The sequence below is a fragment of the Coregonus clupeaformis genome, chromosome 2 (assembly GCF_020615455.1).
Source record: "Coregonus clupeaformis isolate EN_2021a chromosome 2, ASM2061545v1, whole genome shotgun sequence".
Classification (NCBI taxonomy): domain Eukaryota; kingdom Metazoa; phylum Chordata; class Actinopteri; order Salmoniformes; family Salmonidae; genus Coregonus; species Coregonus clupeaformis.
Genome location: NC_059193.1, coordinates 26,188,336 through 26,453,447, shown reverse-complemented (window position 1 = coordinate 26,453,447; position 265,112 = coordinate 26,188,336). Strand labels below are relative to the sequence as shown.

Sequence of the window (265,112 nt, the reverse complement as noted above, 5' to 3'; positions counted from 1 at the left end):
CCCAGGCATGTGAAATCCATAGATTAGGGCCTAATGAATTTATTTCAATTGACTGATTTTCTTATATGAACTGTAACTCAGTAAAATTGTTGAAATTTTTGCCTGTTGAGTTTATAGTTTTGTTCAGTGTAATTGACATCGTTCAAGTTTTCTGTCATCGCCGCTTCTTTCGCGGAGCAAAGACGTTTAGGGACCGGGATCAAATGCAATATTTGTTTTTTAAACGGAAAGGTTTTCTGTGCAAAATTTCCAAATGACATTAGTTTGACAGGTTGTAAGTAAATGGAAAGCTGTGAAAACGACCCAAAATGTTTCTGAAAAGATTTCAGTTGGCTTGGATGCATACTTTATGTGGTTGAAATACTATCCGCTTTTATGATGCTGATAAAGACAGCACATCCACAGACATTTCCATTCTCTCAATAAATCAATCATTTTTCTCCACTCCTGTTCCCGAGTCAAAAAGTAGCCTACATTTTGTGTATTATTTTACTGCAAGAAATGCTTAATTCTGCAGGAGTTAATATTAAGATATGTGAGAAGTTATAGAATACATAGTCAGTGATTTCAGTTTCCATGTCCATCTGAACAGTAGGCTACAGTTCCCTTGAAGTGTCATAAGCCTATCTGAAGTCCCAATCTAGTGACTGTCGAATTTGTGTAGCACATCACAACCTTCACACTGCTATCATCCTCTTTTACCACTCTCACCAAATCTTTCCCAAACATTACTTTTCTGGACCTCCCTTCTCTTTATTTTACAACTCTCCATTTCACAGCATTTCTCTTATTGAATTAAACTCCAACATTGTCCCTTTTGCCTAGGACCTTAACTTTTTCTGCCTGTTCCCAAAAGCATAGTTAGGCCATAGGCTTATGCGCTAACGCCAGATAGCATGCAATAATGAAAGAAAAACCTCAGTGTAGCCTATAGATATAAATTGCACAATAATTATACAGTTATGGATTTTTTAAAGGTATTGTTTTCTCTTTATTCAACCCGACCGAAACCACACCCACCCTTAATCCACCCACTATTTCATGATCCTAAACGTGCCCTGCGGAAATAACCACGGGGCCTGCAGGTTATGAGTCAACCCGCACATCACTAACGTAGCGGTATAACAATGTCAATGTAATGGTCCATTTCACATGAATTGCCGACAGTTTAACAATCAATTCATCATAATTAAGTGTTTCCCCTAAAAAAAAGTCCCAGCAGCAGTGTCAGCGCTAGCAGGGGTCTTCCTGAAGCATACATAGATGCATATAAATTATAAATAAAAAGGGACCGTAATTGGATCATTGCGGTGTCTAGACCCCATTTTATGCAACTAAGTACCTCAATTTCACAGCTGGAAGTTTAGCTCTGATATACTACTTTTAATTGTGTGTTTTTAATCTTTGAATACCCCACAACCTTATTCTTTGATTTAATGAGACCCTTGTCACTGTTCCCATCTCTGGAGCCAATAGTCTCCCTGGGGTGTGGAACTATCCTGCGGCTGTTTTGTTTGGCACCTTGTTTTAAGGGAGGTTGAAAACATTGCCTGAATGCATAGGATCCTTTTATACAGTATTCTATAATTAGACTAGCTATATCACAGGACAAGGAAACTCCAACTAAAGTAGCCTTTCATGGATGATGACTATCAGTGGATATGTATTTCCAACATTTAATATTACATTCTGGTACAAAGTTGACCGACATTTTTGAAAAGTAAGATTTTTAAGGCAGATTTTCTATGCGCGGAACTATTTTGAATAGCTGCGCGGGCCACCTTAAGCAGGTCTCTGCTGTTAACTGCAATGAGAGCGAGACTCCAGCGTTAGAGGGCTTCTCTGACCTGAGTGCTCTTCTGCGGTTTGAAATGTTCATCTTCGCATCAGTCTCAGCGCACTTTTCGTCTTTTCCCCAATTCATGGGTATTTCAGTCTGCAAGACAAGTCTATTAGGCTATTCCGTGGCCCTTTGAGACACTACCTGAGCCAAATCTCTGCCGGACGAGAAAGGTAAGATTACATGCATCCCAAGTATGGATTTCTGAAATGTGTGTTTAATTAGACCAGTGAAAGCAAGTAAATGTGTTTTGCATTATATTATTGTCTATAAGTCACTGACATAACACGACATATTCGGTTCTTGTGTTATGTTTCTTTTTGTGGAAAACATTAAATCAATGTTTTAATCGGGCGTCATGCCTAATGCCCGATGTTGTGCGCGGTTGTCCGGGTTAGATGATCTGCCGGGCTTTCAATAGACTAATTATAAAATGCTAGAATATAGGCGGCTGTCTGCATTAGGTATTGTAGGCACAATGTTGCATAGATAGGAATAATACACTATCCTTGCTTTCTGTTCGGCGTGATTCTACGTGCGAGAATACTAAAGGTTATATCTGCCAACTCAAGATTTTGGCAACGGGCGCAGCAGATGACTTATCCAGAAGCCAAAAATGTGTGCGAGCTCCTTACACAAATTTGAGCTGTTGCATATGCCAATATCAGTTCTGTCATGTCATTCGATTTGCATGGCATGTTGCATTTTCATTATTTGTAGTCTAAATGGAGAATGTGTCTTATTTGGGCATAGGGCTATTTAGCTTCCCGATGCCCAGTGATACCGGTGAATTCAAATATAAAGGCTAATCATTTGTTTCAATATATTGGTAAAGAGGTCTATCTGACTCTACTGAGAAGAAACATATGTTGACACTGGGGATATTATTTGAAAGGAAAATCTAGTAGTTTCCGTTGTATTAATGGATTTTTACCCCGTTTTATAGATGACAGTACTTAAATAGGAGCTTGAAGGTTCTTTATAAAGCTGCATTGTGAACCATTCTTTGATCTTCCTACAGCCGGACAGCTCCCTGTGCTTGTGGCAGTTTAGTACAGTCAGAGAGATGAACATATGAAAGTGTGGGAGCTCGAAGTGCTGCTTTAGTAATAACAGAATAATGCCCATAAACAGGAAAGTAGCCTATATGTGTGACATGAAGAAATGCCATTTAGTAGACGCTTTTATCTAAAGCGACTTAAGGTCAGTCATGCGTGCATACGTTTTTTTACTTATGTGTGGTCCCGGAAATCGAACCCACTATATTGGCGTTGAAAGCGCCATGCTCCACCAACTGAGCTACAGAGAGAGGACCACTATCCTGCTTGGGAGGGAATGGGTGATGTAGTATGTGTGATCAACAGAATACAACGGTTTTTGTGATGCTATAGTTTATTGTGCTTTAACTGCATTCAGTGTATCTCGACTTGTTGGCTATAGGGGCTCAGTATTCATTTGAAACATGTTTAAAGGGGTTAGGAGTATGTTTCATTGTCAATGCCTCTCCCTTCCGGTGGCCCCGAGGACAGGTTTTCATGGCTATGCATTTTCTTCACACTCCTAGGCTATCTGTATTTAGATTGGTCTGTGCATATACTGCATATCTCCAAATTACCCTGCTCATTCCTGTAATAGCTCCTGCTTGTCTTTATAGAACACAAACTGTCAGCCCCCTACTGCTGCTGATGGTGATGGTGCCATTATGTGTAGATTATTATTCGTTTTGACAGGTGTAAGAGTCTGTGTAGGGCAGGGGCACAACTTTCACTGGGGACGGGGACATGTCCCCCCACATTCTGAAATGGCATTTTTGTCCCCCCCAGTTTTATCATTGGAATGTGATACGAACGAGGCAACGGTATACTTTAGGACCATGCGGACGCCTCCGAGCGGTCGGGTAGGCTGTTTGGAGTGTTTATCCTCCCCACATCTAAAACCAAAGTTGCGCCCCTGGTGTAGGGTATACCCATTTGAATTCAATCACTTTTTGACAGCACCCCTTTTGATTTGAACAAAACCTTCCATACATATTTATCCATTGTATAAGTGCTCAGAAAGTGACTTTTTGGACCTGAATGCCCAAACATTCAGGAGATAGAGCTGCTCAAAGTTGACCCATTTTGCTTACCCCACCATCAAATCAAATCACATTTTATTTGTCTCCTGCGCCGAATACAACAGGTGTAGACCTTACAGTGAAATGCTTACAAGCCCTTAACCAACAATGCAGTTTTAAGAAACATAAGTGTTAAGTAAAAAAATTATAAATAAAAAACTAATAATTAAAGAGCAGCAGTAAAATAACAGTAGCGAGGCTATATACAGGGGGTACCGGTACAGAGTCAATGGGCGGGGGCACAGGTTAGTCGAGGTAATTGAGGTAATACAGTTGAAGTCGGAAGTTTACATACACCTTAGCCAAATAGATGTTGCCACCCCCGTGCTTCATGGTTGGGATGGTGTTCTTCGGCTTGCAAGCATTCCCCTTTTTCCTCCAAACATAACAATGGTCATTATGGCCAAACAGTTCTATTTTTGTTTCATCAGACTAGAGGACATTTCTCCAAAAAGTACAATCTTCGTCCCCATTTGCAGTTGTAAACCGTAGTCTGGCTTTTTTATGATGGTTTTGGAGCAGTGGCTTCTTCCTTGCTGAGCGGCCTTTCAGGTTATGTCGTTATAGGAATTGTTTTACTGTGGATATAGATACTTTTGTACCTGTTTCCTCCAGCATCATCACAAGGTCCTTTGCTGTTGGGATTTATTTGCACTTTTTGCACCAAAGTACGTGCATCTCTAGGAGACAGAACGCGTCTCCTTCCTGAGCGGTATGACGCCTGCGTGGTCCCTTGGTGTTTATACTTGCGTACTATTGTTTGTACAGATGAACGTGGTACCTTCAGGCGTTTGGAAATTGCTCCCAAGGATGAACCAGACCAGTGGTCTACAATTTTTTTCTGAGGTCTGGGCTGATTTCTTTAGATTTTCCCATGATGTCAATTAAAGAGGCACTGAGTTTGAAGGTAGGCCTTGAAATACATCCACAGGTACACCTCCAATTGACTCAAATTATGTCAATTAGCCTATCAGAAGCTTCTAAAGCCATAACATCATTTTCTGGAATTTTCCAAGCTGTTTAAAGGCTCAGTCAACTTAGTGTATGTAAACTTCTGACCCACTGGAATTGTGATACAGTGAATTATAAGTGAAATAATCTGTCTGTAAACAATGTTGGAAAAATTACTTGTGTCATGCACAAAGTAGATGTCCTAACCGACTTGCCAAAACTATAGTTTTGTTAACAAGACATTTGTGGAGTGGTTGAAAAACAAGTTTTAATGACTCCAACCTAAGTGTATGTAAACTTGCGACTTCAACTGTATGTACATGTAGGTAGAGTTAAAGTGACTATGCATAGATAATAAACAGAGAGTGACGACAATGCAAATAGTCCAGGTAGCCATTTGATTAGCTGTTCAGGAGTCTAATGGCCATCCTCTCAGGGCACAATGTATGAATTCATAGTTGGATCAAAATCGCCGTTATAATCATTGGCCAGTACGGAGAATTAAGTAAAACCACAAGTCCAAATCCCTTCTCCATCCATGGCTAATTTAGGAAAGGGCCCATTTTAGCTAGCTAGCAAGCCACTGGAGGACAACAACACAACAATTCAAGTTTTGTCTGTCAATGACGTTTTGCTCTCGATGTGATTGGAATGAATCAAATCCAAACTGGCTTCCCTTGACACTTTTTTTGGTGCGCCAGAACCATTCACAGTTGAGCTCACTCAGTTTAGCTCAACGCTGATTGGCTATTATTTTATACATTTTTTTTTTTCAAGGGAGGCCAAATGCTCGCTGGCTTCCCTTGCATTCAATGCTACGGGAGGCAACAAAGTCATACTCTTTATGACCAGACAGCGTCAGGTAGATGGCCTACACATACAGAAACAGAAGGGCGCTGTTTCGCTCGCTCGGATGCTTTCTCCTGTGAGATTCATTTAGCCTTTTGTGAATTGAAGGAAAGTTATGAAACACAGAGAGACGAAAATATGTTATTTAATGTTTTTTTTATTGGTACATTTTTTGGCGAAGCTTACTTCCCTTGGCCTCAATGAATACACACCACTGGATTCTACAAGCCTCTCGTTCACCATAGAAGGCAGCAGGCAGGACCCCTACTGGTGAATGATGAACTGAAAACTCAAAAGAGTCATCATGATTCTACAAGCCTCTCGTTCACATGTCGCTCACCATAGGGGGCTTATTGGAGCTGTCATTTGTGACTGACTTGTAAACTTGTGCTTTAAACAATGTACATTTGTTAATTGCTAGGCTTGCAAATACGATTATTTCTTGATACATTTTAAATGAGGTCTAGTTGTGGCCGCAACCGGACTAGATTGTGAACGACTCTTGGCAGAATGCGTTGCTTGACTGCCGTCCGTGAGGGTGATAAGCAGACGATGTCATTCGCGAACTGCAGCCCCCCAAACGATTCGTGTTCGAGTTTGTTGAGCAGAGGCTGTGAATGTTTTGGTTCTACAAAGCTGTGTCCATAATATTCAATAATTAATTGATTGCAATCATTCTTGCACCATGCGATCAATTATGAGTTCTGAACATGTATTTTTCTTCTATGCTCACAATCTATTTCCCTGCGCGCATATGACAGACAGGTGGTGGTTGGAGTATGTCTCTGGAGCCGCTGAGCTGGAGGAGTGTCTATTAATCCTGCTGTAAGACTCATTGCAGCTAGCACTAGCAGGTCAAACAACTAAAATGAACGAGTCACTCAGAAAAATAAATCATGAGTCTTGAGTTAATAAAAAGAGTCGTTCAGAAAGAAAGAACCGTTCGTAAACTAAACATAACTAATGACCATTTAAATTGATATTCGACGGTGGTCTTTGTGGTAGTTATTATAAGTTAAAGCTCCAATTTGTAACTTTGTTGGCGACCCGACCAAATTAGCATAGAAATGTGAGTTATGGATCTATACTTCTCATTGAAAGCAAGTCTAAGAAGCGGTAGAAATGTTCTATGTGTGCTAGTTCTATGCTTCCCGTTCTTACCTTTAGTTTCTGCATCTTTACTTTTGGTTTTGTAGCTGAAAATACAATATTTTTGGTTATTGAAAATATATTTCACAGCAGTTTAGATGGTACAATGATTCTCTACATTCTACATTGGTCACAAAGCGGAGCAATTTCTTTACATTGCACCTTAAAAATGTCAATTCAATTGAAATGTCAATGGTGTATAGGCTAAATTGCAGTGGTTCGAAGGGATAGTTCCATTCTATTAATTATATTTCTATGATTGAAATGACACCCACCCTGTATTCAAGAGCATGTTGTATCTCAGCCTATGACAGGAACAACAGATTATGTGAAATAGGGTCTCAGCTACAACATACGCAAATATTTTAAAAATCCTGTTTTTAAATAATTGACATTAAAGGTTTAAAAAAACAGAAATACAATTGTTTGACAAGCTTTTAAATGATATCAAACACAACCGTTTCTCTTTTCCAGTGATGAAGACATGGATTTCTCATGGTATGGTGGGGTAGGCAAAATGGGTCAACTTTGGGCACCTTTATCTCCTGAATGTTTTGGCATTCAGGTCCAAAAAGTAACTTTCTGACCACTTCTTCCATGGGAAAACATGCATGGAAAGGGATCAAAAGGGATGCTGTCAAAAAGGGATTGAATTCAAATGGATTTATCCTGTAATGTTCAAGTCAACCACAGATGCACAGTGCTCCTCAGGGAACAGTATATAGCTGCTTTCTTTTCACAGTTTGTTTACTGTCGATCCTTCAGACGCATGGATCCTAAACATGTATTATTTATACGGCTGTGTAGTAGTAGGCACAGCCTGTGCCAACGAGTGTCTGAGGTGCCAGCTTTTCTTAATTCAGGAGAGTGATCTGAAAACGTCAGTCCCTGTTAGTCTCTCCAGGGTCTTCAGGAACTCTAGCCGAGCGTTAATAATGAGCATCTACCAACTGTTACTCTGACATTACATATTCTTGCTTCATGTCTCTGTTCTACCTGAGTCAGATAATGTAGTGCTTCTGGGAATAATCATCTTCCCAATCATCTTCCTCAGTCATTTTCTCCTTCCTGTCCAGGGGCTTTATGCAGCAGAGTAGGATGTGCATTGTGGAGTCAAGAGGTCAAAGTGTCATTGCGATTTAATTACACATGACACTAGCCTTGATCCTATTGATGACACTATGCTGCTTTTTTGTGGCATGTAGCCTATACATAGTTGTGTACAGGAAACCCCAAAGTGCCTGGGGACTGGAGACAAAGGCACAGAGTCACGTCCTCTGTCATCGCAATCACTCGAACCAACAAAAGAGACACCAGACAGTCACACCAACCACCCCGAGCCCGGTCGAATAAAACGTGACAGTGCTGTGTCAAGTCCCCTGGTAGAATCACAGATTGTAGGGGATGGTGGTATTGTAGCTTGGAGAACGCTCCCTTGCTCCCTTGCTCCCTTGGCCTACAGACAAGTGTGTGCACTCAAGCAGTACGGAACAGCCACATCAGCCATCACCCCTGCCCCCTCTTCATCATCTTTACCCCGGGCTGAAAGGAGATGAAGGCAGGGGATAGGGCGGAAAAGAATGGGGATAGAAAAGCAATTGGCTAACTCTATAAATCCAATGCACCTTGGGTACCTAACCCCGACCATGGTGACTGGGAGCTATTATTTAGAATCTGGTAACCGATGCTCTGCTTTTAACATTGAATGGCTTGGTGTCTGCCGGTTGTCTCCCGTGACACCTTTATGCCTGTTATTTACTGCCTGGCACTGCAGGCCGTGCTCTCTGAGCCGCTGACAGAGCTAAGCCCAGTGTGGTGGCTCTGAGTTCAAATCAAACTACCACTCCTTATTATGAAAGAGCAGGGAGGGAAGAGGGTGTGTGTTTGTATGTTTGCGGTTGTGGGTGGGTGTTTTGTATAGTGTGTGTGTGTGTGTGTGTGTGTGTGTATACAGTGCATTCGGAAAGTATTCAGACCCCTTGACTTTTTCCACATTTTGTTACATTACAGCCTTTTTCTAAAATGGGTTAAATCGTTTCCCCCCTAATCAATCTACACACAATACCCCATAATGACAAAGCAAAAACAGGTTTTTAGAGATTTTTGCAAAAAAAAAAAAAAATGAAAGACTGAAATATCACATTTACATAAGTATTTAGACCCTTTACTCAGTACTTTGTTGAAGCACATTTGGCAGCGATTACAGCCTTGAGTCTTCCTGGGTACGACGCTACAAGCTTGGCACACCTGTATTTGGGGAGTTTCTCCCATTCTTCTCTGTAGATCCTCTCAAGCTCTGTCAGGTTGGATGGGGAGCTTCGCTGCACAGCTATTTTCAGGTCTCTCCAGAGATGTTCGATCAGGTTCAAGTCCGGGCTCTGGCTGGGCCACTCAATGACATTCAGAGACTTGTCCCGAAGCCACTCCTGCGTTGTCTTGGCTGTGTGCTTAGGGTTATTGTCCTGTTGGAAGGTGAACCTTCGCCCCAGTCTGAGGTCCTGAGTGCTCTGGAGCAGGTTTTCATCAAGGATCTCTCTGTACTTTGCTCCATTCATCTTTCCCTCGATCCTGACTAGTCTCCCAGTCCCTGCCGCTGAAAAACATCCCACAGCATGATGCTGCCACCACCATGCTTCACCGTAGGGATGGTGGCAGGTTTCCTCCAGACGTGACTTTCCGAATGCACTGTATGTGTTCCATGTACAGTGGGGAGAACAAGTATTTGATACACTGCCGATTTTGCAGGTTTTCCTACTTACAAAGCATGTAGAGGTCTGTAATTTTTATCATAGGTACACTTCTACTGTGAGAGACGGAATCTAAAACAAAAATCCAGAAAATCACATTGTATGATTTTTAAGTAATTAATTCGCATTTTATTGCATGACATAACTATTTGATCACCTACCAACCATTAAGAATTCCGGCTCTCACAGACCTGTTAGTTTTTCTTTAAGAAGCCCTCCTGTTCTCCACTCATTACCTGTAGTAACTGCACCTGTTTGAACTCGTTACCTGTATAAAAGACACCTGTCCACACACTCAATCAAACAGACTCCAACCTCTCCACAATGGCCAAGACCAGAGAGCTGTGTAAGGACATCAGGGATAAAATTGTAGACCTGCACAAGGCTGGGATGGGCTACAGGACAATAGGCAACCAGCTTGGTGAGACGGCAGCAACTGTTGGCGCAATTATTAGAAAATGGAAGAAGTTCAAGATGACGGTCAATCACCCTTGGTCTGGGGCTCCATGCAAGATCTCACCTCGTGGGGCATCAATGATCATGAGGAAGGTGAGGGATCAGCCCAGAACTACACGGCAGGACCTGGTCAATGACCTGAAGAGAGCTGGGACCACAGTCTCAAAGAAAACCATTAGTAACACACTACGCCGTCATGGATTAAAATCCTGCAGCAAACGCAATGTCCCCCTGCTCAAGCCAGCGCATGTCCAGGCCCGTCTGAAGTTTGCCAATGACCATCTGGATGATCCAGAGGAGGAATGGGGGAAGGTCATGTGGTCTGATGAGACAAAAATAGAGCTTTTTGGTCTAAACTCCACTCGCCGTGTTTGGAGGAAGAAGAAGGATGAGTACAACCCCAAGAACACCATTCCAACCGTGAAGCATGGAGGTGGAAACATCATTCTTTGGGGATGCTTTTCTGCAAAGGGGACAGGACGACTGCACCGTATTGAGGGGAGGATGGATGGGGCCATGTATCGCGAGATCTTGGCCAACAACCTCCTTCCCTCAGTAAGAGCATTGAAGATGGGTCGTGACTGGGTCTTCCAGCATGACAATGACCCAAAACACACAGCCAGGGCAACTAAGGAGTGGCTCCGTAAGAAGCATCTCAAGGTCCTGGAGTGGCCTAGCCAGTCTCCAGACCTGAACCCATTTAGAAAATCTATGGAGGGAGCTGAAAGTCCGTATTGTCCAGCGACAGCCCCGAAACCTATAGGATCTGGAGAAGGTCTGTATGGAGGAGTGGGCCAAAATCCCTTTTGCAGTGTGTGCAAACCTGGTCAAGACCTACAGGAAACGTATGATCTCTGTAATTGCAAACAAAGGTTTCTGTACCAAATATTTAGTTCTGCTTTTCTGATGTATCAAATACTTATGTCATGCAATAAAATGCAAATTAATTACTTAAAAATCATACAATGTGATTTTCTGGATTTTTGTTTTAGATTTCGTCTCTCACAGTTGAAGTGTACCTATGATAAAAATTACAGACCTCTACATGCTTTGTAAGTAGGAAAACCTGCAAAATCGGCAGTGTATCAAATACTTGTTCTCCCCACTGTATGTGTGTAGGTGTTTTGTGTGTGTGTGAGCGTGCATCAAATCAAATCAAATCAAATTGTATTGGCCACATGCGCCGAATACAACAGGTGCAGACATTACAGTGAAATGCTTACTTACAGCCCTTAACCAACAGTGCATTTATTTTTAACAAAAAAGTAAAAATAAAACAACAATAAAAAAAAGTGTTGAGAAAAAAAGAGCAGAAGTAAAATAAAATAACAGTAGGGAGGCTATATATACAGGGGGGTACCGGTGCAGAGTCAATGTGCGGGGGCACCGGCTAGTTGAGGTAGTTGAAGTAATATGTACATGTGCATGTGTGTGTCCGTGTGTTATATGTTTCCTGGTGTGACGGGGCTGGGGGAGTGAGTTGTCACAGACGTTGTGAGCTATGCTCCAAAAGAGGTCATACGTTCTGTCTAGCCTGTCAGGCTTCAGTGCTCTGCTGTGCTGTTGAAGCTTCACACAGCAAGGTGACGTTGTATTTCTTAATCCTGTCATTCTGAGCAATATTGATGCACATGCCTTTGGTTTCCTTACATTTGTCTATACCTCGGTGTAAACACACAGAGGGGGGTGAACGTATGTCTTCCCCTTCTGGATAAATATTTCTCTTTCATTCTGCTTACAAAAATAAGACAAACACATAAGTCCCAAGTACTTCACAAGCGTTGTGTAAATGTTCAATTAAATGCATGACTGTTGAGGCTTTTATCAGTTATTAATGATTTATTATCTCCCATCCTTGTTTCCAGTACAAAGGCTGTATAATTAGTTGTTAATCAGCGAAGACGGTTATGTTAAACTAATTTAATGCTGCATTTTTTAGCCCCCAAAAGTGCATCTAATCCCAATCTACAGTGAGGGAAAAAAGTATTTGATCCCCTGCTGATTTTGTACATTTGCCCACTGACAAAGAAATGATCAGCCAATAATTTTAATGGTAGGTTTATTTGAACAGTGAGAGACAGAATAACAACAACAAAATCCAGAAAAACGATTTGCATTTTAATGAGGGAAATAAGTATTTGACCCCCTCTCAATCAGAAAGATTTCTGGCTCCCAGGTGTCTTTTATACAGGTAACGAGCTGAGATTAGGAGCACACTCTTAAAGGGAGTGCTCCTAATCTCAGCTTGTTACCTGTATAAAAGACACCTGTCCACAGAAACAATCAATCAATCAGATTCCAAACTCTCCACCATGGCCAAGACCGAAGAGCTCTCCAAGGATGTCAGGGACAAGACTGGAGACCTACACAAGGCTGGAATGGGCTACAAGACCATCGCCAAGCAGCTTGGTGAGAAGGTGACAACAGTTGGTGCGATTATTCGCAAATGGAAGAAACACAAAAGAACTGTCAATCTCCCTCGGCCTGGGGCTCCATGCAAGATCTCACCTCGTGGAGTTGCAATGATCATGAGAACGGTGAGGAATCAGCCCAGAACTACACGGGAGGATCTTGTCAATGATCTCAAGGCAGCTGGGACCATAGTCACCAAGAAAACAATTGGTAACACACTACGCCGTGAAGGACTGAAATCCTGCAGCACCCGCAAGGTCCCCCTGCTCAAGAAAGCACATATACAGGGCCGTCTGAAGTTTGCCAATGAACATCTGAATGATTCAGAGGAGAACTGGGTGAAAGTGTTGTGGTCAGATGAGACCAAAATGGAGCTCTTTGGCATCAACTCAACTCGCCGTGTTTGGAGAAGGAGGAATGCTGCCTATGACCCCAAGAACACCATCCCCACCGTCAAACATTGAGGTGGAAACATTATGCTTTGGGGGTGTTTTTCTGCTAAGGGGACAGGACAACTTCACCGCATCAAAGGGACGATGTACCGTCAAATCTTGGGTGAGAACCTCCTTCCCTCAGCCAGGGCATTGAAAATGGGTCGTGGATGGGTATTCCAGCATGACAATGACCCAAAACACACGGCCAAGGCAACAAAGGAGTGGCTCAAGAAGATGCACATTAAGGTCCTGGAGTGGCCTAGCCAGTCTCCAGACCTTAATCCCATAGGAAATCTGTGGAGGGAGCTGAAGGTTCGAGTTGCCAAACTTCAGCCTCGAAACCTTAATGACTTGGAGATGATCTGCAAAGAGGAGTGGGACAAAATTCCTCCTGAGATGTGTGCAAACCTGGTGGCCAACTATAAGAAACGTCTGACCTCTGTGATTGCCAACAATGGTTTTGCCACCAAGTACTAAGTCATGTTTTGCAGATGATGAAATGAAAACTCCTCTTGTTTCCGCTATCAAGTGTGCAGTCCCAGGACCTATGGTAAATAACAATTAGAGCAGACTACGGCTAGCCTGGTTAAACCAGACTGAACTCTTTAAGTGAAGTGAAACAGTGAGTGCAGTCTGATTTTACCAGGCTAGGCTACTGCAGTGGCCTCCTTGTAATTTGCCTTAATGGCTCCAGTTCAGTTCTGCATCTAGCAACTTCTATCCAGGCCCTAATGGTCTCTCTCTGCGTTTATTCCCCGGGACCTATTAGTCGGCAAAACTCTGCTGAATATTTAAAACCTTGTGACTGTTTCTATCAGCTTTGTTTAATCTGCGACCAGCAGTCTTTCTTGTGTCAGATGTAAAGCGTCTGTCAGTAGCAGTAGTATCGGCGTTAGTCACTTATTATCTGGTAATGTGCTAATGTGTTCTAATTAAACCAGCCACGTCGTGATCTGCCTTTTCAAAATGTCTCGTCCGACGGTTAGCGGCGTGACCTGGAGCTTGGTTTGGTCCACTGCTCTGTTCTGCTGTCTCCCCCTCTCTCTTGTATTATAGCGTAGAGGCTTGCCTCTCTCCCCTCTGCTTCTTAATATTCATGGAACATTCTATTGGTAATATGCAGAGGGTAGGCTACGCACCGAGTGGAATAGGTGTGTGTGTGTGAACAACTGAATGTGCATTGTCTTTACATGTGGGGGCAATTTTGTTGTATGATTAGTTTTCATCAGGGAAATGAATGCCTACATGCAGTGTTTAAAAATGTTGCGGATCAGGAAATGGGAGGGACTGATTATGATGATTGCCTTGAGTCCTAGGGTTTAATTTCCTTTTAGAGACGTGCTGGAGTGTTTACGGCAATTTGAAATGTGTCCTTTTCCACATACAAGGTGATGAACTCATCAGAAATCAGAAATAACTATTGGATTTAAAGGTGAAAGACTGAGTGTGTGCTAGTCTGTGTCTGTCTGTGTGTGTTTTGAGGGGTAGCGAGAGCGAGAGCTTTAGGAAACCATCTCTGGCATGTCTACAAAGGAGCTACTGTCTCTTTAGAAATTGATGAAGCAGTTTCATCTATTGTTCTCTGACAGACACAGTAGGCTATGTAATGCTCTCCCCATCTACATGCATGATTGGAGAGATCCGCCTATAGAAATGAGTTCATTTGAATTGGGGGAACTTATCAATTTCATAGGCAAATTGCCAGTCTTTGTTGGGCCTAAATCTTGCATGATAATGAATCCTGATGAGTAGAGTTTGGAGTGGAAGTTCTATTGTTGGGCCTCTGGTTGATGAGGGGATAAGAGTGTGAGATTCCCATGATACCCCGACCTTTCATTTGCTCAGTGAATTGAACCTCACCATTCAAAGGCGGAAGATAACGTTGGAGAATGAAAGGCTTACCAGGCCTTGAAGATGGCAGTTGAAAAGGCCTGCTTTTGACCGCCTCCTAGAGAGCATATGAAAGGTATGTCCCCCCAAAAGGGCATTATGACTACATTAGTTCCTACCAGAGAGACTTCAGACTCTCCTCAGTAGTTACTGAAGGAGCCATGGTCTAATTGAGTGTTGAGGGACTGGTCCTGTGTGCTGAATGATACTATTTGACCTCCCTAAAGAGAGAGGGAATGTGCCAGTGTGACTTTTTCTTCTGAATTCTGTTTGTTGTAATGTGGCTGTGCTGTGGCTCTGCCTGTGTGCCGGGGCTGGGCCGGTGAGTCAATACAACAGCCCCAGATCCCAAGAAAATATTGTTTTTCAAGACTGGGTGTCCCACATCCACAAAGTCCTAATGGCAGCCTCCCTAGGCTCTCCAGCCTCCCTAGCCTCCCCGGCTGTATGATTTATTAAAGGGAAAAGGTCAATCTGTAATTAATTCTGTCAGCTTTTATTTGGTGCTGCATGGGAGTGCTTTCTCCATTAGTGGCACATTACATGGTTTGTCTCAGGGACAGCAGCGCAGGAAAGGGGCAGTTTTAATTTACATCATGATGCTCTCTCATCAGGGGCAGGGTGGAAGGTAGATGGTGGAAGGTAGATGGTGGAAGGTAGATGGTGGAAGGTAGATGGTGGAAGGTGGTTGGTGGCAGTGGCAGAGGTGATATGCGTGACCAATGTTCCTGGGAACCAATGAGGGCCTGCTGTGTAAGCGTGTGTATAGGACTTGTTGAGTGCACTCACTGCTGCTGCGCGTGACAGAACAGCCTAATTGCCATAGCATGTAAAGTTAAATGAAAGTGTTTATATGTTTAGTAAGGCCTTTCCAGAGAATACTTGAGTCAAGGGCCAGTATGAAAAATGTATGCACTCACTAACTGTAAGTCGCTCTGGATAAGAGCTAAATGACTAAAATGTAAATGTAATACAGTATTTACATAGAGTTAAACCCAGTGGGGCCATACTTGCAAACATTAGAATACATTTAAGTTTAAACTTTTTCTCTGTCTCAAAATGCGCATCAGCCAATTAAAATAATTGACATAGTCGTACGTGATCAAGCGCTATATGTTAGCTGTTCCCATCAGATAACCTGGCAGATTTAGCCCTATGCTAACCCGCACAGCTGGCCGTGATTATATCCGGTTCAAATTCTGTATCAGCCAATTACATTTGTTGACGTAGTTAGACGTGATCCAACACTTGTTCATGAAAGCGTCCTTGTCCAACTGCACTTTCATCAAAATGACTAGATCATGTGTGTTTGACTGACTGGTGTCAAATAGCTCTCTGTGTAAAGTGCCTAGCTCCATGTTATGGTCGCAGACTGTGGCAAGGGTTCGAATCTCACATTAGTCCCCCCTTATAAATGTAGAATTACATTTATTGTGTCAGTGTGTTGAGAAGAGAAGTGCAGCCAAAACCTTGTAAATGAAGATTACGAATACATTTAATGAGGAGCTTCTTGTTGGAGTCCCTCTTGCAGACCGACACAGGCTACTGGCCCTGCTATACAAATAATTGTTGTTACTATAGGCTGTGTTACATAGACGTATAGGCTATACTTACATGTACAACGTTATATATTAATTATTAGAATCATCCACTACGTCACATATGCATTATTTGATTCGAGCATTGAGGACCAGCAGTGAACAGTGTTTTCCTTAACCAAAATTCTTCATGCAAGTGGGGTTCGAACTCACAGTTAACATGCACTGTCATTTTCAAGTCAACTGCTTTAGTGGTGTGCCATAAGGAAGTGATGATGATGATGATGATGATGATGATGGTGGAACATGATAGCTATTTTACAAGTCCATAAGGCTTTTTTTTTTTTTTTTGTACGATAAACTTAAATGTTGTATAGACATCGTTTATCTTTTCTTTTGTAAAAACACATGGATATGTGTGAAATGGATGAGCAAAAAACATGGGATTTAGTCATATATGTGAAAACGTGCCTTTTGAATTTTGTCTAATGTTAGTAGCTAGTAGCCTAGTCAAGGATGCATCATGCAATATTGGCAAACACAGACAAGAGGAACAAAACTAAACCTTGAATTTGGAGGTCTAAAATATCCCTCTGGTGGCCAAGTTGACCTATTTTAAGAAAAAACGTTGGTTGGTGGATATAAAGTTGAAGATCTTTGATAGGCTGATGCGGAATTTGTTACAGGAAATAATCACTGCCAGCTGGGTCAGGTTAGCATAGGGCTAAGTGTGGCAGGTTATCTGAAGGGAAAAGCTAATATGTAGCGTTTGAGCATGTGTAACTACATAGGCGATTTTAGTTGGCTGATGAGCATTTTGAGACTGAGAAAAAGTTCAAATTGATTCTAATGTTCACAAGTATGGACCCAGCAAATCTAGGATTATACTCACATATCTTATCATTAAACTTTTTTTATGATTAAGATGTAGATCATCTGTTATGTTTCAAACATGGCAGAGTGCCCAGGGCGATACTCAATTTCCACCCTGCTTTTGTTTAGGCAATTAATAAAATAATGGAACACATGAAGTCATATTACCAAGTTTAATGGAGCGAGATGCTAGTACCCAGGTATGTGTCAAAGCCCTACATGTTTCCAAATTCTATTTTACGTCTCAAAGTAGTTTTTCTCTAAATCACATTGTCTGCATAGATGCACTTTTACAGCGCATACTTAGACATCTAACTACCTCCTCATCAATTTAGCTTGAGAGAGAGCTGCTGCCTTAGTTATTGTTCCTATGGAAACAGTGAAGTGAAAAAGTTCAAGCGGATCATTATTCAGGTCTTTCCAATAGTGCGGGGGGAGAAGTTCTTAGATTGTGTAACATTTTGCCCTGGCGGATTGCACTCTTGATGTTAAACCCTCCTTTCTGTAGCGGGCCAATGGGGCTCTGACCTTCTGTGTGCTTCTGCCAACCGTTATAGTTTGGGGCTTTCGATTGGTGATCGCAGGCCTGGGAGCATTGTGCTGGAGCAAATCCCAATGATTCAGCTGGACGAAAATTGCAATGACCTGACCTTTCCGAGATCGTCACAATCACTTTGACCTTTGAGAAAGCAATCGGATGCTAGTCCTCAGGCTCCCAACAAAATCAACCTCTGTAAAAACACAGAGCAAATCCTTTTTCCTTGTCACAGAGTTACACACCTAAAAACTTGACGTGAGTGACATTGGGGATGTGATCTGCCTAATGGGTGTCTATGTGCAGCAAAGCTCCATCCTGAGAGGGGCTACTATGGAACAATCGGCCTAATTCTACGTGGTGCTGGTGCTGTGGATGGCTGCGTCAGTAGCAGGGTGCCATCCAAATGTACAGTATGTGAGGAAATGCTAATCATTCCTGGTCTTTATTTTTAGAACCCATCTCCTCTGAATGCTCTCTCTCTCCTCTCTCCTCTCTCCTCCTCTCCCCCCCCCCCCTCTCTCTCTCTCTCTCTCTCTCTCTCTCCTCCTCTCTCTTCTCTTCTCTTCTCTTCTCTTCTCTTCTCTCTCTCTCTCTCTCTCTCTCTCCTCTCTCCTCTCTACTCCTCTCTCCTCCTTTCTCCTATCTCCTCTCTCTCACCTCTCTCCTCACTCCTCTCTCTCTCCTCTCTCTCTGCCTCATTGAGAAGGCAGTGAGTCATGTTTAAACCAACAAATATGAACTTGGCAAAGCCAACAGTGGAAGGAAACTTTACATCCTTATCCTGCTAGGGTTTCTGTAATAAAGCAACCGTTCTCTCTTCACTAACATTGGCCTTATCTCTGGCAAGCAGGTCAATTGGGATTATCTGGGGCAGTATAACAGTTTGTTTATTTTGTGTTGCCATGGTGTACTGCAGGATTACATTGACTGCCATCAAGCTGTTTTATTATGTATCAATACTCAAAACAAATCTATAGCTGACCACTCCATCCACCCACTCAGCCATCAAGAAACCTAGTTTCTCCACGAAGAATACTTCTTGGTTGTTTTTAATTGTTTGTGACGCAACTGAAGGTGTTGATTACAAATACATTTCAGAAGTGAAATCAAATGAATTTTAAAGGAATGTATTGAAAACATATTTAGAACAAATCGTTTTGTAATTGTGTTCATCTGACAGATACGACTCTAGAAAAACGGTTACCAATAGGGAAGGGTTTCTAAAATGTACAGTGGTGAATATTAAGGACTCATTTCCATCAGATGATATTTCCCTTCCGGGTAGCTGCCTGCTTATTGTTATTAATTGCAATTACAAGCACTTGTTGGGAGGAACTGCTAAATGAGTGCTTATCTCTAGGGTATTCCTAATCAACTACAAGGAAATGTTTTCCAGCAACAACAGTGACTAATATATCCAACGTGAATCACCTTGGTTAACCTGTCGGTTGAGAAGCTCACAGAGAAAACCTTGCATTTATAAGTCAACAAACCATGCCTTGTTAAAATGTTGTTGTAGGCTATCTTTATTCATGCCATGGGTACATCTTAGAGATCCTATGGAGTGGGCAAAGTCATGGAACGATTAAAACAGCCCTGGTGTCCTTAGATCTCTTATGCTGCATTAATGCATGTCACGTTCGTTGAGTACATGATTGGACCAAGGTGCAGCGTGGTATGCGTACATGTTCGTTTATTTAATAAACACCGACAAAACAACAAAAGCAACGTAAGGTAAAGTTTTAAAGGCTAAACATCAAACAAGCCAAACACACAGAAAGAAGATCCCACCACCAACGGACCAAGCAGCGTGCCCAGGAGGAGCAAACACCATGGACACAGGTGGGGAAGACATTGTCGTCTTGGGAGAAGATTTCTGCTGGTAAAGGACCCTGGGCGAAGGTAGAAGCCCAGGTAGGAGAGGATCAACGGCGACGCCAACGGTGCCGACCTCTAAGGAAGGCTGAGAGGCAACCCCAATAAAACATTTTTTTTGGGGGGGGGCACACGGGGTGGTTGGCTAAGCAGCAGGAGGCTCGGAGAGACCTGCAGATTAGCACTCTGACAGAAGAAACAACCACCTTACGGGGGCTGATCGCGAAGATAGAGCAGGAGAGCTCCCTTCAAAAGGAGGCGCTGCAGGAGGCCCTTAGGGAGAAGGAGTCAATGGTTGCACGGAGAGAGGAGCTGGCCAGGCAACAAGAGAAGCTGAGAGAGGAATTAACCCTCCAGCAGCAGAGAGCTCAGTCTTTAGAGCAGAGGTTAGCAGAGCCAACTCCCCGCACTCGCTTTGAGGATTGTGTGACAGTGCAGGCACCAAGCTATGCGCCGGCTTTACGCACTGTGCCGCCAGTGCGCCTTCACAGACCTCGCACCAAACCAGTGGTGCGTGTCCCCAGCCCGGTACAGCCCGTGCCTGCTCCTCGCACCAGACTAGTGGTGCGTGTCCCCAGCCCGGTACGGTCCAGTCCAGGGTAAGCGCAGTCCATTCCACCGGTGCCTAGTCCAGCTCCGGTCAGCTGCTCCACTCCAGTGCCAGAGCAGTACGCTCCACCGGTGCCCAGTCCAGCTTCGGATAGCTGCTCCAGTCCAATGCCAGAGCAGTCCGCTCCACCGGGGCTGGACTAGGCACCGGTGGAGCGGACTGCTCTGGCATCAGCTGCTCCAGTCCAGAGCCAGAGCAGTCCGCTCCACCGGGGTCCAGTTCAGCGGCTCCAATCCAGTGCCAGAGCAGTCCGCTCCACCGGTCGTCTACTCTCCCACACCAAGGTCCAGACAGGACTTGGTGCATCGCGGGAGGACTGCATAGCCAGAACCAGACGTCAACCCCTCTTCAGGGTCGGGGCCTCCCACACCAGGGTCCAGACAGGGCTTGGTGCATCACGGGAGGATTGCCGGTCCAGGCCCAGACGTCAGCCCCTCTCCAGGGTCGGGGCCTCCCACACCAGGGTCCAGACAGGGCTTGGTGCATCGTGGGAGGACTGAGAGGGGAAGCATCGCGCCGGGGTCCAGACCGGACCAGGTGTGCAACGGGGAGGCAGAAAGGGAGAGAACGTCACGCCCGGAGCCGGAGCCGCCACCGAGGCTAGATGTCCACCCGGACCCTCCCCTGTTAAGTTAGGTTTTGCGGCCGGAGTCCGCACCTTTGTGGGGGGTACTGTCACGCCCTGACCTTTAATGTTTCTTGTTGGTTTGGTCAGGGTGTACATTCTGTTTTGTATATCTATGTTGGCTGGGTGTGGTTCCCAATCAGAGGCAGCTGTCAATCGTTGTCTCTGATTGGGGATCATACTTAGGCAGCCATTTTGGCTACCTTTAGTTGTGGGATCTTGTTTCTGTTTTAGGCTTGTTTGATGTGTAGCCTTTAGAACGTCACGTTACTTTCGTTATTTTTATTATTTAATTAAACATGTACGCACACCACGCTGCACCTTGGTCCAATCCTGTACTCAACGAACGTGACAATGCAAATAACTCCCTCTAACAATAGCCCAAACTTGGTATCGATCCGTGGCCCCAATCACGTCTGTTCAATCAGTAGAGGACCACAGAGCTATAAATTGATGGTCCAGACGCGGGTAGGGAGAACAGTGACCTCAATAGCACCTGAGTGTTTATCTAACTCTGTCATGGCTGCCAGTATCTGAATGCCTTGGTTTCATTCCCTTCTCCTCTACTCTGATCACGTCTGCCAGAGCTGGTTGTCACGATCGTCAGGGAGAGACCAAGGCGCAGCGTTGCAGGTGAACATATTTATATTTATTTAATGATCACACGATCAAAACAACAAACGAAAAACGTGACGTCTATGGTTTAAACACAAACCAACACGAACAAGAAACCACAAACACAAAGTGAAAGACAGACAGTTAAATATGGCTCCCAATCAGAGACAACCAGCTGACACTCGTTGCCTCTGATTGGGAGTCACTCAGGCCAACATAGATAGACAACGACTAGAACCTAAACAAAATAAACACCCTGGCTCAACATACGAGAGTCCCCAGAGCCAGGGCGTGACAGTACCCCCCCCCAAAGGCGCGGACTCCGACCGCGCCAACCAACCACAACAGGGGAGGGACCGGGTGGGCACTCCGCCTCGGCGGCGGATCCGGCTCGGACATGACCCAGGCACGGGTTGTGCTGGACTGACGACGCGCACCCCTGGCTTGGTGCGTGGAGGAGGAACGGGCCTTACCAGGCTGACGACGCACACCGTAGGCTTGGTGCGTGGAGCAGGGACAGGCCGGACCGGGCTGACGAAGCACACCACTGACTTGGTGCGGGGAGCAGGAACGGGCCGAGCCGGGCTGACGAAGCGCACCACTGCCTTAGTGCGGGGAGCAGGAATGGGCCGGACCGGGCTGACGAGCGCACCCCTGACTTGGTGCGGGGAGCAGGAATGGGCCGGACCGGGCTGACGAGCGCACCCCTGACTTGGTGCGGGGAGCAGGAATGGGCCGGACCGGGCTGACGGACGCGCACCACTGACTTGGTGCGGGGAGCAGGAATGGGCCGGACCGGTTGACGACGCGCACCACTGACTTGGTGCGGGGAGCAGGAATGGGCCGGACCGGGCTGACGACGCGCACCACTGACTTGGTGCGGGGAGCAGGAACGGGCCGCGCCGGGCTGACGAAACGCACCACTGACTTGGTGGGAGTGGCAGGAACAGGCCGGACCGTACTGGGAACACACACCACTAGCCCTACGTGGGGATCAGGAACAGGCCGGACCGGACTGGCAACACACGCCAGTACCTCTCGCCGTGCCTCTACAACCTCCTTCCCCCTGGTGACCAGTGACTCCCGTAACCTGGCGGCCTCCTCTGCCAACCCGCTGGACCGCTCTATCGCGGCCTCCTGCTGCCCCGACGTCGTGAGCCCCCCCTAAAAATTTTCTGGGGGTCTCTCCTCCCCGTGGGCCAGGCCTCCATCGTTCTCGCCCAACTCTCGCTCCTCTGTCTCCAACTCCCGCCATTCAGCTCCTCAATGGGCTTGACCCAGTCGAAGCTCTTCCTCAACTGGTCCCAAGTCCACCCTCTCTGCTCCTCACTAGGCTTGACCCAGTCGAGGTTGCCACGGAGATCTGCTAGCGATGGCTCCTGGACACGCTGCTTGGTCTGGTTTTGGTGGTTTCTTCTGTCACGATCGTCAGGGAGAGACCAAGGCGCAGCGTTGCAGGTGAACATATTTATATTTATTTAATGATCACACGATCAAAACAACAAACGAAAAACGTGACATCTATGGTTTAAACACAAACCAACACGAACAAGAAACCACAAACACAAAGTGAAAGACAGACAGTTAAATATGGCTCCCAATCAGAGACAACCAGCTGACACTCGTTGCCTCTGATTGGGAGTCACTCAGGCCAACATAGATAGACAACGACTAGAACCTAAACAAAATAAACACCCTGGCTCAACATACGAGAGTCCCCAGAGCCAGGGCGTGACACTGGTAGCCGTAACATCAAAACCTATCTCCCAAATTCACACTGGCAGCCCTTGTCCATTGGTGTTTGTTACGAACCCCGTGGCTTTAAACGTCTAGGGTGGATGGACAAGAGACCCGTAACATAATTCATGCAAATTAGAATCGTGACATGGAACAGTGAGAACAAAAACTACACGACAACCATAAACTACCCGTCAAACATAAAACGTTTATTTTTGAACACACGGTAAAGGTTTAGGAAAAAGGGCTGAGCAAGACCCAAGAAATGAAACAATAGTTTAAAAAAAACCTAAACTGATCTTGCCTGCCTCAAGAACCACTAAGCTACTGCTAATCATACAAAAACTACAGTGGGTGGTCCGCTCAGGTCTAACTAGTGTTTTTAGACAGTTTTCTTCCTACGGGTAATGTATGCCCAAGGTCAACTTGCTTAAATTCCCCTTTTCCCAGAAACACACAAAGTTACCAAACAGAGTAACCAGCAAATGAGTGCGTACACAGGACACCACAGTATCCACACTCACATACAGAAAATAGTCTCTCTCTACAAACACAACTGACTGGCTTTTAAACAATGGGATGTGTGATTGAAAAACCAGAAACAGGTGGTGCAATGCAGAGGACTGTCCACTGATTGGTCCACCTCAGCAATCAGCAGACACCCCAACGACCACCAATCAGGAACATACAGGACACCTGTGATTAGGGCAGAAGGAGAGGAACAACACAAAAATACACAGGATACCTGTATCCGTAACAGTGTTCATGCACCAATGCAGAACACAGGGATTTGGCAGGGCTTGTTTCACACTACCACTCTAATGTGGTCAATCTGTGGTAGAGCACGGCGCTTGTAACGCCAAGGTAGTGGGTTCGATCCCCGGGACCACCCATACACAAAAAAAAGTATGCACGCATGACTGTAAGTCGCTTTGGATAAAAGCGTCTGCTAAATGGCATATTATTATTATTATTATAAGATATAACTTGAAATCAAAGAAGGGAGTTGTGTGCGTGCTCGTGCATGCGTTTGTGTGTGTCTAAGAAAGATATTTTAGCAGTGTGAGTCAGGTTTGGCTAGGGTTATACAGTAGCCATACAGAATGTGTGGCCCAATCTAGCATAAGAAAGCTCATCTGCATCATGCCGGACCCTTAGGCTGTCCAGGTGGAGACTCCAGTGCTTCGGCTACGGACGCCAGGAGAGGTGAGGAGTGACGGCAGTAGTGACTGAATGGGCATACTAGAGAAATGTGGGACTATGGGTCTGGACTGCAGAAAGGACTGGAGGCAGTGGTGGGATCACACAAACACACTCCCCTCCAGACCCTCTTAAACAGAGGGCATATGGAGGCTGGGAGCATCAGTATTCTGGATCAGAACCAGATGACAACAGAGGGTTCCAAGGTGGGTCACTGAGGTTAGGGTCACTGAGGTTAGGGTCACTGAGGTTAGGGGTCACTGAGGTTAGGGGTCACCACTCCATCTCCACTTTTATACTGGCTTTTCTCTTTGTTTGACAGTCATTTTATTGTGTTGAGCAATGAAGAATGAAGAGCGCTCAGACAGAAAGCATATATTCTGTTGATATATAAAAATGGAAAGCACCTGAGAGCCATCAATATGATAGTGTGCGTGTGTCTCCTGGTGGAATCAAATACCAAACCCAATACTCATGTACACCTTGTACAAACATATTGAAATGTCAGGCATTTTCTCTGCCCAGATTACAACAGCCTATCTCAACAACAACTCACATAACCGGTTGGCTTTTAAATGAACTGAAGGACAAACTTGTTATGTAGCCAATTACCAGACCTCATTACCCATGCTGCCTGAGATCAGATAAATAAAACAGGCTGTTGTGGGGGTCATCTCACTGGGCTGGTAGGAAGGATTTTGATGTTGAACATCTCAAACAGGTTCCAGGGGAGGAAGGGGAGAGGGGGGCACTCTAGGGGTGTGACACCAGGTTAAGAGAGAGTGTGTGTGCCCTTATCAAAGCCTTGTCGCCCTTCTGAAGTGAGAGGAAAGTGGAGATGAGTGTCTGAAGGTGGTGGATACTCCCCGTGCAGCTGCCTCCTCCTCCTGGCTGTAAGTAATGAGCCTCAGGACTAGCTGGCTAATTAGACCGGACATCACATGGACAACTAAGACACACTTATGCACACGTATGCAGACACGATCATACATACACACACGCTCTGCCTCTGAACCTCCCCTGTTATGCTGTGATTGTCATTGTGGAACCACAACACTGACAAGTTTCAGGAGGAAAATAAGTGTGTTAGCAGTGGAGGCGTAATTTCCCTGGGACTGTTTCCACGGAAGTGCCATTGTGTGTGTTGCGACTGCCACACTTCCAAATGGACCAGCAGCAGGCGGTGTAGTTGGGCACTTGCCTCTCGTCAGAAGTGGAATAGGCTGACTCCAGGGGGGAGGTTTTGCAGATGATTGCCGTATGGGCACTGGCGTGATTTGGATAGGCCCCTTTGGTGACAGAAAAGAGTCGGCTTTGTGTGTCAAAATGAAAGCGTGAGAGCCGTTTATCGGCATCGCCCCCGAATGCAACAAGCCTTGTGCGCCCCGCTGTCCTTGGTGATCGGCGCTTTAGAAGTTTGGCGTCCTGCAGGGTGAGGGAATAGGTGCATTCAGTCAAGGAGAGAGGGACGTTGGGTTGAACGGTCTCCCGAGGGCATGAGGCCTTTCATGTCAGCCCTGCCAGTGCAGCCTTCCCTGGCTTGTCTGGTCTGTGGGTTGATAGTTGATGGGGGAGAATGATTGTACATTTCTGGGCCAGTCTTGACAACAAAGCGGAGGATCGCCAAAAGTATTCTGTTAGCATGTAGAACATCGCTCACATAAGACAGATGGTTAACTGTACACACACACACACACACACACACACACACACACACACACACACACACACACACACACACACACACACACACACGGCCCTTCCACCCAACACACACCTGTTAAATGTGGCCCACTAATGAGTTGCATCATCAGGCTCACGGTGGAGATCACATTGACATGTCACACTCCCTGTTGGTAGCCTGCATAGCACACAGATAGAGTGAGAAAGAGCTCTGGCGTTGTTTCATAAAGTTCACAGGAACACAGACAGAGACACAGAGGAAGCCTGTGTGTGAACAGCACAGCTCTAAAAGGCTGCTCATTAGGCCCCAGTGTTAACGGCTTTATTAACATGCCTTTTATTAGCAGCCATCTCTAAGCCCATTAAATTGTGCACGGCTTTCTTAATGCTGTTTCTCTATTCATCAATTTAATATGCTGAGTGGAAAAATAACATGCAATTGTTTCAACACAAGGTCCTCTAAGAAAACGCTTTGGATTTATGAATCTTAGATCGACTGGAAGATTTTGAAGTGCGGCCGCCACGGCAATATAAACATTTGATTTCTTCACTTTACTCACAAGCAAATAAGCCGTTCTGAAGGCACCAGTGGTGCGCAGTTATAGTAATACTTTTAATGGTCTTAGTGATTTGATTTGGCCAGCAACACGCCGTGAATTTGAATAGAGCCCGTGCTTAGAGCAAGACAGCTGTATGCTCACACACACTGAGAGCCCATGGCTTATCCCAGCATTATATAAAACCAATGCATACACTTGGCATGATACAAAGACCAGCCTAGCTAAAATCTGTGACCTCGATACCACAGACTGTCAATGAATGTAGGGTATTGTCATCGCTATTGATTTGGAAGAAAAGCAGAAATACAAATAATTGGACAGCACAAATATAAACGCAATATGTAAAGTGTTGGTCCCATGTTTCATTAGCTGAAATAAAAGATCCCAGAAATGTTCCATTTGCACAAAAAGCTTATTTCTCTAATTATTTTGCCACAAATTTGTTTACCTCCCTGTTAGTGAGCATCCACCTGACAGGTGTGGCATATCAAGAAGCTGATTAAGCAGCATGATCATTACACAGGTGCACCTTGTGCTGGGGACAATAAAAGGCCAATCTAAAATGTGCAGTTTTGTCAAACAACACAATGCCACAGATGTCTCAGGTTTTGAGGGAGCGTGTCCACCGGAGCTGTTGCCAGAGAATTGAATGTTAATTTCTCTACCATAAGCCACCTCCAACGTCGTTTTAGAGAATTTGTATTACGTCCAACCGGCTTCACAACTGCAGACCACGTGTAACCACGCCAGCCCAGGACCTCCACATCCGGCTTCTTCACCTGTGGGATCGTCTGAGACCAGCCACCCGGACAGCTGATGAAACTGTGGGTTTGCATAACCGAAGAATTTCTGCACAAACTGTCAAAAAACGTCTCATGGAAGCTCATCTGCGTGCTCGTCGTCCTAACCAGGGTCTTGACCTGACTGCAGTTCGGTGTCGTAACCGACTTCAGTGGGCAAATGCTCACTGTCGATGGCCACTGGCACGCTGGAGAAGTGTGCTCTTCACGGATGAATCCCAGTTTCAGCTGTACTGGGCAGATGGCAGACAGCGTGTATGGCGTTGTGTGGGCGAGTGGTTTGTTGACGTCAACGTTGTGAACAGAGTGCCCCATGGTGGCGGTGGGGTTATGGCATGGGCAGGCATAAGCTACGGACAACGAACACAATTTAATTTTATTGATGGCAATTTGATTGCACAGATATACCGTGACAAGATCCTGAGGCCCATTGTCGTGCCATTCATCCGCCGCCATCACCTCATATTTCAGCATGATAATGCACGGCCCCATGTCACAAGGATCTGTACACAATTCCTGGAAGCTGAAAATGTCCCAGTTCTTCCATGGCCTGCATACTCACCAAACTTCGCACAGCCATTGAAGAGGAGTGGGACAACATTCCACAGGCCACAATCAACAGCCTGATCAACTCTATGTGAAGTAGATGTGTCATGCTGCACACCAGATACTGACTGGTTTTCTGATCCACGCCCCTACTTTTTTTTTAAAGGTATCTGTGACCAACAGATGCATATCTGTATTCCCAGTCATGTAAAATCCATAGATTAGGGCCCAATGAATTTCCTTATATAAACAGTAAAATCTTTGAAATTGTTGTATGTTGCGTTTATATTTTTGTTCAGTGTGTTGAAAATATACATTTCAGCTTTATGTTAAAACCGAATTTGCCCAAATGAAGGGCTGTATTGATGTATAGTATTGTACTTGCTGTGGGTGGTTATTGTTGACGTGGGTGTAGTTTGGCGTGCCGATGTGTGCCGAAGAATGAGGTCTTCTGTTGTTGTCCTTTGCCCAGGTCAAGGTACTTAACTTATATGGGACGCACTCCATTCAGCCAGGGAGAAAACAGACTTACTTAATGATGGTGAAAGGGGCCAACACATTGCCGTTGATTTCTGCAGGCATGTCTCCTACAGTGCCTTGCAAAAGTATTCATCCCCCTTGGCGTTTTTCCTATTTTGTTGCATTACAACCTGTAATTTAAATTGATTTTTATTTGGATTTCATGTACTGGACATACACAAAATAGGCCAAATTGTTGAAGTGAAATCAAAAAAATAACTTCTTTCAAACAATTCTAAAAAATTAATAACGGAAAAGTGGTGCGTGCATATGTATTCACCCCCTTTGCTATGAAGCCCCTAAATAAGATCTGGTGCAACCAATTACCTTCAGAAGTCACATAATTAGATCTGGTGCAACCAATCCCCAATGGTGGAACAAGCTCCCCCATGACGCCATGACAGCGGAGTCACTGACCACCTTCCGGAGACACTTGAAACCCTACCTCTTTAAGGAATACCTGGAATAGTATAAAGTGGTTGTCCCACTGGCTATCATAAGTTGAATGCACCAATTTGTAAGTCGCTCTGGATAAGAGCGTCTGCTAAATGATGTAAATGTAAATGTAAATAAAGTCCACCAGTGTGCAATCTAAGTGTCACATGATCTGTCACATGATCTCAGTATATATACACCTGTTCTAAAAGAACAAGGAGCTCTCCAAACAGGTCAGGGACAAAGTTGTGGAGAAGTACAGGTCAGGGTTGGGTTATAAAAAAATATAAAAAACTTTGAACATCCCACGGAGCACCATTAAATCCATGATTAAAAAATGGAAAGAATATGGCACTACAACAAACCTGCCAAGAGAGGGCCGCCCACCAAAACTCATGGACCAGGCAAGGAGGGCATTAATCAGAGGCAACAAAGAGACCAAAGATAACCCTGAAGGAGCTGCAAAGCTCCACAGCGGAGATTGGAGTATCTGTCCATGGGACCACTTTAAGCCGTACACTCCACAGAGCTGGGCTTTACGGAAGAGCGGCCAGAAAAAAGCCATTGCTTAAAGAAAAAAAATAAGCAAACACGTTTGGTGTTCGCCAAAAGGCATGTGGGAGACTCCCCAAATGTATGGAAGAAGGTACTCTTGTCAGATGAGACTAAAATTGAGCTTTTTGGCCATCAAGGAAAACGCTATGTCTGGCGCAAACCCAACACCTCTCATCACCCTGAGAACACCATCCCCAAAGTGAAGCATAGTGGTGGCAGCATCATGCTGTGGGGATGTTTTTCATCGGCAGGGACTGGGAAACTGGTCAGAATTGAAGGAATGATGGATGGCGCTAAATACATGGAAATTCTTGAGGGAAACCTGTTTGAGTCTTCCAGAGATTTGAGACTGGGATGGAGGTTCACCTTCCAGTAGGACAATGACCCTTAGCATACTGCTAAAGCAACACTCGAGTGGTTTAAGGGGAAACATTTACATGTCTTGGAATGGCCTAGTCAAAGCCCAGACCTCAATTCAATTGAGAATCTGTGGTATGACTTAAAGATTGCTGTACACCAGCGGAAACCATCCAACTTGAAGGAGCTGGAGCAGTTTTGCCTTGAAGAATGGGCAAATATCCCAGTGGCTAGATGTGCCAAGCTTATAGAGACATACCCCAAGAGACTTGCAGCTGTAATTGCTGAAAAAGGTGGCTCTACAAAGTATTGACTTTGGGGGGGTGAATAGTTATGCACGCTTGAGTTTTCAGTTTTTTTGTCTTACTTCTTGTTTATGTCACAATAAAAAATATTTTGCATCTTCAAAGTGGTAGGCATGTTGTGTAAATCAAATGATACAAACCCCCAAAAAAATCCATTTTAATTCCAGGTTGTAAGGCAACAAAATAGGAAAAATGCCAAGGGGAGTGAATACTTTCGCAAGCCACTAGATAGAGGAGTCAGGACTGTGCAGCAGCTTAGCTAGAGAGAGCGATGGAGAGAGGTGGAGAGGGAGGTGAAGAGGGAGGTAGAGAGAGGAGAGGGGGAGGGAGGTAGAGAGAGGAGAGGGGGAGGGAGGTAGAGAGATAGAGGGAGGTGGGGAGGAGAGTGACTAAGAGAGCGAGGTTCACAGGGAAAGGGAGATACGGAGGTAGGGAGTTGTAGGGGGAGATGGAGAGGGTAGTGGGGATGGAGGAGCAGAGGAACAGAGGAGGCAGGGAGTTGTAGAGGGAAGTGTTAGTCAGATGCAGAGGGAGGTTGAGAGGAGATGACTCTCCCTACTGCTCATGATGATAAAAGTGGACGTCTAAACTCAGACTAGGGATTAAGATGGGTAACTGGGATCCCAGGACTGTCACGTGACCACTCTTCACATTTCCCAATTTTTTTTAATGACAAGACCCGGGACATTTTCCCCCAATGTCGCACCAATGCAATTCCACAAGATACACAACATGTGAAGCAACAGCACGAGACCCGAATACAAGTGAGTATATGCAATGCCCACTGAAAAATAAGTGGGTATACGACGTACAGTGCATTTGGAAAGTTTTCAGACCACTTGACCTTTTCCACATTTTGTTACATTACAGCCTTATTCTAAAAATTTATTTTCATTTTATTTTTTACATCTCATCAATCTACACACAATACCCCATAATGACAAAGCAAAAACAGGTGACACTTGGCATTTAGAAATGTTTGCAAATGTATTAAAACTTAAAAACAGAAATACCTTATTTACATAAGTATTCAGACCCTTTGCTATGAGACTTGATCAGAAACATTTAGCATGCAATAATGTAGCCATACAAGAGTATTATGTATCTATTGACTCACGTAGTAGCCTTATATAGAACCCAGGCTATTTTCCTATCTTCCCAATCCCACTGAAACCCAAAATCCTGACTCCTGTCTTGCATGAAAATTCCTAACTTTATTCTGTAATCCATAGGTTGCATTATCAAAGCACATCTCGCCTATGCATGTCAAAATACCGCTATAACATTTCCCCTGCTTCTCTGCGCTGTCTAATATTGCTGCCCATATGAGAGCTTCGGTAGAGAATGTGTGATCAACAAAAGGTATGAGAGTAGATATATATATATATATATATATATATATATATATATATATTTACAGAGTTGGTCCCCTTTAAGATACCTTGATATTTAAACAATTTCGTCCCTTCATCTCCCCGTTATTCATGAGCTGATCTGCTATATGTATAATCATCAATTCGATTTTGACAAATAGGAGATATTCTGTCATTCATTGGAGGTTATCTAGCTAGCAAGCTTAGCATTTTTGGTCATTTGACTTTTGTTTGACTGCCGTTCAAAGTTTGTATGATTCAACAATCCGGGTGCGTTCTGGAGCACGCTCTGTGTCGAGGTAGCCTAGGCAGGCCTACTGCTGAAAGGCGCGGAATTAATTGAGGAACATGATAGCACTCTGAATTGGACTGTTTTTGCATTTCACAACATTGGCGATCAAAGTTACTCTATCATTACTAAATATCAGTTTCACTTGCTGTGAAATCTTTACATAGTGGCGCAGCCAAGGCCGCAATGTGGCGCAGCAACAATCTTATTTTGGGAGATCCCTGGCATAGTGGCCATTTCTTGGTTTTAAACGCTTTAAATGAGCACTTCCGATTTTTTTCGGTATTTCCTGGGACTTGAGGTATTATTCCTGATATTGAAACTTGATAGGTTTTCGGGAAAATATGAATCCCTAGCTCAGAGGCTATTGGCCAGTGCCTGATTAAGAATAGAGTGTGTGTGTGTGTGTGTGTTAGGCTGTGTGTGTGTCTGTATGTATGTGTGCAGAGAATGTGGAATAGACAGATAGAAAGTGTGTGTGCAGGAGAGAGTGGTTAAAACACTTAGTGAGGGAGAGTTAAACGGGTTTGTGTGTGAATGTGTGTGTGTGTGTGTGTGTGTGTGTGTGTGTAAGAGAGTACGGTAAACATAGATAGGGAGAGGTGTGTGTGTTTCCGCAACATTGAAGGATTGCCTGGCGCAGGCTCTGTTGTGGTGGTCATCTCTATAGCAACTCTCCCAACAAGGACTGAGGGACACCGCAGCAAACCCAAATGTAATTACATTTTGGCATGGAGGAGGAGGTGGGGAAGTGGAAAAAACTTCTGTGTTTTTAATGGAACTAAATGTTCTAATTACATCTTATGGTTTTTAAATACAACGGGGGGGATTTAATTAGAGAAGACGTGTCCTGCACGTTGCCATCCAGTGGGAATGCTCTCTGTAACATGAAAGCAATTTGTTCCTGCTCTGCCTTCATGTCTCACCCCATGTCTCACACTCCTTCCCTCTCTCTCTTTCGTCCTCTCTCCCGCTTTCTCTTCTTCTCTCAGTCATTCTCTCCTTATCTCCTCTCTTTCGTCCTCTCTCCATTTCTTTCGCCCTCTTTCTCTTCCCCTTTCTCCTATTATCTCTCTCTTTCTCCCTCTCTCTCGCTAGGCTGAGGCCGGGGCTGACAGTGCAGCCACACTCCACAGATTAATTAGTCTGCTCTTCACAGCGTGGAAATGACAAGGCGCTTTTGTCGTTTTTTCGCCCAAGGTCAAGATGAGTTTGCAGCTAAATTTTCACCAGCGTGCTGAAAAGGCAGACATTTCACTGATATGTGAATGAGGAGTAGGGGCTGGGGAGCTGGCTAGAATACTAGGAGGCCGCAGCCTCTCTACTGCTCATTGCTATGATGTATAGTGACAGAAAAGCTGGCTGGCTTTATTGGGGGGCCTTTGATTTGATAGCTGCTCATCAAATATGAATGCAGTTTTCTACCCTACTCTCGAATTGGATTTGTGATTGAAAAATTGAAGTGATATTACAGCCGGAGCCTAGCTCCCTGGAAAGTGACACTCGGGTCTTAGTTCCGCAGGTATTGATCGAAGGACAATGATGTTATGGTGGCAGGCAGGGCAGAAACAAATGGGAAAACATTGAAAAACGTTGGCCATGTTCTTCTAATTAGGTGTCTGAGTGTTCTTCTCTCAGGGTTCTCTGCAACTGGCAACACCATGCCGGAGTTCATTTCAATTACAGTTCATTTACAGGCTCCTTATTGTGTATGAAGAAAAAAACAGCACAATGAATCCCACATGTTACAGATCGTGAGGCTGAAATAGTATAAAATTAAAATGTTCTTATGTAAGAAAGTAAAATAAAAATAAACTTCCATTTAATGTTATTGATACATCAGACCAGAGCTATTATATCAATTTTTAAGGCTGTTATTGAGTGTTTTCTTGTCTGTCTTGTATCACTCTACCCCCTTTGAAAACCACCCACTGACACCTCCTGAGTTTGCCTGTGTCAAAATGCATGAAACGCATGTCCAATGCAGCTGTTTGGTGGCGGAAAACGCTGTTTTAAGTGTTTAATATGTTGATGGATAGTCTTTGCAACTTTTCTGACAGACAGAACAACACAAACCTAACCCCCCCCATTTGTCTGATTGGAAGGCACCCTTATAGTCCTCAATAATCAACAATATCTCTGTTTGTCTGAAGACTATAACAAGATGGTAACAAAAAATAAGAAAAGGATAAAACATGCTTACTTCTTGTTTCATTGACGTATTTATATAACACAAATATACTATATGTTGAACTGGTGGCTTGCCTCTGCAGCTAAGCAGGTTTGGTCTTGGTTGGTATCTCACCTGGATGAGAGACCTGACAATTCTGAAAGGGGTGTTGGAGGGCCAGTAGGGACACTCTTTCCTCTGGTCTAGGGAGATCCCAATACCCCAAGGCAGATGCCCAGCTTTCCCAACAATGTAAACCATCTAAAATAAAAGCACTTTATAAATCCAATCAATGGACAAAAGATGAATAGCCATTGAAAACATTACTTGGAAACAGCAAGCTGGTGTTAAAGGAAGTGGTATTGAGTGTGAGTGGTGCATCGCTTAACCCTTCCCCTGATTCCATTTTCAATTTGTAACCATTCAATTGTTGCTGTGTCTTTGTCCCCCTTTAGTAATGTATTTTCACACATATAATCTCTTGAAAATTACACATGGTTTTTCACAGCCATGCTGCTTCTACGTGTTGTTGAAAATGTGTGAATTTCCTCTGATTTTTTGAAGGCTTGTATAGAACAATTTGGCTTCCGCTGCCTGTCTTTGCCCTTTCTGTCAGAGCGCGGCTGACGCATCCTCCGCTCCGTTTTCTAAACGCTCATTCTTGAACTCCTCCACCTCAACTCCATCAGGAAATGTATGAGCCTTGACTCTTCTATCAAGTAAATACTGGGGGAGCCTCTGAGATTCTCACCACTGGTTAATCATTTGTTGTCAGTTGTCATTGGATATCCAAAGTCGTCATCCTATAAAAATCGACCTTAGATTAAAATGGCATCTCTAGGCTCTTTTTCCCCATCTCTTCCTCAGGAAAACAGATTGGCCTCCATTAGTTTCCTGAAGGTTTACCAGACCATTCCTCATTTAAAGCTGCTGCGCAAACAATAACTGAAATGCCAGCTTGAATGTCCCTACTTTTGTCTCTACTTTCCCTTTTCCAGCTTTATAATGGACCACAAGCCAAAGCTAATGAGTAATGGAATGCTCTGTGTGCAGTCTGCTGAAAAACAGCAAGGCACAGAAAAAAACTGTTCCGCCCAAAGCTGTAAGTCAAGTGCTGACCTTAGTGGCCTAATGGCTCTAAATAGCGTCTGAATGTCAGGTTAGTACAGAGAAGGGGAGCCTCAGCCCGAGGGGGTAATGGGCAAAGCGCTAGCTCTGAACTTGGGACAAGGGGACATGGGGAGAAGCATCGGCTGGATTAAAAGGGATGGAGGCCGACTGCGGTGAGCTCACGGATGTGGTCCGCCCGCCACCGCCCGGCGACCCATACTCTTTCCCTGTGGGAGTCGGTGCGTCAGTGAAGTACCATTACTCATCCTCTAGTGTGGACATGCGGGGACATTACAATGGCTTCCCAGCAGGACCGGGACCTTTAATCTACATAGGCCTGGGATTCAAACCCACATTCAGTTAATAACACATGACATCATCAGCTGTGACTGTGCCAAATGGATTAGATAAGCGAACAGTGGGACGCCTGCGAAAAAGAGAAACAGCCTTGAGGAGTTTAGTGCCTTTTTATTTTCCTTCTAGTCGTCAGCAACTGTTAATGAGCCAATGGATAGCAAGTTGACGAAGCACCTCGGCGGTTTGAGAGCCAGTCAGGGGAGAGAGATGACTTCCTTAAGTACTCTTTAATTGAAAGTCCTCCTCCAACAGCTCCCCAGACGGACCGCAGAGGAAAAAGGTTTGACCACCTTCAGTAGAGGTACACAGCATGCTCCACTGGTTTGGAAGATGACGTGAAGAACTGAGGTAAAATATGAGGGCTTCCAGGAGAGGTCCAAATGTGAAATCTTCATTAGGCAACTCAGTTTCCTCCGGAGATGAGCAAAAGGCACTGAGCCGGAAGTGGAGAAATGATTTACAGGGACCTGACTCCATAATACATCTAATTTTCCCTCACATTAAGCATTAAAAGCAAGCCCCCTCTCCAGCCATGTCATTTTATTCATCAATAAAGAGCTGTGAGTGCCAGTATGCAGATGAGCTGAGCTGAAAACACTGGCTGGGAGAGAGAGTGGCCTGCAGGTGCATAGTCATTGTGTTGGGCCCTAATACGTCTTATTTCAAATAACACTTCAAACCATGGCATCCAGGCCAAATGTGCTTTAATAATTTGCGGCGCATGGGCTATCATCTTCAGCCAAATGATTTTTTCTTGCTCTTTTGAAGTGAGCGGGTGTGAACGCCGGAGTCAGTTTCTGTGGCGTTTCTTTTCTATTCCAATACTGCAGTTCCCTAGGTTTTTGGGGACATTGATGAAAAAGGAGTGAGACAAAAGTAACGTTGCTCTTCCCCCATCTGAAGGCATCAGGCTTTCAAAGTGTTTTATCAGCAGAGCGCAAAATGGTTGTGTGAAATTTGCTGTGCAGGCTTTATGGAATTGAAGGCGGAAAAACTCCATTCTTCTCAAGATATCTGGCCCAGTGGCGTAGGATTTCACCAATTATTTTCTTGCTTGCTATGTATTTCTTATTTTGGGGCTTCAGTCCTGAAAGGGGTATTTCATGGCTCTCCGTCTATTTCACTTCCTACTGATAGGAGGAGACTTTGAAGATACACTCTTACCGGTAATGTGTAAAAGTGCTGTGTTACTGTAAGTAACCTATCCCATGTATAATGCAACGCCTTTCCTCCTTTCATTAACGTTGATGGGATTGTCATAAATAGAAGGACAGAGCGGATGTCAGTTCTATTATTATGTTCTCTGTCTGCATACAGTTGGTTTATATACATACAAACAACTAGGTTGCATACTATAGTATAAGCCTAACAATAGGCTAGACAATAATTTTTACTTGTTTATGTTGTAAATCAATTCAACAGTACTGCCACATACAATATTCATGCAATCAACTATAAGAATAGGTATAGGCCTAGCTGTCAGAGGGTGAGAGATGGAGCAGGAGTAGGATTGGACTGCGAGCGGAGTTTACTTTTCACCAGGTGACAGTAACTGTCAACTGTTGAGGAGTGCTGTGCCAAGCCTGTTCGCTTGGGGAGAGAATGATGACTTAAGCACTAGAGAAAACTGTCTAAAAAGTACCTGAGTCACCAATAGTTTGATCATGAATAACCCATGTGGAAAATGCCTCTCATTTCTTATCTGCAACGAATAGGAAATACGTAAGACAAAACCTGCAGTATTAAAGTGTTTCCCTTACAATTGCTGAGGCAGGTCATTAAACAGTGTTGTCCCCCATCTAAATAGATGCAGATTTAATTGGATTCAATTGAAAATGTTTGTACGTAGACCTGTATTTTGCTTCTTGGGCCTTGGGCCCCGCCTAGGTAAAAACAAGCTAGTGGAAACCTTTGTGTAATATGGGGGCAAATTCCACTTCCTTATACAACCTGTGTACTATATTTCTGTTGAACAATATTCTGATATAGCATTCCAACAATAAACAATAGTGTATAACCATTCAAAGGAGTATAAAATATTTTTCTCTGTACTGTTATAGGCCTACCACAAAGGCAGATATGAGACTTCTTATTTATAGACTGCAGTTATTGCCTCCAATGGATCACCACAGTTTTTGTCTGAAAATCAATGGCTTGATTGCATTTGTTTTTCTTTCCTTTTAACCTTCGGTAATTTCATTGCTCAAATGAAATTCCATCCGGCTCCTAAATATCATTCATTCTTGAAATGTCACTGTGAAACTTGGGGGAGGTGCGGGAGGAGGGAGCTGGCGGGCAGTGGTGGCTCCCGTGAAGCAATGTTTCTGTCAACATAACTCAGCGCACACTTAGCCCTCTGCTACGGCCGCCGAACATTCAACATCAGCATCTCAAGGACCTCAATGTAAAAGCAGAAGGCTCTGAGCAGGAAACAAGAGGAGGAGGAGAGGAGGAGGAGAGGAGGAAAGGAGTAGGGGAGGAGAGGAGGTGAGGAGGGGAGGAGTAGGAGAGGAGGCGGGGAGGAGGAGGGGAGGAGGAAGGGAGAGGAGGGGAGGAGGAAGGGAGAGGAGGGGAGGAGAGGAGGAGGGGAGGAGGAGAGGAGGTGGGGGGAGGAGGAGAGGAGGCGGGGAAGAGGAGAGGAGGGAGGAGAGGAGGCGGGAGGAGGAGAGGAGGTGGGGAGGAGGAGAGGAGAGGAGGGGAGAGGAGGCGGGGAGGAGGAAAGGAGAGGAGAGAGGAGGAGAGGAGGTGGGGAGAGGAGGCAGGGAGGAGGAGAGGAGAGGCGGGAGGGAGAGAGAGGAGGGGAGGGAGGAGGGGAGGAGAGGAGAGGAGGAGGAGAGGAGGAGAGGAGGGGAGGAAGAGAGGAGGCGAGGAGAGGAGAGGAGGTGGGGAGAGGAGGAAGGGAGGAGGAGAGGAGAGGAGGCGGGGAGGAGGAGAGGAGGAGGAGAGGAGGAGAGGAGGGAGGAGAGGAGGAGGAGAGGAGGGGGGGAGGGGAGGAGGGAGAGGAGGGAGAGGAGAGGAGAGGAGAGGATAGGAGAGGAGAGGAGAGGAGAGGAGAGGAGAGGAGAGGAGAGGAGAGGAGAGGAGAGGAGAGGAGAGGAGAGGAGAGGAGAGGAGAGGAGAGGAGAGGAGGAAGGGACAGATGACCTGTGATTTGTGGAGAAAATAGCACCCATGAAGTTTGTGAACATCACGCCTTTAGTGGCAGCCAGCACAATGCCATATACTTCACAGCAAGGACAAGGCCCTCCTCTCTGTCTCCTCTCTGCCTCCTCTTGTCCACTGCTAGCTCGGCCCAGGCATCCAGTTGTGACAATGTGGGTGGGCTGTCATGATAACGGAGCCGGGCTCTATTCAAATTGAACCTGACAGCCATGATGGGAGGAAAGACTCAAGAAAGGAAACAGAAGACAGAGACTGTAAATGTGATACGATAATAACCACTGTGTGTGCGTGTGTGAACCGTATATTAAGATACAGTCTTTCAATGGTGGTAATAGCCTTTCCTTTAAGGGATACTATTCTGCTTGATAGATGTGGGGCTGACAGACCATTTTCCACTGCGTTTCAACAGCCAAGGGAAGAAGAAAAATGTTGCAGATGGTACTGAAGACTACTGCTATTTTGAGCCTAATTTCATAGTCTCCACACCAACACAGTCCTATATGGAAGTCTTGTATTGATATTATATGGTAACAATATCATTGTCCTGTATTATAAAGTGCTGTATTATAAGGTGCTGGTGCATACAAATAGTTATATGAAAAGAAACACTTCTCCACAGTGATAATAACACAATGGAGATTCTGGATTTGGATGTCAGCCGAAAGATAATATAGCCATTTAGTTTTTATCCATACAATATCAGTTTATTTGGAAGGATTGGGCTGTTCCATCATAGCAGTAGGACCAAATGGATATGTGGCAGCCCATCAGTGAGTTAAGTCTCTCAGACTCTCTCTATATATATATCTCTATATCTATAGAGATCCTATAGAGATCTCTGTCTTGACTTACTAACCACTGATTCAACTTTTAGTTTAACTTCTAACTCCTAACTCCACCTCAGTTCCCCCACGTGTGTTGATACAGTGCCTTCAGAAAGTATTCACACCCCTTAACTTTTTCCACATTTTGTTGTGTTATAAAGTGGGATTCAAATTGATTTAATTGTAATTTTTTGTCATTGATCTACACCAAATACTCTAATGTCAAAGTGAAAGAAAATGTTCAGCATTTATAAGAAATATATTAAAAATAAAACAACAATATATCTTGATTAGATAAGTATTTTACCCCCTGAGTCAATACAGGTTAGAATCGCCTTTGGCAGCAATTACAGCTGTAAGTCTTTTTGGGTAAGTCTCTAAGAGCTTTGCACACCTGGATTGTGCAATAGTTGCCCATTAGTCTTTTTAAAATTCTTCAAGCTCTGTCAAGTTGGTTGTTGATCATTGCTAGACAGCCATTTTCAAGTCTTGACATAGAGTTTCATGCCGATTTAAGTCAAAACTGTAACTAGGCACCTCAGGAACATTCAATGTTGTGTTGGTAATCAACTCCAGTGTAGATTTGACCTTGTGTTTTAGATTATTGTCCTGCTGAAAGGCGAATTCGTCTCGAGTCTGTTGGAAAGCAGACTGAACCAGGTTTTCCTCTAGGATTTAGCCCGTGCTTAGCTGTATTCCATTTATTTTTATCCAAAGAAACTCCCTTGTCCTTGCCGATGACAAGCTTACCCATAACATGATGCAGCCACCACCATGCTGGAAAATATGGAGAGTGGTACTCAGTGATGTCCCCCAAACATAACACTTCGTATTCAGGACAAAAAGTTAATTTCCTTACCATGTTTTTTGCAGTATTACTTACAGTGCATTGGAAAGTATTCAGACCCCTTGACTTATTCAACATTTTGTTATGTTACAGCCTTATTCTAAAATTAAATGTTCCCTCATCAATCTACACACAATACCCATAATGACAAAGCAAAAACAGGTTTTTTGAAATTTTTGCAAATGTATTAAAAATAAAAAACTGAAATATCACATTTACATAAGTATTCAGACCCTTTACTCAGTACTTTGTTGAAGCACCTTTGGCAGCGATTACAGCCTCGAGTCTTCTTGGGTATGACGCTACAAGCTTGGCACACCTGTATTTGGGGAGTTTCTCCCATTCTTCTCTGCAGATCCTCTCAAGCTCTGTCAGGTTGAATGGGGAGCGTCGCTGCACAGCTATTTTCAGGTGTCTCCAGAGATGTTCGATCGGGTTCAAGTCCGGGCTCTGGCTGGGCCACTCAAGGACATTCAGAGACTTGTCCCGAAGCCACTCCTGCGTTGTCTTGGCTGTGTGCTTAGAGTCGTTGTCCTGTTGGAAGGTGAACCTTCGCCCCAGTCTGAGGTCCTGAGTGCTCTGGAGCAGGTTTTCATCAAGGATCTCTCTGTACTTTGGCTTCTGTCTGGTCACTTTACCATAAAGGCCTGATTGGTGGAGTGCTGCAGAGATGGTTGTCCTTCTGGAAGGTTCTCCCATCTCCACAGAGGAACTCTGGAGCTCTGTCAGAGTGACCATCGGCTTCTTGGTCACCTCCCTGACCAAGGCCCTTCTCCCCTGATTGCTCAGTTTGGCCGGGCGGCCAGCTCTAGGAAGAGTCTTAGTGGTTCCAAACTTCTTCCATTTAATAATGATGGAGGTCACTGTGTTCTTGGGCACCTTCAATGCTGCAGAAATATTTTGGTACCCTTCCCCAGATGTGTGCCTCAACACAATCCTGTCTCAGAGCTCTACGGACAATTCCTTCGACCTCATGGCTTGGTTTTTGCTCTGACATGCACTGTCAACTGTGGGACCTTATATAGATAGGTGTGTGCCTTTCCAAATCATGTCCAATCAGTTGAATTTACAACAGGTGGACTCCAATGAAGTTGTAGAAACATCTCAAGGATGATCAATGGAAACAGGATGCATCTGAGCTCAATTTCGAGTCTCATAGCAAAGGGTCTGAATATTTACAGTGAGGGAAAAAAGTATTTGATCCCCTGCTGATTTTGTACATTTGCCCACTGACAAAGAAATTATCAGTCTATAATTCTAATGGTAGGTTTATTTGAACAGTGAGAGACAGAATAACAACAAAAAAATCCAGAAAAACGCATGTAAAAAATGTTATAAATTGATTTGCATTTTAATGAGGGAAATAAGTATTTGACACCCTCTCAATCAGAAAGATTTCTGGCTCCCAGGTGTCTTTTATACAGGAAACGAGCTGAGATTAGGAGCACACTCTTAAAGGGAGTGCTCCTAATCTCAGCCTGTTACCTGTATAAAAGACACCTGTCCACAGAAGCAATCAATCAATCAGATTCCAAACTCTACACCATGACCAAGACCAAAGAGCTCTCCAAGGATGTCAGGGACAATATTGTAGACCTACATAAGGCTGGAATGGGTTACAAGACCATCACCAAGCAGCTTGGTGAGAAGGTGACAACAGTTGGTGCGATTATTCGCAAATGGAAGAAACACAAAATAACTGTCAATCTCCCTCGGCCTGGGGCTGCATGCAAGAACTCACCTCGTGGAGTTGCAATGATCATGAGAACGGTGAGGAATCAGCCCAGAACTACACAGGAGGATCTTGTCAATGATCTCAAGGCAGCTGGGACCATAGTTACCAAGAAAACAATTGGTAACACACTACGCCGTGAAGGACTGAAATCCTGCAGCACCCACAAGGTCCCCCTGCTCAAGAAAGCACATATACAGGCCTGTCTGAAGTTTGTCAATGAACATCTGAATGATTTAGAGGAGAACTGGGTGAAAGTGTTGTGGGCAGATGAGACCAAAATCGAGCTCTTTGGCATCAACTCAACTTGCCGTGTTTGGAGGAGGAGGAATGCTGCCTATGACCCCAAGAACACCATCCCCACCGTCAAACATGGAGGTGGAAACATTATGCTTTGGGGGTGTTTTTCTGCTAAGGGGACAGGACAACTTCACAGCATCAAAGGGACGATGTACGGGGCCATGTACCGTCAAATCTTGGGTGAGAACCTCCTTCCCTCAGCCAGGGCATTGAAAATGGGTCATGGATGGGTATTCCAGCATGACAATGACCCAAAACACACGGTCAAGGCAACAAAGGAATGGCTCAAGAAGAAGCACATTAAGGTCCTGTAGTGGCCTAGCCAGTCTCCAGACCTTAATCCCATAGAAAATCTGTAGAGGGAGCTGAAGGTTCGAGTTGCCAAACGTCAGGCTCGAAACCTTAATGACTTGGAGAAGATCTGCAAAGAGGAGTGGGACAAAATCCCTCCTGAGATGTGTGCAAACCTGGTAGCCAACTACAAGAAACGTCTGACCTCTGTGATTGCCAACAAGGGTTTTGCCACCAAGTACTAAGTCATGTTTTGCAGAGGGGTCAAATACTTATTTCCCTCATTAAAATGCAAATCAATTTATAACATTTTTGACATGCGTTTTTCTGAATTTTTTGTTGTTATTCTGTCTCTCACTGTTCAAATAAACCTACCATTAAAATGATATACTGATCATGTCTTTGTCAGTGGGCAAACGTACAAAATCAGCAGGGGACAAATACTTTTTTCCCTCACTGTATGTAAATAAGGTATTTCTGTTTTGTATTTTTTAATACATTTGCAAACATTTCTACAAACCTGTTTTTGCTTTGTCAATATGGAGTGTTGTGTGTAGATTGATGGGGGGAAAACATAATGTAATCAATTTTAGAATAAGGCTGTAACGTAACAAAATGTGGAAAAAGTCAAGGGGTCTGAATACTTTCCGAATGCACTGTAAGTGCCATGTTGCAAAAAGGATGCATGATATGGAATATTTTTTATTCTGTAAATTATTCTTCATTTTTTTCACTCTGTCATTTAGGTTAGTATTATGGAGTAACTACAATTTTGTTAATCCATCCTCAGTTTTCTCATATCACAACCATTAAACTCTGTAACTGTTTTAAAATCACCATTGGCCTCATGGTGAAATCCCTGAGCGGTTTCCTTCCTCTCTGGCCACTGAGTTAGAAAGGATGCCTGTATCTTTGTAGTGACTGGGTGTATTGATACACCATCCAAAGTCTAATTAATAACTTCACCATGGTCAAAGGGATATTCAGTTCACTTCTTTGCAAGGCATTGGAAAACCTCCCTGGAATTTGTGGTTGAATCTGTGCTTTACATTCACTGCTCGACTGAGGAACCTTACAGATAATTTTATGTGTGGGGTACAGAGATGAGGTAGTCATTCAAAAATCATGTTAAACACTATTATTGAACACAGAGTGAGTTCATACAACTTACTATGTGACTTGTTAAGCACATTTCTACTCCTGAACTTATTTAGGCTTGCCATAACAAAGGGGTTGAATACTTATTGACTCAAGACATTTTAGCTTTTCATTTGTACTTCATTTGAATTATTATGTTTAACATTATGGGATATTGTGTGTAGATCAGTGACACAAAATCTTAATTTAATCTATTTTAAATTCAGGCTGTAACACAACAAAATGCGGAAAAAGTAAGGGGGTGTGAATACTTTACTTCCTGAAGGCACTGTATGTGTTTGTACACCATATTTTCCCCAACCCCAAACTGGTCCTCCTAGGTCGATATATCTCTAAGGAATCATGTAGTGGGTAGGCTATAGTATCAAACTAACAGAGACAACAATCTATCACAGTCCACAGAGAACCCATTAGGGCTAGTGTGGAGTGTGATTATGGGATCAGATAGAGGGTTTTACAAAGTGGATTCACACTCCTCTCCTTTTTCAATCTGTCCATCGGTGTGTGAAATGGTGTGACCGACAGAGTAATTGACCTGTATGACCTCTTTAAGATGAACTCAACCTGACTGACTTGTTCAACACTAGACCAACAGTGGTAATAAAGAGAGGAGGGAACCCTTCCATTGATTTGATGCAGCAGCTTGGCTGGGCAAAGTCATAAAAAATGCAATTCCATTTCACAACTTTACAGTACGTGTAAATATACCCGACGAGTAGCGACTTTGCCAACGTCATGGGTTTTGTGCGTTGCCTTTCAAAGAATGCTTGAATAACACAGCCCCCGCAACCATTTCGTTAGGTTTTAAATCATGTTGAAGCAGCATTGTAGGTTGTTGTAGCATTACAGATGCACTGTATCTTAAGGAGAAAGGATGCTTCGCACAGAGTGAGGAAAGAGAGTTTCTTTATTCACACAGCTCTCAAACTTGCTTTGAAGTAAACACATCTGAAGCACAACCCTTTTTAGGAATCAATAAGAGCGGGAAATAAAACAAAGCTACAAGGGTTGACCAAATCGTAGGCACTGCGGTGCCTGTCTAGCAAGCTTAATGCGTCGCTGATGCTTGCTTAAAATAACGCTCAATCTCCTGCTGTGTCATGGAGGCACTTTAAAAGTAGTTAAAAGCAAATGAAATGGTCATGTTTATGGACGATCTTAAGGTGCATTAACACAGGGTGTCGTCATAACTATTCATGAACAGTCATAACGTTTTGTGGCTGCTGTTTCATAACTGGGAAAAAAGGGGCTTAAAGATGAAATATCAGCAGGAGTTGATGAAAACATGCTGCTAGACACAGTGGATACATCCCAAATGACACCCTATACCCTATATAATGCACAACTTTTGACCAGAGACCTATGGATGCATTATGTAGGGAATAGGGTGCCATTTGGGATGCTGACAATATCTCTGCATCAACCCGGGTGTACAGATACACTACAGACTGGGTTCATTGCAAGATAAGATGACCTACAAGCCACCAAAGCACTTAGCCGCCCCCCCCAAAGATCCCCCCAGCTCTTGGACGTGTGAAGCCAAAGCCTTCACATTTGACTGGGTACATGTACAGCATTCAAAATCTCTCCCTCCCATTTGGAAGCTGAACTGCACAGGGATCAGGCAGTGCTATGCTGTGTGGCAGAGTAGCTTCAGCAGCAGACCCTGACTCTCCCCCGTGTGCATTCAAGGTGATCCTGGAGGCATGTGGCGAAGAAAGATACACCGCAGCACGCAGAAGGAATAGGGCAGAGACTCACACACAATCTCACACACACAATCTCACACACAGTCTTGTACAGCTAACCTTATGGGGACACACAATTCAGTCCCATTCAAAATCCTATTTTCCCTAACCCCTAACCCATACTCTTACCCTAACTCTAACCTTAACCTTAACCCTAACCTTAACCCAAAAACCTAACCCTAACCCTAAACCTAACCCTAGCTCCTAACCCTAACCCTAACCATAAAAAATGAATTATAACCTTAACCCTAAACCCCCTAGAAATAGCATTTGACCTTGTGGGAACGAACAAAATGTCCCGTTGGTCAACATTTATTTTGTTTACTATTCTTGTGGGGACTTCTGGTATAGTTAATTTAAACACGTCCACACACACACACACACACACACACTGAGTGGCTGAAGGCTCCTCACTTAACCTCCTTGAGCAGGGTCCCTGCTATGTGTGAGCATGAATAATGTAACCGTGGTGATGAAGGAGGAGGATGGCAGCAAGGACACAGTAATGGAGAGGGCTCCCTGAGATGCCACATTGCTGGGCACAACGCCGCTCATTACGCTAGAGTGGCCACTCTCTCCCTTCTCTGACTGCTGTGGACAAGACAGGTTAGGGTCAGATGTTCTGATTGGTTTAACGCTCTAGTGTAGATATGGGTTGTGTATGTACACTATTTATACAAAAGTATGTGGACACCCCTTCAAATTAATGGATTTGGCTATTTCAGCCACATCCGATGCTGACAGGTGTATAAAATCGAGCACACAGCAATGCAATCTCCATAGACAAACATTGGTAGTAGAATGGCCTTACTGAAGCGCTCAGTTACTTTCAATGTGGCACCGTCACAGGATGCCACCTTTCTAACAAGTAAATTAGTCAAATTTCTGCCCTGCTAGAGCTGCCCTGGTCAACTGTAAGTGCTGTTATTGTGAAGTGGAAACATCTAGGAGCAACAACGTCTCAGCCACAAAGTGGTAGGCCACACAAGCTCACAGAATGGGACCGCCGAGTGCTGAAGCTCGTAGCGTGTACAAATCGTCTGTCCTCGGTTGCAGCACTCACTACCGAGTTCCAAACTGCCTGTGGAAACAACGTCAGCACAAGAACTGTTCGCCAGGAGCTTCATGAAATGGGTTTCCATGGCCGAGCAGCCGCACACAAGCCTAAGATCACCAAGCGCAATGCCAAGCGTCGGCTGGAGTGGTGTAAATCTCGCCGCCATTGGACTCTGGAGCAGTGGAAACGCGTTCTCTGGAGTGAAGAATCACGCTTCACCATCTACCTGCCGAATGGTCTGGGGCTGTTTTTTCATGGTTTGGGTTAGGCCCCTTAGTTCCTATGAAGGGAAATCTTAACGCTACAGCATACAATGACATTCTAGACGATTCTGTGCTTCCAACTTTGTGGCAAAAGTTTGGGGAAGGCCCTTTCCTGTTCCAGCATGACAATGCCCCCGTGCACAAAGTGAGATCCATACAGAAATGGTTTGTCGAGATCGGTGTAGAAGAACTTGACTGGCCTGCATAGAACCCTGACCTCCACCCCATCGAACACCTTTGGGATGAATTGGAACGCCAACTGCGAGCTAGGCCTAATTGCCCAACATCAGTTCCCGACCTCACTAATGCTCTTGTGGCTGAATGGAAGCAAGTCCCCGCAGAAATATTCCAACATCTAGTGGAAAGCCTTCCCAGAAGAGTGGAGGCTGTTATAGTAGCAAAGGGGGGGACCAACTCTATATTAATGCCCATGATTTTGGAATAAGATGTTGGACGAGCAGGTGTCCACATACTTTTGGTCATGTAGTGAAATTGTACTTGCTTATTGTTTTAAGCATATGTTTTTGAATGATGTGTTAGATATATAATTGTGTGGGTGGATAAACTGCAGCCTGAGTTTATACAGTACATTTATCAAGGCCCAATAGTTGTTTGGCATGACAACAAAGTTGGCTAACAAAGTCAATAGATAAAGATAGAGAGCTAACCACTTGTTTTGCCAAAAGGAAATGGATAGCATCACCCATGCATACAGACCGCAACCAAAATAGATATTATTTCATCACGCTCTACTACTTTACCCTAAGATAAGGATCCCATTCCCTTATAACCTTAATTGCCCGGAGTTTACCTGCAGTTAGATAAAGATAGACTCTGCCATCTTCAATCTTTAATAGACAAGTGCTTCCTTCCTGGTTCTAATATCAAATCAGTCAAGCATAATGACTTATAAATCTATTTTTTAATCAGCAGTTGTCACATAGTGTGTAGAGTTATTGCTCATACAGGCATAGCTAGTGTACAGTAGCTGTGGCTAAAGTACATGGATGTATTATTCCGTTAGAACACTGCTGTGATGTGGGGCCTGCCATGGGAACACTGCTGTGAGGCTGGGGCCTGCCATGAGCCCAGTGCTGTGAGGCTGGGGCCTGCCATGGGAACACTGCTGTGAGGCTGGGGCCTGCCATGAGCCCAGTGCTGTGAGGCTGGGGCCTGCCATGAGCCCAGTGCTGTGAGGCTGGGGCCTGCCATGAGCCCAGTGCTGTGAGGCTGGGGCCTGCCATGAGCCCAGTGCTGTGAGGCTGGGGCCTGCCATGAGCCCAGTGCTGTGAGGCTGGGGCCTGCCATGAGCCCAGTGCTGTGAGGCTGGGGCCTGCCATGAGCCCAGTGCTGTGAGGCTGGGGCCTGCCATGAGCCCAGTGCTGTGAGACTGGGGCCTGCCATGAGCCCAGTGCTGTGAGGCTGGGGCCTGCCATGAGACCAGGGCTTTTTCTCTGAAGCAAGGCTGCTCTGTCTACCTACATTCTGCCGTCTGAACAGGCAAGAAGAGCACTGGAGCACACTCATTGTGTGTGTGTGTGTGTGTGCATGTTGATTGGTTGGTGTGTGTGTGTGTGATCCCACTCCAACAACAGTCCAGGTGCCAATGTCTCCCTGCTGTCTGTGTGGTGGTCGGTGTTTTTTGATGTTGTTATTGTTGTTGCCTCAGCGTAATAGCCCGCTAATCGCCATACAGCCCTCCCAACAGGACTGATTCAATCAAGTCAGCCCTCCATGTCACCTGACCCCCATCAAAAGCCATTTCATGCTCCCGGAACATTGACAAAGCTTATCTAAATGAACACACACCAATTTCCAGTGACAAAATGCTTCATTATCCAGGCGGAGGGGAAGTGACAGGGGGTTAACAATGAATTGACGTTGTGTTGTGAAGGAAGCCACTTCAGCGTGGTGTCCTATCCAAAGTGACAAGCGACTCTGTCTCCTCGACTTGTGACTAAACTCTGAGGCCCCTTCCTGGTGGAGAGAATAGGGCATCAGGTGGGCTGCCTGAGTGGTTTTTGCTGTTGTGCCTCTCGCCCAGCTCTCTCGGCCACGTCTTGTGGTCCACCAGGGATGGAGGCATTGACATCCCCGGCCCTCCTCCTACTGCTCCTTGAAAGGGTGTACAGATGGGCTATTTTAAAATGCTTTACACCGTTTCTAGCCAGCTAAACGATCAGGTGCAGAGGGCGATGGATGGATGGTGGGCGGTGGGGGAGTGAGAAAAGAGGTAAAAACAATGTGACATCAGCTCAGTGGTTAAGAGCGTTGTGCCAGTAACCGAAAGGTCGCTGGTTCTAATCCCCGAGCCGACTAGGTGAAAAATCTGTCGATGTGCCCTTGAGCAAGGCACTTAACCCTAATTGCTCCTGTAAATCGCTCTGGATTAGAGCATCTGCTAAATGCCTAAAACAAAACAAACAAACAACATCCAGTCTTGTAGGGGAAAGGGGAGATGTAGAGGGGCTTTGAAGTTTGCTTCCTTTACTCTTCTCTCTCTCTCTCTCTCTCTCTCTCTCTCTCTCTCTCTCACGGTTGCTGTCCCTCTCATTTTCCTCCCTGTCTCTTTCTCCCTGTCTTTCCTCCAGTTTCTCCTCCTGTCTTTCCTCCGGTCTTTCCTCCTGTCTTTCCTCATGTCTTTCCTCATGTCTTTCCTCATGTCTTTCCTCCTGTCTTTTCTCCTGTCTTTCCATGTCTTTCCTCTTGTCTTTCCTCCTGTCTTTCCTCCGGTCTCTCCTCATGTCTTTCCTCCTGTCTATCCTCCTGTCTTTCCTCCTGTCTTTCCTCATGTCTTTCCTCATGTCTTTCCTCCTGTCTTTCCTCATGTCTTTCCTCCTGTCATTTCACCTGTCTTTCCATGTCTTTCCTCCTGTCTTTCCTCCTCTCTTTCCATGTCTTTGCTCCTGTCTTCCCTCCTATCTTTCCTCCTGTCTTTCCATGTCTTTCCTCCTGTCTTTCCTCATGGCTTTCCATGTCTTTCCTCCTGTTTTTCCTCCTGTCTTTCCTCCTATCTTTCCTCCTGTCTTTCCTCCTGTCTTTCCATGTCTTTCCTCCTGTCTCTCCTCCTGTCTCTCCTCCTGTCTCTCCTCCTGTCTTTCCTCCTGTCTTTCCATGTCTTTCCTCCTGGTTTTCCTCCTGTCTGTCCTCCTGTCTTTCCTCCTATCTTTCCATGTCTTTCCTCCTGTCTTTCCTCCTCTTTTTCCATGTCTTTCCTCCATGTCTTTCCTCCTGTCTTTCCATGTCTTTCCTCCATGTCATTCCTCCTGTCTTTCCATGTCTTTCTTCCATGTCTTTCCATGTCTTTCCTCCATGTCTTTCCTCCTGTCTTTCCTCCTGTCTTTCCCTATTTCCTTTACTTCTCACCTCTGTCCTTATCACTTCATCGATGTCAGACGATTATTTCAGATATTAATAACCGGATCACATTCCTTGATTAAATATGTAGCATAACATTGTTATTAAAGAGAGATTTAATTTGTTCAGATGAAATGTAAAAAAATAGCTATTTTGGGGAGATTGGAAAATGAAAGCTTCCTTGCCACTTGTCACTCAGAGTTAAGTACAACCAGTGTGCGGTAGCTATCTTCTTTGATTTCTGTCTCTGTCATTTGCTGGCAGTTAGCATTTTAACTGAGGTATGAAACGTTCAGACAAGTAACACCATATGAAACGTTCAGACAAGTAACACCAGTGTGGTCTCTAGTCCCGGCAAATAATAGAACATAAGTTGTGATAAATTAGAGAGGAAGACAATGAATCTGAACAGAAACCCTTTATTCCTCTGCCTAAAACTATAGTGTGAATTATGAATGCCAGCTACAGCTCTGGAAATAGCTCACTCCCCTTTTTTCTCCCGGGCTGCTAGCTGCCAGCTGTGCACTCAACTTTTATGGGTCTGTTTTGAACTCTTTGGGAGTGCACTACATTTTTTCGCTCACCTCTGCACTTTCTTCCCCACACTGATTTATTAGAGAGCTCGACATACCTTTACACAGACCTGGTAGCTGCCAAACCTCCCCAAAAGTATATCTCTTATCTCCCTCTTAGCCTTCTTTTCCAGTCCTTTAACCCCCGAACCTTCCAGTAGGGGCCAAATCAAATGGGATTTGTGCGGTTATCGATGTTTGTAAAGGTCGGGAGTCTCGTGCAATGGGCGGGTGTTAAGGTGAATAAGGAGAAGGCTCCTGATGCATGTTAACATGGCTATCAGACCTGGGGCCGGGTCGGAGTTCTCCACAGTCCAGCGCTATGTCCTCGTCTGAGGGAGTAATGAAATCTCAGGGCTGGCTCGGCCAGGGGACCACGCTCATTGGCATTCGTCCCTTGTCCACCTCTCTGTTTCCTAGCGGCAGCCAGCTCCCCAGCAGCCACCATGAGGGGGGGGGACAGCGTGCTGGCTGCTGATAAGAAACACCCTACAACAGGATGATGGGACTGGTGGAGTCAGTCTCTCTCTCTCTCTCTCTCTCTCTCTCTCTCTCTCTCTCTCTCTCTCTCAATTTCAATTGAATTTATTGCCATGCCAAGTTAAATTACTTAATTAAATGGTCAAAGTATATATATAACAAAAAATGGTGGGACCAACAGCAATAAGGCATCAATAATAATAGTAGTAGTAGTAGTAGTAGTTGAAATGGGATTACCACATGACATGAAGCCACATGACATCGTATGAAAGCAAAAAACAAAACAGTAAATATTATTGACATTACATTGCACTTTTCACTGGCTGTCCCTAAGGTTGTGGCAGGAGGACACATATTTGGCTGCCAAAACTGCACATTTAGGCTTTTCACCAAATAAATATTCGATGTTTTCTTTTATAATTTCAAATTCTTTGTAATGAATGATAATTCTGGGTAAGAAAGATTCTCTTAGGTCTGAGTATTTGTCACAGTGTAATAGGAAATGCAGCTCTGTCTCTACCTCTCCCCTGGAGCAGAGTGAGCAAAGCCTGTCCTCTCTGGGCAGCCAGGTTTGTCTGTGACGACCGGTCTCTATAGTCAGACTGTCCTCTCTGGGCAGCCAGGTTTGTCTGTGATGACCGGTCTCTATAGGCAGACTGTCCTCTCTGGGCAGCCAGGTTTGCCAGACTGAGTCTATACCTAGTCAGTGTTTTTCTCAGTTTTCTATCAGTCACAGTGGTAAGATAGTCTGCCACCGTGTACTGTCTGTTTAGAGCCAAATAGCATTGAAGTTTACTTAGATTTTTTGTGGTCTCTCTCTCTCTCTCTCTCTCTCTCTCTCTCTCTCTCTCTCTCTCTCTCTCTCGTCTCTCTCTCTATCCTCTCTGTCTCTCTGTCTCTCTCTCTCTCTTTCTCTCTCTCCCTCTCGGTCTCTATCCTCTCTATCCTCTCTATCCTCTCTGTCTCTCTGTCTCTCTGTCTCTCTGTCTCTCTGTCTCTCTGTCTCTCTCTCTCTCTCTCTCTCTCTCTCTCTCTCTCTCTCTCTCTCTCTCTCTCTCTCTCTCTCTCTCTCTCTCTCTCTCTATCTCTCTCTGTCTCTATTTCTGTCTCTCTCCCACCCTCCTCAATTCCCTCCATTGGTCCACCCTCTGAGGAGAGAAGGAGAACGCCATTGGACCCCAACGACTGGCCCACCCCTGGGAAGAGACGTGTTGACCCAATTCCACAGAGACGCTGAATCTGCAGCCACGTCAATCACGTCTTCACCACTGGGTAATGTATCACTAGTGACAATTTAATTTATTTGGTTGTGGAGAGATTGTAGATCTAGTTTCAAAGATGAGATCGATGTTCTGTGTTGTGTTGTTCTATGTTGTTTTCCCTCCATAGTTCTAAGTCCTAACCTCTCACGATGCTGAGAGAGAGAGAGAGAGAGAGAGAGAGAGAGAGAGAGAGAGAGAGAGAGAGAGAGAGAGAGAGAGAGAGAGAGAGAGAGAGAGAGAGAGAGAGAGAGAGAGAGAGAGAGAGAGAGAGAGAGAGAGAGAGAGAGAGAGAGAGAGACATAATACATAAACATAATATGACATTTGAAATGTCTCTATTCCTTTGAAACTTTTGTGAGTGTAATGTTTACTGTTCATTTTTTATTGTTTATTTCACTTGCTTTGGCAATGTAAACATGTGTTTCCCATGCCAATAAAGCCCATTGAATGAGAGAGAGAGAGAGAGAGAGAGAGAGAGAGAGAGAGAGAGAGAGAGAGAGAGAGAGAGAGAGAGAGAGAGAGAGAGAGAGAGAGAGAGAGAGAGAGAGAGAGAGAGAGAGAGAGAGAGAGAGAGAGAGAGAGAGAGAGAGAGAGAGAGAGAGAGAGAGAGAGAGAGAGAGAGAGCTCAAAGACATTGCTCCTGCATTTTTAACAAAATATATAGATTTAGATTTTTTGGCAGGGACATATACAGGATGCTACCCTCCACAGCATAACCTTCATTCCAAACCAAAACTCCAAACCTACAACCTGATTTTGGACGGAATTACCTGGAATGTTTTCTACTACCAAGGATGACTATTCTCAAACTATACAGCAAATGCTCTGGCAAACAAACAGAAACCTGAAAACACCATCCAACCTGGAACTGAGTGAGTAATGTTTAGTATGAAGCTATTTTTCACTTTCAAAAACCAAGAAGAAAAATACATTACAATGATATATTTTATTTTATAAGGACTGAATGCTAAGGCTACCAAGCTTAAGCTTACTTGACAAAGAGATACAATTTCAATTAGCACTGACGTGTGAAGTGAGAGGTGTCAAAGCCCCTGAGCCCAACAATGGCAGGAGAGTCGTACAGTCTACCCCAACCAAATGGAGAGGCCTTAGAAGCACCCCCCCCCCACTGTTCAGAGGTCATTAAAATACAGTACCCTCTGAATGTAAAAAACGACAAGACACGAAAAGAGTACAAATTGAAACTTCTTTTGGGGAAGCAGGAGACACTTTTTGCTGATTTGTATAAAAATGGGAACATAAGCAACCTTATCTTCCACACAGACCATCCCCTGGCATGGCACAGTGCTATACTAGCACACTACCCCTCTGTTAAGAGGGGGGGTGTTAGCGACGGGTGGAAACTCAGGATACTGGACAACGAGGACTCTGAGTCGTCTAATATTAATGTCTATAAATCTGGAACCGTTTTGGTTCAAGGCAACACCAAACAGTTCCAGCTGGACTTTCACCTAATCAAAGAAATAGCTCAGCAGGACAAGCTCTCCCTTGAGAAAGATACCCCTACCCCGAGCGGGTCAGACCAGACCTCTTCATTAAATAACCCCACAGAGCAACCCCAAGCAGAAAGTCAACTTCCCAGCACAGAGTACTACTCCCTCATTGAAAAGAAGGATCAATTCACCCAGCTGGAGGTAAGGCAGGTGGAGCTGGAACAACAGGTGAACACACTCCAGTCAGCACAGACCCAGACAACAGTCCAGCACAACAACACCCCCTTAACTAGACCTGGAGAGCTGCAGGTAGAGAGAGACATGTCTGCACTCTGGACTGTGGTGAGACAACATCAACAGGAGAAAGAGCAGGAGCAGGAGAAGAACAGAGCACTAGAGGAGAGGATCAGAGTGCTGGAGGAGAAGGTGAGAACGATGACGGGTGACATAGAACAACCCATTAGAGAGCTGGCCACCCCCCGCAGAGAAGCCAGCAGAACAGCCCACCTCAGATCCTGGCCAAAGTCTCGACACCGCAGCAGAACAGTACACCCTAGACCCTGACCATAGCCTCGACATCACACACAGACAAACAAATGAAGAACCCCAAGCCCAGGGATCCCAACCCCTCTGAGCAACCCCCCAGTCAGACACCCTGATAGCCCTCATGACGACCCCCCCACACCCACTGAGGACATACACAAGCCACAGATTGTACTCCTTATGGACTCAAACGGGAAATACATACAAGAAAATAAACTTTTTCCAAAACACACAGTGTCTAAACTCTGGTGTCCAAACACCCAGCGCGCCCTAGACCTTCTGTCTGAGGACCGACTAGGATCACCCAGCCACATAATAATACACACAGGCACAAACGACCTGAGAACACAGCAGGAAAGGGTGGCCACATCACTCAAGGGAGTGATAGAAAAGCTTCTTCTACTTTCCCCAACGCACAAGTGGTTATCTCAACCCTGTTACCACGAAAAGACTTCCACCCTGCTACCATACAGCGGGTAAACGCAAGTATTTCCCGTGACTGTGCATCAAAACCAAATGTCTACCTGGCCCACCACTCCACCCTGGACGTGAACAGCCTTTATGACCAGGTCCACCTATACAAGGCAGCAGTGCCCACCTTCGCCCGGACCCTAAAGGATATCACCCTCAACCGCAGACACAACACCTCACACAGGAGCAACAGATCAACAGACACCCCGCCCAGACCAGCGAGACACCCTCCCAGACCTGCGGGACCCCCCAGGACCTACACATAGAGGACCCCCGCAGAGAGGACCTACATCCAGACCACAGCACCATCAACCACATCTACACCCCCACCCCCACCAATTAACTCCCCCCCAAGTCAACCATGCCCACACCCCATTTAGGCCCCCTCAGATCAGACCTATGCCCCTCCTACCCACCCCAATTCCCCCACTCCCACAAAGAGGGCCTCAACATGAAAGTCACACATACGCCCAGGCCGTGAGCAGGCAAACAGGCCCAACACCCACTCTTACACTAGCCCAAGCCAATGGCATGTACCAGATGCTCAGCAGGCTCTACTCACAATTACTGGCCTGAGGCCAAACCACACAACCAACAACATTAGACACTTTATGGAACACAAAGCCTTCACTATTTCATTCTGGAATATCCAAGGCCTGAGGTCATCTGCCTTTGGCCTAAAGAGCAGGAATCTGGACTTCACCAAAGAAATCGGAAATACAGACATTGTCATCCTACAAGAAACATGGTATAGAGGAGACGGACCCACTGGTTGCCCTCTAGGTTACAGAGAGCTGGTAGTCCCATCCACCAAACTACCAGGTGTGAAACAGGGAAGGGACTCAGGGGTATGCTAATTTGGTATAGAGCAGACCTAACTCACTCTATTAAATTAATCAAAACAGGAACATTTTACATTTGGTTAGAAATTCAAAAGGAAATTATCTCAACTGAGAAAAATGTCCTCCTGTGTGCTACCTATATCCCCCCACTAGAATCCCCATACTTTAATGAAGACAGTTTCTCCATCCTGGAGGGGGAAATCAATCATTTCCAGACCCAGGGACATGTACTAGTCTGTGGCGACCTAAATGCCAGAACTGGACAAGAACCTGACACCCTCAGCACACAGGGGGACAAACACCTACCTGGAGGTGACAGCATTCCCTCCCCCATATGCCCCCCTAGGCACAACTACGACAACATAACCAACAAAAACGGGTCACGACTCCTGCAGCTCTGTCGCACACTGGGTATATACATAGTCAATGGTAGGCTTCGAGGGGACTCCTATGGTAGGTACACCTATAGCTCATCTCTTGGCAGTAGTACTGTAGACTATTTTATCACTGACCTCAACCCAGAGTCTCTCAGACCGTTCACAGTCAGCCCACTGACACCCCTATCAGACCACAGCAAAATCACAGTCTACTTGAACAGAGCAATGCTCAATCATGAGGCATCAAAGCCAAAGGAACTGAATAATATTAAGAAATGCTATAGATGGAAGGAAAGTAGTGTTGAAACCTACCAAAAAACAATTAGGAAACAACAAATTCAATCCATTCTAGACAACTTCCTGGACAAAACGTTCCACTGTAATAGTGAAGGTGTAAACTTGGCAGTAGAAAACCTAAACAGTATATTTGACCTCTCAGCTTCCCTATCAAATCTAAAAATCTCTAACAGAAAACCAAAGAAAAGTAATAACAGTGATAAATGGTTTGATGAAGAATGCAACAACCTAAGAAAGAAATTGAGAAACCTATCCAACCAAAAACATAGAGACCCAGAAAACCTGAGCCTACGCCTTCACTATGGTGAATCACTAAAACAATACAGAAATACACTACGGAAAAAGAAGGAACAGCATGTCAGAAATCAGCTCAATGTAATTGAAGAATCCATAGACTCTAACCACTTCTGGGAAAATTGGAAAACACTAAACAAACAACAACACGAAGAGCTATCTATCCAAAACGGAGATGTATGGGTAAACCACTTCTCCAATCTTTTGGCCCTATAACAGAGAACAAACAGCAAAAAAATATACATGATCAAATGCAAATCTTAGAATCAACTATTAAAGACTACCAGAACCCACTGGATTCTCCAATTACATTGAATGAACTACAGGACAAAATACAAACCCTCCAACCCAAAAAGTCCTGTGGTGTTGATGGTATCCTCAATGAAATGATAAAATATACAGACCACAAATTTCAATTAGCTATACTTAAACTCTTTAACATCATCCTTAGCTCTGGCATCTTCCCCAATATTTGGAACCAAGGACTGATCACCCCAATCCACAAAAGTGGGAGACAAATTTGACCCCAATAACTACCGTGGGATATGCGTCAACAGCAACCTTGGGAAAATCCTCTGCATTATCATTAACAGCAGACTAGTTCATTTCCTCAGTGAAAACAATGTACTGAGCAAATGTCAAATTGGCTTTTTACCAAATTACCGTACGACAGACCACGTATTCACCCTGCACACCCTAATTGACAAACAAACAAACCAAAACAAAGGCAAAGTCTTCTCATGCTTTGTTGATTTCAAAAAAGCGTTTGACTCAATTTGGCATGAGGGTCTGCTATACAAATTGATGGAAAGTGGGGTTGGGGAAAAACATACGACATTATAAAATCCATGTACACAAACAACAAGTGTGCGGTTAAAATTGGCAAAAACACACACATTTCTTTCCACAGGGCCGTGGGGTGAGACAGGGATGCAGTTTAAGCCCCACCCTCTTCAACATATATATCAATGAATTGGCGAGGGCACTAGAACAGTCTGCAGCACCCGGCCTCACCCTACTAGAATCTGAAGACAAATGTCTTCTGTTTGCTGATGATCTGGTGCTTCTGTCACCAACCAAGGAGGGCCTACAGCAGCACCTAGATCTTCTGCACAGATTCTGTCAGACCTGGGCCCTGACAGTAAATCTCAGTAAGACAAAAATAATGGTGTTCCAAAAAGGTCCAGTTGCCAGGACCACAAATACAAATTCCATCTAGACACCGTTGCCCTAGAGCACACAAAAAACTATACATACCTCAGCCTAAACATCAGCGCCACAGGTAACTTCCACAAAGCTGTGAACGATCTGAGAGACAAGGCAAGAAGGGCCTTCTATGCCATCAAAAGGAACATAAAATTTGACATACCAATTAGGATCTGGCTAAAAATACTTGAATCAGTTATAGAACCCATTGCCCTTTATGGTTCTGAGGTCTGGGGTCCGCTCACCAACCAAGAATTCACAAAATGGGACAAACACCAAATTGAGACTCTGCATGCAGAATTCTGCAAAAACATCCTCCGTGTACAACGTAAAACACCAAATAATGCATGCAGAGCAGAATTAGGCCAATACCCGCTAATTATCAAAATCCAGAAAAGAGCCGTTAAATTCTATAACCACTTAAAAGGAAGCGATTCCCAAACCTTCCATAACAAAGCCATCACCTACAGAGAGATGAACTTGGAGAAGAGTCCCCTAAGTAAGCTTGTCCTGGGCCTCTGTTCACAAACACAAACAGACCCCACACAGCCCCAGGACAACAACAACAACAACAACAACAACACAATTAGACCCAACCAAATCATGAGAAAACAAAAGAGAATTACTTGACACATTGGAAAGAACAAACAAAAAAACAGAGCAAACTAGAATGTTATTTGGCCCTAAACAGAGAGTACACAGTGGCAGAATACCTGACCACTGTGACTGACCCAAACTTAAGGAAAGCTTTGACTATGTACAGACTCAGTGAGCATAGCCTTGCTATTGAGAAAGGCCGCCGTAGGCAGACCTGGCTCTCAAGAGAAGACAGGCTATGTGCACACTGCCCACAAAATGAGGTGGAAACTGAGCTGCACTTCCTAACCTCCTGCCAAATGTATGACCATATTAGAGACACATATTTCCCTCAGATTACAGCGATCCACAAAGAATTCGAAAACAAACCCAATTTTGATAAACTCCCTTATCTACTGGGTGAAAAACCACAGTGTGCCATCACAGCTGCAAGATTTGTGACCTGTTGCCACAAGAAAAGGGCAACCAGTGAAGAACAAACACCATTGTAAATACAACCCATTTTTATGTTTATTTATTTTCCCATTTGTACTTTAACTATTTGCACATTGTTACAACACTGTATATATACATAATATGACATTTGAAATGTCTTTATTCTTTTGAAACTTCTGAGTGTAATGTTTACTGTTAATATTTATTGTTTATTTCACTTTTGTTTACTATCTACTTCCCTTGCTTTGGCAATGTTAACACACGTTTCCCATGCCAATAAAGCCCTTAAAGCCCTTAAATTGAAATTGAATTGAGAGAGAGAGAGAGAGAGAGAGGGTGGGTTACTGGGTTCCCTGGAGGCCTGATCAAAGCGGTGATGTTATCTTGTTCACAGTCAACTGACCAGAAAGACATTTCATTCAGTCTCCCGGTGTCACCTGAAAGCTGGCCGCTTTGAGATGGGAAGAAAAGCGGGATGCTAAACCAATTTTCCATATGAAATACTGGACTTGACTGTGAAGCGTAGCAACGACTGTAGCACACAAGTGCCAGTTAAAGTTGGGGGTGAGCGCAGGGCTCATGACAGCCATTCCTAGGTCTTATTGTCAAGTCTGCGGTGTGTTAACTGTGTTCAGGTGAGCGCAGGGCTTATGACAGCCATTCCTAGGTCTTATTGTCAGGACTGCAGTGTGTTAACTGTGTTCAGGTGAGCGCAGGGCTTATGACAGCCATTCCTAGGTCTTATTGTCAGGTCTGCAGTGTGTTAACTGTGTTCAGGTGAGCGCAGGGCTTATGACAGCCATTCCCAGGTCTTATTGTCAGGTCTGCGGTGTGTTAACTGTTTGCTTATGGCTATTAACCAGGCAGTAGCACTGTTGACCCTATGTTGTTTCTCCAGAGCTGAGACTGAAATTGAAAACGTTTTAAAATGTTTGATAGAAAATATGTTATAAGAAGACCTCTCAGTGTACCTCTCTCTCTCTCTCTCTCTCTCTCTCTCTCTCTCTCTCTCTCTCTCTCTCTCTCTCTCTCTCTCTCTCTCTCTCTCTCTATCTCTCTCTCTATCTCTATCTCTCTGTTTATCTCTGTCTCTCTCTCTCTCTCTCTCTCTCTCTCTCCTCTCTCTCTATCTCTCTTTGTTTCTCTCTGTGTCTCTCTCAATTCAATTCAATTTCAATTTAAGGGCTTTATTGGCATGGGAAACGTGTGTTAACATTGCCAAAGCAAGGGAAGTAGATAGTAAACAAAAGTGAAATAAACAATAAATATTAACAGTAAACATTACACTCAGAAGTTTCAAAAGAGTAAAGACATTTCAAATGTCATATTATGTATATATACAGTGTTGTAACAATGTGCAAATAGTTAAAGTACAAATGGGAAAATAAATAAACATAATGGGTTGTATTTACAATGGTGTTTGTTCTTCACTGTTTGCCCTTTTCTTGTGGCAACAGGTCACAAATCTTGCAGCTGTGATGGCACACTGTGGTTTTTCACCCAGTAGATAAGGGAGTTTATCAAAATTGGGTTTGTTTTCGAATTCTTTGTGGATCGCTGTAATCTGAGGGAAATATGTGTCTCTAATATGGTCATACATTTGGCAGGAGGTTAGGAAGTGCAGCTCAGTTTCCACCTCATTTTGTGGGCAGTGTGCACATAGCCTGTCTTCTCTTGAGAGCCAGGTCTGCCTACGGCGGCCTTTCTCAATAGCAAGGCTATGCTCACTGAGTCTGTACATAGTCAAAGCTTTCCTTAAATTTGGGTCAGTCACAGTGGTCAGGTATTCTGCCACTGTGTACTCTCTGTTTAGGGCCAAATAGCATTCTAGTTTGCTCTGTTTTTTTGTTTGTTCTTTCCAATGTGTCAAGTAATTCTCTTTTTGTTTTCTCATGATTTGGTTGGGTCTAATTGTGTTGTTGTTGTTGTTGTTGTCCTGGGGCTGTGTGGGGTCTGTTTGTGTTTGTGAACATAGGCCCAGGACAAGCTTACTTAGGGGACTCTTCTCCAAGTTCATCTCTCTGTAGGTGATGGCTTTGTTATGGAAGGTTTGGGAATCGCTTCCTTTTAAGTGGTTATAGAATTTAACGGCTCTTTTCTGGATTTTGATAATTAGCGGGTATTGGCCTAATTCTGCTCTGCATGCATTATTTGTTGTTTTACGTTGTACACAGAGGATATTTTTGCAGAATTCTGCATGCAGAGTCTCAATTTGGTGTTTGTCCCATTTTGTGAATTCTTGGTTGGTGAGCGGACCCCAGACCTCAGAACCATAAAGGGCAATGGGTTCTATAACTGATTCAAGTATTTTTAGCCAGATCCTAATTGGTATGTCAAATTTTATGTTCCTTTTGATGGCATAGAAGGCCCTTCTTGCCTTGTCTCTCAGATCGTTCACAGCTTTGTGGAAGTTACCTGTAGCGCTGATGTTTAGGCCGAGGTATGTATAGTTTTTTGTGTGCTCTAGGGCAACGGTGTCTAGATGGAATTTGTATTTGTGGTCCTGGCAACTGGACCTTTTTTGGAACACCATTATTTTTGTCTTACTGAGATTTACTGTCAGGGCCCAGGTCTGACAGAATCTGTGCAGAAGATCTAGGTGCTGCTGTAGGCCCTCCTTGGTTGGTGACAGAAGCACCAGATCATCAGCAAACAGAAGACATTTGACTTCAGATTCTAGTAGGGTGTGGCCGGGTGCTGCAGACTGTTCTAGTGCCCTCGCCAATTCATTGATATATATGTTGAAGAGGGTGGGGCTTAAACTGCATCCCTGTCTCACCCCATGGCCCTGTGGAAAGAAATGTGTGTGTTTTTTGCCAATTTTAACCGCACACTTGTTGTTTGTGTACATGGATTTTATAATGTCGTATGTTTTTCCCCCAACCCCACTTTCCATCAATTTGTATAGCAGACCCTCATGCCAAATTGAGTCAAAAGCTTTATTGAAATCAACAAAGCATGAGAAGACTTTGCCTTTGTTTTGGTTTGTTTGTTTGTCAATTAGGGTGTGCAGGGTGAATACGTGGTCTGTCGTACGGTAATTTGGTAAAAAGCCAATTTGACATTTGCTCAGTACATTGTTTTCACTGAGGAAATGAACTAGTCTGCTGTTAATGATAATGCAGAGGATTTTCCCAAGGTTGCTGTTGACGCATATCCCACGGTAGTTATTGGGGTCAAATTTGTCTCCACTTTTGTGGATTGGGGTGATCAGTCCTTGGTTCCAAATATTGGGGAAGATGCCAGAGCTAAGGATGATGTTAAAGAGTTTAAGTATAGCTAATTGAAATTTGTGGTCTGTATATTTTATCATTTCATTGAGGATACCATCAACACCACAGGACTTTTTGGGTTGGAGGGTTTGTATTTTGTCCTGTAGTTCATTCAATGTAATTGGAGATTCCAGTGGGTTCTGGTAGTCTTTAATAGTTGATTCTAAGATTTGCATTTGATCATGTATATTTTTTTGCTGTTTGTTCTCTGTTATAGGGCCAAAAAGATTGGAGAAGTGGTTTACCCATACATCTCCGTTTTGGATAGATAGCTCTTCGTGTTGTTGTTTGTTTAGTGTTTTCCAATTTCCCCAGAAGTGGTTAGAGTCTATGGATTCTTCAATTATATTGAGCTGATTTCTGACATGCTGTTCCTTCTTTTTCCGTAGTGTATTTCTGTATTGTTTTAGTGATTCACCATAGTGAAGGCGTAGGCTCAGGTTTTCTGGGTCTCTATGTTTTTTGGTTGGATAGGTTTCTCAATTTCTTTCTTAGGTTTTTGCATTCTTCATCAAACCATTTATCACTGTTATTACTTTTCTTTGGTTTTCTGTTAGAGATTTTTAGATTTGATAGGGAAGCTGAGAGGTCAAATATACTGTTTAGGTTTTCTACTGCCAAGTTTACACCTTCACTATTACAGTGGAACGTTTTGTCCAGGAAGTTGTCTAGAATGGATTGAATTTGTTGTTTCCTAATTGTTTTTTGGTAGGTTTCAACACTACTTTCCTTCCATCTATAGCATGTCTTAATATTATTCAGTTCCTTTGGCTTTGATGCCTCATGATTGAGCATTGCTCTGTTCAAGTAGACTGTGATTTTGCTGTGGTCTGATAGGGGTGTCAGTGGGCTGACTGTGAACGCTCTGAGAGACTCTGGGTTGAGGTCAGTGATAAAATAGTCTACAGTACTACTGCCAAGAGATGAGCTATAGGTGTACCTACCATAGGAGTCCCCTCGAAGCCTACCATTGACTATGTACATACCCAGTGTGCGACAGAGCTGCAGGAGTCGTGACCCGTTTTTGTTGGTTATGTTGTCGTAGTTGTGCCTAGGGGGGCATATGGGGGGAGGGAATGCTGTCACCTCCAGGTAGGTGTTTGTCCCCCTGTGTGCTGAGGGTGTCAGGTTCTTGTCCAGTTCTGGCATTTAGGTCGCCACAGACTAGTACATGTCCCTGGGTCTGGAAATGATTGATTTCCCCCTCCAGGATGGAGAAACTGTCTTCATTAAAGTATGGGGATTCTAGTGGGGGATATAGGTAGCACACAGGAGGACATTTTTCTCAGTTGAGATAATTTCCTTTTGAATTTCTAACCAAATGTAAAATGTTCCTGTTTTGATTAATTTAATAGAGTGAGTTAGGTCTGCTCTATACCAAATTAGCATACCCCCTGAGTCCCTTCCCTGTTTCACACCTGGTAGTTTGGTGGATGGGACTACCAGCTCTCTGTAACCTAGAGGGCAACCAGTGGGTCCGTCTCCTCTATACCATGTTTCTTGTAGGATGACAATGTCTGTATTTCCGATTTCTTTGGTGAAGTCCAGATTCCTGCTCTTTAGGCCAAAGGCAGATGACCTCAGGCCTTGGATATTCCAGAATGAAATAGTGAAGGCTTTGTGTTCCATAAAGTGTCTAATGTTGTTGGTTGTGTGGTTTGGCCTCAGGCCAGTAATTGTGAGCAGAGCCTGCTGAGCATCTGGTACATGCCATTGGCTTGGGCTAGTGTAAGAGTGGGTGTTGGGCCTGTTTGCCTGCTCACGGCCTGGGCGTATGTGTGACTTTCATGTTGAGGCCCTCTTTGTGGGAGTGGGGGGCTTGGGGTGGGTAGGAGGGGCATAGGTCTGATCTGAGGGGGCCTAAATGGGGTGTGGGCATGGTTGACTTGGGGGGGAGTTAATTGGTGGGGGTGGGGGTGTAGATGATGGTGCTGTGGTCTGGATGTAGGTCCTCTCTGCGGGGTCCTCTATGTGTAGGTCCTGGGGGGGGTCCCGCAGGTCTGGGAGAGTGTCTCGCTGGTCTGGGCGGGGTGTCTGTTGATCTGTTGCTCCTGTGTGAGGTGTTGGGTCTGCGGTTGAGGGCGATATCCTTTAGGGTCCGGGCGAAGGTGGGCACTGCTGCCTTGTATAGGTGGACCTGGTCATAAAGGCTGTTCACGTCCAGGGTGGAGTGGTGGGCCAGGTAGACATTTGGTTTTGATGCACAGTCACGGGAAATACTTGCGTTTACCCGCTGTATGGTAGCAGGGTGGAAGTCTTTTCGTGGTAACAGGGTTGAGATAACCACTTGTGCGTTGGGGAAAGTAGAAGAAGCTTTTTCTATCACTCCCTTGAGTGATGTGGCCACCCTTTCCTGCTGTGTTCTCAGGTTGTTTGTGCCTGTGTGTGTTATTATGTGGCTGGGTGATCCTAGTCGGTCCTCAGACAGAAGGTCTAGGGCGCGCTGGGTGTTTGGACACCAGAGTTTAGACACTGTGTGTTTTGGAAAAAGTTTATTTTCTTGTATGTATTTCTCGTTTGAGTCCATAAGGAGTACAATCTGTGGCTTGTGTATGTCCTCAGTGGGTGTGGGGGGGTCGTCATGAGGGCTATCAGGGTGTCTGACTGGGGGGTTGCTCAGAGGGGTTGGGATCCCCTGGGCTTGGGGTTCTTCATTTGTTTGTCTGTGTGTGATGTCGAGGCTATGGTCAGGGTCTAGGGTGTACTGTTCTGCTGCGGTGTCGAGACTTTGGCCAGGATCTGAGGTGGGCTGTTCTGCTGGCTTCTCTGCGGGGGTGGCCAGCTCTCTAATGGGTTGTTCTATGTCACCCGTCATCGTTCTCACCTCCTCCTCAAGCACTCTGATCCTCTCCTCTAGTGCTCTGTTCTTCTCCTGCTCCTGCTCTTTCTCCTGTTGATGTTGTCTCACCACAGTCCAGAGTGCAGACATGTCTCTCTCTACCTGCAGCTCTCCAGGTCTAGTTAAGGGGGTGTTGTTGTGCTGGACTGTTGTCTGGGTCTGTGCTGACTGGAGTGTGTTCACCTGCTGTTCCAGCTCCACCTGCCTTACCTCCAGCTGGGTGAATGTATCCTTCATTTCAATGAGGGAGTAGTACTCTGTGCTGGGAAGTTGACTTTCTGCTTGGGGTTGCTCTGTGGGGTTATTTAATGAAGAGGTCTGGTCTGACCCACTCGGGGTAGGGGTATCTTTCTCAAGGGAGAGCTTCTCCTGCTGAGCTATTTCTTTGATTAGGTGAAAGTCCAGCTGGAACTGTTTGGTGTTGCCTTGAACCAAAACGGTTCCAGATTTATAGAGATTAATATTAGACGACTCAGAGTCCTCATTGTCCAGTATCCTGAGTTTCCACCCGTCGCTAACACCCCCCCTCTTAACAGAGGGGTAGTGTGCTAGTATAGCACTGTGCCATGCCAGGGGATGGTCTGTGTGGAAGATAAGGTTGCTTATGTTCCCATTTTTATACAAATCAGCAAAAAGTGTCTCCTGCTTCCCCAAAAGAAGTTTCAATTTGTACTCTTTTCGTGTCTTGTCGTTTTTTACATTCAGAGGGTACTGTATTTTAATGACCTCTGAACAGTGGGGGGGTGCTTCTAAGGCCTCTCCATTTGGTTGGGGTAGACTGTACGACTCTCCTGCCATTGTTGGGCTCAGGGGCTTTGACACCTCTCACTTCACACGTCAGTGCTAATTGAAATTGTATCTCTTTGTCAAGCAAGCTTAAGCTTGGTAGCCTTAGCATTCAGTCCTTATAAAATAAAATACATCATTGTAATGTATTTTTCTTCTTGGTTTTTGAAAGTGAAAAATAGCTTCATACTAAACATTACTCACTCAGTTCCAGGTTGGATGGTGTTTTCAGGTTTCTGTTTGTTTGCCAGAGCATTTGCTGTATAGTTTGAGAATAGTAATCCTTGGTAGTAGAAAGCTTTCCAGGTAATTCCGTCCAAAATCAGGTTGTAGGTTTGGAGTTTTGGTTTGGAATGAAGGTTATGTTTTGGAGGGTAGTATCCTGTATATGTCCCTGCCAAAAAATCCTACTTTATCTAACTCTAAATCTATATATTTTGTTAAAAATGCAGGAGCAATGGCTTTGAGCTCTCTCTCTCTCTCTCTCACTCTCTCTCTCTCTCTCTCTCTCTCTCTCTCTCTCTCTCTCTCTCTCCCGTCTCCTCCCTCCTTCCATCACAGGACCTCTGAATGCCCCAGCTTTGATTTGTTTACTCTCCTTCCCACACGTTGTACGGGCTCACATGATCATGGCCTTGTCTCCCTCCCTCCCGCCCCTAGACCTGCAATACACAATGCATTTAATCATTTTCATCCGCCCCCACACACCCCCAGCCAGCAGTCAGTCAGTCTGACTTCCCTTCACGTTCCCGGCCCTATCAGACAAGCCATGGCTTCTCCTCTGAGATAAATAGCTACATGTCTGCTGGGTTCCGGGTGTGCTGTCATTTAGGTATGTTTGACCCGCTGGAGCCAATTCAATCCATTTCTACCCACAAGTAATATCCTCCCGCATGCCCTTATCTCTGGCTCTAAATTAGAGAGCACCAGCCCCAGCTTATAGAGCACAGAAGCATAGCAGCACAACTATTCTCAGTGTTAGGGAGAATGGTAAATACAGTTGAAGTCGGAAGTTTACATACACTTAGGTTGGAGTCATTAAAACTCGATTTTCAACCACTCCACAAATTTGTTGTTAACAAACTATAGTTTTGGCAAGTTGGTTAGTACATCTACTTTGTGCATGACACAAGTAATTTTTCCAACAATTGTTTACAGACAGATTATTTCACTTATAATTCACTGTATCACAATTCCAGTGGGTCAGAAGTTTACATACACTAAGTTGACTGTGCCTTTAAACAGCTTGGAAAATTCCAGAAGATGATGTCATGGCTTTAGAAGCTTCTGATAGGCTAATTGACATCATTTTAGTCAATTGGAGGTGTACCTGTGGATGTATTTCAAGGCCTACCTTCAAACTCAGTGCCTCTTTGCTTGACATCATGGGAAAATCAAAAGAAATCAGCCAAGACCTCAGAAAATAATTGTAGACCTCCACAAGTATGGTTCATCCTTGGGAGCAATTTCCAAACGCCTGAAGGTACCACGTTCATCTGTACAAACAATAGTACGCAAGTATAAACACCATGGGACCACGCAGCCGTCATACCGCTCAGGAAGGAGTCGCGTTCTGTCTCCTAGAGATGAACTGACTTTGGTGCGAAAAGTGCAAATCAATCCCAGAACACAGCAAAGGACCTTGTGAAGATGCTGGAGTAAACAGGTACAAAAGTATCTATATCCACAGTAAAACGAGTCCTATATCGAAATAACCTTAAAGGCTGCTTAGCAAGGAAGAAGACACTGCTCCAAACCGTCATAAAAAAGCCAGACTACGGTTTGCAACTGCACGTGGGACAAAGATCGTACTTTTTGGAGAAATGTCCTCTGGTCTGATGAAAACAAAATAGAACTGTTTGGCCATAATGACCATCGTTATGTTTGGAGGAAAAAGGGGGACGCTTGCAAGCCGAAGAACACCATCCCAACCGTGAAGCACGGGGGTGACAGCATCATGCTGTGGGGGTGCTTTGCTACAGGAGGGAATGGTGCACTTCACAAAATAGATGGTATCATGAGGAAGGAAAATTATGTGGATATATTGAAGCAACATTTCAAGTCAGTCAGGAAGTTAAAGTTTGGTCGCAAATGGGTTTCTTTTTTATTTTACCTTTATTTAACTAGGCAAGTCAGTTAAGAACAAATTCTTATTTATTCAAACCCGGACGACGCTGGGCCAATTGTGCGCCGCCCTATGGGACTCCCAATCACGGCCGGTTGTGATACAGCCTGGAATCGAACCAGGGAGTCTGTAGTGACACCTCAAGCACTGAGATGCAGTGCCTTAGACCGCATATTTCCAAAGTTGTGGCAAAATAGCTTAAGGACAACAAAGTCAAGGTATTGGAGTGGACATCACAAAGCCCTGACCTCAATCCTATAGAACATTTATGGGCAGAACTGAAAAAGCGTGTGCGAGCAAGGAGGTCTACAAACCTGACTCAGTTAGACCAGCTCTGTCAGGAGGAATGGGCCAAAATTCATCCAACTTATTGTGGGAAGCGTGTGGAAGGCTACCCGAAACATTTGACCCAAGTTAAACAATTTAAAGGCAATGCTACCAAATACTAATTGAGTGTATGTAAACTTCTGACCCACTGGGAATGTGATGAAATAAATAAAAGCAGAAATATATAATTCTCTATACTTTTATTATGTCAGGAAATGTGAAAAACTTAGTTTAAATGTATTTGGCTAAGATGTATGTAAACTTCCGACTTCAACTGTACATGGTGTTAGCTAGGTTGTGGGGTATTGTGTAAGAAACTATGAGGTGGTGGGGACTTTGCCTTGGCAACGCAGCTGGGGTAGCAGCCCATGCCCCTCTATACCCAGGGCTGGCAGGCTGGCAGCACATCACAGTCTTAGCTTCACAGACTCTGGTTCTGGCATGCTCAGTTGGACTGGCTGGGCGCGGGGATGCTGCCTCAATGCTCCAGAACCGCCTCTGGAGTTGCAGCCTTTCAGAATCTTATCTTGCTCTGAGACACTTGAGGAGAGCTTGCTGTACTTTGCCAAGAAGTACACAGCAGTGAGATTGTGTCTCCCGTTCTCTCTCTCCTCTCCCTTATCTAGGTTGCTTTAGAACTCAGGACTGGAGATTGACGATGGCCTGTTTAGGTTGGAAGTTTAGTTCCCTGCACTTCCATGTTGTTGATACAAATGGGTGTAAAAACACTACTTCTCCTCAGCTGTGTGCCATAAGGCAATGGCTTAATTTGTTTGTATGCACAACAGATGAAATGACCCTCTCTTAAAGTAACTGTCCGTTGTTTCCAGAGTTCTATGAAATATGACCTATAATTAATTACAAAATGAGTGAAATACTTTTCTTTCCAAAAAATGGTAATTAAGTATGTTAAAAAGCAGCTTTTCTGTGTTGGAATGGTGTGGGCGTACCCCAACAACAGAATGGTGTGGGCGTATACCGGTCATAAAAAATATTCATGCGAGTAGATCGCTGATTGTACAGCTTCGCCAATGAGGCAGGATGAAATCATTCTCTATGAGGAAATAGCAAGCATTTTTTAAATAGTCTGTTTGAGATGGGTTTTTAAAAGTGTTTTTTTCTCCAATTTATAATTTGGCCACAAAGACGAGTCAACAACATTATTTGGGTATGAGTTAACAGAATATTAACTTTTAAACGTCAGATTTTCACTGGACAATTACTTTAATGTCAAATAAAATAAAATTGTATTTGTCACATCCGCCGAATGCAATGGGTGTAGACTTTACCGTGAAATGCTTGCTTATGAGCCCTTCCCAACGATGCAGTGAAAAAATAAATAAAATAAATAAACAAAAATCGTAACACAAGAGGAGTAAAATACACAAGAATGGAGCTATATACAGGATGTACCAGTACCAGATCAATGTACAGGGGAACGAGGTATTTGAGGTAGATACTGTATGTACATGAAGGCAGGGTAAAGTGACTAGGCACCAGGATAGATAATAATAACAGTAAAATAACGAACAGATTAGCAGCAGCATATGATGAGTGTTAAAGTGTGTGTGTGCATTTGTGTTGTGTCGGTATGTGTGTGTTATGTGTGTGTGTGCGTATGTCCCTATGCTGCTGTGTCACAGAATGTTCAGAGCCAACTGTTTACTTTAGAGGGAGCTAATACAGTATGGCAGTCCTCCTGCCGGTATTCTCATGCTAATGCTAACCTCCCATGCTAATGCTAACCTCTCATGCTAATGCTAACCTCCCATGCTAATGCTAACCTCCCATGCTAATGCTAACCTTGCTAATGCTAACCAATCATAAACTAATCTCTAAAGATATACAAAATGCTTCCTACCCTTACCAAGCCTTTTCTGTCGCCTCCAAGCTGCCCTTTCACTAGTCTTGGCTACAACCAAGACCTTTTAATCACAGTTTTTGCTATAACTACCATATCATAATCCATGTCTTACTGTGGAATTACAGAAATTAGTATTTTTTAGGGATATTTAGAGTATTCTAGACATACTGATTTGACATTATGTTCTTTTTCATTTAGCCATATATTTAAACCAGGTAGTCCATTGAGGCACAATTCTCTTTTGTGAGGGAGACATGGCTATGAGGGCAGATACACAGGACAATCAAAGGAGATGATACGAATCACTTTATAGAGAACATAGAGAACTGCAATCTCTGATTGTCCATAACAACTCAATTTACAGTGAGGGAAAAAAGTATTTGATCCCCTGCTGATTTTGTATGTTTGCCCACTAACAAAGAAATGATCAGTCTATAATTTTTATGGTAGGTTTATTTGAACAGTGAGAGACAGAATAACAACAACAAAAATCCAGAAAAACACATGTCAAAAATGTTATAAAATGTTATAAAATGTTATAAATTGATTTGCATTTTAATGAGGGAAATAAGTATTTGACCCCCTCTCAATCAGAAAGTTTTCTGGCTCCCAGGTGTCCTTTATACAGGTAACAAGCTGAGATTAGGAGCACACTCTTAAAGGGAGTGCTCTTAATCTCAGTTTGTTACCTGTATAAAATACACCTGTCCACAGAAGCAATCAATCAATCAGATTCCAAACTCTCCACCATGGCCAAGACCAAAGACCTCTCCAAGGATGTCAGGGACAAGATTGTAGACCTACACAAGCCTGGAATGGGCTACAAGACCATCGCTAAGCAGCTTGGTGAGAAGGTGACAACAGTTGGTGCGATTATTCGCAAATGGAAGAAACACAAAATAACTGTAAATCTCCCTCGGCCTGGGGCTCCATGCAAGATCTCACCTCGTGGAGTTGCAATGATCATGAGAACGGTGAGGAATCAGCCCAGAACTACACGGGAGGATCTTGTCAATGATCTCAAGGCAGCTGGGACCATAGTCACCAAGAAAACAATTGGTAATACACTACGCCGTGAAGGTCTGAAATCCTGCAGCGCCCGCAAGATCCCCCTGCTCAAGAAAGCACATATACAGGCCCGTCTGAAGTTTGCCAATGAACATCTGAATGATTCAGAGGAGAACTGGGTGAAAGTGTTGTGGTCAGATGAGACCAAAATGGAGCTCTTTGGCATCAACTCAACTCGCCGTGTTTGGAGGAGGAGGAATGATGCTTATGACCCCAAGAACACCATCCCCACTGTCAAACATGGAGGTGGAAACATTATGCTTTGGGGGTGTTTTTCTGCTAAGGGGACAAGACATTTTCACTGCATCAAAGTGACGATGGACGGGGCCATGTACCGTCAAATCTTGGGTGAGAACCTCCTTCCCTTAGCCAGGGCATTGAAAATGGGTTGTGGATGGGTATTCCAGCATGACAATGACCCAAAACACACGGCCAAGGCAACAAAGGAATAGCTCAAGAAGAAGCACATTAAGGTCCTGGAGTGGCCTAGCCAGTCTCTAGACCTTAATCCCATAGAAAATCTGTGGAGGGAGCTGAAGGTTCGAGTTGCCAAACGTCAGCCTCGAAACCTTAATGACTTGGAGAAGATCTGCAAAGAGGAGTGGGACAAAATCCCTCCTGAGATTTGTGCAAACCTGGTGGCCAACTACAAGAAACGTCTGACTTCTGTGATTGCCAACAAGGGTTTTGCCACCAAGTACTAAGTCATGTTTTGCAGAGGGGTCAAATACTTATTTCCCTCATTAAAATGCAAATCAATTTATAACATTTCTGACATGTGTTTTTCTGGATCTTTTTGTTGTTATTCTGTCTCTCACTGTTCAAATAAACCTACCATTAAAATTACAGACTGATCATTTCTTTGTCAGTGGGCAAACGTACAAAATCAGCAGGGGATCAAATACTTTTTTCCCTCACTGTATAGACCACGACACCGCTACTGTCCTCGCCCTCCACTGACCCGTAACTCATACCCACCAGCTTAAAACGCCCAGTCACCCACTCTCTATGTCCCCAAAGTCACACACTACAACCCTACACCAGAATGTCTCCGAGGAGTTTTCTGCTTCACATGCCTCTCCCCTCTGCTCATCCTGCCCCTTCCTCTCCCCTCTCTCGCTCCCTTATAAGAGCCCGCGGCCCCAGTGCATGTGCACTCCTCTGGACGCCTAGTGGAGCGCAGCGGGCCTGAAGATCAGCTAATGTGGCGTTGTCTCCCCGCCAGTGCTCTCCCCGGTTCCTACTGGCCCTCCCATCCTTCCTCTCTGTGCTTCTTTCAGTTAGCATCCAGGCTCTTCTCAATTGTCGCCTCTGTTCCAGAGGCTGCCTTTTAATGTAGTGGGATGGGGATGGGGGTGGGAATGAGGGTGAGCATGGGGGTGGCAGGGAACAGACTGTCAATGTTGAGCTCTACATGGAACGCCTGCCCAGCTATTTATTAACTTTCCCCCAGTGAACATTGTGTTTGTGTGTGTGTGTGTGTGTGTGTGCAGGGCCGTGCACAGACCTTTGGGGGAAGTTGTTTGGAGGACAAAGAATGCTGAGTTGCATCCAAAGAACACCATACCTACTGTGAAGCATGGGGGTGGAAACATCATGCTTTGGGGCTGTTTTTCTGCAAAGGGACCAGGACGACTGATCCGTGTAAAGGAAAGAATGAATGGGGCCATGTATCGTGAGATTTTGAGTGAAAACCTCCTTCCATCAGCAAGGGCATTGAAGATGAAACATGGCTGGGTCTTTCAGCATGACAATAATCCCAAACACACTGCCCGGGCAACGAAGGAGTGGCTTCGTAAGAAGCATTTCAAGGTCCTGGAGTGGCCTAGCCAGTCTCCAGATCTCAACCCCATAGAAAATCTTTGGAGGGAGTTGAAAGTCTGTGTTGCCCAGCGACAGCCCCAAAACATCACTGCTCTAGAGGAGATCTGCATGGAGGAATGGGCCAAAATACCAGCAACAGTGTGTGAAAACCTTGTGAAGACTTACAGAAAACATTTGACCTGTGTCATTACCAACAAAGGGTATATAACAAAGTATTGAGAAACTTTTGTTATTGACTAAATACTTATTTTCCACCATAATTTGCAAATAAATTCATTAAAAATCCTACAATGTGATTTTCTGGATTTTATTTTCTCATTTTGTCTGTCATAGTTGACGTGTACCTATGATGAAAATTACAGGCCTCGCTCATCTTTTTAAGTGGGAGAACTTGCACAATTGGTGGCTGACTAAATACTTTTTTCCCCCACTGTATCTGTGCACGTGCCTGTGTGTGTATATGTGTGTGAGAGAGAAGGAGAGAGAGAAAGAGAAAGAGAAAGAGAGAGTGAGAGATTGTGTCAGTACAGTTGAAGTCGGAAGTTTACATACAGGTTGGAGTCATTAAAACTCGTTTTTCAACCACTCCACAAATTTCCTGTTAACAAACTATAGTTTTAGCAAGTCTGTTAGGACATCTACTTTGTGCATGACACAAGTAATATTTCCAACAATTGTTTACAGACAGATTATTTCACTTATAATTCACTGTATCACAATGTCAGTGGGTCAGAAGTTTACATACACTAAGTTGACTGTGCCTTTAAACAGCTTGGAAGATTCCAGAAAATGATGTCATGGCTTTAGAAGCTTCTGATAGGCTAATTGACATCATTTTAGTCAATTGGAGGTGTACCTGTGGATGTATTTCAAGGCCTACGTTCAAACTCAGTGCCTCTTTGCTTGACATCATTGGAAAATCAAAAGAAATCAGTCAAGACGCCTGAAGGTACCACATTCATCTGTACAAACAATAGTACGCAAGTATAAACACCATGGGACCACGCAGCCGTCATACCGGTCAGGAAGGAGACGCGTTCTGTCTCCTAGAGATGAACGTACTTTGGTGCGAAAAGTGCAAATCAATCACAGAACAACAGCAAAGGACCTTGTGAAGATGCTGGAGGAAACAGGTACAAAAGTATCTACAGTGGGGAGAACAAGTATTTGATACACTGCCGATTTTGCAGGTTTTCCTACTTACAAAGCATGTAGAGGTCTGTAATTTTTATCATAGGTACACTTCAACTGTGAGAGACGGAATCTAAAACAAAAATCCAAAAATCACATTGTATGATTTTTAAGTAATTCATTTTCATTTTATTGCATGACATAAGTATTTGATACATCAGAAAAGCAGAACTTAATATTTGGTACAGAAACCTTTGTTTGCAATTACAGAGATCATACGTTTCCTGTAGGTCTTGACCAGGTTTGCACACACTGCAGCAGGGATTTTGGCCCACTCCTCCATACAGACCTTCTCCAGATCCTTCAGGTTTCGGGGGCTGTCGCTGGGCAATACGGACTTTCAGCTCCCTCCAAAGATTTTCTATTGGGTTCAGGTCTGGAGACTGGCTAGGCCACTCCAGGACCTTGAGATGCTTCTTACGGAGCCACTCCTTAGTTGCCCTGGCTGTGTGTTTCGGGTCGTTGTCATGCTGGAAGATCCAGCCACGACCCATCTTCAATGCTCTTACTGAGGGAAGGAGGTTGTTGGCCAAGATCTCGCGATACATGGCCCCATCCATCCTCCCCTCAATACGGTGCAGTCGTCCTGTCCCCTTTGCAGAAAAGCATCCCCTAAGAATGATGTTTCCACCTCCATGCTTCACGGTTTGGATGGTGTTCTTGGGGTTGTACTCATCCGTCTTCTTCCTCCAAACACGGCGAGTGGAGTTTAGACCAAAAAGCTCTATTTTTGTCTCATCCGACCACATGACCTTCTCCCATTCCTCCTCTGGATCATCCAGATGGTCATTGACAAACTTCAGATGGGCCTGGACATGCGCTGGCTTGAGCAGGGGGACCTTGTGTGTGCTGCAGGGTTTTGATCCATGATGGCGTAGTGTGTTACTAATGGTTTTCTTTGAGACTGTGGTCCCAGCTCTCTTCAGGTCATTGACCAGGTCCTGCCGTGTAGTTCTGGGCTGATCCCTCACCTTCCTCATGATCATTGATGCCCCACGAGGTGAGATCTTGCATGGAGCCCCAGACCGAGGGTGATTGACCGTCATCTTGAACTTCTTCCATTTTCTAATAATTGCGCCAACAGTTGTTGCCTTCTCACCAAGCTGCTTGCCTATTGTCCTGTAGCCCATCCCAGCCTTGTGCAGGTCTACAATTTTGTCCCTGATGTCCTTACACAGCTCTCTGGTCTTGGCCATTGTGGAGAGGTTGGAGTCTGTTTGATTGAGTGTGTGGACAGGTGTCTTTTCTACAGGTAACGAGTTCAAACAGGTGCAGTTAATACAGGTAATGAGTGGAGAACAGGAGGGCTTCTTAAAGAAAAACGAACAGGTCTGTGAGAGCCGGAATTCTTATTGGTTGGTAGGTGATCAAATACTTATGTCATGCAATAAAATGCAAATGAATTACTTAAAAATCATACAATGTGATTTTCTGGATTTTTGTTTTAGATTCCGTCTCTCACAGTTGAAGTGTACCTATGATAAAAATTACAGACCTCTACATGCTTTGTAAGTAGTAAAACCTGCAAAATCGGCAGTGTATCAAATACTTGTTCTCCCCACTGTATATCCACATTAAAACGAGTCCTATATCGACATAGCCTGAAAGGCCGCTCAGCAAGGAAGAAGCCACTGCTCCAAAACTGCAGGAGGGACTGGTGCACCTCACAAAATAGATGGCATCATGAGGAAGGAAAATTATGTGGCTATATTGAAGCAACATCTCAAGACAGCAGTCAGGAAGTTAAAGCTTGGTTGCAAATGGGACTTCTAAATGAACAATGACCCCAAGCATACTTCCAAAGTTGTGGCAAAATGGCTTATGGACAACAAAGTAAAGGTATTGGAGTGGCCATCACAAAGCCCTGACCTCAATCCTATAGAACATTTGTGGGCAGAACTGAAAAAGTGTGTGCGAGCAAGGAGGCCTACAAACCTGACTCAGTTACACCAGCTCTGTCAGGAGGAATGGGCCAAAATTCACCCAAGTTATTGTGGGAACCTTGTGGAAGGCTACCCGAAACGTTTGTCCCAAGTTAAACAATTTAAAGGCAATGTTACCAAATACTAATTGAGTGTATGTAAACTTCTGACCCACTGGGAATGTGATGAAATAAATAAAAGCTGAAATAAATAATTTTCTCTACAATTATTCTGACATATCACATTCTTAAAATAAAGTTGTGATCCTAACTGACCTAAGACAGGACATTTTTACTAGGATTAAATGTCAGGAATTGTGAAAAACTGAGTTTAAATGTAGTTGGCTAAGGTTTATGTAAACTTCCGACTTCAGCTGTGTTTGTTATGGGGGTCAAATGTGATGCGTGTATTGGTGTTTGCGTTTATGTGGGAGTAGAAGCGCGTGTGAGTGTGTGTGTTTGGGGGATGCTGATGGTATTGTGTCTGTTAAGTTAACAACCACACAACATTTGTCTGAGCTGAGAAATGTTTCCCATGTGCGTATGGGCGCCCTCGTGTTCACTCACGCACGTCAGCCTGTGTACGCCTGTGTGAAATTAAATCCACGTTAGCAGGCAGGCGTTCAGATAAGATTAACAGGACTTGACATTTTCTAGGTTAGAGACAGATGCTTGCTCCAATTCCTCCTTCGGAAACATTCCTCCTTTCTTCTACCCTCCTCCAAATTAAATTCATTTAATATCTTTCTCACTTAGCCAATACAGTGATGAAAATGATTTACTTTTCACCATTAAATAAAGTAAAAAATATGTTCTGACACAGAGCCATGATTAGGAAGGCCTGGGTTCGTTCAAGCAAGTTGTTTATCCAATCTGAAGTGTCCAAAATTGCTGCTTTAGCCAGGATTCGCTGTATGGATTTACCTCAGGAAACACACCATACGGTACACCAGTGATATTAGCCTCACTGTGATTTTGGGTCTCTTCCCTCCTCTCCCAACTGCAACAACTTGTTCCACTCAAATCTACCTGAACCTGCGACAAAAATAAGCTACATATGGGCAGTAACAAAAACAAGCTACATATGGGCAGTACCAAACATTATCTACATATGGGCAGTACCAAACATTATCTACATATGGGCAGTAACAAAAATAATCTACATGTGGGCAGTACCAAAAGTAATCTATATATGGGCAGTACCAAAAATAATCTACATATGGGCAGTAACAAAAATAATCCACATATGGGCAGTACCAAAAATAATCTACATATGGGCAGTAACAAAAATAATCTACATATGAGCAGTACCTAAAATAATCTACATATGGTCAGTAACAAAAATAATCTACATATGGGCAGTAACAAAAATTATCTACATATGGGCAGTACCTAAAATAATCTACATATGGGCAGTAACAGAAATAATCTACATATGTGCAGTACCAAAAACAAGTGATCTAATGATTTTGTCTCTTCACAGCAAAATCTGCAGAGCTGGGATGGTTGTATTCCCCATATATACAGTGAGGGAAAAAAGTATTTGATCCCCTGCTGATTTTGTACGTTTGCCAACTGACAATGAAATGATCAGTCTATAATTTTTATGGTAGGTTTATTTGAACAGTGAGAGACAGAATAACAACAAAAAAATCAAGAAAAACGCATGTCAAAAATGTTATAAATTGAATTGCATTTTAATGAGGGAAATAAGTATTTGACCCCCTCTCAATCAGAAAGATTTCTGGCCCCAGGTGTCTTTTATACAGGTAACGAGCTGAGATTAGGAGCACACTCTTAAAGGGAGTGCTCCTAATCTCAGTTTGTTACCTGTATAAAAGACACCTGTCCACAGAAGCAATCAATCAATCAGATTCCAAACTCTCCACCATGGCCAAGACCAAAGAGCTCTCCAAGGATGTCAGGGACAAGATTGTAGACCTACACAAGGCTGGAATGGGCTACAAGACCATCGCCAAGCAGCTTGGTGAGAAGGTGACAACAGTTGGTGCGATTATTCGCAAATGGAAGAAACACAAAAGAACTGTCAATCTCCCTCGGCCTGGGGCTCCATGCAAGATCTCACCTCGTAGAGTTGCAATGATCATGAGAATGGTGAGGAATCAGGCCAGAACTACACGGGAGGATCTTGTCAATGATCTCAAGGCAGCTGGGACCATAGTCACCAAGAAAACAATTGGTAACATACTACGCCATGAAGGACTGAAATCCTGCAGCGCCCGCAAGGTCCCCCTGCTCAAGAAAGCACATATACAGGCCCGTATGATGTTTGCCAATGAACATCTGAATGATTCAGAGGAGAACTGGGTGAAAGTGTTGTGGTCAGATGAGACCAAAATCGAGCTCTTTGGCATCAACTCAACTCGCCGTGTTTGGAGGAGGAGGAATGCTGCCAATGACCCCAAGAACACCATCCCCACCGTCAAACATGGAGGTGGAAACGTTATGCTTTGGGGGTATTTTTCTGCTAAGGGGACAGTACAACTTCACTGCATCAAAGGGATGATGGACGGGGCCATGTACCGTCAAATTTTGGGTGAGAACCTCTTTCCCTCAGCCAGGGCATTGAAAATGGGTCGTGGATGGGTATTCCAGCATGACAATGACCCAAAACACACGGCCAAGGCAACATAGGAGTGGCTCAAGAAGAAGCACATTAAGGTCCTGGAGTGGCCTAGCCAGTCTCCAGACCTTAATCCCATAGAAAATCTGTGGAGGGAGCTGAAGGTTTGAGTTGCCAAACGTCAGCCTCGAAACCTTAATGACTTGGAGAAGATCTGCAAAGAGGAGTGGGACAAAATCCCTCCTGAGATGTGTGCAAACCTGGTGGCCAACTACAAGAAACGTCTGACCTCTGTGATTGCTAACAAGGATTTTGCCACCAAATACTAAGTCATGTTTTGCAGAGGGGTCAAATACTTATTTCCCTCATTAAAATGCAAATCAATTTATAACATTTTTGACATGCGTTTTTCTGGATTTTTTTGTTGTTATTCTGTCTCTCACTGTTCAAATAAACCTACCATTAAAATTATAGACTGATAATTTCTTTGTCAGTGGGCAAAGAAATCAGCAGGCGATCACATACTTTTTTCCCTCACTGTATAACATTCTAAGTTTTGAATCTGGCGTCGTTTTGTGTATCAGTTTATAAACCATGTGCCATGGAATCGGTAATTCAAAAATCTCCTCCCAACTATTTAGCAACCTGTATGGCACAGCTGTACATTTTTGGTCCTTAAATTAAACTGGTATACTTTTTTATTTATCACAATTTTCTTTAGCCAATTTTGGTCTTTAATGCAGGGACGACAGACAAGTTCCCAACTTTCTCTCCCTTCCACTTGCCTCTTCCATTTTTGCAGTAATGCTGCAATCAGTTGGTTGTAATTTTCAATAGAGCAGATATCTCCATATATTTTTGTTAACTGCATGTGTGACATAAATAGTTAATTTACATATTACTGAGAATATGGATGTGTGACATAACTAGTTCAATAACTAGTTAATTTACACTGATCATATTACTGAGAATATGGATGTCGTACTGAACTCCTTAAGTGTCCTGTTGTGAGCAGCAAGACATTTTTCTTACTTACGAGCAGGGATAGCCTGCGTGATAGCACGCAGGTTTGTCATTGAAAGCACAGATTATATTTTATACAGCTCTGGGCCCAACCCTGTCTTGTATAATCAGAGTAAATTGATCATAATAGTACGAAAAGTAATTTTGAAATCGAGCATCGAGACAAGAATGGAGAAGAAACTTGAATAGCGTTAAAATAAATTAGATTATCATTACATAAGTACAGTGGATATAGTGTAGTGTGTCATCAATGAAAAGTAATACGGGTTTCTGTTCTGCCTGCTGATTCGGATAGAGCTGTTTCATGTTTCAAATGAAACCTTCAAACATGCGTCTGGCGGCGTTGGTTGATGTGGCTGAAACACATTGGGGGGCCTGTCATCATAAGGGCTCGACGAGCCAGGAGGAATTATGCTTTCTCAGCACCTCCATTATAGGACTGCTGTGGAGTGTGTGTGTGTGATTGTGTGAGTGTATGTGTGTGACGGAGAGTAGGGGAAGTGTGAAGCCATTGATCAGTGTGTGTGTGTTGTGTTGTGTTGGAAGTGTGATCAGTAGTGTGTGTGTGTGTCTGTCAGTGTGTGTGTTGGGAGTTTGGTAAGTGTTGTGTGGATGTGGTAGGAGTGTTGCTGTATGTCACAGCCGAAGGCAGAGAGTTTATTCACATTCTCCAGGTTTCCCAGCAGGCTTAGCACCTGATTCCTAATCCCAGGGAGTGCTGAGTAATTGACAGGGAGGGATGGGAAACGAGGTCCACCCTCCGCTCTCTAAGACCACCACCAAATTGCCATTCATTAGCCAGGAACTAATCCCTTATGGTGGCAGACACTGTTCGGGAGAAGACGTCATTGCTGGAGGGGTCTTTGCAGTGAAGGGGTCTTTGCGGTGAAGGACGTTGCTAGCAGTCAATGAGGATTTTTGCATGTGTTTTCTCTATGTGAGAAACTGAGGTTTCGTCAGTGTGTGTGTGTGTGTGTGTGTGTGTGTGTGATTGGCTATGTGTTTGTGTGTGTGTGTTCCATAGCTTGTCATATTTATGAATCTCTTCATCATCATTTTAGGATTTGATTGGTCAGGCGGTCAGACGTGTCTCAGCCCTGCGGGGTGGAACTAATCAATTAATGCAATTATTCGCTGGATTGAACCTGTTACTGTTTTGATGAACATCGTCTGCTCCACGCTTGATTAGCCAAGGTACTTGACCATAAGCAACACTGTCTTTAGGGATGCTAAGGGTTTACGAGGGTCTCAAACAGAAATATGACTCAATATTATTCTATATTGGCTGGTTAAATTATAAATGAAATTGAAGAAGTGCTCAACTGTTTTATCCACCTTCCCTCTCTATCATCTAGCTGTTATTTCGCTGAAGCCACAGAACCAAGTCTTATTTACAATGTCTTCAGAAAGTATTCACACCCCTTGACTTTTTCCGTATTTTGTTGTGTTACAGCCTGAATTTAAAATGGATTAAATTGAGATTTGGTGTCACTGGCCTACACACAATATCCCATAATGTTTTTAGATTTTTTTTTACAAATTAATAAAAAATGAAAAGCTGAAATGTCTTGAGTCAATAAGTATTCAACCCCTTTGTTATGGCAAGCCTAAATAAGTTCAGGAGTAAACATTGGCTTAACAAGTCACATAATAAGTTGCATGGACTCGCTCTGTGTGCAATAAAAGTGTTTAACATGATTTTTGAACGGCTACCTCATCTCTGTACCCTACACATACAATTATCTGTAAGGTTCCTCAGTTGAGCAGTGAATTTCAGCAACATTGTAGTTACTCCACAGTACTAACCTAAATGACAGAGTGAAAAGAAGGAAGCCTCTACAGAATAAAAATATTCAAAAAAAATTGAGATTTTTTTTTACTTTATGTCTTGTATACAAAGCGTTATATTTGGGGCAAATCCAACACAACACATCACTGAGTACCACTCTTCATATTTTCAAGCATGATGGTGGCTGCATCATGTTATTGGTATGCTTGTCATCGGCAAGGACCAGAGAGTTTTTTGGCATTAAAAAATGAACCAAATAGAGCTAAGCACGGTCAAAATCCTAGAGGAAAACATGGTTCAGTCTGCTTTCCAACAGACACTAGGAGACAAATTCCCCTTTCAGCAGGACAATAACCTAAAACACAAGGCCAAATATACACTGAAGTTGCTTACCAAGATGACATTTCATATTCCTGAGTGGCCTAGTTACAGTTTTGACTTAAATTGGCTTGAAAATGTATGGCAAGACTTGAAAATGGCTGTTTAGCAATGAGCAACAACCAACGTGACAGAGCTTGAAGAATTTTTTAATGAATAATGTGCAAATATTGTACAATCCATGTGTGCAAAGATCTTAGAGACTTGCCCAGAAAGACTCACAGCTGTAATCGCTGCCAAAGGAGTTCTAACATGTATTGACTCAGGGGTGTGAATACTTATTCAAATTAGATATTTATATATTTATTTTTAAATACATTTTCGAAGATTTAAAAAAACATGTTTTCACTTTGTCATTATGGGGTATTGTGTGTAGATTGGTGAAAAAAAGGTAATATTTAATCAATTTTGATTTCAGGCTGTAACACAAGAAAATGTGGAATAAGTCAAGGGGTATGAATACTATCTGAAGGCACAGAACTTCAAAGAACTTCGGATGTTCGTCGCCATGGCTAAATATAATTACAGGACTGCACAGTGTCTAGCTGCAGAATATTCTGTAAGCAGCAATAAATCCAAACTACTTAGGGAGAGTTAATCATGGATTTGAGCGGGAGCCAAGTGTTGGAATATAGCTAACGTAATGTGACGGACCTTATTCACATTGTCAAGGGGAGGGAGTCGTAAATAACAGCCGGGCCGACAACTCACCTTGAGTCTCTCTAATGTCTGTGATTGAGCTGAGAAGCGGGGCGCGAGGACAGCCGTGATATGATCTATGTTAATGTATCAAGTGCAGTAATATTAGGTAAATAGTCCCCTGCGTATCCCTCCTCACTTTGTCAGCAGAAAGAAGAAGGCGGCAGGCGGCGGGATATTTACTGTCTGCCATAAAGGTTGGCGTGACACACCTGAATGGTTGTGTATAAATTACGTTCCTGGGCCTACCTGGTGTAGCGTAGCGTACGTTAGGTAGGCAGCACAGGGAGAAAGTAATGGCTTGCGCCCTGGTGGCGACGTGTTTGGGTGGAGAGTGCCTGATGGCGCTAGGAGTTATGTGGCTCTGTGAAATTGAACAAACAAGTTAATACAATCCCCTGGAAATCTTTTACCCTGGAGTGTGCTGACGATGACAAGCTAGGTGTTGAAATGTGTGGGGCTGGCAGTTATTTGTGTGGCGGACGGACGCCAGGCGGGCTCTCAACAGAAACACATAGAATCCAAATTAAGGTATTCACTGCTGTATTTACGTATGTAAGTAACTCACGGAGGGATGTCGATTCTCCTTCGACTGGGGCTGGGAGGCAGGGAGGTCAGCTGGGACGTGGGTTGCCATCTTGGTGGGGTCGGTAGGAGCGGGCTGGCGTGGAGCTGCTGGGGATGATCGAGAGGGCTGTCACAGCACCTGCGGGCACAGCTCCTGACAAACTCTTCTAGGGCCATGAATAATGCCTGAGTGATGGCCGCTGTAATGGTGGCAGGCAGCAGGACGTGACCAGCACCTCGGACGGATGGGTGGACGGGAGTCTCAACCACGCGCATATCGGAGGATAGAGATGTAGCAACCTGCTCCAGTGGTCATGCCACTGCCTGCAAGAGTGAAGTGCTGAGTTTAGTTTGAGTGAAGAACTATACTAGGCTACATGGGAGCTGTGTGCAGTAGTTGTTTTCAGACATGGCTCAGGGAAAGGTGAGGCTGGTTTGTAGGTAAAGTCACGTAGAGCTGACAGTTTAGATCAATTAAATCTCCTTTGTAGCACAAAAGCAATTAAAGCACCAAACTGAAAATTTGCTGTTGGTTTCTTCACTTTTGATAAAATCTGTGCCAGAAAATTAAGTCTTAAGTTTCTATGTGCTTTGTTTATGAGAGCCATTAAGAAACACAGATAAATGGATGTGTTGTGAAGGTAGGTTGTCATCACATAGCAACAGAGGACTCTGGCAATCAGGTAATCAGGCTGTCTAATAGTGAAAGATTCATGCTGGATTCAGAAATAGCTCTCGCCTCTGTAAGCACCGAGGTCATGAGCATCACTCTCTCGCGCGTAGCTTTCAGAGTGTGTGCGTCTCTCTCGGCCTCTCTCTTCTTCCTCTCTCTTCTTCCTCTCTCTCTCTCTCTCTCTCTCTCTCTCTCTCTCTCTCTCTCTCTCTCTCTCTCTCTCTCTCTCTCTCTCTCTCTCTCTCTCTCTCTCTCTCTCTCTCTCTCTCTCTCTCAGTCTCTCTCCATCTTGCTCTCTCTCTCTGTCTCTCTCCATCTCACTCTCTTTCTCTCGTTCTCTCTTTCTTTTTCTATCTCATTCTCCTTTGCAATTGAGTGCATTGTAATGGTGGTGATGGGTGGTCTGCGGACACTATTGTGTTGAAACAAACTCCCAAACAAACTACCCCTTCTCTTCCTTCCCCAGGGTTGAGGGCTAGAGAGAGATGGAGAGGGAGGGAGGATGTAGGGAGGGAGGAAAGGAAGGAAGGAGGGAAAAAAGAGCATGAGGATAGGAGGGAGGAGAAAGAGAGCACCACTGAGAGAATGATGGAGAGAGAGAGAGATAGAGAGAGAGATGGAGAGAGAGATGGAGAGAGATGGCAGCAGAGCAACAGGCCCAACCCCCACTATTACACCCGCCCAAGCACCATCCTGCAACCTAAGAGGTGTGTATCAGATGCTCAACATGCTCTGCTCACACCTACTGCGATGGTCCGGGCCTAAACCACACAAAAACAACACTAGACACTATGGAACACAGAGCTTTAACTATCTCATCCTGGAGTATACAAGGTCTGAGGTCATCTGCCTTTGGCCTAAAGAGCAGGAACCCAGACTTCATCAAAGAAATTGGAAATACAGACATTGTCATCCTACAAGAAACATAGTATAGAGGAGACGGACCCAATGGTTGCCATCTAGGTTACAGAGAGCTGGTAGTCCCATCCACCAAACTACCAGGTGTGAAACAGGGAAGAGACTCAGGGGGTATGCTAATTTGGTATAGAGCAGACATAACCCACTCTATTAAATTAGTCAAAACAGGAACATTTGACAACTGGCTAGAAATTAATAAGGAAATGATCTCAACAGAGAAAAATGTCCTCATGTGTGGTACCTACAGTGGGGCAAAAAAAGTATTTAGTCAGCCACCAATTGTGCAAGTTCTCCCACTTAAAAAGATGAGAGAGGCCTGTAATTTTCATCATAGGTACACATCAACTATGACAGACAAAATGAGAAAAAAAATCCAGAAAATCACATTGTAGGATTTTTAATGAATTTATTTGCAAATTATGGTGGAAAATAAGTATTTGGTCAATAACAAAAGTTTCTCAATACTTTGTTATATACCCTTTGTTGGCAATGACACAGGTCAAACGTTTTCTGTAAGTCTTCACAAGGTTTTCACACACTGTTGCTGGTATTTTGGCCCATTCCTCCATGCAGATCTCCTCTAGAGCAGTGATGTTTTGGGGCTGTCGCTGGGCAACACGGACTTTCAACTCCCTCCAAAGATGTTCTATGGGGTTGAGATCTGGAGACTGGCTAGGCCACTCCAGGACCTTGAAATGCTTCTTACGAAGCCACTCCTTCGTTGCCCGGGCGGTGTGTTTGGGATCATTGTCATGCTGAAAGACCCAGCCACGTTTCATCTTCAATGCCCTTGCTGATGGAAGGAGGTTTTCACTCAAAATCTCACGATACATGGCCCCATTCATTCTTTCCTTTACACGGATCAGTCGTCCTGGTCCCTTTGGAGAAAAACAGCCCCAAAGCATGATGTTTCCACCCCCATGCTTCACAGTAGGTATGGTGTTCTTTGGATGCAACTCAGCATTCTTTGTCCACCAAACACAACGAGTTCTTACCAAAAAGTTCTATTTTGGTTTCATCTGACCATATGACATTCTCCCAATCCTCTTCTGGATCATCCAAATGCACTCTAGCAAACTTCAGACGGGCCTGGACATGTACTGGCACTGCAGGATTTGAGTCCCTGGCGGCATAGTGTGTTACTGATGGTAGGCTTTGTTACTTTGGTCCCAGCTCTCTGCAGGTCATTCACTAGGTCCCCCCGTGTGGTTCTGGGATTTTTGCTCACCGTTCTTGTGATCATTTTGACCCCACGGGGTGAGATCTTGCGTGGAGCCCCAGATCGAGGGAGATTATCAGTGGTCTTGTATGTCTTCCATTTCCTAATAATTGCTCCCACAGTTGATTTCTTCAAACCAAGCTGCTTACCTATTGCAGATTCAGTCTTCCCAGCCTGGTGCAGGTCTACAATTTTGTTTCTGGTGTCCTTTGACAGCTCTTTGGTCTTGGCCATAGTGGAGTTTGGAGTGTGACTGTTTGAGGTTGTGGACAGTTGTCTTTTATACTGATAACAAGTTCAAACAGGTGCCATTAATACAGGTAACGAGTGGAGGACAGAGGAGCCTCTTAAAGAAGAAGTTACAGGTCTGTGAGAGCCAGAAATCTTGCTTGTTTGTAGGTGACCAAATACTTATTTTCCACCATAATTTGCAAATAAATTCATAAAAATCCTACAATGTGATTTTCTGGATTTTTTTTTCTCAATTTGTCTGTCATAGTTGACGTGTACCTATGATGAAAATTACAGGCCTCTCTCATCTTTTTAAGTGGGAGAACTTGCACAATTGGTGGCTGACTAAATACTTTTTTCCCCCACTGTATATCCCCCTAATAGAATCCCCATACTTTAACGATGACAGCTTCTCCAGCCTAGAGGGGGAGATCAACCATTTCCAGGCCCTGGGACATGTACTAGTCTGTGGCGACCTAAATGCCAGAACTGGACAAGAACTTGAGACCCTCAGCACACAGGAGGACAAACACCTACCTGGAGGTGACAGCATTCCCTCCCCCATATGCCCCCCTAGACACAACTACGACAACATAACCAGCAAAAACGGGTCACAACTCATGCAGCTCTGTCGGACGCTGGGTATGTGCATAGTCAAAGGTAGGCTTCGAGGGGACTACTACGGTAGGTACACATATAGCTCATGTCTTGGCAGTAGTACTGTAGACTACTTTATCACTGACCTCAACCCAGAGTCTCTTAGAGCGTTCACAGTCAGTCCACTGACACCCCTATCAGACCACAGCAAAAGCATAGTCTACTTGAACAGAGCAATACTCAATCATGAGGCATCAAAGCCAAAGGAACTGAATAATATTAAGAAATGCTATAGATGGAAGGAAAGTAGTGTGGAAATCTACCAAAAAACTATTAGGCAACCACAAATTAAATCCCTTCCAGACAATTTCCTGGACAAATAATGTAATAGTGAAGGTGTAAACTTGGCAGTAGAAAACCTAAACAGTATATTTGACCTCTCAGCTTCCCTATCAAATCCAAAAATGTCAAGCAGACAACCTAAGAAAATTAACAACAATGACAAATGGTTTGACTACCAGAATCTACTGGATTCTCCAATTACATTGAATGAACTACAGGACAAAATACAAACCCTCCAACCCAAAAAGGCCTGTGGGGTTGATGGTATCCTAAATGAAATGATAAAATATACAGACCACATATTCCAATTGGCTATACTTAAACTCTTTAACATCATTCTATGAACCTGGAGAAGAGCCCCCTAAGCAAGCTGGTCCTGGGGCTCTGTTCACAAACACAAACAGACCCCACAGAGCCCCAGGACAACAACACAATTAGACCCAACCAAATCATGAGAAAACAAAAAGATAATTACTTGACACATTGGAAAGAATTTACAAAACACTGCGCAAACTAGAATGCTATTTGGCCCTAAACAGAGAGTACACAGTGGCAGAATACCTGACCACTGTGACTGACCCAAAATTAAGGAAATCTTTAACTATGTACAGACTCAGTGAGCATAGCCTTGCTATTGAGAAAGGCTGGCGAAGGCAGACCTGGCTCTCAAGAGAAGACAGGCTATGTGCACACTGCCCACAAAACGAGGTGGAAACTGAGCTGCATTTCCTAACTTCCTGCCAAATGTATGACCATATTAGAGACACATACAGTGGGGAGAACAAGTATTTGATACACTGCCGATTTTGCAGGTTTTCCTACTTACAAAGCATGTAGAGGTCTGTAATTTTTATCATAGGTACAATAGAACTGTGAGAGACGGAATCTAAAACAAAAATCCAGAAAATCACATTGTATGATTTTTAAGTAATTAATTTGCATTTTATTGCATGACATAAGTATTTGATACATCAGAAAAGCAGAACTTAATATTTGGTACAGAAACCTTTGTTTGCAATTACAGAGATCATACGTTTCCTGTAGGTCTTGACCAGGTTTGCACACACTGCAGCAGGGATTTTGGCCCACTCCTCCATACAGACCTTCTCCAGATCCTTCAGGTTTCGGAGCTGTCGCTGGGCAATACGGACTTTCAGCTCCCCTCCAAAGATTTTCTATTGGGTTCAGGTCTGGAGACTGGCTAGGCCACTCCAGGACCTTGAGATGCTTCTTACGGAGCCACTCCTTAGTTGCCCTGGCTGTGTGTTTCGGTCGTAGTCATGCTGGAAGACCCAGCCACGACCCATCTTCAATGCTCTTACTGAGGGAAGGAGGTTGTTGGCCAAGATCTCGCGATACATGGCCCCATCCATCCTCCCCTCAATACGGTGCAGTCGTCCCTGTCCCCTTTGCAGAAAAGCATCCCCAAAGAATGATGTTTCCACCTCCATGCTTCACGGTTGGAATGGTGTTCTTGGGGTTGTACTCATCCTTCTTCTTCCTCCAAACGCGGCGAGTGGAGTTTAGACCAAAAAGCTCTATTTTTGTCTCATCAGACCACATGACCTTCTCCCATTCCTCCTCTGGATCATCCAGATGGTCATTGGCAAACTTCAGACGGGCCTGGACATGCACTGGCTTGAGCAGGGGGACCTTGTGTGCGCTGCAGGATTTGAATCCATGACGGCGTAGTGTGTTACTAATGGTTTTCTTTGAGACTGTGGTCCCAGCTCTCTTCAGGTCATTGACCAGGTCCTGCCGTGTAGTTCTGGGTTGATCCCTCACGATCATTGATGCCCCACGAGGTGAGATCTTGCATGGAGCCCCAGACCGAGGGTGATTGACCGTCATCTTGAACTTCTTCCATTTTCTAATAATTGCGCCAACAGTTGTTGCCTTCTCACCAAGCTGCTTGCCTATTGTCCTGTAGCCCATCCCATCCTTGTGCAGGTCTACAATTTTATCCCTGATGTCCTTACACATCTCTCTGGTCTTGGCCATTGTGGAGAGGTTGGAGTCTGTTTGATTGAGTGTGTGGACAGGTGTCTTTTCTACAGGTAACGAGTTCAAACAGGTGCAGTTAATACAGGTAATGAGTGGAGAACAGGAGGGCTTGTTAAAGAAAAACTAACAGGTCTGTGAGAGCCGGAATTCTTACTGGTTGGTAGGTGATCAAATACTTATGTCATGCAATTTTAGATTCCGTCTCTCACAGTTGAAGTGTACCTATGATAAAAATTACAGACCTCTACATGCTTTGTAAGTAGGAAAACCTGCAAAATCGGCAGTGTATCAAATACTTGTTCTCCCCACTGTATTTCCATCAGATTACACAGACCCACAAAGAATTCGAAAACAAATCCAATTTTGATAAACTCCCATATCTATTGGGTGACATACCACAGTGTGCCATCACAGCAGCAAGATTTGTGACGTGTTGCCACAAGAAAAGGGCAACCAGTGAAGAACAAACACAATTGGAAATACAACCCTTATTTATGTTTATTTATTTTCCCATTTGTACTTTAACTATTTGCACATCATAACAACACTTGAAATGTCTTTATTCTTTTGGAACTTTTGTGAGTGTAATGTTTACTGTACATTTTTTATTGTTTATTTCGCTTTTGTTTATTATCTATTTCACCTGCTTTGGCAATGTAAACATATGTTTCTCATGCCAATAAAGCCCCCCTCAAATTGAAATTGAATTGAGATGGAGAGAGAGAGATGGAGAGAGAGAGATGGAGAGAAAGATGGAGAGAGAGAGAGATATAGAGAGAAAGATGGTGAAAGTGAGAGATTGTGTCTTGTTCTGGGCTGCCTTGGCTGGTATCACAGTGATCTTCAAAGCCACTCAAACTCAGCCCTTTGCTCAGGAGAGAGGGAGAGCTAGCACGCTTGCTGCCTTCAGGCAGGAAGGCATTGCTTCTTCAAAGTTTTTATCCCCCTCTCTCTTTCTCACGCTCAGTCACTCCCAATCGCTCTCTCTCTCTCTCTCTCTCTCTCTCTCTCTCTCTACCCCCCCTCTCTCTCTCTCTCTCTCTCTCTCTCTCTCTCTCTCTCTCTCTCTCTCTCTCTCTCTCTCTCTCTCTCTCTCTCTCGCTCTCTCTCCTCGCTCTCTCTCGCTCTCTCTCTCTCTCTCTCTCTCTCTCTCTCTCTCTCTCTCTCTCTCTCTCTCTCTCTCTCTCTCTCTCTCTCTCCCCCCCTCTCTCTCTCTCTCCCTCTCTCTACCCCTGTCTCACTCTCTCCCTCTTTCCCCTGTATTTAAATGACTTTGTCTATTGTATTTAGTTCATCAAGGGAACATTCAGACGTACATTGCTTTGTTCAAGGGTGGAATGGATGCATGGCGCTGACACCTCTCCAAAAGTTTAGGACAAATCATTAGAATTTCTACCACTGCAGTCACAATACATCACTCTGTCACTTTTTCACCAGCTCACTCTCATCTCCTGCAGACTTTCCCAAGAAAGACAAGGAACGACTGATCACAACCAGTCAGCGCTCTCCCTCCTACAGTAGACATCTCTCCTCCTGCCTTTTCCCAGAGACACTGCCACTGCCAGCCTGCTCCTAAAGAAACACTAGTACCGAATGTGGAACACTAGCTGTCTATTTTTGGCTTATTCTGCTGTTTGTGATATTATTTTGTGCAAATGAGTCTTGTTTTTGCCTTCTCCTTTCACTTTAACCCCCCCGACTCCATACCAACTCCATATTTCTCTCCATTTCTCTATTTCTCAGCAGGAGACGTTTGCTCGATTTCCATTTAACAAAGATGAATTATTGTCCTCCGTCAAATACAAATGTTAATTACATGCGTGTAGCGATCCCCTAATTCAACAGCATGACAAAGCGAGGGTATTGTTTACCCAGCGTGGCTCCCTGGGGAGGTCTTCACCGTGCTTTATGAGTCTGCTTAGAAACATGATTAAGGACTTATTCTGCCAAGGCTCAGGGCTAGAAACACTCAGGCCTAGAAACACACAACAGAACCCAGGGTATTGCTTAAATCACACACAGATGCCATGGATGTCAATGGATGATTTGCACAAAGGTTTTGAGCTGTGCTTGCGCATAATGTTATAAGATTAAACTTTCAGTGTGTAGCCTACACTGAAAAGAAATGAAGGTTCTTCCTCAGCTATTAAATGTCCAATGCTGCCGTTTCTATCTCAATATCAAATCATTTTTTGATAACAATTAAGTGCCTTACTGTGATTATTTTGAATTAAAATGCTCAAAATGAAACAAAACTAGCTTCTTAGCAAAGAGCAATTTCTTAAGCAATAATTTTTCTAGGACCTTTGGGAGTGGTCTGAGTGGGGAGGGGAAAACTGAAACCTAGCTGTGATTGGCAGAGAGGTTTGGAACTCTCTTTCTTATTAGTCTATTAACTAATTTACCGCCTGGTGATGTCACCAGCAATGTTCCTTCTAAACTGCACACATGTGCGGCTCCCACAGCTGCCACGCAGAAGAAATACCAGCCTGCGCAGACGCACATTTGTTTAAATTCTTTGCTAGTTAGTGAGTTATTAGCCCAGTTCTAGCTAATTTCTGGTCAGCAATGGGGGAGTGATTGCCTCCTATGAGAGCACAAAATATGTATATTTCCAGCCATCTTTGAAAAGCTTTTTTATATCTTAAAGGTGCAGTGTTATATTTTGAGACAGGCTTGAATAAGCTAAGAAGCCAATAGGCAGATGGTAGCATATGTTTTTGTCTGACTCTCTGTAAAGATAATAGAATAGGAATAATAATGCATTTTATTAGGTAAATTGGTTTCTTGCATCATACAATACAACACAACAACATTTTCAGTCACCTACTTGTCTGAAGGACAAGTGGCTAAAAAGGTTAATGTCAAGCCCTGCATGGTTTCAAAAGTCTCATGGAATGTAGGCCTATATTGAACACCTCACGTTGGCTGCTACTGTAGACTGTATCATAAAACAACTATTTCAATAGCTATTTCTATGTTAAAATGTTATGGGATGCATTTTCTCCATTGTTTTGGTGGTAGGCCACTCTGATAGGCCTATTATGATTGAATAGCCACATTAGCCACTGTTAAAACTGTTCACAGTAAATGTACATTTTCACATTTCAGTTTGCGCTTAGCAGACCAGAAATTTGCTCAGTGCCGAAAATAATTTGAGGGAACATTTGTCACCAGGCAGGCCAAAACTCCATCCCACTAAAACCAGCTGAAATCCCAGGCGGCCTTTTCAAACAGCTTTTACACTAAAAGGGCATTATCATAATTTTCACAATTTCTCAGTTTTACTCCAAACTCATAGTGTGGAAATATACACTCAGTGGCCAGTTTATTAGGTACATCCATTTAATACCGGGTCGGACTCCTCTTTGCCTCCAGAACAGCCTGAATTTTTTGGGGCATAGAAATGTTGCTCAATTGGTATCAAGGGACCTAACGTGTGCCAGGAAAACATTTCCAACACCATTACACCACCGGCACCAGCCTGTACCGTTGACACCAGGCAGGATGGGCCATGGACTCATGCTGTTTACGCCAAAGCCTGACTCTGCCATCAGCATGACGCAACAGGAACCGGGATTCGTCGGACCAGGCAATGTTTTTTCACTCCTTAATTGTCCAGTGTTGGTGATCGTGTGCCCACTGGAGCCACTTCTTCTTGTTTTTAGCTGATAGGAGCGGAACCCAGTGTGGTCGTCTGCTGCAATAGCCCATCCATGACAAGGACTGATGAGTTGTGCGTTCCGAGATGTCGTTCTGCACACCACTGTTGGACTGCGCCGTTATTTGCCTGTTTTTTGCCCACATGACTGCTGCTGACTGGATGTTTTGTTTGTCGCACCATTCTCGGTAAACCCTAGACACTGTTGTTCGTGAAATGCCCAGGAGGCTGGCCATTTTAGATACTGAAGCAAAAATGTGTACATTTGGCTTTATACTTCAGCATTTTGGATTTGAGATCAAATGTTTCATATGAAGCGACCTTTAATGTCACCTTTTATTTGAGGATATTATCATACATATCTGTTTTACCGTTTAGAAATGAAATCACTTTATGTATCTAGTCGCCCATTTGAGTATGTTCTTTTTCCTAATTATTTGGACAAATTAACTTATAGTGTATTAAAGTAGTCAAAAGTTTTGTATTTGGTCGCATATAAATAGCACACAATGATACATCAAGCTTGTGACTCTACAAAATTGTTGGATGCGTTTGCAGTTTATTTTGGTTGTGTTTCGGATAATGTTTTGCCCAATAGGAAATGAATGGTGAATAATGTATTGTGTCATGTTGGAGGCCCTTTTATTGTAAATAAGAATAGAAGATGTTTCTGAACACTTCTACATTAATGTGGATGCTACCATGATTACGGGGTATGATCTTTGTTCCTCTGTAACTTTCTCATTTCATTATTCAGGATTAATTCAAATGGGGGGACTAGATACATAAAGTGCTTTCATTTCTAAATGGTAAAACATATGTATGAAAATACCTTCAAACAAAAGGTGACATTTTGTACTGTCGCCTCATATGAAACATTTGATCTCAAATCCAAAATGCTAGAGTATAAAGCCACATTTACTAATTTTAGCTACTGTCCTGTCACGCCCTGGCTCTGGGGACTCTAGTATGTTGAGCCAGGGTGTGAGTTTTCATTTGTGTTTGTTCTAGTTGTTCTATTTCTATGTTGGCCAGGGTGGCTCCCAATCAGAGATGGCTGTAGCTCGTTGTCTCTGATTGGGAGCCATACTTAAGTAACCGTTAGGCATTCATTTGGTGTGGTTTCTTGTTCCGTGTTGGTTTGTGTATGTAACCAGGGACGTCACGTTTTCGTTTTGTTCGTGTGATCATTATATAAATAAATATGTTCGCATTCAACGCTGCGCCTTGGTCCTCCTCTGTTCCCGACGAGCGTGACAGAAGAAACCACCAAGACTGGACCAAGCAGCGTGTCCAGGAGCCATCGCCAGGGAGATCTCTAGCAGATCTCCTTCGCCTCCTCGACTGGGTCAAGCCGGGTGAGGAAGAGAAGGGCCGGACTTGGAAGCAGAAGGGCGAAAGTCTGGCGAGGGACATGGAGACCTGGTCCACGGGTAGGAGAGACGCCCAGACATTTTTTAGGGGGGGGCTAACGCCGTGGACGACGGGCCAGCAGGAGACCGCGACAGAGCGGCCCAGCGGGTTGGCAGAGGAGGCCGCCAGGTTACGGGGGCCACTGGTCGAAGAGGGGATGGAAGGTGTAGAGGCACGGCGAGAGGTACTGGGGTGTGTTACCAGTCCGGTCCGGCCCATTCCAGATCCCTGCGTAGGGCCAGTGGTGTGTGTCCCCAGTACGGTCCGGCCTGTTCCTGCTCCCCGCACCAAGTCAGTGGTGCGTTTCGTCAGCCCAGCTCGGCCCGTTCCTGCTCCCCGCACCAAGCCAATGGTGCGCTTCGTCAGCCCAGCTCGGTCCGCTCCTGCTCCCCGCACCAAGTCAGTGGTGCGCTTCGTCAGCCCGGCTCGGCCCGCTCCTGCTCCCCGCACCAAGTCAGTGGTGCGCTGCGTCAGCCCGGCTCGGCCCGTTCCTGCTCCCCGCACCAAGTCAGGGGTGCGCTTCGTCAGCCCGGCTCGGCCCGTTCCTGCTCCCCGCACCAAGTCAGTGGTGCGCTTCGTCAGCCCGGTCCGGCCCGCTCCTGCTCCCCGCACCAAGTCAGGTGTGCGTTTCGTCAGCCCGGCTCGGCCCGTTCCTGCTCCCCACACCAAGCCAGTGGTGTGCGTCGTCAGTCCGGCACAGCCCGTGCCTGTTCCACTGGTGCCTGGTTCAGCACGGGTCAGCTGCTTCACGCCGGAGCTAGAGCAATCCGCTCCACCAGTGTGCAGTCCAGCTCCGGTCAGCAGGGCCAGACCGGACCAGGGGTACTTTGGGGGGTTAGAGAGCGAGTGGGGAACATGCCCGGAGCCGGATCCGCCGCCAAGGCGGAGTGCCCACACCGGTCCCTCCCCTGTGGTATTTGGTTGGCGCGGTCGGAGTCCGCGCCTTTAGGGGGGGGGTACTGTCACGCCCTGGCTCTGGGGACTCTAGTATGTTGAGCCAGGGTGTGAGTTTTCATTTGTGTTTGTTCTAGTTGTTCTATTTCTATGTTGGCCAGGGTGGCTCCCAATCAGAGATGGCTGTAGCTCGTTGTCTCTGATTGGGAGCCATACTTAAGTAACCGTTAGGCATTCATTTGGTGTGGTTTCTTGTTCCGTGTTGGTTTGTGTATGTAACCAGGGACGTCACGTTTTCGTTTTGTTCGTGTGATCATTATATAAATAAATATGTTCGCATTTAACGCTGCGCCTTGGTCCTCCTCTGTTCCTGACGAGCGTGACATGTCCAAATACAGTGGGGGAAAAAAGTATTTAGTCAGCCACCAATTGTGCAAGTTCTCCCACTTAAAAAGATGAGAGAGGCCTGTAATTTTCATCATAGGTACACGTCAACTATGACAGACAAATTGAGATTTTTTTTATCCAGAAAATCACATTGTAGGATTTTTAATGAATTTATTTGCAAATTATGGTGGAAAATAAGTATTTGGTCACCTACAAACAAGCAAGATTTCTGGCTCTCACAGACCTGTAACTTCTTCTTTAAGAGGCTCCTCTGTCCTCCACTCGTTACCTGTATTAATGGCACCTGTTTGAACTTGTTATCAGTATAAAAGACACCTGTCCACAACCTCAAACAGTCAAACTCCAAACTCCACTATGGCCAAGACCAAAGAGCTGTCAAAGGACACCAGAAACAAAATTGTAGACCTGCACCAGGCTGGGAAGACTGAATCTGCAATAGGTAAGCAGCTTGGTTTGAAGAAATCAACTGTGGGAGCAATTATTAGGAAATGGAAGACATACAAGACCACTGATAATCTCCCTCGATCTGGGGCTCCACGCAAGATCTCACCCCGTGGGGTCAAAATGATCACAAGAACGGTGAGCAAAAATCCCAGAACGACACGGGGGGACCTAGTGAATGACCTGCAGAGAGCTGGGACCAAAGTAACAAAGCCTACCATCAGTAACACACTACGCCGCCAGGGACTCAAATCTTGCAGTACAAGACGTGTCCCCCTGCTTAAGCCAGTACATGTCCAGGCCCGTCTGAAGTTTGCTAGAGTGCATTTGGATGATCCAGAAGAGGATTGGGAGAATGTCATATGGTCAGATGAAACCAAAATAGAACCTTTTGGTAAAAACTCAACTCGTCGTGTTTGGAGGACAAAGAATGCTGAGTTGCATCCAAAGAACACCATACCTACTGTGAAGCATGGGGGTAGAAACATCATGCTTTGGAGCTGTTTTTCTGCAAAGGGACCAGGACGACTGATCCGTGTAAAGGAAAGAATGAATGGGGCCATGTATCGTGAGATTTTGAGTGAAAACCTCCTTCCATCAGCAAGGGCATTGAAGATGAAACGTGGCTGGGTCTTTCAGCATGACAATGATCCCAAACACACCGCCCGGGCAATGAAGGAGTGGCTTCGTAAGAAGCATTTCAAGGTCCTGGAGTGGCCTAGCCAGTCTCCAGATCTCAACCCCATAGAAAATCTTTGGAGGGAGTTGAAAGTCCGTGTTGCCCAGCGACAGCCCCAAAACATCACTGCTCTAGAGGAGATCTGCATGGAGGAATGGGCCAAAATACCAGCAACAGTGTGTGAAAACCTTGTGAAGACTTACAGAAAACGTTTGACCTGTGTCATTGCCAACAAAGGGTATATAACAAAGTATTGAGAAACTTTTGTTATTGACCAAATACTTATTTTCCACCATAATTAGCAAATAAATTCATAAAAAATCCTACAATGTGATTTTCTGGATTTTTTTCCCCTCATTTTGTCTGTCATAGTTGACGTGTACCTATGATGAAATTTACAGGCCTCTCTCATCTTTTTAAGTGGGAGAACTTGCACAATTGGTGGCTGACTAAATACTTTTTTCCCCCACTGTATATATGGAGGGGAGTGTATGTTTTAGTGTCATTGAGGATTTGAGTTAGCTTCAGAAGAGTTGCAAAACGTTCTCATTGATTGGATGGTTGAATCAACCAATGAAAATGAGGAATTTATTCTCTTGATCATTTGGTTGTTTCTCTGTAGCAATCGAATGGGGGGGCAAGTTGACAGGAACACTGCTCTTTCTGGCAGCAGTCTGGTTTTCCAAATGAAAGATCTGCAGTGAAGGGCATTGCCTGTGGCATCCCATAGCCAAAGAGACATTAATCAAACTCATCTTATCTCTCCTCTTTATCTCTCCCACAAAGAGATGACTCGCCTGGAGACATGAGCCCCAGCAACAACACCAGCTTTTACCAACTTCAGCTCCAATTTCCTTTGATTCACAAAGGAGCTTTACCAAACACTTTATTCCAAAACCTCTGTTTTCAGGCCATCAGAAGGATCAAGTGCTGCTGAACTATCCTTCCTAGCAGGAATGTATTGTAGTGTTGTATTACGTAATAGGCTTGAATGTATGAATATCAAAGTAGCTGGGTGAGTAACATGTCCCTTTGGTTTCCTGGTGGGTTTGGGTAGAAATGCAGGCCATCATTATTCTATGATCTCTCCGCTCGCGTTAACCTCAGTGCTCTCTGTGTGTGTTCTGACTTCAGGAAGAGTTGGCATTAAGGGGGACAGGCAGAGCAGAGTAAGCTGCTTGGAGGAAGCCAATAAATGCAGCTAGACAGCTTGACAGGCCACTGTATTCCCATTGTTAGAAAGCAGATCCAAAGGCCCCCCGTTGCTGAAACACCATAATCTGGTGCACAGGAGGTTGGTGGCACCTTAACTGGGGAGGACGGGCTCGTGGTAATGGCTGGAGTGGGATGATATCAAATACATGAAACACCATTCCATTCACTCCATTCTAGCCATTATTATGAGCCGTCCTACCCTCAGCAGCCTCCACTGGTCTGGTGGGAGGCAAATGTTAGCCTCATACAACAACCATTTTACTGTATGTGTCTCAATGAGCTTTATATTGTTATGTGCAGTGCATCAAATGATGCGGATAAGCTGAGTGATTTTCATACAGGTCCGATACAGAGTTGGATAATGACAGGGAGATGATGAGATAACGGTACTGTAGCCATAGTAACTGTCCTTTAGTTCTCACATTCTAATGAGCTAGAACACATTTTCTCACTTCTTCAGTTCTTCTTGTTCTATTTCTCTGCCAATTCTTCTTTCTTTGGGGGTTACATAAAGCTATTTTTTCCAGACAAAATACTGCCGTTCAACTGACTACTTTTGTTGTAACCGCATGGTGTTCAGGCTGTGGCTGTGGGCTCTTTCCACTAAACTCTCCCATGGTGTACATGTATCATTGTAAGCAGTGGTCTACCCTTTCTCTCATGTACTCTTAACGGTTTATATTCAGAGGCTGTAGCTTTGGTGTTAACTGTTTGGTCTTTACTTCTGCTTAACAATAGGCCATTCCTCCATGCTAGGGCTTGTGTTCCACTCTTTTCTAGTCCTGTGTACCAATTTAACAGAAGCTTTCATGCCTCGTTTTGGACATTATTATATAGAGACTGGCCTGAATACAGTCCTCTGTGTTGCAAAGAGCGCAAACAACTGTGTCTTCAACTTGGGAAACAATGAACGTCATTTCCAAAGGACTGTTCTTAAATGTCACTTTCCGTCCATTCTTGCTGCCTACTCTCCCTGTGCCAAAGGGCAGTGTTTTTAGGAATGTGTTGAGAAGGCCTACACATCTCTCCACCATCCAAACCTGTAGCCCCATGCCAAGTCGAGGGAGGGGGGGTCTGGGGGTGCTTTGATATTCTCATGTGACTCCTTTGGGGTTTGTGCGTTGAATTACGTTCAGTCTGTCTTGTTTTCTTTCCCTTTCTGTTTGTCCTGTCATGACTTACATAGATAATTACAGTAACATTTTTTTCTGTGTGACTGCACTCGTTTCTGGTAATTAGAGGAAAACAGACACGGCCCTGTTTTCTTGAACATCGGCTCACACATCAGATTAGTATGAGTCTTAATTAGATTGAGTTTGTAAGGCAATGAGTATGTTATGTCTTGTCTTATGCTACCAGCAAAACACACTTCTTCATGTCTTCTTGTCCAATTGTAGTTAGCTTCTATCAAGATTAAGGCATGGAGTTCTTTTTCACCATTTGACCTAACTAGGAAAACTCTGGGTCCTTCACTTCCTTCATGTTTCTGATTGTGACTGCATCTCGACACAAACACTGTGGTTCATGTATCCTCTTTAGGAACAGAACATACAGTAAGATTGCTCAGTAAGGTGCAGCACATTACAGTACAAGGTGCAGTACATTACAGTACAAGGTGCAGTACATTACAGTACAAGGTGCAGTACATTACAGTACACATTGCAGTACATTATAGTACAAGGTGCAGTACATTACAGTACAAGGTGCCGTACATTACAGTACACAGTGCAGTGCATTACAGTACAAGGTGCAGTACATTGCAGTACAAGGTCCAGTACATTACAGTACACTGTGCAGTACATTGCAGTACAAGGTGCAGTACATTGCAGTACAAGGTGCAGTACATTGCAGTACAAGGTGCAGTACATTGTAGTACAAGGTGCAGTACATTGCAGTACAAGGTGCAGTACATTGCAGTACAAGGTGCAGTACATTACAGTACAAGGTGCAGTACTTTACAGTACAAGGTGCAGTACAATGTGCAGTACATTACAGTACCACTTATTCTACCGTCCATAACTGTTTGTCAGTTAATGATGGACTGGGCAGCTAGATACAGTATTCTCACCCATTTTCATAATTCATGGTTGGCTTTTTACTCAACAACAAGCTGTCACTAGGCTCATTCCTGTCTCTCACAATCTCAGTGGCCTGCTCAGCAAATAGGAAGTGACAAGGCTGACAGGCCTGCCAGTGTGGACTGAGAGTGGAGAGCCAAATGTCACACCAGACCCTGTCACAAGCCCTTTGTCTCCACTTTAATGACATTCCCAGCTTTTAAATGAGCCTAACTTGTGTGTGTGTGAGCCTCTAAAATCACTTTCTCACTGATTAGAGCTGTTGGCAGCCGTTACTTTTATTTCTGTGGGTGATGGTGTCCGTCATTAGCACATGTGGTACCTGTGATTGTGCAAACCAGCTCTTTAGGTGCATTACCGCAACATGCTGTTTGCCTAAACATCTCAGGGACCTCCTATAGAAAAGCGGAAGGAGTGCTAGGTCAGTGTGGTGGGCTGGGGCTGTAAAATGGAAGTCTTTGTGATGTGCAGAGTTTGCATTGTATGGTGTTGATGGAACATTTCACTTTACAGCCTTTGTTGAGAAACTCATCTTAATTAGCCAGCATCTCAATTGGCGTTTGGCAAATGAGCTCTTTTCTGAGCCAAGTGTTCCCTCTGCACACGTTGCTGGCTCTTACAAAGTAGCAGCAGTAGGGTAGAGGTTTTTAATCAGACTTGCTTACACGCAGCCGAGGTGCATGTATTTATTTGTATTAATTTCGTTTGAATTAAGTCTAAACATAGAGTGCACACTTGTTGTGGGAAAACAGTTATTTCAGATGAGACGAGTGCATTAATTTACTGGGTGACTGTTGAGTAGTTTCCAATTTCCCAGAGAACCCATATTTCTCACTTCAACGCTTTTTTAGTCTGATGCCTTTTGATGTTTATAAGAATACGTAATGTAATGTGAACATGTTGAATACTTCAACAATGAGACTTAGGCCCACAACGTCAACTCCAATGAGATGAAAAGTCTAATTTCTCCAACTAATCCCCTAAAAGCTTTCTGGTTGAATTAGAAAGGCAAGGCGGGAGGCTGCAACAATCTGTTTGAGAGATGGATTGAAATGTTATTTTAATCCTATTGCTGCCAATCATCTTGGACTATTTTGCTCCCTGCGCTCCTTTATATCCACAGTGCTGCCATTTGAGCAGGGCTGAGAGGATTGCACGGCAATACCCTAATAGCACTTTGATAGGCAAAACATGTTTTCCTTTGACGGAAATGTCACTTTGGAGAATGATTTTGTCAGTGCACCTAATTCTCAGTCAAAGCAGATTGGATATTGCCCACTGTGTGACTCATTGAACCCTCAGTGGAATTGGATTACTTTTCTGCATTCTATTGCTCCCAGATTCCACCATTCCACCACGGTCGGTGTTTCACTCAGTGCTCATTTGAATGTGCACAAGGTGCACCATAACTCGTTTACTCAGGAATTAATCTGCTTTTAATTAAGAAAGGCACTTTAATCCACCAAATTAATTACTACTGTACTTGAGCTAACAAATACGATCATTTTGTTTTATGATTTTTCTTCCGCAATGCTTTAAGCCTGAGTGTTTTCAACTGGGTTTCAATTTGATATTCTAGAATCACATTACCAAATCACTCTCAGGGAAGAATCTTGCAAACCTCTTACATGTAGAAGAGGAGAAAGTGCCTTTAATCGTACAAGAATCCTGGAGGAGGAATTAAACTACCTTTCCTCTTCGATATAACATAAAACTTTAGCTGTCATCTCAATCCCTAACAGACTAAGTTTCATCAGACTGGTGCATTTATTGCGGCGACTCCTCAACCTTATTAATAACCTTTTGTAGCTTAGATCTCCACTGCTTGACAGCAGAGAGACTCACAACAGCTCATTGCATTAGTCATAAATATAATTAAACCGAGACTACATGAATCTCCCCAGACCCACATTCTGACAGTTGCATAAGCATCCAGTGTTTTACTGCATAGTGTATGGCTGGCATCACCATAAATTAGAATCTCCAAGTAGAAAATGAGCACACTGGCTTCCAGGAACACACACAGACTATAATATAACTGGCTATGGCACACACATACACATGTATCTATTTCCCGGTAAAAACACCTCCATTCGGTTTGAGACCTCCCCCGAACACAAACAGGCAGGAAGGCAGATACACACACACACACACACAGAGAGAGACACACTCTCTTTAACACACTGCATTTCAAATCCATATCATTGTCATTAGGCTGTATTATGTAGTGGGTCTTCACTGTACTATATGGATGTGAGCCCTCATGAAAAAACATTAGGATACCTGCTCTTTCCATGACATGGACTGACCAGGTGAATCCAGGTGAAAGCTATGATCCCTTATTGATGTCACCTTTTAAATCCACTTCAATCAGTGTAGATGAAGGGGAGGAGACAGGTTAAAGAAGGATCCCTGTGGAACGCTTTTGACGCCTTGTACAGTCCATGCCCCAACGAATTGAGACTGTTCTGAGAGCAAAAGGGGGTGCAGCTCAATATTAGGAAGGTGTTCCTAATGTTTTGTACACTCAGTGTATGAGGATATTATGATTATCGCTGTCATGTATCATTGAGCTTACTGAGCCACGGCTCCATTTGGTTCATAAGGTGATGTTGAGTCGTTATGAGATAGAACTTGATATCTTTACAGAGTGAACGCATAGTTGACAAATTAATCTCCATTGGGACAGACCTCGATATCTTTACAGAGTAAACGCATAGATCACAAATGAGTCTCGTATTGGGGTTCATTGGGGCTTATCCCATACCAGTGACTGTTACAGCACAGCTCAGCTGACTAAAGAGAAAATTGCTTTTTTGATCTACCCTCTGCTAGGGGGCTAAGAGTGGAGGAGGAGTTAGGCCAGAGAGGCTCTTCACTGGAGAGACTATCCACACTGTGGGTCCTTGTGGAGCTCCAACAAAATGAAGTGCCCTCCAGCATCTCCCGGCCCCTGAATGTCACCTCTGAAGTGGGAACCTGTGGGGAGAGGGCAGGGGCAAAGGGCACACACAAATGTAAATGTAAATGCAAATGCACATACACACTGTGATGTCACGAGAGGCTGTGTCCTGGAGGGACGTTACATCCCCCTGAGGTGGCTGCAAACCCAGACAGCTATGGCTCCATCTGCTGGTATGGGCGGGAACTCCACCCCTCTATGGCCAATCTTCCCACGCAGCTGAAACAAATGAGGAGCTGATGAGCTGAAGGTTTGGGAAGGGAAGAGACACACTGAGGGAGTGTGTGGGGGGTGAAGAGACACAGTCTCCAACTTGGGCTCTCTGGAGGACAAGAGTGCTGCACGTCCACTTCCATGAGGAATATAAGGATTTGGAGATACTTACCTTTGGGAAATACTCACCTTTGGATATATGCACCTGTGGAAATACGTGAGAGACATTTGGAAGGACTTTTTGCTGGGTTGGCCACTAGCTGCAACGTGGACTACAGTAAGGCTGGGGAAAAGTTATCTGAGCGAGTGAGAATTATGATTTTGGATGTGGAAGAGACATCCCTGAACTGTTAACCCTTAAAGAGCCACAAGAGAACAGAATTTTGTTATATTTTCGTTAATTTCCCAAGACCTATAATAAAATCCTTGTTTTGTTTGAACCTTGTCTCCTTGCACTACTTGAGCAATCCCGCTGAAAGCTGTGTAGCCTCTCGTGACGTCACAGATGGTGGAGAATACAGGCACGCTCAAGCGTTAATAGTGCATGTCAGAGGAGGATACCGAAGGTTTGATCACCCAGTTTTCCAAGTTGGCCGTAGGCTCCCCGCCCGACTGAAATGGAGGACATATTGAAAGCCCTTGTTGCTGGCCAGCAAGCCCAGATGCAAGCAAACGTGGCTCTCCTGGAGGAGCAAAAGAAAGCCAACCTTCTGAAGGCAGAGGAATTGCAGTTGCAGAGACAGAGGGTGGTCCAAAATACCCGCCCAATAAAGGCAAGTGACTTTATATCTAAGATGGGAGCTACCGATGACATTGAGGCATACCTGCATGCATTTGAGGCCACGGCCACTAGGGAAGCCTGGCCCAAGCAACAGTGGGTTGGTCTGTTAGCCCCCCTTTCTAACCGGGGAATCGCTGAATGCTGTCCGGGACCTGGGCCCTGACCAGGTTACTGACTATGATGCCCTGAAGTCTGAGATCCTCAGCAGATATGGACTCACAAAGTTTGGTATGGCCCAGCGCTTTCACAGCTGGACCTTCCAACCAGACCAACCTCCTCGGGCGCAGATGCATGAACTTGTCCGAATCGCAAGGAAATGGCTGGATCCGCAGAGGAATACAGCAGCGGCGGTGGTGGAGGCCGTTGTGGTGGATCGTTACCTCACGCGCCCTGCCTTATGAGGCAAAACGGTTCATCAGTCAACAGGCCTTGACCACGGCTGATCTGACCGTGGAAGCTGTGGAAAAGTACCAGGCCACAGCGGAGATGCTGAATGCTTCCCGAAAAGACCCCAGGAGTGCGGCCCCCACCACAAATGGGAAGAACCCGTCCAAAGGACCCCAAGGTCTCGAACTCAGCCACGTCAGGACTTATCCCGGCTCCAGGGGGAGCCAGAAACCAGGCGGGTCCAAGAAGAGTACACCAGGAGGGGGGAAACTCGACAGTGTTACCGGTGTGGGGAGATGGGACATATCTCCTGGCAGTGTGGGAAACCAGCCGATGAACCTATGCCCACTGCGGAGTCCTCCAGCTCAGCACCCACACACCGTTTTGCCTCGCTCTTGGGAGTCGTAGATGGCGGCCCAGATCGACCCCCCCCACCTGCCCGGTAACTGTGAATCACCATGATGTGGAGGCCTTACTGGATTCTGGTAGCCGGGCCACCCTGGTGCGTAAGGATTTGGTGGGCCCAACGTGTCTGACCCCGGGGAAAGTCCTCCCAGTTTCCTGTGTCCATGGGGACACCAGAGAATACCCCATTACTGAACTTACAATGACCAGCACACGGGGAACCATACACACGACGGCGGGGGTGGTTGATTCCCTCCCCGTCCCTGTCCTAATTGGACGAGACTGCCCAGCCTTTTACCCACTCTGGAGAGAGTCTCAGGAGAGGATAACCCGAGTACCTCGGAAACGGAGAGGCAAGACTCATCCTGGGAAGGCTCCGGTGCAATCCTCCGAGTTACTCACTCCCGCCCGGGCTCTGATAGGGATGGCAGGTGCCCAGACCGACACAGAGACGGAGCTACAGAATCTGGACAAAGAACTGTCTGGTCTGAAGGGGACCGCTGAGAGGTATCGTTTGTTAAAGCAACAGTTAGACATGAAGACAGAAGAGTTAGATATCCTCCAGGCTAAACTCCAACAGAGCTCCTTCCCTAAGCAACAGGAGGAGCTGGAGAGGCTGCGCAGGACCATCGAGGAGTGTGAGGAGACCCTGCGCAGTAGTAAAGAGGTCCAGAAGAAGGCAGAGGAGAAGTACAAGGTGTTGGAGAACAAGATGAAGAATGCGGAGGCAGAGAGAGAGAAGGAACTGAAAGCTGCTCAACAGAAGCTAAACTCTGCTAAAACCAAGGCTGATGCGTTCAGTAAGAAACTCAAGGAGAGACAACAGGAGGCTGAGTCCCTGGTCCTAGAGTTGGAGGAGTTGAAGAGAGAGCAGTCTGGCAAGCACCACGGCAATGCGGACGCCCTCTCCCGGCGTGATGCCTTCTTCGCTGCCTTTACCCGACGAGGACGTCGGTCCCGAGGAGGGGGATGTGTGATGTCACGAGAGGCTGTGTCCTGGAGGGACGTTACATCCCCCTGAGGTGGCTGCAAACCCAGACAGCTATGGCTCCATCTGCTGGTATGGGCGGGAACTCCACCCCTCTATGGCCAATCTTCCCACGCAGCTGAAACAAATGAGGAGCTGATGAGCTGAAGGTTTGGGAAGGGAAGAGACACACTGAGGGAGTGTGTGGGGGTGAAGAGACACAGTCTCCAACCTGGGCTCTCTGGAGGACAAGAGTGCTGCACGTCCACTTCCATGAGGAATATAAGGATTTGGAGATACTTACCTTTGGGAAATACTCACCTTTGGATATATGCACCTGTGGAAATACGTGAGAGACATTTGGAAGGACTTTTTGCTGGGTTGGCCACTAGCTGCAACGTGGACTACAGTAAGGCTGGGGAAAAGTTATCTGAGCGAGTGAGAATTATGATTTTGGATGTGGAAGAGACATCCCTGAACTGTTAACCCTTAAAGAGCCACAAGAGAACAGAATTTTGTTATATTTTCGTTAATTTCCCAAGACCTATAATAAAATCCTTGTTTTGTTTGAACCTTGTCTCCTTGCACTACTTGAGCAATCCCGCTGAAAGCTGTGTAGCCTCTCGTGACGTCACAACACACACACACACACACACACACACAGTCATCACATAGTCAGTTGAAGTTTGACTGCTGCCCCTCAAGCACTTCACGGAGAGTAGCACACAGATACTGTATATGAATAAAACATGTTCACCTGATGTTAATGACGTGTTGAGAAGAGCGCCGGGCGAGAGTGCTCCAATAATATCTCTCCTCCTGCACTGCCAGGCAGTCAGACAGTCTTTAACACAGGATGCTAATGGGGGTCTAATTTCAAAACGCAGAGCTCTTCAGAAACCAACGCAGCAAGGGCAGAGCGCCCATAAACTAGTATGTTGCATGACATGTTTTCTCAACGGCGAAAATGACAAATGACTGTTTGGCATTGAAATAGTGTTGGAAGGATCACAATTGAGACTGGAGGGTAACATCATTTGGGGGAAGAGTGGAGGGGGAAGAGTAGGAGGAGGTGGAAGAAGTGGGGGGGGTTGTCAGTGACTGCTCTTTTTCGGTGGCCCGCATCACAAATCACATCCGTGTTCCTCTGAAGACAAGGACCAGTCAGAGCTGGGAGGGCTGCTGCCACTTTCAGGAGGAATATCTCAATTTTGACAGCCTGTGGCCTTTGGGCATGTTCTGTGTGTGTGTGCCAATGTGCGTGTGTGAGCATGTGTGTGTACATTTGTGTGTGTGTGTGTGTTTCAGCATGTGTGAGCCGCTCACAGGAGCTCCTCCACTCACTCCAGTAGTGTGTGACAGTTGCAGCTGTGAGGTGAGGGACTTGAATCACGTCTCTCTTCTATCTCACTCTCTCTCTCCTCTCTCGTCCCTCTCTCTCTCCTTCTCTCGTCCCTCTCTCTCTCCTCTCTAGTCCCTCTCTTTTTCCTCTCTTGTCCCTCTCTCTGTCCTCTCTCTCTCATCCCTCTCTCTCTCCTCTCTAGTCCCTCTCTCGTCCCTCTCTCTCTCCTCTCTCGTCCCTCTCACTCTCCTCTCTCTCCTCTCTTTCTCCTCTCTCGTCCCTCTCTCTCTCCTCTCTCCTCTCTCTCTCCTCTCTCGTCCCTCTTTCTTTCCTCTCTCGTCCCTCTCTCTCCTCTCTCTCTCCTCTCTCTCCTCTCTCCTCTCTCTCCCCTCTCCTCTCTCTCCTCTCCCTCTCCTCTCTCTCCTCTCTCTCCTCTCTCGTCCCTCTCTTTCTCCTCTCTTTCTCCTCTCTCGTCCCTCTCTCTCCTCTCTCTCTCCTCTCTCATCCCGCTCTTTCTTCTCTCTCTCCTCTCTCGTCCCTCTCTCTCCTCTCTCTCTCCTCTCTCTCCTCTCTTTCTCCTCTCTCGTCCCTCTTTCTCTCCTTTCTCTCTCCTCTCTCTCTCCTCTCTCGTCCCTCTCTCTCCTCTCTCTCTCCTCTCTCTCTCCTCTCTCGTGTCTCTCTCTCTCCTCTCTTTCTCCTCTCTCCTCTCTTTCTCCTCTCTCGTCCCTCTCTCTCTCCTCTTGTCCCTCTCTCTCACCTCTCTGTCTCCTCTCTCGTCCCTCTCTCTCTCCTCTTTTTCTCCTCTCACGTCCCTCTCTCTCTCTCCTCTCTCTCCTCTCTCGTCCCTCTCACTCTCCTCTCTCGTCCCTCTCTCTCTCCTCTCTCGTCCCTCTCTCGTCCCTCTCTCTCCTCTCTCATCCCTCTCTCTCTCCTCTCTCGTCCCTCTCTCTCTCGTCCCTCTCTTTCTCCTCTCTCGTCCCTCTCTTTCTCCTCTCTCTCCTCTCTCTCCACTCTCGTCCCTCTCTCTCCTCTCTCTCTCGCTCCTCTCTCGTCCCGCTCTCTCTCCTCTCTCTCTCCTCTCTCCTCTCTCGTCCCTCTCTCTCTCTCCTCTCTATCTCCTCTCTCCTCTCTCGTCCCTCTCTCTCTCATCCCTCTCTCTCCTCTCTCGTCCCTCTCTCTCCTCTCTTTCTCCTCTCTCATCCCTCTCTCTCCTCTCTTGTCCCTCTCACTCTCCTCTCTCGTCGCTCTCTCTCCTCTCTCGTCCCTCTCTCTCTCCTCTCTCGTCCCTCTCTCTCTCCTCTCTCATCCCTCTTTCTCCTCTCTTGTCCCTCTCTCTCTCCTCTCTCGTCCCTCTCTCTCTCCTCTCTCGTCCCTCTCTCTCCTCTCTCTCCTCTCTCGTTCCTCTCTAACTCTTCTCTCTCTCCTCTCTCGCCCCTCTCTCCTCTGTCCTGTATGAGCAGCAGTGGATTCAGTAAGCTCTATGACTGCTGTGTTTTTCTTGGCGGCTCGGTTAGCTAAAACTGGTGGCCGTTGGGGGGATATGGGATATGGGATACAGGATGGTGGAGCAGGGAGGTAGTGGCACTGCTAACCCCCATCAGGCAGCTGCTACAGATATGTGGACACATGCATGCACACACACACACACACACACACACACACACACACACACTGGATCCCCCCCCCCACAAACTGTACCCCCTGGATGCCCATTCTCTAAGTCTGTGTTGGCCTGACATTTAGTTGTCCTAGCCAAAGTTGTGTTACTAAACTGTGTCACAAATCCACAGCCACAGAGTCTTAAACTGCTACCCAGTAAAAACTGGCTGTGGTGCGAGGGAGATCTGTTCTGGGTGTCACTGTGTGTGTTGCTCAGCCCTGTGTGTTGTTGCATGGTGGTCATTTCTTCATTACTCCCAGATGGTGGATCAGGACCCATTGGTGGTTCACAGCCCATTTCTACTGGTTTAAGACTGGATTATGGCATTAGTCTTCTGATGGTGCCTTTGCCAGTCACTTTCTCTGTTCTGGAAGGAGAGGAAGGAGGAGAGTACATACCCAATCTGTTAGGCCTACTACTGCTAGGTAGCTCTCTCCCTCCCCTCTGTCTGTCCTTGATTGCAGGAGTGAAGTCTGGTGTGCGGGAGTCAGGGTTCCAGCTGCAGCTCATTCACCATAATCACCTCAGCCTTTAAGACCCGGTCAAACTTACCACTCATCGTCAGATCATAGTCAAGACAACCATATATTTGGAACCTGACTCCTGCCTCCGCTTCACTCCTGCCACCACCATCCTGCTCTCCATTACCGGACCTCTCTTTTGGACTCACCACGGACACTAGGACATTACGGTACCACACCTGCCCTGATCTGGATCTGTTACCCTCCCTGTACCTGGACTTGCTCTTCCCCTATATTTGGAAACCTGGACTTTGAACATTGTAAATAAACCTGTTAAAACTTCTCTGGCTTGGTGTACTTGTCTGCATTTGGGTTCTATCCAGTTAAATCATAACAGTATGATCTGACCAACATGAACCCAGCAGACAGTAGCTCGGATACCACCCCAGAGTGCACTCAAATTTGGACTGCCATAGCCAATCAGGGCATTTTACTTGGCCAACATGATACCCTGTTTAAGACGATTGCTGAGGACAGTCAGGTGCTGCTTAATCAGGTTCAATTACTCTCCAATCAAGTGTCTGCCCTTACTACCCCTTCAGCCCAGATCAGAGAGCCTTTTGTTCCTGCTCCAGAGCGCTATGACGGGAACATGGGAACCTGTGGCGATTTTTTGACTCAATGCTCGCTAGTGTTTGAACAACAGTCCCTCACCTACGCCTCAGAAAGAGCCCGTATTGCCTACCTTATCAACTCTACTAGCGGTTCCGCTCGTGCCTGGGGATCCGCGGTATGGGAGAGTCAGTCGGACATTTGCAACGCTTACGTTGCCTTCACCACGGAGATGAGGAAGGTTTTTGACCACCCAGTACGAGGCAAGGAGGCTGCGAGACGGTTGTTTTCTCTTCGGCAGGGGCTCGCAGTGTGGCGGAGATGGCAGTGGAGTTTCGGACTTTAGCAGCAGTGAGTGGTTGGAATGACGAGGCATTACAAGGAGTGTTCATCAATGCTTTGTCTGAGACTTTAAAAGATGAATTGGTGTCATATGATGAATCGCCTACGCTGGATAATCTTATTTCACTCACTATCAGGTTGGATAATCGGATTCGGGAGCGCCGCCGGGAGAGGAGTGTTAGTTCCAAGCAACCTGTCTGTCATCAACAAACTCCTCCCTGCATCGTCCCTACGGAGAAAGCCGTGTCTTCCCGAGTCGATACGAGGAGCACTGAACCCGAAGCCATGAAGGTGGGTCGTGCACGGTTGTCCTCAGAGGAGCGTGCACGTCGTATTCAGGCTCGGGTCTGCCTGTATTGTGGAGAAGCTGGTCATTTCGTTCCTTCCTGCCCAGTTCGTCCGGGAAAAGGGCCGGCTCATCATTAATGGGAGAAGTTTTGGTGAGCCGAGCAGCGGATTCTTCCTCTTCTCCCCGCATTCTGCTCCAGGCATCCCTCCAGTGGCAGTCCCAGAATTTCTCTGTTAGTGCGCTGATTGACTCTGGTGCCGACGAAAGCTTTTTGGATAGAGAGTGGGCTCAACAAATGGATTTGGAGACTGTTCCTATGGACTGTCCGCTGCAGGCTAAGGGTCTAAATGGACAATTGTTGACCCGTATTACCCATCAGACTGTTCCTGTTTGTCTTAGAGTGTCGGGAAATCATCAGGAGAACATTCAATTCCATATTATCGACTGCCCACAGACTCCCCTGGTCCTTGGTATCCCCTGGCTCATAAGACACAATCCACACATTGATTGGGTGACAGGTAGCATTGTTTCATGGAGCACATTTTGTCATGTGAATTGTTTGTGTTCTGCTCAGACTCCTGCCAGTACTGTGCCTCAACCTCCACTGGAGTCCATGGATCTTTCTGCTGTTCCTGACGTGTATCATGACCTGGCATCCGTTTTCTGCAAACACAGAGCTACTTCTCTTCCTCCTCACCGGCCTTACGACTGCGCCATTGACCTCCAGCCAGGAGCCCCGCTCCCCCAGCAGTCGCCTGTACAATCTCTCCCGGCCGGAGACGGAGGCTATGGAGAACTACATTCGGGACTCCTTGGCGGCAGGTATTATGCGTCCTTCCTCGTCACCTGTAGGAGCGGGATTCTTTTTGTTGCTAAGAAGGATAAGACCCTCAGACCCTGTATTGATTACCGTGGACTTAACAACATCACCATTAAGAACAAGTATTCTCTGCCTTTGATTAATTCTGCTTTTCCCCTCCTTCATGGTGCTACCATCTTTACGAAACTGGATCTACGAAATGCGTATCACCTGGTGCGCATTCGTAAGGATGATGAATGGAAGACTGCCTTCAACACACCCTTGGGACATTTTGAGTATCTGGTTATGCCTTTTGGGTTGTCCAATGCCCCTGCTGTTTTTCAGGCACTAGTCAATGATGTCCTTCGGGACATGTTGAATCGGTTTGTTTTTGTCTATCTGGATGATATCTTGATTTTCTCAGAGTCCTCCCAGGAACATGAACTGCATGTGCGCCAGGTGTTGCAAAGGTTGTTGGAGAACAAACTGTTTGTGAAGATGGAGAAATGTGAATTTCATGTGTCTGAGACCTCTTTTTGGGGTTACATCATAGCTCAGGGGGAGTTGCGGATGGACCCAGCTAAGATCTCTGCTGTCACGGACTGGCCAGCTCCCTCTACCCGCAAACAACTTCAACGATTCCTGGGGTTTGCGAACTTCTATAGGAGGTTCATCAAGGACTACAGCCGCATTGCGGCGCCACTCACCGCTCTCACCTCCATCTCACGACCGTTCGCTTGGAATGAAGGGGCCGAATCAGCGTTCGAAGAACTGAAACATCGCTTCGCCTCAGCTCCCATTCTGATGCAGCCGGACCCCGACCGCCAGTTTGTCGTGGAGGTGGATGCATCCGACACTGGGGCAGGTGCAGTGTTGTCACAACGTTCTCCTGAAGATAACAAACTGCATTCGTGCGTTTTTCTCTCAAGGAAACTTTCTCAGGCAGAGAGGAATTATGATGTTGGCAATCGTGAACTGCTCGCCGTTAAGCTGGCTCTCGAGGAGTGGCGACATTGGTTGGAGGGGGCGGAACAACCCTTCATCGTTTGGACGGATCATAAGAATCTGGCTTACCTCCAGTCAGCGAAGCAGCTCAACCCCCGTCAAGCCAGGTGGGCACTATTTTTTGGGAGATTCAATTTTTCTCTGTCTTACCGTCCTGGGTCACGCAACGTCAAGCCTGACGCCCTGTCTCGTGTTCATTCGGCTGTTGATACTGGTAGTAACCCTGAACCCATTTTGCCTCCTACCTGCAGTATTGCAGTCATCACATGTGACATCGAGGGATTGTTAGACAGGCTCAACATCATCAAGCTGACCCTGGGAGGGGTCCTCCTAACCGGATGTTTGTCCCTGAGTCTGCTCGCTCCCAGGTACTTCAGTGGGCTCACTCGTCTCCCCTTACCTGTCACCCTGGAGTTTCGCGGACCCTTGACTTTGTGCGACGAAAGTTCTGGTGGGCCACGATGGAGGCGGACACTCGAGCCTTCATTGCTGCTTGTACGGTATGTGCACGAAGTAAAAACTCCACCCAGGCCAGCGCTGGTCATCTACGACCTCTACCTATACCCAGCCGGCCCTGGTCGCATATCGCTATGGATTTTGTCACTGGACTTCCCCCTCGTCTGGTAAGACTGTCATTCTTACGGTGATTGATCGTTTTTCTAAGTTCGCTCATTTTTTGGCCCTACCTAAACTGCCCACTGCCAGAGAGACGGCTGATATTTTGGTTGAACATGTGTTCCGCTCTCATGGTCTACCCACGGATATTGTCTCTGACAGGGGTCCCCAGTTTGTCTCCCAGGTGTGGAAAGCTTTCTGTAAAGCTTTGGGCATTACATCCAGCCTGTCCTCTGGATATCACCCCCAGACCAACGGGCAAGCCGAGAGAGCGAACCAGGAGATGGAGACCGCTCTTCGCTGTGTCACTGGGTCTAACCCTGGGTCATGGAGCTCCATGCTCCCCTGGGTGGAATATGCTCATAACACCTTGACTAACGCTTCCTCTGGTTTGTCTCCTTTTCTGTGTGCTCTGGGTTATCAACCTCCCTGTTCCCTTCCCAAGAGAGGGAACTTGCGGTACCTTCGGTGCAGTCCCACATGCGCCGCTGCTTCAAGGTCTGGAGGAAGGCCAGGGTAGCTCTGTCCCGAGCTTCGGCGTACATGCAGAGGCAAGCCAACCGTCACCGGTCCCAGGCTCCCGGTTACTCTCCTGGTCAAGAGGTATGGCTGAAGTCACGGGACCTTCCATTGAAGGTGGAGTCTAAGAAGATGGCGCCTCGTTTTATAGGACCGTTCAAGATACTGTCTATTGTTAACCCCTGCGCGGTTAAGCTACAGCTTCCTGCCTCCCTACGGGTTCATTCCACCTTTCATGTTTCCCAGATTAAGCCTGTATCGGTTAGCCCTCTGTGCCCGCCCTCTCGTCCCCCTCCTCCGCCCAGGATCGTGGGTGGGGGTCCGGTCTACACTGTCCGGCGACTTCTGGATGTTCGCCGCCGAGGTCGTGGGTTTCCAGTACCTGGTGGATTGGGAGGGTTATGGTCCCGAGGAACGTTCCTGGGTGCCCAGGAGCTTCATTGTGGATCCTGCTCTGGTCCGAGAGTTTCATAGGTTACATCCCGAGAAACCCCGTCGGCCGCCAGGTGGCGTCCGTAGAGGGGGGGGTACTGTTAGGCCTACTACTGCTAGGTAGCTCTCTCCCTCCCCTCTGTCTGTCCTTGATTGCAGGAGTGAAGTCTGGTGTGCGGGAGTCAGGGTTCCAGCTGCAGCTCATTCACCATAATCACCTCAGCCTTTAAGACCCGGTCAAACTTACCACTCATCGTCAGATCATAGTCAAGACGACCATATATTTGGAACCTGACTCCTGCCTCCGCTTCACTCCTGCCACCACCATCCTGCTCTCCATTACCGGACCTCTCTTTTGGACTCACCACGGACACTAGGACATTACGGTACCACACCTGCCCTGATCTGGATCTGTTACCCTCCCTGTACCTGGACTTGCTCTTCCCCTATATTTGGAAACCTGGACTTTGAACATTGTAAATAAACCTGTTAAAACTTCTCTGGCTTGGTGTACTTGTCTGCATTTGGGTTCTATCCAGTTAAATCATAACACAATCTCAAGCAGCTATGCAGTTTAACCCATGTGAGAGTTCCAGCCCGTTGTTGATTTTCCAAAGAGGAGAGTGTGTTGTTTCGGCAGTGATATCACAAGGCAGTGATGTCACAAGGCTCCTAGTCACTGTTCATCTTGAAGGACCATAAGGAAATTCCTAAATGCTTTTGATAGACCACAGAACAAAACAGTTTGGGAACCACTGCTGTAGCCTGTATGTCACTGAAGGGCATTGACTGGCTGGACACTGGGCAGATGGCTTTTTCCAGTCCCAGTGGGTAGGAGTATAGGACCAGGTTGGTGTGATGAGGAATGTGCAGTGACAATAAGTTCATTGACAGGAGAGGGAGCCTCTGTCTCTCTGTGTGTCCCTACCACACCCTCCTCACCAGTCATTACTGCATTCTCTCCATTCTCTGCAGCCTATAGACAGGACAAATGTCACTGTGGGAATAGTGAGGAACCCCTCTTAAAATCACAGGGACATCAGTGTGAGAGGAACACTATCGTAGCACTACTGTAGCTCCTGGAGGGATTCTCTCTCTTGGGATTCTAATATATCAAGGTAAGCACTGTAACTGTCAACTATCTGTTATGATTTCATAATGAGAGTGAAATAGTGTAGATACTGTATTGCTGCTTCTCAGAGCGACAGATCTGAGAAAAGTGGTGGTGGTGATACCGGGAGATTATTATCAAGGTGTTGTACGTACGCGTGTAGACGAAAGTTAGAACTACTGTCAATTCTTTGATCATCTGGCAGTTTTATCTGCATAGTTGAACAGTTGTCGTCTGTCTGGCAGATGAGGAAAAGCTGTTTATCTTATCTTGGATTGTCTTTGATCTGATTTATTTCTCATCTGGGGAAAATACTCGAAAGCTTTTCAGTATATTTTGGAAAGACATGGTCAATTGACGCAAAGATATTGAAGGACAATGATGAACATTAGGTTACTTAAGACAGAAACAAAAGGAGGGAGGATGGGTGGGCATATAGCGTGTCCGTCTAGTAACACAATTGTTGCATGTTCGAACCACGTCATGGACAACTTTAGCATTTTAGCTAATTAGCAACTTTGTACAACTTACTACTTTTTAACTACTTAGCTAGCATGTTAGCTAACCCTAATCCTAACCCTAACCATTTAGCTAGCATGTTACTTTAACTAGCATGTTACCTAACCCTAAGCTTAACCCCTAAACCTAACCTTATCCCCTAAACCTAACCCTAACCTTAACCCCTAAACCTAACCCTAACCTTAACCCCTAGCCTAGCTAAAATTTGCCACCTAGCTAACGTTAGCCACAAATTGGAATTTGTGTAATGTACACGAATGCGTAATGAACAAAGTAAATCATGTAATACACACAAAAATGCGCTGTGAAGAAAATTGTGTAATACACACGAAAAATTACGGTGCCTGTCAACATTTCGAATAAGTAATTAGTGTCTATTTCACAATGAACTGTGATAGTGTGTTGATCAGCTAGGTTTTGAGAAGGTGGTGTAGTTTTTTTAAGGACAGCTTGGTGTTTTATGAGTCAGTTTTTATTCAATTCAGTCTAGGCAAGAATCCAGCAGCTCGAAGCGAAGAGCTTACTGGTAAACCTCAATGCTCCCCATACAGGCTCAGCCCTCTTGGGAAAATGGGAGAGTGCTTCAGCGATGATCAGATACCATACTCAGGCAACAGTCAATAATGTATGTCTAGAGATGGACCTAAACAGCAAATCCAACCCATGTCTCCATTTGTGCAACATGAGTTGATTGTATGTGTCGTTGAATTACTGTGTGTAAGTGTGTTGAGGAATGTAGTGTGTGTGTTTGTGTGCGTGTCCATGATTTTCAATGGTTTGTGTGTGTGCATCACTCTCATGCATGCATGAGTATGCTGGTCCGATGCTGGTGGTCCTGCCTGACGCAGTTGCCAGTGCTGATGCCAGTGCTTGTCTCCGGTCTGGACACAGAGAGGAGAGGAAGGAGGAGTGCCCAGGCCAGCCCAGTGTTCTGGCATCACTAACACAAGACTCCCCTTCGTATAGCTGGACAAACGCCTTCCTCAGTCTAAGTTATAGCCAGGGGCGCAGTTCCGCTGCTACTGCTGTCGTTGATGGCCTTTCTGTTGATTCAGCTCAATTTGCCGTCAAGTAAACAAACAAAACATGGTCACTCCGCTTCATTTCGCTGTGTTGTGTGTTATTATGGTCCGTCTGTGCAGTCATAATTGCTCAGAGATATTAGGCTAAGCCGGGGAAAAGGACCTGTTGGCTGCTCATTGCTGCTGGTGATTTTAATAAGTTTAATAGCTGGAGTTCCAGTGAGCCTGTGTGGCTTCTAGGTATTAACAGTATCTGAGCTCCTATCCACATAACTGATGAACCATGAACAGAGAGGATTAATCATCCAGCCAGTGGATTATACAGTGGAAGAGGAGGAGGGAGAGAGAGATGCTGATTCATACAAGATGGAGAAATTACCCTTGAACAAACAGAGGGCTGTCTCAATAATGAGAAGCAAGCAGATAGAGGAGATAGAGAGAGGGAGAGAGAGAAGGAGAGAGAGAAGTAGAAAGAAGAAGAGAGAGGAGAAAAGGAGAGGGGAGAGAGAGGGGAGAGAGAGGAGAGAGAATGTGAGGGCGATATATGCTTACACTCTTAGAAAAAAGGGTTCCAAAAGGGATCTTCGGCTGTCCCCATAGGATAACCTTTTTTAGTTCCAGGTAGAACCTTTTTTGGTTCCATGTAGAATTATTTTGGGTTCCATGTAGAACCCTCTGCGGAAAGGTTTCTACATGGAACCCAATAGGGTTCTACCTGGAACCAAAAAGGGTTATTCAAAGGGTTCTCCTATGGGGACAGCCTAAGAACCGTTTTAGGTTCTCGATTGCACCTTTTTCTAGTGTAGGCAGTGGTGTAAAGTACTTAAGTAAAAATACTTTAAAGTACTAAAGTAGTTATTTTCGGTATCTGTACTTTACTTTTACACCACTTTTACTTTTACTTCACTACATTCCTAAAGAAATAATGTACTTTTTACTCCATACATTTTCCCTGACACCCAAAAGTACTCGTTACATTTGGACAGGAAAATGGTCCAATTCACACACTTATCAAGAGAACATCCCTAGTCATCCCTACTGCCTCTGATCTGGCGGACTCACTAAACACAAATGCTTCGTTTGTAAATTATGTCTGAGTGTTGGAGTGTGCCCCTGGCTATCCATAAATGTAAAAAAAAAAATTGTGCCATCCGGTTTGCTTAAAATAAGGAATTTGAAATGGTTTATACTTTTACTTTTGATACTTAAGTACATTTTAGCAATTCCATTTACTTTTAATACTTAAGTATATTTAAAACCAAATACTTTTAGACTTTTACTTAAGTAGTATTTTATTGGGTGACTTTCACTTTTACTTGAGTCATTTTCTATTAAGGTATCTTTACTTTTACTCAAGTATGACAATTGAGTACTTTTTCCACCACTGAGTGTAGGAAACAGCCTGTGGATAGGTGATGAGCCTGCTGCGAACCTAATGCTCTCTCTAATCTCTCGCTCTCTCTCTCTTGCTCTTTCTCTCTCTGTCTCTCTGTCTCTGTCTCTCTCTCTCTGCCCCTCTCTTTTTTACCATCTAGTTTCGCTTCAAATGTTGACACTGCAACAAAAAGTTCTACCTTCATGACACATTTCAGGTGCAATTTGTTTTAGGCAAAGTATCCCGGTTGCGGCAGTCTAGTAAGCTTGAGAGGTGTGTGTGTGTGTGTGTGTGTCTAATGCAATAGTGGGACTGTTACATTGTCTTTGTCTGAAGAGATGTTATGACTGTGTCGTGTGTGTGTGCTTGTGCGTGTCCCTGAATGTGTGTGTGGATCTGAGAAGGGATGAGAGGTTGGCATAGTGCTGTAGTAAAATAAAATACATTTTCATTTGTCACATGCTTCGGAAACAACAGGTGTAGACTAACAGTGAAATGCTTACATATGGGCCCTTCCAAACAATGCAAAAAAACAACAAAGGAATAGTAGAAAAAAATTGAAAAATAATAACAGAATTAATAAATACACAATGAGTAACGATAACTTGGCTATATACATGGGGTACCAGTACCGAGTCGATGTGCGAGGTACAGTGTACCTTTGGGCCGTACGCATTACCCTCTGTAGCGCCTTGCGGTCGGATGCCAAACAGTTGCCACACCAAGCGGTGATGCAGCTAGTCAAGATGCTTTCAATGGTGCAGCTGTAGAACTTTTTGAGGATCTGAGTGCCCATGCCGAATCTTTTCAGTCTCCTGAGGGGAAAGAGGCACTGTCGTGCCCTCTTCAAAACTGTGTTGATATGTGTGGACCATGATAGTTCCTTAGTGATGTGGACACTGAGGAACTTGAAGCTCTCGACCTGTTCCACAACAGCCCGTTTCCTGTAGTCCACGATCAGCTCCATAGTCTTGCTGACGTTGAGGGCGAGGTTGTTGTCCTGGCACTACACTGCCAACTCTCTGACCTCCTCCCTGTAGGCTCTCATCATTGTCAGTGATCAAGCCTACCACCATTGTGCTGCCTGCAACCTTAATGACGGCCACGCAGTCGTGGGTGAACAGGGAGTACAGGAGGGGACTAAGCACGCACCCATGAGGGGCCCCCGTGTTGAGGGTCAGTGTGGCGGATGTGTTGTTGCCTACCCTCACCACCTGGGGGCGGTCCGTCAGCAAGTCCAGGATCCAGTTGTAGAGGGAGGTGTTTAATCCCAGGGTCCTTAGCTTAGTGATGAGCTTGGAGGGCACTATGTTGTTGAACGCTGAGCTGTAATGAATGAACAGCATTCTCACATAGGTGTTCCTCTTGTCCAAGTGGGAAAGGGCACCGTGGAGGGCAGTAGAGATTGTGTAATTTGTGGATTTGTTGGGGTGGTATGCGAATTTGAGTGGGTCCATTGGAGTGGGTCCAAGGTGTCTGGGATGATGGCGTTGATGTGAGCCATGACCAGCCTTTCAAAGCATTTCATGGCTACAGATGTGAGTGCTACAGGGCAATAGCCATTTAGTGCAGGCTGTAGTGAAGGTAGAGGCGGTGGAGGATGATTAGACATGATTAGAGATTAAGAAGAAGCTCCCTGACAGCTCAGCGGCCAGACAGAAGAGATGTCACGACCCCACAAACACTTTCCCATCACTTGCGTGAGCTGGGGCCATCACAAACCTGACAAAGATGTGGCTGTATGCACGTGTATTTGTTCACACATCCAAGTGTAGACATGTGTCTAAGAGTAGGGCTTTGAATTTTTCATGCGTATGTCACAATGTTCAGGTAAAACGCAGTGCCCTATTTATGAGTGCACATATGATCAGGGTTGGGGTCAATTTCATTTAAATTCCAGTCAATTCAGGAAGTACACTAAAATTCCAATTCCAATTCTCTTCAATTCTTTTCAATGAGGAAAATGTTTAATTTAAATTGGAGTTTGGTTCACTTTTGGAGTTGACTGGAATTTAAATGGAATTGACCCAACCTTGCATATGATATGATACGCTATGATACGATGTGATTATTCGTTACGATGCGATGATATAGGCTAATGTGTGTATTCTGTGTTGTTGTGTGTAGCTGCAGGGCGGCCAGGGTGGCCGGGATGCCACTGTGTGCCCTGCCAGTCCACGGTGGATCGTGAGGGGCAGGAGGACGGAGTGGTGGAGACGGAGTGTAGCAGGCTGGGAGGGCACCACCCGTCTGGAGACATGAACCTCTGCTGGAACGAGATCAAACGCAAGTCCCACAACATCCGGTAAGATGCTGCTTACAATGGGGTTCAATGGGGTTAGGATTCTCCTTCACGTTGGGTTTCAATGGGAGTGTTATGCAGTGGCTTGCGAAAGTATTCACCCCCCTTGGCATTTTTCCTATTTTGTTGCCTTACAACCTGGAATTAAAATGGATTTTTGGGGGGTTTGTAACATTTGATTTACACAACATGCCTACCACTTTGAAGATGCAAAATATTTTTTTGTGTGAAACAAACAAGAAATAAGACAAAAAAAACTTTTAAGTCATACCACAGATTCTCAATTGGATTGAGGTCTGGGCTTTGACTAGGCCATTCCAAGACATTTAAATGTTTCCCCTTAAACCACTCGAGTGTTGCTTTAGCAGTATGCTTAGTGTCATTGTCGTGCTGGAAGGTGAACCTCCGTCCCAGTCTCAAATCTCTGGAAGACTGAAACAGGTTTCCCTCAAGAATTTCCCTGTATTTAGCGCCATCCATCATTCCTTCAATTCTGACCAGTTTCCCAGTCCCTGCCGATGAAAAACATCCCCACAGCATGATGCTGCCACCACCATGCTTCACTGTGGGGATGGTGTTCTCGGGGTGATGAGAGGTGTTGGGTTTGCGCCAGACATAGCGTTTTCCTTGATGGCCAAAAAGCTAAATTTTAGTCTCATCTGACCAGAGTACCTTCTTCCATATGTATGGGGAGTCTCCCACATGCCTTTTGGCGGACACCAAACGTGTTTGCTTATTTTTTTCTTTAAGCAATGGCTTTTTACTGGCTACTCTTCCGTAAAGCCCAGCTCTGTGGAGTGTACGGCTTAAAGTGGTCCTATGGACAGATACTCCAATCTCCGCTGTGGAGCTTTGCACCTTCAGGGTTATCGTTGGTCTCTTTGTTGCGTCCCTGATTAATGCCCTCCTTGCCTGGTCCGTGAGTTTTGGTGGGCGGCCCTCTCTTGGTAGGTTTTTTGTGGTGCCATATTCTTTCCATTTTTGAATAATGGATTTAATGGTGCTCCGTGGGATGTTCAAAGTTTCTGATATTTTTTGATTACCCATCCCTGATCTGTACTTCTCCACAACTTTGTCCCTGACCTGTTTGGAGAGCTCCTTGGTCTTCATGGTGCCGCTTGCTTGGTGGTGCCCCTTGCTTAGTGGTGTTGCAGACTCTGGGGCCTTTCAGAACAGGTGTATACAGTGGGGAGAACAAGTATTTGATACACTGCCGATTTTGCAGGTTTTCCAACTTACAAAGCATGTAGAGGTCTGTAATTTTTTATCATAGGTACACTTCAACTGTGAGAGATGGAATCTAAAACAAAAATCCAGAAAATCACATTGTATGATTTTTAAGTAATTATTTTGCATTTTATTGCATGACATAAGTATTTGATCACCTACCAACCAGTAAGAATTCCGGCTCTCACAGACCTGTTAGTTTTTCTTTAAGAAGCCCTCCTGTTCTCCACTCATTACCTGTATTAACTGCACCTGTTTGAACTCGTTACCTGTATAAAAGACACCTGTCCACACACTCAATCAAACTGACTCCAACCTCTTCACAATGGCCAAGACCAGAGAGCTGTGTAAGGACATCAGGGATAAAATTGTAGACCTGCACAAGGCTGGGATGGGCTACAGGACAATAGGCAAGCAGCTTGGTGAGAAGGCAACAACTGTTGGTGCAATTATTAGAAAATAGAAGAAGTTCAAGATGACGGTCAATCACCCTCGGTCTGGGGCTCCATGCAAGATCTCACCTCGTGGGGCATCAATGATCATGTGGAAGGTGAGGGATCAGCCCAGAACTACACGGCAGGACCTGGTCAATGACCTGAAGAGAGCTGGGACCACAGTCTCAAAGAAAACCATTAGTAACACACTACGCCGTCATGGATTCAAATCCTGCAGCGCACGCAAGGTCCCCCTGCTCAAGCCAGCGCATGTCCAGGCCCGTCTGAAGTTTGCCAATGAACATCTGGATGATCCAGAGGAGGAATGGGAGAAGGTCATGTGGTCTGATGAGACAAAAATAGAGCTTTTTGGTCTAAACTCCACTCGCCGTGTTTGGAGGAAGAAGAAGGATGAGTACAACCCCAAGAACACCATCCCAACCGTGAAGCATGGAGGTGGAAACATCATTCTTTGGGGATGCTTTTCTGCAAAGGGGACAGGACGACTGCACCATATTGAGGGGAAGATGGATGGGGCCATGTATCGCGAGATCTTGGCCAACAACCTCCTTCCCTCAGTAAGAGCATTGAAGATGGGTCGTGGCTGGGTCTTCCAGCATGACAACGACCCGAAACACACAGCCAGGGCAACTAAGGAGTGGCTCCGTAAGAAGCATCTCAAGGTCCTGGAGTGGCCTAGCCAGTCTCCAGACCTGAACCCAATAGAACATCTTTGGAGGGAGCTGAAAGTCTGTATTGCCCAGCGACAGCCCCGAAACCTGAAGGATCTGGAGAAGATCTGTATGGAGGAGTGGGCCAAAATCCCTGCTCCAGTGTGTGCAAAAATGGTCAAGACCTACAGGAAACGTATGATCTCTGTAATTGCAAACAAAGGTTTCTGTACCAAATATTAAGTTCTGCTTTTCTGATGTATCAAATTCTTACGTCATGCAATAAAATGCAAATTATTTTCTTAAAAATCATACAATGTGATTTTCTGGATTTTTGTTTTACATTCCGTCTCTCACAGTTGAAGTGTACCTGTGATAAAAATTACAGACCTCTACATGCTTTGTAAGTAGGAAAACCTGCAAAATCGGCAGTGTATCAAATACTTGTTCTCCCCACTGTATATACTGAGATCATGTGACACTTAGATTGCACACAGGTGGACTTTATTTAACTAATTATGTGACTTCTGAAGGTAATTGGTTGCACCAGATATTATTTAGAGGCTTCATAGCAAATGGGGTGAATACATATGCACGCACCACTTTTCCGTTATTTATTGTTTCGGATTTTTTGAAACAAGTTATTTTTTTAATTTCACTTCACCAATTTGGACTATTTTGTGTATGTCCATTACATGAAATCCATTTAAATTACAGGTTGAAATGCAACAAAATAGTAAAATTGTCAAGGAGGATGAATACTTTTGCAAGGCACTGTACGTGTGTTTCAATGGGAGTGTGTTTTACATTGGGTTTCAATGGGTATAGGATGTGTTTTAAATTGGGTTTCAATTGGGGGTAGGATGTGTTTTAAATTGGGTTTCAATGGGTATAGGATGTGTTTTAAATTGGGTTTCAATTGGGGGTAGGATGTGTTTTAAATTGGGTTTCAATTGGGGTAGCATGTGTTTTACATTGGGTTTCAATGGGGGGTAGGATGTGTTTTAAATTGGGTTTCAATGGTGGTTTACAATGTGTTTTACATTGGTTTTGAATGGGTGTAGGATATTTTATACATTGGGTTTCAATAGTATGCATGTATTATACTGTATACTGGGTTTCAATGGGAGTGTTATATACACTATATTTCAATGTGATTAAAATACAATTTACTCTATGCAGTGGGAGAGAATCAACAGAATCATTTCAAGAAAACACAAGTTTCAAAACCCTGCTGTCACAATGTCGGGTTTTGAAACATGCTGTGCAAACAAGCGTCTTCCAGCCACTTTTTCATGCGGCGACGTTTGTGCAGTGTTGATACATCTAATATTCTCTGTGTACTAGCATTTCTAACCTTTTGCTCTGATTTGTTCACTGCTGTTCCCACAATTAGAAAAACATTGTCTCTATAATGTGCTGTCACGTAATTAAATATTCTCAGACACATCTCCAAGTGGGCCTATTCATTATGAATAATATGTGGGTTAATACTGAGCCCCCCCCCCAGTTACACTTGAGAGGTCTGCATCTGCAAAACAATTACGAACATTTTCGAACCACTGTAGTACTGCTTTGATGACTAATTGGAAGGCGCCCAAGCTTGGCATGTCATTGGTATGACTTTAATTCAGCTGGCATCCTATTTACAGGATTGGCCCCTTTAATGACTTACTTGACCCTCATCATCCTGGTGCTTCCAGCAGGGACATGGAGGAATAGAGGGGATATTCGTTAAGACAGTTCCCCCAGCAAAGTATTGTAATGAGATCGCTATGGATAGCCTGCACTGGTAGCACACACACACTCAACCCCTTCTGACATCATTTGGCCCACAGTGCGAGAGAGAGAGAGAGAGACAGATCACTACAGTCATGTTTTTAAAGGAGTGGAGAGCGAGTGGAGAGTGAGTGCTAAGAGATGTCCCCGAGAAATGTGGATAGGACTGAGTGCCAACTCCTGGACAAGTGGAGGTTGGTTTATCTAATGGCTTGTCAGGGTTTGATGGATATCAGTGGTGTAAAGTACTTAAGTAAAAATACTTGAAAGTACTACTTAAGTAGTTTTTTTGGAGTGTCTTTCCTTTACTTTACTATTTATATTTTTGACAAGTTTTACTTTTACTTCACTACATTCCAAAAGAAAATATTGTACTTTTTACTCCATACATTTTCCCTGACAAGGGAAGTGTGGAGTGTGCCCCTGGCTATCCATACATTTTAAAAACAAGAAAAGGTTGCCGTCTGGTTTGCATAATATAAGGAATTGTAAATGATTTATACTTTTACTTTTACTTTTGATACTTAAGTATATTTTAGCAATTACATTTACTTTTGATACTTAAGTATATTTTAAACCAAATACTTTTAGACTTTTACTCAAGTAGTATTTTACTGGGTGACTTTCACTTTTACTTGAGTAACTTTCTATTAAGGTATCTATACTTTTACTCAAGTATGACAATGGGGTTCTTGTTCCACCACTGATGGATATGTTGTGGTGGAACTTCTGTTCCAATGGCAGAGATAGAGGAGGAGGAGGAGGAGGGGGAGGAGGAGGAGGAGGAGGAGGAGGAGGAGGAGGAGCTAAAGGCAGCTGTCCTCTTTCTGACTAAGTGGCTTCTCCTGCTCCTGCCTGTCACCATAGAAACCATACTACAACCCCTAATCTACTGCTACTGCCTACCACCATGGTCCTGTATAGGCTAGCTGTATAAGCTATTACTCAGTTAATTGTGAATGCTCAATGCGTTGAAACACGTTGATAAGCCTTAGTCCAACATCACTAAGCCTGGTAATTCATAGAATCTGAAGGTCGACATTAAGAATGTGTTTTTTCTTTCTTTTCTCAGTGAGTCACACCAGTAGAGGTAGTTATATATTTTTTCAACAAAAGAGAGTCTAAGGACTAGACGGAGTACAGTCTTTATTATACAGTTACAGAGGAGATGGTTGTTTGCTTGAGCTGTGTTATGATTAAGACTTCAATCAGTGAAGCCACGGCTCCATATGATGGATATTCTGTGTCATAATGAACTCTAAATGATTATGGATGTTAATTGGAAAACACTTCATTTCCTCAGGCATGTTGATAAAACAGGTATAGATCAGATGAACTACTACTGCAGGTGGATGCTACACATTAACCCCCTAGAGTCAATCTAAGTTACAACGAATGGAAAAAAACAACAACTTCCAAATCTGTCAATTTAGGCTAGAGATAGGCACTTCTGCATCTGCGGCAATAGGTGGCAGAGCTAGAACGGTGTTTGACAGACCACAAGAAAATCGGTCTTCTCACGAAGTTTGACCTACAAACTAATGTCACGGGACTCGTCTGAAGGTAACCAGTACCAGATTTTTTTTTAAACGAATGGAAGTATGAAGGTAGTTTTGTGCCTACCCCCAAAAAGGTGTTAAATATGTGTATTTTTAAAAATCTATATATTTCCAGATTTTTTTTTACATCTCCTAGATTTAGGACAGACACTTCAAAACCTTGTTTCTTATGATTTATGTTTTGACTGTATTTTTGCCATTTATGAATGTGTTATTCAATGCGTTTCTATGGACTTTGGTAGTAAATGCCAAAATCAATATTTTATCTATTTTCTTATACCTAAAGGGGTCCTAAAATTCCAAATCAATTAGCTAAATGGTCCACAGTATGACCATCTTAAAACAATTCCATATGTCAGTTTAGCACCCCCCTCCTCTCCCCCAACGTCTTAGACTCTAACAAAAGTACCCAGAGCTTTAGGAAAATGCTACTTGGTTGAACAAGACCATTATAATACCTGTGAACAATACAATTTCATTCACTGCATAGCTAATTGATGGCTGAATGATCCGTTGCCTTTCAGTTTAGCCCCCCAAATAATCATCATCATCATCATCATCCTCATCATCATCCTCATCATCATCATAATACCAGAGTTTATAGAGGTAGTCTTTGTGATGTCCTTGAAACAGTGGGCTAGTGTTCTGGTGGTGTGTGTAACACTGCACTGCTGTGTGCAGTGGCCTGTGGAGATTGCCCTCTGGGGGTGACGTGGGTGGCAGACTGGCACGATGGGAATTTGTGTGCCCGTGGACGGAGGGACACATGGCATGGCTGGGATGGTTTCAGAGTGCCACCCGCCTGCGCTCTGATCTACTGTGTGTGGGCAGGGCCAGAGACTCTGACCCTGTCTGTTCTCCCAGTTCTGTCTGGTTTATGGCAGGGCTCTGTCTGGTTCTCTTTATTTCTCTCTCTCTCTCAGTAGTTCTCTCTCTCTTTCAGTTTCCCCTTTCCATCGTCATCTGTCTTTTTATCTCCCTCTCCTTCTCCCCCCCTCTCTCTCTCCCTCCCTCCCTCCCTCCATTGTCCTTGGCCCCCTTCCTCCCCCTCTCTCCTGGCAGTGCCCCCTATAGTCAGTCAGTGTTAACTACAGTGGCCGTGTTGCGCCCCACATTATCTTCCACCAGCTCTTCCCTGCAGCACTTCCTGGCTGGGCCCCTACAGGCCCTGTTGAGCTACAATATGAATGATAGCTGAATAGACTCTCTATCCAACATTAGTTAGGGGTCAAGGGTTAAACGAGCCCTCAGGCCAATGGGATGGTAGAGGTGGGAAGAACTCAAACATTATTGGACCATTCAGACTTCAATTATCCAGTCAGATAGTGTGGACGGGACGTCATTGTCAGTTGATATGAAGATATTGTCAATTGTTCTTTTAGTGTTAGAGTGAGGTTTTGGTAGCCTCAGGGTTGTGTTTAGGTTTTCTTATTGGTTCCCTGATGGGATGCCTCGCTTAACCATGTTTGTTGATGCTGTTTGAACATACAATTAAGTGCTTGATACAGTATGTGCTTGATATTATCCCTTTGATAATAAATACCCGTTTGATAGTAAATACATAAATAAAATGTTAGGGTTTTAAACCGTTTGTTTTTGTGTTGCAGCTCTCTTCTAAATGAGCAGTTCAGACCTTTCCCTTAGTGTCCTGCAATGTCCAATGTTCCCCGTGGATGACCTGCAAAAAAATCAGCTGGCAAGTGGAATGAAAACATTATTTCAACCCGCAGGGCAGGCTCGCGGTTCAGAACAATTATATTGCTGGTCAGAATGTTTTAAAATCAAGATAATACATGTTGTACAAACCCAGGAGCTTGTTGTGTTGCATTGTGTTGCGAATTCCATTCTGTGAGCGGTGAGAAAGACACAGTAGGCTACCAGCCACGCATTGAGAGTGTGTGGACAGGGGTCAGGGGTCAGGGGTGTAGCTCAACAGTGGTCACTTTTCGAATAATATCATGCATTTTTTGCGGATATCCGGATAGTCGAAATACATGTGTTTTTTGTGAAACTTTTAAAAGACTTGGGCACTTTGCTGCGCTACTCAGGAGAGACAGCTTGTTGCTGGTGCTGCTTCTGCAGCAGGGCGGGAGAAGGGCAGGGGTCAGTTTGTGTGAGACGGCAGGGAGGGAGAGAGAAAGTAGTCATACTCGCGCTAGTTAGACAAACTTGTTTCTGCCACAGGTTATATATCATACCACCTGGTAGTGCCTGTATTGACTGCATCACATCGATGTAAAGAAGCTAGCTATGGTAGCCAGCTAAGTTAGCAGCTAGCTAGCAAGTTTAAATAAGTCTGTATTGCTGCGCTCCCCGTCCTTGTCTACAACAACTCAATTCAGATTAAACAACAGCCTGTTGGTTGCTCGTTGTTGTCTTGTCCTTCTCATTAAGGTAACTTAATTCCATAACTGTTATTGATCAGAAATATCCCACTTCACCTGCTAGGCTATACAGTATATGGGGCCTGTGACTGTAGTGGTGCTTTGATTGCCCAAATCAAATGTCATGGACATGATATATACTTGTATGTTGCAAAGTCACATTCAGAGGGCACATGCCCCCTCAGATTTGTCCTGTTTAAAATATATATATTTCTTTATTTTCTTTACATTTTTGGTTGTTGTTTCTCTGTAATAATACTAGCCACCTAGCAATTTTATGAAGTTGGCTTTAGCTAGCACAGATACTAGCACAGATAGGTTCCCAATCTCCCAACCTCATAACTAGCTACCAAGAAGCCATTTCAGGCTATCAATGAAGTTAGAGTAGCTAGCTTGTCTAACTATCTTAGCTGGCATGCCTGCTGGCAAGGTTGGTCAACTTTAGAAAAGCACTCAATTACTAAATGTACTGAACAAGACCCACATTCCTTTCAATCTTTACGCAGATTTTAGCAGAGATGCAGAGAAGCATATTTCATTTCTTTAAAAATAACCACCATTCAGGAGGATACAGACAGTTCAAGAGGTATGCTTAGATATGCAGAAAAAAATATATATGTGTTTTAGGTGTTTGGAAAATGCAAAGGACCATCCCCCAGCCATCCTTATATACTTTGTGTCCCCTCAGAGTTTTGGGGTGCATGACGCCCCTGAATAATTGTATTTAATTCATACAAAGCCTTTTCATTGTTAAATATAGGCCTATATACAGTGAGGGAAAAAAGTATTTGATCCCCTACTGATTTTGTACGTTTGCCCACTGACAAAGATATGATCAGTCTATAATTTTTATGGTAGGTTTATCTGAACAGTGAGAGACAGAATAACAACAAAAAAATCCAGAAAAACACATGTAAAAAATGTTCTACATTGATTTGCATTTTAATGAGGGAAATAAATATTTGACCCCCTCTCAATCAGAAAGATTTCTGGCTCCCAGGTGTCTTTTATACAGGTAACGAGCTGAGATTAGGAGCACACTCTTAAAGGGAGTGCTCCTAATCTCAGCTTGTTACCTGTATAAAAGACACCTGTCCACAGAAGCAATCAATCAATCAGATTCCAAACTCTCCACCATTGCCAAGACCAAAGAGCTCTCCAAGGATGTCAGGGACAAGATTGTAGACCTACACAAGGCTGGAATGGGCTACAAGACCATCGCCAAGCAGCTTGGTGAGAAGGTGACAACAGTTGGTGTGATTATTCGCAAATGGAAGAAACACAAAATAACTGTCAATCATCCTCAGCCTGGGGCTCCATGTAAGATCTCACCTCTTGGAGTTGCAATGATCATGAGAACGGTGAGGAATCAGCCCAGAACTACACGGGATGATCTTGTCAATGATCTCAAGGCAGCTGGGACCATAGTCACCAAGAAAACAATTGGTAACACACTACGCTGTGAAGGACTGAAATCCTGCAGCGCCAGCAAGGTCCCCCTGCTCAAGAAAGTACAAATACATGCCCATCTGAAGTTTGCCAATGAACATCTGAATGATTAAGAGGAGAACTGGGTGAAAGTGTTGTGGTCAGTTGAGACCAAAATTGAGCTCTTTGGCATCAACTCAACTCGCCGTGTTTGGAGGAGGAAGAATGCTGTCTATGACCCCAAGAACACCATCCCCACCGTCAAACATGGAGGTGGAAACATTATTCTTTGGGGGTGTTTTTCTGCTAAGGGGACAGGACAACTTCACCGCATCAAAGGGACGATGGACGGGGCCATGTACCGTCAAATCTTGGGTGAGAACCTCCTTCCCTCAGCCAGGGCATTGAAAATGGGTCGTGGATGGGTATTCCAGCATGACAATGACCCAAAACACACGGCCAAGGCAACAAAGGAGTGGCTCAAGAAGAAGCACATTAAGGTCCTGGAGTGGCCTAGCCAGTCTACAGACCTTAATCCCATAGAAAATCTGTGGAGGGAGCTGAAGGTTCGAGTTGCCAAACGTCAGGCTCAAAACCTTAATGACTTGGAGAAGATCTGCAAAGAGGAGTGGGACAAAATCCCTCCTGAGATGTGTGCAAACCTGGTGGCCAACTACAAGAAACGTCTGACCTCTGTGATTGCCAACAAGGGTTTTGCCACCAAGTACTAAGTCATGTTTTGCAGAGGGGTCAAATACTTGTTTCCCTCATTAAAATGCAAATCAATTTATAACATTTTTGACATGCGTTTTGGTGCTCCGTGGGATGTTCAAAGTTTTGGATATTTTTTTATAACCCAACCGTGATCTGTACTTCTCCACAACTTTGTCCCTGACCTGTTTGGAGATCTCCTTGGTCTTCATGGTGCCGCTTGCTTGGTGGTCCCCCTTGCTTAGTGGTGTTGCAGACTCTGGGGCCTTTCAGAACAGGTGTATATATACTGAGATCATGTGACCGATCATGTGACACTTAGATTGCACACAGGTGGACTTTATTTAACTAATTATGTGACTTCTGAAGGTAATTGGTTGCACCAGATCTTATTTAAGGGCTTCATAGCAAAGGGGGTGAATACATATGCACGCACCACTTTTCAAGTTATTTTTTTCATTTCACGTCACCAATTTGGACTATTTTGTGTATGTCCATTACATGAAATCCAAATAAAAATCCATTTAAATTACAGGTTGTAATGCAACAAAATAGGAAAAATGCCAAGGGGGATGAATACTTTTGCAATGCACTGTATGTTCCGTCCCGCCACGTGAGAATACATTGCCAAGTTTACTTTCCCTGGCTAGCCTAGCTCACAGGAAAATGGCTAACGTAACCAGATACATATAAGTAAAGGTTATGATGGGGGAATACACAATTTTGGAAAGAGGTGAAATCCCCAGTTTGGTAGATGGTAACTATCAGTTAATTATTAGGCCTACGTTAATACAGGCCATATAAAGTTTAAACCGGTGAGGCTGGTAAAAGTTTGAGTATAGCCTACTAAATAAATGTATTTTTGCAGCCTATATTAGATTTCGAGAATTGATCATTTAAGTTTCAATTCAACTACTTGTTTATCTAAACAATATTGAATGTAAAGGTTTTGTTATGTTGGCTATAGGCTCAATGTGCCGCTTTGCGTTGTGAAAATAAAAATATATTGTTCTCAATTAATGGAATGGTTTCCTTTTATCCATATGTTGAATAGGCATGAAGGCAAATTCATTCATTCAGGGTAGGGGAATAATAGCCTACTACTGAAGTCATAAAAACAAACAATAAATGCATGATATTTGTCGGGTAATGGATCGACTCTCGGAACAATTCTACGCGGGTGGGTCGGGTTGCGGAGAAAAATCTATCCTAATGTTGGGTATCGGGTGGGGCTCGGAATCGATGTGGCTGGCACGAAGCGAGTGTGGCTCAGGTAACCAAGAGCGTGTAACTGTACATCATTCCAGTTACCCATGGGAAAAGTGTCAGTTGCGTCACGCTGGCGGAGGAGGAGACGGGAGATGAAGATTTAATAAAGGAGGTGACAGAGCTGCAGCATCTTTTGGGAATGACACCACAGTCTCGTAGCGGGGGGATGTTTTGTTTTTGCCAGGGCTGGCAGGCAAACTAACTTTCAGACACACTAATGATGGAACACTCGACAGGGAATTAGGGAGCCATGAATTATTTAATAGAATACCATGCTGCTCGATGTTCACTGTGTAGAGCTAGGAATTAAACTGCACAAAGCTGTGGAGGAGCCCTGAACTGTGCTTCTCCTTCAGCTGGTGCAGAACAAATCACACACTCTGGTGAGATTAGAAACAATGTGGAGGCAGTTAGGTTTTGGACTACCGCAGTGTCTCTTTGAATTGCCAGGAAGAGATAATCACATTTGTGTGAACTTAACAGGAAGCAGGGGTTTATAAAAAGCCCCCCCAGTCCCTCAGGGGAGAAGACATACAGAATTGGAACGCTCCAACAATGAGATATGGCAGATCTGATGCTTCCCCTATATGTTGCCCTTCTCTTCCACTCTTGGAGGAAAGCCCACTGATGGACACACACACACACAGGCAAGCACACAAGTGCATGCACAGTCGCACACACACATGTGGCACACACACACACACAGGCAAGCAAACACATGCACGCACGCACATGAAACAGAGTTAAGAACGTACCGTAAGCTCACTTCACAGCTAGCTTGAAATGTCACGGATGGAGCAATCCAATTGGTAACTTTTGGGTGGCTCAACCCGTTGGAACGTTGTCAAGGAGGGCGGTCACGTGTGCTAGCAAAGCAGAGGTCCTGGGTTCGAGCCTTGGTATGAGCCGAATCAGGAGGAAGTGGTACTCGCCAAGTAAGCAGCGTGGCGTCCGAAACACACGCACATACACACACACCCACGCACTCATGCCCAAATGCATGCACACACACACACAGCCCCCACCACACACACACGCAGACAGGCAAGCACACACACACTCACTCACTCACCCACTCACTCACTCACTCACTCATGCTCAAACCCTACACCCGAACTCCATTCTGCCACCTCTGGTCTCTTGGCCCTCCCATCCCTACGGGAGGGCATCTCCCGCTCAGCCCAGTCCAAGCTCTTCTCTGTCCTGACACCCAAGTGGTGGAACCAGCTTCCCCATTAAGCAAGTCCCTGCTCATCTTCTGAAAACATCTGACACCTTACCTCTTCAAATCGTATCTTAAATAATCCTCCTCCCCTCCCCCCAGTGTGTGTGTGTGCAGTGTGTGTGTGTGTGTGTGTGTGTGTGTGTGTGTGTGTGTGTGTGTGTGTGTGCAGTGTGTGTGTGTGCAGTGTGTGTGTGTGTGCAGTGTGTGTGTGTGCAATGTGTTTGTGTGCAGTGTGTGTATGCAGTGTCTGTGTGTGCAGTGTGCGTGTGTGTGTGTGTGTGTGTGTGTGTGTGTGCAGTGTGTGTGTGTTATCAATAAGAGTGTGAACAAAACAGAGAGTCAGTGAATGTTGGTTACTGAGTGAGGTGAGTCACTGGAGCACTATGGGGGAGAGTGAGGCTGTCATTACAGTGAGGGAAAAAAGTATTTGATCCCCTGCTGATTTTGTACGTTTACCCACTGACAAAGACATGATCAGTCTATAATTTTAATGGTAGGTTTATTTGAACAGTGAGAGACAGAATAACAACAACAAAATCCAGAAAAACGCATGTCAAAAATGTTATAAATTGATTTGCATTTTAATGAGGGAAATAAGTATTTGACCCCTCTACAAAACATGACTTAGTACTTGGTGGCAAAACCCTTGTTGGCAATCACAGAGGTCAGACGTTTCTTGTAGTTGGCCACCAGGTTTGCACACATCTCAGGAGGGATTTTGTCCCACTCCTCTTTGCAGATCTTCTCCAAGTCATTAAGGTTTTGAGCCTGACGTTTGGCAACTCGAACCTTCAGCTCCCTCCACAGATTTTCTATGAGATTAAGGTCTGGAGACTGGCTAGGCCACTCCAGGACCTTAATGTGCTTCTTCTTGAGCCACTCCTTTGTTGCCTTGGCCGTGTGTTTAGCTCATTGTCATGCTGGAATACCCATCCACGACCCATTTTCAATGCCCTGGCTGAGGGAAGGAGGTTCTCACCCAAGATTTGACGGTAAATGGCGCCGTCCATCGTCCCTTTGATGCGGTGAAGTTGTCCTGTCCCCTTAGCAGAAAAACACCCCCAAAGCATAATGTTTCCACCTCCATGTTTAACGGTGGGGATGGTGTTCTTGGGGTCATAGGCAGCATTCCTCCTCCTCCAAACACGGCGAGTTGAGTTGAAGCAAAAGAGCTCGATTTTGGTCTCATCTGACCACAACACTTTCACCCAGTTCTCCTCTGAATCATTCAGATGTTCATTGGCAAACTTCAGACGGGCCTGTATATGTGCTTTCTTGAGCAGGGGGACCTTGCTGTGTCACGAGTTACAAAGCCAGAACCCAGAAGCAGACCAGGACAAGGTAAGTTGAAACGAAGGTGAGTGTTTATTTACAAATTCAAGAGTGATGCTGAATAATCCAGGGAACAGAGCGGGCGGCGTTGATTAGTTGTTGGGGGTGCAGTGGTTGATCCCATCATGGCTCGGCAGCCGCCGACCACCAGGCAGAGGTTGGATGAAGGTTCCGGACGAGTGACTGCAGATGGAACAAAACGGAGGTAAGTAAACAACAAACCAACAAGGTGCAAAAACAACAAAACTAACGCTAGAAGCTCTAAGACTGATACTCTGGTAAACCTACTGTTCATGGCTAACGATCCGGCAGGGAATGGATGTTAGGCCAGAGCCTAAGAAGGGTGATGATCAGGACCAGGTGTGCAGATTGCTGATGGGATACAGGTGCGGAAATCAAGAGAGCTCCCCGGAGCGTTCCAGAACCCTCGGGAAACTGGAGATCACGAGCAGAAAAACTAGTCCACAGACAGGACCCGACTCAGACTGCCGGGATCGTTACAGTACCCCCTCCGACCGAACGCCACCGGGCGGACTCCCCGGAGCGCCAGGATGGAGGCGGTAGAAGTCACGGATGAGGTCAGCATCTAGGATCTGTCGCCGCGGAATCCAACTCCTCTCTTCAGGACCATACCCCTCCCAGTCCACGAGATACTGGAAACCCCGGCCCCGCCGTCTGGAATCCATGATGCGTCGCACCGTGTAGGCAGGACCACCTCCGATCATCCGAGGAGGAGGAGGAGGAGGCGGAGGAGGCAACAGAGGACTGAGGAAAACAGGCTTGAGGCAGGAGACATGAAAGGTGGGATGGACTCTGAGCGTCCTCGGTAGTTTGAGTCGAACTGCCACTGGATTGATCACCTTCTCCACCACAAACGGACCAATGAACTTCGGTAACAACTTCCTAGACTCAGTCCGTAACGGAAGATCCCGTGTGGCCAACCAGACCCTATCTCCGATGGTATAGGTGGGAGCGGGGATCCGGCGACGATTCGCCTGGAGCTGATACCGGTCCGAAACTCTAAGGAGTGCCTTTCTGGCCCGATGCCAGGTCCGGTGGCAACGACGAATATGGGCCTGAACAGAGGGCACTGAGAGCTCCTTCTCCTGAGAAGGGAACAAGGGAGGTTGGTAGCCATACAGGCACTGGAAGGGAGACATCCCAGTGGCAGATGTAGGGAGAGTATTGTGGGCATACTCAACCCAAGGCAACTGAGAGACCCAGGAGGTGGGGTTGGAAGAGACCAGGCAGCGTAGCGTGGATTCCATCTTCTGGTTGGCTCTCTCCGCCTGACCATTGGATTGGGGGTGAAAACCAGATGTGAGACTGACTGTAGCTCCAATGGCCAAACAGAAGGACTTCCAGACAGCAGAGGTAAACTGAGGGCCACGGTCGGAAACGATATCACTGGGCAAACCGTGGACCCTGAAAACCTCCCTAACCAGGATCTCGGACGTCTCCGAGGCAGAGGGAAGCTTGGCAATAGGCACAAAGTGGGCGAACTTGCTGAATCTGTCCACGATAGTCAGAACGACCGTGTTCCCCTCAGAAGCGGGCAACCCAGTGACGAAGTCCAGGGCCAGATGCGACCATGGTCGCCGGGGAATAGGAAGGGGGGTGAAGTAGTCCAGAGCTGGGCCGATTGGTACTCTTATTCTGCGCACACACTGGACAGGCAGCAACAAAACCCCGAGTATCCTCGGCCATGGCAGGCCACCAAAAACGTCTGCGAAGAAACGCCATCGTCCGAGCCACGCCAGGGTGACAAGCCATCTTGCTGGCGTGGGACCATTTGAGGACAGCAGGACGAACCGACTCAGGCACAAACAACCGACCGGGTGGACCGTTACCGGGACCGGGCTGAGTCCGAAGGGCCGCCATCACCTCCTCCTCAATCTTCCACATAACTGCTCCCACGACGCAGTTCCGGGGGAGAATTGTCTCGGTCTTGGACCCACTCTCCTCCGTCTTGGAGAACATCCGGGACAAGGCGTCCGCCTTGCCGTTCTTAGATCCAGGTCGGAACGTCAGGGAAAACTTGAATCGTCCGAAAAACAACGCCCACCTGGCCTGACGGGAGTTGAGACGTCTAGCCGATTGCACGTAAGCAAGATTCTTGTGGTCAGTCCAGACAATAAACGGTTGCTCCGCCCCCTCCAACCAGTGGCGCCACTCCTCCAAGGCAAGTTTCACCGCGAGAAGCTCCCGGTTACCCACATCGTAATTCCTCTCCGCAGGCGAAAGGCGACGAGAGTAGTAGGCGCAGGGATGGAGTTTACTGTCCGTGGAGCATCGCTGCGACAGGATGGCGCCAACTCCCACATCAGACGCGTCCACTTCAACGACGAACTGACGGGCCGTGTCCGGTTGAGAGAGAATCGGTGCGTTGGTGAATCGCCTCTTCAAATCCAGAAACGCTCGATCCGCCTCCGGATTCCACTTCAAGGTCCTGATACTGGAAGTCAAGGCAGTTAACGGAGCGGCCACACGGCTGTAATCCCGGATGAATCTGCGGTAGAAATTCGCAAACCCCAAAAATCTCTGGAGCTGCAATCTCGTACCGGGCTGGGCCCATTCCAGAACCGCTCTAACCTTCTCCTGGTCCATCCTAATCTCTCCCCTGGAGATGATGTACCCGAGAAAGGATGTCGTGTGGGCGTGAAACTCGCACTTCTCGGCCTTCACGAACAGGCGATTCTCCAACAATCGCTGCAGAACCTGCCGGACATGCTGGACGTGGTCGGAAGGTTCCTTCGAGAAGATCAGAATGTCATCCAGGTAAACAAACACAAAGAGACCGATCATATCTCTCAGGACGTCGTTCACCATACTCTGGAATACCGCTGGAGCATTGGTCAGTCCAAACGTTATCACCTGATACTCGAAGTGACCCATCGGTGTATTGAAACCCGTCAACCACTCGTCCCCCTCTCTGATCCGGACCATGTGATACGCATTGCGTAGGTCTAGCTTGGTGAACACCGTAGCACCCTGTAAGGAGTCGAAGGCAGAACTCATCAAGGGCAGGGGATACTTGTTCTTGACCGTGATGTCATTCAACCCCCGATAATCAATACACGGTCGAAGAGAGCCATCCTTCTTACCCACAAAGAAGAATCCTGCCCCCAGGGGTGATGACGAGGGACGAACGAGACCAGCAGCTAGGGACTCCTTGATGTAGGTCTCCAAAGCCTCACGTTCAGGTCGGGAGATACTGTATAACCTTCCCTTGGGGTAGACAGCTCCAGGGAACAGGTTGATGGCACAATCATATGGTCGGTGGGGAGGGAGTGACAGAGCCTTCTGCTTACTGAAAACTTCCCCCAAATCGTGATATGTCTCGGGAACCAGGGACAAATCTGGGGGTTTAGCCTCAATCACCTGACTGGGAACCGAATGGGGACAGGCAGTCTTGAGACAGTTAGCATGACAATCAAGGCTCCAACTCGTTACCTTGCCCGTCACCCAATCGAACGTGGGATTGTGTTCCTTCAGCCAGGGGTATCCAAGGACCAGAGGAACATGGGAAGACGGCAGAATGAAGAATGAAATCATCTCAGAATGATTCCCCGACAACAGCATCTTAACCGGTTCAGTCCTCATCGTGATACGTGCCAGACTACTGCCGTCCAGAGTGGTAGCTTCAATGGCTTCCGGCAATTGCTCCTTGGAAAGCCCCAGCTGTTCCACCAACTCGGCATCTAGAAAGCTTCCATCGGCACCTGAATCGATAAAAGCGTTAATCGCTAAGCTCTGATTCCTGTTCATAAGGGTAGCCGGGAAACGGGGTCTGACAGAGGTATTGAGAGGTCGAAACTGGCTCGCTAAAAGTCCTCCCAACTTTAGCGAGCCGCGCAGTTTGACGACCGCCGGGAACCAGTGGCGAGGTAATGTCCCGAACCACCACAGTAGAGGCAATAGTTAGTCCTACGTCTGTGTTGGCGCTCCTCCTTGGTTAACCCGTGCCGCCCCACTTGCATGGGTTCAGAATCGGGAGACAGAACCTCTCCACTAATCCTGTGTGGTGGCCGATGATCGACGTATTCTGATCCAATCCCCGACCCGACTGGAACCTGAGAAGCTGATCGGTTGGACGGAACCCATTGCTTCTCCCTCCTTCGCTCTCGGACTCGATTATCCACCCGAATAGACAAGGCTACCAAGCTGTCCAGGTCACTAGGCTCCGGATAGGAGATCAACTCATCCTTGAGCTGCTCCGACAGACCCTGGTAAAGGCCGCTTGCAGAGACTCCTCATTCCACCCACTCTCCACAGCCAACGTCTTGAACTCGATCACGAAGTCGGCCACGCTCGCGAGTTCCTTGGCGAAGCGAAAACAGGCGCCTAGCTGCGTCCCTCCCTCGGACGGAATGGTCGAAGAGCTTCCTCATCTCGGCCGTGAACCCCTGGTATGAAGCCATGCAGGGATCCTGTCGTTCCCAAACGGCTGAAGCCCACTCCAGCGCTCGACCACGCAGCAACTCAATCACAAAGGCTATCCTAGCCTTGTCTGTGGCATAAGAGTAGGGCTGTAGATCGAACACTAATCCACACTGCATAAGGAAGGAACGGCATCTTCCCAGCTCCCCCTCATATTTATCCGGCGTCGGAACCTTGGGCTCACGGAAGGACACAGCTCCAGAAGCGGCAGGCGAGATGGGTGAAACCGGTAGTGGATCCTCCACCGGAAACTTGCGTTGGTTCTGGACCTCCGTCAGACCGGTAGAAAGGTTCCGAACTGACAACGCGATCTCCTGTAGTACCGTGCTATGATGGCCCAACATCTTCTCCTGATGGGTAATGGCATGGCGAACAGAGTCCAGGTCCGCTGGGTTCATTACTGGCCGGATCGTTCTGTCACGAGTTACAAAGCCAGAACCCAGAAGCAGACCAGGACAAGGTAAGTTGAAACGAAGGTGAGTGTTTATTTACAAATTCAAGAGTGATGCTGAATAATCCAGGGAACAGAGCGGGCGGCGTTGATTAGTTGTTGGGGGTGCAGTGGTTGATCCCATCATGGCTCGGCAGCCGCCGACCACCAGGCAGAGGTTGGATGAAGGTTCCGGACGAGTGACTGCAGATGGAACAAAACGGAGGTAAGTAAACAACAAACCAACAAGGTGCAAAAACAACAAAACTAACGCTAGAAGCTCTAAGACTGATACTCTGGTAAACCTACTGTTCATGGCTAACGATCCGGCAGGGAATGGATGTTAGGCCAGAGCCTAAGAAGGGTGATGATCAGGACCAGGTGTGCAGATTGCTGATGGGATACAGGTGCGGAAATCAAGAGAGCTCCCCGGAGCGTTCCAGAACCCTCGGGAAACTGGAGATCACGAGCAGAAAAACTAGTCCACAGACAGGACCCGACTCAGACTGCCGGGATCGTTACATGCTGGCGGTGCAGGATTTCAGTCCTTCACGGCGTAGTGTGTTACCAATTGTTTTTTTGGTGACTATGGTCCCAACTGCCTTGAGATCATTGACAAGATCCTCCCGTGTAGTTCTGGGCTGATTCCTCACCGTTTTCATGATCATTGCAACTCCACGAGGTGAGATCTTGCATGGAGCCCCAGGCCGAGGGAGATTGACAGTTATTTTGTGTTTCTTCCATTTGCGAATAATCGCACCAACTGTTGTCACCTTCTCACCAAGCTGCATGGCGATGGTCTTGTAGCCCATTCCAGGCTTGTGTAGGACTACAATCTTGTTCCTGACATCCTTGGAGAGCTCTTTGGTCTTGGCCATGGTGGAGAGTTTGGAATCTGATTGATTGATTGCTTCTGTGGACAGGTGTCTTTTATACAGGTAACAAGCTGAGATATCAGCTCGTTACCTGTATAAAAGACACCTGGGAGCCAGAAATCTTTCTGATTGAGAGGGGGTCAAATACTTATTTCCCTCATTAAAATGCAAATCAATTTATAACATTTTTGACATACGTTTTTCTGGATTTTTTTGTTGTTGTTCTGTCTCTCACTGTTCAAATAAACCTACCATTAAAATTATAGACTGATCATTTCTTTGTCAGTGGGCAAACGTACAAAATCAGCAGGGGATCAAATACTTTTTTCCCTCACTGTATATCTTAGGACAATGGGATCCTCTCCCTCCCTATAGTCCCCACCCCCCTCCCTTTAGACCCCAGACCCCTCTCTATAGCCCCCCCCAGCCCCCCTCCCTATAGTCCCCCCCACCAGCCTCCATATAGTCCCCAGCCTCCCTCCCTATAGTCCCCAGCCCCCCTTCCCTACAGTCCCCAGCCCCCACTCCCTATAGTCCCCAGTCCCCCTTCCCTATAGTCCCCAGCCCCCCTTCCCTATAGTCCCCAGCCGCCCTCCCTATAGTCCCCTCTCCCTATAGTGCCCAGCACCCTCCCTATAGTCCCCCCTCCCTATAGTCCCCAGCCCCCCTTCCCTATAGTCCCCACCCCTCCCTATAGTCCCCAGCCCCCTTCCCTATAGTCCCAAGCCGCCCTCCCTATAGTCCCCCCTCCCTATAGTCCCCAGCCCCCTCCCTATAGTCCCCCACCCCTCCCTTTAGTACCCAGCCCCCCTCCCTATAGTCCCCACCCCTCCCCTATAGTCCCCAGCCCCCCTTCCCTATAGTCCCAAGCCGCCCTCCCTATAGTCCCCCTCCCTATAGTCCCCAGCCCCCCTCCCTATAGTCCCCCCACCCCTCCCCTTTAGTCCCCAGCCCCCTCCCTATAGTCCCCACCCCTCCCTATAGTACCTAGTCCCCTCCCCTATAGTCCCCACCCCCTCCCTATAGTCCCTAGTCCCCTCCCTATAGTCTCCGCCCCCCTCCCTATAGTCTCCACCCCCTCCCTATAGCCCCCCACCCCTCCCTATTGTCCCTAATCCCCTCCCTATAGTCCCCACCCATCCCTATAGTCCCTAATCCCCTCCCTATAGTCCCCACCCATCCCTAAAGTCCATAGTCCCCACCATATAGTCTCCGCCCCCCTCCCTATGGTCCCCAACCATCCCTATAGTCCCTAGTCCCATCCCTATAGTCCCCACCCCTCCCTATAGTCTCCGCCCCCTCCCTATAGTCCTCACCCATCCCTATAGTCCCTAGTCCCCTCCCTATAGTCCCCACCCCTCCCTATAGTCCCTAGTCCCCTCCCTATAGTCCCCATCCCTCCCTATAGTCCCCAGTTCCCTCCCTATAGTCCCCACCCCTCCCTATAGTACCTAGTCCCCTCCCTATAGTCTCCGCCTCCCTCCCTATAGCCCCCACCCCCTCCCTATAGTCCCTAATCCCCTCCCTATAGTCTCCGCCTCCCTCCCTATGGTCCCACCCATCCCTATAGTCCCTAATCCCCTCCCTATAGTCCCCACCCATCCCTAATGTCCATAGTCCCCTCCCTTTAGTCTCCGCCCCCCTTCCTATGGTCCCCACCCATCCCTATAGTCCCTAGTCCCCTCCCTATAGTCCCCACCCCTCCCTATAGTCCCCACCCCTCCCTATAGTCCCTAGTCCCCTCCCTATAGTCTCCACCCCTCCCTATAGTCCCTAGTCCCCTCCCTATAGTCCCCACCCCCTCGCTATAGTACCTAGTCCCCTCCCGATAGTCCCCACCCCTCCCTATAGTCCCTAGTCCCCTCCCTATAGTCTCCGCCCCCTCCCTATAGTCCTCACCCATCCCTATAGTCCCTAGTCCCCTCCCTATAGTCCCCACCCCTCCCTATAGTCCCTAGTCCCCTCCCTATAGTCCCCACCCCTCGCTATAGTACCTAGTCCCCTCCCGATAGTCCCCACCCCTCCCTATAGTCCCTAGTCCCCTCCCTATAGTCTCCGCCCCCTCCCTATAGTCCTCACCCATCCCTATAGTCCCTAGTCCCCTCCCTATAGTCCCCACCCCTCCCTATAGTCCCTAGTCCCCTCCCTATAGTCCCCACCCCTCCCTATAGTCCCTAGTCCCCTCCACATAGTCCCCATCCCTCCCTATAGTTCGTAGTTCCCTCCCTATAGCCCCCACCCCTCCCTATAGTCCCTCATCTCCTCCCTATAGTCCCCACCCATCCCTATAGGTTCTAGTCTCCTCCCTATAGTCCCCACCCCTCCCTATAGTCCCTAGTCCCCTCCCTATATTCTCCGCCCCCTCCCTATAGCCCCCACCCCTCCCTATAGGTCCTAGTCTCCTCCCTATAGTCCCCACCCCTCCCTATAGTCCCTAGTCCTCTCCCTATAGTCCACACCCCTCCCTATAGTCCCCACCCATCCCTATAGTCCATAGTCTCCTCCCCATAGTCCCCACCCCTCCCTATAGTACTTTGTCCCCTCCCTATAGCCCCCACCCCTCCCTATAGTCCCTAGTGCCCTATTCATTCCAACTCTGTCTCTGTCTCAGTCTCTTTTTTTGAAACAGTTAGTTTAGTTACAAGCCTCCTAGTGCCAACACACATATGACATATCTGCAAGGGTAAGGAGGGAGGGAGGAGGAAGGGGAGGGAGGGAGGAAGGAAGGGAGGGGGAGAAAGACACAAGCCTCAAAGAGAATGCTTCTGAGACACCCCGCAGGCACGTTCTTTCTCCCCCTCCCTCCCTCCCTCCCTCCCTCCCTCCCTCCCTCCCTCTCTTTCGCTCCCTCTCGCCCTCCTTCCTAAAAAAAGACGCTCCACTCATATCTTGTGCATTAATGAATCACTGAACCACAAAGCAACCTCCGCAGGATAATCCCCCAACCTGATTATGGAGTTAGATTTCTATTTGCCTCTTTATTTCCTTTGGAGGTGATAATGAAGAAATGTTACATTTAGTGTCCGCCTCTGTAGCCCATGTTGCACAGGCAAGTCATTTTCTTTGGTCTCTTTTTGTGATCATTTGTTGTTTTTGGTCCTGATGGATTGGCCTGGGTTCTATTATCTAGTGTGGAGGAAACAAGCCTGTCTGTCTACCTCATGGCCAAGTAGCTACACAAGCATATCCGTCTACCTCATGGCCAAGTAGCTACACAAGCCTATCTGTCTACCTCATGGCCAAGAAGCTACAAAAGCATATCCGTCTACCTCATGGCCAAGTAGCTGGCACAAGCCTATCTGTCTACCTCATGGCATGGCCAAGTAGCTACACAAGCCTATCTGTCTACCTCATGGCCAAGTAGCCATATTGAGCTGTTTTACCAACACACACACACACACACACACACACACACACACACACACACACACACACACACACATACAGACACACACACATGCACACATGCGCACACATGCACACACAAGTACGCACACACACTCTTGTGCAATGTGTGACTGTGACAGCCCCTGACTGCTGTTGCCGTGGCCACACCCACGAGTGTATCGGCACTGACAGCTTCAGGAGGGGTTCACTGCATTCCCCCTCTCTCCCTCCTTGGCATCTGGCTTCTCAATGCATCAGAATGCGCCCATAAAAAGCCCTTCAATTTTTGTGCTCACCGGGGATGAAATACCTCCAGGACTTCTCTCCTTCTCTCCTCGCAGTCCAGTCCAGCCTAACCAAGCCCAGCCTAGCCCAGCCTAGCCCAGTCCAGCCTATCCCAGTCCAGCCCAGCCTAACCCAGTCCAGCCCAGCCTTGGTCTGGTCTGGAGCTGAAGCAGGCAGCTCCCGTCATGTGGCAATGATTCTAATACAGCAGCACTGATTCTAATACAGCAGCACTGATTCTAATACAGCAGCACTGATTGTAATACAGCAGCAATGATTGTAATACAGCAGCAATGATTGTAATACAGCAGCACTGATTCTAATACAGCAGCACTGATTGTAATACAGCAGCAATGATTGTAATAAAGCAGCAATGATTATCATACAGCAGCTTGGCACTCTATTTGTTTCACCTTCACTGTGAAATGGAAGTTGGTGATGTGATGGTTGTCTGTGAGAGTAGAGGCCCAGGCCCTGAGGCTTGATTTGTGGCCATTTGAAGCGCCCCAGTAAAGCTGCCCTGGGTGCTGCCTGATGATGAACAACCTTACTAAAGGAATTAGAGGACTGGCTCTCTCTGATCCGAATCAGCCCGGTTTCCATCCATGCTGAGTGCTGTGTTTCTAGAGGTACTCAAAGTGTGTGTTGAGACAAAGTTTGTGTGTGTGTGAGGAGACACTCAGCATGCACGTATGTGTGTGTGTTTGTGTGTGTGTGTTTGTGCATTTGTATGTGTATGTGTAAAGACCCACTCAGTGTGTGTTCCTCAGTGTGACAGCATAGAGACAGCTCTCTGGGCAGGGATTGAGAGCGCTGTAAAGCTGTTCACCACTGATTGCACACATGCACAAATGCACACACACAGACACACACAGGTGTGTGCTACTGCCCTGTGCTGGCTGCGGGTCAGTGGTTATGTTCTGCCCTGAGGACTGAGGATTCCCAGGGAGTATAGGCCACATGTGTCCCTCTGAACCCATCGATCTGATCTGGAGCCTGTTCCACTGGGGCCACACATCACACCATAACCTTCGTTCTGATTCAATTACCACTGAGCTGGAGGGTAGGCAGAGGGGGTACGGGACAGTACGCTCAAATACACACAGGATATATGGTACACTCTTAGAAAAAAAAGGTTCCTAATAGAACTCAAAAGGGTTCTATCGCTTGCTTCCTATATGGAACCACTAAAAGTTATATACTGAACAAAACTATAAACGCAACATTCAACAATTTTAATGATTTTACTGAGTTACAGTTCATATAAAGAAATCAGTAAATTGAAATAAATTAATTAGGCCCTAATCTATGGATTTCACATGACTGGGCAAGGGCACAGCCATGGGGGACCCAGGCCCAGCCAATTAGAATGAGTTTTTCCCGAAAATAGGGCTTTTTTACAGACAGAAATACCCCTCAGTTTCATCAGCTGTCCGGGTAGCTGGTCACAGATGATCCCGCAGGTGAAGAAGCCTAATGTGGAGGTCCTGGGCTCGTGTGGTTACATGTGGTCTGCAGTTGTGAGGCTGGTTGGATGTACTGACAAATTCTCCAAAACAATGTTGGTTATGGAAGAGAAATGAACATTCAGTTCTCTGGCAACAGCTCTGGTGGACATTCCTGCAGTCAGCATGCCAATTGCACACGCCCTCAAAACTTGAGACATCTGTGGCATTGTGTTGTGTGACAAAACTGCACATTTTAGAGTGGCCTTGTATTGTTCCCAGCACAAGGTGCACCTGTGTAATGATCATGCTGTTTAATCAGCTTCTTGATATGCCACACCTGTCAGGTGGATGGATTATCTTGGCAAAGGAGAAATGCTCACTAACAGCGATGTAAACACATTTGTGCACACAATTGAGAGAAAGAAGCATTTGGAAAATTTATGGGATCTTTTATTTCAGCTCATGAAACATGGGTCGAACACTTTACATGTTGCGTTTATATTTGTGTTCAGTATACAGTAGACCCCTTTTGTAGGGTTCTTTGAACAGAACCCTACAGGTTCTTCTTCACTGAACCAAATGTGTTCCATATAGAACTCTGTATAGAACCATGAATGAATTATGGCTAGGCTACTACTAGTTCAATAGTACTAGCTAAGAAGATAATATAATGCCATGAAATAATGCACAAAACAATACCAGCATAGTTTTGAGATTGTATTGTCCTAACAGTCAAACTCAAACACTAACAGTTTAGGTACAGTAATGCAAACGTAGTTTGGAAATATGCACTGTTGGTCAGGGAGGTTCTTTATTTGAATAATGGCCCACGTCAGTTTTGGTATCAACCTTCAGAGGGTTTATGCCTTCTTCATGGGACAGCTACAGTATGGGGTATTGCCTGGCTGGTTCCTAAGAAGAACATGAGGAGCCAAAACATGAGTCTATTGAATATCTGCAAAAATGAAGACTAAATAATATGCATACATATCATTATTATCATGCTGAAGACCAACTTACAGTTGTCATCAGCAGCAGCCGAAAGAGGAATCTGCCTCTGACTCCACACTGAAGTACTGAAATAGTAACAATGAGCTAATTGCCAATGTCAGGCTGGGTATATAGTTCTATTTGGCATATTCAATAATTACAATGACAGTTTATTTGTAAGATGAGTCAGCTAGCTTGTAAAGTGACTAATTAGAGGAGGCTTTTTCCTCAGCTAGCTACCAACCAAACGGTAGCCTATAAAGTTCCAACTCTAAAAGAGCCGTATTTATCTAGCTTATAGTTAATCACATGATTATGGCTTCATTTGTTTGAATAAAAAAAGAAACTTTGCTTACCATAAAAAAATTTGCTTATTGGTAGGCCCTATTTCCAACTGTCTTGAGTTCTTGTTATGCTGGATAAAAATGGCAGTTGATTTTTGAATGATAGAACCTTGGGGTTCTATCTGTCCAGGATTTAACCTTTTTCTGAAAAAGGCTCTTCAATTTTGACCAAAGAACCAAAAGGTTGTATATACTGTAGAACCCCAATGAACCCATTTTTCTAAGTGTGTACTGTTAACAGAGCTGTACACAAACAGATACAGATTCTCTCTACAGTATCTCTTTTTCTTTTACACACACGCGCGCACGTGCGTTATCCCACCCAATTGATCTACGCACAAAATAACTTCCTTCCTTAAGGGCTTTTAAGAGACACTCCAACTCTCTTCTTTGTCAACTAATCAGTGTCTAGGAAATGTCACAGGAAATGACAAGCCAGGCTGTGTTCTTTGACAAGTACCTTTGTCTCTGCAGGAAACAACTAATCCAATGTACCATTTATATGATTCAGACTGATGTCTATAGGTCTCCTTTTATTTGTATCTGTGTGTTTTGCTACAGCACTGTTTTGCACACCTGTTGACCTGGTCGACATATTGGCAGTAACAGTGACAGTAGCTCTCTGTTACTGCTCCCATCACCATGACTAGCTCCATAGTGCTCACTACCACATCACCATGACTAGCTCCATAGTGCTCACTACCACATCACCATGACTAGCTCCATAGTGCTCACTACCACATCACCATGACTAGCTCCATAGTGCTCACTACCACATCACCATGGCTAGCTCCATAGTGCTCACTACCACATCACCATGACTAGCTCCATAGTGCTCATTACCACATCACCATGGCTAGCTCCATAGTGCTCACTACCACATCACCATGACTAGCTCCATAGTGCTCATTACCACATCACCATGGCTAGCTCCATAGTGCTCACTACCACATCACCATGACTAGCTCCATAGTGCTCACTACCACATCACCATGGCTAGCTCCATAGTGCTCACTACCACATCACATTGACTAGCTCCATAGTGCTCACTACCACATCACCATGGCTAGCTCCATAGTGCTCACTACCACATCACCATGGCTAGCTCCATAGTGCTCACTACCACATCACCATGACTAGCTCCATAGTGCTCACTACCACATCACCATGGCTAGCTCCATAGTACTCACTACCACATCACCATGACTAGCTCCATAGTGCTCACTACCACATCACCATGGCTAGCTTCATAGTGCTCACTACCACATCACCATGGCTAGCTCCATAGTGCTCACTACCACATCACCATGACTAGCTCCATAGTGCTCACTACCACATCACCATGACTAGCATTTCTGCAATGTGCCTCCCTCCTCTCACATATCACCAGCTTTGTGGCAGTCAAAGCGGTAGCTGGTGGCACACATTCTCTCTCTCTCTCTCTCTCTCTCTCTCTCTCTCTCTCTCTCTCTCTCTCTCTCTCAATTTCAATTTAAGGGCTTTATTGACATGGGAAATGTATGTTAACATTGCCAAAGCAAGTGAAGTAGATAGTAAACAAAAGTGAAATAAACAATAACAATTAACAGTAAACATTACACTCAGAAGTTCCAAAAGAATAAAGATATTTCAAATGTCATATTATGTATATATACAGTGTTGTAACAATGTGCAAATAGTTAAAGTACAAATGGGAAAATAAATAAACATAAATATGGGTTGTATTTACAATGGTGTTTGTTCTTCACTGGTTGCCCTTTTCTTGTGGCAACATGTCACACATCTTGCTGCTGTGATGGCACACTGTGGTATTTCACCCAGTAGATAAGGGAGTTTATCAAAATTGGGTTTGTTTTCGAATTCTTTGTGGATCTGTGTAATCTGATGGAAATATGTGTCTCTAATATGGTCATACATTTGGCAGGAGGTTAGGAAGTGCAGCTCAGTTTCCACCTCATTTTGTGGGCAGTGTGCACATAGCCTGTCTTCTCTTGAGAGCCATGTCTGCCTACGGCGGCCTTTCTCAATAGCAAGGCTATGCTCACTGAGTCTGTACATAATCAAAGCTTTCCTTAAGTTTGGGTCAGTCACAGTGGTCAGGTATTCTGCCACTGTGTACTCTCTGTTTAGGGCCAAATAGCGCTGTTTTTTTGTTAATTATTTCCAATGTGTCAAGTAATTCTCTTTTTGTTTTCTCATGATTTGGTTGGGTCTAATTGTGTTGTTGTCCTGGGGCTCTGTGGGGTCTGTTTGTGTTTGTGAACAGAGCCCCAGGACCAGCTTGCTTAGGGGACTCTTCTCCAGGTTCATTTCTCTGTAGGTGATGGCTTTGTTATAGAAGGTTTGGGAATCGCTTCCTTTTAGGTGGTTGTAGAATTTAATGGCTCTTTTCTGGATTTTGATAATTAGCGGGTATCGGCCTAATTCTGCTCTGCATGCATTATTTGGTGTTTTACGCTGTACACAGAGGATATCTTTGCAGAATTCTGCATGCAGAGTCTCAATTTGGTGTTTGCCCCATTTTGTGAATTCTTGGTTGGTGACCTCACAACCATAAAGGGCAATGGGTTGTATAACTGATTCAAGTATTTTTTGCCAGATCCTAATTGGTATGTAGAATTGTATGTTCCTTTTGATGTCATAGAAGGCCCTTCTTGCCTTGTCTCTCAGATCGTTCACAGTTTTGTGGAAGTTACCTGTGTTGCTGATGTTTAGGCCGTGGTATGTATCGTTTTTTGTGTGCTCTAGGGCAACGGTGTCTAGATGGAATTTGTATTTGTGAGCCTGGCAACTGGACCTTTTTTGGAACACCATTATTTTTGTCTTACTGAGATTTACTGTCAGGGCCCAGGTCTGACAGAATCTGTGCAGAAGATATAGGTGCTGCTGAAGGCCCTCCTTGGTTGGGGACAGAAGCACCAGATCATCAGCAAACAGTAGACATTTGACTTCAGATTCTAGTAGGGTGAGGCCGGGTGCTGCAGACGTTTCTAGTGCACTCACCAATTCGTTGATATATATGTTGAATTGGGTGGGGCTTAAGCTGCATCCCTGTCTCACCCTGGGGAAAGAAATGTGTGTGTTTTTTGGCAATTTTAACCACACACTTTTTGCAAAGTGTGTGGTTAAACCCCCCCCTTCGCTCTGTCCTCCCCTCTACAATGGTGGTGAATGACATTCTGCAGGAAAAATTATACTTTCAGTGGTAGCTGCAAGCTGGAGATCTGGTGTGTAATTGAAACAATGGGGCACTTTCACATTGAGAAAAATGTTATGTATGCACCACAACACCGGTAAGGATATTAATTGCGTCATAATGATTCATGTCGTAGATATCATGCTTCAGGAGAAGACCCAGATGCAGACAGTGTCGAAGTAACAAAAGTTTAGGGGCAGGGCAGGCAGAGGTCAATAATCCAGGGTGGTGTGACAAGGTACAGAACGGCAGGCAGGCTCAGGGTCAGGGCAGGCAGAATGGTCAAAACCAGGAAAACTAGAAAACAGGAACTTGACAAAGACAGGAGAAAGGGGAAAAACTGGTAGGCTTGACGAAACAAAATGAACTGGCAACAGACAAACAGAGAACACAGGTATAAATACACTGGGGATAATGGGGAAGATGGGCGGCACCAGGAGGGGGGTGGAGACAATCACAAAGACAGGTGAAAACCCCCCCTACCAGGGCGCATACCTGGTTGACCGGGGTGCCGGCGTTGAAACTCAGCGATGAGGCCTGGGTCCAGGATGTCCCTAGTGGGGACCCAGCACCTCTCCTCCGGGCCATAACCCTCCCAGTCAACCAGGTACTGGAATCCCCTGCCCCGAGGTCGAACATTCAGGAGATGCCTCACTGAGTACGCCGGTTGGCCGTCGATGAGACGGGAGAGAGGGTTTGGCATGGAAACAGGAGACAAAGGGCTGTGAGACATGAATTTGATCCTAGACACATGAAAAGTGGGATATATATACGGAGGGTACGGGCAACAGAAGACGGCGGCAGGTAGCTTAGTGGTTAAGAGCGTTGTGCCAGTAACCGAAAGGTCGCTGGTTCTAATCCCCGAGCCGACTAGGTGAAAAATCTGTCGATGTGCCCTTGAGCAAGGCACTTAACCCTAATTGCTCCTGTAAGTCGCTCTGGATAAGAGCGTCTGCTAAATGACTAAAATGTAAATGTAAGACGAACAGCAGAGGGGCTAATGATCTTGGAGATGGGGAAAGGGCCGATAAACCGGGCGGAAAGTTTGCGGGACTCCACCCGGAGGGGCAGATCTCGGGTGGACAGGATACCTTCTGCCCGAGATGATACCGGGGAGCCGGGGTCCAGTGACGGTCCGCTTATCGTTGACACCTGGAGGTGGTCTTGAGAAGAGCCTCCAGGTATGACGACAGCGGTGGACAAATATCTGGGCCGAGGGAATGCCGACCTCTTCCTCTTGCTCCAGGAAGAGCAGGGGCTGATAACCCAGGGAACACTCAAAGGGCGAAAGACCCGTGGCAGAGCAGGGAAGGCTGTTGCGGGCGTATTCGACCCACACTAGTTGCTGGCTCCAGGTGGTGGGGTTGGCGGAGACCAGGCAGCGTAGAGTTGTGTCCAGGTCTCCAGAACCGTGACAAAGTCCAGGGATATGTGAGACCAGGGATGGGGAGGAACAGGCAGAGGTTGGAGGAGACCAGCCAAAGCTTACCGAGGAGTTTTGTTCTGCGCACAGATTGTGCAGGCGGCAACGAATGTGGAGACGTCAGGAACCATGGTAGGCCACCAAAAGCGTTGTCGCACAAAGGCCAGGGACCGACGGGAGCCCGGGTGCAGGTAAGCCTGGAGGAGTGGGCCCACTCCAGGACCGAGGAGCGGACAGCATCAGGAAAAAACATCCGGTTATCTGGGCCCCCCCGGGGTTCGGCTGGGAACCTGCTTCCCTATTCCCCAACTGAGTGCCGTCGCCAAGCACGAGGTGGGAAGGATGGTCTCGGATTCCGGGTGTGTAGCCGCGGGGGTGTAGCGGCGTGACAGCACATCTTGCTTGACATTCTTGGATACCGGTCGGTATGAGAGGGAGAAGTTGAACCAGGTGAAAAGCAGGTCCCACCTAGCTTGCCTGGAATTGAGACGCTTGGCGGTGCGGAGACATTCCAAGTTCTTGTGGTCTGTCCACACAATGAATGGATGTTCCGCCCCCTCCAGCCAGTGCCTCCACTCCTCCAACGCCATCTTCACCGCGTGAAGCTCATGATTCCCCACATCGTAATTCCTCTCTGTGGTGTTGAGGCGATGGGAGAAGAAGGCGCAGTGATGTAACTTGAGGTCCAGGGCCGAACGCTGGGACAGGACCGCCCCCACTCCGACATCCGAAGCATCGGCCTCCACCACGAACTGGTGGGACGGGTCAGGATTAACCAAGACGGGAGCAGTGGTGAAACGGTGTTTGAGATCCCAGAACGCACGGTCAGCAGCTGGGGACCATGTGAACGGAACCTTGGGAGAGGTGAGTGCAGACAGGGGGGAAGCCAGGGTGCTGTAACCCAGGATAAAGCGGCAATAAAAGTTGGCAAATCCCAGGAACGTTGCAGTTGCACTCTGGACGTAGTTTGGGGCCAATCCACCACCGCTCTCACCTTCCCGGGATCCATCTGTACACTTCCTGCTGCGATGATGTAGCCCAGGAAGGGGATGGTGGAGCGATGGAATTCGCATTTCTCCGCTTTCACAAAAAGCTGGTTCTCCAGGAGGCGTTGGAGGACCTGTCGGACGTGGAGCACGTGTTCTTGGACGGAGCGGGAGAAGACGAGGATGTCGTCGAGGTTGACAAAGACGAACCGGTTCAACATGTCGCGGAGTACATCATTAACCAGGGCCTGGAACACAGCTGGAGCATTGTTAAGGCCAAATGGTATGACCAGATACTCGTAGTGAACGCTGACTGTGTTGAAGGCAGTCTTCTACTCGTCCCCCTCCCGTATCCGCACCAGGTGGTAGGCGTTCCGTAGGTCCAGCTTGGAGAACATGTTGGCCCCCTGGAGCGGCTCGAAGGCCGAGGAGATGAGTGGTAGCGGGTAGCGGTTATTCACTGTGATGTCGTTGAGGCCCCGGTAGTCAATGCACGGGCGCAGAGTTTTGTCCTTCTTCTCCACAAAGAAGAACCCTGCGCCGGCGGGGGAGGCAGAAGGACAGATGAACCCGGCAGCTAGGGAGTCCTCAATGTAGGTATCCATAGCCTTGGTCTCCGGACACGACAGCGAATACAGACGTCCCCGGGGCGGAGGGGTGCCTGGGAGAAGGTCAATTCTGCAGTCGTAGGGTTGGTGCGGCCGAAGTGGCCTGGGCCTTACTGCACACCTCCCGGAGGTCCTGATACTCCGTGGGAAAGGCGGAGAGGTCCGAGGCAACGTCTGAGCCCCCAGGAAGACCTCCCGGGGCAGGCTGCACTGACTTCAGGCAATGAGCGGCCTATAGAGCACCCATCCAGCGCTCTAAAGTCCATGGGAATGGAGAGGGGCTGAGTGGGGATGCCCAGCTTGGACGCCAGGGTATCGTCCATAAAGCTCTCATCGGCCCCAGAGTCGATGAGTACCCGGAGAGATTTTGACTGGTTCCGCCACAGCAAGATGGCAGGAAAAGGGGGAGTAAGGGGAGAGGAAAAGTTATCCGTATGGCCCACCAGAGTACTCACCCCTACCGGTGAGCCTGGTCTTTTAGTGGACAGGTGGACACAAAATGACCAGTAGACCCGCAATACAGGCAACTCTTCGTGTGAAGCCTGTATTGCCGTTTGGCTGGAGACAGCCTAGCTCTGCCTAGTTGCATCGGCTCGGGAAGAGGTGGATCGGCAGACTTCGGAGACTCTTGGGGGAACTCGGGTAGCCTGGGGTTGTCTCGGCAACAGAGCCGTCGGCGACTTCCGGGATGCCTTGGAGGCGAGGTGGAATCTGACTTCCTCTCCTTCCTACGTTCCCGTAGTCGCCCATCGATCCGAATGGTCAAGGCAATGAGCGAGTCAAGATCCGTCTGTAGTTTTCGGGCTGCAAACTCGTCCTTTACTTCCTCCAATACTCCGTGCAGGAACGTGTTGAACAGAGCTTCCGGGTTCCAGACACACTCAGCTGCCAACGTGCGGAAATCCACTGCATAGTCTGCCACACTACTGGGTTCTTGCCGAAGATGGAGTAACTTCCGGGCAGCCTCTCTCCAGGAAAATGGAGCATTGAAAACCTTTTTTACCTCCTGCATGAACTCCTCCAGACTGAAGCATACGGCCGACTGTTGTTCCCACACTGCCGTAGCCCAGGCGAGAGCCCTCCCGGACATCAGCGTGATGAGATACGCTCTCTTAGAGCGGTCCGAGGGGAAGGAGGAGGGCTGCAGCTCGATGATGCGCAAACACTGACCGAGAAATGCCCGACAGGTTCCCGACTCTCCAGTGAAGCGTTCCGGGGGAGGTAAGTGGGGTTCTCGGGAAACCGGGGTGGCCGGGGAGGCCACGCTGCTAACAGCCGGGTTACTGAGGGGCTGGGAGGTTACCGTCGTGGTAGACTGCCTAACAGACAACCCGCGGAATTGCTCCAGCAATGTGTTAAATGCTCTGTCATGGCGTTCAGCCAAGGTCTGGAACCTTTCCATGAGACCACGAAGCAACTCCGCGTGCCTTCCAATGGTGGCTCCTTGGGAGGAGATGACATTGCGGAGCTGGTCCGAGTCTGCTGGGTCAGTCATGGCTAGTTAGTATTATCACGCTTCAGGAGAAGACCCAGATGCAGACAGTGTCAAAGTAACAAAAGCTTATTACAAAAACAGGGGGCAGGAAACGACAGGTCAAGGTCAGGCAGAGGTCAGTAATCCAGATCAGAGTCCAAAAGGTACAGAACGGCAGGCAGTCTCAGGGTCAGAGCAGGCAGAGGTCAATAATCCAGGGTGGTGTGACAAGGTACAGAATGGCAGGCAGGCTCAGGGTCAGGGCAGGCAGAATGGTCAAAACCAGGAAAACTAGAAAACAGGAACTTGAGAAAGACAGGAGCAAGCGGAAAAATGCTGGTAGGCTTGACGAAACAAAACGAACTGGCAACAGACAAACAGAGAACATAGGTATAAATACACTGGGGATAATGGGGAAGATGGGCGACACCTGGAGGGGGGTGGAGACAATCACAAAGACAGGTGTCACGACTCCCTCTGAACGTGCCTCATCTCCTTGTTCGGGCAGGCTTCGGCGTTCGTCGTCACCGGCCATCTAGCCACTGCCGCTCCTCTTTTCATCATTCCATTTGTTTTGTCTTGTTTTTCACACACACCTGGTACATATCCCCTCATCAGTCTCTGTATAATTATTCCCTCTGCTACCCCATGCCTTTGTGTGTTATTGTTCCATGTGGAGGTGTTGCTAGCTCGTCTTTACATTTTACATTTACGTCATTTAGCAGATGCTCTTATCCAGAGCAACTTACAAATTGGTGCATTCACCTTATAGCCAGTGGGATAACCACTTTACAATATGTTATTTTTTTTTGGGGGGGTGGGGTAAGAGGATTACTTTATCCTATCCCAGGTATTCCTTAAAGAGGTGGGGTTTCAAGTGTCTCCGGAAGGTGGTGAGTGACTCCGCTGTTCTGGCATCGTGAGGGAGCTTGTTCCACCATTGGGGTGCCAGAGCAGCAAACAGTGTTGACTGGGCTGAGCGGGAACTGTGCTTCCGCAGAGGTAGGGGGGCCAGCAGGCCAGAGGTGGATGAACGCAATGCCCTCGTTTGGGTGTAGGGACTGATCAGAGCCTGAAGGTACGGAGGTGCCGTTCCCCTCACAGCTCCGTAGGCAAGCACCATGGTCTTGTAGCAGATGTGAGCTTCAACTGGAAGCCAGTGGAGTGTGCGGAGGAGCGGGGTGACGTGAGACAACTTGGGAAGGTTGAACACCAGACGGTCTGCGGCATTCTGGATGAGTTGTAGGGGTTTAATGGCACAGGCAGGGAGCCCAGCCAACAGCGAGTTGCAGTGATCCAGACGTGAGATGACAAGTGCCTGGATTAGGACCTGTGCCGCTTCCTGTGTAAGGCAGGGTCGTACTCTCCGAATGTTGTAGAGCATGAACCTACAGGATCGGGTCACCGCCTTGATGTTAGCGGAGAACGACAGGGTGTTGTCCAGGGTCACGCCAAGGCTCTTTGCACTCTTTGTGTTGAGCATTATGTTACTTTTATCGCCGGGATATTCACCCGCACTGTATTTGGTTTACGCATTGCTGCGGACTGCTGTATTGGCCAAATAAACCCTATTCATTGGATTCACACCTCCTGCGCCTGGCTCCGTCCTACTCACCTTGTTACAACAGGTGAAACAGATCAGGGTGTGACAGTAGAAACTCATCCAGCAACAACACATACTTTTTACTTATACTGATTGAATATCTCATATGTTCCTTCACCATCTCATACATTTAGGCTTTTGTCATGTTTTTAAAGTTGCATTTGTTACATCTAGTGATGCTCTTTTCATACTGGGGATTGTGGGATGGCAGTTTACGAATGTCACCCAATTGCTAAATGTGTTGGGTATCATGAGCAGCCATTGGCTGACTGTCGTTGTGCTCTGTTTGTCTTTCTGTTTGTCTGCCTGTCTGCCTGTCTGCCTGCCTGCAGAGTGCGGCTAGAAGCGTTCTCCGACAACAGTGGGAAGCTGCAGCTCTCCCTGCAGGAGATCATAGAATGGCTGACGGCCAAGGACGAGGAGCTGTCGGAGCAGCTGCCCATAGGTGGCGATGTGGGGGCCGTCCAACACCAGAGGGAGTTCCACCAGGTACTGTGTTGGGCCCATTTCAAAAACGACATCACACAAACATGCCAAACTAGTATGTAGTCAGGATGTTCTTGTAAGGCAGAGCTCTCCAACCTTGTTCCTGGACCATCGTGTAGGTTTCTAGGAACAGCTTTAGAGAGCCCTGTTGTAAGGCAAACCAACATTATTTTATTCCCAGTTTCTTTTGTGGCATTAAGGACCATGAGTATGATCAGTTTCTATGGCTTCTATAGGACTGAATGAATGGACTATAGGCAGATACACAGTGATCACAGTGTGCTATAGCTAACACTAACCCTTCACAGTTTCTCCCTAGAAACTCCTTAGTTACCTGTTTGAAATGAATAGGACCACTAGGCTATGTTTCAGTGCTGTCACACTAACCTTAGTTTAGCCGGATTAACATTAAGGATAGAGGGTAACCACTTAGATAGGAGTACATAGCTCTTCCCTCCATCCCTTCACAGGGATTTACCTACTTTCAATTAGCAACCACTTTAATTTGAGGCTCTCTTAATTTGGCCATGTATCAAAATAACGACTCTATTTCAGCATTTAAGACTCTGGCTGTTATCTGCAGGAGAGATCTGAGGCAACAAGATGGCTGTGGTGTGTGTTAAAGCCGCCCAGTGGTGAAACTATAAAGATACCCTGAACTGCCGTTAAGTAAGAAGAGTGCCTCAGCTGAAATCTTTTTAATTGACATGTTAAAAATCCATTGCTACTCTGTGAGAGGGGAATAAAACTGGTTAAAAGCTGAGAGTAGTGGAGCCAAGCAGATGAAGGGTGCAGAATATAAGAGGGAGAGAGATAGTCTCTCAAATTCAGGGGGCTTGTTCTGCACTCCTCCTCATGCTGTGGCAGAACATTGAGAAAATCCTTCCTTGCAATGGTTCCTGGGTTGTTTATCCATTTCCCAGTAAAAACACCTCCATTTGGTGTGAGATCTCTCCCGAACACAAACAGGCAGGCAGGAAGGCAGCTACACACACACACACACACACACATATATATATATATATATATATATATATATATATATATACACACACACACACACAGAGAGAGAGACAGATACACACCATAATTGGTCATGTACTACAGCAGAATGCGCTTTCCCCCTTTGTTCCAATTTTCTGTGCTGTCAGTTTGTGCAGTGTGTCTCTGAGGGGGAGAGTCGTATTGACAGTGAGAGTGGTCCTCGCCTCCCTCCTCCCCCCCCCCCCCCCTACCCCGACCGACTGGCACTGTGAAATCAGCTTCCCAATTAACAGGACAAAAACCACCCAGTCACACACCATCTCTCTCTCTCTCTCTCTCTCTCTCTCTCTCTCTCTCTCTCTCTCTCTCTCTCTCTCTCTCTCTCTCTCTCTCTCTCTCTCTCTCTCTCTCTCTCTCTCTCTCTCTCTCTCTCTCTCTCTCTCTCTCTCTCTCTCTCTCTCTCTCTCTCTCTCTCTCTATCTCTATCTGTCTGTCTCCCTCTCTACTGTCCTGTTTCCTGCCTCCCATACTGCTGATTCTGTTACTCAATACGAACCAGTATGACTCAGTATGACTCAGTATGAACCAGTATGATCTACTGTGAAGACCGTGAAGTGTCAAAAACTATAGCCCCCTTCCTCTTCTCTCCATCCCCCTCTTTCCTCCCCCCTTTCCTCCCCCCTTTCCTCCCACCACCACTTGTCTTTTCTCTATGTCCCCATTTTAAATGCAGTATTCCTTTATAATCTATCTAAGATGTTCCCACTCCCCAAGCACGGCGTTGCTCTAAAACCTTTCCAACAAAGCGGAGAGGGAAATTGCATTGAGTTTTCTGTGGAGAATTACAGGGTTTTAAGAAATGAGAATTATTGATCTTAAGTAGATTTATTCTTCTGTGTTTTGGTACGTGGGGATGTGTGCCTTTCAATTTGTGTGTGTGTGTGTGTGCATCGCTCTAAGTATGTGTGTGTGTGTAGCGTTCAAAAAGTGTGTGTGTGTGTAGTGCAGAATCTAATCATCTACAGAACAGAGAGATGATGAAAGCTGTGTTGTGAGAAAGCTCAGTGTAATGGGGTCTCTGAGGGCCCCAAACATAAATGGGGGACTGTCAACATGTTTGGAGGGGGTAATGAAACCATTTCCTCCTCTGACTTTTCCTTCTCTTCCAGCATGCATAATGTAGCCTAATCGGAGCTGAAGTCTTTATTTGGAATGTTCCTTCAGCTAATGACGGAACCCCTCAGTGTGAAATTTAACTGGAATTAAAGTTTTAACGCGGCGGAGGCCTGAGGGAGGGAAGCAACCCCCCCCCCCCCCCAATCCCACCCTGGGTAGCAACCATTCCCTCAGAAAAATGAGAAAAGCGAGTTAAAATCCTGTCCTTAGTAACCTCACCAGGAAATCTTATCAAGAACCGCAGCTCCTGCACAGATCAGGTTTTTGCATGTTTGCTTAGCGTCGGTTGTATTTGTCAGTTCAGTGGGGCTTCGTAATTAATTCAGTCAGCGAGGAGAGAGGCTGGTGTTATCAGGGAGTGACTGGCTGCGGTTGTGGGGTTTAGGAGGCACTGAAAGACAGTCGCTGCTCGCCACGGGGGGAAGTAAGCTTGTAGTCTAGCAGATTTCACATAGAAAATTGTAATCTCTTCATGTACTAAGAGGATCGCGCCTCTGGCTTTTCCTAAATAAATTACATGGAAGGAGGGAATATATGTCACTTTTATACCATATTAATTCATGTAGATTCAAGTTTATACCTACTGGAAGTTGAGTAGTGAATGGAGATTAGCTGTTGAGGAAGAGAGAGGCTGGTTAACACTGGGGGTCCTTGAGACCCAGAGATTTCTCAGAGCCCTATGGGCCCCATGGTCAAAAGTAGAGTACTATGTAGAGAATAAGGTGCCATTTCAGGGGCCATCTAGGAGTCATTCATTCCATTGGGGGTGTGTTGGTTTCTAAATCTGCAGTAGAAATCTGGATAATGTGCATGTACTCAGGCAGTTCAAGGTCTCCATGATTTGCATGAGCAGCATTGCAGGAACAAAACCAGGGGGAGCCAGCCTCTCTAGCTAATGGTGTGACATCTGCTGATGTAAAAAGGGCTTTATAAATACACTTAATTTTTTACTTTTTTACATTGTAGAATAATAGTGAAGACATCAAAACTATGAAATAACACATATGGAATCATGTAGTAACCAAAAAAGTGTTAAACAAATGAAAATATATGTTATATTTGAGATTCTTCAAATAGCCACCCTTTGCCTTGATGACAGTTGGGATGGGTGATTTGAAGGAGTCAGCCGCAGGAGGGTAAATCACAGAATAACAGGATTTATTCCGGAATACAGAGTTACGCAGTAATGTGTCAAAACAGTCCAGTGTGCAAAACAGGAACCAACAAGGCACACAGGGAAAATAACCTGGCAAAACAAAATACAATGAGCACAAACAAGCTTCGCTCTCCTCACAATAAACAATCACACACAATGACAAGGGGGCAGAGGGAACACTTATACAGGTACTGATGAGGGGATATGAACCAGGTGTGTGTAATAAGCAAGACAAAACAAATGGAATGATGAGTTGAGGAGTGGCAGTGGCTAGAAGGCCGGTGACGACGAATGCCAAAACCTGCCTGAACCAGGAGAGGAGGCAGCTTCGGAGGAAGTCGTGACAGTACCTCAAGGGATCGAGGATATCCCTCACCGGGACCCAGCACCGCTCCTCCGGACCGTACCCCTCCCACTCCACGAGGTACTGAAAGCCCCCCACCCGACGCCTCGAATCCAGGATGGAATGGACGGAGTACGCCGGGGCCCCCTCGATGTCCAGAGGAGGCGGAGGGACCTCCCGCACCTCAGACTCCTGGAGCGGACCAGCCACCACCTGCCTGAGGAGAGACACTTGGAATGAGGGGTTAATACGATAATCTGGTGGGAGTAATAACCTATAGGTAACCTCGTTTATTCTCCTCAGGACTTTGAACGGCCCCACAAACCGCAGGCTCAGCTTCCAGCAGGGCAGGCGGATGGGCAGATTCTGGGTCGAGAGCCAGACCCGATCACCCGATACAAAGACCGGGGCCTCACGCGGTGGCGGTCAGCGTTGGCCTTCTGACGACGCGCGTTGGAGGTGGACGTGAGCAGTGTTCCACGTCTCCTCCACTAGCAGAAACCAGTCATCCACCGCAGGAGCCTCGGTCTGGCTCTGATGCCACATTGCCTGAACTGGTTGATAACCTAAAACACATTGGAATGGCGTTAGGTTAGTGGAGGAGTGACGGAGAGAGTTCTGGGCATATTCGGCTCATGGCAAGAACACCGTCCACTCCCCCGGCCGGTCCTGGCAGTAGGACCGCAGGAACCTACCAACATCATGATTCACCCGTTCCACCTGCCCATTAGACTCGGGGTGAAAACCAGAGGTCAGGCTGACCGAGACCCCCAGACGTTCCATGAACGCCTTCGAGACCTTGGATGTGAACTGGGGACCCCGGTCAGACACTATGTCCTCTGGTACCCCGTAGTGCTGGAAGACATATGTAAACAAGGCCTCCGCAGTCTGCAGGGCCGTGGGGAGACCGGGCAGAGGAAGGAGGCGGCAGGCTTTGGAAAAGTGGTCCACAACGACCAGGATGGTAGTGTTACCTTGAGAGAGGAGAAGATCAGTAAGGAAATCAATATTCAAGTGGGACCATGGCCATTGTGGAACTGGTAAAGGCTGTAACTTACCTGCTGGGAGGTGCCTAGGTGCCTTACTCTGGGCGCACAGCGAGCAGGAGGAGACATACACCCTCACGTCCTCAGCCAATGTAGGCCACCAGTACTTTCCGGTCAGGCAGCGCACTGTACGACCGATACCTGGGTGACCAGAGGAGGGGGACGTGTGTGCCCAATAGATCAGACGGTCACGGACAAGAGCAGGCACGTACTGCAGCCCAGCTGGACACTGAGGTGGAGATGGCTCTGTGCGTAACGCCTGCTCTATGTCCGTGTCCATCACCCATACTACCGGCGCCACAATGCAGGAGGCCAGGAGTATGGGGGTGTTGTCTCTGGGCCTCTCCTCTGTGTTGTACAGCCGTGACAGTGCATCTGCCTTCACGTTCTTCGTACCCGGGATGTATGATAGTGTAAAATCAAACCGGGTGAAGAATAGGGCCCACCTGTCCTGGCGAGGGTTCAGCCTCCTCGCTGCCCGGATGTACTCCAGGTTACGGTGGTCTGTCCAGATGAAGAAAGGGTGTTTCGCCCCCTCGAGCCAGTGCCTCCACACGTTCAGGGCTCGGACAACAGCCAACAGCTCCCGATCACCAAAGTCGTAGTTCTGCTCCGCCGGGCTGAGCTTCTTGGAGAAGAAGGCACAGGGGCAGAGCTTGGGTGGCGTGCCCGAGCATTGAGATAGGACCGCACCTATCCCTACCTCGGACGCTTCCACCTCCACTACGAACATTAGTGATGGATCAGGGTGGGCCAGTACCGGGGCTGAGGTGAACAGACCCCTCAGGTTACTGAAGGCCCTGTCAACCTCAGCAGACCAGTGGAGCCGGGACGGCCCACCCTTCAACAGAGATGTGATGGGAGCTACGACCTTGCCAAAGCCCCGGATAAACCTCCGATAGTAGTTGGCAAAGCCAATACAGCGCTGCACCTCCTTTACGGTGGTTGGAGTTGGCCAATTACGTACGGCTGAATTGTGATCTCCCTCCATCTCCACACCTGAGGTGGTAATGCGGTATCCAAGGAAGGAGACGGACTGTTGGAAAAACAGACACTTTTCTGCCTTGGCATAAAGGTCATGTTCCAACAGTCGGGCCAGCACTTTGCGAACCAGGGACACATGCTCGGCGTGCGTAGCGGAATACACCAGAATGTCATCGATGTAGACCACTACACCTTGACCAAGCATGTCCCGATACACTTTGTTCACAAAGGACTGGAAGACGGATGGAGCATTCATCAAACCATAAGGCATCAGCAGGTATTTGTAATGCCCCGTGGTTGTGCTGAATGCTATCTTCCACTCGTCCCCCTCTCAGACACGCACCAGGTTGTACGCACTCCGGAGATCTAATTTTGTGAAGAAGCACGCCCCATGCATTGACTTGATCACAGATGGAATGAGGGGTAGAGGATAACTAAATCATATCGTCCCCTTGTTCAGTGATCGGCAATCAATGCAAGGGCGCAGACCTCCATCTTTCTTCTTCACAAAAAAGAAACTCGAGGAGGCGGGCGAAGTGGAGGGATGTATAAACCCCTGGCGCAGGGACTCGGAGACGTATGTCTCCATAGCCTCCGTTTCAGCCTGTGACAGGGGATTCACATGACTCCTGGGAGGCACAGCGTCTACCCAGAGGTATATCATGCAATCCCCCGCCCGATGAGATGGTAATTTGGTCGCCTGCATTTTGGAAAATGCATGCGCCAAATCGAGGTATTTGGGGGGAGTGCGCACAGTGGAGGTACTGTCTGGACTTTCCACCGTGGTTGCACCAACAGAAACACCTAGACACCTTCCCTGACACTCTCTCAACCACCCTGTGAGAACCCTCTGCGGCCATGAAAAGGTGGTGTTGTGGAGTGCTAACCAGGGAAGACCTAACACAACAGGGTAATCAGGAGACTCAATAATAAAAAAGTTACTTGCTCTCGATGAGTCTCGTGTGTAACCATAGTGACTGGTGCTATAAACTCCCTAACGAACCCGGACCCTAATGGTCGACTGTCAAGTGCTCTGATGGGGAGTGGAATGGATAGGGGAACCAATGTAATGCCTAGACTATGTGAAAATGACCTGTCCATAAAGTTCCCAGCTGCGCCTGAAACGACCAGCGCCTTACACTGGGGAACTACAATGTAATCAGGAAAGTGGATGGGTAGGGTAGAGTGCGCAGCAGAGGGCTCTGAACGAGTGAGGGTGTTCGATACCTGGGGTGACGCGTGAGTGCCCTGCTTGTCGCGTCCAGACCCAAAAGAACGCTGACGACATTGTGCAGTGAAATGTCCTCTTGTGCCACCAGAGCGACACTGGCGTTGTCATCCTCCGCTCTCCCGGATCGCCGCTCCACCCAGCTCCATCAGCTCGTGATCCGGGTTGGGGTGGGTGGAACGGGCAGGCCCCCTCCAGGACGTCCTCTGGCCGCCAGCAGGTTGTCCAACCGGATGGCCATGTCCACCAGTTGAGTGAAGAACAACATGGTGTCCTGTCAGGCTAGCTCCCTTCAGACGTCCTCCCGTAGATGGCACCGGAAGTGGTCGATGAGGGCCCGCTCGTTCCACCCGGACCCAGCTGCTAGAGTCCGGAACTCCAGGGCAAAGTCCGGAACTCCAGGGCGAAGTCCTGCGCGGTCCTCGTCCCCTGCATCAGGTGGACCAGCCGCTCGCCCGCTTCCCTACCCTCGGGCGGGTGATCGAAGACAGCCCGAAAGAGGTGAGCGAACTCCCCGTAGTTGTCCAATGCGGCTTCTCCTTCATTCCATGCCGCGTTGGCCGACTCCAGGGCTTTCCCCGAGAGATAAGAGACGAGGGCGGACACCTTCTCCTGCTCCGATGGGGACTGACTGATGCTTGAATAGTACAGCTCCAGTTGGAGGAGGAATCCCTGGCAGAGAGCAGCTGTCCCGTCGAAATCCCGTGGTCGGGATATATGGATCCCTCTGGGTGCTGGGGTGTGGGTGGCTGGATCCGGTCGTTCAGCTGTTCCTGACAGATCGCTTCTCCCAAGCTGGCTAGCATCGTCGAATGCTACCGGACCTGTGCCACGACTCCAGGCATGTGCTCCTCTCCTGCTGACTCCATGGCGTTGTGTGATTCTGTGATGAGTGATTTGAAGGAGTCAGGCGCAGGAGGGTAAATCACAGAATAACAGGATTTATTCCGGAATACAGAGTTATGCAGTAATGTGTAAAAACAGTCCAGTGCGCACTGGACCCAACAAGGCAAACAGGGAAAATAACCTGGCAATACAAAATACAAGGAGCTCAACCGAGCTTCACTCTCCTTACAATAAACAATCACACACAAAGACAAGGGGGCAGAGGGAACACTTATACGGGTACTGATGAGGGGATATGAACCAGGTGTGTGTAATAAACAAGACAAAACAAATGGAATGATGAGTTGAGGAGCGGCAGTGGCTAGAATGCCGGTGACGACGAACGCCGAAGCCTGCCCGAACCAGGAGAGGAGGCAGCTTCGGAGGAAGTCATGACAACAGCTTTGCACACTCTTAGCATTCTCTCAACCAGCGTCATGAGGTAGTCACCTGGAATGCATTTAAATTAACAGGTGTGCCTTCTTAAAAGTTTATTTGTGGAATTTCTTTCCTTCTTAATGCGTTTGAGCCAATCAGTTGTGTTGTGACAAGGTAGGGGGGTATACAGAAGATAGTCCTATTTGGTAAAAGACCAAGTCCATATTATGGCAAGAACAGCTCAAATAAGCAAAGAGAAACGACAGTCCATCATTACTTTAAGACATGAAGGTCAGTCAATCTGGAAAATTTCAAGAACTTTGAACGTTTCTTCAAGTGCAGTTGCAAAAACTATCGAGCACTATGATGAAACTGGCTCTCATGAGGACCGCCACAGGAATGGAAGACCCAGAGTTACCTCTGCTGCAGAGGACAAGTTCATTAGAGTTACCAGCCTCAGAAATTGCAGCCCAAATAAATGCTTCACAGAGTTCAAGTAACAGACACATCTCAACATCAACTGTTCAGAGGGGACTGTGTGAATCAGGCGTTCATGGTCGAATTGCTGCAAAGAAACCACTACTAAAAGACACATATAAGAAGAAGAGACCTGCTTGGGCCAAGAAACACGAGCAATGGACATTATACCGGTGGAAATGTGTCCTTTGTCTGGAGTCTAAATTGGAGATTTTTGGTTCCAATCGCCGTGACTTTGTGAGATGCGGTGTGGGTGAACGGATGATCTCCGCATGTGTAGTTCCCACCATAAAGCACGGAGGAGGAGGTGTTATGGTGTGGGGGTTCTTTGCTGGTGACACGGTCTGTGATTTATTTAGAATTCAAGGCACACTTAACCAGCATGGCTACCACAGCATTCTGCAGTGATACGCCATCCCATCTGGTTTGGGCTTAGTGGGACTATCATTTGTTTTTCAACAGGACAATGACCCAACACACCTCCAGGCTGTGTAAGGGCTATTTGACCAAGAAGGAGAGTGATGGAGTGCTGCATCAGATGACCTGGCCTCCACAATCCCCCGAACTCAACCCAATTGAGATGGTTTGGGATGAGTTGGACGGCAGAGTGAAGGAAAAGCAGCCAACAAGGGCTCACCATATGTGGGAACTCCTTCAAGACTGTTGGAAAAGCATTCCAGATGAAGCTGGTTGAGAGAATGCCATGAGTTTGCAAAGCTGTCATAAAGGCAAAGGGTGACTATTTGAAGAAATCTCAAATATAAAATATATTTTGATTTGTTTAACACTTTTTCGGTTACTACATGATTCCATATGTGTTACTTCATAGTTTGGATGTCTTCACTATTATTCTACAATATAGAAAATAGTAAAAATAAAGAAAAACCCTTGAATGAGTAGGTGTGTCCAAACTTTTGACTGGTACTGTACATTTGATTGAATTTGACTGATTGGCTGTTCTTTGTGAGGAGGCCAGCTGACCAATACTCTGAGGACTCCTGGCCTTCTATTCTTCCATAGGCTCTCACAGCCCTGAGACAGTAGTACAGACAGACAGTCCTATGTGGCCCTGCCAGTGGCTCCTCACTGTCTGTATGTGAGTGTGCCAACATGTGCATGTCTGTAAAGAATGTTCTAGTCTATGTATTCAAATTAGTGTATACATGTGTGCGTTTATGCGTCATTTATGTGTTATAATGAGTCCATGCATGTTGTGGTTGTACCATGCTTTCATCTCTCTGTGGGCCCCTGTATGTCCTGTCTGTCTCCAGGTCTTCATGGAGGATGTCAAGTCTCGGGGGCCTTTCATCTACTCTGTGCTGGAGTCTGCCCAGGCCTTCCTGGCACAGCACCCCTTCCAGGAGCCCGAGGAGACGCTGCCTGACGGAAAAGGTCTGCCCTCCCACCCCCACACTGTTCCAAGCACCAACCACAGTGTCAATACACTGCATGCCACCTCAACACACCCCACCCTACCACACACATCCCACCACACTCACCCCACCTCAACACACCCCATCCCACCACACACACACACCTCACCTCAACACACACACACCCCACCTCAACACACACACACCCCACCCCTCCACACACATCCCACCTCAACACACAAACACACCCCACCACACACACCCCACCTCAACACACAAACACACCCCACCCCACCCATCCACACACACCCCACCTCAACACACAAACACACCCCACCCATCCACACACACCCCACCTCAACACACCCCACCCCACCCCACCATACACACCCCACCCCACCCCACCCCACCCCACCCCACCCCACCTCAACACACCCCACCCCACCACACACACCTCACCCCAACACACACACCCCACCTCAACACACACATCCCACCCCACCACACCACACAGCCCACCTCAACACACACATCCCACCCCACCACACACACGACACCCCACCAAACACACCCCACCCCACCACACACACACTACCCCACCTCAACACACACATCCCACCCCACCACACACACCCCACCACACACACCCCACACACACCCCACCACACACACCCAGCCTCAACACACTCCACCACACACACCCCTCCCCACCACACACATCCCACCTCAACACACCCCACCAAACACACCCCACCCCACCACACACACACTACCCCACCTCAACACACACATCCCACCCCACCACACACACCCCCACCACACACACCCCACACACACCCCACCACACACACCCAGCCTCAACAAACTCCACCACATACACCCCACCCCACCACACACACCCCACCCCACCACATCCCAGTACACACACCGCACCGCACCCCACCTCAACATACCCCACCCCACCACACGCACCCCACCCATCACACTCAACACACCTCACCTCAACACACCCCTCCCCACCACACACACCCCACCACACCATACACACCCTACCAAACACACCCCACCACACACACCCCACCTCAACACACCCCACCACACCCCCCACCACCACACACCCCACCCCACCCCACCTCAACACACCCCACCACACTCACACCACCGCACCCCACCCCACCTCAACACACCCACCCCACCACACATACACCACCCCACCTCAACACACACCCCACCCAACCACACACACCCCACCACACACACCCCACCACAAACACCCCACCCCACCACACACACCCCACCACACACACCCCACCACACACCCCACCCCACCCCACCACATCCCAGTACACACACCGCACCCCACCACACACACCCCACCACACACACCCCACCACAAACACCCCACCCCACCACAAACACCCCACCCCACCACACACACCCCACCACACACACCCCACCACACACCCCACCCCACCACATCCCAGTACACACACCGCACCCCACCACACACACCCCACCACACACACCCCACCACACACCCCACCCCACCCCACCACATCCCAGTACACACACCACACCCCACCACAAACACCCCACCACAAACACCCCACCACACACACACACCACCACACCCCATCCCACTACACACCCCACCCTACCACGCACACCCAAACCCACCCCACCACACATACCCCACCCCACCTCAATACACCACACCACACCACACACACCCCACCACACACCCCACCCTACCACATCCCAGTACACACACCGCACCCCACCACAAACACCCCACCACAAACACCCCACCACAAACACCCCACCACACACACACACCACCACACCCCATCCCACTACACACCCCACCCTACCACGCACACCCAAACCCACCCCACCACACATACCCCCACCCCACCTCAATACACCACACCACACCACACACACCCCACCACAAACACCCCACCACACATATCCCACCACACACACCCCACCCCCCACCACCCCCACCCTACCACACACACCCCACCCCACCACAATCACCCCACCACAAACACCCCACCACACACACCCCCACCCCACCACACCCCCCCCACCAAACCTCAACACAGCCTACCCCACCACACCATACACACCGCACCCCACCTCAACACACACACACACCTCATCCCACCACACACACATGGATCTCATGTTAAATACTGTTGAAGTAATATGGCTACAGGTTCATCTGCCTCACCTAAAGCCCATTCTGGTGGGAAGCTGCTATAGACCACCAAGTGCTAACAGTCAGTATCTGGATAACATGTGTGAAATGCTTGATAATGTATGTGATATCAATAGAGAGGTATACTTTCTGGGTGATCTAAATATTGACTGGCTTTCATCAGGCTGCCCACTCAAGAGAAAGCTTCAAACTGTAACCAGTGCCTGCAACCTGGTTCAGGTTATCAGTCAACCTACCAGGGTAGTTACAAACAGTACAGTAATTAAATCATCAACATGTATTGATCATATCTTTACTAATGCTGCAGAGATTTGTTTGAAAGCAGTATCCAAATACATTGGATGTAGTGATCACAATATAGTAGCCATATCTAATAAAACAAAAGTTCCAAAGGTTTGGCCTAATATTGTGTATAAGAGGTCATACAAGAAGTTTTGTAGTGATTCCTATGTTGTTGATTTAAATAATATGTTGGTCCGTGGTGTGTAATGAGGAGCAAACAGACACTGCACTTGACACATTTATGAAATTGCTTATTCCAGTTACTAATATGCATGCACCCATTAAGAAAATGACTGTAGAAACTGATAAATCCCTGTGGATTGATGAGGAATTGAAATATTTTATGGTTGAGAGGAATGAGGCAAAAGGAATGGCAAATAAGTCTGGCTGCACAACCGATTGGCAAACGTATAACAAATTGAGAAATCATGTGACTAAACTGAATAAAAAGAAAGAAACTACGCTATGAAACAAAGATAAATAACATAAAGAATGATAGTAAAAAGCTTTGGAGCACCTTAAATTAAAATTTGGGGAAAAAGGCAAACTCAGCTCCATCATTCATTGAATCAGATGGCTCATTCATCACAAAACCAACTGATATTGCCAACTACTTTAATTATTTTTTCATTGGCAAGATTAGCAAACGTAGGCATTACATGCCAGCAACAATTGCTGACACTCCACATCCAAGTATATCTGACCAAACTATGAAAGACAAATGTTGTAATTTTGAATTCTGTAAAGTGAGTGTGGAAGAGGTGAAAAAAGTATTGTTGTCTATCAACAATGACAAGCCACCGGGGTCTGACAACTTGGATGGAAAATGACTGAGGATAATAGCGGACGATATTGCCACTCCTATTTGCCATATTTTCAATTTAAGCCTACTAGAATGTATGTGCCCCCAGGCTTGGAGGAAGCAAAAGTCATTCCGCTACCTAAGAATAGTAAAGCCCCCTTTACTGGTTCAAATAGCCGACCAATTAACCTGTTACCAACCCTTAGTAAACTATTGGAAAAAAATGTGTTTCACCAGATACAATGCTATTTTACAGTAAACAAATTGACAACAAACTTTCAGCATGCTTATAGAGAAGGATATTCAACAAGCACAGCACTTACACAAATGACTGATGATTGGCTGAGAGAAATTGATGATGAAAAGATTGTGGGGGCTGTTTTGTTAGACTTCAGTGTGGCTTTTGACATTATCGATCATAGTCTGCTGCTGGAAAAACGTATGTGTTATGGCTTTACTCCACCTGCTATATTGTGGATACAGAGTTACCTGTCTAACAGAACACAGAGGGTGTTCTTTAATGGAAGCCTCTCCAACATAATCCAGGTAAAATCAGGAATTCCCCAGGGCAGCTGTCTAGGCCCATTACCTTTTTCAATCTTTACTAATGACATGCCACTATGTATGCAGATGACTCAACACTATACATGTCAGCTACTACAGCGACTGAAATGACTGCAACACTTAACAAAGAGTTGCAGTTAGTTTTAGAGTGGGTGGCAAGGAATAAGTTAGTCCTAAATATTTCTAAAACTAAAAGCATTGTATTTGGAACAAATCATTCACTAAACTCCAAACCTCAACTAAATCTTGTAATAAATAATGTGGAGATTGAGCAAGTTGAGGTGACTAAACTGCTTGGAGTATCCGTGGATTGTAAACTGTCATGGTCAAAACATATTGATACAACAGTAGCTAAGATGGGGAGAAGTCCGTCCATAATAAAGCGCTGCTCTACATTCTTAACAGCACTATCAACAAGGCAGGTCCTACAGGCTCTAGTTTTATCGCACCTGGACTACTGTTCAGTCGTGTGGTCAGGTGCCACAAAGAGGGACTTAGGAAAATTGCAATTGGCTCAAAACAGGGCAGCATGGCTGGCCCTTGGATGTACACATAGAGCAAACATTAATAATATGCATGTCAATCTCTCCTGGCTCAAAGTGGTGGAGAGATTGACTTCATCACTGCTTGTGTTTGTGAGAGGTGTAGACATGTTGAAAGCACCGAGCTGTCTGTTTGAACGACTGGCACACAGCTCAGACACCCATGCATACCCCACAATACATGCCACCAGAGGTCTCTTCACAGTCCCCAAGTCCAGAACAGACTATGGGAGGCCCACCTCAATACACCCCACCTCAACACACACCACCGCACCACACACCCCACCACAAACACCCCACCACACACCCCATCCCACTACATACCCCACCCCACCCTACCACGCACACCCCACCCGACCACACACACCCCACCCCACCCTACCACACACAGCCCACCCAACCTCAACACACCCCACACACCCCACAAACCCCACTCCACCACACACACCCCTGCCCACCATACACACCCCACCTCAACACACCACACCCCACCCCACTACGCACACCCTACCCCACCACTCACACCCCACCCCACCACAAACACCCCACCCCACCTCAACATACCCCACCCCACCACACATACTCCACCCCACACACCCCACTCCACCACACACACCCCACCCCACCACACACACCCCGACCCACTACACACACCCCACCTCAACACACCCCACCCCACTACACACACCCCACCCCACCACTCACACCCCACCCCACCACAAACACCCCACCTCAACACACACACCCCACCTCAATACACCCCACCCCACCACACACCTAAATCAGATGTGAGTAGTGAGAGCAGAGAGAGATAGGGAGTTCATTAAGTTGGTCTCCAGCAGGTGTGTATCCACCATTAGGTCTGATTAGCAGCTACCTGTCCTGCTGTATCAGAATGGATCAGACGATGTATGTTTGGGGAGAGCAGTTGGGTCGGGACATATTAATCCAGTTCAAACCATCTGGTCAAATCAATAATGCAGCATTCTAGGCTTTCTGCCCCCCTGCCTCCTTCCTTCCTTCCCTCCCTCCCTCCCTCCCTCGCCCTCCCCCACCCAGCGTCCTCTTACTCTCCACCGCTTGTGGTACGCATGGGGAAAAACAATGTGTTTCTTTTCTTCCATTGCTGGTGGTGGCAGGCATTGGCACTAACACTCCCTCTCTGACCCTCCAACACTCCCTGGCCTCCACCCCTATTTCTCACTCTTTCTCCCTTGTTTCTTTCTATTGATGTTTGCACACATTGAATCTAACACTATCTCTGCCTGCACGCCCATTCCCTCACCCCTTGCCCCCTCTTCACCATCTCATCCCCCTCCAGAAGTGTCTCCGAGGAAGCGGATCCTGAACGTGAGTCGCTCGGTGTGGAAGCAGGCCAATGTAACCAGTGACCTGTGGGAGAAGCTGACTGCCCGCTGCGTGGACCGACACAGGTCAGATATATGACACAGGTCCACTACACTGGGCTACAACCTACCCATGATTCTGTGTTTTTGATTGGCTAGAGATGTTTTTACCCTGCCTATACTCAAATGTTGTCAGCATTGTGCACCACCTGGAAGTTTAAGGAAAATGCTATGACAGAAATAAGGTTATAAGTTGGGGGACTTGGGGTTAATGCTCAGGTATTAGGGTGATGTGTTGGGTTAAAGTTGTAGAAAATAACTGTTGTAGTTAAATAGTTGTGGGGTCCTGTGTGTCTCAGGCACATGGAGCGGACCCTGGAACGACTGCTGCAGACGCAATCAGCAATGGAGGAGCTGGCGATGGCCCTGGAGCAGGCTGAGGGTGTCCGGGATGCATGGGAGCCTGTAGGGGACCTCTTCATCGACTCACTGCAGGACCACATTGATGCCACCAAGGTAAGTACCTGCATGTGTGTCTCAAATATTAAGCAAGCTGTGTGCGCTTCAAATACTAAGCTGTGTGTGTGTTCATGCGAGCATGCGTGTGTGTGCGTGTGTGTGTCGTGCCTGCCTGCGTGGTTGTGTGTGTCGTGCGTGTGTTTGTGTGAACCCTCTGCTTCGCCACCAAGGTCAGTCTGAATCTGTGGCTCACTAAAGTGTCAGCTGTGAAGAGGCTCCTCCACTGTGCTGTCTAGATGGCTCACTATTGTGTCAGCTGTGAAGAGGCTCCTCCACGGTGCTGTCTAGATGGCTCACTATTGTGTCAGCTGTGAAGAGGCTCCTCCACTGTGCTGTCTAGATGACTGTTATTTCACTGTGATTATGGAGGATCTGTATCTCTACTCCTCTGCTCTCTTAGCTCTGTTTCTGTTATTACTGGACCTCTGTTAGTATTGACTAAATGTGGTTTGAATGTTTCTGGGCGAATGATTTTGATTTATATTATTATTATAGTGTCCTGCATCTTCAGGATGCCCAGCCCACTTTGACTTTTAAGACACTGTATTTGCTTTAGAAAAAGAAAATGTCATATACATTGACCATGAATGAGGAGGTGTGTCCAAACTTTTGACTGGTACTGAACATACATACATTTACATACAAACATACAGTACATCCATCTATTCGTGCATACATACATAACAAAATGACTAATAATTGTTTTGGTGCAATAGGCACTGACCTGTGCAAAAACTATTCCTTTAACAATGGGGTGAGGTTCTTCAAAAAAAGAATCACCTAATAGCAGGAACAGCACCATCTAGTTGTCAGAACCTGGTAATATCAGGATGCAGGATGGGATATAAATCCAACACCTCCATTACTAATTTATCTGAACAGGGGGGAAAAAAACCATCCACAAATTCACTGAGAATACATTACATAGGATGAAGAAACAATACTCCGATAGAGAACTGATACTATATACTCGTTGCTGGGGTGAAATTGGCATGGGGTGTGGGGGGTCCGTGGGTGGCTTTTGACCACTTCTTTGGATTCCTCATACAGTGGGGAAAAAAGTATTTAGTCAGCCACCAATTGTGCAAGTTCTCCCACTTAAAAAGATGAGAGAGGCCTGTAATTTTCATCATAGGTACACGTCAACTATGACAGACAAAATGAGGGAAATCCAGAAAATCACATTGTAGGATTTTTTATGAATTTATTTGCAAATTATGGTGGAAAATAAGTATTTGGTCACCTACAAACAAGCAAGATTTCTGGCTCTCACAGACCTGTAACTTCTTCTTTAAGAGGCTCCTCTGTCCTCCACTCATTACCTGTATTAATGGCACCTGTCTGAACTTGTTATCAGTATAAAAGACACCTGTCCACAACCTCAAACAGTCACACTCCAAACTCCACTATGGCCAAGACCAAAGAGCTGTCAAAGGACACCAGAAACAAAATTGTAGACCTGCACCAGGCTGGGAAGACTGAATCTGCAATAGGTAAGCAGCTTGGTTTGAAGAAATCAACTGTGGGAGCAATTATTAGGAAATGGAAGACATACAAGACCACTGATAATCTCCCTCGATCTGGGGCTCCACGCAAGATCTCACCCCGTGGGGTCAAAATGATCACAACGGTGAGCAAAAATCCCAGAACCACACGGGGGGACCTAGTGAATGACCTGCAGAGAGCTGGGACCAAAGTAACAAAGCCTACCATCAGTAACACACTACGCCGCCAGGGACTCAAATCCTGCAGTGCCAGACGTGTCCCCCTGCTTAAGCCAGTACATGTCCAGGCCCGTCTGAAGTTTGCTAGAGTGCATTTGGATGATCCAGAAGAGGATTGGGAGAATGTCATATGGTCAGATGAAACCAAAATTTAACTTTTTGGTAAAAACTCAACTCGTCGTGTTTGGAGGACAAAGAATGCTGAGTTGCATCCAAAGAACACCATACCTACTGTGAAGCATGGGGGTGGAAACATCATGCTTTGGGGCTGTTTTTCTGCAAAGGGACCAGGATGACTGAACCGTGTAAAGGAAAGAATGAATGGGGCCATGTATCGTGAGATTTTGAGTGAAAACCTCCTTCTATCAGCAAGGGCATTGAAGATGAAACGTGGCTGGGTCTTTCAGCATGACAATGATCCCAAACACACCGCCCGGGCAACGAAGGAGTGGCTTCGTAAGAAGCATTTCAAGGTCCTGGAGTGGCCTAGCCAGTCTCCAGATCTCAACCCCATAGAAAATCTTTGGAGGGAGTTGAAAGTCTGTGTTGCCCAGCGACAGCCCCAAAACATCACTGCTCTAGAGGAGATCTGCATGGAGGAATGGGCCAAAATACCAGCAACAGTGTGTGAAAACCTTGTGAAGACATACAGAAAACGTTTGACCTGTGTCATTGCCAACAAAGGGTATATAACAAAGTATTGAGAAACTTTTGTTATTGACCAAATACTTATTTTCCACCATAATTTGCAAATAAATTCATAAAAAATCCTACAATGTGATTTTCTGGATTTCTTTTTCTCATTTTGTCTGTCATAGTTGACGTGTACCTATGATGAAAATTACAGGCCTCTCTCATCTTTTTAAGTGGGAGAACTTGCACAATTGGTGGCTGACTAAGTACTTTTTTTCCCCACTGTAACTTACTCATTGTTAGAGAAAAGTTTGGTACAAACACACACACACACACACACTTGCACGCACATGAACACACACACACACACACACGCGTATGAACACACACACACACATCCCTTAGATCATTAGAGCTGTTTGTTCTGGGTTGATCTGACTCTTAAGTTGCGTAAGCCATGAGGGATCCCTGTTGTATTTCTCCCATGGTGATGTATGTGCGGGCAGCAGCTCCAATACTAGGTCCACAGTCCACACAACCATAGCAGAGTGAGTCTAGTGCCATTAAACTCAGTCAACGTAGGAAAGGAATTGGGCATGCATTGTTCATTTCTCATTCTTTGATTAATGTTATGAACCAAATGTCAATTGATTTCTATAATCGACCGAGTTGAAATGGAGTTGGCCCTAATCCTGCCAGCGCCACGTACCATGTGTCTAACTATGTGCCTCTAATCCTCTCTCTATTTCCTCTCTCCCCTTTCTCCACCTCTCTCTATTGCTCTCTGCCCCTCTTTTCTCCTTTTCCCTCTTTTCTCCTTCTCCTCTTTCTCTCCTTTGCTCCTCCCTTTCCCCCTCCCTCTTTCCTCCAGTTGTTTAAGGAGGAGCTGACTCAGGTGAAAGAGGGCATGAAGCACATCAATGACCTGGCTCATGAGCTGGCCATCTCTGACGTCCATTTGTCCATGGACAACTCTCGCTCCCTGGAGCACCTCAACAGCCGCTGGAAACTACTGCAGGTAACTGGACCCCCCACAACCACCTCCCACAACATCCATACAACCTCCCCACAACCTCACCTCAACATTGCCTCAGAATCCCCTCAACATTTCCTTCAACTATCCCTTCAACCACCCCATAATACCCTTGCTCATAACCTTGTGTTATATTAACTTCACTTCATCGGTGGTCATTGCAAAACCTCAACACAACTTCCCCACAACCTCAACTTTCCCACAACATCTCTTCAACCTCCATACAACCAATCCTCGTTTAACCTGATCTTCCATGGTTCACTTCATCTATGGTCTATCTGTGGTCATTGCACAAGGCATCTCAAATCACATCAAATCAAAGTGTATTCCTCACATGCACAGTAAACAGCACAGCAGGTGTAAACTGTATAGTGAAATGCTGACTTGAAAGCTCTCCTCAACAGTGCAGTACAAATATCAATATAAAACAAATTGGTCTCTTTATTCTGATAGTCCCATATAGATGATCTATAGATGGTCATACGATCAACAAACTATCTGTTGATAAGAAACTGCTTGCTAAGGTTACATTAGGGTTAATGCTAGGGTTAGGGTTAATGGATAGTTAGTTGAAATGTTGTTGACAGTTACTGAACATCTACAAATGATCTACTTGTAACTAACCAAGTGTTACCAAAAAATGTAAGGTCAAATACCATCTGACAGAGTTTCTGGCAGTGTTTCTGACAGAGTTTCTGACAGAGTTTTTGACAGTTTTTTGCAGTATGACTCAGTGTGTGTGGTTTTACACCAGGAATCAGCAAGTAAAGCAGTGCTCTGATAAGAAAATACATATTTTCTCTCTCTCTCAATCCTCCTCTCTCTCTTGTATTTATGAACTTTTATTTATTCAGGGGAACCCAACTGAGACCAGTGTCTCTCATTTACAATGGTGCCCTGAGGACATAAATTACATCAATACAGCAACAACAACAAGATAACAACTACAAGACAGCTATAAATACATTACATCAGGTTATTACAAGTTATAATAATCAATTGAAACAACTGTACACTTCAGTGAACTCATTTAACAACAGTTTTAAACTGCTCTATTGGCACCAGGGAATGTTTTCTAAGGTATTCCATAATTGTGGTGCATTAAAAATAAAGGCGGATTTACCTAACTTTATGGAGACAAGCAGGACCTCAAGAGTTAACCAACCCTGCGAACAGATTGGGTATCTCATGTTTTTATATTTCAACAGGGAAGTGAGGTATGTTGGAAGCTTGTGGAGCAGAGCTTTGTAAATAAGAAGGGAGTAATGAAGTGATCTACGGGACTTTAGTGAGGTCCAGCCAACCTTCTGATACAGGATGCAGTGATGAGTATTAAAACTGTCACTTGTAGTAAAGTGAAGGGCGCTACGGTAGACGGCATCCAAAGGTTCAAGAGTGGTGGCTGCTGGTGTCACCATATTTATGAACTGGCAGGAAATCTTTCTCTCTGTACAATCTCTCAATTTAATAATTCAATTCAGTGATTAGTCTGTTGCCAAAGCAAGAACAATGCAACATTTTGAATGCTCCCCCCTCCCTCTCTCCCTCTCTCCCTCTCGCTCTCCCTCTCTCTCTCCCTCTCCCTCTCCCTCTCCCCCTATCCCTCTCCCCCTCTCCCTCTCCCTCTCTCCCCCTCCCTCTCTCCCCCCCTCTCTCTCCCTTTCCCTCTCCCTCCCTCTCTCTCTCTCTCTCTCTCTCTCTCTCTCTCTCTTCCTTCTCTCATTCTCCTGTTGAATAATGTGATGCTAAATGCTAAATCCATGTCATTTGAGTAACATCTGTTATTGCTGCTCTGTCTCCAGTGACACAGATGTAATGCATTTTCAAGGCTGATTCTCTAATATTTTTGGTCTTGAATAATTTAGTCATGCTGCTGCGGGTGAGATAACCTCCGTTAGCCTAGCAGTCTAGCGGTAGAAGAGATAGATGGTGGTGCGCTGCAGAGTTGGCACAGTCATCTCCACGCCGCATTCAAACTGGTCCAAATTAGTCCAAAGCAATCTACGTACGAATTGAGTGCTTCCTGCTCAGCCATGTGTTTGTTGAGCGGTGGTAATGTTCTCCTCTCCATAACACTAACTTCTCATCACAGCTCGTTGGGCTTGCCTGTCCTAGAAGTACCTAGGGATAACTGTGCCTCTCTCTCTCTCTCTCTCTCTCTCTCTCTCTCTCTCTCTCTCTCTCTCTCTCTCTCTCTCTCTCTCTCTCTCTCTCTCTCTCTCTCTCTCTCTCTCTCTCTCTCTCTCTCTCTCTCTCTCTCTCTCTCTCTCTCTCTCTCTCTCTCTCTCTCTCTCTCTCTCTCTCTCTCTCTCTCTCTGTGTGTGTGAGTGGATTTAGTGCCCTTTGTTTGTGGAGATGTTTCGACATCCTCTGACAATGATTTATAAACTGAATCGAATACCTTGTAAATAAACCAGGATTAGTCCTCAACAAATCCCTTTTGGGACAGCCACATTGACAAAACACAACGTACAGAGACAATGAATGGCACAACTTATTTTCATCAACTCAAATCCCTCTGGATTGTGATGTGTGTATGCGTCCACTTTCCCCATACCTCCGCCCCCACACCTCTATTCCCGCTTACTGTGAAATGACTGTCCTCATTTGAACAGAGCTGAACAGAACAGAGTAGATTCTGTGTCGTCTTTCCCTACCTGATGCTCTTCAAAGTGCTAAGGCAAGGTGGCAGGGGAGGTAGGGGTGGCAGGGGAGGTAGGGGAGGTAGGGGTGGCAGGGCAGGTAGGGGTGGCAGGGGAGACAGGGGTGGCAGGGGAGGCAGGGGTGACAGGGGAGGTAGCACTATCTAATTGCCAAATGAAGGATGAGGAGGGGAGAGGGAGGGAGGAGGGGTGGGTGTGTATGTAGGGGGTATGAGACAAGATGGAGACGGTTCCATGATTCTCTTTGATTTCGCCCCTGCTGTGTGTGTGTGTGTGTGTGTGTATACGTGTAATGTAATGTAAATATGTGTGTCTCCTCGCAGGGCTCCATTGAAGAGCGTCTGAAGCAGCTGCAGGATGCTCACAGAGACTTTGGCCCTGGATCCCAGCACTTCCTGTCCAGTAAGGGCTCCTCTCCCTTCATTTAAAGTTGGCACCGGGGTGCTGTAACATGCTGTGCCATGCCTGTATAGGGGCTGGGGGGAGGAGGGGGTGGGAGGCTGAAAATTAGGATGGGTTGGGGGGTTATAGGAGGGAAGAGGGTTAGAACATGGTTGGTCACAGTGTGAGGTTGTGTGTGAGGCTGTGTGAGGCTGTGTGAGGCTGTTTGAGGCTGTGGTGTCTGGGTCGGGGGTAGAGTGGGCAGGCTTTGTACCATAATCCCCCACTGAGTCACAGCAGCAGTAGTGAGATAGAGATGGTTCCGTGATTCTCTTTGATTGTTTTGATTTTGCCCATGCTGTGTGGGTGTGTGTGTGTGCATATGTGCTGCTCTGTGATCGTGGTATAATATTAAAAGGGAACTCCTGCCGTCCTCAGTCCCCCCCAGCTCTGCTACAGTCACGCTGTGTAAGGACTGTCACGCTGCTGGGGCTGAGCTGGGGCTGAGCTGGTTCTCCCCGCCTGTGTGTGTTTGCGTGTGTGTGTGTGTGTGTAAAGGTGTGTAGATGCCTCACCGAGTACTGTGTCCACGTCCGAGTACAGTGTCCACGTCTGTGTGTCCCCGCGCGTCTCCCTTTACCTCCCATCCGTTCCAGTCTAGCCTATTCCAGTCCCAGCTAGCTTTGCCCCTCTAGCTAAGCTTACAGCTAAAATGCTACATTGACCGGGTGTGTGACTCCTTCACCTCTCATTTTCCATTGGCCTTTACCAACAGTAATCCTTTCTGGGACACAAAAGGCTGTGTTTACCGTTTCAGCTTTAGTCCACCTATTATGTACTGCGCTCTCCCTCTGAATGGTCACAGACTGTCTGGATCGACGTGGCCCACGTCCCAAATGGCACCCTATTCCCTATATAGTGCACTACTCTTGACCACAGCCCTATGGGGAATAGGCCCTAAATAGGGAATAGGGTGCCATTTGGGACGTGAACATGGTCAGTGGTTATGTGCAAATGGCTTTTCATGCTTGATGTGCCTTAGCGATTGATTTTCCCTTACAGGTTCAGTGCAGATTCCCTGGGAACGTGCCATCTCTCCAAACAAAGTGCCCTACTACATCAAGTAAGTCTAACTGGGATATAAAAAAAGTATTGAGTCACTGTTAAGATGGCAGTATTGAGTTACCAGGAGAAGACACATTCATAAGGTATCCCTAGGAGAACAAAATCGAGCTAAGCCCCTCGCTGACCACTTATCTATTTACTTCATCAATGCTACATCCCGCTGGCTGGACTGTGTTTATCTTTCAGCTCTGAGGTGTCTCTGTGTGTGTGTGTGTGTGTGTGTGTGTGTTTGTGTACTGTGTGTGAGTGTGTGTGTTTTGTCAGCGTATCTCTTTTACAAACGGGTGTATTTATTTTCTTATTCACTGCTGTTAGCCCTCATGCCCCCCCCTTATGGGCTGTGTAACTGTGCCACTGGAGGGGAATATCTGACGGGCACTCTGTTGGGCACCTAATCAATCCAACAGTCTCATACAGGTAATGACGGGCGTTGGAGTGGCCCCCGGGTCCTGGCAAATTTCCTGCTTGGGGCTCGCTCATTTATTTAGCTGAGCTCGTCAATTATTTATTGGCTATCGTTTTTTCCCATGGTACATTTTCCTTTTCCTGCACTGCTCCTTGTACTAGGGGCTGGGAAGGTGGAGTGCTAGGATAGGTTGTCTGTTTAATGACGTGTAGAGACAGTAGCAGCTCTCTGTGTGAAACCTCAAACATGGCCGCCATACAGTGCATTCGGAAAGTATTCAGACCCCTTCACTTTTTCCACATTTTGTTACGTTAAAGCCTTATTCTAAAATTGATTAAATTGTATTTTTTCCCCTCATCAATCTACAAACAAAACCCCATAATGACAAAGCAAATACAGGTTTTTAGAAATGTTTGCAAATGTAAAGAAATAAAGAAAATGAAATATCATATTTACTTAGCTCCGTCAGAGCAGTAGGGCTGTAGCCGGTGCACAGTGAGGAGTGAATGTAGTCCTACTGTCTGATTGCTGCTGTGTGTCTGAGCTTTACAGGTCCATAAGCTCATAGTTGGAAACAACTGAAGAGTTTATTTCCTAAACGCTACATCCACCAATTTTTTTCACAGTTGTGTTTTTTCATCAGAAATGATTGTTTATAGGTACCTTCATGTGTGTGTAAAATATTAATGTTCTCAGCTTTTTTTATTAATAGATTTTAGATGTGTATGAAAATGTTTTTTATTTGTTGCAAACCGATATATATCCATTGTTTAGCTGGAATGGAATGTTCGTATCCTATGTATTTGATGTGATACAGTGGGGAATTTTTTTATTTAGTCAGCCACCAATTGTGCAAGTTCTCCCACTTAAAAAGATGAGAGAGGCCTGTAATTTTCATCATAGGTACACGTCAACTATGACAGACAAAATGAGAATTTTTTTTCCAGAAAAATACATTGTAGGATTTTTAATGAATTTATTTGCAAATGATGGTGGAAAATAAGTATTTGGTCAATAACAAAAGTTTCTCAATACTTTGTTATATACCCTTTGTTGGCAATGACACAGGTCAAACGTTTTCTGTAAGTCTTCACAAGGTTTTCACACACTGTTGCTGGTATTTTGGCCCATTCCTCCATGCAGATCTCCTCTAGAGCAGTGATGTTTTGGGGCTGTCGCTGGGCAACACAGACTTTCAACTCCCTCCAAAGATTTTCTATGGGGTTGAGATCTGGAGACTGGCTAAGCCACTCCAGGACCTTGAAATGCTTCTTACGAAGCCACTCCTTCGTTGCCCGGGCGGTGTGTTTGGGATCATTGTCATGCTGAAAGACCCAGCCACGTTTCATCTTCAATGCCCTTGCTGATGGAAGGAGGTTTTCACTCAAAATCTCACGATACAGGGCCCCATTCATTCTTTCCTTTACACGGATCAGTCGTCCTGGTCCCTTTGCAGAAAAACAGCCCCAAAGCATGATGTTTCCACCCCCATGCTTCACGGTAGGTATGGTGTTCTTTGGATGCAACTCAGCATTCTTTGTCCTCCAAACACGACAAGTTGAGTTTTTACCAAAAAGTTATATTTTGGTTTCATCTGACCATATGACATTCTCCCAATCCTCTTCTGGATCATCCAAATGCACTCTAGCAAACTTCAGACGGGCCTGGACATGTACTGGCTTAAGTAGGGGGACACGTCTGGCACTGCAGGATTTGAGTCCCTGGCGGCGTAGTGTGTTACTGATGGTAGGCTTTGTTACTTTGGTCCCAGCTCTCTGCATGTCATTCACTAGGTCCCCCCGTGTGGTTCTGGGATTTTTGCTCACCGTTCTTGTGATCATTTTGACCCCACGGGGTGAGATCTTGCGTGGAGCCCCAGATCGAGGGAGATTATCAGTGGTCTTGTATGTCTTCCATTTCCTAATAATTGCTCCCACAGTTGATTTCTTCAAACCAAGCTGCTTACCTATTGCAGATTCAGTCTTCCCAGCCTGGTGCAGGTCTACAATATTGTTTCTGGTGTCCTTTGACAGCTCTTTGGTCTTGGCCATAGTGGAGTTTGGAGTGTGACTGTTTGAGGTTGTGGACAGGTGTCTTTTATACTGATAACAAGTTCAGACAGGTGCCATTAATACAGGTAACGAGTGGAGGACAGAGGAGCCTCTTAAAGAAGAAGTTACAGGTCTGTGAGAGCCAGAAATCTTGCTTGTTTGTAGGTGACCAAATACTTATTTTCCACCATAATTTGCAAATAAATTCATAAAAACTCCTACAATGTGATTTTCTGGAGAAAAAAAAGCTCAATTTGTCTGTTATAGTTGACGTGTACCTATGATGAAAATTACAGGCCTCTCTCATCTTTTTAAGTGGGAGAACTTGCACAATTGGTGGCTGACTAAATACTTTTTTTCTCCACTGTATGTGGTTGTCTCACCTACAGCAGCTATCTTAAGATGAGTGCTCTTACTGTGAGTCGCTCTGGATAAGAGCTAAATTACTAAAATGTCAAACTTAAATGTTTTACATACAGATCTCTTTTTAAAATTATTATTATTAAATATTTTGTCATTTAGCAGACGCTCTTATCCAGAGCAACTTACTTTTCTTTTTTTCATACTGGCCCCCCGTGGGAATCGAACCCACAACCCTGGAGTTGCAAGCGCCATGCTCTACCAACTGAGCTACACGGGACTATATCATTTGTACATTTCTTTATAAAAAAATGTAATTTGTTACATTTGACTGTGTAAAATCTAGCAGTTCTACTTATTTCTCTGAGAGTGAGGCGGATATATAGCATTTGCAAAAAATACATGATAATTTGTCTCTCTGAAATCAAACCATCAAGTGATAGATTTTAAACAAATACATGTCTGTCATTGAACAACCCCATGCCATGATTAGACAGTGAAAAAACACACCAGTCTCTTTCATAATTTCTTTAAACAATAAAAGCTAATTTACCAACATTTCTGAAAATGGATAAATAGCGTTTTGGAATGAAACTCTTCAACTTCAAACTCTACTTTCTCCTTTGTAACCCTCTTTACTCTTGTCTAACTATGTCCTCCCTCTCCTCCCTCTCTCCCTCTCTCCCCTCTCCCTTCCTCCTCCATCTCCTCCCTCTCCTCCCTCTCTCCCCTCTCCCTTCCTCCTCCCTCTCCTCCCTCTCCTTCCTCTCTCCCCTCTTCCTTCCTCCTCCCTCAGCCATCAGGCCCAGACGACGTGCTGGGATCATCCAAAGATGACGGAGCTGTACCAGGCGCTGGGTAAGACAAAGACAATGAAAGAGTTAGGACCTTACCGGGCACCTCCGCAGGGGCCTCCAGAGGCCCACAGGGGCCCCGCCACCATCACCCCATACCTCATGAAGGGCCCATATTTCAGACACCCGCAGAGACCGACGACACCATTCTCATTAACCTGCGGGAACAATTTGACGGCTCTGTGATTGCTTTTGCCTGCATTTTAATAAATTCTTATTTACCAGCATCGGGTGGCTTTTGGGGGGGGGTTGTCCAGACACACACATAGGCATGGAGGGAGTGGCATTATGTAGCAACAGGGCCCCTGCTAATGACTCACTGATGGGCTGATAAACACAGGGAAGATGAGGGCAGACGAGTAGGATGTCCTTGCCAACATTTATAAAGTTTGGACACATCTACTCATTGCAGGGTTTTTCTTTATTTTTACTATTTTCTACATTGTAGAATAATAGTGAAGACATCAAAACTACGGAATAACACATATGGAATCATGTAGTAACCAAAAAAGTGTTAAACAAATGAAAATATATTTTATATTTGAAATTCTTCAAAAAGCCACCCTTTGCCTTGATGACAGCTTTGCACATTCTTGGCACTGCTCTCTCTCTCTCTCTCTCTCTCTCTCTCTCTCTCTCTCTCTCTCTCTATCTCTCAATTCAATTTCAATTCAATTTCAATTTCAATTCAATTTCAATTTAAGGGCTTTATTGGCATGGGAAACGTGTGTTAACATTGCCAAAGCAAGTGAAGTAGATAGTAAACAAAAGTGAAATAAACAATAAATATTAACAGTAAACATTACACTCAGAAGTTTCAAAAGAATAAAGACATTTCAAATGTCATATAATGTATATATACAGTGTTGTAACAATGTGCAAATAGTTAAAGTACAAATGGGAAAATAAATAAACATAAATATGGGTTGTATTTACAATGGTGTTTGTTCTTCACTGGTTGCCCTTTTCTTGTGGCAACAGGTCACAAATCTTGCAGCTGTGATGGCACACTGTGGTTTTTCACCCAGTAGATAAGGGAGTTTATCAAAATTGGGTTTGTTTTCGAATTCTTTGTGGATCGCTGTAATCTGAGGGAAATATGTGTCTCTAATATGGTCATACATTTGGCAGGAGGTTAGGAAGTGCAGCTCAGTTTCCACCTCATTTTGTGGGCAGTGTGCACATAGCCTGTCTTCTCTTGAGAGCCAGGTCTGCCTACGGCGGCCTATCTCAATAGCAAGGCTATGCTCACTGAGTCTGTACATAGTCAAAGCTTTCCTTAAGTTTGGGTCAGTCACAGTGGTCAGGTATTCTGCCACTGTGTACTCTCTGTTTAGGGCCAAATAGCATTCTAGTTTGCTGTTTTTTTGTTTGTTCTTTCCAATGTGTCAAGTAATTATCTTTTTGTTTTCTCATGATTTGGTTGGGTCTAGTTGTGTTGTTGTTGTTGTTGTCCTGGGGCTGTGTGGGGTCTGTTTGTGTTTGTGAACAGAGCCCCAGGACAAGCTTACTTAGGGGACTCTTCTCCAAGTTCATCTCTCTGTAGGTGATGGCTTTGTTATGGAAGGTTTGGGAATCGCTTCCTTTTAAGTGGTTATAGAATTTAACGGCTCTTTTCTTGATTTTGATAATTAGCGGGTATTGGCCTAATTCTGCTCTGCATGCATTATTTGGTGTTTTACGTTGTACACGGAGGATGTTTTTGCAGAATTCTGCATGCAGAGTCTCAATTTGGTGTTTGTCCCATTTTGTGAATTCTTGGTTGGTGAGCGGACCCCAGACCTCAGAACCATAAAGGGCAATGGGTTCTATAACTGATTCAAGTATTTTTAGCCAGATCCTAATTGGTATGTCAAATTTTATGTTCCTTTTGATGGCATAGAAGGCCCTTCTTGCCTTGTCTCTCAGATCGTTCACAGCTTTGTGGAAGTTACCTGTTTAGGCCGAGGTATGTATAGTTTTTTGTGTGCTCTAGGGCAACGGTGTCTAGATGGAATTTGTATTTGTGGTCCTAGCAACTGGACCTTTTTTGGAACACCATTATTTTTGTCTTACTGAGATTTACTGTCAGGGCCCAGGTCTGACAGAATCTGTGCAGAAGATCTAGGTGCTGCTGTAGGCCCTGCTTGGTTGGTGACAGAAGCACCAGATCATCAGCAAACAGAAGACATTTGACTTCAGATTCTAGTATGGTGAGGCCGGGTGCTGCAGACTGTTCTAGTGCCCTCGCCAATTCGTTGATATATATGTTGAAGAGGGTGGGGCTTAAACTGCATCCCTGTCTCACCCCATGGCCCTGTGGAAAGAAATGTGTGTGTTTTTTGCCAATTTTAACCGCACACTTGTTGTTTGTGTACATGGATTTTATAATGTTGTATGTTTTTCCCCCAACCCCACTTTCCATCAATTTGTATAGCAGACCCTCATGCCAAATTGAGTCAAAAGCTTTTTTGAAATCAACAAAGCATGAGAAGACTTTGCCTTTGTTTTGGTTTGTTTGTTTGTCAATTAGGGTGTGCAGGGTGAATACGTGGTCTGTCGTACGGTAATTTGGTAAAAAGCCAATTTGACATTTGCTCAGTACATTGTTTTCACTGAGGAAATGAACTAGTCTGCTGTTAATGATAATGCAGAGGATTTTCCCAAGGTTGCTGTTGACGCATATCCCACGGTAGTTATTGGGGTCAAATTTGTCTCCACTTTTGTGGATTGGGGTGATCAGTCCTTGGTTCCAAATATTGGAGAAGATGCCAGAGCTAAGGATGATGTTAAAGAGTTTAAGTATAGCTAATTTAAATTTGTGGTCTGTATATTTTATCATTTCATTGAGGATACCATCAACACCACAGGACTTTTTGGGTTGGAGGGTTTGTATATTGTCCTGTAGTTCATTCAATGTAATTGGAAAATCCAGTGGGTTCTGGTAGTCTTTAATAGTTGTTTCTAAGATTTGCATTTGATCATGTATATTTTTTTGCTGTTTGTTCTCTGTTATAGGGCCAAAAAGATTGGAGAAGTGGTTTACCCATACATCTCCGTTTTGGATAGATAGCTCTTCGTGTTGTTGTTTGTTTAGTGTTTTCCAATTTTCCCAGAAGTGGTTAGAGTCTATGGATTCTTCAATTACATTGAGCTGATTTCTGACATGCTGTTCCTTCTTTTTCCGTAGTGTATTTCTGTATTGTTTTAGTGATTCACCATAGTGAAGGCGTAGGCTCAGGTTTTCTGGGTCTCTATGTTTTTGGTTGGATAGGTTTCTCAATTTCTTTCTTAGGTTTTTGCATTCTTCATCAAACCATGTATCACTGTTATTACTTTTCTTTGGTTTTCTGTTAGAGATTTTTTGATTTGATAGGGAAGCTGAGAGGTCAAATATACTGTTTAGGTTTTCTACTGCCAAGTTTACACCTTCACTATTACAGTGGAACGTTTTGACCAGGAAGTTGTCTAGAATGGATTGAATTTGTTGTTTCCTAATTGTTCTTTGGTAGGTTTCAACACTACTTTCCTTCCATCTATAGAATTTCTTAATATTATTCAGTTATTTTGGCTTTGATGCCTCATGATTGAGTATTGCTCTGTTCAAGTAGACTGTGATTTTGCTGTGGTCTGATAGGGGTGTCAGTGGGCTGACTGTGAACGCTCTGAGAGACTCTGGGTTGAGGTCAGTGATAAAGTAGTCTACAGTACTACTGCCAAGAGATGAGCTATAGGTGTACCTACCATAGGAGTCCCCTCGAAGCCTACCATTGACTATGTACATACCCAGTGTGCGACAGAGCTGCAGGAGTCGTGACCCATTTTTGTTGGTTATGTTGTCGTAGTTGTGCCTAGGGGGGCATATGGGGGAGGGAATGCTGTCACCTCCAGGTAGGTGTTTGTCCCCCTGTGTGCTGAGGGTGTCAGGTTCTTGTCCAGTTCTGAGCTCTCTCTCTCTCTCTCTCTCTCTCTCTCTCTCTCTCTCTCTCTCTCTCTCAATTTAATTTCAATTCTCTCTCTCTCTCTCTCTCTCTCTCTCTCTCTCTCTCTCTCTCTCTCTCTCTCTCTCTCCCTATCTCCCTATCTCCCTCTCTTTCTCCATCTCTCCTTTCCTCATTAGCGGATCTGAACAATATCAAGTTCTCAGCGTACCGGACAGCCATGAAGCTGCGGCGGGTGCAGAAGGCTCTGAGATGTACGTATTGTGTTTGTCATGCAGGATAATTAAATTAATTAATTGGCCCAATTGAGTTACATGAGGGGAGGCAATTAGCCAAGGTCATGTGGATGAGTGAGGCATAAACATGAGTCACCTCCAGGACCCAGCATAGTAGCTTTATCTTCCACAGTCCAGACGTCTCCTCCTCTCCTCTCCTCCCTCCCTTCCCCACTGCCCTCTGGCTCCCCCTGACCCTGAGTTAGCCCTGCGGCCACGCTTTGCCACAGGCGGCTGCTCACATCCTTTTTCATGCTCTCTCCATTCACGCTCTCGCTTTCTCTCCGTTCAACTCTCCACCCCTCTCCGTCCCTCCGACACGGTAAAATGGCCTGCGAAAGCACAGCATGAACGCACTGCTGAAAACGCTATACCTCTCTCTCTCTCTCTCTCTCTCTCTCTCTCTCTCTCTCTCTCTCTCTCTCTCTCTCTCTCTCTCTCTCTACCTCTCTATTTTTCCCTCTCTAGCCCTCCTCATCGTGTGCTGGTCTGCTAGTCCGTGTCATTAGGATAGTTTATTGCCAGGCTGCCATAGTAACTACCAAGTCTCTCTCTCTCTCTCTCTCTCTCTCTCTCTCTCTCTCTCTCTCTCTCTCTCTCTCTCTCTCTCTCTCTCTCTCTTTCTCTTTCTCTCTCTCTCTCTCTCTTTCAGGGTTGGGAGAGGAGAGGAGATGTCTCTCTCTGTCTCCCTTCCTCTCTCTCAGTATGGATTGAGGAAGGCTCTATAAAAGCACTTCTAAAATGCCTAGAAGTGTCTCCTCTCTGAAACCTAACCCACTCCAGCCATGTCCTCTCCCCTCCCAACCCTAACCCACTCCAGCCATGTCATCTCCCCTCCCAACCCTAACCCACTCCAGCCATGTCCTCTCCCCTCCCAACCCTAACCCACTCCAGCCATGTTTTCTCCCCTCCCAAACCTAACCCACTCCAGCCATGTCCTCTCCCTCCCAACCCTAACCCACTCCAGCCATGTCCTCTCCCTCCCAAACCTAACCCACTCCAGCCATGTCCTCTCCCCCTCCCAACGCTAACCCACTCCAGCCATGTCCTCTCCCCTCCCAACCCTAACCCACTCCAGCCATGTCCTCTCCCCTCCCAACCCTAACCCACTCCAGCCATGTCCTCTCCCCTCCCAACCCTAACCCACTCCAGCCATGTCCTCTCCCCTCCCAACCCTAACTCGCTCCAGCCATGTCCTCTCCCCTCCCAACCCTAACCCACTCCAGCCATGTCCTCTCCCCTCCCAACCCTAACCCACTCCAGCCATGTCCTCTCCCCTCCCAACCCTAACCCACTCCAGCCATGTCCTCTCCCCTCCCAACCCTAACCCACTCCAGCCATGTCCTCTCCCCTCCCAACGCTAACCCACTCCAGCCATGTCCTCTCCCCTCCCAACCCCTAACCCACTCCAGCCATGTCCTCTCCCCTCCCAACCCTAACCCGCTCCAGCCATGTCCTCTCCCCTCCCAACCCTAACTCACTCCAGCCATGTCCTCTCCCCTCCCAACCCTAACCCGCTCCAGCCATGTCCTCTCCCCTCCCAACCCTAACCCACTCCAGCCATGTCCTCTCCCCTCCCAACCCTAACCCACTCCAGCCATGTCCTCTCCCCTCCCAACCCTAACCCACTCCAGCCATGTCCTCTCCCCTCCCAACCCTAACCCACTCCAGCCATGTCCTCTCCCTCCCAACCCTAACCCACTCCAGCCATGTCCTCTCCCCTCCCAACCCCTAACCCACTCCAGCCATGTCCTCTCCCCTCCCAACGCTAACCCACTCCAGCCATGTCCTCTCCCCTCCCAACCCTAACCCGCTCCAGCCATGTCATCTCCCCTCCCAACCCTAACCCACTCCAGCCATGTCCTCTCCCCTCCCAACCCTAACCCACTCCAGCCATGTCATCTCCCCTCCCAACCCCTAACCCACTCCAGCCATGTCCTCTCCCTCCCAACCCTAACCCGCTCCAGCCATGTCATCTCCCCCTCCCAACCCTAACCCACTCCAGCCATGTCCTCTCCCCTCCCAACCCTAACCCACTCCAGCCATGTCCTCTCCCCTCCCAACCCTAACCCACTCCAGCCATGTTTTCTCCCCTCCCAAACCTAACCCACTCCAGCCATGTCATCTCCCTCCCAACCCTAACCCACTCCAGCCATGTCCTCTCCCCTCCCAACCCTAACCCACTCCAGCCATGTCATCTCCCCTCCCAACCCTAACCCACTCCAGCCATGTCCTCTCCCCTCCCAACCCTAATCCACTCCAGCCATGTTTTCTCCCCTCCCAAACCTAACCCACTCCAGCCATGTCCTCTCCCCTCCCAACCCTAACCCACTCCAGCCATGTCCTCTCCCCTCCCAAACCTAACCCACTCCAGCCATGTCCTCTCCCCTCCCAACGCTAACCCACTCCAGCCATGTCCTCTCCCCTCCCAACGCTAACCCACTCCAGCCATGTCCTCTCCCCTCCCAACCCTAACTCGCTCCAGCCATGTCCTCTCCCCTCCCAACCCTAACCCACTCCAGCCATGTCCTCTCCCCTCCCAACCCTAACCCACTCCAGCCATGTCCTCTCCCCTCCCAACGCTAACCCACTCCAGCCATGTCCTCTCCCCTCCCAACCCTAACCCACTCCAGCCATGTCCTCTCCCCTCCCAACCCTAACCCACTCCAGCCATGTCCTCTCCCCCCCCACCATAACCCACTACAGCCATGTCCTCTCCCCTCCCAACGCTAACCCACTCCAGCCATGTCCTCTCCCTCCCAACCCCTAACCCGCTCCAGCCATGTCCTCTCCCCTCCCAACGCTAACCCACTCCAGCCATGTCCTCTCCCCTCCCAACGCTAACCCACTCCAGCCATGTCCTCTCCCCTCCCAACCCTAACCCACTCCAGCCATGTTTTCTCCCCTCCCAAACCTAACCCACTCCAGCCATGTCCTCTCCCCTCCCAACCCTAACCCACTCCAGCCATGTCCTCTCCCCTCCCAAACCTAACCCACTCCAGCCATGTCCTCTCCCCTCCCAACGCTAACCCACTCCAGCCATGTCCTCTCCCCTCCCAACCCTAACTCGCTCCAGCCATGTCCTCTCCCCTCCCAACCCTAACCCACTCCAGCCATGTCCTCTCCCTCCCAACCCTAACCCACTCCAGCCATGTCCTCTCCCCTCCCAACCCTAACTCGCTCCAGCCATGTCCTCTCCCCTCCCAACCCTAACCCACTCCAGCCATGTCCTCTCCCCTCCCAACCCTAACCCACTCCAGCCATCTCCTGTGCTCTGCCACCTCATTATCTCCCTATCCAATCACATCTGTCATTAGAGGACACCCTTTTATGTTCAGTTCTCTGCCCAGCCTGGGATGGCCATTCAAATTAGTTTGGGTTGGCGCCTTCGCAACATCTGTCAGCGCTTAAGTGGGGGGAAAAGGTGAATAAGCATTCTCTCCTTCACTCTCCTGTCCCTGGTGGTTTGTGTGTGTGTGTGTTTGTGTGTGTGTCTGTGTGTGTGTGTGTGTGTGTGTGTGTGTGTGTGTGTGTGTGTGTGTGTGTGTGTGCGTCCATCCAGTGGATCTGCTGAGGCTGGTGAGTGTGGTGGACGTGTTCAGGGAGCAGGATCTGCAGCATGGGGAACATGTGATGGATGTGGTGGAGATGATCCATGCCCTGACCGGCCTGTACGAGAGACTGGAGGAGGAGAGGAGGGCCATCGTGGTCAACATCCCTCTCTGTGTGGACATGTGTCTCAACTGGCTGCTCAACGTCTACGACAGGTACTACTGACCACTACTGACCTTTAACCTTGGCCCCTGACCCTTTGACCCTAAACCTTACATGACCTCAACGAGACTAGGTCATGTGTTGCAACTGGCTGCTCAACGTCTACAACAGGTACTACTGACCACTGACCTTTAACCTTGCCCCCTTGCCCCCTGACCCTAAACCATACATGACCTCAACAAGACCAGGTCATGTTTTTTAACTGGCTGCTCAATGTGTCAATGTCTCTTGGACATCACTGAGGACACATAGCAACACATTACCTCACCTCATATTATCTTTGAGGGGTTGGACATTTGGGTTTAGACATAAAGTTTAATCCTCACCTAATTAGTGACTGTTCATGCCACTTGTGTTGTTAGCTACTTGTAAGTGCCACTCTAAAATACTATGTTCTAATGAACCAAATAACTCTGTTTTTGTCAGTTCTATTTCATATACAGCACTATTATATCTGGGACACTGCCATTGACATTACTGCCAATATACAGTACCAGTCAAAAGTTTGGACACACCTACTCATTCAAGGGTTCTTCTTTATTTTTAAAATTTTCTACATTGTAGAATAATAGTGAAGACATCAAAACAATGAAGTAACACATATGGAATCATGTAGTAACCCAAAAAGTGTTAAACAAATCAAAATATACAGTTGAAGTCGGACGTTTACATACACCTTAGCCAAATACAATTAAACTCAATTTTTCACAATTCCTGACATTTAATCCTAGTAAAAATTCTCTATTTTAGGTCAGTTAGGATCACCACTTTATTTTAAGAATGTGAAATGTCAGAATAATAGTAGAGAGAATGATTTATTTCAGCTTTTATTTATTTCATCACATTCCCAGTGGGTCAGAAGTTTACATACACTCAATTAGTATTTGGTAGCATTGCCTTTAAATTGTTTAACTTGGGTCAAACGTTTCGGGTAGCCTTCCACAAGCTTCCCACAATAAGTTGGGTGAATTTTGGCCCATTCCTCCTGACAGAGCTGGTGTAACTGAGTCAGGTTTGTAGGCCTCCTTGCTCGTACACATTTTTCAGTTCTGCCCACATATTTTCTATAGGATTGAGGTCAAGGCTTTGTGATGGCCACTCCAATAACTTGACTTGTTGTCCTTAAGCCATTTTGCCACAACTTTGGAAGTTTGCTTGGGGTCATTGTCCATTTGGAAGACCCATTTGCGACCAAGCTTTAACTTCCTGACTAATGTCTTGAGATGTTGCTTCAATATATCCACATAATTTTCCTTAATCATGATTCCATCTATTTTGTGAAGTGCACCAGTCCCTCCTGCAGCAAAGCACCCCCACAGCATGATGCTGCCACCCCCGTGCTTCACTGTTGGGATGTTGTTCTTCGGCTTGCAAGCCACCCCCAGTTTCCTCCAAACATAACGATGGTCATTATGGCCAAACAGTTCTATTTTTGTTTCATCAGACCAGAGGACATTTCTCCAAAAAGTACGATCTTTGTCCCCATATGCAGTTGCAAAACGTAGTCTGGCTTTTTTATGGCAGTTTTGGAGCAGTGGCTTCTTCCTTGCTGAGCGGCCTTTCAGGTTATGTCGATATAGGACTCGTTTTACTGTGGATATATATACTTTTGTACCTGTTTCCTCCAGCATCTTTACAAGGTCCTTTGCTGTTGTTCTGGGGTTGATTTGCACTTTTCGAACCAAAGTACGTTCATCTCTAGGAGACAGAATGCGTCTCCTTCCTGAGCGGTATGACGGCTGCGTGGTCCCATGGCGTTTATACTTGGCTAGGCCTTGAAATACATCCACAGGTACACCTCCAATTGACTGAAATTATGTCAATTAGCCTATCAGAAGCTTCTAAAGCCATGACATAATTTTCTGGACTTTTCCAAGCTGTTTAAAGGCAACCTAAGTGTATGTAAACTTCCGACTTCAACTGTATTTTATATTTGAGATTCTTCAAATAGTCACCCTTTGCCTTTATGACAGCTTTGCACACTCTTGGCATTCTCTCAACCAGCTTTTCCAACAGTCTTGAAGGAGTTCCCACATATGGTGAGCCACTGTTGGCTGCTTTTCCTTCACTCTGCCGTCCGATTCATCCCAAACCATCTCAATTGGGTTGAGGTCGGGGGATTGTGGAGGCCAGGTCATCTGATGCAGCACTCCATCACTCTGCTTATTGGTCAAATAGCCCTTACACAGCCTGGAGGTGTGTTGGGTCATTGTCCTGTAGAAAAACAAATGATAGTCCCACTGAGCCCAAACCAGATGGGATGGCGTATCACTGCAGAATGCTGTGGTAGCCATGCTGGTTAAGTGTGCCTTGAATTCTAAATAAATCACAGACAGTGTCACCAGCAAAGCACCCCCCACACCATAACACCTCCTCCTCCATGCTTTACGGTGGGAACTACACATGCGGAGATCATCCGTTCACCCACACCGCATCTCACAAAGACACGGCGGTTGGAACCACAAAGGACACATTTCCACCTGTCTAATGTCCATTGCTTGTGTTTCTTGGCCCAAGCAGGTATCTTCTTCTTATCGGTGTCCTTTAGTAGTGGTTTCTTTGCAGCAATTCAACCATGAAGGCCTGATTCACACAGTCCCCTCTGAACAGTTGTTGTTGAGATGTGTCTGTTACTTGAACTCTGTGAGGATTTATTTGGGCTGCAATTTCTGAGGCTGGTAACTGTAATGTACTTACCCTTTGCAGCAGAGGTAACTCTGGGGCTTCCATTCCTGTGGCGGTCCTCATGAGAACCAGTTTCATCATAGCGCTTGATGATTTTTGTGACTGCACTTGAAGAAACTTTCAAAGTTCTTGAAATGTTCCGTATTGACTGACCTTCATGTCTTAAAGTAATGATGGACTGTTGTTTATTTTTGCTTATTTGAGTTGTTCTTGCCATAATATGGACTTGGTCTTTTACCAAATAGGGCTATCTTCTTTATACCTTGTCACAACACAACTGATTGGCATTTAGAAGGAAAGAAATTCCACAAATTAACACCTTTTTGGTTACTACATGATTCCATATGTGTTATTTCATAGTTTTGATGTCTTCACTATTATTCTACAATGTAAAAAATAGCACAAATAAAGAAAAACCCTTGAATGAGTAGGTGTGTCCAAACTTTTGACTGGTAGTGTATATGTAACCTCTCACATATCCTTGGCCAAATTCACCCTGTCTCCACCTCGCAAGTATAAAACCCTTTTCCCACAATCAAGGACCATCACGCTCTGCTACTCCAGTGCTCTGATTGGTCGAGAGTCCTCTCAGCGGGGCGTCTCATTGGTGAAGTAGGCTGTGTGGCTGGGAGGCTGTGTCGTGAGTAAGATCACAAAGAGGCTATAGCTCAGTCAAGCTGGCTGACGTCCAATCAGGGCAACTGAGACCCAGTAGAAAGCATAAACAGTTTGATTCTGACTGCCTGTCTCTCTCTGCCAACTGCCAAGCCCTCCACAGAATCCGAGAGGCGCAATTTCCGGCGAACATGAAAAAAATAGAGAAAAAAGAAACAGCCCCATTGTTTTCTTAACGCCATACATTTATTTTGTGGCCCTTAGCTACCTGCTGCTAATGAGTGGAAATCAGCATTTTTATCCTCCACATACATTTCCTGTAATTGCTTTTTTATTTTCAGATAAATGCCGGGTGTGAATGTAAATGAGCTGAGCGTGCAGTGTCAAATCAATTCAAATCGAATTAAATGTTATTTGTCACATGCTCCGAATACAACAGCTGTAGACCTTACCGTGAAATGCTTACTTACAATGAAGATTTTTTTTTTAAGTAAGTAAGAAAATATTTTCTAAAAATATATATATATAAAAAAATATTTAAAAAAGTAAGAAAAAAAGTACAACAATAAAATAACAATAAGGAGGCTATATACAGGGGGTACCGGTACCGAGTCAATGTGCAGGGGTACAGGTTAGTCGAGGTAATTGAGGTAATTTGTACATGTAGTTAGAGGTAAATTGACTATGCATAGATAATAAACAGCGAGTAGCAGCAGCGTATAAAAGGGGGTCAATGCAAATGAAGTGTGTGTGTGTGTTTGTTTGTAGTGTGTGTGCAGTGTGAGTGGTATGAGGTCTCCCCACAGACTGCTAGGGAGTGTTTTCTTCTCAGTATTACTAAAGAGACAACGAAAGCAGGTTTCTTCCCCACTCTTTTCTACGGTTATTTTGGAGAGTGGGTTTGTCCGAGCGCTTTTGATTCAGGAGAAGTGTGTGTGTGTGCGTGTGTTTGCGTGTGCACATGCTTGTGTGTGCGTGTGTGTCTTTAGCTCCTCCGAGGGCATGTCACACTCTTTGGGTGTGTGGGGAGTGACACGTCCCACGGGGTGAGGTGCTGGGGGCGCATATTGAAGATGACACACAGTGTGTGACAGGTGCTGACTCGCTTCCCTCCCCCTGTCTCCCCCTACCTCCCCCTGTCTCCCCCTACCTGCCCTTGTCTCCCCTGTCTCCCCCTACCTCCCCCTGTCTCCCCCTACCTCCCCCTGTCTCCCCCTAACTGCCCCTATCTCCCCCTGTCTCCCCCTACCTCCCCCTGTCTCCCCCTACCTCCCCCTGTCTCCCCCGTCTCCCCCTACCCCCCCTGTCTCCCCAAACCTCCCCTGTCTCCCCCTACCTCCCCTGTCTCCCTCTGTCTCCCCCATCTCCCCCTACCTCCCCCTGTCTCCCTCTGTCTCCCCCTGTCTCCCCCTACCTCCCCTGTCTCCCCCAGTCCCCCTGTCTTCCCCTACCTCCCCCTACCTCCCCCTACCTCCCCCCTACCTCCCCCTGTCTCCCCCTACCTCCCCTGTCTTCCCCTACCTCCCTCTGTCTCCCCTGTCTCCCCTGCCTCCCCCTACCTCCCCTGTCTCTTTCTGCCTCCCCCTAGGTCTCCCCCTGCCTCTCCTAGGTCTCTCCCTGTCTCCCCCTGCCTCTCCTAGGTCTCCTCCTGCCTCTCCTAGGTCTCCCCTGCCTCTCCTAGGTCTCCCCTACCTCTCCTAGGTCTCCCCCTGCCTCTCCTAGGTCTCCCCCGCCTCCCACTAGGACTCCTCTAGGTCTCCTTGGCACATTGTAACAGTGACTATAATGACAGGGAATGGCAGTAATGTTCTCTCAGCGACTAATGTTTACCCACTGACTCAAATATTATCATAGAGGATTGCTGCAAAGCTCCATCCACCCCGATGACTCCCACTGACTCTAATATGATCTCCTGACTCCTGTGTTAAGGCAGTGACTCTATGCCTCTCTGTCTCTCACACTGACATTGACTACTGTCTCTAATGTTCTTTCACTGACTCTAATCCCTTCCATCTGAATATAATGTGTCAAGGCAGAGAAAAGCAAAGCAGCAAAGCTCCCAACTAAAGCCAGTAACAGCAGCCCTGTCCTTCCCCTGCCTCTAGTGGCAGAGTGTCCCTGTGCCTCCCAGACACACAGATATAATGTAACCCATTTAGGTCAGGTCCCGGCTTTCCCAGTCCCAACCCAACTCTGTGGCCTTGCCATTGGCCAGAGAACACTGTTTATTCAGCTGAATGGATCTGTTCCTGCCTTTACTTGTCATCCGATAGTTTTGTCAGTGTAATGGCTTAGTTTATGTATCTGTTTGTTCTGGCATATTGCTCTACTTTTCATGCGCCCCTGAGTGTGAAACCCTAACCATGTCACTATGACTTTTATAGTAATCTATCTACAGTGAGGGAAAAAAGTATTTGATCCCCTGCTGATTTTGTACGTTTGCCCACTGACAAAGACATGATCAGTTTATAATTTTAATGGTAGGTTTATTTGAACAGTGAGAGACAGAATAACAACAAAGAAATTCAGAAAAAAGCATGTCAAAAATGTTATAAATTGATTTGCATTTTAATGAGGGAAATAAGTATTTGACCCCTCTGCAAAACATGACTTAGTACTTGGTGGCAAAACCCTTGTTGGCAATCACAGAGGTCAGACGTTTCTTGTAGTTGGCCACCAGGTTTGCACACATCTCAGGAGGGATTTTGTTCCTCTCCTCTTTGCAGATCTTCTCCAAGTCATTAAGGTTTCGAGGCTGACGTTTGGCAACTCAAACCTTCAGCTCCCTCCACAGATTTTCTATGGGATTAAGGTCTGGAGACTGGCTAGGCCACTCCAGGACCTTAATGTGCTTCTTCTTGAGCCACTCCTTTGTTGCCTTGGCCATGTGTTTTGGGTCATATTCATGCTGGAATACCCATCCACAACCCATTTTCAATGCCCTGGCTGAGGAAAGGAGGTTCTCACCCAAGATTTGACGGTACATGGCCCCGTCCATCGTCCCGTTGATGCGGTGAAGTTGTCCTGTCCCCTTAGTAGAAAAACACCCCCAAAGCATAATGTTTCCACCTCCATGTTTGACGGTGGGGATGGTGTTATTGGGGTCATAGGCAGCATTCCTCCTCCTCCAAACACGGCGAGTTGAGTTGATGCCAAAGAGCTCGATTTTGGTCTCATCTGACCACAACACTTTCACCCAGTTCTCCTCTGAATCATTCTAGATGTTCATTGGCAAACTTCAGATGGGCCTGTATATGTGCTTTCTTGAGCAGGGGGACCTTGCAGGCGCTGCAGGATTTCAGTCCTTCACGGCGTAGTGTGTTACCAATTGTTTTCTTGGTGACTATGGTCCCAGCTGCCTTGAGATCATTGACAAGATCCTCCCGTGTAGTTCTGGGCTGATTCCTCACCGTTCTCATGATCATTGCAACTCCACAAGATGAGATCTTGCATGGAGCCCCAGGCCGAGGGAGATTGACAGTTCTTTGGTGTTTCTTCCATTTGCGAATAATCGCACCAACTGTTGTCACCTTCTCACCAAGCTGCTTGGCGATGGTCTTGTAGCCCATTCCAGCCTTGTGTAGGTCTACAATCTTGTCCCTGACATCCTTGGAGAGCTCTTTGGTCTAGGCCATGGTGGAGAGTTTGGAATCTGATTGATTGATTGCTTCTGTGGACAGGTGTCTTTTATACAGGTAACAAACTGAGATTAGGAGCACTCCCTTTAAGAGTGTGCTCCTAATTTCAGCTCGTTACCTGTATAAAAGACACCTGGGAGCCAGAAATCCTTCTGATTGAGAGGGGGTCAAATACTTATTTCCCTCATTAAAATGCAAATCAATTTATAAAATTTTTGACATGCGTTTTTCTGGATTTGTTTGTTGTTGTTCTGTCTCTCACTGTTCAAATAAACCTACCATTAAAATTATAGACTGATCATTTTTTTGTCAGTGGGCAAACGTAAAAAATCAGCAGGGGATCAAATACTTTTTTCCCTCACTGTAGATAGATAGATAGATCTATCTATCTATCTATCTATCTATCTATCTATCTATCTATCTATCTATCTATCTATCTATCTATCTATCTATCTATCTATCTATCTATCTATCTATCTATCTATCTATCTATCTATCTATCTATCTATCTATCTATCTATCTATCTATCTATCTATCTATCTATCTATCTATCTATCTATCTCTCTATCTATCTATCTATCTCTCTCTCTCTCTCTCTCTCTCTCTCTCTCTCTCTCTCTCTCTCTCTCTCTCTCTCTCTCTCTCTCTCTCTCTCTCTCTCTCTCTCTCTCTCTCTCTCTCTCTCTCTCTCTCTCTCTCTCTCTCTCTCTCTCTCTCTCTCTCCCTCTCCCTCTCCCTCTCCCTCTCCCTCTCCCTCTCTCCTCTCTCTCTCTCTCTCTCTCTCTCTCTCTCTCTCTCTCTCTCTCTCTCTCTCTCTCTCTCTCTCTCTCTCTCTCTCTCTCTCTCTCTCTATCTATCTATCTATCTATCTATCTATCTATCGATCCAAGATGGCATAGCAGTGCGGTCGTGTTCTTTGTTGTGTGTCTGTGTAAATAGCCTGTTTTTTGTATTTTTCGTACATATTTCCATATCACACTTTTCATCCTTCTACAAAATATACTTTCCTGCAACCCACCTCATTCAATGTGGAACGGATTCTATTATTGACTTACCTTTTATCTAGAATATCCAGTTGATACCAGCTAGCCAGCTAACGAGCTACTTGCTATTAGCCACCGTTAGCGGTTTTCACCCAGAACATCAGATTTTCTGCCGGAATAACTGAATCACTGGACATTAACACCGGATCGCAACTAGCTAGCCGCAACCAAATTGGATGTTGCTGTTTGGCTAATCACCACTGCCCTTGAAGCAAGCACCAGTTAGCCTTGAGCCAGGCCCATATCCTGGCTATCTACCTCTCTGTCTACCGGATGGGAGTAGCCAGCTAACTAGCTACTTGCCATTAGCCACCGCTAGCGGTTTCTCACCATTGTCCGTGGCCTGCACTACCTACCAGCCAGCTCTAGCCTGGACTATTATCCGCCAGTCTGCACTGTCTGCACAGCGCGTTATCGACCCAGAACATATCGGTTTTTCTGCTGGAATCACTGATTCACTGGACCTTTAACACCGGATCATCGTAGCTAGATAGCTGCAATCAAATGGACGTTGTTGTTGGCTAATCAGCCTCGAGCTAGCCGCAAGCCAGGCCCTTCTCCCGGCTATCTACCTCTCTGTCAACCGGACGGGACCTCCTAGTGTTGACACGGAGCCCCGACGATCCAACATGACTGGTCTGCCGACAAAATCGTCTGATGCGATTACAACAGGTTTCCCGTTACGACGTCAACCACGAAGATCCATCTGCTGGCCCCAGCCCACTAGCACACGCTAGCCGTGGCCTCTTGCTCACTAGTGCTATAGCAGCCCCCGAACAACCTCCGAACTCTCCTATTGCTGTTCACCGGACCTTATGATAACTCAGCTATACAGCTGATGCCTGCTGGACTGTTCCTCTATACAGTACCGCATCCTGTTTATGTTTAGCCTCAGCCCAAACTTTGTCGCCATTACCAGCTGTTGTCTTAGCTCTCAAATAACACCTGTGATTGCTTTATGCCTCTCTCCCATTTCAATATGCCTTGCTTATTGCTGTTTCGGTTATTTCTTATTGTACTATTTCATTGTAGATCCCCCAGCCCAGCTCAACCTGCCATAGATAGCTCCTTTGTCCCACCCCCCATACACACGGAGACCGACTCAATCGGTGCCTCCAGTGATGCTATCTCTTTCATCGTTACCCAACGCTTAGGTTTACCTCCACTGTACTCATATCCTTCCATATCCTTTTCTGTACATAATGCCCTAAATCTATTCTACAACGGCCGGAAACCTGCCCCTTTTTTTCTCTGTATCCAACGCACTAGAAGACCAGTACTTAAAGCCTTTAGCTGTATCCGTATTCTACTCCTCCTCTGTTCCTCTGGTGATGTAGAGGTTAACCCAGGCCCTGTAGCCCCCAGTATCACTCCTACTCCCCAGGCGTTATCATTTGTTGACTTCTGTAACCGTAAAAGCATTGGTTTCATGCACGTTAACATCCGAGGCCTCCTCCCTAAGTTTGAGTTATTCACTGCGTTAGCACAGATGTCCTAGCAGTGTCTGAATCCTGGCTTAGGAAGGCCACCAAAAATTCAGAAATGTCCATCCCCAACTACAACATTTTCCGTCTCGATAGAACTGCCAAAGGGGGTGGGGTTGCAATCTACTGTAGAGATAGCCTGCAGAGCTCTATCGTACTATCCAGGTCTGTACCCAAACAGTTTGAGCTTCTACTTCTAAAAATCCACCTTTCCAGAAATAAGTCTCTCACTGTTGCCGCTTGCTACAGACCCCCCTCAGCCCCGAGCTGTGCCCTGGACACCATATGTGAACTGATTGCCCCCCATCTATCCTCAGAGTTCGTACTGCTTGGTGACCTAAACTGGGATATGCTTAACACCCCGGCCAACCTACAATCTAAACTAGATGCCCTCAATCTCACACAAATTATCAACGAACCTACCAGGTACAATCCTAAATCTGTAAACATGGGCACCCTCATAGATATCATCCTGACAAATGTACCCTCTAAATACACCTCCGCTGTCTTCAACCAGGATCTCAGCGATCACTGCCTTATTGCCTGCGTCCGTAATGGGTCTGCGGTCAAACGACCACCCTTCATCACTGTCAAACGCTCCCTAAAACACTTTAGCGAGCAGGCCTTTCTAATTGACCTGGCCCGGGTATCCTGGATGGATATTGACCTCATTCCATCAGTAGAGGATGCCTGGTTGTTCTTTAAAAGTGCTTTCCTCTCAATCTTAAATAAGCATGCCCCATTCAAAAAATTCAGAACTAAGAACAGATATAGCCCCTGGTTCTCCTCAGACTTGACTGCCCTTGACCAGCACAAAAACATCCTGTGGCGTACTGCATTAGCATCGAACAGCCCCCGCGATATGCAACTTTTCAGGGAAGTCAGGAACCAATATACACAATCAGTTAGGAAAGCAAAGGCTAGCTTTTTCAAACAGAAATGTGCATCCTGTAGCACTAACTCCAAAAAGTTTTGGGACACTGTAAAGTCCATGGAAAATAAGAGCACCTCCTCCCAACTGCCCAATGCACTGAGGCTAGGAAACACTGTCACCACCGATAAATCTACAATAATCGAGAATTTCAACAAGCATTTTGCTACGGCTGGCCATGCTTTCCACCTGGCTACCACTACCCCGGCCACCAGCTCTGTACCCTCCGCTGCAACTTGCCCATGCCCCCCCGCTTCTCCTTCACACAAATTCAGACAGCTGATGTTCTGAAAGAGCTGAAAAATCTGAGATCCCCAGAGATTGGAAAGCTGCCGCGGTCATCCCCCTCTTCAAAGGGGGTGACACTCTAGATCCAAACTGTTACAGATCTATATCCATCCTGCCCTGCCTTTCGAAAGTATTTGAAAGCCAAGTTAACAAACAGATCACCGACCATTTCGAATCCCACGTACCTTCTCCGCTATGCAATCCGGTTTCCGAGCTGGTCATGGGTGCACTTCAGCCACGCTCAAGGTCCTAAACGATATTATAACCGCGATCGATAAAAGACAGTACTGCGCAGCCGTCATCATCGACCTGGCCAAGGCTTTCGACTCTGTCAACCACCGCATTCTTATTGGCAGACTAAATAGCCTTGGTTTCTCTAATGACTGCCTCACCTGGTTCACCAACTACTTCTCAGATAGAGTTCAATGTGTCAAATCAGAGGGCCTGTTGTCTGGACCTCTGGCCGTCTCTATGGGGGTGCCACAGGGTTCAATTCTCGGGCTGACTCTATTCTCTGTGTATATCAATGATGTTGCTCTTGCTGCTGGTGAAGCTCAGATCCACCTCTATGCGGACGACACCATTTTGTATACATCTGGCCCTTCATTGGACACTGTGTTAACAAACCTCCAGACGAGCTTCAACGCCATACAACACTCCTTCCGTAGCCTCCAACTGCTCTTAAACACTAGTAAAACTAAATGCATGCTCTTCAACCGAACGCTGCTTGCACCCGCCCACCCGACTAGAATCACTACTCTCGGCGGGTCTGACCTAGAGTATGTGGACAACTACAAATACCTAGGTGTCTGGTTAGACTGTAAACTCTCCTTCCAGACTCACATTAAGCATCTCCAATCAAAAGTTAGATCTAGAATCGGCTTCCTATTTCGCAACAAAGCCTCCTTTACTCATGCTGCCAAACATGCCCTCGTAAAACTGACTATCCTACCGATCCTTGACATCGGCGATGTCATTTACAAAATAGCTTCCAACACTCTACTCAGCAAATTGGATGTAGTCTATCACAGTGCCATCCGTTTTGTCACCAAAGCCCCATATACTACCCACCATTGTGACCTGTACGCTCTTGTTGGCTGGCCCTCACTACATATTTGTCGCCAAACCCACTGGCTCCAGGTCATCTATAAATCACTGCTAGGCAAATCCCCGTCTTACCTTAGCTCACTGGTCACCATAGCAACACCCACCCGTAGTCTGCGCTCCAGCAGGTATATCTCACTGGTCATCCCCAAAGCCAACACCTCCTTTGGCCGCCATTCCTTCCAGTTCTCTGCTGCCAATGACTGGAACGAACTGCAAAAATCTCTGAAGCTGGAGACTCTTATCCCACTCACTAACTTTAAGCGTCAGTTGTCAGAGCAGCTTACCGATCACTGCACCTGTACACAGCCATTCTGAAATTAGCCCACCCAACTACCTGTCACGCCCTGGCTCTGGGGACGCTAATATGTTGAGCCAGGGTGTGTATAGTCTATGTGTGTTCTAGGTTTCACTTTCTGGTTTTGTAATTCTATGTTGGTCAGGGTGGCTCCCAATCAGAGACGGCTGTAGCTCGTTGTCTCTGATTGGGAGTCATACTTAGGTAGCCGTTAGGCATTCATTGGGGGTGGTTTCTTGTTCGTATTTGGTTTGTGTATTACCATTGACTGTCACGTCATCGTTTTGTTGTTTTGATCGTGTGATCATTCTATAAATAAATATGTTCGCCTTCAACGCTGCGCCTTGGTCCTCCTCTATGTATGACGATCGTGACAGAAGAAACCACCAAGACTTGACCAAGCAGCGTGTCCAGGAGCCATCGCCAGGGAGATCTCTAGCAGATCTCCTTCGCCTCCTCGACTGGGTCAAGCCGAGTGAGGAAGAGAAGGGCTTGACATTGAGGCAGAAGGGCGAAAGGCTGGCGAGGGACATGGAGACCTGGTCCACGGGTAGGAGAGACGCCCAGAAAATGTTTAGGGGGGGGCTAACGCCGTGGACGATGGGCCAGCAGGAGACCGCGGCAGAGCGGCCCAGCGGATTGGCAGAGGAGGCCGCCAGGTTACGGGGGCCACTGGTCGAAGAGGGGGTGGAAGGTGTAGAGGCACGGCGAGAGGTACTGGGGTGTGTTACCAGTCCGGTCCGGCCCATTCCAGATCCCTGCGTAGGACCAGTGGTGTGTGTCCCCAGTACGGTCCGGCCCGTTCCTGCTCCCCGCACCAAGTCAGTGGTGCGCCCGTCAGCCCGGCTCGGCCTGTTCCTGCTCCCCGCACCAAGTCAGTGGTGCGCCCCGTCAGCCCGGCTCGGCCCGTTCTGCTCCCCGCACCAAGTCAGTGGTGCGCCCGTCAGCCCGGCTCGGCCCGTTCCTGCTCCCCGCACCAAGTCAGTGGTGCGCTTCGTCAGCCCGGCTCGGCCCGTTCCTGCTCCCCGCACCAAGTCAGTGGTGCGCTCGTCAACCCGCTCGGCCCGTTCCTGCTCCCCGCGCCAAGTCAGTGGTGCGCTCGTCAGCCCGGCTCGGCCCATTCCTGCTCCCCGCACCAAGTCAGTGGTGCGCCCGACAGCCCGGCTCGGCCCGCTCCTACTCCCCACACCAAGCCAGTGGTGTGCGTCGTCAGTCGGCACGGCCCGTGCCTGTTCCACCGGTGGCTGGTCCGCACCGGTCAGATGCTTCACGCCGGAGCTAGAGCAATCCGCTCCACCAGTGTGCAGTCCAGCTCCGGCCAGCGGGGCCAGACCGGACCAGGGGTACTTTGGGGGGTTGGAGAGGGAGCGGGGATCAGGCCCGAGCCGGATCCGCCGCCTAAGCGGAGTGCCCACCCGGTCCCTCCCCTGTGGTATTTGGTGGGCGCGGTCGGAGTCCGCGCCTTTAGGGGGGGGTACTGTCACGCCCTGGCTCTGGGGACGCTAATATGTTGAGCCAGGGTGTGTATAGTCTATGTGTGTTCTAGGTTTCACTTTCTGGTTTTGTAATTCTATGTTGGTCAGGGTGGCTCCCAATCAGAGACGGCTGTAGCTCGTTGTCTCTGATTGGGAGTCATACTTAGGTAGCCGTTAGGCATTCATTGGGGGTGGTTTCTTGTTCGTATTTGGTTTGTGTATTACCATTGACTGTCACGTCATCGTTTTGTTGTTTTGATCGTGTGATCATTCTATAAATAAATATGTTCGCCTTCAACGCTGCGCCTTGGTCCTCCTCTATGTATGACGATCGTGACACTACCTCACCCCATATTGTTATTTATTTTGCTAATTTGCACCCCAGTATCTCTATTTGCACATCATCTTTTGCACATCTATCATAATAATAATAATATGCCATTTAGCAGACGCTTTTATCCAAAGCGACTTACAGTCATGCGTGCATACATTTTTTTTGTGTGTATTGGTGGTCCCGGGGATCGAACCCACTACCTTGTTCCAGTGTTAATACGAAATTGTAACTATTTTGCACTATGGCCTATTTATTGCCTTACCTCCATAACTTACTACATTCGCACACACTGTATATATATTTTCTGTTTGTATTTTTGACTTTATGTTTTGTTTAACCCACATGTAACTCTGTGTTGTTGTTATTATCGCACTGCTTTGCTTTATCTTGGCCAGGTCGGAGTTGTAAATGAGAACTTGTTCTCAACTGGCTTACCTGGTTAAATAAAGGTGAAATAAATAAAAATATTTCTATCTCTCTAGCTCTCTCTCTCTCTCTCTCTTTATTCACGGGGCTTTTGCTACGAACTGTTATGTGGGGAGGAGGAGACAGTGCAGCATCTGTGGTGTTTTCTGTCCTGAGTGGGTGGTGTACAGGCTTGGGGTTGGGGCTGACTCTGGACCTATACGTTGGAGGGCCTAGGTATAGTGTAGCCAACAAGCGAAGAGAATGCCTAGTAAAGTACCTGTTGGGGTAGGCATTAAACTGTTACTGCAGTGGGCTAAATCAGGGTCACACAGAGAACAAATCTACTTTGAAACAAAAGTATACACCTCACACACATTGTCATGGGCTTAAAGAAGAGAAGATACCTGTACTCTGTCAGATATAGAGTGGAAATGTATTCAATTTTGAGTTTGCATCCCAATATTACACTTTATAAACATCACAGAAGACTGAAATATAACAAAACTGTTTCACATTGAAACACCAGATTTGTGTTTTTTTAAATGTTTATGAAGTTTATTAATTAAGAGTCTATTGATGCACCCGCGCGTCAATCTAAGTAACATAATACAACACTCCCCATCAAAATCTGTCAGTTTAAGCTAGAGATATCAGTATAGAGATATCAGTATAGAGATATCAGTATAGAGATATCAGTATAGAGATATCAGTCTCAATCCAATGCTTCCACATCTGCGGTGGAAGGTGGCTGAGCTACAGCGATGTTTGTCAGACCATGAGACATGCCGAAAATCTGTCTTCTCATGAAAACATCTGTACTGTCCGAACAGTTTGGCACGATGGTGTTTTTGCTCTATGACCCACACAAGGGTCGTGGGACTCGTCTGAAGGTAACCCATACAAACGAATGGAAGTAGTTTTGTGGCAAATAATAAGGGGTTAAATATGTGTACCAAAAAATATATAGATATATATACAGTGCATTCGGAAAGTATTCAAACCCCTTCACTTTTTCCAAATTTTATTAATTTACAGCCTTATGCTAAAATGGATTAAATAGTTTTTTACATAAGTATTCAGACCCTTTACTCAGTACTTTGTTGAATAACCTTCTTGGGTATGATGCTACAAGCTTGGCATACCTGTATTTGGGGAGTTTCTTCCATTCTTCTCTGCAGATCCTCTCAAGCTCTGTCAGGTTGGATGGGGAGCGTTGAGTTGCACCTCCTTTAGCCTTCAGAACAGCCTCAATTTGTCGAGGCATGGACTCTACAAGGTGTCCAAAGCGTTCCACAGGGATGCTGGCCCATGTTGACTCCAATGCTTCCCACAGTTGTGTCAAGTTTGCTGGATGTCCTTTAGGATGTCCTTTATTCTTGATACACATGGGAAACTGTTGAGCGTGAAAACCCTAGCAGCGTTGCAGTTCTTGACACAAACCAGTGCGCCTGACACCTGCTACCATACCCCGTTCAAAGGCACTTAAATCTCTTGCCCATTCACCCTCTGAATGGCACACTCACACAATTTACATTTACATTTTAGTCATTTAGCAGACACTCTTATCCAGAGCGACTTACAGTTAGTGAGTGCATACATTTTCATACTGGCCCCCCGTGGGAAAAGAACCCACTGGCGTTGCAAGTGCCATGCTCTACCAACTGAGCTACAGCGGACTACACAATCCATGTCTCAATTGTCTCAAGGCTTAAAATTCCTTCTTTAACCTGTCTCCCCCCCTCATCTACAATGATTGAAGTGGACTTAACAAGGGACATCAATAAGGGATCATAGTTTTCACCTGGATTCACCTGGTCAGTCTATGTCATGGAAAGAGCAGGTGTTCTTAATGTTTTGTATACTCAGTGTTCATGCCCCAGCAGCACAGCTCTAGGGTCTGTACACCCCCTGCGGCTCATGTTTCCTGGCCTTCCACACTGTCAGGAACCCTTTCCTGCAGTCAAGCACATACCCCAACCAGAAGCCATGGATTACAGGCAACATCCGCACTGAGTTAAAGGTTAGAGCTGCCACTTTCAAGGAGCGGGACTCTAACCCGGACGCTTATAAGAAATCCCGCTATGCCCTCCGACGAACCATCAAACAGGCAAAGAGTCAATACAGGACTAAGATTGAATCGTACTACACCGGCTCTGATGCTCGTCGGATGTGGCAGGGCTTGAAAACTATTACAGACTACAAAGGGAAGCACAGCCGCGAGCTGCCCAGTGACACAAGCCTACCAGACGAGCTAAATCACTTCTATGCTCGCTTCGAGGCAAGCAACACTGAAGCATGCATGAGAGCATCAGCTGTTCCGGATGACTGTGTGATCACGCTTTTTGTAGCCGATGTGAGTAAGACTTTTAAGCAGGTCAACATTCACAAGGCCTCAGGGCATGCGCTGACCAACTGGCAAGTGTCTTCACTGACATTTTCAACATGTCCCTGACTGAGTCTGTAATACCAACATGTTTCAAGCAGACCACCATAGTCCCTGTGCCCAAGAACACTACGATAACTTGCCTAAATGACTACCGAACCGTAGCGCTCACGTCTGTAGCCATGAAGTGCTTTGAAAGGTTGGTCATGGCTCACATCAACACCATTATCCCAGAAACCCTAGACCCCACTCCAATATGCATACCGCCCCAACAGATCCACAGATGATGCAATCTCTATTGCACTCCACACTGCCCTTTCCCACCTGGACAAGATGAACACCTACGTGAGAATGCTATTCATTGACTACAGCTCAGCGTTCAACACCATAGTGCCCTCAAAGCTCATCACTAAGCTAAGGACCCTGGGACTAAACACCTCCCTCTGCAACTGGATCCTGGACTTCCTGACGGGCCGCTCCAGGTGGTAAGGGTAGGTAACAACACATCTGCCACGCTGATCCTGAAGGGTGTGTGCTCAGTCCCCTCCTGTACTCCCTGTTCACCCATGACTGCATGGCCAGGCATGACTCCAACACCATCATTAAGTTTGCCGACGACACAACAGTGGTAAGCCTGATCACTGACAATGATGAGACAGCCTATAGGGAGGAGGTCAGAGACCTGGCCGTGAAGTGGCAGGATAACAACCTCTCCCTCAACGTGATCAAGACAAAGGAGATGATTGTGGACTACAGGAAAAAAAAGAGGACTGAGCATGCACCCATTCTCATTGACGGGGCTGTAGTGGAACAGGTTGAGAGCTTCAGGTTCCTTGGTGTCCACATCACCAACAAACTATCATGGTCGTGAAGAGGGCACGACAAAGCCTATTCCCCCTCAGGAGACTGAAAAGATTTGGCATGGGTCCTCAGATCCTCAAAAAGTTATACAGCTGCACCATAGAGAGCATCCTGACTGGTTGCATCACCGCTTGGTATGGCAACTGCTCGGCCTCCGACCGCAAGGCACGACAGAGGGTAGTGCGTACGGCCCAGTACATCACTGGGGCCAAGCTTCCTGCCATCCAGGACTTATATACCAGGCGGTGTCAGAGGAAGGCCCTAAAAATTATAAAAGACTCCAGCCACCCTAGTCATAGACTGTTCTCTCTGCTACCGCACGGCAAGCGGTACTGGAGCACCAAGTCTAGGTCCAAAAGGCTTCTTAACAGCTTTTACCCCCAAGCCATAAGACTCCTGAACAGCAAATTTGAAATTACCTAGTGGCCTCATGGGTGGAATGTTATTAATATTTTTCATAATTCCATAATTTATAATTAATTAACCTTTAAAAGTCTATGCAGTTGGGGGGGATCCGTGTTGTCTTGGCTGTGTGCTTAGGGTAATTGTCCTGTTGGAAGGTGAACCTTCGACCCAGTCTGAGGTCCTGAGTGCTCTGGAGCAGGTTTTCATCAAGGATCTCTCTGTACTTTGCTCCGTTAATCTTCCCCTCGATCCTGACTAGTCTCCCAGTCCTTTGGCACTGAAAAACATCCCCACAGCATGATGCTTCCACCACCATGCTTCACTGTAGGGATGGTGCCAGGTTTCCTCCAGACGTGACACTTGGCATTCAGGCCAAAGTGTTCAATCATGGTTTCATCAGACCAGAGAATCTTGTTTCTCATGGTCTGAGAGTCCTTTAAGTGCCTTTTGGCAAACTCCAAGCGGGCTGTCATGTGCCTTTTACTGAGGAGTGTCTTCCGTCTGGCCACTCTGCCATAAAAGCCTGATTGGTGGAGTGCTGCAGAGATGGTTATCCTTCTGGAAGGTTCTCCCATCTCCACAGAGGAACTCTGGAGCTCTGTCAGAGTGACCATCGGGTTCTTGGTCACCTCCCTGACCAAGGCCCTTCTCCCCCGATTGCTCATTTTGGCCGGGTGGCCAGCTCTAGGAAGAGTCTTGGTGATTCCAAACTTCTTCCATTTCAGAATGATGGAGGCCACTGTGTTCTTGGGGACCTTCAATGCTGCAGAAATGTTTTGGTACCCTTCCCCAGATCTGTGCCTCAACACAATCCTGTCTCGGAGCTCCATTGACAATTCCTTCGACCTCATGGCTTAGTTTTTGTTCTTACATGCACTGTCAACTGTGGGACCTTATATATACAGGTGTGTGCCTTTCCAAATCATGTCCAATCAATTGAATTTACCACAGGTGGACTCCAATCAAGTTGTAGAAACATCTAAAAAATTATCAATGGAAACAGAATGCACCTGAGCTCAATTTCGAAGTCTCATAGCAAAGGGTCTGAATACTTATGGTTGTTTTTTTTATACATTTGCCAAAATTTCTACTAACCAGTTTTCGCTTTGTCATTATGGGGTATTGTGTGTAGATTGATGAGGATTTGTTTTTATTTAATCCATTTTAGAATAAGGCTGTAATGTAACAAAATGTGGAAAAGGTCAAGGGGTCTGAATACTTTCCGAAAGCACTGTATATATAACAATCTTTCTGTCTCTCTCTCTTTCTGTCCTGCCCTCCTCCTTTCTCCCTAGTGGTCGCAATGGGAAGATGCGCGTCCTCTCCTTCAAGACGGGACTGGTGAGCCTGTGCAATGCGGATGTTCAGGAGAAGTATAAATGTAAGTATGAGACCCGTTCATGTAGACATCACAGCACTGCAGCCCCCTAAATAAGGACAAAAACAAACCAGCCTGATTGCAAGCATTACATGAAGACAACCACTTAGCCTAATGGAGGAAATTACTCTGCTGTATAATAATGTAGAAAGGCTCTGTCTCTCTCTCTCTCGCTCTCTCTCTCTCGCTCTCTCTCTCGCGCTCTCTCTCTCTCGGTGCGCTCTCTCTTTCTTTCTCTCTCTCTCTCTCTCTCTCTCTCTCTCTCTCTCTCTCTCTCTCTCTCTCTCTCTCTCTCTCTCTCTCTCTCTCTCTCTCTGTCTCTCTCTCTCTCTCTCTCTCGGTGTGCTCTCTCTCTCTCTCTCTCTCTCTCTCTCTCTGTTCAAAGTACATAGGGCTTTTAAGCAGAGAGAAGACACTATGGTAGAGAGAAGACCCACACTCACCACACTCAGCTCTCTCTCTGGGCCCCTCTGGCTTCCCTTTTCGATTTTCAATTATGCTCTAATATTTCACTGGTGGCCAGCTCAAGGGAAGTAAAACCATTTTACAGCTTCTTTGTAACCACATTTTACGACACAGCCTTTTAAATATGTGAAGAAGAGGGGGAGGAGAGAGAATGAGCGCTGTCATCCATAGTGAGAGACCTGGAACAGAAAGTCACGGGATACAAGAGGCTGACGACGTGTGTGTGTGTGTGTGTGGGGTAGAGGCTGACATTATCAGACTGTTTAACATGCAGGTGTCAGTGTCTTCTACTCCCTCCTGAGTCATGTGCATGGGAGAGGCAGGCAGGCTGGGGCTGGTGCTATTTATAATGGCATTGTGCAGCACCTTCACACAGCTGTCAGTATCCATCTCCTCAGTGACAGGCAGAGTCACGACTCGCAGATGAAGGCCCCTTTCAGAGCCTGACGAGGCAGCGAGCACTAATGCAGCCCATTGTCTGCAATTAGATCAACACGGTTGCCCCTCCTCTCTCTCTCTCTCTCTCTCTCTCTCTCTCTCTACTGTAGCTCTCTCTCTCCCAACAGACCTAGATACAGTCAGAGGGAAATATCGGCCACACACATAGAGAAACACTGAGAACATGGATGTGGGTACATACAGTGCATTGGTAAAGTATTCAGACCCCTGGACTTTTTCCACATTTTGTTACGTTACAGCCTTATTCTAAAATGGATTAAACAGTTTTTTTCCCTCATCAATCTACACACAATACCCCATAATGACAAAGCAAATGTATTAAAAACAGAAAACTGAAATATCACATTTACATAAGTATTCAGACCCTTTACTCAGTACTTTGTTGAAGCACCTTTTGGTATGACGCTACAAGCTTGGCACACCTGTATTTGGGGAGTTTCTCCCATTCTTCTCTGCAGATTCTCTCAAGCCGTGTCAGGTTGGATGGGGAGCGTCGCTGCACAGCTATTTTCAGGTCTCTTCACAGATGTTAGATTGGGTTCAAGTCCGGGCTCTGGCTGGGCCACTCAAGGACATTCAGAGTCTTGTCCTGAAGCCACTCCTGCGTTGTCTTGGCTGTGTGCTTAGGGTCATTGTTCTGTTGGAAGGTGAACCTTCGCCCCAGTCTGAGGTCCTGAGCGCTATGGAGCAGGTTTTCATCAAGGATCTCTCTGTACTTTGCTCCGTTAATCTTTCCCTCGATCCTGACTAGTCTCCCAGACCCTGCCACTGAAAAACATCCCCACAGCATGATGCTGCCACCACCATGCTTCAACGTAGGGATGGTGCCAGGTCTCCTCCAGATGTGACGCTTGGCGTTCAGGCCAAAGAGTTCAATCTTGGTTTCATCATACCAGAGAATCTTGTTTCTCATGGTCTGAGAGTCCTTTAGGTGCCTTTTGGCAAACTCCAAGCGGGCTGTCATGTGCCTTTTACTGAGGAGTGGCTTCCTTCTGGCCACTCTACCATAAAGGCCTGATTGGTGTAGTGCTGCAGAGATGGTTATCCTTCTGGAAGGTTCTCCCATCTCCACAGAGGAACTCTGGAGCTCTGTCTCAGTGATGTGGAAAAAGTCAATGTGGAAAAAGTGAAGAGATCTGAATACTTTCCGAATGCACTGTATGCATAGGTGTGAATAGTAGATGTAATATACGCTCATTCACACAAACAGACATACTGTATACACACACAGGCTTAGATACTACACATTACACACAGGCTTAGATACTACACATTACACACAGGCTTAGATACTACACATTACACATGGGTGAACATGGTGTCACACACACACACACATAGTATTAACTCGATATGTTTTGTCAGACCTGTTCAGGCAGGTGTCTGGTCCAGGGGGTCTGACAGACCAGCGTTACCTCAGTATGCTGCTCTATGAAGCCATCCAGATCCCCCGACAGCTGGGAGAGGTGGCCGCCTTCGGAGGGAGCAACGTGGAGCCCAGTGTACGCAGCTGCTTCCGCATGGTGAGATAACTACACACACACACGCACACACACAGACACACACACACACGCAGGCTGCAAACACATACATACGTACACGCAGGCAGGCAGGCACGCACGCAGACACCACGCAATTTCTCAAGCCAAAATTTTGCTAGGACTGTCTGGGAGTGGTCTGCGTGAGCTGTTATTGGCAGAGAGATTTGAAATTCTATTTGTTATTGGAGATGTCACCAGGCAGTCCAAAACTGTATCTCACCAAAACAGGCTGAGATTTCAGGGGGTCTTTTCAAACAGCTCTTACACTAAAAGGGCATAATCATAATTTTCACAATTTCACAGTATTATTCCACAGTATATATGGGAATATATATAAAATCTAGTTTTTGACTGCACTGGGCCTTTAAGCATTATAAATGTGCTTACAATGCACTATGTGCGGGGCATTGATCGTGTTACTGATGCAATTATTCATTCTGAGTGAAATCCTGTGTGAACCAATGTGGTCTGTGGACATGTTTTTAAGGATATTTGTGAAATTAATCGGGTTTAAAAGACTGTGTTGGGGGAACCATATAACATTATTTTAAAGTTTTACAGTTAGCAGATGGAGACATGGAAGAACTGTCAACAACACTTCTGTTGCTGAGGGCATTGCCATTCCCACTCTCAAACATGGGGGTTCAGCTTTTTGAAATCCCGCCTCGTGGCATTTAGCTCAGGAGATAAATGTATTTATAAAGCAGTCCCTTTAATTATAGGTTTGGGACAAGTAGGGACTAGGTTTTTGGGAGTTGGCTTTTTTAAAACCTTTCTAAAACCCCTAATTCTTCACTTTTTTACAGCCAACCCTTAATTAAATCTCGCTCGATTCCCGTCCATGCTTCTGATATCAGCCTGTTTGTCAAGTCTATTTGCTTTATGTCAAGTCTTTTATGAGCAGATTTCATTATCAGTGTAGTGCCAATCAGAAGTGCCCAAATAAACAATTTATCAAGTTGGCATGGTAATGAAGTCAAAGTGAGGGGATGACGTGCGCTAGCTCCTCTTGTGGGTGTAGGGTGTAGCGGAGAGGTGTAGCGGAGTCATTGATGACATAGGGGCAGATGGGTTTGGCTCTACATGGAGGATGGCAGGATCAGAGGGAGGGAGGGAGTTACACTACAGTAAGCATGCTGTGATGTGGCCCTCCATGCTCTGTATGTATAGAGAGACCAGTCTGTTGTACTCTGTGAGGCCATGGAGAGTGTAAGTTGTGTGTGTTGTGGCTTTGTGTAGTCAGTGTGTCCAGTTCTAATAGTTATTGAAACTGTGGACAGTCAGTGGGTCCAGTTCTAATAGTTATTGATACTGTGGACAGTCAGTGGGTCCAGTTCTAATAGTTATTGATACTGTGGACAGTCCGTGGGTCCAGTTCTAATAGCTATTGATACTGTGGACAGTCCGTGGGTCCAGTTCTAATAGCTATTGATACTGTGGACAGTCACTGTGTCCAGTTCTAATAGTTATTGATACTGTGGACAGTCCGTGGGTCCAGTTCTAATAGCTATTGATACTGTGGACAGTCAGTGGGTCCAGTTCTAATAGCTATTGATACTGTGGACAGTCACTGTGTCCAGTTCTAATAGTTATTGATACTGTGGACAGTCCGTGGGTCCAGTTCTAATAGTTATTGAAACTGTGGACAGTCACTGTGTCCAGTTCTAATAGTTATTGATACTGTGGACAGTCACTGTGTCCAGTTCTAATAGTTATTGATACTGTGGACAGTCAGTTTGGATGAGGCCAGAACAATCCATATATCCAGTGCAGTGTACTAGGTGTGTTCAGTATGTACTCAGTGTGTTCAGTATGTTGAAACATTTGTCCCCCCACAATCAGAGCTGGCTACTGAACCATAGAGCAGAAAAGAGAGGAGAGTTGAGGAGAGGAGAGTTGAGGAGAGGTGAGCAGGGCAGAGAAAAGAGCAGAGAGGAGAGGAGCGGTTGAGTTGAGGAGAGGAGAGTTGAGAAGAGTTGAGGAGAGCTGAGGAGAGCTGAGGAAAGTTGAGGAGACTTGAGGAGAGGTGAGCAGGGCAGGGCAGAGAAAAGAGCAGAGAGGAGCGGTTGAGTTGAGGAGAGGAGAGAAGAGCTGAGGAGATGGGAGGAGAGGAGTGCTGAGGAGATGAGAGTTGAGGAGAGTTTAGGACAGGAGAGTTGAGGGGAAGAGAGGAGATTTGAGGAGAATAGAGGAGAGGAGAGAAAAGTGTGATGAGTGTGATTAGAAGGAGTCAGGCGCAGGAGGGTAAATCACAGAATACAGAGTTTATTCCGTCGTACACAGTTGCGCTGGATAGCGACAACAAAATACAGGCACAAGAGAACAAGCTACCCCGGCAATACAAGGTACAGGTAGCTCCAACAAAATACAGGCATAGGGAAATAATCTACCCTGGCAACACAAGAAATGAGTAGCTCCACCGAGATACACTCAACTCACATAAAACAATCACCCACAAGGACAAGGGGGCAGAGGGAATACATACACAGACTAATGAGGGGATATGAACCAGGTGTGATAAGACAAATGGAATGATGATATATGGAGCGGCAGTGGCTAGTAAGCCGGTGACGACGAACGCCGAAGCCTGCCCGAACAAGGAGGGGAGGCAGCCTCGGCGGAAGTTGTGACAGTACCCCCCCTTGACGCGCAGCTCCAGCAGCGCGCCGACCCCGGCCTCGGGGAGCAGGGCGAGCCGGATGGCGACGGTGGAAATCCCGCAACAGGGAGGGATCGAGGATATCCCTCACCGGGACCCAGCACCGTTCCTCCGGACCGTACCCCTCCCACTCCACGAGGTACTGAAAGCCCCCCACCCGACGCCTCGAATCCAGGATGGAGCGGACAGAGTACACCGGGGACCCCTCGATGTCCAGAGGAGGTGGAGGGACCTCCCGCACCTCAGACTCCTGGAGCGGACCAGCCACCACCGGCCTGAGGAGAGACACATGAAATGAGGGGTTAATATGGTAATCAGGGGGAAGTAATAACCTATAGGTGACCTCGTTGATTCTCCTCAGGACTTTGAACGGCCCCACAAACCGCGGGCTCAGCTTCCGGCAGGACAGGCGGAAGGGCAGATTCTGGGTCGAGAGCCAGACCCGATCCCCCGGTACGAAGACCGGGGCCTCACCATGGCAAGAACACCGACCACTCCCCCGGCCGGTCCTGGCAGTAGGACCGCAGGAACCTACCCACATCCTGATTTACCCGTTCCACCTGCCCATTAGAGTCGGGGTGGAACCCAGAGGTCAGGCTGACCGAGACCCCCAGATGTTCCATGAACGCCTTCCAGACCCTGGATGTGAACTGGGGACCTCGGTCAGACACTATATCCTCTGGTACCCCGTAGTTCCGGAAGACGTGTGTAAACAGGGCCTCCGCAGTTTGCAGAGCTTTGGGGAGACCGGGCAGAGGAAGGAGGCGGCAGGCCTTGGAAAAGCGGTCCACAACGACCAGGATGGTGGTGTTACCTTGGGAGAGGGGAAGATCAGTCAGGAAATCAACACTTAGGTGAGACCATGGTCGTTGTGGAACTGGTAAAGGTTGTAACTAACCCGCTGGGAGGTGCCTAGGTGCCTTAATCTGGGCGCAAACCGAGCAGGAGGAGACATATCAACCTCCTGTTTATGTATTTGTGCTTTTAACAGAGTTCTTCCAGGGTAACTTTAAGGGAATATGTAATTACCTACTAATAAGAACACTTAAGGAAAACTGTGATAAATAAAAAAGTATATCAGTTTCATTTAAGGACCAAAGGATTGACAGCCGTCCCATTGTCAGGGCGTCAGTGTAATGCAGTAGGCGAAGTCAGGCGCAGGACACAGAGCTAATCAAAAGGCGTACTTTACTCGAAGGTAAAAGAAAGAACAACAACCTCCACGCAGGGAGGGAACAAACCCGCACACTAACGACAACCGAAACATGAACAAACACACACAACACACAGTGTGAGACAGAGGGTTATATAGGGAAGACATAACTACATAATGGGAAACAGGTGTGACCAATAAAGACAAAACAAGTTGAACATAGATACATGGATCGGTAGCAGCTAGTACTCCGGTGACGACGAACGCCGAAGCCTGCCCGAGCAAGGAGGAGGGGCAGCCTCGGCTGAATCCATGACACCCATATAGATTTCAAAATAGTTGGGAAGAGATTTTTGACGTACCGATCCAATGGCATAGTGTTTATGAACTGATACGCAAAACGACACCGGATTCAACATTTAGAATCTTTCAATTTAAATTATTATATAAAATTCTTGCTACCAATACAACGTTATTTATATGGGGGATACAATCTTCCCAGCTCTGCAGATTTTGCTGCGAAGAGACAGAATCATTAGATCATTTGTTTTGCTACTGTCCATTTGTAGCTTGCTTTTGGACACATTTACATTACATTTACGTCATTTAGCAGACGCTCTTATCCAGAGCGACTTACAGTTAGTGAATACATTATTCTTTTTTTATACTGGCCCCCCGTGGGAATCGAACCCACAACCCTGGCGTTGCAAACACCATGCTCTACCAACTGAGCTACCTCCCTGCCGGCCATTCCCTCCCCTACCCTGGGCCAATTGTGCGCCGCCCCATTGGTCTCCCGGTTGTGGCCGGCTACAGCAGAGCCTGGATTCGAACCACTTGGGAGGCGCAGTGGTCCAGGAATGGCTAAAGGATTGCAATATTTACCTGGAGCTAACCTTGCAGATAGAAAAGTCATAGTCAATCGATCAATAATATAATAATACTTTTAGCAAAAATGTTTATTTTCAATTCACAATCTGTAGAAACAATGAGAATAGAAAGGTTCAGAACTTTTGTAAGACATCACAGTACAGTTGAAATATATATGGCAAATAGAAATCCTATATGGATGGTGTTAAGAGATAGATGGGTGGTGTTGAATGGAATTGAAGGATGGTACTAATAACAACTAACAACAAATAATAACAAGATAACTAATAATGTAAGCATACTGTGTCCATAATAAGTATATAGGTTGTAAAATGATCGGAGAGGTTGAGAGTAGAAGAACTTCAGGAGAAAAAACAAACAAAATATAATTATTGTAAAATTGACTGTGTCCATAAAATGTAGATAGTAAGTATAAGCTGGAAGTAGAGGCCTAAGCATTGTTGTTCACTAGTTTACTCCAAGTAGGGAAAGGGTGGCGGGGTTGGAAAGTAATAAAGGGGAATATATATTTTTTTAAAGGATAAGTATGTGTATGTATGTACGTATGTATGTATGTGTGTATGTATGTGTGTGTGTGTATATATGTATGTATATATGTATATATATATATATATGTATGTGTATGTGTATATACACTGCTCAAAAAAATAAAGGGAACACTAAAATAACACATCCTAGATCTGGATGAATGAAATAATCTTATTAAATACTTTTTTCTTTACATAGTTGAATGTGCTGACAACAAAATCACACAAAAATTATCAATGGAAATCAAATTTATCAACCCATGGAGGTCTGGATTTGGAGTCACCCTCAAAATTATAGTGGAAAACCACACTACAGGCTGATCCAACTTTGATGTAATGTCATTAAAACAAGTCAAAATGAGGCCTCCACATGCCTGTATGACCTCTCTACAACGCCTGGGCATGCTCCTGATGAGGTGGCGGATGGTCTCCTGAGGGATCTCCTCCCAGACCTGGAATAAAGCATCCGCCAACTCCTGGACAGTCTGTGGTGCAACTTGGCGTTGGTGGATGGAGTGAGACATGATGTCCCAGATGTGCTCAATTGGATTCAGGTCTGGGGAACGGGCGGGCCAGTCCATAGCATCAATGCCTTCCTCTTGCAGGAACTGCTGACACACTCCAGCCACATGAGGTCTAGCATTGTCTTGCATTAGGAGGAACCCAGGGCCAACCGCACCAGCATATGGTCTCACAAGGGGTCTGAGGATCTCATCTCGGTTCCTAATGGCAGTCAGGCTACCTCTGGCGAGCACATGGAGGGCTGTGCGGCCCCCCAAAGAAATGCCACCCCACACCATGACTGACCCACCGCCAAACCGGTCATGCTGGAGGATGTTGCAGGCAGCAGAACGTTCTCCACGGCGTCTCCAGACTCTGTCACGTGCTCAGTGTGAACCTGCTTTCATCTGTGAAGAGCACAGGGCGCCAGTGGTGAATTTGCCAATCTTGGTGTTCTCTGGCAAATGCCAAACGTCCTGCACGGTGTTGGGCTGTAAGCACAACCCCCACCTGTGGACGTCGGGCCCTCATACCACCCTCATGGAGTCTGTTTCTGACCGTTTGAGCAGACACATGCACATTTGTGGCCTGCTGGAGGTCATTTTGCAGGGCTCTGGCAGTGCTCCTCCTGCTCCTCCTTGCACAAAGGCGGAGGTAGCAGTCCTGCTGCTGGGTTGTTGCCCTCCTACGGCCTCCTCCACGTCTCCTGATGTACTGGCCTGTCTCCTGGTAGCGCCTCCATGCTCTGGACACTACGCTGACAGACACAGCAAACCTTCTTGCCACAGCTTGCATTGATGTGCCATCCTGGATGAGCTGCACTACCTGAGCCACTTGTGTGGGTTGTAGACTCCGTCTCATGCTACCACTAGAGTGAAAGCACCACCAGCATTCAAAAGTGACCAAAACATCAGCCAGGAAGCATAGGAACTGAGAAGTGGTCTGTGGTCACCACCTGCAAAACCAGTCCTTTATTGGGGGTGTCTTGCTAATTGCCTATAATTTCCACCTGTTGTCTATTCCATTTGCACAACAGCATGTGAAATGTATTGTCAATCAGTGTTGCTTCCTAAGTGGACAGTTTGATTTCACAGAAGTGTGATTGACTTGGAGTTACATTGTGTTGTTTAAGTGTTCCCTTTATTTTTTTGAGCAGTGTATATATATAAATGGGGGTTTGGAAGTGATGCAGACAATTAATTGATGGAAGTTACAATCTATCTGTAATATTAAGCTGATCTACCCCCCAAAAAATTAAAAAATAAAAGAAGAAGAAGAAGAAGAACCCTATGGAACTACAGGTAGTTTAATTGTACTGCATAACTGTAATGGATAGTAGCATTTTACACACAAACAAACAGGAGAAAAAACAAGCACAAGTTTCTCAGGTATAATGTTTCCCATGTTCTTCCTCCCGTAGGCCCCAGGGAAGCCAGCCATCGAGGTATCTCATTTCCTGGAGTGGATGAGCCTGGAGCCCCAGTCAGTAGTGTGGCTGGCTGTTCTACAGCGTGTGGCTGTGGCCGAGTCAGCCAAGCACCAGGCCAAGTGTTACATCTGTAAACAGTGCCCCATCAAGGGATTCAGGTGGGTCTATTGTACCTCTATCAGAGATTAAGAAAGGTGGATGTAACACACATAGACACACACACACACATACACACAGAGAGCCTTGAATTCAACAACATCATGGATGAGGATAGAGCTATTACTAGGGCCTCTCTAATGTTACTGACTGTGATATAATTGTCCGTTCTGCTGATCTGTCCTGACAGGTACCGCAGTCTTAAACAATTCAATGTGGACATCTGCCAGACGTGCTTCCTCACAGGACGCACAACCAAGGGAAAGAAGCAGCTCCAATACCCCATCATGGAGTACTATACCCCAGTAAGAAGGAGTACTACACCCAGGCTGCCTCCCACATGTCACCCAATTAAAGGTCAAAAGTAGTGAACTATGTAGGAAATAGGGTGCCATTTCAGACACAGCCCGCAATATGCTCTACACTTCCCTCTTAAAGAGGCAATCTGCAGTTTAAACAATAACAAAGTGGGCACCCCTCCATTGTTTCGGTCAACAGCTGAGGGTTGGGGCTGGAGATATGTAACCACTCTCAAATTCATAGACAGAGCTATGGATGCAAGGATTGACCGTCCATGATATCAAAATTATAGTTTAAAATGACACATTGGTTTCCTTACCTTGTAAGCATTCAAGTCATGGGACAGATATTAGCATTTTTCGTGCATCATGTCCAAATCATCCGAAAGTATCTCAAATTGATTGTGAAGCTCAACAAAGTAACTTGTAGACGTTTGAACATAATGCGTGAAAAATGCTTATATCGGTCCCATGTCTTGAATGGGATTTGTGCCACAAATGCTAAAACTTTAGCATGTGAAAACAGTGCCAAGGGAACTAAACCAAATCATTGATTGCTGTCATACCTTGACTGCTTACAGGGTAAGGAACCAATATGCCATTTAGTAATTTGGGTGTACTATCCCTTAAACCATGTTTGGAGGCTATACATTGTTTGCGTACAATGAAGTAAGACACACTTATACTGTGGGTTCTGATAGGGTTAGACAGTTGAACTAAGCCCATGAGGCATTTGTAAGTTATTTTCTTCAAAAATCAATGGGCAATAATAATTAATTTAACAGTCCAGAAATGGATATAGCAATTGCAGATTGCCCCTTTAAGAGAGTGCACAAAGAGGATGTCACACTAGCACTCTACTTCAACTCCAATCAATGCGAGGCTGTGAGATATGGCAGGGAGACATGTGCCAAATCATTTCTCCCAGGGCAGTATTTCAACCAGGGGAAGGTTTAAGTGGAGCTAAGCTGGAGTTTTTCACCTGGGCTCTGACTCCAATGCTGCTGGGTTGTATGATGGAGTGGAGGTGAGTAGGCCAGTGAGGTCCGAGGGAGATAGAGGGAGATAGAATACTGGACTAGCCGCAGGGCACTATCAGAAAGTTTAGTTAAAGACAAGGCTATCTAGGGAATGTTGGCTAGCTGTGTGTTTGTGTTTGTGTGTGTGTGTGTGTGTGTGTGTGTGTGTGTGTGTGTGTGTGTGTGCGTGTGCATGCGCGTGTGTGTGTGTGTGTATGTGTCTGCGTGCACGCGTATGTGCATGCATGTGCAGTATGGAGAATTCTAAAGTGGTTCACTTTGTCTTCCTGTCCTCCCACTACTCCTCCACCCCCCCCATCCTCCTCTCCTCCATCCCCCATCCCCCTCTCCTCCACCACCCCCTTCCCCCTCTCCTCTCTTCCACTCCATCCCCATCCCCCTCTCCTCTCCTTCACCCCCCATCCCCCTCTCCTCTCCTCCACCCCCTCATCCCCCTCTCCTCCACTCATCCCCATCCCCCTCTCCTCTCCTCTCCTCCACCCCTTCCCCCCTCATCTCCCTCTCCTCTCCTCCACCCCCCTCCCTCCCTCCCCCTCATCCCCCACTCCTCTCCTCCATTCCGGTCCCTTCATCTAAATCATGTGGCAGACCACCTCAGGAGAGAAGATGCGGGACTTTGCCAAGACGCTGAAGAACAAGTTCCGGTCGAAGCAGTACTTCAGCAAGCACCCCCAGCGGGGCTACCTGCCTGTCCAGTCCGTGCTGGAGGCAGAGAGCTCTGAGACGTGAGTCATACCCCTATAGAGATAGATGGCTAGACAGACTGGCACAGAGAAGACAGGAAAATAGCTTGTAAAAATAGTCATTGACTTTATTTGTTGAGAGAGAGACTGCTTGTTTATGACAGTGTTATATTATATTATGTTGAGGGGAGAAAAGACTTGGGACATGGAGGGTAGTTGGTTGTACATGAAGTGGACTTAAGAAGTTTGTAAAAAGTAGATGCACACGCACCCACACACACACTGAAAGTTCTCCAGTGTTGAATCAACACTGAATAAGGACTGAAAGTGTTCAATCTCCTCTGTGGAGATGGGAGAACCTTCCAGAAGGACAACCATCTCTGCAGCACTCCACCAATCAGGCCTTTATGGTAGAGTGGCCAGACGGAAGCCACTCATCAGTAAAAGGCACATGACAGCCCACTTGGAGTTTGCCAAAAGGCATCTAAAGGACTTTCAGACCATGAGAAACAAGATTCTCTGGTCTGATGAAACCAAGATTGAACTCTTTGGCCTGAATGCCAAGCGTCACGTCTGGAGGAAACCTGGCACCATCCCTACAGTGAAGCATGGTGGTGGCAGCATCATGCTGTGGGGATGTTTTTCAGCGGCAGGGACTGAGAGACTAGGCAGGATCGAGGGAAAGATTAACGGAGCAAAGTACAGAGAGATCCTTGATGAAAACCTGCTCCAGAGTGCTCAAGACCTCAGACTGGGATGAAGGTTCACCTTCCAACAGGACAACGACCCTTAGCACACAGCCAAAACAATGCAGGAGTGGCTTCGGGACATGTCTCTGAATGTCCTTGAGTGGCCCAGCCAGAGCCCGGACTTGAACCCGATCGAACAACTCTGGAGACACCTGAAAATAGCTGTGCAGCGACGCTCCCCATCCAACCTGACAGAGCTTGAGAGGATCTACGGAGAAGAATGGGAGAAACTTCCCAAATACAGGTGTGCCAAGCTTGTAGCGTTATACCCAAGAAGACTCGAGGCTGTAATCGCTGCCAAAGGTGCTTCAACAAAGTACTGAGTAAAGGGTCTGAATACTTATGTAAATTTGATATTTCCGCTTTTTATTTTTAATACATTTGCTTTGTCATTATGGGGTATTGTGTGTAGATTGATCAGGGGAAAAAACAGTTTAATCAATTTTAGAATAAGCTGTAACGTAACAAAATTTGAAAAACGTCAAGGGGTCTGAATACTTTCTGAATGCACTGTATATTGGTCCACACTTTTCAGTGTTAAATTAAGTTTGCTTAGAGTAAAGCCTTATTTGCATGTTTCCCAGTGTGCCTTGTCTTTCGAGTGAATTGTACAGTTAACACCCATGACTGTATTTGTTAGTGACGGAGACATGGTTGCATTAATTCATTTTCAGTCATGTGGCCTTCACCAAGTGAGATCCTAAGCAAATAAGTTATCATTCAATTAGATTAAATAATTACATTCTTTAAGACAATACAATATATATTTCATAAGGCCTTATTTTGAGGGCCGAGTAGTTTTACCTCAATACATTGGTCTGAAACTCCTGGTTTAAAGGCCACATCAGGCTTGCAAGTCAAACACACAGAGACACACAGAGACACACACCAACACACACACCAGGGAGTACCAGTAATAGAGGTATTGATGATGTTTTTCTGTGTTTGACCAGGCCGTGCTCCTCTCCCAAGCTACCCCATGCAGACACCCACAGCAGAATCGAGCACTTTGCTAGCAGGTAGGGTGTTATGCACACACACACACAAACACACACACACTCACTCACTCACTCACTCACTCTCTCACTCACTCACTCTCACACACACACACACACACATAAACACCACAGCCCAAAATAACGACCCCCATCTTTCCTTACCTAACTCTGCTTACTCCAGCCCTGAACCGTCTCCCTACTTCCCTCCTTGCCTTCTCCTGGCACTCCCCAGTTCTCTCTCCACAATCTGATTGAGATATTGATCTTGGTCTGACCTTCGGCCTGAGTGGAGACTGTTGTGCCCAGCGGGTATCCTCTTTCTTTCTTTCACTCTCTCACTCTTACACTGAGAAGGGCATGAGCGCGGTGTGTTTGGTCTGGGGTGAGCAGGGTTCTCCTGGTTGTGGATGCCTGGCGGCATGGTAGGGCAGTGTGGCACGCCGCTGGGTCCATTGGGCAGAGCAGTCCCTCACCCAGGGCAGTCATGCTCACAGGAGAGAGAGAGAGAGAGAGAGAGAGAGAGAGAGAGAGAGAGAGAGAGAGAGAGAGAGAGAGAGAGAGAGAGAGAGAGAGAGAGAGAGAGAGAGAGAGAGAGAGAGAGAGAGAGAGAGAGAGAGAGAGAGAGAGAGAGAGAGAGAGAGAGAGAGAGAGAGAGAGAGAGAGAGAGAGAGAGAGAGAGAGAGAGAGAGAGAGAGACTTGTTGTATGTTAGAGTGCGCCTTACCTGATGCAGTACTTCTGCACACCCTGCCACTACTCAAGACAGAGGAGACACACACCAACAGAGGCAGGATATCTTCTATTCTCTTTCTCTCTCTCTCTCCAAATGTTTTCCCTTTCAGTTTCTCTCACTGTTTCGTCATTGTCGTCACTCTTCTCTCCCAGTCATTCATATTCATTATTTCCATTGATTTGTATGAATTGCTTCTGTTCCAAAGTCCTCTCATGTTTATTAGTCTTCTCCTGCCAATTAGAATAATTTAGTTGGCGCAACTTCTTGGCTCAAGCCAAAGACCCACAAAACTTCACTGATAGATAAACAGAGAGAAATGGGCAGGGAGCAGTGCAATTTGCTTTAAGTGAGACATGCTTACATGTCTTAATTTGTTGGCTTGCAGACTTGCCAAGGAAGTCTCAGAGTTCCTGAAGTTGCTGTTAAGACCGAGATTATGTTGTATCTTTGTAGCTTTATACTGGCTTTACAGTTTCTATCTCTTTTTATGTCTTGTATCTCTCTCAGTTGTAGTGTGCCATCTTACCGTTCTTAAGAGTCTTGAGCTCCTCACAAGTCTATCAACCATAGAGGACTCAGAAGACAGTTTAAGCATACTTGAACTGTATTCCAACATGATCTGAGTGCTCACTAAATGAGAAAAATCAGATCCTTTTAATAATGTCCATGACACAGATGCCATTCCTTTAAGGTCAATCTGTACATTGCCTCATGCAAAATTGGCTCCAGTTCTCTCTCTCTCTCTCTCTCTCTCTCTCTCTCTCTCTCTCTCTCTCTCTCTCTCTCTCTCTCTCTCTCTCTCTCTCTCTCTCTCTCTCTCTCTCTCTCTCTCTCTCTCTCTCTCTCTCTCTCTCTCTCTCTCTCTCTCTCTCTCTCTCTCTCTCTCTCTCTCTCTCTCTCTCTCTCTCTCTCTCTCTCTCTCTCTCTCTTCTCTCTCTCTCTCTCTCTCTCTCTTGAAAAACACATCAAATGAGGGACTATATATATTTGTCCCGTCACATAGTAATGCAAAAGCCTGGCTGTCAGAACTGCCATGCAACTACGTACATTAAAAGGTCCCTGAGGCTGGCATCATCACAGCAGAAGAACAGAGTGTCTGTCTCTCTATTCAGTCATATGAGGGGGTGTACATGTTAATCCAGTGTAAGAATATGATGTCCCAGAGGAGGATTGTGGGTATTTGATGTTTTGGGTTGGATCCAGATTTGCTGGTGTGTCACACACCGAGGTGCCAGTGGAGAGCTCTCCTTTCATCATCAGTACAGACTCTGAGAGAGGGATGAAGAGAGGGAGGGATTGAGGGAGAGGGAGATGGAGAGTGATAGACAGGGGGAGAGAGGGAGGGAAAGAGGGAGAGGGAGATGGAGAGCGATAGACAGGGGAGAGAGGGGGAGAGAGGGAGGGATTGAGGGAGAGGGAGATGGAGAGCGATAGACAGGGGGAGAGAGGGAGGGATTGAGGGAGAGGGAGATGGAGAGCGATAGACAGGGGGAGAGAGGGGGAGAGAGGGAGGGATTGAGGGAGAGGGAGATGGAGAGCGATAGACAGGGGAGAGAGGGAGGGATTGAGGGAGAGGGAGAGGGAGAGCGATAGACAGGGGGAGAGAGGGAGGGAAAGAGGGAAAGAGAAAGCTCTACATGCGCTCTTAGAAAAAAAGGTGCTATCTAGAACCTAAAAGGGTTATTCTACTGTCCTCATAAGAGAACCCTTTGAAGAACCCTTTTTGGTTCCAGGTAGAACCCTTTTGGTTCCAAGTAGAACGCTTTTGGGTTCCATGTAGAACCCTTTTCATAAAGGGCTCTACATGGAACCCAAAAGTGTTCTACCTGGAACCAAAAAGGGTTGTACCTAGAACCAAAAAAGGTTATCCTATGGGGACAGCCGAGTAAGCTTTTTTCTAAAAGTGTGGGACTCATAAGAATTGACTCACAAAATCATCAGGACTGTCCCGAGGACAGGGGCCAAGTCTACAGCTCTCACATAGAATACATACATGCACACCTCACATAAAGATTCACACACATACACATACCCCCACCTCTTCCATGTACACTCACACCCCACCATCCCCCCCTTCCACCCTCCAGTCACCTTGGGGGTCAATGACACTCTCCATCCCCCTTGCCGTTGTCCCTGACTGGGGTGAGGCTCCCACTCCTCTCTACCCTGCCTTCTGGTCCTATAACAACCCTCTGATTAATGACCTGACTGATTGAATAAATGAGCCAGGTCTGGCCACAGTGAGATTGGATGGATAAAGGCTCAGGTCTGGCCACAGTGAGAGTGGATGGACAAAGGCTCAGGTCTGGCCACAGTGAGAGTAAATGGATAAAGGCCCAGGTCTGGCCACAGTGAGAGTAAATGGATAAAGGTTCAGGTCTGGCCACAGTGAGAGTGGATGAATAAAGGCTCAGGTCTGGCCACAGTGAGAGTGGATGGACAAAGGTTCAGGTCTGGCCACAGTGAGAGTGGATGGACAAAGGCTCAGGTCTGGCCACAGTGAGAGTAAATGGATAAAGGCTCAGGTCTGGCCACAGTGAGAGTAGATTGGATAAAGGCTCAGGTCTGGCCACAGTGAGAGTGATTGGATAAAGGCCCAGGTCTGGCCACAGTGAGAGTGATTGGATAAAGGCTCAGGTCTGGCCACAGTGAGAGTGGATGGACAAAGGCTCAGGTCTGGCCACAGTGAGAGTGGATGGATAAAGGGCCTGTACTCTCTATGGGCCTTGGTGGGAGGGCCATAATGATGAGAGCGGATGGCCTGTACTCTCTAGGTACTGGGCTTGGTGGGAGGGCCATAATGATGAGAGCGGATGGCCTGTACTCTCAATGGGCCTTGGTGGGAGGGCCATAATGATGAGAGCGGATGGCCTGTACTCTCTAGGTACTGGGCTTGGTGGGAGGGCCATAATGATGAGAGTGGATGGCCTGTACTCTCTAGGTACTGGGCTTGGTGGGAGGGCCATAATGATGAGAGCGGATGGCCTGTACTCTCTATGGGCCTTGGTGGGAGGGGCCATAATGATGAGAGCGGATGGCCTGTACTCTCTAGGTACTGGGCTTGGTGGGAGGGCCATAATGATGAGAGTGGATGGCCTGTACATTTGTGTTTAATGAGTCCACCAGAACAGAGGCAGTAGGGATGCCCAGGGATGTTCTCTTGATAAGTGCGTGAATTGGGCCATTTTCCTGTCCTGCTAAGCATTCAAAATGTAACGAGTACTTTTGGGTGTCAGGGAAAATGTATGGAGTAAAAAGTACATTATTTTCTTTAGGAATGTAGTGAAGTAAAAGTAAAAGTTGTCAAAAATATAAATAGTAAAGTAAAGTACAGATACCGTAAAAAAACTACTTAAGTAGTACTTAAAAGTATTTTTACCTAAGTAGAAAAAATGACTAAAGTAGTACTTTAAAGTAGTTTTACTTAAGTACTTTACACCACTGTGTGGGCGTGTGTTGTGGGGGGACTGGAGCTTGAGTAGCATGAGGCACTTAGCACATTTCATTAGTGTCTCTGGTGGAGGCTGTACATGGCTGCTGGTTCCAACACAGCCTTCCTGGCAGCTCCCTCAGAAGGCCATTCCCACTGCTGAGAGACTGAAGTGTCGCTAAAAGCAAACTTCTCCCTATTCAGCTGCCAGATCAAATTCCTGTACATGCAAATGTCTTGGTGAATCAAGCTGATTCTGATTTTGGTAATAGGGGTGGAGGTTAACAGCAAAGATGGTGGATAAATGAAGATAGTTCACTCTGGCCGTTTATCATTGGAAAAAAAATTGTCAGTTCTGGTTTACTTAAGTGGGTGTGTTGCATTGGTGTCCCATAGACACCAATGCAATAGCAGCTGGGTTTGGTCTACTTAGTTCATTGACTTTCATTGAACCAGAATTTTAAAAAACTGCGATTGGGGTGTCTCGATTCCTCTTCCGTCTCTGACAAAAAATGTAAATGTAAATAACAGTCTGTAGCAGTGTGGTAGCTGTCCATGGTGCTGATCTGCCAAACGTCTCAACCACATTGTAAGGCAGTAGAAAGAGAAGAGCAGTGTGGTAGCTGTCCATGGCATCGAAAAGCAACAGTCACTGCTGCAGGGCTGAAAACCTAGACTCGCTGTCCTTGGTCCTGAAATACTACAATACAGTACTGTACTGAATAGCTCTTCTTGGAATGAAAACCTCTCCTGTTTCTAAGATAAATTCAATCTGTCAATCTTAACCTCTTTTTACTACAGAGTACCTACCTTCTCTCTCTCTCTCTCTCTCTCTCTCTCTCTCTCTCTCTCTCTCTCTCTCTCTCTCTCTCTCTCTCTCTCTCTCTCTCTCTCTCTCTCTCTCTCTCTCTCTCTCTCTCTCTCTCTCTCTCTCTCTCTCTCTCTCTCTCTCTCTCTCTGTCTCTCTCTGTCTCTCTCTGTCTCTGTCTCTGTCTCTGTCTCTCTCTCTCTCTCTGTCTCTCTCTCTCTCTCTGTCTCTCTCTCTCTCTGTCTCTGTCTCTGTCTCTGTCTCTGTCTCTCTCTCTCTCTGTGTGTGTTGTCCAGGTTGGCAGAGATGGAGAACCAGAATTGTTCCTTCTTCACGGATAGCCTGTCGCCTGATGAGAGTCTGTGAGTACACTATCACCTCCCCCACACACTGAACCCTTTCATTACAGCCAAGTGTGTGTGTTTATATGTCTGAGGGAGGGTGTTGGAATGTGTATGCCTGTGTGTATACCCCGAGTGTGCACACACACATTCAGGAAAGGCTGGTCAATCACATCAAATAATCACCAAGTTAATGAAAATGACCCATGGCCATAGCAGTGCACACACTCCCCCTTCATCATATAACAGTCTTTGTGATTTTGACTAAATACAAAGGGCTTCTGCACGGGAGGGAGGGAGGGAGGGAGGGAGGGAGGCCCATTGAAATACCACAGAACATGATGTTAAGAGCCAGAGGCTGGCTGAGTGAAAAGGAGGGGGGTAGCTTTGACGTGAATGGTGGAGTCAATAAGGTGAGCCCCTCACTAAGGAATTATATAAACCGACTTAATTTATGAAAGGGCCTGGGCACTGAGGTGTTGGCCCTGATCAAAGGCTTTGGCTGAGACAGAGAGTGTTTTGGGGGTGAGGCGTGTGTGTGTGTGTGTGTGTGTGCGCTTTCATTATGAGCACTCACTGCTATAACAAAATGAATTTTACCACCGAAGTGTAGTGGCCTCCATCAAAGGGTTCACTGTGTGTGTTTTTCATGTCGAGAGAAAGAGAGCTAGGGAGTGTTTGTGCTTGTGTTTACGTGTGTTTGTGTGGGTGTATGTCCACATCAGTGTGTGTGTGTATTCATTCCTGTGTATACAGTATGTGTGGGTGCATTCATGTCTGTGTGTGTGTGTCAGTGTGTGCGTTCATGTCTGTGTATGTGTGTGTGTGTATGTGCACGTGTGTATTTGAGAGATGGGGAGGGCAATGGCATGGTGTGTGAAGCTGCCTATTTGATGTGTCAACATGGCTGTTGGTATAGTTGTTCAGTGTGCTGTTGTCTGCAAGCTATTTGCTCTGAGTGTCTGGTTTATCTCTGTGCCACTGTGGCTATGTGTGTTCCAAGTGTTTCTGTACTTTGTTCTTGTCAGTAGGGCTACTGCTCTGTCTCTGTCTCTTGTCTCTTGTCTCTTGTCTCTTGTCTCTTGTCTCTCTCTGTCTCTGTCTCTCTGTCTCTGTCTCTCTCTCCTGTCTCCTGTCTTTGTCTCTGTCTCTCTGTCTCTCTCTCCTGTCCCTGTCTCTCTCTCTCTGTCTCTGTCTTTCTCTTTCTGTCTCTGTCTCTCTGTCTCTGTCTGTCTCTGTCTCTCTGTGTCTCTGTCTATCTGTATCTCTGTGTCTGTCTCTCTGTCGCTGTCTCTCTCTGTCTCTCTCTCTGTCTCTTTCTCTCTGTCTCTCTGTCTTTGTCTCTGTCTCTCTCTCCTGTCTTTGTCTCCTGTCTCTGTCTCTGTCTCTCTCTCTCTGTCTATGTCTCTCTGTCTCTCTCTCTGTCTCTGTCTCTTTGTCACTCTCTCTCTCTGTCTCTCTGTCTCTGTCTCTTTGTCACTCTCTCTCTCTGTCTCTCTGTCTCCTTATCTGTCTCTCTGTCTCTCTCTCCTGTCTCTGTCTCTGTCTCTGTCTCTGTCTCTGTCTCTGTCTCTCTCTGTCTCTCTCTCTCTCTCTCTCTCTCTCTCTCCTGTCTCTCTGTCTCGCTGTATGTCTCTGTCTCCTGTCTCTACTGCTGCTCTTTGTGTGTGCTGAGTCTCCTCGTTCTTATGTCACTCTGTTAGCTTGCTACCCAGTGCTGCAGTATGTCTGGCTGTGCCCTTTATTGCTGCATGTCTGTCTATACTTGAATACAGAATTTAAGACTGTATGTGTTTAAGCTGATGTGCGTCTATCCTGCCTGTGCTGCTGTTGCTGTCTGTGTGTCTGTTGCTGTCTGTGTGCCTGTGCCGTTCTGTGTCAGTACTGCTCCACCATAACAATGTGTCTGTTGCACTTTGCATTTGCTGTGCTGTCTGTGCTGCTGTGTGGCTGTGCTGTCTGTGCTGCTCTGTCCTGTCCTGTGCTGTCTTGTTTGTGGCTGTACACTGTCCTGTGCTGTGCTGTGGCTGTTTGCTGTGCTGTGCTGCTGGTGGCAGTGTTGTGGCTCAGTGTGCTGAGTGTCTCCTGTGCTGTGTTATGTGGGGGACTCAGGGATGAAGATCAGTACCTCCTGCGTCACTCCAGCCTCGGCGCCCTGGAGCAGGACTCCCCTAGCGGACAGCAGATGCTGCTGGCCCACCTGGACTGTCAGGACAAGGACGAACTGCAGAGAACGCTGGCCCGCCTGGAGAACGAGAACCGGTGAGAGAATAGAGCCCTTTTGGTCTTAGAAACCGTTTGTCTTAGAACCTTTAGGACTTAGAACCTTTTGGTCTTAGAACCTTTAAGGTGTATAACCTTTTGGTCTTAGAACTTTTAGAACATAGAACATGTTGGCCTTAGAACCTTCAAGGTGTAGAACCTTTTTGTCTTAGAACCTGTAGGATTTAGGTCTTACAACCTTACAGGGTCACTACCATGGCCATCCTAATCAATCATCCAATGCTTCTGGCACCCAATGTGAGAACTACACATTGGTAGTGGATTAGGTGAGTTCCACCAGGAAATGTAAAGTGCTTTGAGACCACTATGTGAATGTAAACCATTATTATTATTATTATTATTATTATTATTATTATCATAATGCAGACTACATCGTGCACCTGTTAAAGAAGCAGCATTAATCTTCGTTGAAAATTAATTTAGCATGTCTAGGATCCAAAATCTAAAACAGTTGTCACATTCCCTAGATATCCTTATCTATGGACCACCATTGTTAGGGTGATTGTATAGTGAATATAGTATACTACTGTATGATGCATGAGTGTAATGGGAGAAAAAGGGCTTTGGAACACATCAAATTGGATTCTCGTGCCCAGATAGGATTTTGTGTTACTTAAGTACCCTTAAGACCTTGAAGTAAAAGTTGAAATGAGAGAGAATAATGCTTTCCCATCCACTTAATTTGATACCAGAGGCAACATTAAAAGGTATGATTCATCTGATTTATTCTAGTTTGTATTTTCTACGTGCCCCTGACCTTTGGGCCAACACACACACACAGCCATGCGCACACACACAAGCACACACACAAGCACACACACACATTTGTTTGCTCTCTGTTTGTCATTTATGAATAATAGGTTAACAAAGCTAGATTAATAACATGTATACAGACAGCCCTTGGGTGTCTGAAACCTTAACCCAGTTATAGTATTCCCCTTATTATGATGAAGACCATCCTGTGTGCTCCTCATTTAGCACTAACTGAATAGCAGTTGTCCTAATTTATTGTAATTGGCCTATAGGACCCCAAGTTATATGTCGGAATCTGGGCCTGTCGACCAAAATCAGACTCATTTTGGAAGTCATGAGTGTGTATCTTATGAATATGTGGTAGAATTAATATCATTATATTTTAGTAATTTAGCAGATGTTCATATCCAGAGCAACTTACAGTTAGTAAGTGCATACATTATTATTAAATTTTTCATACTGGCCCCCCGTGGGAATCGAACCCACAACCCTGGCGTTGCAAACACCATGCTCTACCAACTGAGCTACATCCCTGCCGGCCATTCCCTCCCCTACCCTGGACGACGCTGGGCCAATTGTGCGCCGCCCCATGGGTCTCCCGGTCGCGGCCGGCTACAACAGAGCCTGGATTCGAACCAGGATCTCTAGTGGCACAGCTAGCACTGTGATGCAGTGCCTTAGACCACTGCGCCACTCGGGAAGTATCATCATCCCAGGCCTCAACTTTCTTTGCGCTGTGAAAATTGTCAAGGACGTGAGAATAAAAATATTCCCGCACACAATTCTGCTGCTCAGAAAAGTGATCTTTATTGTCTGTGTGAAATTTTATAGAGACAGGCATTCTGTTTCCATACAGAGAGAAATTAACTATGAGCTGTAGTAAGCGATGCATGCACAGGATTCGTCTTTATGTTCACTAACTGTAAGTCGCTCTGGATAAGAGCGTCTGCTAAATGACTAAAATGTAAAATGTAAATGTTAAATACGAGTTAATCCTGACCAACAGTTCAACTCGATTACATTTCTGTTTTCATACAGTGTATATTATGTTTAGAGCAATAGGAGTTTTTCCTGACTATGTCACTAGTCAGTTCGCATGATCAGCACACAGACAGTGAACATTAGACACAACCCACTTCGCTAAACACCTAGGTGTGATTTTAGACACTGACCTACATTTTGAGGCCCACCTCCGAAATGTGACCAAATCAGATTTTATCAAAACTGTGTATGCGACCAATAAACGTTGATTTGATCATATACCTAATATTGCCAAAGTGCGTCAGTTTCTCTGCCAGGCCAACACTGAGAGACTAATTGTCAAGGGGTGCTGAAGGTGGGTGTGGTGCATAAATCAAGCGCAGGACGCAGAAGCTCAGTCCAAAAGACTTTAGTGCAATATTCACGTAGAAAATAAGCACAATAAGCCCGAAGGCGAAATAACGGCGCACACAGGCGTCAATCAAACGGCGCACTAACATGTGCGAAAAACCTCTCCAAAACACTGGAGGGAAGTACGTAGCTCCAACACGAAACAGAAGAGCAATCACACACAAAGACAAACACACACAACGAGAACTAAATAGGACACTAACGAGGACTAACAAGACACAGGTGTACAACATCAAGACAAAACCAAACGAACATAAAACATAGATCGGTGGCAGCTAGTACTCCGGGGACGACGACCGCCGAAGCCTGCCCGAACCAGGAGGAGGAGCAGCCTCGGCCGAAACCGTGACACTAATGCATGTTTTTATTACTACCAGGCTTGATTACTGCGATGGTCTCCTGTCTGATCTTCCCAAGAAAAACATTGGCCAACTCCCAATTAATTGAGAATGCAGCAGCACGTGTGCTAAGACTGCACACATCTATTTTAAAGTCCCTGCATTGGTTGCCTGATAGTTTTAAAGTTGATTTTAACATGTCTTTATTAATTTTTTAAGCACTACGTGGTCTTGCACCTGAATACATGTCTCATATGCTTTTAGGTAATGTGCCCGGTCAGTCCCTTAAATCCTCTGGCACTGGTGTTTTAGTTGTTCCAAAACATTTGTTGATGATGCCTTTAGTCAGCCCTAAGCAAGATTTGGTTGGTGGGCCCCCACACCTACATTTCACATTTTAGCAGACGCTGACATACAGGAGCAATTAGGGTTAAGTGCCTTGCTCAAGATTATTCACTTAGTGGGTTCAGGGATTCAAACCAGCAACCTTTTGGTTACTGGCCCAACCCTCTTAACCGCTCGGCTACCTGCCACACGTAGTGCTCTGGACAACAGTAGTGCACTTAATAGTTTGCCACCTTGCTGCAAAACATTTTAGTAGCCTCTTGACAGTGGAGAGAAATAGTTTTGTTTCAAAGTTAATTTCCTGCAATTCTACCCATTTTGCCATGGGGTGGAGATACATTTTTGCAATTGTAAAGCTAATTTCCTGCAATTCGACATATTTTGTAATGACTTATGCCATGTTATGCCAATACCTACATGATTCAAGCAGACCATCATAGTCCCTGTGCCCAAGAAAGCGGAGGTAACATGCCTAAATGACTACCGCCCCGTAGCACTCACGTTGGAAGCCATGAAGTGCTTTGAAAGGCTGGTCATAACTCACAGCAACACCATCATCCCAAAAGCCCTAGACCCACTCCAATTCGCATACCGGCCCAACAGATCCACAGATGACGCAATCTCAATCGCACTCCACACTGCCCTTTCCCAACTGGACAAAAGGAGCACCTACAGTGAATTCAGAAAGTATTCAGACCCCTTGACTTTTTCCACATTTTGTTAGGTTACAGCCTTATTCTAAAATTAATTACATTGTTTTTTTCCCTCATCAATCTACACACAATACCCCATAATGACAAAGCAAAAACAGTTTTTTAGAAATTGTTGTTAATTTATCAAAAAATAAATAACTGAAATACCACATTTACATAAGTATTCAGACCCTTTACTCAGTACTTTGTTGAAGCACCTTTGGCAGCAATTACAGCCTTGAATCTTCTTTGGTATGACGCTACAAGCTTGGCACACCTGTATTTGGGGAGTTTCTCCCATTCTTCTCTGCAGATCCTCTCAAGCTCTGTCAGGTTGAATGGGGAGCGTCGCTGCACAGCTATTTTCAGGTCTCTCCAGAGATGTTTGATCGGGTTCAAGTCCGGATTCTGGCTCATCCACTCAAGGACATTCAGAGACTTGTCCCGAAGGTACTCCTGTGTTGTCTTGGCTGTGTGCTTAAGGTAATTGTCTTGTTGGAAGGTGAACCTTCTCCCCAGTCTGAGGTCCTGAGCTCTGTACTTTACTCCGTTAATCTTTGCCTCAATTCTGACTAGTCTCCTAGACCCTGCCGCTGAAAAACATCCCCACCGCATGATGCTGCCACTACTATGCTTCACCGTAGGGATGGTGCCAGGTTTCCTCCAGACGTAACGCTTGGCATTCAGGCCAAAGAGTTCAATCGTGGTTTCATCAGACCAGAGAATCTTGTTTCTCATGGTCTGAGAGTCCTTTAGGTGCCTTTTGGCAAATTCCAAGCGGGCAGTCATGTGCCTTTTACTGAGGACTGGCTTCCGTCTGGCCACTCTACCATAAAGGCCTGATTGGTGGAGTGCTGCAGAGATGGTTGTCCTTCTGGAAGGTTTTCCCATCTCCACAGAGGTACTCTAGAGCTCTGTCAGAGTGACCATCGAGTTCTTGGTCACCTCCCTGACCAAGGCCCTTCTCCCCCGATTGCTCAGTTTGGCCGGGCGGCCAGCCCTAGGAAGAGTCTTGGTGATTCCAAACTTCTTCCATTTAAGAATGATGCAGGCCACTGTGTTCTTGGGGACCTTCAATGCTGCAGAAATGTTTTGATACCCTTCCCCAGATCTGTGCCCCAGACACAATCCTGTCTCGGAGCGCTACAGACAATTCCTTTGACCTCATGGCTTGGTTTTTCTTCTGACATGCACTGTCAACTGTGGGACCTTATATAGACAAGTGTGTGCCTTTCCAAATCATGTCCAATCAATAGAATTTACCACAGGTGGACTCCAATCAAGTTGTACAAACATCTCAAGACTGATCAATGGAAACAGGATGCACCTGTGCTCAATTACATGTCTCATAGCAAAGGGTCTGAATACTTATGCAAATAAGGTATTTCTGTTTTTTATATGTAATACACTTGCAAACATTTCTAAAAACCTGTTTTCGCTTTGTCATTATGGGGTATTGTGTGTAGATTGCTGAGGAAAATGTTTTATTTAATCCATTTTAGTATAAGGCTGTAACGTAACAAAATGTGGAAAAAGTCAAGGGGTCTGAATACTTTCCGAAGGCACTGTATGTGAGAATGCTGTTCATTGACTACAGCTCAGCGTTCAACACCATAGTGCCCACAAAGCTCCCAGGTGGTAAGGGTAGGTAACAACACATCTGCCACGCTGATCCTCAACTCTTGGGCCCCTCAGGGGTGCATGCTTAGTCCCCTCCTGTACTCCCTGTTCACCTACGACTGCGTGACCAAGCACGACTCCATCACCATCATTAAGTTTGCTGACGACACAACAGTGGTAAGCCTGATCACAGACAACGATGAGACAGACTATAGGGAGGAGGTCAGAGACAACAACCACTCCCTTAGTGTGAGCAAGACAAAGGAGCTGATCGTGGACTAGAGGAAAAGGAGGGCCGAACAGGCCCCCATTAACATCGACGGGGCTGTAGTGGAGCGTGTCGAGAGTTTCAAGTTCCTTGGTGTCCACATCACCAACAAACTACCATGGTCCAAACACACCAAGAAAGTCGTAAAGAGGACACAACAACGCCTTTTCCCCCTCAGGAGACTGAAAAGATTTGGCATGGGTCCCCAGATCCTCAAAAAGTTATACAGCTGCACCATCGAGAGCATCCTGACCGGTTGCATCACCGCCTGGTATGGCAACTGTTCGGCATCCGACCGTAAGGCGCTACAGAGGGTAGTGCGTACGGCCCAGTACATCACTGGGGCCAAGCTTCCTGCCATCCAGGACTTATAAACTAGGCGGTGTCAGAGGAAGGCCCTAAAAATTCTCAAAGACTCCAGTCACCCAAGTCATAGACTGTTCTCTCTGTTACCGCAAGGCAAGCGGTACCGGAGCGCCAAGTCTAGGTCCAAAAGGCTCCTTAACAGCTTCTACCCCCAAGCCTTAAGACTGCTGAACAATTAATAAAATGGCCACCCGGACTATTTATGTTGACAACCCCCCCCCCCCCTTTATTTTTACACTGCTGCTACTCACTGTTTTTTATCTATGCATAGTCACTTTACCCCTACCTACATGTACAAATTACCTCGACTAACCTGTACACTCGCACATTGATTCGGTACCTTTACCCCCTGTATATAGCATCGTTATTGTTATTTTATTGTGTTACTTTTTATTGTCTTTTTTTCTTTAGTTTATTTAGTAAATATTTTCTTAACTGCATTGTTGGTTAAGGGCTTTTAAGTAAGCATTTGACGGTAAGGTCTACACCTGTTGTATTCGGTGCATGTGACAAATACATTTTGATTTGATTTTAATATAATTTTAGTGAGAATGACTAACAAAATCAATGGGGGCCCCCTGGAGGTCAGGGCCCCTGGGCATGTGCCCTACATACACAGTCGGTATTCGGTCATGATTACTAGAAGTTTAGATAGCTGGCTAGACTAAGTACCAATCTAACAATTGTAGCTGACATGGCTAGTTGAGTAACTGTCAGTGGCAGACATGACAAGAGAACAACTAATGATGAACAACCACATTTTGGTGCACCTGGTGTATTCTACTATTCTTACTCTCAATAGTAAGTTGAGATCCCGACTGGGTTCCTAAAAATTGTTAATGCTTTGGGTCGGGGGCCCTAAGCGACCGCTTATGTCGCTTATGCCTGGAACCGGCCCTGCCTTTAGTCCCTATGATGCTGGCCTTTGGAACAGCCTGCCAGAGGATCTGAGGGCCTCAGAAACTGTAGACCTTTTTAAGAAAAAGCTTAAAACATTCCTTTTTAGGTGCACTTTTACCCATGGTGCTTTTAGTTGTCTCAGCCATAGTACCTTCTATATTTATGTATCCCTTTATTGCTGTATTTTCATGTCCACTGTTATTTTACTAATGTTTTACTTTTTGAATTTGTCTCTTAAAATGTATTCTTGTCTATCTTAAATGTATATTTATTTCGAAAATATTTTGTGTTATCTTTATTTCCTTAAATTATTTTATTTGTAAAGCACATTGAAATTAATTATCTGTTAGAAATGTACAGTAGAATTTAAAGTTTGACTGAATTATATGCACTACGGCGCTTAGAGACAGCTCACACCATTTACTATCATAGCCTATTGTGGACCAATCAAATCAAATTGTATTTGTCACATGCACCGAATACAACAGGTGTAGACCTTACCGTGAAATGCTTACTTACAGCCCTTAACCAACAATGCAGTTCAAGAAATAGAGTTAAGAAAATATTTACTAAATAAACTAAAGTAAAAAATATAAAGTAACACAATAAAAATACATAACAATAACGAGGCTATTTACATGGGGTTCCGGTACTGAGTCAATGTGTGGGGGTAGAGGTTAGTCGAAGTAGTTTGTACATGTATGTTGGGGTAAAGTGACTATGCATAGATAATAAACAGCGAGTAACTGCAGTGTAAAAACAAAGGGGGGGGGTGTCTATGTAAATAGTCAGGGTGGCCATTTGATTAATTGTTCAGCGGTCGTATAGCTTGGGTGTAGAAGCTGTTGTTGCCTTTTGGACCTAGACTTGGAAGTCTGGTACCGCTTGCCATGCAGTAGCAGAGAGAACAGTCTATGACTTGGGTGACTGGAGTCTTTGACAATTTTTTGGGCCTTCCTCTGACACCGCCTAGTATATGGGTCCTGGATGGCAGGAAACTGACCAGGTCTCTGACCTCCTTCATATAGGCTGTCTCATCGTTGTCTGTGATCAGGCCTACCACTGTTATGTTGTCAGCAAACTTAATGATGGTGTTGGAGTTATGCTTGGCCACACAGTCGTGGGTGAACAGGGAGTACAGGGAGGGGACCTGGCAGTGGGTGAACAGGGAGGGGACTAAGCCTGCACCCCTGAGGGGATCAGAGTGGCAGATGTGTTGTTAACTACCCTTACCACCTGGGGGCGGCCCGTCAGGAAGTCCAGGATCCAGTTGCAGAGGGAGGTGTTTAGTCCTAGGGTCCTTAGCTTAGTGATGAGCTTTGTGGGCACTATGGTGTTAAACGCTGAGCTGTCGTCAATTAACAGCATTCTCACATAGGTGTTCCTTTTGTCCAGGTGGGAAAGGGCAGTGTGGCGTGTGGATGAGATTGCGCCATCTGTGGATCTGTTGGGGCAGTATGCGAATTGGAGTGGGTCTAGGGTTTCCGGAATGATGGTGTTGATGTGAGCAATAACCAGCCTTTTAAAGCACTTACATTTACATTTTACATTTTAGTCATTTAGCAGACGCTCTTATCCAGAGCGACTTACAGTTAGCACATACATTATTTTATCGAACCCACAACCCTGGCGTTGCAAACGCCATGCTCTACCAACTGAGCTACATCCCCTGCCGGCCATTCCCTCCCCTACCCTGGACGACGCTGGGCCAATTGTGCGCCGCCCCATGGGTCTCCCGGTCGCGGCCGGCTACGACAGAGCCTGGATTCGAACCAGGATCTCTAGTGGCACAGCTAGCACTGCGATGCAGTGCCTTAGACCGTGCCTTAGACCACTGCGCCACTTCATGGCTACCGACGTGAGTGCTACGGGGCGGTAGTCATTTAGGCAGGTTACCTTCGCATTCTTGGGCACAGGGACTATGGTGGTCTGCTTGAAACATGTGGGTATTACAGATTCGGTCAGGGGCGGTTGAAGAGGTTGAAAATGTCAGTGAAGACACTTGCCAGTTGGTCCGCAAATGCTCTGAGTACACGCCCTGGTAATCCGTCTGGCCCTGCGGCCTTGTGAATGTTGACCTGTTTAAAGGTCTTGCTCTCATCGGCTACGGAGAGCGTGATCACACAGTCGACTGGAACAGCTGCTGCTCTCATGCATGCTTCAGTGTTGCTTGCCTCGAGGCGAGCATAAAAGGTGTTTAGCTCATCTGGTAGGCTCGCATTTCCCTTTGTAGTCCGTAATAGTTTGCAAGCCCTGCCACATCCGACGACAGTGTGTGTGTCAATGAAAACTCCCAGCTCTTTAAAATGCTGTCTGCTGATGTCTCTGTCCTCTCTCCTGTTCTCCAGGGTGCTGCAGGGGGAGTGGCGGCGGCTGAAGTGGAGGCATGAGGAGGCGGCGGCGGCACCCCAGCTGACGGAGGGAGGCGAGGGGGGTCCGGGATCGCCCGCGGAGGGCCAGCAGGACGAGGAGCTCCTGGCCGAGGCGAGGGTCCTCCGGCAGCACAAGACTCGCCTGGAGACACGCATGCAGATCCTGGAGGATCACAACAAACAGCTGGAGTCCCAGCTGCACAGACTCCGAGAGTTACTGCTGCAGGTAGGAAGGGAGAAAGGGGAAAGGAAAGTGGAAAGAAAGAGGAGGGAAAGAAAGAAAAAAGATGGCTTGGAAAAGAGGAGAGGGAGGGATGGGGTAGAGAACAACTATTAAATACAAAGAAACTATGAGGGCTTAAAACTGCAGGTACAGAGACAGGAAGGGAGGGGGATACCTACGGTAAGGAGAGAAAGAAAGGGTGGGATTGACTCAAGAGGGATTAAGATGCAGAATGATAAAAGGAAGCCAGAAAGGGGAACAAAGAGAATGGATGGACTGAGAGAAAATATCACACTGCTGTAGGAGAATATGGGGAATAGAGAGAGGTAGAGAAAGGAATAAAAGCTAATTTGTACTGCTGCAGTAGAGGGAGAAAGAGAAAGAGAGAGTGACAGAAAGGCATTTCCTCAGGTGAAAAGACTTTGAAATTGGGAATATAGAGAGGAGATTGTAAAAGAGACTAGAGAGATGGTTCATTTAGTGGAAAGAGGGGAATGGGATTGGGAAAAGAGGGACTGAATACCAAACATTCTAAAGTTGTAGATTTGAACTTTCTCTCCACTTCTATTAACCTCCCAACCATATAATGCCAGTCTGTCAATCTCTTCTTAAGAAATATTCATGCACGTAAATGTTTTATTTCAGTCAGTCTATTGTTCCAATATGAAGTGGTGGAGCGGGAGTGGGTAGTCAACTGTCAGTGTCAACCGCTCTGTTTTCATCTCTGTAGAAAGTAGGTCTTCCTTTTTTCATCGTAGAGCTAGGTCTGAATCCCCAGCCAACGCAGCCTTCAGTTTCACTGGAACACTTTGACTTATTTAGTGCGTCTACATGTTTACTGTATCCTTCAACCCCACCCAACACATTCCAATAACGTTTGTGGTTTTCTGAAGTAGCTGTCGATGGGAATTTTGTTGGGATTGATGACACTATTTACTTTCCACCAGCCCAAAGATGATTCGGAGGCCAACGGGTCGGAACCTTCGTCCCTATCGTCTCCGGTGTCAGGGGGAGGCCATCAGGGGGACGGACCCAGTAGAGAGACTACAGACACAGAGGCAGCAGGTGAGCTACTAAGTCAAATGTTCCCAAATATCAGGTCCGGTCTAGTCTGGGTACCAGTCTTTTTAGCTAACATTCCACTCCTTGCCATGGAGTGGAATGCAAAAGCTGAACAGAGAAGGCAACCAGGCTAGGTCAGGTCCCACTGGTAGGTTGCAAGTTCCAAGTGATTCCTACTGGATTATTGACTGAATAACATTGTTTCGTTCATTTAGTGGGCCATAACAACATTGGTTCAGACAGAATGAGATGATCAAGTGTTATTTTGTCGCTCTCTCCATGTGATGCTGTATGTGACAGGAGATGGAGATGAGGATCATGAACAGGACACAGTGCAGCAGCTGCAGGAGGTCATAGAGCAGCTGAGAAACGTCTTCCCTTCAGAACCTGGTGAGTCTCTCTCTGACCCTACAGACCTGAGACAGACACGCCACAAACACAACCATTTACTTGTGCACATCAAGGTAGTGTGTCTACTTCCAGCAGATAGAAGCAGGGTATGTACAATTTACTAGCCTGATCAAGGCCCATTAGCCTGGTGAAGACCCACATTGAGTATTGGCCATTCAGCATGTTCAAAAAATTAATTTTGACCCTTATTTGCCACTTTTCCCCCTCTCTCCTCTTCCAGGAACCACATCACTCATCTAACCCAGGGCGGGGCTTGGAGTGCAGAGTGAATCCTGATGGGATGCCTGATGGCCCGTGCCCCATATAGCTGCCATCAGAGGGACAGAGAGTGCACCAGGTCCTTGACCCATACAGCAGCTAACCCAGAGCTGACCCCTCCCTCCCCCTGGACCTCTATGCACTAACCACCCATGTGGGAACCAAAGGCTAACGGCTAATGCTAACGTCCAGGCCGGGCCACACACTATGCTAACAAGCTATGGCTAATGCCTAATGTTAGCGGTGCAGCCAGACACTGTGTTAACCAGCTAAGGAGGCTAAGGAAGCTAACGGCTAACGTTAGCAGCCCAGCCATGCAGAAACCGTTTTATCTAGCTAATCCGCTACTGGCTAATGCTAGCATCCCAGCCAAGACACTGTGCTATCCAGCGTCTGCGTAGTCGTCCGAAGGTGTGACGCTTTATATCCATACAGCACAAGGACCTTCCACAAAAAGGACTGAGGATTTCCATCATGTTTGTTCTGTCCAGTAACTGGGTGCGTTTGTGTTTTTCCTGTTTTCTAATGCGTTTCAAACTTCCTTTTTTTTACGGGGCGATCATGCGCACCAGCATTGACTTGATTTGGGCCAGGCTGGCTGCGTTTCATGCGGCTGTGCTCAGGCGGCTGGGGCAGGCGTACCCAGAGCAAAGCAGAGCAGATTGCCGGGGAGCCAGCGGGACCCACAACAAGCTTATTGACTCTGTGGGACTGACACATCATCAGTAAAACCCTATGATTTATTTAAGACAGCCAAAGTGCCCGCCAGCGCAGGCAGCGCTGCTTCTGTGCACACAGTTCCTCTAATCTTCCCAAACTGAGATGCCTGTCGTCTCTCTCGCGTGGCTCCCATCTCTCTGTCACAGTGAGTGCACATATCACACGCACGCAGACACACGTTGTTTCAGATGAGCTCTCATGCTGTACTAACACACATACTCATACTCACTCAGATTCATATCGACATTCATATCACATAGGAATACACAACTATAAACACCTATAAACGCACATACACTTACACTCACATCCACAAACTTTTGCGAAAAGAAATCAGTGAAGATGGGCTGTGATTTTGCGTCTCTCTGTTCAGGAGAAGAGTCTCGAGACAACGCCAATTTGTACCGTGGCTCAGTGTGTTTAGCTGAGAAAGCGTCTAGTGTTAAACGCCAGGCCCTCGACTATGGGCTCTAGCTTCCGCTGCGTCCAGAGCTGCTAGGCTCCCCCCCTCCTCTAAGGACACTAAGGGGGCTAGGGAGGGGCACCACCTCCTCCACACTGCGGCCCAATTTCAAATCAACCCCTAGCCCCTTACACATGGCACTTCATCTGAAATGATCAGATAAGCAATATGCTAATAACTTCACTTTTCCCTCTGCTGGGTGGAATGTTCACCATATTGCTTAAACCTTTCAGGGGTACACACATGCCTAGGATAGTAGGAGCTCGAGGCTGGGCTACCATCACACCAGGATCACATGACACTCCAGACAGAGCACAGTATATTTGCCTTAAACCCAGACAGAGCCCAACACGCACCAATACGTGTGTTTCACGTTGCTGCCTCAAACATTATTAAATGGAGTTGGCCCTGGCGCTCTCTCTCTCTCTCTTCTCTCTCTCCTCCCTCTTTCTCCCTCTTTCCCTCTCTTCTTTTCTCTTTTCATGCTTGTGTCCATTTGTGTATCAGATGTTAAAGTACTGGCTCACAAAAGGCCTTTTTTATTCTCTCAGTGTTTTCACAATCAGAGGAGGAAATTGCATCAGTGGGGTGTTGTGGGTGGATGTGGATGTCATTCAACGTCAGATGCTAGCTCTGTTTAGGGGTCTGGGTTCTGTGGCATTTTGCATTGGAGGCATCAGAGAGCCTTTATGAGTAAGGACAGGGAAGACAGTGGGAATTGACAGCGCTAGAGCGGCCTAGCACCTGAGAGACTAAATAAAAAGGCTGGGGTCAAATAGGGCTTTGGCGGGGTGGAGGGAGGATGGTGAGAATGTGAAAGAGAAGTGGAAGGGAGGTTCTGAGGAGGGGAGATCTGAGAGGAAAATAGTCTGTTTAGCGCTCCTGGGCTGAGTGGAGAGGAGCGATCCACTTTGATGTGCTTGCCACAGCAAATCTCCAGAAAGAGGCGGACACAGACAGGAGGCGAGCGGTTTGCTAGAAGAAAAGAGGACAGATGCTCTGTTTTTTATGAGGTACCACTTCCCTAAAGTTATTACACCCACAGTCGCAGGGAGCCATGATGTGAATAGTTTATATTCATTGGGAGAACATTCTGACCTTATTGCCAAGAACAGATTTCAGTTTGAATCCTATCCCGGTATTCGTTAGACTTTATCCCCTCCAGGCGCCAGCGTTCACATTTGACATCATCGAGTTCGGCCGTGGCTGTCTGTTTGTTTTGCTGCCGTTGCTAGGGAACTGTACACTGTACAGGTTGCGAGTCGGCAAGGTGGGGCGCCATTCATAATGGAAATGATAATAACCATATGGGGAAGTGAGGGCGCCTCGTTTCCATACCTCAGCCCCCTTATCCCCCGATCCCTCCTTAACCACCCCTGCATACTGGCATAGATAGTTTTTATCATTGACATCTGTTCTACCTTTGCCAAGGGCTGACGTGCACCGGCATTCCTTCTTAACAGGATCCAGGAACAAAGAAGTGCTCGAATGAAAAAAACACGCAACTCAAATAATGTTTACTTTTTGGAAACTTCTTTCATGTTTTTAAAATGTAAACACACATCTCATTACACATTGATGAGCCCCCTGAACACAGTTGTGGCTCTGAATATATTCAGCTGTGAATGCATCACAACGCTCTCTCTCTCTGTGAAATAATGAACTACAGCGATTAGGCCTGGAAACCATATGTCATGTAGACCTACAGTATGTGCCTTCAGAGAGTATTCACCCTTGCCTTTTTCCACATTGTGTTGTGTTACAGCCTTAATTTAAAGTAGATTGAGATTTTGTGTCACTGGCCTACACACAATACCCCATAATGTCAAAGTGGAATTATTTTTTATTTAGAAATGTTTACAAATTAATTAAAAATGAAAAGCGTAAATGTCTTGAGTCAATAAGTATTCAACCCCTTTGTTATGGCAAGCCTAAATAAGTTCAGGAGTAAAAATGTGCTTAACAAGTCACATAATAAGTTGCATGGACTCACTCTCTGTGCAATAGTAGTGTTTAACCAGAATTTGGAATGACTACCTCATCTCTGTACCCCAAACAAAAAATTATCTGTAAGGTCCCACAGTCGAGCAGTGAATTTCAAACACAGATTCAACCACAAAGACCAGGGAGGTTTTCCAATGCCTCGCAAAGAAGGGCACCTAATGGTAGATGGGTAAACATTTTAAAAAGTAGGCAATGAATATTCTTTTGGGCATGGTGAAGTTATTAATTACACTTTGGATGGTGTATCAATACACCCAGTCACTACAAAGATACAGGCGTCCTTCCTAACTCAATTGCCGGAGAGGAAGGAAACCGCTCAGGGATTTCACCATTAGGCCAATGGTGACTTTAAAACAGTTACAGAGTTTATTGTCTGTGATAGGTGAAAACTGAGGATGGCTCAATAACATTGTAGTTACTCCACAATACTAACCTAAATGACAGAGTGAAAAGAAGGAAGCCTGTACAGAATAAAGATATTCCAAAACATGCAACCTGTTTGCAATAAGGCACTAAAGTAAAACTGCAAAAAATGTATGTCCTGAATACGAAGCGTTGTGTTTGGGGCAAATCCAACACAACACATCACTGAGCCCCACTTCATACTTTCAAGCATGGTTGTGGCTGGATCATGTTATGGGTATAGTCTTAGAGACTTACCCAGAAAGACTCAAAGCTGTAATCACTGCCAAAGGTGATTCTAACATGTATTGACTCAGCGGTGTGAATATTTATGTAAATAAGATATTTCTGTATTTCATTTTCAATACATTTGCTAACATTTCTAAAAACATGTTTTCACTTTGTCATTATGGGGTATTGTGAGTAGATGGGTCAGAAAAAAATATATATAATGTAATCCTTTTTTAATTCAGGCTGTAACACAACAAAATGTCAAATAAGTCAAGGGGTATGAATACTTTCTGAAGGCACTGTAAATGGGTTGTGTGTTTTGGACAATAGTGGTGGTAGGAGAGAGTAGGTGGAATGAATGATTACACCACTGTAGCAGGTAGTTTGGCAGACTGACATAACTATATGTATTCTTCTGGTAGCAGTGCAGCAGAACTGTAGCTCTTCACTGTACCCCTCTTACTCTAACTCCCAGAAGTCCATACTGTCTTTGTAATGAGACTTGGTTGTAGCCCATCAAAGTGAAGCCTCTGTAAGAACACTATGTTATACTGCCCACGTCACGTCTCTCTGTAGTCATGTGATTATCCATCTGAGGCGTCTAATGTTCTAGATAGAACCACTGTGGAGCTCTACAAGTGGTGTCCCGGGCTCCCCGTAGCGCGACCTCACGCTGGAAACCAGTCCGACCATCTTCGGCGTGATTGAGTAGAAGTGCTAGTCGCCGGAGACAGATCGAGACAGACACAGTTTAGAGGACATGGCCAACGGGTATGGCTGTGCCCCTGCTATATATAGTGGGTCAACCCGTTATTGAGCACTCTCATTATTCCTAATGGCGAGACCTTCTGTGCACCCTGAGGTCTGTGCATTTGGCATCGTTACGAGACACAGCGAGGGTTGTTGGTGTTCTCTAACACGGCAGGGCCATTAATCACTTAACCTCAGGGTTAATCAGAGCTATGACAACATACACTAGCCTATCCTACCAAACAGACAGACGCCCCACCACCGCAAAACACAGACTCGTCATTTCTATTTTACTGCCGATCCGAGGTCTGTCTTTTTTAATCAACGTTACTACGCCTCATTACTTGTCGATTTGTTTATGACTAATGTGTCTGTCATTTATTTATTTAATTGTGTACTGTACTGACATTCCTCCCTATTGCTGTCCTCCCCGTTGGTTTTTAATCTGTATAAAACGTTTGAGAAAGAAAGGCTTTTTAATAACGAGTGGGTTACTGGCTGCTTTCTACTCTTTGTGTACAAATAATAAATAAAATTTGTATTTGTTGGACACAATGTCTGCTTGTCTTGTGTGTATACCACCAATTATGACGCTGAATTGAATTATGAGAATCACCACAGGATATGTCATGATCATATCAATGCCTGTGTATGTTTCACTTATTTTTCTTGTGTTTACGCTTGGACTTGGCGGAGGGATCGATATTTCCAGTCGAGACCCCAGGCTTGGTATTGCTCACCCCCCTCTGATGGACACAGCTGTACATCAGAACTCTTTCCCTCTGTTTTTCTCCCTTTATCCATTTTGCTTTCCTCTGCCTCTCCTTTGTTAGGTCTGACCATCTGTGTGTCTAACCTGACTCTCTCCTCAGCTACCTCTGAAAGTACCTCTGTGGCCTGCCGGTTAGGGAGGTCAGAGGTGGTTAATGGACTCCTATTGGTCGATTCTGATTGAATTGTACTGCTTCTTGTCTCATTGGTGCCTTTGTTCCCTGTGCTTCCCTTGGTTACTTCATGGGCGGCAGTTGATTGACATTTGACCTTTATCACAGCCTTCCCTGACCTCTCTGTAGCTACATTATCTCTGCATCAAAGCTGTCTCTTGCTCTGTTATCTACCCCCGCCTGTCCATCTCTCTCTACCTCTACACTCTCTTCTCTTCCCACTAGCCTTCTCCTTTTTCACTCCCCCACTACCTCCCTCTTTCTCAGCAATGGCTGCTGTCTTCACACTCCCCTCCTCTCCTTTTCCCTCTTGCTTCTTCTCCTCTCTCACTCCATCACTACCTCCCTATTTTATAGTCGGGTCTGCTTCTCCTTCTTTCTTAACACTCCCCTCCGGTCCTTTTTCCTCCTCTTGAAACTTAATTGGCTTCTTTACTTTTTCTAACTCGGGGCCCCACTTTTCCACTGTAGCTTCCCAGTTGTTCTTGTTATTGCTGACGTGCTTGTTCCGGAGGTTCTCATCCAGCCTCTTATTTTCCTGATTGACGGTGGGCTTGAACTTGGGCTCCAGATGCTCCACCTTCTGGAAGTCCTTCCTGGCCTCCTGCTCGTTGCACAGAGCCAAGTGGGCCCTAGCCTGCTGGTACACTGCCTTGAAGTTATCTACAGAGAGAGATGGGAGAGGTAGAGGAGGGAGGGGTAGAGGAGGGAGAGATAGAGGATACAGTAGAGGAAGATATTTGTAAAGGAAAGAGGAAGAGAGAATGGACAGAAAAAAGTAAGAAGGGACATTGAGAGAGGAGAAGAAGCAGGGAGGAGGAAGAGAGAAATGAGTTAGAGAGAATAAGAGATAGAGGGATATTAGAAGAGAGAGGGGGAGAGAGAGTAAAATATGTATAGTTAGAGAGTGAGCAAAGGAGCGACAGACCCAGAAAGTGGGTAAAATAGGAATAGAGAGAAGAAAAATACAAAGGGAGTGAGAGAACAGAGAGAGTGTGAAGGAGAAGGGTATGATCAGTAAACCCATATCACATCCACTCCGAGATAAATAATTCAGGTAAAAAAGGAAACAATGAATTTCACTCTTTACTGTTGTCTTTAGAAGGGAATGATGCAAGTGTGTTTGGCAACTTCCAGAACAAAGGGAGAGAGAAAGATGGAAAAATCAAGTCTGGGAGCAACATCAGGACAAGGTCCACTCAAGGCCAAGTGTTTGTACTACAGATGTAGAGCATTCAGCTCCAAACAGAGGTTATTTCTTAAAAGTCTAAGCTGCTTTAAAGTAAAACTGCAAAAAATGTATGTCCTGAATACAAAGCGTTGTATTTGGGGCAAATCCAACACAACACATCACTGAGCCCCACTTCATACTTTCAAGCATGGTTGTGGCTGGATCATGTTATGGGTATAGTCTTAGAGACTTACCCAGAAAGACTCACAGCTGTAATCACTGCCAAAGGTGATTCTAACATGTATTGACTCAGCGGTGTGAATACTTATGTAAATGAGATATTTCTGTATTTCAATACATTTGCTAAGTCTAAGCTGTTGGGTTCTAAGATGACATATGGAATTGTTTTAAGAAGGTCATACCATGGATCATTTATCTATTTTATTGTAATTTTAGGAACCCTTTAGGTATAAAATAATTATATTTAAAAATGATTTGATAAAATATTGAATATTGCCTTTACTACTATAGCACATAGAAACACATTGAATAACACACTCATTAATGGCAAAAAAGACAGTCAAAAAATAAATCATATTGAATAAGGTTTTGAAGTGTCTATCCTATATCTAAGAGATATAAGAAAGCTCAGGAGATATCTTTGTTTTTTTACACATTTAAACTCTTATTTTTGTTGGCACAAAACTACCTCCATACTTCCATTCATTTGTATGGGTTACATTTAGATGAGTCCAGTGACACTTGTGGGGGGTCATAGAGCAAAACAGAGAACCCATCTCCCCTTTCTACAATGGGGTCATATTAGTTTGTAGTCCAAACGGTTCGGACACTACAGACAGAAGTTGGCACAAACGCGTTATCGACTTCAGACGAGTCCTACAATGGGGTCGTAGAGCAAAACGGGGAACACCATCCTGTTCGTGAGAGTCTCCCCATTCTACAGTGGTCATATTCGTTTTTTAAGACCAAACCGTTCGGAGGCTACAGATGTTTTCGTAAGAGGAACGATTTTCGGGATTTCTCCTGGTCTGACAAACAACGCTGTAGCTCGGCCACTTTCCACCGCAGATGCGGAAGGGCAACATAGGCGGATGTGGTGGATTGAGACGCAGCCCATGCAAACAAAAATATATCTCTAGCGTAACAGGCTGAACATAGAAAGGGTCCATGTTTTCTCTCCTTCTCCCATTTAGTCATTCAGCAGACGCTCTTATCCAGAGCGACTTACAGTTAGTGAGTGCATACATTATTATTTTTTTCATACTGGCCCCCTGTGGGAATCGAACCCACTCTACCAACTGAGCTACATCCCTGCCGGCCATTCCCTCCCCTACCCTGGGCCAATTGTGCGCCGCCCCATGGGTCTCCCGGTCGCGGCCGGCTATGACAGAGCCTGGATTCGAACCAGGATCTCTAGTGGCACAGCTAGCACTGCGATGCAGTGCCTTAGACCACTGCGCCACTCGGGAGATATACAGAGATGGAAAGAGGGAAGGAGAGGCAAATATATTGATGGAGGGAGGGAGGGGGGTGGAGAGAGATACAGGGAGAAAATGGAGAAGGAATGACAGAGAGAAAAAGAGCGAGGGGGAGAGAAATAAAAAGTGGGAGGGAGGAGGGTGACAGAGAGTAAGAGATGCCTGGGCGAGCGCTCACTCTAAATCTCCAAGGGTCTCTGTTATTTTTAGCTACGTCGCTCCTCTCCCTGTTCCTGTTCTGTTCTGCCAGTGTACCTACAACCCCATAGCGTTGCTCTTCTCTCTTCAGTGGAGTGGCAACATTGGAACTTGATTAGAGCTTGTGAGATGGCATGAACAGATCACTTAGAGGAGTCATCTTAGGGCACTTGCTGACTGCTCAAACAATGACCCCAAAAACGTCAACATTCCAAAGTTGGCAGTTGTATATTCAAAAGATGATCCAAAACAGAAACATTACCCAACAAAAACATATTGCCTTTATGTATTGTCATCATCATTCTTAACCGTTTCATAAGAACATTTTCTTTTGTTTTTCAGCCTGTCATTCTAATGAATCATTATTTTATCTCTAAATACTTATTTCAAGTGTATTATCAGTTCTATGACTAGATTAATTGGTTGTTTCACACTGAATGAAGACCTTACCCTGAGTGAACAGACCAATGAATAAATGGACATTCCACTTAATGGACACAACATTGGAAGAACACATCACTGAATGAAAATACCACTGAATGAACTGACCACTGAATGAAATAACGCACCACTGAATGAACTTGCCAATTAATGGACACTTACCTTGTTCTGAATGAAGTCCACATACTCCAGAGCCTCTTTGACTTTCCCGTGGCCTCGCTGTATTTCTCTGTAAGCAGGACGTTACCCTCCTTTTGCAGGAACATGATGTGTCTTAACTTCTGCTGCCAGTCCATCCCCTCTCCCACGGACGGAGAGCTCTGATTGGTCTCTGATTGAGTTTCCGGACTGCTCTCAGCCTTCTTATTGGCTGTTTCATCCTTCACTGTAGCCTTATCTTTCGCTGTAGCTGAAATGGCTGTTTCACCCCTCGTTACAATCCTTTTTCACCTCGGTCTCCTTGCTCTCATCCTGTGCTCCATCCTCTTTCTCTTCTTCCTCTTCCTCCCCTTTCTTCCCCTCTTCCTCCTGCTCCAGGCAGTTCCAGTATTTATCCTTCTCCTCATTCTATCAGCGAAGGCCCTCAGCTCTTTGTGTTTATTTTTATTTATTTAACCTTTATTTAACCAGGTTAGCCAGTTGAGAACAAGTTCTCATTTACAACTGCGACCTGGCCAAGATAAAGCAAAGCAGTGCGATAAAAACAACAACACAGTTACACATGGGATAAAACAAAACATACAGTCAATAACACAATAGAAGATCTATATACAGTGTGTGCAAATGTAGCAAGTTATGGAGGTAAGGCAATAAATAGGCCATAGTGCAAAATAATTACAATTTAGTATTAACACTGGAATGATAGATGTGCAGAAGATGATGTGCAAATAGAGATACTGGGGTGCAAATTAGCAAAATAAATAACAATATGGGGATGAGGTAGTTGGGTGGGCTAATTACAGATGGGCTGTGTACAGGTGCAGTGATCGGTAAGCTGCTCTGACAACTGATGCTTAAAGTTAGTGAGGGAGATAAGAGTCTCCTGCTTCAGAGATTTTTGCAGTTCGTTCCAGTCATTGGCAGCAGAAAACTGGAAGGAATGGCGGCCAAAGGAGGTGTTGGCTTTGGGGATGACCAGTGAGATATACCTGCTGGAGCGCATACTACGGGTGGGTGTTGCTATGGTGACCAATGAGCTAAGATAAGGCGGGGATTTGACTAGCAGTGATTTATAGATGACCTGGAGCCAGTGGGTTTGGCGATGAATATGTAGTGAGGGCCAGCCAACGAGATCGTACAGGTCACAATGGTGGGTAGTATATGGGGCTTTGGTGACAAAACGGATGGCACTGTGATAGACTACATCCAATTTGCTGAGTAGAGTGTTGGAGGCTATTTTGTAAATGACATCGCCGAAGTCAAGGATCGGTAGGATAGTCAGTTTTACGAGGGCATGTTTGGCAGCATAAGTGAAGGAGGCTTTGCTGCGAAATAGGAAGCCGATTCTAGATGTAACTTTGGATTGGAGATGCTTAATGTGAGTCTGGAAGGAGAGTTTACGGTCTAACCAGACACCTAGGTATTTGTAGTTGTCCACATATTCTAAGTCAGACCCGCCAAGAGTAGTGATTCTAGTCGGGCGGGCGGGTGCAAGCAGCGTTCGATTGAAGAGCATGCATTTAGTTTTACTAGCGTTTAAGAGCAGTTGGAGGCTACGGAAGGAGTGTTGTATGACATTGAAGCTCGTTTGGAGGTTTGTTAACACAGTGTCCAATGAAGGGCCAGATTTATACAAAATGGTGTCATCTGCGTAGAGGTGGATCTGAGAGTCACCAGCAGCAAGAGCGACATCATTGATATATACAGAGAATAGAGTCGGCCCGAGAATTGAACCCTGTGGCACCTCCATAGAGACTGCCAGAGGTCCAGACAATAGGCCCTCCGATTTGACACATTGAACTCTATCTGAGAAGTAGTTGGTGAACCAGGCGAGGCAGTCATTTGAGAAACCAAGGTTATTTAGTCTGCCAATAAGAATGTGGTGATTGACAGAGTCGAAAGCCTTGGTCAGGTCGATGAAGACGGCTGCACAGTACTGTCTTTTATCAATCGCGGTTATAATATAGTTTAGGACCTTGAGCATGGCTGAGGTGCACCCATGACCAGCTCGGAAACCAGATTGCATAGCGGAGAAGGTACGGTGGGATTCGAAGTGGTTGGTGATCTGTTTGTTAACTTGGCTTTCAAATACTTTCGAAAGGCAGGGCAGGATGGATATAGGTCTGTAACAGTTTGAATCTAGAGTGTCACCCCCTTTGAAGAGGGGGATGACCGCGGCAGCTTTCCAATCTCTGGGGATCTCAGACGATACGAAAGAGAGGTTGAACAGGCTAGTAATACGGGTTGCGACAATTTTGGCGGCTAATTTTAGAAAGAAAGGGTCCAGATTGTCTAGCCCAGTTGATTTGTAGGGGTCCAGATTTTGCAGCTCTTTCAGAACATCAGCTGTCTGAATTTGTGTGAAGGAGAAGCGGGGGGGGGGGGCATGGGCAAGTTGCAGCGGAGGGTGCAGAGCTGGTGGCCGGGGTAGGGGTAGCCAGGTGGAAAGCATGGCCAGCCGTAGCAAAATGCTTGTTGAAATTCTCAATTATCGTAGATTTATCAGTGGTGACAGTGTTTCCTAGCCTCAGTGCAGTGGGCAGCTGGGAGGAGGTGCTCTTATTCTCCATGGACTTTACAGTGTCCCAAAACTTTTTGGAGTTAGTGCTACAGGATGCAAATTTGAAAAGTTTGAAAAAGCTAGCCTTTGCTTTCCTAACTGATTGTGTATATTGGTTCCTGACTTCCCTGTGTACCAGATGGTCCAGGTTGGCCACCATGTGGAAGTTTTTCTTGGCTTCCTTCTTGTTCCACACTGCAGCATGGGCAGGACTGAGAACTTTTGAAGAAAGCTTGCAGTGAGATTTTGCCTAGACGGGGTCTGGGGGAGGAAAATTGTACTGTTTTAAAGCTCATTTCCTGCAATTCTATGTATTTTGACATGGCTTAGGCCTATGACCAGGGTGGGGGAAAAAACGCAGGTCAGGTGTATTCAGAATGCTTTGAACATTAAATGAACACTCAAAATTCGATGACATTGTTACTTTGAGATTTTGGGGGGATTACATTCTAAGAATGCTAATATTTTTTTACATGTATTTTTAGGTGGTTTGACACTATTCAGACAGTAATGAAATGAGATAGGGAGACAGGCAAATGGAGAAACAGTGGGAAGGTCAGTGGGAATGCTCTGCAAAGGAAATACTATTATAGTATTAATAGCAGTGGGTAACCAAATCATAGATTGCAGTCTTCTTGTCCATAGACTGCTTTCAAGGTAAGGACACAAACATTTTGTATTTTGTAATTTTGGTGAACTACTGTATCTCTTTAAAATAGGTCTGGAAGAAAATCCTGCTTCCTTTCCTGAAGGGTTTGGCCACCCCTGAGTTATGTTTCCCAAGTGATGGGTGTTTGAAAATGTTCTTGTTCTAACAATTAATTTCTCAAAATCACCCAACCTTCAAGAAAAATCTAATGAATATCAATATTCAGGTGGTTTATGCCAACTAGTTGAAGATCTTTGCCATCATCATACATAGACTGGCCTGGTTGTTCTTTAAAAGTAATTTCCTCTCAATCTTAAATAAACATGCCCCATTAAAAAAATACAGAACTAAGAACAGATATAGCCCCTGGTTCTCCTCAGACTTGACTGCCCTTGACCAGCACAAAAACATCCTGTGGCGTACTACATTAGCATCAAATAGCCCTCGCGATATGCAACTTTTCAGGGAAGTTAGGAACCAATTTACACAAGCAGTTAGGAAAGCAAAGGCTAACTTTTTCAAACATAAATTTGCATCCTGTAGCACTAACTCCAAAAAGTTTTGGGACACTGTAAAGTCCATGGAGAATAAGAGCACTTCCTCCCAGCTGCCCACTGCACTGAGGCTAGGAAACTGCTCTTAAACACTAGTAAAACTAAATGCATGCTCTTCAATCGAACGCTGCTGGCACCCGCCCACCCGACTAGAATCACTACTCTCGACGGGTCTGACCTAGAGTATGTGGACAACTACAAATACCTAGGTGTCTGGTTAGACTGTAAACTCTCCTTCCAGACTCACATTAAGAATCTCCAATCCAAAGTTAAATCTAGAATCGGATTCCTATTTCGCAACAAAGCCTCCTTCACTCATGCTGCTAAACATGCCCTCGTAAAACTGACTATCCTACCGATCCTTGACTTCGGCGATGTCATTTACAAAATAGCCTCCAACACTCTACTCAGCAAATTGGATGTAGTCTATCACAGTGCCATCCGTTTTGTCTCCAAAGCCCCATACACTACCCACCACTGTGACCTGTACGCTCTTGTTGGCTGGTCCTCACTACATATTCGTCGCCAAACCCACTGGCTCCAGGCCATCTATAAATCACTGCTAGGCAAATCCCCGCCTTATCTTAGCTCATTGGTCACCATAGCAACACCCACCCGTAGTATGCGCTCCAGCAGGTATATCTCACTGGTCATCCCCAAAGCCAACACCTCCTTTGGCCACCATTCCTTCCAGTTCTCTGCTGCCAATGACTGGAACGAATTGAAAAAATCTCTGAAGCTGGAGACTCTTATCTCCCTCACTAACTTTAAGCATCAGTTGTCAGAGCACCTTACCGATCACTGCACCTGTACACAGCCCATCTGTAATTAGCCCACCCAACTACCTCATCCCTATATTGTTATTTATTTTGCTCATTTGCACCCCAGTATCTCTATTTGCACATCATCTCTTGCAAATCTATCATTCCAGTGTTAATACTAATTGTAATTATTTTGCACTATAGCCTATTTATTGCCTTACCTCCATAACTTGCTACATTTGCACACACTGTATATATATTTTCTGTTGTATTTTTGACTTTATGTTTTGTTTTACCCCATATGTAACTCTGTGTTGTTGTTTTTATCGCACTGCTTTGCTTTATCTTGGCCAGGTCGCAGTTGTAAATGAGAACTTGTTCTCAACTGGCTTACCTGGTTAAATAAAGGTTAAATAAATAAAAATAAAAATAGACAAAATATGAACTGTTTATGAGTTGTGAGTCCCCGTACCATCTCTGCTTAGCATGTGCACAATACTAAAATGTCAAAAATTATATTCAAAGCCTGGAGCATTTAATATCCAATGCTTATTTGTATGAGTTATTCAAAACTGTCCATGAATGGCTGCAAAAATACATAGCCTCATATAATTCATTTTCAAAGACACAAGTAGGCCTATCAGATTTCAAATCTGTGATTACACTGGCAACATTGGGAAGAAGTGGAATAATAAAAGACTGTTTGTGTAGGGAATAACAGGAGTGTCCTTGCTGACAAGCACAGTAATTATCCTTCATTTTAGCCCATTGTTAAGAATGAGAATTGTTCAACTGATCAGACTAAATAAAATAAATTGATAATAAAATCTCCTGAAAACAAGATGACATAAATCTTCCCCATACACTTAACCAAATTATTTGTATATTTATTGTACCCCCTCTAGAATCAAACGTACACTTTTTGGTTCACAATCTGTTTGACAAAATGGTTTTGATATTTACCAATCAGGTCACTACCAAACTTCCCTGCTAAAACATACTGTAGGTATGTGCTGCCTTTTCGTTGTCACATCCTAAAAGCCAATTTCCAAACAAAGGGACTAATGCAAGTGTGGATTAAATCGACTTTAGGACATGCTGTCAAAATGTTGCATTCTGCAATAGGGACGGGAGTAACAGCAACCTAATTTTGTTGACAACATTGTACATAAAACAGCGCTACCGTGCTGCTCTTTTTACAGTTGTATAATCTCAGTGGAGAACGTTCTCTCTCTATTCAGCTCCACTCTAATCTTGAGCAGCGTTTCTTTAAAAAACGCATCCAATCTTCTTGAGCCCTTACATAACTAGACCAATCATATGCTTCAATGTGCCGCGATTCACAGTGCTGTGGCAAGACAGGACAATGATAGAGGTTCCGCGCGTGATGTTAAATTGCGGTCACAGATGCTTCTATTTCAAAACGATTTGGAGCACAGTTGAATGTTCACGCACTATAAAATGGGCTAATTAGAAAAATAAAAGCAGTACTTTCCAATGGGTGAGATATAACAGGTGTGGCGTGTGAAAGTGAGAAGTGTGGCATTAAAGCCAATTTATGCTTGATCTGGAAATGTGGTCAGAGGCATGCAGAGGCCAAATCGAGCTCTGGACCGCATATCCTGCACCTACTAAATTTTGTAATAGTGTGGAGGGCTCTGTATAGCTCCGCATTGACATGATTGGTTGAAGATAGGTGGGTGGGGGGGGGGGGGGGAGTCCTGTATAAACACAAACTAACTTCCTTGACAACTTCCTTCACAAACGCTCTGCTCAACAGTTCTGATCTGCTACACAACGCGCAAGAAGTATGAATGCCCTGACTTCTGCAGAGGCCGTATCACTGTAAATGTTGCATGGCCAGTGCAGATGATGGATTGACCATACATCGCCTTTTAGCCATCTTATAGTAGTCCTTAACACAGTCTGTAGGACAGGGGGAGAGGGGAGATGGAAGCGTGGAGAGAGAGAAGGGGAGAGAGAGAGACAAATAGATGTTATTAAGGTATAAGATGGAAATATTCATAAATATTCACTACTATCTAGAGTTTGTGTGTGAGAGACCTGAGGAGTTAGAGAGAGAGAAAGAAAAAAGAGAGAAATATAAAAGAGAGAGAGACTGAGAAAGAAACTGAGTGGCCTTCTGACTCAGGCCCCCTGTCTCAGAAACACCACCTAATCCTGTCTCTCTGAGGAGTGGAGAGGAGTGGACTGGAGTGCTTGGTTTAGATCCCAATTGATGGCTCTCCTCTCCTCTCCTCTTCATTTCATCCCCACTCCCCTCTAAATCTTTAATTCTGCCTGCATTTAAATAGATTTCTTCATAGCCTCTGGCAATAACAGAGCCAGTGCTCCACGGAGAGCCTCCACCGATTCAGAGTCCCTCTCAGAAAGAAGATGTCTCCCCAGATGGAGGCAAGGAGGGAAGAAGGGGATGCTCAGGAGAGGTGGATGGCAGATAGGAAGTGATAGAGACAAGAAGGTAATGATGACACGAGGAGGGGAGGGGAGAGAGACGGCAAAGGGGGAGAGGAGAGGAGAGGAGAGGAGAGGAGAGGAGAGGAGAGGAGAGGAGAGGAGAGGAGAGGAGAGGAGAGGAGAGGAGAGGAGAGGAGAGGAGAGGAGAGGAGAGGAGAGGGAGAGGAGAGGAGAGGAGAGGAGAGGAGAGGAGAGGAGAGGAGAGGGAGGATGACACTAGGAACCAGCAGGGGCTGGGAGGAATTGCATCATTTCTCTCTCTCTCTCTCACACACACACACACAGACACACACACACACACACACAGACACACAGAGCCATCGCTATAAGTCAATGCAGTGGAACAGAGAGTGAAGACAAGACAAGGCAGCCTCTATGGACTGTCTCAGGGTTCAGTATTATTCATAGGGTACTGAGCTATATAGTGCATGTCAGAATGGGGACTCCATATGGATTATGGAGACAAACTCAGAAGGCAGCACAGTGCTAATCCCTGCATCAAGCAGAAAATGTGTGAAAATTCCCTCCTCTTCTCATCCTTGTCCATTATCCCCAAATCCCGCTTGTAGGAGAAAGGTTCTCCCATCTGGGGAGAACAGGGGCGACAGGCAGAACCAATGAAAAAGTCATCCAGGGTCTAGTTCAATAACCCACACGGTAGCAAAACGTTTTGTAACTGAAAACGAAAATTAGCATTTCTTATTGGACAAGACCTTTTAGTCCCTCCTAGTTTTCTTATTTTTGGTGCCTACTGAACACGACCCAGCTTTACTTGGCTGAGGATTGAATGTGGGTTAGTGGTATTCAGGATCCTTGGCACCTCTCTACCCTAACCTTAATCTTAATCATTTTAAATGGGGTAATGACATCCCAAGGATCCAGGATGTTATTATTGCCTCCGCCTGTACCCCTGGTGGTTAGCGGCTGGTTGCATAACCCGTTTTGTTTATGAGCTGAGTGGTTGAGGCAGGATGAGATGTTGTTTGTTGGAGACGGAGAGAAAAGGCTGTTTGGTGTTTGGAGTCGGCTTATAATGTAACGGGTCGGAATGGTTGTCTGGAGGTGTATGTATTGGCACAGAGATGTGTTCGTTTGGACCGAAGTGTGTGAGCGGCAGCAGTGTGTGTGTGTGTGTGTGTGTGTGTGTGTGGAGGTGTGTTGCTGTATGTGTTTAGATATGTTTCAGTAAATAGATGGGGGTGTACTGCTAATGGGATGTGCCAATTATCACGTGTGTGTGTGTGTGTGTGTTTGTGGAGTTGTGTTGATGTGTACTACATATTAAACCTGTGTGTGTTGTGTGCAATGCATTCAACCCCTCTTCTCTCCTTTCCCTTTAACCCTTCCCCAAACCATAGCTGAACACTGAGTATACAAAACATTAAGAACACCTGCTCTTTCCATGACATAGACTGACCAGGTGAATCCAGGTGAAAGCTATGATCCCTTATTGATGTCACTTGTTAAATCCACTTCAATCATTGTAGATGAAGGAGGGGAGACAGGTTAAAGAAGGATTTTTAAGCCTTGAGACAATTGAGACATGGATTGTGTGTGTGTACCATTCAAAGGGTGAATGGACAATAGATTTAAGCGCCTTTGAATGGGGTTTGGTAGTAGGTGCCAGGCGCACCAGTTTGAGTCAAGAACGGCAATGCTGCTGGGTGTTTCACACGCAACAGTTTCCTGTGTATATCAAGAATGGTCCACCACCCGAAGGACATCCAGCCAACTTGACATTGGAAGCATTGGAGTCAACATGGGCCAGCATCCCTGTGGAACGCTTTCGACACCTTGTATCCATTAGCCATTATAATGATAATGCCACCTACTGAAAGTTAGCTGATTGAGCTCCATAATGAAGATCAGGCCAGCCAGTAGTGTTGTAGTGGAACATGTTCCCCATGCCACACGTGTGTCTCTGGCCCTCCAGTGGGTCCTTACCCTGGGCAATCAGCCTCATCCCCTTGGACACTATGGGGTACAAGCCTGTGTGCTGAGACAAGAAAAGACACAACACCACTGTGACTCAAATAGTCAGTGATACGAAAACTACAGGGAGGAGGTCAGTGACCTGGCAGTGTGGTGCCGGGACAACAACCACTCCCTCAATGTCAGTAAGACCAAGGAGCTGATCATGGACGGTTCGAGAGCTTCAAGTTCCTCAGTGTCCAAATCACTAAGGACTTAAAATGGTCCACTCACAGGCGCACAGTCGTGAAGAAGGCACAACAGCACACACATTTATACTGACTCTACACACACACATTCACATACAATCATTATTTATGCTGCTGCTACTCTGTTTATCATATATCCTGATGCCTAGTCACCTTACCCCTATACATATCTACTTCTATCACTCCAGTATCCCTGCACATTGTAAATATGGTATTGGAACAGACCCTGTATATAGCTTCTTACTTTCTCCTGTTCTTCTTATTTCTTATTTTCATTTATTGTGTGTTTTTGTTCTACCTTGTTGTCTTTAGTGCTACATTGATATTGATTACTGCATTGTTGGGTTTAGAGTTTGCAAGAAAGGCATTTCACTGTACTTGTGCACGTGACATTAAAACTTTAAACTTGATTAGTCAGAGACACGAACAAAAGCACACACCACAACACTGTTATGACTCAAATAGAGTGGTAGTACAAGGCGGTGTCAGAGGTAGGCCCAGCCACTCCAGCCACGCACGGCAGGCGGTACCGATGCACCAAGTCTGGAACCAACAGGACCCTGAACAGCTTCTACCCCCAAGCCATAAGACTGCTAAACAAGACTGATAAATAGCTAATCAAATGGTTACCCGGACTACCTGCATTGACCCTTTTTTGCACTAACTCTCTTGCACTGACACCCACACACTGGACGCCACCCACACATTGGACCACCCACACACTGGAGTCCACCCACACACTCACACATGCTTCCACTGACACTCCAACACACACATACACTACATACACCCACACACACGTAACACGCGCACACATGCATGCTGACGCCACACACACACATTCACACACACTACATACGCTGCTGCTACTGTCTATTATCTATCCTGTTGCCTAGTAACTTTACCCCTACCTATATATACAAAGCTACCTCAATTACCTGGTACCCCTGCACATCCACTCTGTACTGGTACTCCCTGTTAATACTGTAGCCATGTTATTACCTGGTACCCCTGCACATCCACTCTGTACTGGTACTCCCTGTTTATACGGTAGCCATGTTATTACCTGGTACCCCTGCACATCCACTCTGTACTGGTACTCCCTGTTTATACTGTAGCCATGTTATTACCTCGTACCCCTGCACATCCACTCTGTACTGGTACTCCCTGTTTATACTGTAGCCATGTTATTACCTCGTACCCCTGCACATCCACTCTGTACGGGTACTCCTGTTTATACTGTAGCCATGTTATTACCTCGTACCCCTGCACATCCACTCTGTACGGGTACTCCCTGTTTATACTGTAGCCATTTTATTACCTCGTACCCCTGCACATCCACTCTGTACTGGTACTCCCTGTTTATACTGTAGCCATGTTATTACCTCGTACCCCTGCACATCCACTCTGTACGGGTACTCCCTGTTTATACTGTAGCCATGTTATTACCTCGTACCCCTGCACATCCACTCTGTACTGGTACTCCCTGTTTATACTGTAGCCATGTTATTACCTCGTACCCCTGCACATCCACTCTGTCACGGGTACTCCCTGTTTATACTGTAGCCATGTTATTACCTCGTACCCCTGCACATCCACTCTGTACTGGTACTCCCTGTTTATACTGTAGCCATGTTATTACCTCGTACCCCTGCACATCCACTCTATACTGGTACTCCCTGTTTATACTGTAGCCATGTTATTACCTCGTACCCCTGCACATCCACTCTGTACTGGTACTCCCTGTTTATACTGTAGCCATGTTATTTTGACTATTTATTCCTCATGTCACTATTTAAATTTTTATGTTTTATCTTTGTCTTTAACTCTGCATTGTTGGAAAAGGACTCGTAATTAACTATTTCACTGTTAGTCTACACCTGTTGTTTACGAAGCATGTGACAAATAAAATGTGAGTTGACTTGAGACACAAACACACCAACATTGATATGACTCACCTCACCCCTGCTGGTTGCTGAACCAGCGGCCCTAAACTAACAAACCACAATCAATAGCCTCATTTGACTTGCAAATACTTCCTACTCTTTGTCTCTCCAGAAGGAGAGAGAAATAGAGAAATTGAGGCGCACAAAAATATTTCTCTTTTTCCGTTTTTAATAGAGCGTGTAGGTGGCCACCGGAGGCTGCTTCATCTGCATAAGAATGAGGAGAGGAGCAACTTCCTCCCCCATCCCAGTGAACACTAATTACCAGACAATTTGGGGTCCCTGCCTCTCCTGACTCTGGCCTCTGTTTTGCCTCGGGTAGGGGAAAGTGTGTGTGTCTGTGTGTGCCTGTGTGTGGCAGTCAATGTACATTATGTGTGTGTATTTGATTGAACGGTCGCTGGACTCACAACGGCGTCGCTCCAGAACTCAGCCACCTCTCCGATCCGCATGTAGGTCAGCAGCGTCTCCCACACCTCCATCTTGAACATCTTCCCCACAAAAATCTCTGCCAGCACTTTGGTTTTATGACTGTCGTCAATCACTGTGCGCTCAAAGTTCTCCAACAGCATCTGGAAGTGGAACACCAGCTTGGAGGGAGGGGGGTAGAGAGTGGGGATTAAGTGGCAGAGCAGAGGAGGCTGTTGTCATATGTTCCAGAGTGTGCCACTGTCAACACACACACATACGCACGTAACACACACAGTGTCATTTGGGGTGTGTTTATGTGATGGAGTGTGTGTGGACTCTGGCTGACCCTCTGCTCAACTCTGTCTGTATGTATTTGGAATGCTATGGCCCCAACCGATTTTGCTCTCTTTAATGTGAGTCATTTGTATGCTGTGTTGGTTGGAACTGTGTGGAGCCGAGTGGGAAGCTCCTCGACAGAATGGGAGCAACACAGAACACAATTGGGGAACGGGCCAGATATTCATGTTGGCATTGGCCCGGAAAATGTTTGTCATCCTTGGACTCCAGGCCCGGGGCCATATGGCTAGATGTGGTGAGGTGGGGTGTGTGTGTGTGTGTGTGTGGTTAGGGGATGTCATCAGCCATAGATCAGTACCACAAAGCCTGTTCACTAACACACTGATCCACCACTGTTCAAACTCCACCAATGCCAATACGCTGTGTAGCAATTGTGTTGACCAAATGTTCGCGTGGTGTGTTACACCAAGTTACAGAATATTTGAACCCCTCGCATGAATTATTCAATAGAGTCTAATTGAGGTGGGCAGAGAGATACAATGCTCTCTAAAAATATATATCGGTCTGTGAAGTATTAATTACTACACAATGCTAATTATACATTGCATCATTTCCTCCACACATTAAACCCTAGGCATATCAGGAGTTCAGCGCTTTCTGAAATGGCAACAGATTCCCTATAGTATATACAGTGAGGGAAAAAAGTATTTGATCCCCTGCTGATTTTGTACATTTGCCCACTGACAAAAACATGATCAGTCTATAATTGTCAAAAATGTTATAAATTGATTTTCATTTTAATGAGGGAAATAAGTATGACTTAGTACTTAGGGCAAAACCCTTGTTGGCAATCACAGAGGTCAGACGTTTCTTGTAGTTGGCCATCAGGTTTGCACACATCTCAGGAGGGATTTTGTCCCACTCCTCTTTGCAGATCTTCTCCAAGTCATTAAGGTTTTGAGGCTGATGTTTGGCAACTCAAACCTTCAGCTCCCTCCACAGATTTTCTATGGGATGAAGGTCTAGAGACTGGCTAGGCCACTCCAGGACCTTAATGTGCTTCTTCTTGAGCCACTCCTTTGTT

The 265,112-nt window shown here is 46.1% G+C and overlaps 1 protein-coding gene across 1 annotated transcript; it reads left to right on the top strand.

Annotated features, from left to right (window-relative positions):
- The first annotated feature begins 114,907 nt into the window (after window positions 1-114,907).
- Window positions 114,908-246,190, top strand: LOC121532286 (dystrophin-related protein 2). The gene is made up of 24 exons (XM_041838143.2): window positions 114,908-115,022; window positions 120,059-120,236; window positions 156,074-156,230; window positions 166,156-166,276; window positions 171,993-172,104; window positions 172,377-172,533; window positions 175,765-175,911; window positions 178,913-178,991; window positions 180,033-180,093; window positions 183,709-183,770; window positions 187,866-187,940; window positions 191,524-191,728; window positions 210,984-211,069; window positions 213,356-213,513; window positions 220,683-220,849; window positions 221,038-221,152; window positions 222,775-222,911; window positions 224,572-224,637; window positions 229,883-229,948; window positions 232,040-232,189; window positions 241,233-241,482; window positions 242,427-242,544; window positions 242,842-242,931; window positions 243,173-246,190. The coding sequence occupies exons 2-24, from the start codon at window positions 120,190-120,192 to the stop codon at window positions 243,190-243,192; spliced, it is 2,646 nt and encodes an 881-aa protein (XP_041694077.1). The 5' UTR covers window positions 114,908-115,022; window positions 120,059-120,189; the 3' UTR covers window positions 243,193-246,190.
- Window positions 246,191-265,112: the final 18,922 nt, after the last annotated feature.

Excerpts from the sequence above, each read along its gene's own strand:
- LOC121532286 (XM_041838143.2), top strand. The coding sequence starts at position 120,190 with ATGAACCTCTGCTGGAACGAGATCAAACGCAAGTCCCACAACATCCG. Across the intron at positions 211,070-213,355 it reads TGTTCAGGAGAAGTATAAAT|ACCTGTTCAGGCAGGTGTCT; the intron begins GTAAGTATGAGA and ends ATGTTTTGTCAG. Across the intron at positions 220,850-221,037 it reads TGCCCCATCAAGGGATTCAG|GTACCGCAGTCTTAAACAAT; the intron begins GTGGGTCTATTG and ends CTGTCCTGACAG.